Source organism: Aulostomus chinensis, chromosome 5, assembly GCF_037954235.1.
Source record: "Aulostomus chinensis isolate RoL2024-O1b breed Wild chromosome 5, RoL_Achi_v1.0, whole genome shotgun sequence".
Classification (NCBI taxonomy): Eukaryota; Metazoa; Chordata; class Actinopteri; order Syngnathiformes; family Aulostomidae; genus Aulostomus; species Aulostomus chinensis.
The window spans coordinates 11,758,738-12,008,372 of NC_141324.1; the positions used below are offsets into that span (position 1 = coordinate 11,758,738).

Consider the following 249,635-nt stretch of genomic DNA (forward strand, 5'->3'; position numbering starts at 1 on the left):
GTCCAGAGTTAGAACTATTTTTCTTCGCTACATAATTCCATATATCTTGCTAAAACACTGAATGAGAAGGTGTGTCCAAACTTTTGACTGGTAGTGTGTGTGTGTGTGTATATATATATTCAACTTTAATTTTACCGTGGGACAGAAACAGCCCAAACCAGCTGTTAATTTCAGTGGCATTTGGTGGTGTTCACTTTTGATCTAATATGTAGATGAAGCTAGGATAAAAGCACTTCAAAGGGCATAAGTGATCACAGTACTGCATGGGCCAGATGTCTGCACATTGATGTTGCTGTTCAGCTGGAAATTTTGTAATAAGCAGACTTGGATGAGTTACTTTAACAATGTTTTTTTGTTACAGCTTAAATGTCAATTACACCATAATGTAGTGAAATATTGGCCTCTATTTGACTGTGAAAGTATAAAACTGATACATTGTACATCATATCATAAAATGGGGTTGAATGGAACAATCTTTTTTGGTTGATTTTTTTGTTTTCGGTAGTTACTCCTGATGAAATAATACCATAGGTATGGGAATGGCCAAACTGGTGTATTGCCATTCACACAGCACCTTCCAGCCTTGACTGCAATTTCAGATCATTTATGACTTCTGATTGAAAAGGAATGTGGATGAACAACCATTATTTGAAATTTCATGACCGGAAATGCACATTTTGATGATTTGAGAATAAATGTTCTGCAAAAGAATCTCAGAGGAAATGAACAAGCTCTCTGAAGTCCATCCATCCATCCATTCATTGTCTTCCGCTTATTCCTATTAAGGGTCGGGGGGAGGGGCTGGAGCCTATCCCAGCGGCTCGGGCGAGAGGTGGGGTTCACCCTGGAAAGGTCGCTAGTCCATCACAGGGCCAACATACAGAGACAAACAACCATTCACACTCACAGTCATACCTACGGTCAATTTAGAGTATCCATTAGCCTAGTCCCCAATTGCATGTCTTGGGGTGGTGGGAAGAAGCCGGAGTACCAGAGAGAACCCACGCATGCACGGGGAGAACATGCAGATATGCAGAAAGATCCTGTGCCCAAGCCGGGACCTGAACCCGGAACCTTCTTTGACAGTACTAACCACTGCACAACCATACCGCCACTCTCTGAAGTCTCCTGTGTTCAACAGGACAAAATTTCTCACCAGAAAGGCTGATGATTTCAAAACGCCACTGTATTTTGTAAATGACACATAACTCTCTCTTACTTTTAGAACAGGTCAACCTTCTACCGTATGAGGAAAAACAACCCACATATTAATCATAAAATTAAAAACTGTTTAATGTAGTAGACACTCATTCAATATGTTCCAGCCTAAAATGCAAACAAGCTTAACTACCACACTTGGAATTGGAGCTCAGTTTAATTGTATAAACAAAAAAAATCTGCAAGCGGTGACTCATGGGTTGATTCATGTGATGACTGTTGGACCACTTCGCCCTGTCCTTTGATGGAGCTGAGAAATCTTCAGAGCAATTGTCACCAAGGGTGCCAGCATCACCTGTCACAAATAACAGGAAATGATAAGAGACTCAAGATGCAACACAGTTTAGACTTTCCTTAAGAAACATTTGTGAAGACATCTTGAGATGTGGCAGCACGGTGGTGCAGTGGTCAGCACTGTTGCCTCACAGCAAGAAGGTTCAGGGTTTGGGTCCCAGCTCCAGCACAGGATTTTTCTGGGTGAGTCTCCATGTTCTCCCTGTTCCTGTGTGGGTTCTCTCTGGTACTCCAGCTTCCTCCCACAGTCCAAAGACATCAAGAGGGGACGAGGCTGATTGATACTCTAAATTGACTGTAGGTGTGACTGTGAGTGTGAATGGTTGTCTGTCTCTATGTGCTGGCCCTGTGATGGACTGGTGACCTGTCCATGGTGAACCCTGCCTCTTGCCCGAAAGCCGCTGGGATAGGCTCCAACACCACCACCCCCCCCCCCACCCCCACCCTGGCGACCCTAAACAGGAATAAGCGGAAGAAAATGAATGGATGGATCTTGCGATGTTTTTTTGTCAGTGAAGACACATATTTAAGGGATATCTATAGCCATTGGTCTTAAGACATCAATTGACTCCATATGAGCTTTGCATCTTAAAAGTGGCTAAGATTACGGCAGTGATTGAATCAGCTTTTGCACCAGGTGAAAAGATTTCGTGGACATTGATAAAAGCCTTCTAGCAAGCTTCATGACAACTCAGACAAACAAGATAGTACACAAAACTTTTTACACCAGCTGTCAGTTACAATATTAAACAAAGCTTGTACCTTGTTGTCTTTCCAGTGACAGGCTTTTCCAGTGCTAGCAGCAGCAGTTTTCATAAAAGAGCTTCTCCAAACAAATCTGCCTAGGTAGTCCAATCAATTGAGAACCCTTCAGCTGTCTGTTTCTGTATTGACACAGGAAGGACTAAAAAACAAAAGACTCATCACATCCCACAAGCCACTAAACAAAATAAAAAACTGGAGCAAGTGGCTACCCTTTAAGAAATATTGCGGTATAATTTACAACAGCCAGTTTGATTAACTGAGTCAATGCCATTCTACATTAACCTGCAGTTGTAATTGTTAGCACTAAGTCCTAGCAATAAAAAAACAAGCAAGAAACAAGAAAAATAGAACAAGTGAACAGCAACATTGTAATGATCCCAGGGTCTAACATCAATGTTATGATAACCCTAAATCTAAATGTTGAATCTAAATCTTCGGTGCGAAACGAAATATTTAACTAACATGCAAATTCACAGTGCTGGAAACTGGAAGCACCAAAATAAAAGCTCGAGAAGGTTGGATTGTTAATTCTAGGATAGAAAAAAACGGATTAACGATAACGTTATCATGATAATAACCACCTAAAATAACAAAAATGTGTTGGCAGAAACTTCATTTGAAAGACTGAGTTTTCAATGTCTTTTCATGTGGCGCGGGATACTGTATATATTCTGTACTGACTATAGCCAGCCACCAGGGGGCTCACTTTGGCTGAGTGGTACACTTCACCTATGCACTCCACTGTGTCACTCTCGCTCCCGCGCCACACAGAGATGGGACATTGAAACTATTAATTAAAACTACTACTTGTACTTCCGGTTTCCGGCAGTGTGAATTTGCATGTTAGCTAAATATTTAGTTTCGCACTGAAGATTTAGATTTAATAATAAACTTTTAGATTTAGATTTTACATTTAGATTTAACATTTAACATTTAGATTCAACATTTAACAGTTAGATTTAGATGTATCATTTAGATTTAGATTTAACAGTTAGATTTAACGTTTAGATTTAACATTTAGATTTTACTTTTAACATTTAGATTTATCAATGTAAGATTTTCTGAGTTTACAAATGTTGTTGTAAATGTGGGAAAAAAAATGACTTCCAAAAATTCACATCACTTATTAAAATGTTGTTTTAAGCTAAATGTGACCAAATCCTACTGTTGGTTTTTTACAATGGGCTGTTTTACAAACGGCACCCCATACTTTAGACATCTTGAGACATATGGAGACAAGATGATTATTTCGACTGAGTATGTAATGGGCCAGGGCCTATTAAAAAAGAAAAGATCAAATATCTATTTCTATATGTAATATTTTTTTGGTTAAATTGTAACACTACAATTGTAATTTCTGTCAACACCTGCAACAGCTGTGGTGCCTGAGTGAGTGAGTGAGTGAGTGAGTGAGTGAGTGAGTGAGTGAGTGAGTGAGAGCTGCATCTTTTACATTTGCTAGGGGGATACAGTGAAAGAAGAGGAGCTCATTCACATTTTCTGGCACTTCAGTGGTACCAAAGTGTGGGATATTGTTTTTTTCTTTTTCTGTTGAGCTTTACATTTGGTGGTTGGTACAAGCTAAAATATGGAAACAAGAAGAATTCCTGACTATAATTTATCACATTGATATTGACTCTGTAGCCTAGCTGTCACTGGCGTGTTTTACTAATCTTTATGAAATGGACTCATGGCCGTGTGATTGGGCTTAAATGAATTATAATCTTATACTCCATCTTAATGTGCATCCACACATCACACCTCCTCAGCCAATGTTACGATTTTAAAATTTCATTCATCAAACTCAGGGCGGCATGTCTAAGAGGTTGAGTGGCTGTCTAGTAAACAAAAGGGTCGCTTATCACTCTGTTTTCACTTGCGTCATTCTGATATCATTTACATTAATATGGTTATTTATTAAAAAACGGATGAACTGATATTTGGTAGTCTCCAGGGTCTTTTTTTCATCTCTTAGCCTCTTACAGTATAGTTAATGGGTTTATTTATAGGGTTGCTGCTCTTGGAGGAACATTCCTATAACCCAGTTTTAATACACAAATCAAACATTTAAAAAACGAGTGGAAATATGACTTACAACTGTATTTCAAGCACCTCCACCTTAAATATGTTTTTTAGCATTAGTAATTTTCCAAGACTAATATTATTGAACCACACAGAAAACAGATGAACATATGATAGCTGGGATTATACACCATGGTCACAACTACAAACTTATTTCTCCATATTTCAGCACACTGACAAGGTATCAAGCCATAAACTAGATCCCCCTTGTCTTCTTAGCTTCATGTTCTTATATCACTGTTTTGTAAGCCAGAAGAAGAGCTTTGAATTTGATTCAAGCTGCCACTGGAAGCCAATGAAGAGACATTAACAGTGGGGTGAGGTGCAGTTTTGGGCAAGTTAAAGACCAGATGTGCTGCTGCATTCTGACACATCTGCAGAGGTTTAAATGTACACGCTGGGAGGCCTGGTAGGAGAGTGTTGCAGTAGTCGCTGCATAAAGTCACAGGGCCTGTACCAGACGTTGTGTGACTTGTTGTGTCAGGTAGGGTCTGATCCTCCTGATGTTACAGAGAGCATAACAAGGCTGAGAAATTGAGGCTATACGTACCATAAAGGTCACCTGGTGATCAATCATGACACCCAGATTTCTGAGAGTTTGTGGCCATGAATTGAGTTGAATCAAGCAGAACACTCTGTCTCATCTGTGCTTGAACCGACTGACGTGCTGGAAAGACAATGAGCTCAGTTTTGGACAGATTTAGTAGAAGATGGCATTACTTCATCCATGTGGAAATATCAGCCAGACCCGCTGATATCCAAGCTTAGACAGTTCTGTCTTCAGGTGGAAAAGACAGGAAAAGCTGAGTGTCCTTAGCAAAGCAGTGGTAGGAGAATCCAAATGAGCAGATTATTGCACCAGGTGAGGTGGTGTATAAGGAGAAGAATAAAGGACCAAGCACTGACCCCGCTGTCAATACGCCATGTGATTTAGACACTTCTCTCTGCCATGACTCTCTGAAGGATCTACCTGTGAGGTAGGACTTGAACTACAACAGGTCAGATTCTGAGATGATGAGTTCAGAGAGTGTGGAGAGGAGAATTTGATGGTTCATAGTGTCACAGGCAGCAGAAAGGTCCAGCAGAAGTAGGACAGAGGACTGCAGCAGCTCTACCCAGTCGCTGTGATTCTGTGACTGACAGGTGTGCAGTCTCAGTGGAATGGTAACACTTAAAGACAGCTTGACTGGAGTCAATCAGGCTTTTCTTCTACAGATGCTCAGAAATTTGGTTGAAAATTGCACGCTCAAGTATTTTGGACAAGAATGGCAGAAGTGAGACTGACCTGTAATTTGCACTGCAGGCTGGGTTGAGATTGTGCTTTTTGAGCAGTGGGGTAACCCAAGCTTGCTTCAAAGCAATGGGGAAAACACTAGTTTCCAAGGAGGAACTGACAATGTGTGTTACTACAGATTTGATTGTGGGCAAGATGATCTGCAGGATGTTGGTAGGTATTGAATTGAAAGGCAGGTTGTAGGTTTTTAATTCAAGAGAGTCTGGAGACCTCATCCTCACTCAGAAGAGCAAAAGAGCAGAGTGAGGTTGCAGTCGCAAGTTGGAGCAAAGTGAGATGGTCAGGCTCAGAGAATTGGTTGCTGATGGTGGCCACCTTCTCAGTGAAGAAGGAGACAAACATGTCTGGAGTCAGTGCAGTGGAGAGCTGAGTGGCTGGAGGAGAGAGTAAGGACTTAAACCCCATGAACAGTTTTCTTTGTCAGGAGCAACACAGATCTCGTTCTGATAAAACAAAAGCTTTGCAGACTGTAGGCTGGAAGTAAAGGATACAAGTTTTTGTTGGTATGAAGACAAATCAGTGGGTTTTGAGATTTACGCCTCTTTTTCTGCTGCCCTGAATCCTGCTCTTTGTTCTCTCACAACTTCATAGAGCCATGGACTCGGTGGATTTTTCTTGGCTGGTTAAGACACCAGGGGGCAGAGTTTTTCCAGAGAGGATGCCAGAGAGGAACAGGGGGTTTAGCAACCTTTTTAACAGACAGTGAAGAGAAATGTATGTGGTCAGGCATGGTAGTGCACACCTCGTCCAACAGTTGTGTTGCTCTGAGGGACTTCAGGTTTCTGCAGAAGGAAGCCATCTGTGGGGGTGCCTGTGTTCGTGGAAAGGTGGCAGAGAATTTTACCAAGATATGGTCTGAAATATGTACTTGGGTAACTGTCACATCTGCTGTGTGAGTGGTAGGAGAAGGAGCCAGTTTGAGGTCAAAAAAGGAAAGGGTGCCAGAAAGTCATTTAATTTGTCTTGTCAATGTGAATGTTCTTTTGGGCTGGAGCCTATCCCAGTAGCCTTCTGGTGAGAGGCAGGGTACAGTCCATCGCAAGGCCAACACAGATAGACACACAACCATTCACACTCACAGCCACGCCTATGGACAATTTACAGTATCAATCAGCCTCGTCCCCTCTTGCATGAGTTTGGACTGTGGGAGGAAGCCGGAGTACCCGAAGAGAACCCACGCAGGCACGGGGAGAACATACATGTAATAATCATAATCATAATCATAATCATAATCATAATCAGAGGAAGAATGTACCACAGATCTGACAGAATATGAAAGGCTGGTCCCAAAGTTAAAGAGCAACAACTGCAAAAACCATGGTCACCACTGGTTAAAATATCTGGATCCGATTATCCTAGGGGTCAACAGCTACAGTTTGGCCCAGTAGTTCTGCTATATGTGGGACTTCTTATTACGCTACAAGAAAGTTTGGCAATCGGTTCTGTGTTTGACTGGTCACTAGGACATCCGCACAGGGAAGGGCTGAACAAAGCTGCCCGTGGGAGTCTAAATGACTGAATTCTGGATGAGAATTGTTTTGAATGATAGGCTGGTTCTGATTTTAGAAATATTGTCAGCCTGTGGTTCACTTCTATTAGTATATTTTCAAGGGCAATTATTTGAAGAAAACTGTGGTATTTTGGCCAAATGCTTCTGAGAAAAGGTACCTGTGTGTCTTGAAAAATGTACTCTCTCTCATAGCTGTCAATGTAGATCCGAACTGTGGCCCCATCACTGCTGGTTCCACTGAGCCTAAAAATGATCCGAGAGCCATCAGTGAAGATCAACCGCAGGCCCTGCAGCAAAGACAGCCAATCACAAGTCAGGAGAAGCACTCAGGAATTGTAGCTTCTCTCAGATTAAAAAAAATCTAGTGAATGGGTACACATGTATCTGTGTGTCATTGCCAGACGTACCTGGTTCCTGGAAATTGTGCTGTCTACCGGGTCTGTGTATTCAAAATTGTCTGCTTTTTCCACTTGGAAGATTTTGTCCCCCACAGCGAATCGCTGCTTCACAAAGGACTTGTCAGTAATCACAAGCTCCAAATCCTCCATCATCTCACAGGCTGCATCTATGTCTACATTCTCATAGTCATATCTGGACCAGTAAACAACAACAACAACAACAACGTCAGTATCAGCTTATATGCTTCATGAATCATGTTCACTGTAAGCCACACAGACAATTTTCCAGTTCATGTGTTTTCTGAAAATTTCTGATGAATTATTTGCAAATACTGATATATTTTTCAATGAACAACCAAAAATACAAAAATTGACTTGATTATTTTTTTGCTACCATAAAACGTTCAATGACTACAAGTGAAGGAGTGATAATAAATGCCTAGAATCATTCTTGTAGATGTTTTACTTTTTCCTCCTTCTTCTCATATTTCTTCTCTATGTTTAGTCTCAAGTGCGAAAGAGCTAAAAGCACCACTGAAAATTGAAAAAAAAGATTAGATAAAAATAGAGGTGAAAACGTTTCATAATTTGTAACTGCATTACAATAAACTTAATATATATATATATAGACATAGATATATAGATATAGATAGATAGATAGATAGATAGATAGATAGATATAGATATAGATAGATAGATAGATAGATAGATAGATAGATAGATAGATAGATAGATAGATAGATAGATAGATAGATAGATAGAGATAGAGATAGTGATAGAGATATATAGATTTATATAGATATGTATACATAAGGTGGCTGAGAAAGCTCAATGCAATACAAACACCACAAATATGCCAACTACAACTGGTCCGGGTTACCAGAGCCAATTATTCCTGACAGACAAGAAGAAAGAAGACCAAGAAAGACATTGCTTTTATGAAACAGGTTTTACATATATATGATTGTATACATTTCTGAAAACCTATGTTTATAAAAGCAAATTTTTCCCTGTTTTCAATTTCTAGTGTCACATTTTCAGCCCATAGATGTAGTTTATGCCCAATATGTATCTCTTTCTAATGGAGCAGTACAGTTTTATTTGAACCTGTCTGTTTTAGAAGCAAGTCACATCTTTTTCTACTTGTAAATATTTCCCTGATCTTTTTTCTTAGATTCCCCTTTTTTTTTTTGGTGATGGTAGACAATTCTGAACACAGAAAATTATAAAACAGTGACCTGGTGAAGTAGTTTCTTCCATATTTTCGCCAATGATCTTGAACAATATCTTCCACACTTTGTCTCCTGATGGCTAGGATGGACAGCCATGCCAGCACAGCCCAAAGCCCATCCCTCTCACGAATATGGTCTCCACCTGAAAGGTTGCATGTAATTGGGTTAATTGTACATTGAACAGATAAAACTAAGCAAAACAAATGAAAAATAAATCAATGAATCACAAATTAAAAAGTGAAAGTAATAAAAGTGTGTCTTTTGAAGAGAAGGGCAAGATCTAAAACCTGTTCCAAAGCTTTCCTCCCCACACAAAGACAGTCGGCCTGCATCCATCAGGTTTCCAAAGAATTTCCACCCAGTGGGTGTTTCATATAGCTCAATTTTTGTTGCCTTGGCTACTCTGCAGGAAACACAACAACAACTTTGAAGCAACAATAACAAAAGATGTGCTGTCATGTCTGCACATCTTGAAAAATGTAATAGCATTCAAGACTGCCTGACTTTTTAAAGCACATTGGTGTTTAACGAATGTGAAAACTATGCCAGTGTTTTACCTGTCTAAGGCTGCACTTGTGGGCATGCTGCGGGCGAAGCCCCTCACCCCAGTATGCTGAAAGTATGGGATGCAGAAGATGTTGTCAGCGATCACAGCCACAGAGTCAGATGGCGTGACAAAGAAGCTGTGCTTACCGAGGATCATGTTACGGTCCTAGAAAGCCAACACACAGAGGTCAGAGGTCAGGGGTCAAGACTTCCAGCTCATCATCAATGCAAACATGAAAGTGAAGAATTCCTTAATCCAATATTAAAAATGGCAGGTTTCTTTTATCACATTTAAAATATAGAAATAAATGCACACACTCCATCGCCATCAAATGCTGCAGCAAAATCATATTGTCCATCTCTCATGCTGTCAACCAGATCTGCTGCGTAGGTGAGGTTAGGGTCTGGATGTTGACCCCCAAAGTCCTCCATGGGTACACAGTTGATGGCAGAACTGCCAGGACAACCTAGCTCCTCACAAAGAATTCTCCTCAAATATGGTCCAACCACTGGAGAGAGCAGAGACAGAACCAGCAAAGTCATATCTGGCACTATTTACATCAGCAGTCAGCAACTGGTGACCCACAGGCCTCCCCAGCAATTACATCTGTCCTGTGAGACATTTTGTTCATGATAATCTGACTTTTAAAATGAGTTGCTTTATTTCTTTGCTTGTCTGCAAAAACACAAACAATTCAAGCTGAATTTGAGACTTTTATTCTCAAAAGTGCTGAATGAAATGCAAAACCAGTGGGATCCACTGGTAACTTCACGTTGAGATGTGACACTTTGCTCTGGGACGTGCTGCAAGTGCTTGAATTTTGCACACTGGTGCCTCTGATGCTGAGAAAAAGACACAGCCTGTATTGTTGTGATGTCTCTCTCTTCTGCCTTTAATCTGAATATAGCTGTCCTTCCATTCTTGTACGCCCCACATTGTCAACTTTCATCTTCAGACTTTTTAGCAGTGACATTTTCTTGTGTTTGCCACCAATGTTAAGCGTGTTTACAGCAGTGTTTTATTAATCCTGTATTGTTGTGACTTCTCTCTCTTTTGCCGTTAATCTGAATATAACTGTCTTTATATTCTTGTGCGCCCTACTCTGTCAACTTTCATCCTCAGACTTTTCAGTAGTGACATTTTTCTTGTGTTAGCCACCAATGTTAAGCGTGTTTACAGCAGTGTTTTATTACTCCATTTCACATTTGAGCCTTTGTTGAAGCCTATTTTCATAATCTGATGTCTCAGGCTGCCATCTAACGGTTACAAAAATGGCTAAATTTAGCTGCTGACTCCTTATTTACACTCTTAATCTATAGCTAATGAAAGGTCTGTTACGTTGTGTTTAGCAATGAGAATACGCACATGCAGTGTGCGTGTGTGTGTGTGTGTATATGTATAAGTGTGTGTGGTGGGGATGTCAGCCATTCGGCTCAGTTTTAGTCTGGCGGGACAGGCTTACTAACTGTATAGATGCTAGAATAGGATTCTCAAAATGTAGACCACAGGCCCCTGTTACTGCAGGTGGACAGCAAAGTAATTTTCAGTAAATCAGTGAGGAGCTTTTGATTTTGTGACTTTTGTATAACAATAAATCATGTAAGATTAAAGAGGAACTGAAATCAAAAGGGCATTTTTAGTTCAGGTTTCTGGTACCATTGTTTACCTACTTAACAATATCTTAACTTGGACAAGCTAAAAACTTGAGCTCTGCAGCTACATAGAGGATTATCAGACAGATCAAGGTTATGGTCCAACTAGTCTCCTGCCATCTAAAAGTAATGAAGATCTTGTTTGGTTTTAGTAACTGATGACACCAGAGTGGTAGAAAAAGGTTTCTCTTAAAGTAAGAAGTGCTTACCTAGGTACAATAAAATTGTGTAAGTGCAGTTACTGGAGAAACAGCCTCAATATCAGAAGTTAAAGAAGTAAAGAAGTGTGCACTAGCAGAGTTTCTCAGTGGAAAGGTTTTGCCGTTCTTCTGACTGGATTCGTCATGTGACAGGATCACATGTATTGTTATTGTGACTTGCTGAAGGAGGCTGTCTGTCAAGGTAAATACTCTGTATTCTCATCATCCCTCATAGTCCCTGTGGATACCTAGTATAAAAACCTGAACTGGGCAATCGTATCACAAGCGGTCAGCCCTAATACCAGTTATGCACACACTCAATGTGTGAGATTTAAACACTTAAACATCACTTGAGTGTGGTCAGGGCCAAATGCAGGCCCAGACCCCATTCTTTTCATTCATATGTCCTTATTTCTGAGCAAAAATCAGTGGTAAATCAGTGTGTTCTTAGCTGTTCTACCTCCAACTCTCTTTCCAGCCCCATAAAATAATTGTCAATTTTTAGTTAAAGTGTATTCATTTTGAGGAAACGGGGTCCGTGACAGCTGCAGGTTCTGTGGCAGGTATTTTATAGAGGACTGGAGCACACTGGAACTCCCTGGAGCACAGGATTGGCTTTGCTGGATACCAATAACCTGCTGCAGCCTCATGCGGCATTATGCTATGACGCACTCCGCATTTGTGTTCCATTCAAATTCATCCGGATATTTTTTCCGTCTTCTTCACACTGTTGCACTATGCAATATGTCACAATACCGTTGTTATACATGAAGCTGGACCTTAAATACTGTTATCACAATAATTGAGTTAGGTAATGTGAAAAAGTGTTTCATTTCCCAATATTAAACAGGATACTGTCCCAAAAATTCCCGATCTATACTTAGTTTCTTACATTTTTTACATATCTGTGGGTGGATTCATAATTTTCACTGCATTGCCGTAAGCCCATATTCACATAAAATGTTTTTCTTTTTATTGAATAAAAAATATGGGGGGAAATACAAGTTTGCCTTATAAGTTTGATCAAATTGAGCATTAAAGTTTTGGGCTTTTATAGATTGTCAGATTTTAGAATTGGACAGTGCCATTCTTAGGTTTGGGAAAGGCTTAAACTTTGTTGTGGTTTACAATTTTATACCTTTGAGTTTCTGTCTGTATCACTTCTGTCTACGTCACTGTGCTTCAAAAGAATAAAAAATCTTTGGATGCAAAGTTTTTGACTGTCTTTATGATCCATGTTATTTGTCACAAAGACTGACTCAGTAAATTTACATTCATATTGCAAATACTCTAACCTCCATGCATGGCATCTAGTCTGAGCTTGATGGGGTTCTTGCCAGACAGGAGCTCCTTCAGGGCAGCAAAGTCAAAGATGTTCCTCAGCAAGTTAGCGTAGGACTCCACAGAGTCAATGATTTCCACTGGAGACAACAAGAAACAGAACAGATACAATCTGAAGAGGGTCAGAACTGCATGTTTTTTTTCTGACTTAAGTCTCAGAATTCATGGTGTGAGAGGTGGGGTACACTCTGGACGGGTTGCCAGTATGTCGCAGAGCCATCAGGAGCACTTTGGGGTCCAGTATCTTACTCAAGGATACTTCAACATGGTAACTGGGGAAGTGAGGATCGAACCAGCGACCCTTCAGTTGCTAGGTGGCCACTCTACCTCTGAGCCATGCCGGTACCTCCAAGTTGTGATTTTAATTTCAGAAATCTGAGATTTCAAGACAGACTTATGTCCATCCATCCGTCCATTTTCTACGAACTCTTAAGGGTTGGGGGGGGCTGGAGCCTATCCCAGCTGCCTTCGGCCGAGCGGCAGGGTACAGGTCGCCAGTGCATCTCAGGGCCAACACATGTAGGGATTCATTCACTCTCACAGTCACATCTACAGTCAGTTTGGAGTATCGGATTAGCCTAGTCCCCTCTTGCATGTTTTTGGACGATGGGAGGAAGCCAGAGTGTGCGGAGAGAACCCACGCAGGCACAGGGAGAACATGCAACTCCACACAGAAAGACCCCATGCCTGAGCGGGGGCTCGAATCCGGAACCTTCTTGCAGTGATGCGACAGTGCTAACCACTGCACCACCATCCCACCTCCAGACTTTTATCTGTGAAGCCAAATTTTTTAGCTTTAGGTCATAATTCTCAGCAAGAGGTTTTTTTTCATGTTTATTTTTCAATAAATTAAAGAAGTCTCATGCAGTGTTCATCATCTTCTGTAATCATACATGTTTTAAGTGCCAAAAAAATCCAATGTAATCAGGCTGTTCCTGTCTTTTGCTAGTTTAAAGTGAACACCAATGTTATAATTCACCTGTGAAAGGTTTGAACTTGTTCTCCAGATCAAACGTCTGTCTGCCCACAGTTGTCAGATCCACCCTGAGTCCAGGGCAGATGGCAAACTTCTCTATGGTTCTGCTGATCTGAAAGATCTTGGTTGTGAGAACTTCATTGGCTGGTCCTGGATAAGACAAAAAGTTTAGTTTTATCGTACATCTCATATTATCCTATAAGTGTAACCGACCTACAAACAACATGATGGTAATATCTGGTGTTGTTTTGATGAGCTTAAACATTGTCCCAGATTTAGTGTCAAACTATCTTTGTGTGAGTGTGTGTGTGTGTGTGTGTGTGTGAGAGAGAGAGAGAGAGAGAGAGCGAGAGAGAGAGAGAGAGAGAGAGAGAGACATATGTCTGGCTTTTCTTGTAACATGGTAGTACAATTGGCCAATACCCCTGCATGTGCCCCCACTCCTTATTCACCATACCTCCATTTGCAGTATTGAACTTTATGCCAAAATCTCCATCAGGTCCACCAGGGTTGTGGCTGGCAGTTAGAATGATGCCACCTATGGCTTTGAATTTCCTGATCACACAGGAGTTTGCTGGTGTGGACATTATTCCATGGTGTCCAATGATAAGATGACCCACCTGAGAAAATGTCACAGAGGCGTATGTATATGTAAGTTGCCTGGTATTCATTTGAATGAGGCAGGGGCTGACATGCCAAGTCAGTATCAGGTTTGCTGTGTCATGCTTCATTAAAACAGCAAGGGGGGGCTAGAATATCACATAATGTACATCTGTCATGTCAAAGAAAGGACAAGTTCTGTTTTAAATCCCTTCCAGTAAATGCTGCAGCAGGAGAAGCTCAGCTTTGATGGAATTTAAACTCATTACTGCTTCAGGCATGCTAGTTGAAAGCAAAACAGTCTCAAAACATTTCCATATGAGGACAGCAGAGTTGTGAGAGCTTCAGCACCCATCAACTACTACCTGGTTTTAGTTTTGAAAGGGAGCCTTCATTCTTTAATTTCTGAGTGCTCGGTGTTCCACGGTTGTGTGTCATTATTTCATCTCCCTCTGTGTTTCATTACGTCATGGGATACTTAGCTTGTGACTTTTGAAGCAAACTGCTTTTACAGCTTTCTTTTGTCTTCCAAAATGTTTGATGTATCTTGAACTTGCAACTCAGAGGTGAAGTTTTTCCTCATCTCTCACGCCATCACCAAACCCCAAAACTCCATGTTAGAGTCAAAAATCACAACAAAAGTTATCTCATGACACTTTACAGGTAGAGCAGGTCCAGTTCCACACTCCTTCAATGAATCTACACCCAACAATTCTCCATCAGCAGCACATCCTGCAACAGCGGGGACAAAAACCTTCCTTAACAGGCAGGAATGTCGAGCAGATCCAGGCTCAATTGGGACGGCCTTCAGCTTGAACACAGACTACACCTGAAACCTAACGCAGACCTAGGAACAGCTAAGATACTGTACAGAACTTAAGCTCCCAGAACCACCACCCTACAAGGGTGAGAGGGACATATATGTATATATATATATATATATATAAATTCATTTATATATATATTCTTGTCACATAATTACAGACCTGCAGCATTTTGGAAGCTCCTAGTATTTGTTAGGGTCTTTCTTTTATTTCTTTTACATATGTTTCACATATTATAACTTTAATTTATCAACATACATTCAAGGATGAATGAATCTTTCTTACTCTAAGTGATTAATCAAGTATAGACACCCATGAGTTAGTAATTATTATTTCAAAACTGTGAAAAAAAAATAACCACAACAAAGGGGAAAGAAACAGGTGTATGGGCAGTTGAGAATTGACATATCTCCATGAGCAATTCCATGCACACACACACGCACAAACATACACAAGGAAAGCAAATCCACAAATATGTTGACACTAACCCCATTTGCAGCTGCCATCTGCACAATGACCTCAATAGCTTCTCGGTTAAAAAAACGCCCGTCTCCCCCCACCACGACTGTGGATCCCTGGCGGTCACGAAGGTCAATAGAGGAGAAGATACTCTGGATGAAATTGTGCAGATAGTTCTTCCTGGACTGGAACACATGGACCTTTTTCCTTAAGCCGCTAGTGCTGGGTCTCTGGTCCGGGTATGGGGCTGTAGGGACGGTCACTACCTGCAGAGGACAGTTGTCCATTGTTTCAGAGTAATGATTTGACCTAATGCTGCTGCATGGAAAGCAGTGAAACTATTGGAGGAAACGTTTCAGAGGGACAGAATGAGAGGCTCAAATCTTGACTCCTCCCTATTATTTCACAAAGCACGGGGTTATTGAAGTACTCAACAGCCCAAAATAACCTATCACACTGGTGTGTGTGTGTGTGTGTGTCAGTGCAGGGTGAGTAACTTAAGAAAGCTCCTTCACACAAGTGCAGGGAGATCACTGTCAAGGCTGCAGGCCCACTCATTAAGACATACATGTGTATGGGTGTGTCTGGGTGGGCTGTGTCTGTGGTCAGAGTTGATATACAGAAGGAAGGATGACATCTCTCAGCTAGGATCAGGTCTATATAAGGTTTAAGAAAGTTTCTTTGTTAAATCTAAGTACACATGCAGCATAGTCTGCAGAGTGGAAACAAGACAGAGCAGCACTGACCTCTAGAGGTCATTAAAGACACTTTGAACATACAGCAGGTGCCTATAGTTTAATAAATTCCCAGTGCAGAAGTGAAAGTTTTTGGATGTGGTAACTGAAGATTCAGTGTGTCATGTGAAGCCATCATAATTTCATTAAGTTAAATAGAAATAAAAATAGCTCATATATAAAACATAAAGTATGAAAGCTCAAATGAGTTACGGAAGTCACTTCGAAAATGGGTCCAAACCTTCTTTTGTCTTATAACTCTGAAAAAATAAGAAAACAACTGCTGTCAGTGGATAATTCTCGACTGTATTTCATTAAACAATAGGCAGTTTCTAAAGGCAGAATCCTTTAATGCTGTAGATGACTCTTCAAGGGTACAAATTTTCAAGCTTGGCCACCTCAGCTGCATAGCAACAGTCAGTGTGACCCAATACGTTGTAATTTTTATTCTACAACCTTTGACCTCTGCAATAGAGTGAGTGAGGATATCTCACTGTGTACAGGTCAGAACAAACTGTTCATTTCAGTTTCAGTTCCTAATTTTAGTGTACATTTTGGTTCTACTTGATATTAAAAGTGGGCTGCACAGTGTGGTGCTGGGTCAGCACTGTCACCTCACAGCAAGCAGGGTAAAGGTTCAGACCCTGGCTTGAGCACGGGGTCTTTCTCTGGAGGGTTTGCATGCTCCCCCTGTTCCTGTGTGGGTTCTCTCCGGTTACTTCGGTTTCCTCCCACAGTCCAAAGACATGCAAGAGGGGACGAGGTTAATCAGATACTCTAAACTGACCGTAGGCATAGCAGTGGCTGTAAATGGTTGTCTGTCTCTATGTGTTGGCCCTGCGATGGACTGGTGACCTGTCCAGGGTGAACCCCACCTCTTGCCCAAAGACAGCTGGAATAGGCTCCAGCCCCCCCGCAACCCTTACCAGGATAAGCAGTTGAAAAATGGATGGATATTAAAAACTATCTGAACTAAGTGGCATACCATAGCTTTTTGAGTTTAGAACTGAGAAAAACCTTAGTTTGTGTCCTGTGTGACTAGATGTAACAAACAACAATGGAGCACTTAGAATTGCTTCTGTTTTCATTAGAGAATATCTGTGACATTTGTCAGAAGGGAGCTCATCTCAGAGGGTGCATAGGAAACTTGCCGGATGCGCTTCTAAATAATAAAACTGAGTTGCAGAGGAATGACGATTCACGTATTTATTAAGGCTAATAACACAGACAGTGAAACATCCTCATAAACCAAAAAACATCCAAAAACAGTGTATTTTAGCAGTCAGCAAAGTAGGACCTTTCCCCATCACCCTCTCAGTTCATTCATCCATCAACAGGTGAAGAACAGCTGATTTTACTCCTCTGCTGATGTACCACCCACCTGACTCTTCCCCAAATGTGACACAAAAACACTACATGGCACCTACAAGGTGTATGGGTGGACAGACATCGGGCTGAGCCTGAGGCAGCAGGACATCTTTCGGCTTGGCTTCACATTGATCTCTCCTTGATTGTCTGACCACCGCCTGAAGATATGAAAATATTTCCCATTCAGGTTGGTGTCTCCACAGGAATTGAACCACTATCCACCTGAAGAGTGAAACAAGTTTTAAGTTGTACAAATATATCCACAAATCTCTAAAACATGTCCACTACGTTTGCACCCCCTGTACTTGTGTAGTTCTGTGCACAGTTGGATTCCTGGTTCTTGTGATTGTCTCAGTTCTTGGTGGAAAACATTACACCTGTGCAGTTGCTCATGAGCCAGGGACGTAGCCTGACAGATTCACCAGGTGAAGGGTATAGCTACTTTCCGGACTGCCGAGGGAAATTTGTGTCCAATCTTCAAAATGGATGTGAATGACAGAGTTGCCTTGGGCTGCTTGAGAGCGTAACCTCTTGAGATCAAGCCAAAATTCTCCTGCAAGAGAATTGAGGACATGGTTTAAGAAGCACAAAAACAGTTTAAGGGGTAATTGCACTTGTCTTTAACCTTGAAAATCTTCAAACCCATTTTCATACTTCTCCCAGGTTTGATCGAAGTTCACTGAACCATCCACCTTTGTTACACCACTGCTCCATGATCTAAGTGGAACAAAAATGGAACAAGCGAAGAAAAGTTTGACCTTTCAACATTTCATGCAGAAAGTTAGATAGGAAAAAAGGGACTAAACTTTCAAATTTGCTAATATGAAGCTACTGACAGAAACTGGTTATTTGGGGAACCGGTGTGGATAAATTCTCTTTTTATTCTCCACCTGACAACTCTTTCATCCTTTAAGGTGTCACTGCATGCACTTTCCTAAAGGTCAAACATGCTTGACTTTAATTTTTAAAAAAAAGGGTTCCTAAAAAGACCAATTTTGGGAAAAAAAGGTACTTGTGCTCATGACACAAAAGGCGATGAAGGGCTCCAACCTGCTGGGTCTGATGGTGCAGATGCCACTGGTTTGCTCCCCTCTGTTCACAGGTCGTTGCAGTCTGCAGGCTTATCTGTTAAGTCAAAGACAGCAAAAAATGTTAAGCTGCTCCTATTCTGAAAAAAGGGAATCTTTACTTGAAAGGGTATTTTTGAAATCTAATGAAAAATGATGGTTTCCTGCTTAAACCTGATATGCAGGACCGGTTGTGATAATTCTTCAAAACAAGGTAAGGATTAAAGTTTGCGCTGAGAGCAATGTGGGCTTTCCATACACATAGTGTCAGGATGGATTTGTCTGAAAGGCCCTGTATTTTGTGCGCTAATGCTTGCAAGGCTAGGTCATTTGCAGTGTTATTCAAACCACTTTTGCTGCTTCTGACAGTCCGTGGTAAACGGAGGACCCAGGCGCAGAGATGTGTCCACAAGGCAGATCTTTCATGAATAACAGAAAATCACCTTGTACTGAGGGAAAAAGACTATGAAACGTTATAATTCCTAAACTAAAAATCACTCCTAAGAGGCTGTAAAATTAGGAAACATAAAATAACTCCGACCGGAGGACAAACAAAAGGCTACAAAACTTCCTAAGGCTGTGAAACTTACCAACTGAAAACTCTCCAGCAGGAGGAAAAACAAATCGTCACCCTCTTAAAATAATTGCCTAAGTCATTTTTTTCCTAAAATGATTTTTTTTTGCATAAATCATCTCCTCATGATGCTGGCCACCTCTGGTAAAATTGCCTACATCCTCAGTTAAACAGATCTTGCCCTTCTACCCCTTTAGTATAATTGCCTATGTCTCATGCCTATAACTTAGGCAGTTTTATTTTGCCTAAGTCAAAAGACAATGTGACTTGGGCAATTTTACAAGTGTTTCAAGATGGCGGCTGATTCAAGAAGAAGAAACTTCTACAGAGTTGCTGACTTTATTTCCATGATTCAGGGCTCCTCTGATATTGGTAGGTGAAGATGTTTACTATAATATACGCTAGGCTATAAATATTGAATAATATTTCATCTTTTAATCAGTCTTTTTAGTTCAAATGTCAGTTTAGGAATTTAGCTTAGGCTACTTGTTTTTCTAGGGCAGTTGGTTATCTACAATCTACAATCTAGAAAAACTCACAAAGGACCCTCTTTACTTTTGTGCTTTTAACTAATGAAAATTTCAGTTAAACATAATATGAGTAATCATAACATGATTTGTCTGGTATTATAGTATGCAACATGCAAAGCATTTTGGGAATCCTAGATGTAGCTTAATACGATTGACCACAAGGCAATTCATGTTTCTCAGAATGATCACACATTTTTGAAGGGTTTCAATTTCTTTTTTTTCCCATTTTGGTAGGAGACGCACTTGGCAATGATGACACCAGTCTGTCCTCATCTACTGAGGCTGACAATGAGACTGTCATTAAAGAGTTTATGCAGCCTGTTGGTAATGATGCAGCATCAGCTCCCATAGATGTTAAGTATGACAAGCAGACACATCCACACCATGAAGAGGAGACATCAAATGATGATGATGATGAGGATGAGGATGGGGATGATGTCATTCAAGATCCGGACTACACCCCAACCTGTGATGAGTCCTCTGCCCCTGAAAATGAAGACAACCTAACTATGGTGGCAGCAACTTTAGAACAGCAGCATGAAGATGAGGATGTTGTTTTAAACAATGCAGGCAAAAAGAAAAGAAATAAGCGCCTTAATCCAAGAACATGGAAGCGAAATGAATCCAAGCAAAAACGTCTCAAAAGAATGTCTTACAAGAGCAAAGGTGGCAAAGAAATAAGTGCAAAGGCTATGGGTCCTCCCTGCAACTCCAAGTTCTGTCAGCGAGTCTCAACTCGAGACTGCCAAGTCCCTACAGAAGAGCAGCGGCAGTGGGTATTTGACAAGATTTGGGAAATGAACATCTGGGAAGAACGTCGGTTATACGTCACCACTTTGGCCACTAAGGTTAACATAAAGCAAAAAAAGGCTGCTGAGGGATCCCGACGCAATTCATCATTGTCCTACCAACTGAAGCTTGAAGATGGAACAAGTGTTAAAGTGTGCAAGGCACTTTTTTCTTCTACACTTGGTCTCCCTGAAAGAACCATTACAAAATGGCTGAACGACCTCGTCGACCCTGAAAAACAAGCAGCGACGTCGTCTAAATCTGGACCTAAGAGTGGCAAGCAGACAAAGGTTGAACCTGATGTCAAGGATTTAATTAAGAACTGATTGAGGGACCTGCCCAGTGTTGACTCACACTACTGCAGGAGCACAGCTACCTACAAAGACAAGAAGTTCTTTTACCCAGGCACAACCATCTCCCAACTACATCGTGAATATCAACAAGCAGCTGCAACTGCTGGAGTGAGGGCTGTTGGAGTCCAATATTTCACAGTTGTGTTCCATGAGGAGAACTATTCTGTATTTATTCCACAAAAAGATCAGTGCGATGTTTGTGTTTCATTCAAACATGGGAATATCAGTAAGGCTGCATATGACGCACACGTCACCAAGAAGGATGAAGCGAGGCAAGAGAAGAGAAGTCAGTTTGGACAATGGACTTGCAAGCTGTGCTTCTGTGTCCAAAAACCCAAGCCAGCAGCCTGTATTACAGAACAAAACTGCAGGTCCATAACTTCACCCTTTTCAATTTGAGATCAAAGGAAGGCTACTGCTACCTTTGGGACGAATCAGACGGTGACCTTTGTAGTGAGGTATTTGCACATATTCAGTATCGTCATTTTGAAGGTGTGATCAAAGGCCATCCAGAACTCAGGGAGATCGTTATGTGGAGCGACAGTTGCGGTTATCAGAATCAAGGATGCCAATGCCAATCAAGGAGAGAAAGTTCCAGGACCTCCAGTCAATGAAACCCATCATGCCTGTTGAGTGTCATCACTTCTTTGACAATTTGCCACACTAATAGGCATCAGTCAAGAACCCAGCAAAGAAGAGCTGGAAGGAGAAGTGAAGAAATGCACATGCCTCCTCAGCATTACGTTCAGTTAGTTTGTTAGTTAGGCTTTATACCTGACAGAGTAGAAGGTTTCAAATTGCCTGAGTCACAAAGGCATGTTCGAAAATTTGCTTAAGTCATTTAATTCTCTCATGTTGCATGTTTGACTGACCTTGTTGTTTGTATGTCAATGTGCATCTGTTGTTATAACTGTTTTGATTAACATTGTTAGTAAATATCATATATTCAACCAATGATTCCGTTTTTTTGTGTTTCCTGAAAAATCTGAAGAAATGACTTAGGCGATTATTTAAAGAAGGCGTTGAAATGCTACAAACAATATCAACTTAAAGAACTCCAAATGGGAGGGAAAAAAACTAACTAGGCTACAACAAAAAGGCACACCTAAAACAATCGGTGGCTCTATTCTAATTACAATCAGCAAACTAAACTAAGGCTATGAAATCGAACAACAGAAAATCCCTCGGTAACGAGGAAGGCTCAGTCAGGCATAACAAGGACAAGACTGTGACGAGACAAGGATTAGGTGATCTGACGAAACACTTCAGCACAAGACAGGGGAGACGCAGACTATTTCACACATGAGGATGATGGGAAACAGGTGGACACAATCAGGAATCAGGGATGACACTGATGACACATGAGAAAGGGCAAGTGACCTGAAACGAGAGGAGAATCAAGACTTTCAAAATAAAACAGGAAATGACAAGACAGAAAACCCCAGACGAGACAACCTCACTGCGGTGTGACAGCTTCTGTTTAACAAGTGAAAAGTTAATGATGTTAATGTTATTGTGCTGTCACGTTATGAGAGAATAAACAAAATATGTGATGAGGACAGAACATGGTAAATTAGATCCGGGAGCAGTGCCTGGCCACCTTTTTTTCAGGTGGGTTGTAGACAGGTCTCCACCACACACACACACACACACACACACACACACACACACACACACACACACACACACACACACACACACACAAAGTGCAAGTACAAGCAAAAGTTATCACGAGTGAGGCACAAAGATGGCAAAACTGCAGGGTGTAAGTTGTTCTCAAACTGTTTTAACATGGTGAAATTGGAGCAGGTCTGCCTGTCCAGGTTTTGGAGTCTGTAGTAAGGTTACCACCTTTCAGAAATGAAAATATTGCTCGCAAAAAACTCCCTTTTTTCCGCAAACTCTTAAACGCTTAACTTGACCCCCTAAACATGCATGAAATTCGCTGAAATTTGGCACGCAGGTCCAGTCCGGCAAAAAATTCGATATTCTACAAAAAAATTCCAAAAACATCAATAGCGCCACCTAAGGAACAACAAACAGAAACAAAATTTCAAAGCCCCATAACTGATCCTACGAATGTCCAACTAACATGGGACAAACACAGTTCTATTCGTCTCATTACCAAAAAAATGTGCTGTGCTCACACCCCTGACCTAACTCCAACAGGACGTCCACAATTTGGACAAAACTGTCAAAATCAGGACTTTTTTGACTCCCCCAACAAAATCTATCTCCTCCTAGGGCATTAATGCTCTCGCTTCCAAACTTTGACACATTACTCTCCCAACTGTGCTGATTAAAAGTTGCTCAAAACTTTGTAATAAGTCACTCGGTGTCCATTTTACAAGCCCTCAAAGTCGGGGAGACACGTTTCACCTTACAATGGGAGACGGTGTCCTCTCAGGGTACATACTCTCGAACAAACACTTCTTACGTCTAAACTAAACATCCCACAGCTTAAAAAAACACACCACTGCATTCCTGTCAAAAACCCCTACAAAAACATGGTATTATGTGTCCCTCTTGACCAGCGTATGCTGACTTCTTCCTCTTGTCCCCACTCCAATTCTGGTGCTCCTCCTCTCTCTCCACTCTAGCACAGATCAAAGACAGAGTAGTGGGGGAGGGGTTCTTAAAGGGCCAGCTCTCAGCTCTGCTCTCCACTCTAGCACAGATCAAAGACAGAGCAGTGGGGGAAGGGCTCTTAAAGGGCCAGCTCTCAGCTCTGCTCTCACTCTAGCACAGATCAAAGACAGAGCAGTGGGGGAGGGTTTCTTAAAGGGCCAGCTCTCAGCTCTGCTCTCACTCTAGCACAGATCAAAGACAGAGCAGTGGGGGAGGGGTTCTTAAAGGGCCAGCTCTCAGCTCTGCTCTCACTCTAGCACAGATCAAAGACAGAGCAGTGGGGGAGGGGTTCATAAAGGGCCAGCTGGCAGCTCTGCTCTCACTCTAGCACAGATCAAAGACAGAAGACCAGACAACTGGAAAGGAAGACACATTCCAGCCAGCACGAGGAAGTCCGCCAAGCCAGGAAGGAGAGAGTTTATTAATATATAAAAAAGAACTACGTAATGCTAGAAGCGCTTACAACTCATCCCTTACAGAAAAGAATAAGAACAACCCCAGGTTCCTCTTCAGCGCCGTGGGCAGGCTCACCAAGAACCATAGTGCTGTTGAGCCATGCATCCCCTCAACTCTCAGCAGTAACGACTTCCTATCTTTCTTTACTGAAAAGATTGTGAATATCAGAACAAAGATTGCCAGTAATGGAGGACAGACTACAGTTCCCATAGAAGCACCTCCCAGACTTGGTGCTCACTTGGACAGCTTCTTCCCCATCGACCTGTCAGACTTAACTTCTGCAGTTACTTCCTCCAAGTCAGCCACTTGTCTGCTGGATCCCATCCCGACAAGACTACTTAAGGATGCCTTCCCTCTCGTCAAAACTTCTATATTGAACCAAATTAATCTTTCCTTAGTCACAGGTTATGTGCCACAGGCCTTTAAGGTGGCTGTCATTAACCCTTTACTTAAAAAACCTTCTCTTGACCCAGATGTGTTAGCCAACTATAGGCCAATATCCAACCTCCCCTACATCTCCAAGATCCTTGAGAAGGTTGTCCTGGAGCAGCTACATGAACATCTGCACAGCAACCATCTCTTTGAAGCCTTCCAGTCTGGATTCAGGGAACACCATAGCACTGAAACAGCACTGGTCAGAGTCTCTTATGATCTTCTCATAGCTTCAGACAGAGGTCTCGTCTCTGTCCTTTTGGACCTCAGTGCTGCATTTGACACCATCGACCACAGCATCCTGCTACAGAGACTACACCATGAAATTGGGATTAAAGGAACTGCCCTAAAATGGTTGAAGTCATACTTATCAGATAGGTTTCAGTTTGTTAATGTTAATAATGACCATTCAGAGTACAGTAGAGTTACATATGGTGTACCACAGGGTTCAGTTTTAGGACCGATTCTCTACACTCTTTACATGCTCCCATTTGGTGACATAATCCAGAAGCACTCAATCAACTTCCACTGTTATGTGGATGACACACAACTTTACTGGTCGATAGAGCCAGACGACACAAGCCAGTTTACTAATCTGCAAGACTGCCTGAAAGACATTAAATCCTGGATGTCCTCCAACTTCTTAATGCTAAATTCAGATCAAACTGAGGTCATCATGTTTGGACCTGAACCCCTCAGGGACACCTCTCTAACCAGATCACTACTCTAGATGGCATCATCCTGACCCAGAGGACAACTGCAAGGAACTTTGGGGTCATTTTTGACCAAGACCTTTCCTTCAGCTCCCACATAAAGCATGTGACTAGGACCGCCTTCTTCCATCTGCAGTATCACTAAGATTAGGAACATCCTTTCCCAGAGTGATGCTGAGAAACTGGTGCATGCATTTGTCACTTCTAGGCTGGACCACTGCAACTCTCTCTTGTCAGGATGTCCTAAATACTCTCTAAAGAGTCTCCAGCTGGTCCAGAACACTGCAGTGAGGGTTTTGAAAGGAGTTAAGAAGAGAGAACACATCTCTCCACTTTAGCTTCTCTCCAATGGCTTCCTGTAGGATCTAGAATCGACTTCAAAATCCTTCTGCTGACTCATTAGGCCCTCAATGATAAAACCCCATCCTATTTGAAAGAACTCATTTGTCCCTCCTGTCCCACCAGAGCACTCCGCTCCCAGAATGCAGGTCTGTTAGTGATTCCCAGTATCTCTAAAAACAGACAGGGAGGTAGAGCCTTTAGTTACCGGGCTCCTCTACTAAGGAACCAGCATCTCCCCATGGGTCAGAGAGGCAGACACTTTAACTACGTTTAAGTCCAGGCTTTAGACTTTCCTTTATGACAGAGCCTTCAGTCAGGACTGGTTCAGGTAGCTCTGAACCATTGATAGCTATGCTGCTACAGGCTGAGACTGCTGGGGGACACATCAGGTTACATGGAGCCCTCCTTTCTCCTCTCCTCCCCGCACATTTTTAGGGCCTGAGCCTGAAGGTTCTTCAGGCGAAGACCCTATTATGTTTGCTCAGCAGATCAACACATCAGCAGCACTAAAAACACTACAAACACCCACTAAACAGTGTCCCAGCCCCCCCAACACCCATGAGGCAGCTGGGCCAGACGGCCTGGAGCCGGTTTTCACATCCACACCATTCAAAACCTGGTCCTGGACTGTTCTTGCTGTCAATGACTGCGCAATATGAGCATCATCTAATTTCACCCCCTGAACATGCATGAAATTCGCTGAAATTCAGCACAATTGTCCGGTCTGGCTAAACATTCACTAATCAAAAAGAAAAACACCACAAAAGTCTATAGCGCCACCTAGGGAGCCACACACAAAAAAGATAATTTCTATAATTTAGAGCGCTATAACTCCTCCAACGAAAGTCCCACAAACATGGGACCAACACTGTTGGACTCGTCTCATCAAGACGCAAAATTCATACACTCTGACCCCTCACCTGTCTACAACAGTATGTCCACAAATTGGACAAAACTGTCAAAATGAGGCCTTTTTTTACTCCCCGAACAAAATCTATCTCCTCCTAGGGCATTCATGCTATCACTTCCAAACTTTCACACATTACTCTCCCAACTGTGCTGATTAAAAGTTATTAAAAGTTTTTATCTGAATTTCTGGGTTTGGATTTTACAAGCCGTCAAAGTGGGGGAGACATGTTTCACCTTACAATGGAAGTCTATGGGGAGACGGTGTCCTCTCAGGGTACATACTGTCAAACAAACGCTTCTCACGTCTACACCATCCATCCCACAGCTTTAACAAACACACCACTGCATTCCTGACAAAAACCCCTACAAAAACATGGTATTCTGTGTCCCTCTTGACCAGCGTATGCCGACTTCTTCCTCTTGTCCACACTCCAATTCTGGTGCTTCTCCTCTCTCTCCACTCCAGCACAGATCAGAGACAGAGCAGTGGGGGAGGGGTTCTTAAAGGGCCAGCTGGCAGCTCTGCTCTCACTCTAGCACAGATCAAAGACAGAGCAGTGGGGGAGGGGTTCTTAAAGGGCCAGCTCTCAACTCTGCTCTCACTCTAGCACAGATCAAAGACAGAGCAGTGGGGGAGGGGTTCTTAAAGGGCCAGCTCTCAACTCTGCTCTCACTCTAGCACAGATCAAAGACAGAGCAGTGGGGGAGGGGTTCTTAAAGGGCCAGCTCTCAGCTCTGCTCTCCACTCTAGCACAGATCAAAGACAGAGCAGTGGGGGAGGGGTTCTTAAAGGGCCAGCTCTCAGCTCTGCTCTCCACTCTAGCACAGATCAAAGACAGAGCAGTGGGGGAGGGGTTCTTAAAGGGCCAGCTCTCAGCTCTGCTCTCCACTCTAGCACAGATCAAAGACAGAGCAGTGGGGGAGGGGTTCTTAAAGGGCCAGCTCTCAGCTCTGCTCTCCACTCTAGCACAGATCAAAGACAGAGCAGTGGGGGAGGGGTTCTTAAAGGGCCAGCTTTCAGCTCTGCTCTCACTCTAGCACAGATCAAAGACAGAGCAGTGGGGGAGGGTTTCTTAAAGGGCCAGCTCTCAGCTCTGCTCTCACTTTAGCACAGATCAGAGACAGAGCAGTGGGGGAGGTGTTCTTAAAGGGCCAGCTCTCAGCTCTGCTCTCACTCTAGCACAGATCAAAGACAGAGCAGTGGGGGAGGGGTTCTTAAGGAGCCAGCTCTCAGCTCTGCTCTCACTCTAGCACAGATCAGAGACAGAGCAGTGGGGGAGGGGTTCTTAAAGGGCCAGCTCTCAGCTCTGCTCTCCACTCTAGCACAGATCAAAGACAGAGCAGTGGGGGAGGGGTTCTTAAAGGGCCAGCTCTCAGCTCTGCTCTCCAATCTAGCACAGATCAAAGACAGAGCAGTGGGGGAGGGGTTCTTAAAGGGCCAGCTCTCAGCTCTGCTCTCTCTCTCTGATCAGACTCAGGCTTCTAACTCCTAAATCAGGGGTCCCCAAACTTTTTTCTGTGAGGGCCACATAACTTTCCCCTTCTCTGATGGTCAGTTTGTAACAGAAAAAGTGACGATCATGGGGTTGCCTAAACGTAAAAATGTATTGTTTTCGAGAAAGCCACTCAACCAAACAACCCTCTCTGGGTTCTTCACAGGAAAAAGGTCAGGAAATCTATAATGACACTACCAAACAACTCCCTCTGGGTTCGGGTCTAGGATTTTTTCCTGGGGTGCTGCCAGATAGGGGCACAGACTGCAGAAGGGTGGAATAGAATGTCACGCTCTATGCGTGTATGAAATAGTTACTGTGTGTTCACACCAAACGGCAATGTGAATTTTCGTGTTGCTTTATTCGCAAATATAAACATTGATCCAGCGATCAAATTCGCTCCAATAAAGCGACGTGAAAATTCGCGTTGCGTTTGGTGTGAACATCAGGGCTGCAACTAACAACTATTTTAATAGTCGACTAGTCACCGACAATTGAAACGATTAGTCGACTAATCTGATAATTATTAATTTTTTCTTAAATTTGGCATGAAGTTGATTTAATTATGTGGCAAATGATAATAAACAATAAAGACGGGTACAATGAAAAATACATCTTTTATTGACCATTCATTAATTTAAAACACGTTTGTCAGGCACAGTCTCATAATGCTAGAGCTCTCTTTTATAGCGACAACACGCTTATAAAATGTACAATGTGTGTCCTAAAAACCGTACTGGCTTGAATGTTGCTTGAATCTCACAGAGGCGAGTCAGACTCCGTTTCCTTCAACTGCCCGACGGGCTTCTTTAAATGTTCCTGCATCATCGCCATGACACCAAGGTCTGCTTTGCAACCTCTACAAGTAGTCCTTTTATCCGCTGTATCCAGGCTAAAATGCTCCCAAACTTTAGAAGTTTTGGTACGCGTACCTGATATTGACACCGCATTCCTGAATGTTACCGCTCAGAGACAGAGACGCTACTGCGCATGAGCGACTCTCAGCAGAGATTATAATCAGTTGAGAGGCCTCACTCTGTTGGAAAAACGCGTGTGGCGACAATAGTTGACAATGGAATTCATCGTCAACAGTTGCTATTATCGATTTTTGTCGACAACGTCGACTACTCGTTGCAGCCCTAGTGAACACACCTTAATAGTTAATAATGAAAATAATTCATCGCTTGTTATCAATTTTATTATCAAATACAAATACACATATGGAAAAAAAAAATCAAAATGCGTCTCTGTTATTGTTCAGGTGGCCGTAGTTTGGGGACCACTGTCCTAAACTAAAAGGCCTACAGACTTGGCAAATACACCGTTGGGTTCAGGCCGACGACTGCCACCCGGCCGCAGCCACAGGGAGCCTAACAACGCTGCTTGTAGCTTTAATTAGGGACTGAGCCCCGAAAGGGGCAAAGACCCTATTGTATCTGTTCCATTTCTTTCTTTCTTTCTTATTCTGTCACTTAAACATGCTCAAAAACTCACCAATTTTGGCACGCCCATCAGGTCTGGTAAAGCATTTGATAAAATGCAAAAACTGACCCCCAAAGTTCCATAAAATGCCATAAACATCATAAAATGCCAAAATGTGCCCCATAGCTCCACCTAGGCTTCTAAAAAGGGGCACCAGGGCCTGTAGGAATGTCGTAGAGACATCGAAACAAAACTCAATTATTCATCTCATCAAGACCTACAAATAATACAACACCCTGACCTAAATCATGACAGGAAGTCCACAATATGCATATGAAAGTACAACTCTGAGCCAATTTTGGACCCCGAACAAACGCTTGCTCCTCCTAGGGCGTTAACTTTAATAATGACGTATGACACTGTGCTGAACAAAAGTTGTTAAAAACTACAATGGTTTGGATTCTGGTAGCCCCGAAAGTTGTTGTGCCACATTGCACCTTACAATGTAAACCACTCAGCACGGTGGTGCAGTGGTCAGCACTGTCGCCTCACAGCAAGAAGGTTGCAAATTCGAGTCCCGGCTCGTGCGCGGGATCTTTCTGCGTGGAGTTTGCATGTTCTCCCCGTGCCTGCGTGGGTTCTCTCTCTGGGTATTCCATCTAGCTCTCACAGTCCAAAGACATGCAAGAGGGGACTACATTAATCAGAAACTCTAAACTGACCGATGTGGCTATAAGAGTGAATGGTTGTCTGTCTCTATGTGTTGGCTCTGTGATGGACTGGTGACCCATCCAGGGTGAACCCCGCCTCTCAGCCAAAGTCAGCTGGGACAGGAGTTTGCTCTGTAGTCAGCTCTACTGACGCTGTTTGGCCAAGAACGCTCTTCTTTCCACTCACGTCTGAATTTTTGCAAGCGTTTTTGCTTTTGAAGACGTGGTGGAGTCCAGGAGGCAGCGGACATTTTTAAAAATCGGGGGTTTATTTGAGCAGCCGGTATTTGTTGTCTGTTTCTATGCAACCGTGAAAGCACCATGTGCAGGCAGCCAGGCACAAACATACAGAGGACCTGAGTGGAGAGGTGTTTGTGTCCTGGGTAGATCCCGCCACAGCGTAGTATTTCCTGTTTTATTTTGTTCATTATTGTTAGATTTCGTGTTCATATGTGTTAGACAGACATGTGGATTGGATATTTATGAAAATACTGAACAAATCGTGCCCCGTATCAGTTAAATACGGGACGCAACATTCAATTGCCAAATAAAGAACGATTACATATTTTACAGGACGGTTGGCAACCCTAGTCAGTAGTGGTAATAATGGACAGGTTTGCTTCTGAAACGGCTGGAATTGATAAGTCCCCATATTTTTGCCAATTTCACTAATTGCAAACAGGAAATAACTTAAATTTGATCAGACAATGAAAGTAAAAAGAGAACATTTTAATGCAGTTTTAAGCAGTGTTACTGGCAAGATTAGCCCTTATACCGAACATGACTGTTGATTGTGTCTTTTTCTACTGTTTACCCTACTCTTACGCTAACTCTTATGTATACACACGCACATTGTGTGTGTGTGTGTGTTTGTACTTATGTACACTTTGCCTCAGTGCTTAATTTGTAAATCATAAGGTGCCAGAACGCAAAGTGCATATGACAGCTCAGGGATGAGAGAGGGACACAGGTCCTCAAACATATATAGAGAACATTCTGAAAACAACATACAAGTCCCTACTTGCCATGCTGTGGGACTTACAAGCCTCAATTTCAAATAATATCCATGGTATAAATGTTATGACGACATAATTATTTTAGGCTACTCTGCACAGCACCGGCAAATGCCCACATCACCACTGGGGGGGACTCACAGTCAGCAATTCATTTCTCAGTAGGTCTAACTTGTAAAAAAAACAAAACGCTCTCAATAAATCACACAAATCTTCCATTATTATTACGGTATTTAAAGATTGGCATGGCAGCCTATAATTAGACAGTATACTCACCATTTACTTGTCCAATTCACCCCACATCACGTTTGACCCGGCAAGGTGAACATTAGGGTTGCCAACTCAGTATTGCATAGGAGGAGCTATGGGAAGAGGGGCAAGTTCTTTAGTGTTGATTCAGCATCCACGATGGGTGTTGGTCAGGACACAGATAGGAGGGAAGACTGGTTGTTCTTCATGCAGTGCGTTTTATTAATACTTGCTCTTGTTCTCAATCAGGTCTGAAATAGTAACAACAATAAACAAATGAACTAAAATAATTTTTTGTATTTCACGTAATGCAAATGTGAATTATACACAACTGATATTCATTAGCTACCTTTACAAAGAATACCTCGTTGAATGCCTAAATATTGATATAAACATAAAGCCAGTCATCACATGCCTAAACGACTTTTCCCCGTTGCACTCACATCCACCATCATCAAGTGCTTCGAGAGGATGGCAAAGGACCACATCATCTCTATACTCCCCCCATCATTCGACCCGTTCCAGTTCGCATACCAACCGAACCGCTCCACTGAGGATGCCATTTCCACTCCCCTCCACCTGAGCCTGGAGCACCTGGAGGAGAACACCCATGTATGGATGCTGTTACTGGACTTCAGCTCAGCTTTCAATACGATCATCCCCCAGGACCTGGTATGCAAATTGGAGCCCCTGGGCTTCAAGACCTCCCTGTGCAACTGTCTGCTGGACTTCCTCACCGACAGAACCCAGTCTGTCCGAGTGGGTAACAACACATCCAGTGTCATCTCCCTGAACACCGGCTCCCCCCAGGGATGTGTTCTGAGCCCCCTGCTGTTCACCCTGATGACCCACGACTGTCGCCCAAGGTACAGCAGCAACCACATCCTTAAGTACGCAGACGACACAACAGTTGTGGGCCTCATTCAGGACAACAACGAACTGGCTTACAGGGAGGAAGTGCAACATCTTGTGGACTGGTGTAAGGTGAACAACCTGGCCCTGAATGTCGACAAAACCAAAGAGATCATCGTGGACTTCAGGAGATCCAGACCCAGCCACACACCCCTCCGCATCAACGACACAGACGTGGAAGTCGTGAGCACAACCAAGTACCTGGGGGTGCATATCACCGACAACCTCGGCTGGTCACTCCACACCTCCTCCCTGGCGAAGAAGGCACAGCAGCGCCTACACTTCCTGTGGCGGATGAGAAGAGCCTCCCTCCCCCCTCTCGTCCTAACCACCTTCTACAGAGGGACCATCGAGAGCCTGCTGACCAGCTGCATGTCCGTCTGGTCTGGGAGCTGCAGGGCCTCAGAATGGAAGTCTCTGCAGAGAGTGGTGAGGACGGCGGAGAAGATCATTGGGACCCCGCTCCCGCCCATCCAGGACATAGCAGACAGCCACTGCCAGCATGGACTGTTCTCCCGCCTGGCGTCTGGCAGAAGGTTCCGCAGCATCCGCTGCAGAACAGCCAGACTCAGAAACAGTTACTTCCCCTGGCCATCAGACTGCTCAATGCCAAATAACCACGCCCCCCCCCCCCCCCACACACACACACACACACCCCACGGACAATATCAGAATATCTTTCTGGACAACATATTTCTCAGTGCATATTTTTCATATGGACAATACATTTCTAGCAATATCTTATATTTATCAATTACCTCATATTTGTGCAACAACATACACTGTTTATTCTGTTGTTTACACTGTTGTCTATATTCTGTTTTATCTATTTATTTTCTATTGCACTCATTATTATGAGCTCTTGTTTTTAGTTACATAGACTATATTTTAATTTTTACACTAAACCCACAATTCCATCTCTGTTGTAATCCGGAAGCCAAGCAACGACATTTCGTTGCCAAAATCTCACTGCTGTGTTTTTCTGTGCAATGACAATAAAGAAAGTCTAAGTCTAAAGGTACGTAAACACCGCCCGCTGTGACTGCGCGGGTGTCAAAAACAAGCGCACCTGACAGCGCGAATGTCCGATCGGTAACAGGTGTTTATGAATGGGAGACTAAACACACAAATACTCATCAGCTACTCTCGAACAACTTAACAGCTATAGGAAAGAACACATAGTAAACAAGGACGGCTGACATGGCACCTAGAAACTCACATATCGCGGCTGAGCAAGAGAAAAAATACGCCGCAATATGACGATACTCACGGTCGTCATTCACTGTGAACACGGGACGTCAACAAAAGCACACACACACACACACACACACACACACACACACACACACACACACACACACACACACACCTATATGGGAAAGGGAAAAAGGACAAAAGAATTCCAGACTCGCAGGTACACATTAACTGACACAGCACAAAAGGAGGGGAGGTCCGTTAGCAACTACTCCCGCTGACATTCTCACGCGCCACATCTAACTGATGTAGCGCGTGAGTATATAGTCATTTTTGGTGGCGAGGAAACTACCCGGATACTCCACAAACATTAGCCTTTTATACACCCAGAGAGTGAAATAAGGGACACCCCCAGGCCGAAAAATTTTGGGGTATCGTGTGGGTCAAAACTCCCGAAACGCATAGAAAAATGTATTTTGGCACAGTTATACAAACACAACACGACACGCACCGCGCGCACACACACACACACAAACACACACACACGAGTGTTGCCTGCCTGTCAACTGGGGGCGCCGAGCGGTCATAGCGCCCGTAGGATACAGCACAAAACCCACAGGCAGGCATCGTACAGGCTCACTGCATTCTGCGCAACCACAAAAATATATACATCTGCCCTTTACCGGGGAGGCCGGGACAAACGATGCCCAGTACTGGCGCCTCTTTCAGCTTAGATACGGGGCGTCCCGGCTAATATGGGACGGTTGGCAGTCCTAGTAAACCTGGCTAGCTGTAGGTGAACCTGGCTGGCTGGGGGGTACGAGCCTCCAGCTGCAGCCATGATGTGATCCTCAACTTGTCCTCGTCGCCGCTTGTGGAGGCTTTTCAGACTCGTTTTGAAGCGACATGCAACTCCTCCTTCTTTTTGAAAAAAGACAGCAAATGTAACTGTCTTTCTCACATATTTGTGTTGATATATTAACTGTCTTTCCCTCTCTACTTGCTCCTCGGATGCGGCGAATTTCAAGTTTTTTTTGTTTTTTTTTTTCGGTCAGGGTCGTGGTTTGTTGGCATCAGTGCATCATAAAATCTCCGTCTCTTTCAAATGACGTTAAATCTTAACAAGCAACATGAAATTCTTAGAATTTGCTCTGTAAATTAATATATGCACATTATTATTTTATTTTAAACATTTTTAAAACGTTATATCATATACATAAATATTATTTTAAACATTTTTAAAACGCTATATCATACACACATATGTATATATATATATATATATATATATATATATATATATATATGAAAACAAAGAATGGAGAAAGACAGATATATTGAAAGAAAGAGAGGGGCAGAGATAAAGAGGGGGAAACAGAAAGAGACTGATGGACAGACTAAAAACTAATCTCCATCACATAAATATTAACATTGTAAACAGAAGCAGTAGTGTTCATGTGCAATTGTCAGCACACTTGATTTGTTTTCAGTTCGGTAAGCAGGCACCCAGTCTACGTGTAAGAGCAGACTTCAGACCTTCCTTTTTGATAAAGCTCACAGTTACGACTGCTTGGACTAGCCGTTAAGGCTCGGAGGCTTAAAGACACCACGTGACATAGGCATCATTATTGAAGGTGTGGAGGTGCTCAATGAGCTGCTATCACTTGCACATGGATGTGCTCTCTTATTTGGCCTCAACTATTCTTTAAACTTGAGCAATCTAGGTGAGCTCAAACACACAATCGATACACTGCAGAAAATATTCAGGGAGACAGAACCAAAAAAAAAATGACGTACAGCAAATGCAGTCTGAGTGCCACACTTTAAAATTTGGGCTTGCTCAAAAACTTTTGGACATTTGGATACAGCAAGTTGTTCTGTTCTATTGGTTGTGTTCAAATTTGTACCAGGATAATGTTAGAGGTCATTGAACAGCATTTCATGGTGTGTGAAAACAGATGTTTGGATGTTTCTGTTATTGATTTGTACAGGATGCATTTATATTTTGATTACAGCAGAAGCAAATGCAGGGGAGCGCGCGAGATGCAGCAGAAGGCAATGAAGCGTTCAAAGACACAAAATGTGTCTGCATTTTACCGTTTGCGATGTTTCACACTGCTCAATTGATTACGTTTTTCTAGGAAGCCAAGTGTTTTTCTTTAACATGGATGAGTAGGTTTCTTCTGTATTATTTGTTGACGCACACATTTGCATTTACTCAACCTTCCTCAAAGATGAGGGCCTGAAATTTTCCAATGTTCGGCAGTCGTGAGGTGTCAAAGTGCTTGTTAATAAAGCTAACAAAGCAGGTTGCTGTTGTGGATCCCTCACATGTATCCATGTCCCTGTGTGTCCAGTTCTTCATACTTTTAGTTTATATTACAGTAGTGTTGTCACGATACCAACATTTTGGTATTGATACCAGTACCAATATGTATTTTGACACTTTTCCCAATAAAGGGAGAACACAAAAAATGTCATCATTGGCTCTATTTAAACAGAAAATCTTGGAATTATATTATGTAATTATCCAAACCTAGTATCATACCGTTTTAAAATGCGTCAATATCACAGTACTAATTTAGTACTGGCATACCAAACAAGCCTATATTAGTTATGAGAAACACCTTGGTGGTGCAGCTTGGACACATCCTCAGTGATGAACCCAGGGTGTTTCGGGTCTTGGATCATCAGACACCCTCACCTGGGCGACCCAGCTGGGGCTGACCAGACTCCAACATGTCTCGCCCCTTTTTATCCATAGCCACCCAGAGGCTTTCTTGGCTGCCTCACTGATGTATTTAGTGGCTTTCCTCTCTTGAGCCCCCCTGATTCCAAGGAGCCTGAGTGTTCGATGCAGGCTCTGTCCTGGGAATCCTCTGCAGCCAATCTCAATTGGCTCACAGCGGGCCCTCCACCCATTAAGTCTGCAGTCCTGCACCAGTTCGAGATATTTTGCCTTCTTCCGCTTGTAAGCCACCTCAGTCCGATCTTCCCAGGGGACTGTTGGTTCCAGTAGCACCACTTGCTTTGAACTCTCTGATGTTAAGACCATGTCTGGCCTGAGAGTTGTGCTGGTGATGTGCTCTGGAAACTTCAATTGCCTCCCCAGGTCCACCTTCAGCTGCCAGTCACCTGCCGTGGATAAAAGGCCAGCTGGGACCTTTGGCTGTGACTGAGGTTTCTCACCAGCCCTGACGAACGCAATGCTTGGCCTTGCTGGGGGCTGGTGCTTGCTCTGCAGGATTCCCGCACAGATGGTGTCAGCTATTGCCTTTAGCACCTGGTCATGGCGCCATCTGTACCTCCCCTCTCCCAGTGCTTTTGGGGAGTAACTCAGGATGTGCTCCAGTGATCCTCTTGCAGGGCATAGTGGACACGATGGTGTTTCTGCCAGATCCCAGCAATGCAATTTGATGGACTCGGGAAGACATCATACACTGCCTGGATCAGGAACTTCAGTCTTGCTGGCTCTGATCTCCAAAGTTCTGACCAGGTGATTTTACGAGTCAGTGCATGGTCCCAATTGGTCCAAGCTCCTTGCTGACGCATGACCACGGTCTTGCCGCTCCTCCTCCACTTCTGCCTGGACCTCACCCTGGATCATCTGCTGTGTGTCTCTCCCCTGAGCTCTGTTGTAGCGTGGTGTATTATGGGAGCCTACTCCCGCTCACCCAACCGCCACAGAGCCTACAAGCACACCATGGCGCAACCTTGCCTCTGCCAGCTGAACTGCCTCCTGCGCTCGCCACTTTCTTCCAGTCCTGACTTCTATGCCTGCAGAGGAGACTCTGGTGTCAGATGAGTCTCTGTACAGTAACACCTCCCTGGCTCTTGTTACTTTAAATTCCTCTGTCAGGCCTGACAAGGGAAGCTGCAGCTTGTTAGTGTGCCCATATAGGGCAATGCAGCTCGGGCTCTTCGGCAGGTCAAGCCACCTGCACAGGAACTGGCTGATGTTTCTCTCCAGGGTTTCCATCATTGTTATTGGGACCTGGTACATCAACAGTGGCCACAAAAGCCTTGGCAGGATGCCATGCTGATACATCCAGGCTTCAAACTTCCCAGGGAGGACAGACCTGTCCACTGCAGCAAGCCAGGTCTTCAGCTCAGTGTGCATGGCTTTGATTGCAGCTGTGTCTTTCAGAGTAGATCTTCCCCCAGCTCTTCATCGGCTTCTCTGTTAGTGATGGTATTTGAAGGCCATTCATGTGGAAGCCGAACTTGTCCTCCACTTTCCCCTTCCTCAACACAAGGGACCTGCATTTAGCTGGCTTGAATGTCATTCTCGCCCAAGATGTTAGCCTTTCCAGACCTTTAAGGAGCCAGCGGCACCCTGGTACTGATGTCGCTGTGACTGTTAAATCTTCCATAAAGCATTACAGTAAGTGAATCAGTTAACTTGTATTTTTGTTGGTTACATTTCTGTTGTAAAAATGAAAAAACAAACAAACAAAAAAACAAAAACAAAAAAACCCAAAAAACAGAGTTACAGTGAATTACTTTGTGTTGTGTTCCAGGTTTTGTTTTGTTAGTATTATGTTTTTGATCCAGTGTTTCTGTTCAGTATCTTTTCTTGCAGTTCTGAGGCTGGTAGGAGGCGGGGCCAGGTTACATGGATCTCACACCTGATTGCAATCGGCTCGTTTCGCCAGCCTATATCTGTCGGCACTGCCGGTGTTTCAGTGCCGGATGATTCCTTCTCCTGACCACATGTATCTTCCTGTGTTTTCGGCTCCAGTCCTCCTACCAGTGCCTACCACTCGCTGTGTGCTTGCCGCTAGTAGTTTTGCTTTGATTCCTTTGTTTAGTCTTGTTATCCCTCAGAGGTATTTTTGGTTTTTGTCATTTCCCTCACCTTTTTCTGAGGCGCCTTATGTTAACCCTTTTTTCCAGGCAAGTCCTCCGCTCTTATTTTGATACTTGTCCCTCGTGACTATTTTGTTTTGTACTTTCCAAATAAACTTTGTTACTCCTGTCTCTACCTACTGGGTCCTGGCCTTTGTCTCCCAAGCAGAACGTAACACTTCGTATGGAAATATAAATTTAACTTGAGAAAACTTAAAAAAAAAAATTGCATGGCACAAGATTACAGCGATTAAAACAAATTAAGAAAATAAGTTTCCTTAGTCATAAAAGTTTATGGTCTTTGCAATGAATAATATTTTTACTTTGTATGAATGCAAATTTTTGGCTTTGACTCAAAGAAGAAAATTTACATACATTAAATCAAAATTTGTTTTCAACCAAAGCCTAGATTTTACTTGAGAAAACTAAAACTAAGTTGTATCAAATTAGTTTTAGGTTTTTTTAAGTTGATCCACTGAATGATTTTTTTCATTAAGTCCTGTGGATGTAGCATGCGGTAAAAAATGAGGGAGAAGATAACTTGCATGGAAACATTTGTAAATCCTGAACACTGACACAAGGAGACTGAATGATGAACCTGCTTGTCAATACACTGTATAACAAATAAAGATCCATCTTAACATGCTGTCTGGCTCGATTACCAATCTTACCCATAATGCTGTTGGGTGAGCCTATTGGTGCTTTGTCATTGAATGTGTCAATAATACCTTGAGCAGTTGCCTGTTTGACCTGCTCTACCTATATAAATTGACTTGACATGACCTGACTTCAGTGCTGCCCCCTGTTGACCACAGTGTGCTACGGTCTTGGGAAGCTGGCTTGACCAGAGCTTGACTACCAGCCTGTTGCTCCTCCTCACTTCTGTCATTTATGTGGGCTTGACAGAGACTGGGGAAAGTCAAGTGAAGGTAGTACATCTTGTTTTGGAGGTTTGCACATGTGTATTACAGACAGTCCTGGGATTTCTGGGTAACTGCCTATAGCTGGTTACCATAGCAACAATCAAGCGCACTCAGGCAAGCTGCAGTCAGCACAGCTTTCACTGTTCTCTGGTCAATTTAGATTTTGCACGCATTACAGCAAATACACAGAGGTGTGGAAACTGCTCGTGTTGTTTACTTACTTCAAAAACAGTCTTTAGCAGTTAGCAGCATGTTACCTCAGTGAATACGACAAAGCAAAAACAAGTAAACAAATACATCATCTAGACTGGCGACAGTAGTCAACATGTGTGAGCATTCAGAGTTAAGGTGCACTGTGGATCAGCTATCAACAGCCTCTTCTTGGTCAGGGTTTTGTTAGGACTACTAGTCCAAGTGAGTAGTAGGACCCAAAAAGGCTAACACCAAGCACAGAAACAAGGAGTCGACAAACAGACAAAAGATTTAATAACCAAAAACAAAAACACAGTAACAACCAAAACAATACCAAGTCCGAACTAAACACAAAATCAGCCCTAAACTAAATAATCTACAACACCGTGGCGAGCGGGTAGGAAAAACAAACAAACTAACTCTATGGATAAGCTAACTAAGGACGGAACCACACTGGGAACGATACAAGAGCAAACAACACTACAAACACTGGGACTGAACAAAAACAAGGAAACTAGTACAAGGAAACTGTGGCAAGGTACGTGATCAAGCAAAACGCGGACAAAATGGCTGGAAAGTCAGGCAGCAACCAAGACAATCTGGCAGCCAGGCGATGCCGCCAAGCTGCTGAAGAGCAGGGAGAGTAATTATGGAGATGAGCCTCAGGTGCGCAGTGGGCCTGCTGCACCACCAGGCCACACCTCCATAGTGGCGACAGGAGGAAGACAAAAAAAAAAGAAAAGAAACAAAACACAAGCAATAATAAAATACAGCTAAAAAGTCCAACTCATAACAGGTTTGAGTTTGCTCTCATCAACCCCCGTCTGTCTCACAGCTTGTACAATTTCTGATTTTAGCTCGGTCTGCTAAGACTTAATTGATTTAGTTGACATATTTACAGTTTACCATTTCTCAAGCATTTTCATGCAGTTTTGCACAGTTACCATATTAATTAAGGTTTTCAGTGCAGTAAGTCAAGTCAGTTTTATTTATATCGCGCCAAATCACAACAAAAGTTATCTCATGACACTTTACAGGTACAGCAGGTCCAGTTCCACACTCCTTCAATGAATCTACACCCAACAATTCTCCATCAGCAGCACATCCTGCAACAGTGGTGATGAAAACCTTCCTTTTAACAGGCAGGAACGTCGAGCAGATCCAGGCTCAATGGGAACGGCCTTCTGATTTGACCAGTTAGGGGGAAAGAGAGCAGGAGAGCGGGGCAGAGACAGGGATAGATAATGGAGGAAACAGATATGCAGAAGGAAAGAGAGAGACAGAGATAAAGAGAGAGAGAAAGGGAAGAGACTGATGGACAGATGGGGACGTAAGCAGGTGGAGCTACGGATGGCAGCTTGAGCCTCTTCAGGTCTGTAGCCTCCTCCAGCAGCACCCAGGATCTGGGATGAGGGGAGCCCGAAGGCTCTGGAGAAGAAGACGAGTTAGTAATACGGATGAGTATGATTTATGGATGACAAATATAGGAGGACAGAGAGGGAAGAGAGGAGGAGAGAGAAGCCCAGTGCACCATGGGAGATCCCCCAGCAGCCTGAGCCTATAGCAGCATATCTAAGGGCCAGCCTAAACTATAAGCCTGATCAAAAAGGAAGGTCTTAAGTCTGCTTTTAAAGGTCGAGAGGGTGCCTGCATCCCGGACCGAAACTGGGAGACGGTTCCACAGGAGGGGAGCCTGATAGCTGAAGGCTCTGGCTCCTGTTCTACTTTTAGAAACTCTAGGAACCACAAGTAACCCTGCATCCTGGGAGCAAAGGGTTCTAGCTGGATAATAGGGAACTATGAGCTCTGTCAGGTATGAAGGAGCCTGACTGTTGAGGACTTTGATGGTAGAAGGAGAATTTTGAATTCTATTCTAAATTTGACAGGGAGCCAATGCAGAGAAGCCAGTACAGGAGAGACATGGTCTCTTCTACTAGTTCTTGTCAACACGCGTCAATGGTAAAGCTGAAGATGTCAGGCAGAGGGAAGCAAGCTGCAGGAGAGAGACTCTGAGCTTAGAAGGAAAGGCAGCACATAATCATGAAATTGTCTTGAAGTGTGGATACTAGTTTATTAAACAACTTAATCACACATTGAATTAGGGATTGCTGGTTGTGTGGTGGGGTTTTACAGCTCTACTTGCCTATCTGTGAAAGTCACCACACGCTACTAAATCAAAGCATAGCCTGCTTCCTTTTGGCACCCATCTTAAGGAATGGGGCTGTGCAGCCTGGCAATGTCTCTCTGCGTGGTGCTCTCATTGAGCAATGTGTCCTTCTCTCACTGCTGTTCTTAAGTTGACAATATACACCATTGTTGAGGAGCCTGAAACACAGTCTTCAAAAAGTATAGAAATCACTGCTGACAAATTTCCCATGGATAGCAACGTTTCTTATTCCCTCAAATTAAAGTTAAATAAATCCTGTAGTAATGGCAGCAGCTGATCTGTTGTAATCCACAATCATAAATGTTTTGTTTCTCATAAATGGTTTGTCAAAATGAAATTATTCTCTCAGAATTATGAGACACAGGGGTGATTCAAAAAATACATCTTACTTTTTATCTTAATTTTTATTCAATTAATTTGATAAGGTTCAATTATAAATGCAAATGATCTTCAGTTACCACACCTAAAATCTTATATACCTTTTCTTTTTTGTTTTTGTTTTAGGCGCCTCATTGGTATCAATCCTGAGAGGGGAAGAAAGACCAGCAGGGGGGAAGGTGGTGCCAAAAAAGACAGGGAAGCTGGTCCACAAAAAGTCTACGGTGGTAAATCCCCATGTGGCCACACTCCTAAAACATTTGATGGACTTTAAGTGGGGCTTCCTTTAGCCAGAAGTGTTCAGTTCATCTGTTTCAGATGTCCAGGTTCTCTTTAGGACTCACCATGTTTGATATGTTTAACTGTTACTGTTATGAAACGTGTTTAATGAAGTTAGCTTTTACTTGATGCAGTGACTTTAAACAAACTCTTCTTTGGATAAAGGGAGGAAGGAAAAAAACAAGCAAGTTATGTGAAGCTGAATTGGCTGATGATGTACTCGGTCAGTTCTGACCCAGGAGGACAGTACAAAGTTTAATGAATGTAAAGTTCGTCATGTCTTGTCATAGTTCCAGAAAAAAATATGACAACCAAGTAATGGTGCTTGTGTGGACTTAATGGATACTGAAAATGTTCAGCTTTAATAAATGCCCACTGTTGTAATGCTATTTCTTGTCTGATCCATTTCTGTGGTAGATATTTTCATTTATTAGGGCCTGAGCCTGAAGGTACTTCATTATTATTATTATTATTATTATTACTTATTATTATTATTTCCTCAGGGGTTTTCATTTTAAAATTTAAAACATTTAGGTTATTGATTTATATCACTGTAAAGATCACCTTCTGCAGTATTTAACATAGTTTAACAGTAATAAGTTGTTAATGGAGAATAATGTAGGAACTGTAAAATAACAGTATAATACTATGATGTCTATTTTTTTGTATAGCACAGAACTGTAATATTTTTATGGTAATATATATATGTATGTATATTTTTTACAACTGATTTGGCCATTAACGCACACACACTCACACAGCAAATGAACTCAAGTGTCATTTATGTTGCATGAAGTGATATGCCAATCCACAAAGGGTGATGGCCCAGGATGCTTCATCTGCTCAATATTAACTACCCTTAACTACCCATTTAAGAACAGGGTTGCATGAGGCTGACATTGTGCACACTGAACACACAGGCTACCAACCTTGACTTGAGCTGGGGGCTTTGCTCTCTGGCAGAGGCCCACTTTAAGGAAACCTGAACAGGACAGCTACAGTGATCTAGCTCACCTGGTCTAGCTGCAGAGAATGTTGGTTGCATATAGGGGACAAAAACAAAAATGGGAGAGATGACTGCGCGACCCCTATTTCGGTAGCTCTATGTGAGTACTTGAAAGGTAAAATAAACTTTTTGGGTGAGGTATTGCATAGGTTTCTGCCAATATCTATAATATACTATAATACTATAATATTTAAAGAATGGCAAACTTCATTTAAACTAGTAAACTAAAACTACTAAACTCGATGCAAACCGTAAGAATTGAATGACATGTCTGATTGATGTCGGTAACTAGTGCTTGCCAGAATCAGTTGTCCCCGCAGGCCCAATTACATAACAGACATTAAATAGCAGGAGGATGTCTGCTGCTATGAGCCTCCCGGTAGATGGGCCGCACTAAATGATTGAAAAATATGTTCTTCCTCATAAAACTCCAGCAAACACTTCAGACCTCCAAAAATATCACCCAAGTTTAGCTAAAAAGACCCACCTGTCCGCTGGTGTTTGAATTACTTCTCACTAAACTCTCCAGAAGGACGCAGCTTCCACGTGTTCCAACACTGAAATCTAAGGAAATTGAATTGCCTGCAGCCGCAGCAAACCTTTTATATTTCCCTCCAAACGATTATTTGTGTAAATTTATGATTAACAACTCATTTTTTCCAACTAATGTTTAGGGAAATGAAAAGAAACAATTTTAACCCATTTTTACTCTTTCATATGATGCAACTTTAAATCTTACTTTGAAACTGCCTCTGTGTATCCTGCCTCCTGGCCAAGTTCTCTCCACTATGTGGTCAGTCAGTCAGCAGTCATTTGGTTTAATACGGAGTTTCTCTCTCCTCCTCTCTCTCTCTCCCTCCAGTCAAAACCACAATCCCTCTTGGAGTCAGTTGTCTGCTTGTGTAATGGAAAAGCAGTATTCCATGCTAATTCTTGCTAATTCCTTTTCCATCCATTGTGGGGCACCATATGGGGTTGTAGTTCCTTAAGTGACTCTGCTGCTCCACCATGTCCTGCAATCATCATGAACATTGCCCTGTTTATTTTGCTTCTATGCAGGATCAAATTGATTGTTGTTGTTATTCACTGTATCATAAAACCTATGGATGTGGTTGTGAACCAGACCTCCACTGCTGGAAATTTTGACTGAGGTCCTGCAAGGAATTAGTCAAGAATGAGTGAGATTCTGAATTTATTTTCTTTCTTGGACTTTTTTTTTGCTATTATTTGCTGTTTGATGTATTTGCAAAATATGGTGTGTCACTACGAGTCCTTGAGAACTGAAATGGTAGTTCCTGTGGTCTAGACATGCCAAAAAATGGCATACTTTCCTGGTCTGTAAGAACAAAGAATTGGACCAAGTGTATTTATAAGGTGCAAGACAAAAAAATTAACTGTAAGGTACAGAAAAGTTCAGTGTCTATGCTTAAGACTGCTGAGATTTGAACTTACTTTTTTGGTGCAACACAAAGATATTTTACCACAGCGATGCTATGAGAGCCAATAAAGGCTGCAATTCTCATTCATTTTTAATGCCGTTCTTATAAGCTAACAAGTTCATTATCTTTAATCTTGTGATGATAACTTTTGTTAATGGGATAGAAGAACCCACTATTTTGAAGAAAATAATTTTCATTATGTCAAGATAATGAGCAACATATAATCTTGAGATACTGAAAAATTATATTGGCTTTTTGAAAGTACTTACAGCCTTTCTCAGCTTCTGTATGATGTGTCAAAAAAAGGAGACGAAAAGAATTGGGAGCTATACCTCTGGCAGGGCATAAATTAGTCTGGAAACAGGGCAGAAAGCTCTCTTAAACGGATAAAACCTGCTTTTATTTTTTTTTTATCAAAAAATTAATTTACAGTTAACCAGAGAAGAGTGGGGACTACTATGCTTTTCCAGAGGAAGATAGGGGTTACAGGCCGTAAGAGGATCCATGAAGGATGAGAGGTATGCGCCAAGAGAATGAGCCCTCCATGGATGGCAGTAAGCTCTCTGCTCTCCCCTCTTTTACTTGATTATAGTGTACATAAACCCCATAACACTGGATAAAGTTACAAATTCTGTGTGAGGGAGGTCTGCAATACTGCACATGAAAGCTACTGAGGTACTGTACTGAACATTAGATGCTTGTCATAAGCAGCTGTCTTTTCCAGGTCTTGATTGCTATAGGTTGCTGCCCGTGGATGTGGGTGTGTCTCTTCATATCTAGCCTCTCATTTGTCAGTCTCTCTGCCAAGAAGGCATGTTCATAAGTCCCTCCGCCCACTATGTACACTCTCTTTTTACACACAAGCAACCCCAGCTTCTGTTATGACAGAGGCTGCACATTGGCATTTATCAAACAGCTGAGCCATGCCATTCTTCCTGACAGCTCCTCCCTACATCCTTCAGAAACAGACAGGCTGAGCCGTACTGCAAGCAGACTGTCTGACCATCCCGCCTTCGCACCAGCAAAGCAAGGGAAAGTACGTTGCTGAGCATATGTTATGAGGTAAGCTCTTTTTTATCCTTCTCATCACGAATGGAGCACTGTTGGATTGGATTGCTATTCAAATCAGTGATGCTGAATGTTAAACTTTGATGTATTTTGATCATGGGAATGGCTGATCAGGCCAGGAAAGCTTTTGACTTCAAAGTGATTGAACAACTTGTGTGGTGCAGACTTCTGTTGTGAGGCTGCACTGAATTCTAATCAAGCTTTTGCATGGTTTCTCAAGATTGAATTATCAAATATATTTGCACTTGATAAGACATAGGGACACACTTGATAAACATTCAGGTAAACACACACACACATACACACACACACATACACAGAGGTTGGCACAGCTACCCTTATTTCGAGATTTCACTGACTTCCATTCATATGGACAGGTTTACCCAAGTCCTAATCTGAATCCTAACCTCAACCAATTGATGCCTAAGCCTCGCCTTAACATGACCTCATTTCACACCTTAACTTTAACTTTAACCAGGAACACATAAAGTATATTGTTCCACAACAGGACTGGTCTTTGGTTCCTATGATGACTAGGGGTCTTGGTAAGGTTTATGTTTAAATCATAAAAGGTCTCCAATTAGTAACAAAAAAACAAGTACACACGAACACACACACACGCACACTTTTTATTTTGACTTTTAGTGTTAACATGCCATGGTTTTCTTCTTCTATATCTGTATCTGTCCCCTTCCCTTAGCGGTCTTGTTTATCTATCGGCCCCCATTTTCCTGCTCACTTTCCCGTCAAGCGGTCAAAGCAGATGGCCATTCCATTGAGCCTGGGTCTGCCTGACATTCCTGCTGGTTTTCACTACCACTGTTGCAAGAAACACTTGCTCATGGATAACTGTTGGATGCACATTAATTGAAAGAGTGTGGTGCTAGACCTACTCAACTTGTAAAGTGTCATGACATAAGTTTTGTTTTGAATTGGCTCTATACTAATGAAATTTAAAAAAAAAAAGTTTCAATGCCACAGTACATCTCAAAGTCTCGTGAGTTCTCCATGTTGGAACAGGACCAGGACACCTCCAGCACTCCAAAATCCCAAGAAAAAAAGATGTAAACCAAAAAATAGGGAAAAAGTCCAGGCAAAAGAAGAAAGTTTTGATGTGGGTGAAAAATGTGCATTTGAAAGGAAAGAAAAAGTTGGCTTTGGTTTCTGAATCTACTTTGAACAAAGTTCAGAATTATGCGCTGGAAATACCACTGCCTGTACAGCCAAAAAAAGGAGGGGAAAATTTCTTCTGGGAACAGCACGCCTACCGAAAAGACAGATGGACAATCACAAAGAAATGAGACTGTTTGAGAAATCCAAAGACGGCAGGGAGGCAGAGAGCATTGCTACACTGTTTTTCATCAAGTCGTCCAGTTCAGGATTTATTGTCTCAACTTTTAAAAGTTTAGCATTTCAACTCAGAGGACAGGTGGGTGAGTGGCAGGGTCAACGTGGGTCAAATGTGAATTTTCTGTGCCAGTTCACTTCACATGTACCCATAAAAACAAAAACACTGGGGTTATAGACCAGGGGTCACCAGTTGTTCCTAACTCATGATCACCTATTTTGTGATATCAACAGACAAAGGCTCTATCTACCTGCTCAAAATCATTGAGAACATTTACTAAATTACAGCCTTGAATCTATCAAATTAATAAAAGGAAACTAATGAAACCACAACCCTTTTTCATCTTGTATGTTGATACAATTTGAAGAACTAATGAAAGCATAAATCCCTTGTGAAAATGATAATGGTTCTATTTTGAGTTAGCCAGGAACAACTTGTGTTTAGAAGACGAGTATTTTGAAAGTTGTTTGCTTGTTGTCCTGTGGGCAGACCTGAAATCACCATGAGATTGTCATGTCTGCATCATATTGATATGTTTATTGCAATTGAATTACAGGGAAATCTAAGTTAGATGCAGCAGTCATCCAAATGCAACTCCCAGAGACCACTGTGAAATTTATCAAGTTGTGTTAATATTACTGAACCAGATAAAACATTGTCTAGTTTCATGAGGTAGCACTATTGTTTTGGTTTTTTTTAGCCATGTCTTCACAGCAGTAAGTCATCAAAGCAGAGAGAGTTTAACTGCATTACGTCGAGGTGCTGTAGAGATAATGCACCTCTAGGGCTCTATTTAAACAATCCATAGTGTCAGGAAATTGGCAGATGGTGCTATGTGCATGCATCTGGTGTGTGTTCATCCTCATTTTGGTATTTAGGGAACATAATCAGAGCTCATACCGCATAGAGCCATTAGACTCCTCATTATTCATAGGAGTGTTTCGGGTGGTACATCAGTCAAACCAATCAAAGTGCCTCATGTCATTCCCTTTATGCCCAGGTTGCACTAGCACTTTGAGTATTACTACTTCAGCAATACACACATTCCAACTTGGGAGAGGTGAGCGCTTTTTATCAGAAGAAAATGATGTCCTTGTGCACGTTTGCTTAGGGTGAAAATGTCACTTGCGCAAGCTTGACACTAGCAGTGGCACTTGTGCTTGACATGCTTAAAGCAGGGCCCTTTTTGAAGATATCTTAACCAGTATGTTTAAGTCCCAATTCCTTTGGTCATAAGAAAAATAATGTTTTGATCTAATGATGGTGCTACATGAAGTAAAGCTCATCTAGAGTACCTTCCTGAAGACCATGGGGCAGACATCTTAACTTGTGCCTCTGCAACTGAAAGGGAGTCATGTGACCTCTTGGGTTACATAGCAAAATGTAAACTTTGTTCGTGATAATAACAAAATTCCACCACAGTGTGTACATGACTCCATGTAAATTTCTGAGCCAGAGGCCTGCCACGTTGTTTGCAGCTCCTTCTCAAGCCGTGCACAAAGTGATTTGCTCATTGCCCATTGGACAATCCAGGCACTGGTGGTATCATTTGTAAAAATTTGTATTTACCAAAACGATAATATTTAGGGGACACTGGGAGTTAGGTGGTTGGTAAGTTAAAAAAGAAATAGTTAACTGGTCCTTGGCCTGGAAATGTTTGAGAGAAACCAGTCTAGTCCCTGAAAAGTAATATTATTTTAAATTATTACTTGAAACTTGATGCTGAATTTCTTTCTCCTACCGTGGACTCCGGTCACCACATTGCAACTGGTATCTTCCTGTGTGTATGCAGTTTAAGGGGTCTTCCAACTATTTACTCTAGAAATGTCAGTTCCAAATTCAACCTGACTCATGGTGATACTTTAACAAAAGTTAGTGTTACACAATAATAATTATGATTAACCCTTAATGGACCATAAATCTCTATAGGCCTACCGCTTTCCAAGTAAATGAAATGCAAAATTTGCAAACATTAGATTATTGCCTTAAAAGAGGTGGTCCCCATTGCTCTGTCATGAGTTCATATTTTGTGGCTCTGGTAAAGAATGCTGGATACATGTGATTATGAGGTTTATGCAGTGTGTAAAAGGTCATTGTGAGAAAGGACATATTTACCCAGAGGAGTAGGCCAGCTGTTGTGGCAACAGCAAGTTGAGGAGAGGGGAAGAAGACAATTTAAAAAGGTGAATATTCCCATAAACTGAAACATGATAAGAGCTGTAGCTATACAAAGACATGTTTTTGAAAAACCGACAAGAAAAGAGGCTTGCTGTGATTCTTAACTTTGGATTGAGTTCAGTGTGTCCAGAGGCAGCAGCACTTTTGGGCTGTGCAGTACTGTTTAACTGGGGCCTGTTTGGGGGAGTATGAATATTTTGAGTTTCATTTTTGGGGTTTTCTGTGAAGTGAGTCTGCAGCTCCAAGCAATGACAATTAAACCTGTGCCTCAGAAATGTGTGTGACTTCTTAGAAGTGTCTTACCCAACTCAGCTATATTATATCCTCTGTGGTAACTCTGGTCAGGCAGAAATGTACTGCTATATTTAAGTGTGAGAAACAGAGGTCAGGCTACAGTTTGAGTGTCACTTGTTTATCAAAGAGAAGCAAGAAACAAATACAAATCTTTTTGGATGCTAGCTTTTCAAGGTTTGATCTTGTTAATGTTGATCCCTTGATGAAGTCGATGTGACTGGTACCACTTTTGGATGTTTCGCGTAAACTTAGCAACCATTTAGTTTAGTTTAACTGAAAGAAAGGGAAAAAAAAGACTAACATTGCTTTATCCAGAAGTCCAAAACAACCAGGGAGGAAGCCGGAGTACCCGGAGAGAACTCAAGCAGAGGGAGAACATGGAGACTCCACACAGAAAGATCCCGTGCTCCAGCCGGGGCTCGAATCCGGAATCTTCTTGCTGTGAGGCGACAGTGCTAACCACTGCACCACTGTGCTGCCCCCAATCTGGAAACCACAATGGCCAATATATAGTATCAAATGTGGTGTGAATGTAGGCATACTGAAACTCTTTACTTAACACATACTCAGGTATACATGTACATATAGTATTCACATCTTGGGCAAACATGCAACTAGCTACGTGTCATTTTCAACTTAGATGCTAACTTGTTACTGTTCATCAGAGACTGTGTGACTGACAGAGGTGAAGTTTCCCAGCAAGGCAATTTTGTGGTGGTTGTATGTTTACTGCATAGCTGACATTGTTTTGGGCCGTGGCTTGGGGACTGTGGTGCCTTGAGAGGACAGCAAGCTGCCACATAGGCTGGTGGACTGGGGGGGGGGGGGGGGGGGCTGGGAAAGAGGGGCCTTAGGTTATTGTCTGGAAGAGTCACATTAAAAGAGCAGAGTCACCATGAACTTTAAAAAAAGATGATTTGAATGAAATCTGAGAGACGAAAGAGAAAGTTGCAGGCACAGAAAGTATAGCAAAGAAGTGAGTGAAATAACATGGGAAACATGGAGCAAGAGGGAGGAAAGTAGTGAGTCAGAACAATGGCTGTCTGTATTTATGTCTGCATAAGTATAATTTTTCTGCCAGCCATAGCTGCAGTGCAGAACAGTTTTTTCAGCTCTCGTCCTGGATGGCAGGGCTGTAATCAAGTCAACATCAGGCATACCACTGTTGAATCATGGTGTCCTGACACATGGAAAAAATAAAGTAGTGTGATTGTGAGAAAGAGAGCAAATAATAGCGAGAGACCACTTAAAAGTAATTGGATGTTTGTGTTTTCTGCTTTTGTGCTACTAGAAGCAGAATGAATGAAAGTGGGAGAAGGAGTGAATGAAGTAAAGTAGCACTATTGATCAGAATAATTTTCCACATAATAGGATTGAGTCTGACACCAAAAATACAATAGTTAAGCTTCAAGTGACTAACAAAGCAGAATTACATGTTTTCCTAACAGATATTGTGAATATGTTCATTATTTTATGAGACACCCACATTACATTCCACTTGTAAAAAGGCTCCATCATTTTTTTGAATGTTGCTAACTTTTTCTTATTTTTTTTCAGATACAAATAGATAATGTGACAACATATTGCTTGGACAGTAGTCTCTGTCACCAACAGCAAAATGATGGAGACACAAAATGGTAAGCATGACCTAAACGTGAATGGATTGTACTGTACAATATTAACTTGTATGTATTTAAAAAAAATGGTAGCCCCTCAAGGTCAAAGCACAACAGAATTTGAAAAATCACTACAAAATTTCACATAACACGTTTCCCAAAACACAATGACATGTCACTGACCACAACCACATTTCACATTAACAATTGGACTTCATCTCTTGTTTCTTCTGCATAGTTACTCTCAGCCATGTTTTAGCTTGAATTTCAGACTTTCTTTTGAAAGAATGGAAGAGGAGAGTAAAATTCTAAGGGAATATTCTAGGAGTAACATGTGATGCAGTTCTTGATACGCTGTCAACTTAACATGCAATTAAAATGTCTCTTGAGACCCATTTGAAAGAGTTAGTACTGAGATGAAGAGTATAGTACTAACTCTTCTTCTCAGTACTAACTCTTTCAAATGGGTCTAAAGAGACATTTGAAAGAGTTAGTACTGAGAAGAAGAGTATAGTACTCTTCAACAAATGACATCAGAGGGGGCTGTTCAGCACATACACATATTCAGTCATCTTTCAATGACACCTTTTGACCTGATGACCTTAGTGTCCGATCCATCCATCCATCCATCTTCTTCCGCTTATTCCTGTTAAGGGTCGCGGGGGGGCTGAAGCCTATCCCAGCAGCTACGGGCGAGAGGAGGGTTCACCCTGGACACGCCAGTCCATCGCAGGGCCAACACATAGAGACAGACAACCATTCACACTCACAGTCACACCTACGGTCAATTTAGAGTATCAATCAGCCTAGTCCCCATTTGCATGTCTTTGGGCTGTGGGAGGAAGCCGGAGTACCTGGAGAGAACCCACGCAGGCACGGGGAGAACAAACTCACAAGGAGAGCAAACTCCACACAGAAAGCTCCCGTGCTCGAGCCGGGACTCAAACCTGGAACCTTCTTGCTGTGAGGCAACAGTGCTGACCACTGCACCACTGTGCCACCCTAGAGTCAGATTCCTGAAAGCAAATCAGTGAAATGCAGCAGCACCTGATTGATCAAATCTAGCACCAACCCACCATGAACACATCCACAGGATATCTCCTAATTTTCCGGGGGGTCATCACAAACAGTTTGACATTTGTGTCAAAGGTTGAGCTTAACTACACGGCAGAAAAAGGAAACATCATACAATTGTTGCCAGGGTCTCCGTCCAGTGACAAACAAATTATTCTCCTGACCTTTCTGTAATTTCTGTAGTTTTGTGAAAAGTTTTTGTATTTTATGAACTGTTGTTGTGTTTTGTGAAATGTTATGTTTTTTGAAATCCCGTTGTGTTTTTTGAAATCCCGTTGTGTTTTGTGAAACGTTATTTTGTTTTGTGAAATTTCGTTGTGTGTTGTGAAATGTCATGCTTTGAGCTTCAGGGCCACTGTAATAAAATTAAGTTTTAATGATTACAGGAAACATATCACCTTACAAAGCAACAGAGAGTGGAATTAAAGGGAAGCCCCTTTACTCAGTTGAAACCCCATATGGATTTCGACTTGACCTGGACTTCCTGAAATATGTTGATGACATTGAGAAAGGTAACACCATTAAGAGAATTCCCATCCAGCGTCGAAGCAAGGGCGCACGGGCCAGCACTCTTCCAAGGCACCTAAACCTCTCTGGATGTGGCTACCAGCACAGCCCTTGGGGATCAACAGGAACTCTGGGCCCCCGATGCCAACTGTTAGATGGGCATCATCATGGCAACACTTCCTGGGCAAATGACCACAGGTCACCAATTTCTCAGAGAAACCTGAAATCTCTGGCAGAAATGGAGGCTAGAATTAGAGAGTTTGATGAGCAACCCTTGGGGGAACACATCCGACCTCACCTCCTCCGGGCCTCCAGTCTGCCACTTACAGTATTGCTGAGACAAGGATCTGAGTCCACAGTCGAACCCAGAAGCCTCAGAAGTTCAAGGGATCATCTCAGAGGCAGAATCACATCCTGTGAAGACATCTTCCACTCCCCAGACAGCTCTCACTCGCAGGATTACTCTGGGCTGTTGAGGCATCTGACAGAGGCACTGGAACGTGTAGGGGAGCTGGAGATGGAGGTGCAAGTCATTCCTGGGCTTCAGGCTCAGATTTGCATTCTCAAGGAGGAAAGAGAAAGGCTCCGTCTTGGGCTGAATCGCCATGTCCAACCCCCCTCCATGAATGGGACCACATGCCTTTGCACCTCCAAACGCAGTGCTGTGGACATTAAAAGGCCTCGACATGAAAGTCATGTCATGTGTCCTGAAAATCATGGCTTTAGTCAAAATGATTCTAGTCCCACTCATGAGTGGAGGACAAGCACAGATCTGGACGAACTGCTGACAGTGACATCGCTACAGGCCAAAGTTGCTGTGCTAGAGCAGAAGCTTCACAACACTGATTGTGAACTCCAGAGGGTCTTTGGGCTGCTGAGGGAACAGCAGAAGGAGAGCAGTAGGAAAGATGAGAAGATTGAGAACCTTAAGAGGAATCCTGGCATGTGGGTCTGTGCAGAGAGGGTGGTGGTAGACCAAGATGGAGATGAGATGATGGTTAGATCAAGAAGTCCAGATGTATTTGTCACTCCAAGAGTGGCAACCACCAATGCAGAAAAATGTCAGGTTTGTGTCACTGACTCCACTGAAAGAAGCCCACCAGTGGAATGTTCAGCAGAGGGTTTCAACACAACAATGGTCATCCACCACGTGAACAAGATCAAGATGCTCCTGGATCAGCAGTGGGAATGTTTGTGTGCTGATGGTGATTCAGCACAGGAGGGTAAAACTCTACAGCACCCAACCCCCAAAATAACCTCCCTCCAAAAAGAAATGATGGGACTTGTTAACATCCTTACCTCCCACCACACTCAGTCCGGATATAATATTGGAGAGAATATTCAACATCCAGGTATTCTGTTAACTAACCACCACACCAACAATAGTAATTGTTGTAGTAGTAGTATAATAGAAGTAACATAATAGGGAAGGTCTGTTTTACTAGGCTCTAATTATTTCCCATTCAAGAGGAAATGTACTAGGTTTATGAAACCATTTTACTTGGCTTCTTTTCAAAATACGATCACAACTGAATATATGTGTTTATGCTTTTGTTGTGAAGCAGAGATATTCATATTATATAGAGTAATGAGTCCTAAAACCCAGAAATAAGTTAGCCTTATGAATGTTCTGCACCCTTTTCTCAAAGTCAGTAGGTTCAATGCCTTTTATGTGTCATAAAAATGGTGGTTTCAAACAATTGGGTAAATGACACTAGAAATTTTAACAGCCATTAAAAGTTATCATGCTAAAAAAAAAAGCAGAAAGCACAAAACTTGTGGTAACATTGAAGTCATGCATCCCTTTGGCATTGTTAAAAGCTCATAGCCTGATGTTAGTGTCACACCACTAACAATTGCATCAACAGTTCAAAAACCCTTCTAAATATTTTATTTCTAACCAAAACGTTAGAGTTTCATAAATGTTACTTCACAGCAATAACCCAAATTCCAGTTGTAAAATCCCATTGACTATTATTTTAGAGAATGCATGGAAGCCTGTGTTGGTCTACAAAAATACTTATTTGCATGTCTTAAATTGAGACGTTGATCATTAACTGATCACTTAACAGTTCTATTCTGCCTGGCACATTTGTGCCCAATTATGCATGTTAGTCATTGGTTTAATTTGCAGAGTCTGCTAACAGTTTTGCTAACAAAAAGCCAGAGGTAAAAAAAAAAAAAAAAAAAAAAATCATAAATACATGAAACATCCTAAAAAAATTGAGTATGGTACAATTTGATCTGGAGAGGCTACGAAATCATATGGAAATTGTATGATGTTTTGGAATAGCACCATGCTGTACCTTAATAACTACAAAAGCACTACCGGTGCTGAAAAGTTGTCACTGTTTAAAAGTTTGGCTAAACCATGAGTCTTGTTATGTAATTCAAACCATAATTTACCAAATACAAATAATCTGATGTTTTTCTTGTTTAGTTTATGTGTGGATGAAGCTCCTCTATATCAGTTTAAACAATCAGTGTTTCTGAAAATGTTCTGTGTGATATGGAACATCACACTGAAATGTCTTCTGTGTCTGTATTTGTTTTAGCCTGTGAATTCATCAGTGGATGTACCTGGGCATCAAAGAATCTATTGTCTGGTGGTGTTAATGACAGGTTGGTAAAAAAACATCCCTGACTTTCATTGTTTTCATAGATGATTATAATTACACAATACAGATTGAGATCAAAATCAGGCCTCTACTCTTGGAAATGAGGGAACACTAAGCTACAAGGCTTTAAAAGGACTCTACTGGACATTGTAAATGAATAAACCATCCAAAACTTTGTTTACTACTTAATAACTTGAAAAGTACGTCATTTTTATTGGCGTGTTGTGAGAGAAATAAATGTTGGCTTATTTGCCAACATTTGTTTATGTAATCACTTAAATTTACTGGTATCTAATGATTCTTTGATTTGACACAAAACCACTGCTAGTGGAAATATGCTCAGGCAGCATGAGAAGCAGAGTCTTCATGGCGATTCAGAGCAGAAGGAGAGCAGCATCAGCCCCGGGGAGATGGCAGCTGCCCGGGTGGAAACAGATCAAAAGAAGAGAGGGATGGAGGAAAGGAGGCAAACAGACGGACAGATGATCGCACAAGGAACAGGATCAGGGGGTACAGGTGGAGGCATGACATCTGTCAAAGGTGACACTCCTGAGAAAATGGCTCAGATAAAACAACAGTCCCCCAGAGAACAGACTGAAGGTAACTTTGGCTCAGGAACAACATCCAGGGGCAGGTAAGAGGACCAGAATGAAAGAAATATTGGTGTTTGTTTGGAAGGGGAACTTGTTTTTTTTCAATGACCAAATTACTACAATTCTTCTTTCCTCTTACGCATTAGTGCACTTTCTTCAAGGGTGGCAGTGAATGCAGAATTTATGACTGCCTGTCTTTTCCTCAACGATCACATGGACAACATGGAAAATCCAAACAATGACATGGTACAAAGCTGTAAATAAACATAGAAAGAAATACACAGAAGCTACTTGTTATCATGTGTATTCAGGTACAACGCATAAAATGGCATCGTCCATTTGTTCCTCTTTATTTTGCAGAAGAAGGCACTTGTCACGCTGTTTGAGCACTGGTTCAGTGCAGCAGCAGAGGAGGCATCAGTGGTCAGCAGTGTAGCTACATACCTGACAGAGGTGAAAAAGACCACACCAGCACTATTGGCCTTCCTCATCAACCTGGCTGACGACAATGGAAACACAGTCCTGCATTACAGTGTGTCCCACTGCAACTACAGTATCGTGAGTCTGCTACTGGACACAGGTGATTGCTCAGTTAGTTGCTCGAAACTTTTTGTTCAGCCAGAGTCAATGTGACATTATTAGTCTTGTTCTATCTTATTCTCTGCAATGCAGGTGTGACTGATGTTAACCTCCAGAACAATGCAGGATACACACCAGTGATGCTGGCCTCATTGACAGCACCAGATGGCCCTGGGGGCATGGAGGTAGTCCGCAGGGTCATGGAGCAAGGCGACATTAATGTTCACTCAAGCAAGGTAATTTGACCATTGGAAACACTGTTCACGTGTACAGTAACACAAATAAATAGAAGGGTGGTGGGTTATTGTGCTGTAAGTGTGGAGATGCTTCATAAGCAGTAAGATATGCAGGTTCTTTGCAGTCATTATAATTGCCTTTACAAACATGGCCGGACTGGGAACAAATATTGACCCTTGCATTCTTCCCTGAGACTTCTCCCTTGTCTTACGCCTGTTCTGCAATTTTCAGTTTTTCAAAAACAAATCCAGAAAAACAATGGAGTGTCAGCTAGAAGTCTCTAAATCTTCATTGTTCTCATATCCGGCCTTTTTAACACAGACTGGCCAGACAGCTTTGCACCTTGCAGTGAGACACGGGCGAGTTGTGATGGTTCGCCTGCTGCTGAGTTGTGGAGCAGACGCTAACATCCAGGATGGTCAGGGAACCACGGCCCTGATGTTTGCATCAGAGAGGGGCTACCTGCACATTGCCAGGCTGCTGTTGGAGAGAGGCCATTGCGACCTCACCCTGACTGACAAGGTCACACTGCAAGACAGTCAGATATGCCATAAGTGGCCTTTTACAATGAACAAATAAATGCTCCATTTTCAGATTGTGTGCCATTTGTTTATTCATGTTGGGTGGATGCAAAAAAAATTGAAGTGGGTTCAAAATGGGCCCTTTTAGATCTGTTATAAATTGAGACATTACATAGGTGTTTCACAGTGCTTTTAAAATGTTTGTCCTCCAACCCTCTGACCACAGAAGCAACATGCTGCAACTTGAATTATTTCATATTCTGGAAACCGTCCTGTCCATGTTGATAATTATTGTAAAGTAATTCCATTTTGATGGGCAAATATTTCCAAAAGAAAAATAAGTTGGGGGTTCTCACAAAAATTGTATTTGCACTTTTCAAGTACTTGCAAATTTGCATCCCATGTTCACACAGACATTTTCCCCTCCTGCTTTTTCTTCGTGAGTCCAGAACTGTAAACTTTAATTTACAAACTTTCAAGCATATCACTTAGTGTATTCCGTGTCTTCTTTATCCATCCATCTACTCATTAATCCACAAACAAACTTCTGTCTGTTGTAGCTGCCAGTTTCCAATAACTTAAAACTAAACATACATCACTGGGTCTTTCTATATTTTTGAGTCACTCAAAAGTAATGTTTAAGACAACAATTTGTGAAAGTTGAAAACAAAATACACTTCTTTGGTAAAATAATGCTTCAATGCAAAGTGCATCTGTTGACTTTAACTCATGTGTCACCATAACGTATCTGGCCTGTGTTGTCCAAGAATTTGGAATTTAATAACCTGAGGTCCTAATTTCTTGTATTTTCCTCTTCTCTTTCAGCATGGTCGAACTGCTCTCTCTATTGCCATGCAAAACTCCCACACTGATACAGCCACCCTGCTGCAGGCCCATGCTAAAGCTCAAGCTCACTAATGCTGGGAATCAATGTGCACTATGGCCCGCTGACGCGCTCGCACTCTCTGCCGAATCCACATTGATGGTGTGTGGTTTGGATTGAGCTTTGATGACGTTGTAACTGAATTCTGCACATCAGCATTATTTTTGATATTTAATAAGTAACCTCGTCAGTCAGTGATCCAGTAAATATATTGTGGTTCATTGCATAAGGTCAAAAAATCTGTGTTATAACTAAAGTGTGTATTATTTAACATGTAACATTTCATTAACCATTTCTCAAAAAGTCAAAAAGTTGTTTTGTTTTTTAAAAATGTACACGTTTCCATTCTTCTTCTCATCAGTGTGCAATTTTCAAATAAATCACTATTGAGATCCATACCCAAAGCAGACTGTGCTGATACTGCATTCATTACAAAGGAAGGAAGTTATTACAATGCCATCTAAAAAACTCTGTTGATAATAGAAAATGGAATATGGTTCCATGAGAGCATACTTCAAGCAGAGCATATTTCAATATACTGGCCCGGCAGCATTCCAGTTGAATTGAAAGTTTATTATAAGCTTTGTTGCTGCAGGGACAACTCTGATCGGTAGACAGTGTAACTCATCCATTCTCTGTCATCATTCACATCAAACATGATAATAATAATTAAAAAAAAAACAATACACATAAATCTGGAATTTTCTAATTACGAGCCTATCAAAGAGATTTGATGTAATCATTTTCAAATACGAAATACAATTATAAATTTGACATCTGCTGATTATTAATTCCATTGGCAGAAAGAAAGCAATGAGGCTTTTCAGCACCTGGAGTGAGTCAGCTGGGCATGACAGCAGATATGTTTGGATTGGCCTCTGTTCTCCTAATCCCCTTGGAGCCAATGAGGTGCAGAGCTGTAGCTTTGCACTGAGGACATGAGATTCAAACTTGTGCCATGAAACCAAAAAAAATGGAGTCTGGCGATATCAGTGAAGTGTTGCAGATACATTGCTAGCATGTAAGCCCTGTTTGCTGTGTTTGTTCAACACAAGTTGAGTGTCTGGATTGCTGAAATTAAACATGATTAGCTTTGAAGGATGAACCATGGTAGAATGATATTGATTTGGGGACAGATATGGTCTCTTTAAATATATTTCTGAAGAAAAAGAATTACATACTGGACTGTCATCACAGAGTGAAGGACACTTGACTTCAAATATGTAGAACCCAAATGAGATGGAGTTTAATAAGGAGGCTGGGATTGAATGGAGTGAATTTATTCTTCAGTAAAATGATAAATCACATAGTGGGTGATCGCAACTGATGCAGTTCATTCAGGACTGCATCTTTTACGGTTGGGATGCATTAATGCATCACACTCAGCTCATGTATATGACTAATAATAGCAAATCTAAGATACTATAGGCCTCTACTTTGTCACCTATAAGAGCTTAAATTTGTTATTCAATATACATAACTATGTGTTGCATGTAAACATTCCACCTACAAGCATTTGGATGGCTTTTTAACTTCGCTGTGAACTGAGTCACTGAGGTTAAATATATATTATAAAAGCACAGCTATGCTAACCTCATGTTCAGTATTCATCACATACACAGGACTTGTCCGTCAAAAAGTTGTGATGCAGCGTTTGCATTGTGTTTGTGTGTATGTGAGAGCGAGAGACAGAGAGAGTGAGAGTGAGAGAGACATTGACAAAGCACACAGGTGAAATTTTCAGTTGAATTTTATGTACCAATATATAGAGATATTCAAAAGTAATCATTACAGAAACTCAAAAAACAGCTTGGTCTTAATATAGTTTGTCTTTACCAGTAGTTTGTGGATCCTGTCCATTTTCATGAGAAATACAAGAGGGAAATGAAAAAGTAAACACAGAAGGCACAAAGAAAAGAATGAGAAATCAGTGGTTTCACTGCCACTGAGGCTGAGAAGCATTGCTCAGGGGGGGTCACCGTGTTTGGGCAAAGAAATAAATTAAGGTTGCACATGAAATTGTTGCTAAATGATGCACAGCAAGAAACAACACTAACCACTTTGGTGAAAGGTTGGACATCTTACAGTCAGGGAATGCAGTTTTCTCTTTGTACAAATAAATTAATATACCTGTCAACACTTTATCTAAAATCTTATGTACATGTTTTCTTTTACATAATTATATAGTACATTATCAAAAATTTTATGAAAACATATTTACAAATCAAAGCACACTCGACTCTTCTCCATGTCCACCCACCACACACACACGCACACGCACACGCACACGCACACACACGCTAAACACTTTCCTTTCATGAATACACAATACAGAAGGCATTCAAAGAGGGTTGTGCAACAAAGAGCATACAAAACAGTTCAAATATGGCTGTGGAATAAACATTAAATCTCTCATGCAGAAAGTGGACACACTCACACAATCACACTAAAACATGGAAAGGAATCCACCAACTATTTGGGAAACACACTTGTTGTCCATTATTGTTGACACCACACAAGCTTGTGCTTAACATTTGCTGTGAAGAATGCTAAAAAATTGGGAGATCCTAGTACTATAAATGCAGGCATAGAGCTTTTTGGAGAAAAGTGTATTTGGTTTGCTCTTGTTCCCCACCGCAAGCATTCATTGCAGTAAAGCTAACTAGCAGTCAGCAATCCGGTGGTGGTCTGGAGATCTGTGATACACACAGAGAGGAAAGAATGACATGTATTTATTGTCTGGCTCTAAAAATGATGAAAAATAAGTGATTTCCCAATAAGTTTGCATATTCCTTAGATTTATAAATGATGGGACCAAACCAGCAGGAGAGGTAATCAACACATGTTTTCTGGGTGGACGTGTTGGTCCAACATCTGTGATGGCATCATGTGATGAATCTTTATTATCATGCAGCCACCTTCTAGGAGGTTCAGTACGCCATCTGTCTGCTCAGTGACATCAATCTCTGGAGGAGAAGTGCCAGCATTGAATGCACGTGTGTGTGTTGCCTGGAACAATGAATGGTTGTATTGACAGGTGGTGAGCAATTATCTGGGTTGTTTTAATTTTAGGAGGGAAAGTACACATTCTCTCCATCTTCAGCAAACAATTGACATCATTGCATCTCATGTGGATTTAGATGTAAATCAGGTCACACTGTTGGCACTCTGGGATTTTGTGTACCAGCGTAGCCCCACTGAATTAATGCAGTATATTGCTTTTGTCAAACCATCTTAAAAAGTCCCATTAAAGAAAAGCAGCTAGTGCTGGGTCCCTCTAAGCAAAAAGCCTTTCTGCATATAGAAAACAAAAGAAAACATGGCTGTACAGCTCCATTTATTCTGGGGGGCTGAAGGTAAAGTTACAGAATAACATCTCATATCAACTGTCAACAAATCTGAAAGAACAGACTCACCCTTGCAGGCTGTCCTCTGAACCAGAGCATAAGCAACGAAGCGTGTGTGATAAACTGTCTTGGACATGAATTTGATTATTAAGATTAGACCAATAAATGTCACCAGTAAATAAGTTTTGACCCAGTGATTGATTCCCATATGAATACCATTTGTCCCATCACCATAGGTGCTGTTCCCAAACAGGTCTCCCTTGCAGTAATGACACAAGTCCAAATTAACACAAAAACACTTTACCAGCTTTCGTCACAAAACAAAAACTAATGGCACACACTTCTTCACTCAGTAATTGACGAAAAAGGTAACTCGTTAATTTTCAGCACATAAAAATAGATCCAGCTCCGGCACAGAAATGGTATGAAAGTATTATTTTAAGAATCTTCTCAATGCTGATTTTTTTCATGAGTGTATTGGCATAGAACATGGTGGTGGATGGCTGCATGGAACACTTGATGTTTGTCCTGTGTTCTGTCCAAGTCACTGCTGACTTTGCTGTGTGTATATGTGCCTTAGCAGCCATCTTTCCCACAACCAGCCCTTTGGGTCACTTTGCAGTGGAGAGCATAGGTTGCTCTGTGTACCAGTGAGTCCCTGGGTCAGCTATACTACCCCCGAGTGGCAGGGCGATAAACTGCGGGCATGTGCTGCCTCCTGCTCCCACAACCCCCATACCGACACCCTGAGGGTATGGATGGTGGTGCGCATGGTGTCCCATACCATCAGTCCGACCAATGTGGATTTCATCCTCCTCGCCTTCACTGGTGGTCTTACGGTAGACGGGGTTGTCAAAGTTCATACTCTTGGTGGAATTGCGCCTCCAGTTACGCCATACCAGGTAAACTCCAGCACAGACCAGGCCGAACACCACTGTGGCAATGATAGGAACTGCATGCGTTTAACACACAGTGGTAGGGACACGGAAAGGAAGGGGGGAGCGTTAACGAGGCAGAACGAGTTCATGGCATGAAATGACAGGCACGGAGAGGAGCAGAGCAGGCATGCGGGGGACAGAGGGGGGAAAGTGGGCAGTGGTAGCAAGGTTGTGTGTGTGGCACTATGAGGACCCTGGCAATATAATACATTTATTTAAACTGTCCTTGGGGAGAAAATTTAAAATATCACAAGTCATTACCCTCTATGACCAATAAACAATTTAATAATGCTTTAAATTAAAATTACAGTAGCTAGACAAAAACTAAATGACAATAAATTCATGAAACGGTGAGGTATCCTTTGACATCACCATCAGTCGTACTACTGCATATGACATAAATTAACAGGATGTTGTTTTCAGTATTATTTGTTGAACATTTCTTATCTTTCACCACAAATGTGGTCACATCACATGACATCATGAGTCACATTCACAATGTGAGCCAGTCAGTGCAATTACTGTACATAACCAGAAAAAAGGCAGTTATTAGTTTGAGTCTTATTTTGGTTTTATTTTAGTAACTAGTTACTAAAGTGCTTCTCTGGCTGTAGTGGAACCCGACAAAACAAGACAGTGTGAGGTCAAAAATGCAGCATGGCAGTATTGTCAGATTCACTCAAAATGACTCCCCAAGAACTTCCAAGAGGCAGATTTGCGGCCAGGGCTTCTCTCATGCTACTACAGCAGGATCAGCATGAACGGACTACACTGGCCAGAGGCAGCAGGTAGACAGTAGCTCCATGAAGCCCTGCAAGCTTTGACTGCGACAGACAAACACTGACTTTAGAGAATTTAGGTGACTTACCGATGGGGATGACCACTCCCAAAACAGCCACTGTCAGGTTCTCACCCAGTAGGAAATGCTCACTTCCAGCTGCGGCAAAAGAGAGGAAGAAAACAAAGAATCAAAGTTATTGGAACATACTGAAAAATGTTTACCACAAGAATAGGGCTGACAATCAAAATTCGATTCCAGGTAGAATTTAAAAAAAAAAACAGGTACCAGATACCATTGACAATAAGAACTTGGATTCTGCTTTATGTTTTGAAAGTGTGGTCAGTGTTGCAAAATAAGGCAACAAAACAGTAACATGGCTATCTGCTCAGAGGAGCTGTGATGCATAATTGCAACCATGTGTGATTTTTTTTGTAACCGTGTGTTGGGCTGTAACAGTGTAAAAGATGGCCCGGGCTTTATTTCACTAACGAACATGTCAGGCAAAAAAGCATGTGGTGGGCTAGCTGCATCTTCATCCATCCACTGATTTTCTTCCCTTTATCCTGTTAAGGGCTGCGGGGGGGCTGGAGCCTATCCCAACAGCTTTCAGGCGAGAGGCAGGGTTCACCCTGGACAGGTCACCAGTCCATCACAGGGCCAACACATAGAGACAGACAACCATTCACACTCACAGTCACACCTACAGTCAATTTAGAGTATCAATCAGCCTCGTCCTCTCTTGATGTCTTTGGACTGTGGGAGGAAGCTGGAGTACCAGAGAGAACCCACGCAGGAACAGGGAGAACATGCAGACTCCACACAGAAAGATCCCGTGCCGGAGCCGAGACTCAAACCTGGAACCTTCTTGCTGTGAGGCGACAGTGCTGACCACTGCACCACCGTGCAGCCTAGCTGCACCTCATTTAACCCATTTAAATGGCATTGACTGCCTGAAATAAACTGGGTTAAAATTTTCTTTTTCAAAATGAGTGGTATGGCAATTGGAACATTTCCAATCATACCAAAGCCTACAAAAAGTCAGTGATTGGCAGATTCTATAAGCCTTATTTCCAATACTTACAGTGTTGTGAAATGCTGCTATCCCCTGGATCTGTGGTGGAGACGACCACGACAGTGGCCGTGGAGTGAGATCCCAAGGCCTTTGACTCCTGTGACGACATTGATTTGAGCGTGCTGAGTGGCGTGAGGAGCTTGAGGGTAGAAGAGGACAATGTGGTCATGTGGATAGTGGCATCTGCCGGTGATACTCCCTCTGAAGGTTGCATGAATTCTTCAACAACTCTGGTGCCAGCTGTGAATCCAGGAGTTGAAGATGTTGCTGTGATTCTCGGTGCTGCTACAAGGAAGAGTAGAGTGGAACGATTTAACACTTAAGACTTATTAGAAAAACGTCTAATCTTCTGAAGGAAAGTACTTCCTTTTCACATTAAAGCTGTTTGCTTACTTCAGATCCACATGCCCAACATATAGTCCTCTAAAGTTGAAAGGTTTAGCTTAGCAGGAAAGAGCAGGAAACTTGCTCAGTTCACATGTAAAGTGTTACAATGTCAAATTTGTTCCGCATTATGCATCTTGTGTACACTGTAACTGAAAAAACTGAAGTGATCCTTGACTTAATTAAACATAATTTTTGATTAAGAATGAGAAGCTGTTGAGAAAATGATGTTTTCAGGGCCTTCAGATATGTGAGTGTGAATGGATATCTGTCTATATGTGTTAAAGATGAGAGGCCTTTAATTTTCATCACAGGTACACCACAACTATGAGAGATAAAATGAGAAAAAAAATCCTGAAAATCACATCGTCTGATTTTTAAAGAATTTAGTTGCAAATTATGGTGGAAAATGAGTATTTGGTCAATAAGAAAAGTTCACCTCAATACTTTGTGATATACCCTTTGTTGGAAATGACAGAGGTCAAATGTTTTCTGGAAGTCTTCACAATGTTTTCACACCCTGTTGCTGGTATTTTGGCCCGTTCCTCCATGCAGATCTCCTCTACAGCAGGGATGTTTTGGGGCTGTCGCTGGGCAACACAGACTTTCAACTCCTTCCAAAGATTTTCTATGGGGTTGAGATCTGGACACTGGCTAGGCCACTCCAGGACCTTGAACTGCTTCTTACGAAGCCACTCCTTCATTGCCCGGGTGGTGTGTTTGGGATCATTGCCATGCTGAAAGACCCGGCCACGTTTCATCTTCAATGCCCTTGCTGAGAAGGGCATTGAGAAGAAATTAAAGGTCCCTGAAAGCCAGAAATCTTGCTTGTTTGTAGGTGACCAAATACTTATTTTTTAAGAGGACTTTACTAATTAATTCATTAAAAATCCTAAAATGTGATTTCCTGGATTCTTTGCCCCCATTCTGTCTCTCATAGTTGAAGTATACGATGAAAATTACAGGCCTCTCTAATCTTTTTAAGTGGGAGAACTTGCACAATTGGTGGCTGACTAAATACTTTTTTGCCCCACTCTATTATAACTAGACTACCCAGGTGGTACACCAAGTTTTCTTTTTAATTATATTTTTACATTTTCAGGAAATTATGAGTAGTGCAAAGTGGGGGCGTGGGGCTGGAGCCTATCCCAGCAGCCTTCGAGCAAGAGGCGGGGTTCACCCTGGACGGGTCGCCAGTCCATCGCAGGGCCAACATACAGAGACAGACAACCATTCACACTCACAGTCACACCTACAGTCAATTTAGAGTATCAATCAGCCTCGTCCCCTCTTGATGTCTTTGGACTGTGGGAGGAAGCTGGAGTACCAGAGAGAACCCACACAGGAACAGGGAGAACATGGAGACTCACACAGAAAGATCCCGTGCCCGAGCCGGGACTCGAACCCGGAACCTTCTTGCTGTGAGGCCACAGTGCTGACCACTGCACCACCGTGCCGCCCCTTTTCAGTCTCATTCCTGCTATTTAAACACTTTCCCACTCTTACAACTACAGACACTGTTTTGCCATTTTCAAAATCTTTACACATCAAGTATGTTGGCCTTGTTCTTAAATTTGTTCAGATATTATTCAAACATACAGTTCAGCTGTTAAATATATTTTACACTATCAAATCACCATTGCAGTCTAGGGTCAACTGACAACCAGACCTTCATTTTCAGATTATTCACGTTTTCAAGCCAGTACCACAGTCTAGTCTTTTCAAGCATTCGAGCTCTCAGCTTTCCAACTGCCATTTCTTCAGAAATTCTCTCATGACTACATTTCCACATTTATGTATCTGTTAAAAGCTTTAACTACCTTTCAAACCAGCAGAGTTTTGAGAGCTACACACACAAAATTTCACTTCTGGTCAGAAAAAGGTCATACTAAGTAGCTTTTTACTCCGCAAATCTTTTTATGTGCCATTGACAACCAAATGTTGTCAAACACCACTTGTAGTCATCCTCACCTGGTACACAGCCCCTCATATCAGGACCAAGGTCCTGTCCATCAGGGCAGGCGCAGGTGTATTTAGGAGAGTGCTCAGTAATCTGCGGAGCCTTCAGACACAAGTACTCACAGCCCCCATTGGCCACACTGCCCAGATTACAGCTGTCTGGGCCTGAGAAGAGAAGGATACAAGAGGCATGAGAATCACAAGTCACCTCTTCCACATTAGGAGACAGAGGGAGTCAGATGAAGCAAATTAAGTTCCATTCACCATGTGACATACATATCTGATGTGTTCATTCCAAAGTCTTGTTAACTACAAACTGGGAATGAAGTGAACCTATTACACTGGAGAGATGATAATAGAGGTTAAGTTAAATGCTGTCAAACATTAGAGTGCAAATGGAAAAGAGGCTGCCCCATTGGAAGGTAAGAATAATAAAGAAATGAGCTGAGGCAGATATGGAACATGACACAACAGGAAACAGAGAAAGGAGCAGAATCATGATTTAGTGCTTCATGCAACTCGGTTCAGTTCTGGATTGAAGCTGTTGAGGCCTCTATTATTTATTCATACGTCTGGGTTAAACATGATCCTGCAGAACGCTCACGCATACTGCCCACACACACACCTTGCGGCTGTCGAAGCTGGTGGAAGACCACAATGTCATGGGGATCGTTGAGGTTTTCAGCCAGCGTGTGAATGTCTTGACCAGTCAGCCTGTTTGCCATGAAGACCGCTGCCCTGTCTCTGTCCGTCCAGTAGATCCGATCCTAGAGTTATATGGACAATACTACAATTTACATCATCCTTGATTCCTGCTGACTTTATTAAATTACAGTGAGGCAGTTAGAATAAGTCATCTTGCAGAGGATAGTTAGAATTAAACATGAGTGCATGTGAAAGATAATGGAAAGCTTCACATATACTGTATGTTAACAAAAACACTGCATCATTGATTTCTGGAGCAGAAAGGGAACTCTTAATAGCCATTTAACATCTGATATCTGTTTTTATCACATCACTTCTCAGTTGCCACTTTTATTTTACATGCAACCACACATTTTTCATGATGGCCGGAAATACATAGATGTGTGCAATGTGTTACATCAACTGCGTATAACAGGGCTTTTAACCTGTTGCAGTTTTTCTGTTTGTTCTTCATGCCCCAAAGTGCATACATTTATGGACATTCTGCAATTAATACGCCTGCACGACTATGTCATCAGGTGATGAAAAAAAAGACTACGGACTGTGTGCTAACAAAAACAAGCTAACAGGCTACAAGAGAGCAACATAACGGGCTTTTGTGAACTGTTCCATGTAATATTCCTCACATCTAGGTGTAAGAGGTAAAGACAAAATAAGCCTCTCACTCTGGGGTAATAAGCAGACGTTTTTATCATCAAATGAGGCATACCCCTTATATCAAAAAGAATTATTGACACTAGACACCTATTTGTGGAAATGTGTCTAATATGACCCAAATGTCTTCTAAATATACTTTATTTTTATATAAATATATAAATATTTTTATATAAATATATATATATATATATACACATATATACACACACACACATATATATATTTATAAAATGTTTGTGTGTTTGAATCTCCACAGATGCATGGTGCCAGATGCTCCCACAGGCTGACAAGTCAACACGTTGAGTGACACACAAACCTCAAACACAGCCAGAGCGTAAGGGTGTCCCAGCCTCTCTGCAGACGCCATGTGTGTTCTGCGATGAGCTCCATTGAGGTCCACACTGGCCACAAGGTGCAGCTTTGAATCCACCCAGTACAGACGCCGGTTGGCCATGTCTGTGGCGCAACACACACACACACACACACACACACACACACACACACACACACACACACACACAACACACAAAAAAAACTTTACCAAGCAGAGGGGAAATTGATTGGAAGCTCTCATGCTCTAAAATTCCCTTCAGGTGACATTGATTGCATTTGAAGAAGTCGATTCTCATGATTAGACTGCTGCAACTTTTACAGAGGCAGTTCCAGAGCTCTAAAACCAGTGAAGTAACATTCTAGAACCAATGATAAATCTTCATGAAACTAGTTTTAGCACAATTATTAAACCTACGACTTCAATTACAATCTGCCAATCAAGTACTTTCACTCTTTTATGTGATTTTACAGAAACTAATAATGTGAAAAATGGAAATGTAAGATATGTCAGCCAACACGAGATAAAACACGGCCCCTCTTACCTAGAGTGATGCCATTGGGCAATTCCATGTTATCAGCAACCAGCACCTGTCGGTCCACCCCATTCATTCCGGACTTCTCTATCTTGGCTCTGGTGCCCCAGTCAGACCAGTACATGAAGCTGGATTGACCAAAGAGTTTGTGTTTATGATGTTATTATGGAGTTCTCACAAGGGCTAGTGCTGCTGTGCACAGCAAGAAAGGAGATGGTGTTAGAAGCTTGTGCTTAGGTTTTCATCATAAAAGTCAGCATTGTCACTTAGGGCACACACACATATATACATATACATACATACATATAAATATATAGATATTTATATGTATTTATCTACTACCCCACAATTGTCTCTTGTGTTGAGGAGCTACTAACACTTCCTTCCAACTATCATTCATTGTGCTAATCTATCTATCAATCAGCAGGTCTAGGGTCTGAGAAGAATGGCAAATAAATATATTTCCTCAAAGTTTGGGGTTTTCCAGTGCATCGTTATTAGGTTTGAAACATTTATTGTACTGCATGTGGGGATACCGAGGGGCTTGCAAATAAAGTGAAATAACCTTACAAGGTAAATGGTGTTTTGTTTAAAAAAGCCCCCCAAAACTACTAGGAAGTCATCTGTTATTCAATATAGCCTTTTTAACAGACCTCTGTGACAACCAGATAAGTATAGTAAACATGTCCATGTAGTGTAACTCAAGTGTGTGGCTTTGCTGACCTGCACCAGATATACCTGGCCTGTGCTCATTTACATCACCAGTAATTGGAAATGAACATGCAAACTTAAGCCATTGATGATAATTTGCTCTAGGCATAAATCTCCAGATGTTTCAAACAAATTAATACCATTTCAATAAAGTTTGAGTGGTTATTGCACGATATCAACCTGCATTCAAATACAACACAATTCCCAATGTCTATCTATTAATGACATTAAGTGCATTTGGTGCCTCAATCAGCATTCTGAAGATTATTGTTATCCAATTTGTGGATCCAGCAGGATAATCATTTAAAAAATCTTTGTCTTGGGTCAGCAGAAAATAATTCTCCAATATTAAAACACAGGAAAACTCCTCCTCCTCCTCACCCATGGTGCGGATCCAGTGCTATGGCTCTGGGTTCACTGAGGTCTGAGTTGATGAGGATGCGTCTTTTGGTGCCATCCACAGAAGCCACGGAGATGGATTTGTCCCCAGAGTCTGTCCAGTACAGGTTGTGTTGGAGCCAGTCAAGAGCAAGACCCATGGGGGTTTGTAATGACGCATCTACCAGCAGCACCTGCTGGGAGGGTTCACTGGCCTCATGGATGAAGGCACTGGAGGGCAAGGAGGGGTAGATATACGAATGAGAAATGGATTGTATTGAGAATCAGGAACATTGAGGGAGGAGAATGTATATAATATATGTATATATCATCTACAGAAAGACAGGCATTGCTGCAAAATCAATGTAAAGTGGATGAATGCTCACAGCTTGCTGGTGATAAAGGGTGTGAAAACATGATTGTTTTGATTCCTTACCAGCTTTGGCCTGCAACAAACTTGACAAAACTTAAAGAGGCCTATTTTAGCGATCAATGGCCAGGCAGTTGGCGGATGGCGCTATGTGTATGCTGTCTGTTGGGTTGTTTTTAGCCTCATTTTGGGGTTCAAAGGGCACTTTTAACCATTTATCTAACTATCACCCCATTTTGGTTAGCTTGAATTGTTTGGCCTTAATTCTAAGCGTCATGTCTGGAGGAAACCAGGCACAACTCATCATTCTGCAGCAGGGACTGGGAGACTGGTCAGGGTTGAGGGAAAGCTGAAAGGAGCAAAGTAATGGTCCAGAGCGCTCAAGACATTAGACTGGGCCGACGGTGGCCCAGAACAAATAGCCAAGACAAGGCAGGAGTGGCTTCGGGACAACTCTGTGAATGTCCTTGAGTGGCCCTGCCAGAGCCCTGACTTGAATCACCCCATTTTGGTTAGGAATATGCTTAAGAGTAAACTTAAGACCTTACTTTTAGATAACATTTATAGTTAGGGCTGGCTTAGGCTAGCCCTTAGGTATGCTGGTTCAAGTTTTGACAGCCAGGGGATCCTCTATGTTGCACGAGGCTTCTCTCTCCTCCTCTCTGTCCTCCTGTAGTCATACTTGTTACTAACTTGTCCTCTTCTCTCTTCTCTGCCTCTCCATCTCCCACAACCCTGATTGATGCTGCTGCTGGATGAGGCTACAGACCTGAAGAGGTTCAAGCTGCCACTCTTAGCATCATTATTAGTCTTAGTTCAAGTAGTATTCATATTAGTTATATTAATACTGTACAAGCATTACCGTCAGCATTGTGCTTGTATCGTATTTGCTAGCACATAATTGCTCATATAATGCTGAAATTGATTTCTTGATTAACATTTAGATGTTGTTATTATTGGTAGCTAATTGTTTTTATTGTTTGCTGTGCATCCTTCATCCCTGTCTTTCTTTCCACTCGTCTTTCTGCTTCCAGTCAGTTCACATCCCAATCTATCATTCTCTCCTTCCTTTCTCTCTCTCTTTATCTCTATCCTTCCTATAGCTGTCCTTTTCTATTATCTGTTTTTGACTCTGCCCCTGCTTTTGTGCTCTCTTTCCCCCAATCGGTCAAAGCAGATGGCTGTTCCCACTGAGTCAGGATCTGCTCGACATTCCTGCCAGTTAAAACAAAGTATTTCATCACTTTTGCTGAAGATATGCTTGCTCCAGGAGAATTGTTGTTGTTGTGACTGACTTTACTTCATCACAGTGTAAACAATGGTGCACGGCGGAATAAGTCATTCTTTAGACATCTAATTATGCATAGGTGTGTTTCCAGCATGACACACCAATCAGAGTGCCTTGCGCTGTTTCCTTTGAAGCTCAAGGTTGCTCCAGAACTCAGTGTGTTGCTGCTTCAGTGGTGCACACATTTCATCTCAGGAAAGGAGCACACTTCTCATCTGAAGACACAGACCTCCTTGTGTGCTAGGTGTACCTTATGTGTATGTATGGGAGTACCAGGTATCAACTGAAGCCATCAGAAGAGAAACAGGCCTGGTAGGAAGTGGCAGCCAGTGTTTCTACACTGTCAGGCATCAAAAGAAAGACACTGCAATGCTGTACATCTGGCTCTCTGATTGATGCACCCTTTAAATAGGACGTCAAGCCACTGACCAAAGATCAGCCTCTTCTTGATGTACTGCACAAATATAGTAGTAAATAGTGTCCCAAAATAACAATGCGCCCTAGTTGCGCCAGACTACACCTTATGAACATACTTATGCACCTGTTAGTACAATATTGACCAGAGCAAAAACCAAGTCATGAGTTCAAAGGAACTGCCTGCAGAGCTCAGAGACAGGACTGTGTTGAGGCACAGCTGAAGGGAAGTCTACAAAAAAAATTCTGCTGCATTGAACTTTCCCAAGAGCACAGTGGCCTCCATAATTCTTAAATGGAAGAAGTTTGGAACAACTAGGGCCCTTCCTAGAGCTGGCCACCCAGCCAAACTGAGCAATCGGGGGAGAAGGGCCTTGTTAAGAGTGACCAAGAATTCGATGGTCACTCTGGCTGAGCTCCAGAGATCCTGTGTGGAGATGGGAGAAACTTCCAGAAGGACAACCATCACTGTATCACTCCACCAATCTGGGCTTTATGGCAGAGTGGCCAGACGGAAGCCTTTCCTCAGGAAAAGACACAGGAAAGCCAGCTTGGAGTTTACGAGAAAGCACCTAAAGGACTCTGAGACCATGAGAAACAAGATTCTCTGGTCTGATGAAACCAAGCTTGAATTGTTTGGCCTTAATTCTAAGCGTCATGTCTGGAGGAAACCAGGCACAACTCATCATTCTGCAGCAGGGACTGGGAGACTGGTCAGGGTTGAGGGAAAGCTGAAAGGAGCAAAGTAATGGTCCAGAGCGCTCAAGACATTAGACTGGGCCGACGGTGGCCCAGAGCAAATAGCCAAGACAAGGCAGGAGTGGCTTCGGGACAACTCTGTGAATGTCCTTGAGTGGCCCTGCCAGAGCCCTGACTTGAACCCAATCAAACATCTCTTGAGGGACCTGAAAATGGCAGTCTACCGACAGTCTCCATGCAACCTCACAGAGCTTGAGAGGATCTGCAGAGGAGAATGGCAGAAAATCCCCAAACCCAGGTGTGCAAGTCTTGTCATCTCATACCCAAGAAGACTGGAGGCTGGAATCACTGCCAAAGGTGCTGCAACTCAGTACTGAGTAAAGGGTCTGAATACTTAGGAAAATGTGATACAGTTTTTCATGTTTATGAAATTTGCAAAAAAATTCTAAAATTCTGGATTCACTATATCATTAAAGGGTATTGAGTGTAGACTGATGAGGAAAAAATGAATTTAAATGATTTAATCATAAAGCTGCAACATAACAAAATGTGAAAAAAGTGAAGGGGTCTGAATACTTACCAAACCCATTGTATATATGTATATTAATCAAGCCTTGTAGCACATAAGAAATGATCATATAATAATGATATGTTCCAAAGTTGATTTGACCCGCAGAGATTAAATGATCACAGGTTCTAATAGGTTCATTAGCATATTTCTGAAGTACCTGGAAAAAAATTATATTCAAAAATACATCAAGGATATATTTCAAAAACAAGTCTCTGAGTGCATGAGTAAAGACAGCACCGATGTTTTGAAGGGGATTCAAAACGCTGAGATCAAATGCCAGGGAGTATATTAAATTTATTAGCATATTTAATTATAATATTATTTTGACAAAATATGTGCAAAGTTTATATTTCAGAAACAATCATTGTGGTGTATGCAGAAGGAAATAATCTGTGCTGTGAAGGTGATTTAACACCCTGAGATCAAATTCGTGGGGAGTGTAACAGGTTTAAACACCATAATTTTAATGTTTTATATTAACATAAAAATTTAAAAGCATAGGTTTAAAAAAGTACCCTTTTATTTGCATGGAGGATGATGATGAATGAATGTCAATTTCCCTAGAGGAAGTTAATCAATAATAATAATAAATCAAACAACACCACAGTGCCAAAGCCCCATGGATTGACGAGATTTGTACAAAAACATAGGGCAGTAGGCCTACCGAAGGAATGGCTGACCTGGTGGTGGTTCCCCCTCTTCAAAAAAGGGGAGCAGAGCATGTGTGCCAAGTACAGAGCCAACACACATTACTCAGCTCTCCTGGGAGAGTTTACTGTAAGGTGCCGGACAGGACAGTCAAGCAGACAGTGGACTCCACCAAGGATCCCAGAGGGAGCTGGTTTTGTTTGCTTATCAGGGGTGAGGGGGAACTACTCAGACCCACCCTATCTCTGTACACCCAAAGTGTGTGAGCTCACAGCAAAAAATTTGACTTGTTTCCTGTGGGGGTTGGCCAGGGTTGTTCCTTGTCATCAGTCCTGTTTTTTAATTTTCATAGACAGGATTTCAAGGTCAGGTTGCAGTTTGGTGGGTTGAGGAATAGTATTACTGCAAATAGTAGTGGTCCTGCTGGCTTCATCTATCTGTGACCAGCTCTCACTGGATTAATTCAGCACCTCTAAATTTGAGGCCATGGTTCTCTGCAGGAAAACAAGAGATGTTCACTTCTGGTAGGGAATGAGTCCTTACCCCAAGTGGGGGAATTTAAGTAACTCAGGTCCTCTTCTCAATTCTTGGATGATAATATGGGCCAAAGAATTGGAACAGCAGGAGTGGTCATTTGCTTGCTCTTCAGCACTGTTACTATGAAAAGAGACCTGAGCCAGAAAGCAAAGTTCTAGGTCTATCTGTCAGTTTTTGTTTCTTCTCCCATCATCTCATGAAATATGGGTAAGGTAAGAGGGTGAGAAGACATCTATGAGGACTCGAAGAAGAGGTGGCTAGTTTAGGTGGTTCAGGCATTTGGCCAGGATGCCTGAACCATCCAGGGAGGCGTTCTTGGCATTTCCAATTTGGAGGAAGCTGCAGGGCAGACCGAGGACAAGGTGAAAATGACTACATCTCCACACTAGCCTGTGAACGCCTCAGTATCCCGCAGACTGACCTGGTAATTTCCAGGTAAATGGAAGTTTGGGGTGCCGTGCTGGAGTTGCTACCCCCGTGACCCGATTTCAGATAAGTGCTTGAAGATGGATGGATGGATGGATGATCTACCACTGGTAAATGCATGTGTACACAACAACGACTGCTCAAGTGAATAGCCTGCAATTTATGACAACTGCTGTTGATTTTTATGCTATTTTTTCCAGTTTGCTTTGTGCTGACAGCAAAGAAGTGTTGGCTTTGGGCCACATGCTTAGGTTAGACAAGGCCTGACTCACGGGAGGCCTGCTAACAAATGATTTCATCCAGTCAGAGGTGGAGAGGTGAGGGCTGGGGAGCCATGCACATGAACAGGAACATCAATTTCTGTCTCCAGGAGATCACTTCTCTTTCAATCAGTTTTGTAAAAGAGAACACAATGCTTCAATTAGATAGAACTCTGAGGAGAAAATGTTATTGGGATAACAATAACATGTCTCAAATGACTATCGTGCAGAGCCCACAACATACAACATAACTCACATGATGGGCAATGAAGTCATGTCAGGGTAGAGCAGATTTAACAGGTTTAGAGTCTGAAATGTCAAATTCTACTCAAAATAAGGAGTAACATTAAAAACTTTTTTTTTAGTGGCTTATCTTTGGAAAACAAGATTGTCTATGTAGAGATGGGATTCTTTATGCCCATCCACAATGATAGAGTTCTACAGATCTGAGTACAGAGTCTGGGAGAAACAATGGAAAAGGAGAAATATTGTTGTGGGCAGAGAGAGAGTTAGTTAAAAAAAAAAAAAATGGGGGGCCACAAGATATAACCTGTTCACCAAATTTAGTTTGAGTATATTCAGACGATACAGTAAGATATAACTTACTCATATAAAGAAACTGAGAAAACACAACTCATTTAAACTGAGGGAACAAGTTATATCTTGGCCACTCCAGGGCTCTGCACTTAAACATGCTTGACATTTCATAAATAAAATGTTTGTAAGGTTATATTGAGGACAATGCAACATCACAAGTGCAAGGAAAGCTCTTTGAGAGCAGTAAATGAACCTCATAGTGTTATAAGCCACTGTATTGGCATTAGATGACTCTCACACTCAGTGCTGTTTTCAGTCTGATGAGGTCATTGTTCGTTAAATGAAATCAACAATTTCAGCTAAATATTTTCCATGACTGGCATACCTGTAGATTTTCCGATGAAAACGATCACACCAGAAGATGCGATTATTTGCTATGTCCAGGTCCAGAGCCACAGTATTCTTCTGGGTGGACACCACTTGGCTGTAGTCCCTCTTTACAAGATCAATGCGTCGAATCTCATGCCGGTTGGTGAAGAGCAGGTATGGGCTTTTTCCTGCATGGAGAGTAAATTACTGTATGTTAAGAAGCAGTTTTGAAAATGGGTATAGGAGCAAGCTCAGGGCTTAAGTGTGGGTACTGAGAAATTTTGTCAATACAATCCAATTAACAGGAGGCCAATTTAGAATGGGGAGTTAATATACTGTTTGTATATTTATGGGTCGAAAGAACAGGAGTTTCACAGATCCCATTTAATTTCTATTACAACATCAGACTAAAAAGAAAGCACAGGTCGATAAAATGCTTTAACCTTTAGCTAGTGGTTTCATATTCAAAAAGTCGAAATAAAGATTGAACTAGATGTAAAATAACAGATGCACCTGTATGTGTGTCAATAATTAAACCACAAAAAAAAATAGTCTGGACCCCAACAAGATAATTTCTTAAGGGTTGTCAATGGGTTGTGTGAAAAAATACCCCCAAAGAATGTAAACCTGTGACAGTTTTTATGGTGAGCCTACACATCATGAAAAATTTAAATATGAAAATGAGTAATAAGTATAACTAAAAACAATAAAAACAGGTCTGTCCAACTAAGGCTATGCCGTATTTCTACACAGACAGTCCCAGCTCCCTCAACAATTAGAGCATGTATTTCTTTCTATTATTGTTTTTTTATATATAGGGTAGACATATTACTTGTGACGTGTTGTTATAAAAATTATTGGAATTTATTATTCAGTTTGTGAGCAAAAAGTGCAAGGAGCAGACAGCTGTAGGGCAGGGGGTTATAAACACCAATTCTATTCTTCTGTGGAATTTTAACTCCAAAAGGTTTTACGCTTTTACACTTGAGCATGTTCATTTCCTGGACACTTGACCATAACTATTATTTACCCCCACTCTTAACCTAACCCTTTCACCTCATTCACCCCAAAATTTAATATTTCCTGTCATGGGGAGGAAAGAAGTCTGGAATTCTCAGGAGTTGAGAAACTGTGATGAGGGTGAGTTTTGTTAAAAAAAAAAAATGGTAAAGGAAGCAAAGCCCAGCATTTTTTTTTTTAAATGGTGGCTGGGAACACTCCCAACAGGTGATGTGACCACTTTGTTCCATCACCACTCCCATTCGAATCAACCGTGTCCATTATCACAGCCATATAAACTGGAAACACCAGGTTGCAATTGTATACCTCCATGATGTGTGCTTATTACACTGACCTCGACCTTTGTGTACAAAATCTTTTCTTTTTGCACGAGCTCCAGTGGATGTTTGAGGAAAATTTGAAGAAATTCCCAAAAGGTGTTCCAGAAATATCATGTTATGGAGAGTGAAATGAGAACACAATGCTTTCAGCGTTTCAGCAATGAGGAAAGGACTGCAGTGGATATTTGTTCCTTGGTTTTGAAAATAACTCTAATAACACAGAAAACATAACAAGGATGTTGGAAACATAAAACAATGTAGAATCTCATTATCATACAAAGATATGAAATAGTTTATAGGCTCTGTAGTAGCTTAGTTATGTCGTTAGCACAGAGTGAAACAAGGACACATGGGAATGTAGAGAAGACAGTTTGGCCGCACTGAAGCCTATTTTTAGAACTGTCTGCTTGTGAAGGGTCACCCCCATTACAATTTAATTAGGTTGTCCTTCTCTGAACAGGGACCTGCTACCGACTTGCTATTCTCATGCCTTTATGTATGAAACTATGACAGTAAAGAGTCAAGTGGTTTAAAGATAAAATAACAGAAGGCGCAGGCAGAGTGGGTTTTATCACCCATGGTCTGTTGTACCTGGCTCTTGTAATATCTGTACTGAGTCTCTCTCTGACACTGCATGCTAATAGAATGCCGGCTGCAGCCAACTATATCAAGACATACTGAGAGAGAGAGAGACCAAAATTTTCATTAATGATGCTCTTGCCTCCATTTCCTGTGTCCTAGCCTCATCGTAGTATCATACAAAACCCTTTCCTCCCCCTCCCATTCCAAGTCTGAGTGAATTCACTGTTTAGGAAAGAGTTCTTCAAACTTGCCTATGAAAATGACATTTCAAATCCTCCCTAAAAGCAGAAAAAGTACCCTGCTGGATTTACAACCTGTCACAGCAGCTGTAGTTTTCTCTTCAGACAGCGAAACTGCTGCATTCCCTGCTGAGTCTGCTTTTGCTCTTGGCAAATATCCAGACACACAGCTCTCTTTCAGCCACAACAAACTGTTTGTAAACCCATTAGCATCATGCACAGAGAAATACACAAGAGCAACATTTACACAAAAGAATGCAAACACACATATGCAAATCGCAGAACTTCACTGGAGAGCAAATTGGCTTGGTTTAATTAAGGGAAATGAAGCTGCAGCTTTTGATGGCCACAAGGACCAAGTGATGACATTTCACAAGACTTTTTCCAGCCTATTAAAAAAGAACGATTTGGGGGTGGAAATTAACTGTAAACATGTAATCTGGCATCTGTTTGTAATCTTCTCCCTAATAGCTTTCAGCCACAGTTGGAGGTCAAAGGAAAGTAACTGGGCTCTTAGCAGTTCACTTGCACACTTCTCAGTCAAGAAGCTTGACTGGAGGCCAGATTCAGTTCAACGTATTTAGACTCCATTTGTATTAAACCAGGGCGGCATGCTGGTGCAGTGGTCAGCACTATCGCCTCACAGCAACAGGGTTCCAAGGTGGGGCCCCGGCTCGGGCACAGGATCTTTCAGAGTGGAGTTTGCATGTCTTCCCTGTTCCTGCTTGGGTTCTCTCTGGTACTCCGGCTTCCTCCCACAGTTCAAAGACGTGCAAATGGGGACTAGGCTAATTGATACACTAAATTGACCGTAGGTGTGGCTGTGATTGTAAATGGTGGTCTCTCAACATGTGTTGGCCCTGGGATGGACTGGCGACCCGTCCAGGGTCTACCCCGCCTCACACCCGAAGGCTGCTGGAATAGGCTCCAGCCCCCTGCAACCCTTAATAGGATAAGCGGTAGAAAAAGGATGGATGGATGGATGTTACTCAGCAGATGCCCCTGAGGAGTCGCTACACCTCAGCATGGTTTTACATATCACTCATAAAACTGTAGTATCATTTCAAGGATTAAGCATTGCTTCAGATACCCTTGTTACCCCAGTTTTAACCTTGACTTTGAGAACCTAAATGATCCTAACGTGACTGTGCTACTTGTCAAGATTGTTATGAAGACTGATTATATCTGATATGAAAGGTTATGTTTAAGTTGGTTGTAGGAATCATGATGACCTTGCACCCCCAGCCCCTGATGTAAGTGAGGCTGCTGCTGATCTGAAACCAGTATCTCTGGCTAAGATTGGACTGTTTCACAGAATGATTATCAGCTACAAACAAAATCTTGAAAAACCTCTTTAGAAATATATCGTTGCTTGAAGGCAGCAGTGTAAAGCAACAGTATAATATTAGAAAGCCGCCCAGCGTACTTCACACAAATTCAATTGACACTGCATAATCTGTAACCTGTGTTGTGTAGACAACTGCCTTGAATTGTCCTCATATTCAGAAACACGACAGAGGATGTTCAAGCATAGCGGTAGCATCTGTTGCCTGCATATTTCTTTTGTCAGGGTTGAGGTGTCTTCTCAGTGCCAGTTTGCTGCTATAACCCATTTATACACTCTTACCCATCCATCCATCCATCTTCTACTGCTTAGCTAATATTGTGTTTCAAAGGTTGCAGCTCTAAATGTTGTAGTTCTCAGGCCAGCATGAAGATATAATCTCTTCCCCAGTTTACTGTCTGTCCCCTGGAGTCTTCCGAACTGCATGTGCCCAAACAACCTGTGAGCAAGTTATTTAGGGAATTAACCAAAATTCATGTCAATAAGTGAGAGAAGGAATGAATCGTTGACTAACAGATAGAGAAAGTTGCCCCCTCACTCAGCTCTCTTTTCATCACAACAGTGCAGCAAATCTGAAAATTGTACAACCAGGGGCATTTCATATAATCACACAAAATGTTTAAAAACATGAAATCTGTTAAACCCTCTAGAAACTTAATCAAGACAAAAAACTTACCTGCAAAATTACCTGCATTTGCTTGTGTTATTGTCCTCTGATCATGATGACTCACCCTCTGCCTTGCAGGTCTTTGTGACGGGATCCATTTCGTAACCTTCATAGCATTCGCACTTAAAATCCCCTTTGTAGTTAACGCATATCTGGCTGCAGGCAGCTGGGCTCTCACACTCATCGATGTCTGTGAAGAAGGGAAGGGATGGAAGTCAGAGATTGAAAGCAACTAATTTGTGTGTGTGTGATGTGTTGACTATGAATGAATTCCAGATGGAAATTTCTGAAGACTGTGTGGTGTCCCTGTCGAATTCTGATCTGCTTCCTTCCAGAAAATCCTTTCAGAAAATCTCAGAATTTTTCTTTGGGCGTAAAGGAGAAACACTACTGTTAAAGGCTGAAAAGGGCGCGTGTATATAAAGCCCCATTCACACTGCACCAAGAACAGGGGTGAACACGGGTGTTTGGGCACTCTGAAAGGGTTGACTCAGCATTTCAACCCACATCAACCGACTTGCCAAGCGACCCGGGTGTTTACACTGCATCACACTGCAGGCAAGCCGAGCAGAGCTGAGCCGAGCCGGTTAACACCCGGGTCGCTTGGCGAGTCGGTTGATGTGGGTTGAAATGCTGAGTCAACCCTTTCAGAGTGCCCAAACACCCGTGTTCACCCCTGTTCTTGGTGAAAGGGGCTTTAAAGGGGTATAATAACCCTTTCACACTGAAAAAAGCAGGTCACCCGCGTTTGCTCTGCATTAGGGCACATTCAAGCTTCCAAAAAAACCTGGGTCTGAACACCTGCTGTGAGGGCTGCGTGCTTGTGTTTTCCTCTCTCATACATCCTCGTGCTGACAATGTCATCATTTCACATAAATGTGCGCCGGAACACTGAGAGGCAAACAACCGACAACACGGACGTCGTCGAGTCGAATGCTTGTGTTGTTGTTTGCAGGACATCAACAGGAGGACTGATCTTATGGCAGAGGCCAAAACTTTATGGAGAGATGAGTGAGCAGCTCTCAGCCCAGCCGAAGTTTTTTTCATTTATTTATTTTTTTCCAGAGCTTCCACGATGACAGCTTGACAGGTGACACAGTGACAAAATCAGGATGCGACAGGAAGGTCACGTGAAACCTGACACGACGCGGGTTGACCTTTTCACACTGCAAGCAAGCCGAGCCGAGCTGAGCCAAGCCGCTAAACTCCCAGGTCGCTTGGCAAGTTGGTCGACGCGGGTCGAAGTGTCGAGTCGACCCTTTCAGAGTGCCCAAACACCTGCGTTCACCCGCGTTTTTGGTGCAGTGTGAAAGGGGCTTTAAAGAGGTATAATACCCCTTTTCACACTAAAAAACGCGTGTCAACGTGGGTTTTTGCTCGGCATTAGGGTGCATTCAAGCTTCCGAGAGAGAGAAAGAGAGAGAGAGAGAGAGAGAGAATTAGGATGAATGTTTTGGTTTCCCTATAGAGTGACAGGCTGGGCACAGCAAGATAGCTAAGTGCTGCTAAAATAGGGTGACCATATTTTGATTTCCAAGAAAGAGGACACCTGGCCCGGCCTACATCACAGGTAACACAGTACCATAGTATTCAGTGCAAAGCGTCAGTCAATTTCAACACACGGCTGGATGCCATGGACAGGCTGTAAAAAGTGGACATGTCCGGGCAAAAGAGGATGTTTGGTCAACCTATGCTAAAAGCAATGTGTATACGCACACACATACACATTTGCTTCATCCATCATGCTTTCTTTTTGCACATAAGTAGGCTGTCTGTGTATCTGAAATACAGTAAATGTTTCTTTACCACCACAAGTCTTCTTGTCCAGTAGCTGGTAGCCACTGGGACACTGGCACTCAAAGCCAATAGGTCGGTCCATGCAAACGTGGGAGCAGCCGCCATTGTTGATCATACACTCATTGAGGCCTGGAAAAGGAAAAAAACAAGGAAGCAGTGGTTAGATGCTGCCTGAGAGAGATGACGTAAGGTCATTATGGTAAATCAGAAATGTCAAAATCAGTCTTGGAGGACAGCAAAACCATTTGTGATACATGGTTCAGTGTATGTATGGTGCAAATGCTGACATGGAATCAAAGAGAAAAAACATCTCACACAAAGCTGAGAACCAGTCTCATATATGAAGTATATGTGTGTGTTTGTGCTCTGAGGAGTGATCCTGAGATGGTCCGTAGAATGAGTGAGGACACCTAATTTTCACACACACACACAAACACACACACACACACACACACACATACACACACACACACACGCACACACACTCACTACTTAAATGAGGCAAAGTGATGCTTCATATAGAAAAAACAACCCCCATGCATCCATTTTCTAATGCTAAGACAGGACAATAGAGGACCCACTTAATGAGGAAGCTGAATTCTTTTAATGTTTCGATCAGACTTTTATGTAATTTTAAGCTTTCCTTTATTGAAATCTTTTAAAATTCTCTTTTATTTGTTGGTTTTATGGACTGCTAGTTAAGGACAATAACAGTCTCAGCAAGATTGTAAGCATCTGCTCCAAGATCATAGGAGTACAGATGACTGACGTGAGCTCCCTCTATAAAAAGAGGACTGTCCTGCCAGACAGCTTTTGAGCTCTCCTGACCACGTCCTAAACCACGAATTCTGTTTGATGTCCTTGGGTGGGCGCTAAGTGCCCCCCCCCCCGAAAACAAACAGATATGCAATCTCTTTCATCCTTCTGCCATCACACTACACTACTTAATGCTGCTGATGGCAGCTAGTAGAAGGGCATTATATTTATTTATTTATTACTGACTGTTTTGTATTTATCATTTATTTCCTCCGTTGTGTACCGTATGTCCACTGCTTTTCCTTTACATGTTTATTGATTACTGCTGACAGAATGCCTGCGTATTTATGTTGTGATTGTTGTTTTATGTAATCATCTGGTAGACTGTAAACTGAATTGCCCTACAGGAACTGTCACCTTATCGTGGTGGAGAAGTTTGAGTGCCCTAGTGACCCTAGGAGCTACGCTGTCGGGGGCATTTTGCCCTTGGTAGGATCACCCAAGGCAGACTGGTTCTAGGCGAAGGGCCAGACAAAGAACGGTTCAACAGACCCCTCATGGAGAAGCCACCAAGTGTTGTGTGTACCCTGCCCGGAGGGGCACCGGGGCCCCGCCCTGGAGCCAGGCCTGGGGTAGGGGCTTGAAGGCGAGCACCTGGTGGCCAGGCCTTGGTTTGTGGGGCCCGGCCAGGCCTACCCCGAAAAGGTGACACGAGCACGTCCTCCCCTGGACCCACCACCCATAGGAGGAACTGGAGGGGTCCGGTGCAATGTGGCCTGGGTGGCAATCCAAGGCGGGGGCCTCGGCTGTCTGAACCCCAGGCATGGAAGCTGGGTTTTACGGACATGGAACGTTACCTCTCTGGCGGGGAAGGAGCTGGAGCTGGTGGAAGAGGTTGAGCGTTACCGGCTAGATATATAATCGGCCTCATCTCAACACATAGCTTGGGGTCCTGTACCCGAGTCCTTGAGAGGGGTTGGACTCTCTCCTTTCCTGGAGTTGCTCCAGGTGAGAGGGCGGGGGTGGGCTTTTTGGCTGCCCCTAGACTCTCTGCCTGTACATTGGGGTTTACCCCGGTGGACGAAAGGGTTGCTTCCCTGTGCCTCCGGGTCGGAGAACGAGTCCTGACAGTGGTCTGCACTTATGCGCCTAACACCAGTTCAGAATATCCACCCTTTTTGGAGTCCTTGGGAAGGGTACTAGATGGTGCTCCGGCTGGGGACTCCATTGTCCTACTGGGAGACTTCAACGCTCATGTGGGCAATGACAGCGTGACCTGGAATGGCGTGATTGGGAGGAACGGCAGGCTCGACCTGAACTCGAGTGGTGTGCAGTTATTGGACTTCTGTGCAAGCCGCAGTTTGTCCATAACTAACACCATGTTCAAACATAAGGATGCCCACCGGTGCACGTGGCACCAGGACATCCTAGGTCGCAGGTCTATGATCGATTTTATAGTCATATCATTTGACCTGCGACCGCATGTTCTGGACACTCGAGTGAAGAGAGGAGCTGAGCTGTCAACTGATCATCATCTGGTGGTGAGTTGGATCAGGTGGCAGGGGAAGATGCCACGCAGACCCGGCAGGCCCAAACGAGTAGTGAGGGTTTGTTGGGAACGCCTGGCTGAAGAACCAGTCAGAACGATCTTCAACCCACCTCCAGAAGAGCTTTGACCACATCCTAGGGGTGGTGGGGGACATTGAGTCCAAATGGGCCATGTTCCGCTCTGCCATTGTTGTGGCGGTTGCTGTGAGCTGTGGCCATAAGGCTGCTGGGGCCAGTTGCAGCAATAATCCTCGAACCCGCTGGTGTACACCAGAGGTGAGGGTAGCCATCAGGCTGAAGAAGGAGGCTTACAGGGCATGGCTGGCCTGTGGGTCTTCAGAGGCAGCTGACCGGTACCGGCAAGCGCTGTGCAGCTATGGCGGTCGCCAAGGCAAAAACTCGGGTGTGGGAGGAGTTCAGTGAGGCCATGGAGAATGACTATCGGTCGGCTCCGAAAAGTTTCTGGCAAACCGTCTGTCGCCTCGGGGGGGAGGTGGCAACTTGTCCACACTGTTTACAGTGGGGGCGGGAGGCTGCTGACGTCAACTGGGGAGATAATTGGGCGGTGGAAGGAATACTTTGAGGAACTCCTCAATCCCACCAACATGTGCTCCATGGAGGAGACAGAGTTTGGGGAGTGCTTGGCTCTGGATGTTGTGGGGCTGTCTTGGTTGACACGTCTCTGCAACATTGCATGGACATTGGGGGCGGTGCCTTTGGAATGGCAGACCGGGGTGGTGGTCCCCATCTTTAAGAAAGGGGACCAGAGGGTGTGTTCCAACTATCGGGGGATCACACTCCTCAGCCTCCCTGGTAAGGTCTACACCAGGGTACTGGAGAGGGGGGTCAGGGCGATAGTCGAACCTCAGATTGAGGAGGAGCAGTGTGGTTTTCGTCCGGGCCATGGAACCGTGGATCAGCTCTTCACCCTCGCTAGGGTGCTGGAGGTGGCATGGGAGTTTGCCCAACCAGTCCATATGTGTTTCGTGGATCTGGAGAAGGCTTACGACTGGGTTCCCAGGAGCACCCTGTGGGGGGTACTCCTGGGAAAGTCGGGAGTATGGGTCGGGAGTATGGGGTGGATGGCTCTTTACAAAGGGCCATTCGGTTGCTCTACCAGAGGAGCGAGAGTCTGGTCCGCGTTGCCGGCAGTAAGTCGGACTTGTTCCCAGTGAGGGTTGGACTCCGCCAAGGCTGCCCTTTGTCACCGGTTCTGTTCATAACCTTTATGGACAGAATTTCTATGCGAAGCCAGGTGGTGGAGGGTGTCGTATCTGCTGTTTGCGGATGACGTGGTCCTCTTAGCGCCATCGGGCCATGACAGTTTGCAGCCAAATGGGATGTGGCTGGAGAATCAGCACCTCCAAGTCTGAGGCCATGGTCCTCCACTGGAAAAGGGTGGTTTGCCCACTCCAGGTCGGGGCGGAGGTCCTACCTCAGGTGGAGGAGTTTAAGTATCTCGGGGTCTTGTTCACGAGTGAGGGTAGGATGGAGCAGGAGATTGACAGGTGGATTGGGGTGGCATCCGCCGTGATGTGGGTGCTAAACCAGTCCATTGTGGTGAAGAAGGAGCTAAGCCAGAAGGCGAGGCTCTCGATTTACCGGTCAACCTACGTTCCAACCCTCACCTATGGTCATGAGCTTTGGGTAATGACTGAAAGAACGAGATCACGAATAAAAGCGGCCGAAATGAGTAGCCCCTGCTCCTCCATGTTGAGAGGAGTCAGTTGAGGTGGTTAGGGCATCTGTTGAGGATGCCTCCTGGACGCCTCCCTCGGGAGGTGTTCTCGGCATGCCCAACCGGGAGGAGGCCCCGAGGCTGACCCAGGACACGCTGGAGGGATTATATCTCTCAGCTGGCCAGGGAACGCCTCAGGATTCCCCCGGAAGAGCTAGTGGAAGTAGCTGGGGAGAGGACAGTCTGGGCTTCCTTGCTGAGGCTGCTGCCCCCGCGACCCGGACCCACCGGATAAAGCGGAGGACGACTACGATGACGATGACTAAATAAAGCATTTTGAATTTGAATTTGATTACCCTGTTAAGGATTATACTTAGCCTATCCCAACTGCATTCGGGCGGGAGGTGGGGTAAACCCTGGATGGGTTGCCGGTCCATCACAGGGCCAACTGGTATAGACAACCATTTGCTCTCACAGCAACACCTACGGTCACTTTAGATGATCTGATTACCTAGTTCTGTCTTGCATGCCATTCGACTGTGGGAGGAAGCCAGAGTACCCCGAGAGAACTCACGCAGGTACAGGGAGAACATGCTTACTCCACACAGAAAGATCCCGTGCCCGAGCCGAGACTCAAACCCGGAACCTTCTTGCTGTGAGGCAACAGTGCTAATCACTGCACAATTGGGCCACCGTTACTAGGTACATATCAACATATTGTCTTTCACCTCCGAAAGCTTTTCCCCTTCAAGTGTACAGAGAGATGAGACTGATGAATAATTTATAGAGTTTTTCAGCACAATTTACTCTCCATGTTGGCTTTGGACTAAAAAATTAAGTATTGGAATGAATCATGTAAGGTAGTTGAGTGAGTGACAATAAATCCCTCCAACACTTACTTCAGTAGGAGTCAGGCTTCTATATTAACAAGTATACATGACTGCACAATGAATGTCTTACAGCTGAACGGAAATGATAAAGAGAAAATACATTTAAGTGCAAGGGACACCATATCCCACAATACAAGATGATGAATTCATAATTTTCTTTATGTCCAACAAAATCTAATTTAACACATTCATCAATAGCAGTGAGCTTTATTTGTTTTGACAAATGAGTTACTTATTGGCAGCTGCTCAAGCTTTGGTGTAACGTATCATATAACTTATCTGGAGGGTCTTAAAGAGTTATCTTTTTCGAGAGTCTTTCCTTGTCAATCAGGTTCGTTCATAACGACATGCATTCTATATTTTTAAGAGATTTATAACATTCACTAACGCCAATATAGAGTTTCACTCAGGTGAAAGGTTGAAGTTGGTATTTTCACTAAATGAATGCTTTACTTCTCCACAAAGGTCATGCCAGAGCCTTGCACTATATTCAGTGGGCCTCATTAGTAAAAACATTCTTACTCCCAAATTTGTTCCCACAACTTGGGAATTCACCTCAGCGTAGTCTAACTGCCAGGAAGCAAATCCTCATGGTGGTGTGACTCCTTGGTCCTGATACCTATTGAGTATTTCTTATAACTTACTCAATTGAGGGCTTAAAATGTCCCGAAACAGTTAAAAAGCATTTAATGATTGATGCCCTAACAGTGTAAGAATACCTCATACTATTTTGATTTGTTGATTTAATGACCAAAGCTACAACAGAATCAATGAAAAATCCAACGACAAACTTTGATGTGCCTATTTTGAAATTCCTAAGGCATGCATGCTTTATGTTTACCACAGCTGCATAGTCAGATTTATTTATTTTGGACATGTATTGTATTGTCATAGATTATCAATTACAGGCCTCTGAATCAAATAAAATCAACATTGCTTTGTGGAAGAGCTTGTGATATCATCAAACATTGTATTGTCACGCAGGGGCACACAAACCAGACTCTCATGCCTCCGGTAGAAAGACTGAACCGCCCTTTGTAAGGGGCCATCCACCCCATACTCCCGGAGTACCCCCCACAGGGCGCTCCTGGGAACACGGTCATGAGCCTTCTCTAGATCCACAAAACACATGTGGACTGGTTGGGCAAACTCCCATGCCCCCTCCAGCACCCTAGAGAGGGTGAAGCACTGATCCATGGTTCCACAGCCAGGATGAAAACGACATTACTGCTCCTCAATCTGAGGTTCCACTATCGCCTTGACCCTCCTCTCCAGTACCCTGGCGTAGACCTTTCCAGGGAGGCTGAGGAGTGTGATCCTCCAATAGTTGGAAAACACCCTCTGGTCCCCTTTCTTAAAAATGGGGACCACCACCCCGGTCTGCCATTCCAAAGGCACCGCCCACGATGTCCACGCAATGTTGCAGAGACGTGTCAACCAAGACGGCCAAAGCCTTGAGATACCCAGGATGGATCCCATCCACCCCTCTCTCTCTGCCACCGCGGAGTTGTTTAACTGCCTCTGGGACTTCTGGCCCGGAGATTGGATGACCCCACCCCCCTCAAGTATTCCCCAAACTCTGTCTCCTCCGTGGAGTACGTGTTGGTTGGATTCCAGAACATGCAGTCGCAGGTCAGATGATACAACAATAAAATCAATCATAGACCTGCATCCTAGGATGTCCTGGTGCCATGTGCACTGCTGGGCATCCTTACATTTGAATATGGGCGTTATTTATGGACAAACTGCGGCTTGCACATAAGTCCAATAACTGCACACCACTCGGGTTCAGGTCAGGCCTGCCGTTCCTCCCAATCATGCCATTCTAGGTCACACTGTCATTGCCCAGGTGAGCGCTGAAGTCTCCCAGCAGGACAATGGAGTCCCCAGTCGGGGCACCATCCAGTACCCTTCCCAAGGACTCCAAAAAGGTGGGTACTTTGCACTAGTGTCAGGCGCATAAGTGCAGACCACAGTCGGGACCTGTTCCCCCGACCCTAAGGGAAGCAACCCTTTCGTCCACCGGGGTAAACCCCAACGTACAGGCAGAGAGTCTGGGGATGATCTAAAAGTCCACCCCAGCGCTCCGCCTCTCACCCGGAACAACTCCAGCGAAAGAAAGAGTCCAACCCCTCTCAAGGACTTGGGTTCCGGACCTGGAGCTGTGAGTCGAGGTGAGGCCAACTATATCTTGCCGGCAACGCTCAACCTCTTCCACCAGCTCTGGCTCCTTCCCTGTCAGAGAGGTAACTTTCCATGTCCCAAAAGCCAGCTTCCATGCCTGGGGATCAGACAGCCAAGGCCCCCGCGTGTACATAAACTCCTTGGTGTTACTTGCATGAGAGGTCTTTTGAACCGTTCTTTGTCCAGCCCTTCACCTCGTGTTACAACCCGGCTCAGAGATCGTGACATCGAAGGAGGGAGACTCTGAGTCAATGTGACACACGACTAATAATGTATTCTTAATAACGCAAAATCAAAACAAGGCAAACCATAACGTACAATGGAGTGTGGTTATCAGTAGTGTCAGTGGTGAGTGCGAGTGTGTGCATGAGTGTACAGGGGGTGTATGTGTGCGGTGTGATGGATGCAGGAAACTAAACAAGACATAACTCAAGAAATGCAACCATCGCTCCGACGTGGGCCAGGAGGAGTGCGCGAGAGCCAGCCGGCCAGGTTGGCCACCTGCTTTATAGCTGGGAGACGCCAGGCCCAGGTGCTCCCAATTAGTTAGCAGCTCAGCCCCGTAAAGCTCCAACCTGAGAAGGGAAGGAAGTCACACAAATGATGCCACGCCCCCATGCCCGTGACCATGGGGACGTGACAGTAGGACCAGTCTGCCTTGGTCGAATCTACCAGGGGCAAAATGCCCCCAACAGCATAGCTCCTAGGGTCAGTAGGGCACTCAAACTCAACGCAAGGTGAAATATTCGCCATTCGCGCAAGTTGAAAATATTGAACTTTGGCGAAAAATTTGCGTCAAGACAGCCAATCAGCGTTGAGGATGTCCCGACGTCACGGCTGACTGTGACTGTCTGACTGTGACTGACAAGATGGCGGACAAGTTGACTGTGGCTATGTGTGGAAACCCGGTGCTATATGACACTACGTGTCAAAATTACAAGACCCAGTTGAATAAATTGGTGTCCATTGGTGACATTCTGTCACCGATCCTTGTTAGCAGGTCGTCAAACTGGCCAGTCGTCATCCGAAAATACCGTTTGAAGCAGCGGTTATCCAGACGGAGCACCTGAAGGAGCTCGGTTCACCGAGCTGAGCTCACTTCTAGATGGTGTTGTTAACCCACATACAACGGCGTTTAGTTTTATTTCTGCCTTCCACAGCAGGTACAATGCAACAGTTCTGTGAATATTCATGGTGAAATGGCGGAAAGAAACGTTGTCGGAAATACTCCGTGAAATTCGCATTCGCACACCATTCGCATTCGCGTTTGGTGTGAATACAAAGTTGGACTTACCGCAGACAGAGGAAAACTCCTCTGTGTGGAATAACATATTCCTGTCTCAGTAGCTGGGTTTACATGGAGCCTAATATTACAATTAGAATCACATTAGAAGCCCAAACCGAATCAAAATGTTCCATATAAACACCTCAATCCGAATAAAGAGGCCCAGTACAGAACTGGTCCGCGGCGGAGAGTTTATTTTCAATAGAAACCCTTAAAGATCTGAATCACATGCTTAGACGGTAGGAAAAAAAGAAATTCTGATCTGTTCAAAAAAGTCCACGTCAAGCTCAACGAAAACGGGCAGCACGGGCCAACACTGCGAAATAAAAACAAAAAGGCCCCCTTCTGTACGCCGTCTCCTCTTCCTTGCTTCCAGTAGAAGCGCCTTCGTATCAAGCTTTTGCTTGAATAAATGTGTCAACACAATCGGAACGACTGTGCTGATCACATGATGGACCTCCATCATTGATCAGTCACGTGATGTTTACATCGCTCTGCATGTGACACAGCCGTAAAACGACGGTTCCGATTAAATGAAGTGGCACATGTAAACACCAGATCGGAATAGATCACGTCACATGTAAACAGTAGACCCGAGCTCTTCAGTCGGAATAATTTCAATCGGAATGAAGAAAAAGTCTGCATGTAAACGTGGCTTGTGAGGTGGGCTGGGAGATTTACAAGTTACCCCATTAGAAGTGCTTTTAAAATCGTCAACAGCTTTTTCCATCCTGGCAGCCATCAAGGACAGCCATGATTTAGAGGTCACTCTAGTTTTTTCACAAAAATCTTTCCTCCTCTCCCTCCACCTCCTTCAGGCCAGTTTCAGGAGATTTTTTTTTACTGATAGTGCAGTTAAGAAATGGGGTGGAAATCATTTGCATGAGCACACAGATACAAACATCTTTGTTTTGTGTAACCACTTCTTGATATATACCTATACCTCTTTAAATCAAGCTCATAAATGAGAAATGGGAAAAATATGCATATGAGGGTTGAAAGGTGACACTGACTGATTGCATGGGTATAAATAGAGAAATGAATGCAATGTCTACTTGAATGTAATGCTGTATGAAAATGGATGTATGTACTGTATGTATGTGTGGGTAAGTAGCTCTTTGATCAGGCAACAGTAAGAAAGGCTGAGACAATTTTCTCAGACACATCGCATTTCCTGTCCTCTGAATATACACTGATGAACTCAGGAGAGAGGTAAAGGGTTCCACTGTGCAAACACAACAGGTATAATCATTCATTTACACCTCTTTCAATCAAGCTCATAAATAAGAAAAAGGGAAAGTATGTATATGATAGAAGGAAGGTATGACTGGCTGAATGCATGGGTATAAATGGAGAAATGAAAGCACTATCTACTTAGGATTGAATATAATGCTGAATAGATGAAGGGATGTATATATGTTTGAATGCAGGTAGGAAGGAATGTAATGTTAAGGTTGAAGGCAGGTGTGGGTATGAATGGAGTTATGAATGTACATTTATCTGGGACTGAATGTATATTTATTTAGGATTAAATCATCCTGTAGCACTGGATGAATATATGGTTAGACATATTTGACTTGTGCATGGATGTTTTATAAAAGTTCGAATGAAGTTTGGAATGTATGCAATGGTTGAATGGAGCAGGAACATGAATGTATGCTTGGGTATGAATGTGTATGAACTTACGCATGAATGATGGGGTATGAAGGGAGGATGAATATGGATGCACTTTGCTATGAATGGAACTATGAATGTATATTTATTCTGGAGTGAATACATTTGTAGAAATTGATAAATGGTTGGACATATTTGACTTCCATGGATGTTTTTATAAAAAAGTATGACTGAATATTTGGGGAGCTACAAGGGGAGAGAGGAAAGAGAGGACAGAAGAGAAGTTCTCCATCATATTCCCTCAAACCTACCTGTTTCACTCTCAAAATTGCCTTCACAGGCAAAAGGTCACTCAAGTCCCTTAAGCAAGATGTTACTTTCAGTTAATTCTGGCCAGTAAAAAGCTTAGAGTTGAAGTTTTATGGAGACAGGATTGGAGAGCTGAGGAGGACTTCTACTGTTTGGTAGTAATGAGCACACATAAGCTCTTATTCTGATCAACAGCAGCTGCTGCTAATTTGAGTTTGCCTCTGAAGCCTTAGACATATAATTTGAGGGAGAAAGATGCAATTAGTAGTTTGCAAACACATTTACTCTGTTAAATAAAACGCTTGAATCAATTTACAAAAGATATGCATATGTGCTCTCAAAAGACAACAGTGGCCTCGTGTATCGACACGGTTTTTACGCAAGAAAAACTTGCGTACGCCAGGATTGGCGCTCACGTTCAGATATATCAACATGAAAAGTTCGTTGATTCTTTCGTTGCTTCACGCCAACACCAGAGGTGCCGTAGAAGTTGGCGAAAAGCCGATTCTTGCGTTGACTGCACTTTGGTCCGTTGGCGACACTGTGTGGCGGTTTTTGGTAACTGACATGCTTTGACAACCGCACATTCTGTATATCGGGCACAAAAAAGCCATCAGCACAAACAGCTGTTGGCATTACTTAAGCAGCTATAAAAGAGCCTTCGCGATTGTGCTGAGTGTGCAACTTTCAACAATGGCAGCACTTGCGCTGTTGGAGGACGTGGCAAACGGTGCAATAAGACGGGAGCAACATTTCAGGGAGCGGGAGGACTTGCTCCACATGACGAGTGGCTGGTTCCGGCTACCGCGGGCCATTTTCCTGCAAATTTGTGAAGAGCTGCGACCGGCGCTCCAGCGCAGAACCGCCAGGACCGAGCTGTGCCAGCGTCCTACACTGGTGCTGAGCACACTCGGCTTCTTCGCCACTGACTCCTTCCAGCGAGAGATGGCGGACCGTTCCGGGGTGAGCCAGTCGACCCTCAGCCGGGCCATGCTCTTGGTGCTGGATCTGATCATCTGCCTCTCCCATAGGTACATTAAATTCCCTGACCGTGCGGTTGAACAGGCCAATATTGAAGCACAATTTGCAGCAATAGCGGGTTTCTCTAATGTGACTGCACTCATGTTGCCATAAAAGCGCCCTCCCATGAGGAATATACTTACGTTCATCGTAAGGGTTTCCACTCCATCAATCTGCGATGGGCAGATGAATCTGCTCAACATTGTCGCGGGGTGGCCTGGTTCAACGCACGACCCGCACATTCTGTCCAACAGCCAAGAGGCTGCAAGCAGGTGCTGTGACGGACAGCTGGCTGCTGGGTGAGTAAATCCATCCATCCATTGTCTTCCGGTTATTCCTGTTAAGGGTCGCTGGGGGGCTGGAGCCTATCCCGGCTATGGGCGAGGGGCGGGGTTCACCCTGGACAGGTCACCAGTCCATCTCAGGGCCAACACATAGAGACAAACAACCATTCATACTCACATTCATACCTACGGTCAGTTTAGAGAATCAATCAGCCTAGACCCCAATTGCATGTCTTTGGACGGTGGGAAGAAGCCGGAGTACCAGAGAGAACCCACGCAGGCACGGGGAGAACATGGAGACTCCACAGAGAGCTGGGATTCAAACCCGGAACCTTCTTGCTGTGAGGCGACAGTGCAAGCCTCTGCACCACCGCCACTAGGTGAGTAAAAGCTTAATTATAATATTCAAGAAACTTAACTTGCACCAGTCACTTAAACCAAAAGTGTGCAACACTGTGCTTTTACTGCAGGTGACAGTGGCTACCCCCTGAGAACCTGGCTGATGACCCCTCTCCTCAACCCCCCACACTGACTGAGAGTGGAGGTACAACAACCTCCACTTCCGTACTCAGTGATGTCTGTGGTGGAGAGGACCATCGGCCAGCTGAAGGGTCGGTGGCGCTGTCTGGACCAGAGTGGGGGCGTGCTGTACTAGCACCCCGAAAAGGTGCGCCGCATTGTGATGGCATGTGGCGTCCTTCACAATGTGCCCAACCTGCATGGCGTCCCCCAGGCTGAGCAGCATGTCCCCCTTCGAGATGACACAGAGGCTGGAGTGATGGACGCCGATCCCGGCCAGACAGCCCGTCCTCGCACACCAGAATTTCATTTCCACAGTGTGAATGGGTAAGAAGCGATTACACGAATCATGCAGCCAGATTAATTTATTTTTTTCACGAAATGTTCCAGAACATTTATCAGGTGGTCGAGCCCCTCACTGATCCCCGTTATTCCCCTGATAATGTCCTCTTGACTGCAGGACCGCCTGTGTGAGGACCCTCCCACTGGATCCGTGTGGGCCGGAGGATGCGCCACTTGGTCTGGGTGGGCTGGAGGACCGTCTGCCGCTTGTCGGCCTGGTGCTGTTGCTGGGGCTGGGGGACGGGCTGGCCCGAATGTCGCTGGTCGTGGCGGCTGACTCTGAGCTGGCGGATGGGCTGGCGCGGAAGCCGGCAGGGGTGCTGCATGTCGGCGGCATGGCCAACAGATCAATTTCTGTTAAACATATTGGTTTATTTAAATGTCTGATTCTGTGTATTTGTTACGTTTACATCTGTGGCAAAGCATGTGGAAATGTTGCGTAAGAAATAGAGTTGCCACTTACCCTCCAGGCTCTCGGCGACAATTCCCCTTCAGAGGTGCTGCCCATGACTGCCACCACCCGCTGCTCAAACTCCGTCAGGTGCCCCTCTCCCTGACCCCCACCTGTCTGGCCGGCAATCCTCCGGAGGGCAGCTATATGCTGCTTGACCTCCACCTTGAGGTCTGCACCACTGTTTTTTAATCGCCCCGGGGGTTCATTGCTCCAAACCCACCGCGTTCACCCTCCTGCACACCTTATCCTACTCACAACGTTTTTTTTTGTTTTTTTTCTTTATACTGACACCACTGGACAGGCTGCCAAACAAAATCTGCTGTCTCTCCTCCACCTCCCTGATCAGCACCTCCAGCTCCACGCCGTGAACCTCTTTTTCTTTGACATTGTTTTGCGAGTGCAGACAGCGGAGACCCTATTTAAATATTTTTGTGTATTTATAGGTGGGTGTAACGGGGGAGGGCCCGGTCAGTCCGACATCTGCGCTCAATTCCACACTGATTGGGATGCATCATGGAAACGTGCGTGGATTCTGGCGCTCGCACAGATTGATACATCCGGATTTTTTTTTCTGCATTCGCAACTTTCGGGATTCTTGCAACCACCGTTTTTTTTAGTATGAGATCCACACAAGTATTGATACATGAAGCCCCAGCTCTGCTTAGTAATTGGCAGAGTTACCTCCACAGTGGGGAAAACTTCTTACCACACTCTTTCTTGGGTTCATCTGATCGGTCTTTGCAGTCCTTGACAGAGTCACACACTTTGGAGATATCGATACACTCTCCATTCTTACACTGAAACTTCAGGGGTCCCTCACATTTGGTGGCTGCAACATAAAAGCAAGGGATAAATCAATACCTAAACTGCATGAACATTTGCACAAGTCATTGCAAACTGGTTCAGAAAATCAGAAATCCAAGAGAGCAAATATCTCCAGTTGCCCCCTAGCTGTGACATCACACAACACATGGCCCTTCATACAATGGGACTGTACTAAATAGACAAGACTCTGGCAGGTGAACCCACCGTTGACACAACCAGATTCATCACTGTGGTCCAGACAGTCGGGGACTTTGTTACACTGCTTGGTACCATGGATGCAAGAACCATCACCACACTGGAACTCATCGGGTCGACACGTCAGCAGAGCTGTAAGTGGTACAAAACCATGTTTTAAACCTTTCAAATCAAACAACACTGCAGCCAAATCAAGACATTTATTTGCATTTCACCACAAGCATTTTTCCTTGAGAATGTCAAATTAACCTGACTGATAAAGGAAAGAGGAAATGCCCACTGACATTGCTAGAATTCTGTCCATTCACAGCCTGCGCTTGCTGCTGTCCAGTGCAGAAACCCTTAATCGCTATTTGAATTATTTCTCTATATTGTAGCACAAAGATTGGGGCTGCATGGAGCCTCAACAAATTTCATTCATATCCCAAGCACAGGCAGGCTTTTCATCAGTGGGGGCTCATAATGCTGATATGATACTTCTGTAAGTCCTTGTAAAAAGCTGTATGCAGTATATAGCTGAAGGAGAGATGATTTAGCAATATCACAGGATGAGCGGGGGGGGGGGGGGTTACCTTGTGCTGCAAACTGAGACATAAAATATACCGCATTAAATTCACTGTAAATGACAAGCACCAAAGTGGAAAATGAATGAATGAATCACAACAGCAATTTTTTTTCACCAACTGAAGAATATGCACACATATTCACTGCAACACTCTCATTATGTAAAGATAGGAAATGCAGTGAAGGTTGCTTGGTAACCTTTGGACAAACACACGACTGTGCCTCTAGTGCTTCTAACAGTCTCCAGGCATCTGCATTAAAGCAGCAATCCAGCTGGCAAACAACATATCAATTTTCTCTAAATGTTGCTTGTATGACAGCAGAACGTGTGAAGTGGGTTTGATGTGTGCATTGCACATCTTGATAATGAATAGCACGATTATCACTGCTTCAAACTCTGCTTCAGAGACACGACAGCTCCAGGGCTCAACTATCCATGACCAGTAAATGGGAAAAACAACTTTTTCACGTGGCCTCGTCTTCAAACCTTTTATCAACACTTTCACATCCTTTAGTAGCAGAGAAATGTGCTAAAAGACAAAGTAGAACCTCAGATGAGGAATGAATAAATAGTATGATTTTAAGTTTATTGTGATTGTTCTCTTTCACAGACTTGTGGAAGATCTGCTGTGTGTCAGCACCTTTGCATGGCAGTGCAGGTGGGTAGCAGCTCTGCCTTGGAGCTCGACTGTTTCTGCTATGTAGCATTACAACGGCGATACCGCTGCCGGGCCACAGTCCATACAGCTGGCCTGAGCTTGGGTTTTTCCACATTGAGTGTATCTCATAAGAGAGGTTTGAACCCTCTCCTAGTAGCAAAGGTGTTGATAGTACGAGTACATCTTATATTGTGCATGAAGCAGTTATAGTGCACACCTCTGTAGCGCCTTTCCAGTAAGGGGGCTTTAACTGCTAAAATGAAAATCTGGTTCTGCACCAAAAATAAAAAAGCATTCAAATCAATGTTGTTGGTAAATTTATAATATATTGGATACTGTAGCCTGCCCCAAGAAGCAAACTTGCCATTGACCTTATTAGCTTTAATTCATTTTTTGTGTTACCCAACTCATTTGCATACTGTTAACAAGCTGGCATTTAAAGATTTAAATGCTGGAGTAGCCAGAGAGAACCAACGCAGGCACAGGGAAAACATGCAAACTCCACACAGAAAGATCCCATGAACCTGGAACCTTCTTGCTGTGAGGCGCCAGTGCTCACCACTGCACCACCGTGCCACCCAAAATTATAAACATATTTCATAAAATTAATTTCAATAACAAATGGCTACAAGTAGCTGCTCAGAATACAAGGTGTTACCTTTAGGAATGGGCACCAGGAGTTATATTAAGTGTTCACTTGTTAATTCATCAAGGAGGAGTGTAGTCGACTCAACGTTAACGCATGTACCAGCTTTTCAGAATGACTGTAATATGAGTGATCTAGATCTAGAATGATTTCTAAGATGATAAAAAACAGTATTAGAGAAATTAGAAAATTGTTTATGAAAGTTAAGGTCAGCATCCACAATCATGATATCTATCTATCTATCTATATATAATATGAGGTGGCACGGCACAGCAAGAAGGTTCCGGGTTCGAGTCACGGCTCCAGCACGGGATCTTTCTGTGTGAGTCTCCATGTTCTCCCTGTTCCTGTGTGGGTTCTCTCTGGTACTCCAGCTTCCTCCCACAGTCCAAAGACATCAAGAGGGGACAAGGCTGATTGATACTCTAAATTGACAGTAGGTGTGACTGTGAGTGTGAATGGTTGTCTGTCTCTATGTGTTGGCCCTGTGATGGACTGGCGACTCATCCAGGGTGAACCCCGCCTCTCGCCTGTAGCCACTGGGATAGGCTCCACCCCCCACAACCCTTAACTGGAATAAGTGGAAGACAATGGATAGATAGATAGATGGATAGATAGATAGATGGATAGATAGATAGATAGATGGATAGATAGATAGATAGATAGACAGATAGATAGATAGATAGATAGATATTTTTATATGTTTATATATTTTCCATGCCTCGCAGCTGTCACCTTGCCCATGATACAACCTCAGCCCGCTGCCTATCCCCCTTCATCTTCTGAACCATGTCATGTGCATCTGTCAAGCCCAGAGAGACTCTCTGGCGAGTCTGGGGACTGCGGGCCATTTCTCATGTCTGGACAAGCAAAAGCCTGGGCCACGGCAGAGTGGACCTGTCGTTCAGACATCTGCAACGCTTTGCCCCTGTTTGAGAAGACTTTCACTCAGATTTTTCGAACTGTCACTCCTGGTTGTGAAGCAGTTAAAGCCTTCGTTGCCATGTGTCAGGAAAGGCACAGTCTAATTGACTATGCTATTGCATTCAGAGCACTGGCAGCAGATAGTGGATGGAATCAACCTCTCTTGGTCGATGCCTTTTTTAACGGACTGTCAGAATGTGTGAAAGACTTGTTAACTCCTTTGACCTGCCCTCTGACCTTGATGCTCAAGTTTCCCTTGCATCTAAGATAGACAAGAGATTACTGGGTCAGGGGCTTTCTCCAGAGGAATGCCTTCGCAGATGCAGTGAGGAAAGATGCACCGAGTGCGCTCAACTGGGTCACTTCCTGGAGAACTGTCCTATGCCCTGCAGCAGTTCTGCCCATCAAACATCTGTGCTGGTATGTACCTCCCCCAGAAAGAGCAGATCTTGCCAGAAGTTTTCTCATGTCTCCCTCTCCTCTAAATCGCGGACTCTCCCCCACACTGCCTTATTTAATCAGGTGCTTATGCTAATTTGATGGACTCAAAATTAGCTTAGAAACTCAACCTCTCTGTTGTTCATTTAGTCCTCCCCATGCCAGCCACTGCTCCAGATGGCCATGTGATGCATCTGGTTACCCACTGCATATCTCTAGTTCCTCTGACTTTCCCAGACACTCACACAAAACAAATAACTTCATCTGTTCAAAGCACCTCAACACCCACTTGTTTTAGGCTATCACTGATTTACTCAGCATAACCCACACATAGGCGGTCCTCCGGCAAGTTTGTGTCATGGGGGATCAACTGTAAGTCACAGTGTTTTTTTGGGTCAGCCTATTTCCTGTGCAGAGGAAGTTTCCACTTCAAATGAGGAGGTCAGTGAAGAGTTTGCGGATCTTACTGCACCCTGGATCTCAAGCAGGTATTTAATAGGACTAAAGCTACGTCACTTCCACCTCACCGACCTTATAGCTGCTCAACAGACTTGCTTCCTGGCACCCCTGTAGCCACCTGTACTCACTATTGGCACCTGGGCATCAGGTTACAGAGGAGTACATTGGAGCTGCTCTCAAGGCTGGAATCATCCGGCCCTCCTCATAACCTGCTGGAGCTAGCTTCTTCTTTGTGGGGAAGAAGGACAAGCATCTTCGACCCTGCATTGACTTCCGTGGACTCAACGACATGACTGTCAAGAACAAGTAACCTCTTCCACTCATTTCCTCTGGCTTCGAGCTCCTCCAGGGGGCCAAGATTTTAACCAATTTGGACTTGGGAAATGCATATCATCTGCTACACATCAGGGAGGGGGATGAGTGGAAGACAGCATTGGTCTCACTAATGCTCCTGCTGTTTTCCAGTCGTTGGTTCACGACTTTCTTCATGAATATCTGAAAATGAACATAATGAGCCTTTTGTTCTGGCCTTACGACCACTTGTTTTTGCTACCACCCCCTTGGGTGGTTATATACCTGATACTTTCCACCAAAATTTTAGAACTGAAGAAGCTTCTTGGATGAGAGGCAAAACGTCTTCACTTACAAGAGGTGAGTCCAGTTGCCTAGTTTGATCACTTTTGAGAATTACGATCACCTACGATCAAAATTTCTGGACTGCTGTTGGCCATTTGGTTGTTGTAGGTATCAAGTTTCAGTTAAAGGCAGCATACGTCACTAACCAGGCCGGAGGAAATAACATCATTGGTGTTCATGTTTGTTGAGTCAAGCATCATAGCCCCCTGGCCAGTGAGTCCAAGGCTGGGAGGGGACCCAAGACCACCTGGGGAAACGAGCTTATTGGTATTGCAGCAAGAGCTTTATTGCAGCACTCCAATTAGGATGTGCAAGGTTGAGGACATTTATCAGAAGGAGACTCATCTGTTCTGTTCTGTTCTGTTCAGTGTCTTTTGAGGGTAAGGCAATCTTTGAGTTTTCCATACGCACAAACTTCATTCAGTAGCAATGGAGTTGTTTTTAGTTGAGCAAACAGAAGGGACAAGAGGGTAGACACCTCCAAGAGTGTGGTATCATCCTTTAAGTCAAATACAACAAAGGACTGTCTTTTCTTGCCCCTCAATTTCAATAGGAACTACTTGAGCAATGTACTGGCATTAGGCAAAGACATTCCTAAAGGTCACTCAAACTAGTAACTAAGAGGTCCCTAAAGACTCTCCAGCTGGTCCAAAATGCTGTTGCCTGCGTGTTGACGAGAACTAGTAGAAGAGACCAGGTCTCTCCTGAACTGGCTTCTCTGCATTGGCTCCTTGTCAAATTTAGGATAGAATTCAAAATTCTCCTTCTAACATACAAAGTCCTCAGCAGTCAGGCTCCTTCATATCTGACAGAGCTCATAGTCCCTTATTACCCAGCCAGAACACTTTGCTCCCAGGATGCAGGGTTACTTATGGTTCCGAGAATTTCTAAAAGTACAATGGGAGCCAGAGCCTTCAGCTATCAGGCTCCCCTCCTGTGGAACCGTCTCCCAGTTTTGGTCCGGGATGCAGACACCCTCTCTACCTTTAAGAGCAGACTTAAGACCTTCCTTTTTGATCAGGCTTATAGTTGGGCTGCTTAGGCTGGCCCTTAGATATGCTGCTATAGGCTTAGGCTGCTGGGGGATCTTCCATGGTGCACTGGGCTTCTCTCTCCTCCTCTCTTCCCTCTCTGTCCTCCTGTATGTGTCATACATAAATCATACTCATACGTATTACTAACTCATCTTCTTCTCCGGAGCCTTCAGGCTCCCCTCATCCCAGGTCTCGGGTGCTGCTGGAGGAGGCTGCAGACCTGAAGAGGCTCAAGCTACCACCCATAGCTCCACCTGCTCACGTCCCCGTCAGTCCATCAGTCTCTTCCCTTTCTCTCTCTCTTTATCTCTGTCCCACTCTTTCCTTCTGTATATCTGTCTTCCTCCATTATCTGTCTTTATCTCTGCCCCGCTTTCCTGCTCTCTTTCCCTCCAACCGGTCAAATCAGAAGGCCGTCCCCATTGAGCCTGGGTCTGCTCGACGTTCCTGCCTGTTCAAAGGAAGGTTTTTGTCGCCGCTGTTGCAGGATGTGCTGCTGATGGAGAATTGTTGGGTGTAAATTCATTGAAGGAGTTTGGTACTAGACCTGCTGTACCTATAAAGTGTCATGAGATAACTTTTGTTGTGATTTGGCGCGATATAAATAAAATAGACTTGACTTGACTAAGACTGCTGAAGGAATCAAGTAAAAACAGCAAACACAACCTGTTGAGAAGTCTTAATGCAAAAGAGCATATGCATTAAAAAGGGAAAGGTGATGAGAAGACAAGATGTAAACTCACGACATTCAGACTCATCAGACTTGTCCTTGCAGTCTGGATCTCCATCACACTTCCAGGACAGTCGCACACATTCCCCATTGGCACAGCGAAATTCCCCAGGAGTGCAGTTGGTCCGGCGGTTAGTCAAGTCTGGGACCCCATCTCTGCCACAGCGCTCCGGCCCTTCATCTGAACTATCTGAACAATCTGGGTCTCCGTCACAGCTCCACATGAGTGGCACACACTCAGAGGTATTACAGCGGAGGTGGTTGGGTCCACAGGTCAGGGGGGAGGTACACTTGAGCTCATCACTGCCATCTCCGCAGTCGTCATCACCGTCACACACAAAGACAGTGGCCAAGCACTTGCGGTTGGCACACATGAACTCCCCACTGGGGCAGGCTTTGGCATCTAGAGGACCAACAAAATAGCATACTTGTGAAGTGTTTTAAAAGCGAAGGATGGTTGCCTACATCAACATTACATGACAGAGGGGTTCTCACTTTTGAAACAATTCTTAATTCAAAAAGTGTTTTTTTGTCCTGAACTCACATTTTTTCCTTTTGTATCACTTCTTCATGACTGCAGATTGGGGAAAGAGTCAACCGCATATATTTTGCTTGACCCATACTTTAATCCACAACTGTTAATCTGACTCTGACTCCAGTGCACATCAAGGTAGATAAACATTACCTGTACTGTGACCAGCGCAAGTTTTGTCATTATTTTACCGCGATAAATACCCTATCATTACTTTTGTTCGAAAAAGAACTCACTAACCAATTGCATCATTAAGGCATTCAAGGTCAAGCCATGCGATCTTGCACTTTAGCTGCAAACTGCACATGCAGGCATGGCCATAGCCAGGTATGAGGTCAGCGAGGTCCGGACCTCACCTATTTTTTCCAAGGTTTTTTTTTTTTTTTTTTTTTTTGCCAAATATGCCCAACTGAATAAAACATAAACTCATAAAAACTTGAAACCTCTCTGTGAAACGTGCTTGTAAATTGTAAATTGTGGTAAACATCCATGGGCTTTGTGTTCTGTTTGTGCCTGTGTGCGTGTTGCGGTGAACAGCTGTTTGATCAGCTGATGCACGTACCCGCAAATGCGCCCTGTGACATGCTTGGCAGCGGGCCACACCCCATTCAAAAACTAGAGTGTTTTTATTATAAGTACTTTGTAGACCACATCCCCGCCCATCTACACCTAGGTGACCACAATATTTTTTTTTAGATAATTCGGCCTAGTCCTTTGTCCTTAGTTCGGCCTGTCAAATCATCTGATCAAAGCCAGTGTATTTACTTTTATCCACATGGGAGAGTGCGCCTGGCGCTTTTTTCTTTCTTTTTTTTTTTTTGATGAGCGCTGGGCTCATCATCTGGCCGAGCATGCGTCACGATGATGCGACTAGAGTAGGACCTCGAGTCACGTGACGCGTGCTTTGTACAGTGCAGTTCAGGCGACATCAAAGTTATTTTTACCCGTTTGCATGATAGCGCTCTACTAAAGCCACAACAAAATAAACCCAACAGTTTAAAAACAGTAAAAAAAACAGTAGACCTACTGAGTACCTTCTATGTCAACTTCAAGAAATCATTTGGTAAGTGAAAGTACCTATGGGTTGGAAAGTTAGAGGGGGCACTTTTAGATATTAATGTTCAGTTCAACTAGCAAGTTTTCAGCTCATATTAATTTTAATATACCCATTGCACAGAAAACAAGTCACAGAGAGCAGGGCAAACATATCCAAGAGATTAAAACAGAATACGCTGGATGCATTTCTGGCAAAGACAAAGAAAGAAATTGACAAAGAGGAAGATAGTAAACATGAAACCAAGGAGGATGGAAGAGAGAATAGGGAAAGGAAGGTGGAGCACAGAGAGGAGAGTTATTCAGAAATGGAAGGGGAGTAGAGGCACACAGAGGAGAGTGGAGCGCAGAGAAACACAGAGGAGGATGGAGAGCAGAGAAACACAGAGGAGGATGGAGAGCAGAGAAGCACAGAGGAGGATGGAGAGCAGAGAAACACAGAGGAGGATGGAGAGCAGAGAAACACAGAGGAGGATGGAGAGCAGAGAAACACAGAGGAGAGTGGAGCGCAGAGAAGCACAGAGGAGGATGGAGAGCAGAGAAGCACAGAGGAGGATGGAGAGCAGAGAAGCACAGAGGAGGATGGAGAGCAGAGAAACAGAGGAGGATGGAGAGCAGAGAAGCACAGAGGAGGATGGAGAGCAGAGAAGCACAGAGGAGGATGGAGCGCAGAGAAACAGAGGAGGATGGAGAGCAGAGAAACAGAGGAGGATGGAGAGCAGAGAAACAGAGGAGGATGGAGAGCAGAGAAGCACAGAGGAGGATGGAGCGCAGAGAAACAGAGGAGGATGGAGAGCAGAGAAACAGAGGAGGATGGAGAGCAGAGAAACAGAGGAGGATGGAGAGCAGAGAAGCACAGAGATGGGATACAGCAGGGACCAGGGAAATGGGGGGAGAAGAAATGAGAATTTCATGCCCTCAGCAATTAAAATAAAAATTAAAAAACAAAACATCAAAAAAAATTTCGGACCTCACCTATTCCAAAATCCTGGCTACAGCCCTGCATGCAGGTACTGTTTGGGCTATAGCCTACACTGCAGTTTAAAATATAACCATATAGATAGAGTTTAGGTGCAAAATAGTCATCACATATGGGATGATGTAATGTTATATTTGTAACTGTGTTATGACTATGTTGGAGAACATGAATCATGTGTTTTGTCTTTGAGAAGCTTCACACCACACAAGTACATTATTAAACTTGGCTGCCACTGATTTTATGCACTACAGCAGCACACTCAGAGGTGCCAATCCTGCAGCTGGAGCAAAAAAACACAACAAAACTGCAAGTGTTTCTTTCTCCCTGCCGCTACTTTCTGCATTCTAAAATAAGTATTGCAGGAGGGAAAATAACTTTGTGAGCCAAAAAAAAAACCTAATGACAAAACATTATGTAATTGTAACATATGCAATAACTCACCTCGTTATGTAATAACATCTACATTTTAAAATAATCTACCACAATTTATAATTAACAATCTGAATATGTTACATTTCACAAAATTTGTAATAAATCATTACACATTACAGGGGTTCAGTTCAGTAATCTTCTCTTTTCAAAACAGTTAACTTTAACTTCCAAACCTGACCTATATTCAAATGGACTGCAAAATAACAAAATGCCCGACTGAAATACATTTAAAATCCTAAAAAGATGGTTAAATGGACAAATAGTGAGGCTTCATTCAATTTCACTCCGACCTCTTCTTATTCCTAGCTGTCCATGGTCACAGATAGCTTTGGATTTGGTAACTACTTCACCTCAATCTTAAAATAATGCAGTCACATTAACCATCGTAGACCGTTTCTCCAGTGCATCCCACTTTGTTGCCTTGCCCAAGGTACTTCTAGGCAAAGAAACTGCAGACCCAAACTTCCCATGTTGCTAGACTACATGGGATTCCAGAGGACATCATTTCAGATTGGGTCCACGGTTCATATCACAGGTATAGCAGTCCTTTTGTAAGGGATTGGGGACAAATGTGAGCCTTTCCTCTGGGTTTCACCCACAAACAAATGGTCAGACTGAAAGGACTTATTAGGACCTGGACTCTGCTCTTCACTGTGTTGTGGCTATCAATCCCTCAGCTTGGAGCTCTTTCTTACCACAGGTAGAACACTCTCATAACTCTCTTGTTTGTTGTGTGACGCCTCTCTTGCCTATCAGCCTCCTTTGTTTCCCTCTCAGGAAGAGGAACTTGCAGTCCCTTCCGTTCAACAACATCTTCGCTGTTGTCAGTCTATGTGGGACAAGACTCAAACTGCTCCCAAAGAAACAGTAAAGAGGACCAAGCAATCAGCTGAAAGACACAGGGTCCAAGCTCCACAATATTCAGAGTTTCAGTCAGTTTGGTTAACTTCAAAAACATCTCTTTAAAAACAAACTCTAAAAAAAAAAAAATTGCCTCCCGTTTCCTGGGTCTATTTCCCATCGAAAAAAAATCATTGCTCACTCTGTTGTTACACTTAGATTCCCTGCCTCCATGAAGAAGTAGAACTAAGGAGATGTGACAGTGGAGCAACTTGAACCTGTGAGTTCTGGTCTAACTAGTCGCCGTCCATTTATTCAACCTGCTTAGATATGGGTCACCTCATATTTCAGAAAAACACTCTATAGTTGACTGATTTTCAAAATAAAATATACCATGGTTTCGGTGGGTCATAGCCTATTTCCCTCACTTCAGGTGAAGTACATCTTACAGTCTTATATCCACACTCTCTCTCTCTCTCTCTCTCTCTCTGTCTCTCTCTCTCTATATATAGACTGTATATATAAGCTGTAGGTTATTTGTGTTTACAATATTACCATCTGTATTTAAACTTGATTCATGTTGATTATGCCTGCAGCACGATGCCAAAAAAAGAAAGAATACAGAAAAGGAAGGAGAAAGAGTGGCAGTTGCATATCACGTTCACCGACACCGGACACATGACTACTGTAAGTAGTTAGCTTTCTATTGGTGCTTTCTTTTTTAACTTTACATTAATTTCCATATCGGGAAAAGGTAAAAAAAAATTGCACACATGCTGCCTTTGCACATGCACTTTGAGCCCCTGCCCCTCCATGGTCATGTGCACGTCCCTGTGAACAGTTCAACAGGTCTGTCTTGAAGTTTGAATTCTCTTCCAATTGTCTGAAGAGACGCATTGCATTTTTGGGCAGTTGAGTACATTTACCAATGTGATGGTGTTTTTTTACACAACATTCACACATTGAGGTTAGATCACACTGTATACTCCATTTAACAACATAGCAACAGTAAGCAGGTAATCTGAGCAGACTGAGGCATACTTAAACACAGTTTTGCTGTTGCTGTACATTTCAGTATGGACGAAATCTGTGGACCAAATCACATTGCAACCTCGAGATCTGGTGGACTCTGAAGTGAGGCACATTCATTTGAATGGAAACTGCATTCTCAACAGCCAGAAAAATTTTCATTCCTCAGAGTCTCCTGCACTATGTAGCCCCACTGAATGTGTACATGAGTTTTTCTGTTGCTGGAGGGTAAATACTGTCTCCCACTGGAATGTATTTATCATTTAAGTCCCTGTGAGTTGTACAATATCACACAGAGTTGATCCAAGGCCTCAAAGTTGCTCTAAAGTCTTCAAATTAATTAACACAGCAGCCCCAATTACAAACTACAGTCTCTCTAGTGTCACCGGGCCATTCATGTACATCACTAATGGACGTTTCTTGTGCAATAACATACTGTACAAGTCTATTGCATCTCCTCATTTATTTAGCATCAAACTAATATGGAGAAGTTAAGACTAAGGGCATAATGGGGACAGCAGTTACACAACACATCAGAATAAGATGGAGCTCATTGAATATTGATGAGCATGAAACCTTTCACTGAACTGACGTTTGTGTTTGCTTTCAGCTGCTTCCCCTTGCTCCTCTTGTAATCATGTCGGTACCAGGGAAACAATTAAACATTGATATTTGCTATGGAGAAAACAGATAGAGAATTGAACATATTTTTTTAATCACATAGGTGAGTAATTAGGACATTATCTCATACAAGCGAATGCTTCCAATTTTCCACTCGTTTCCTCCAGCCTACCAGGATATTTGATTTATTTTACAGTAGAAGTGGGAATTTCTGTCAGCTTTTGAAGTTCTACCAAGACTGATGCTTCTGAAATCTGTCCAGGAAAACAAAGATAGACTTTTTCTGTCACAAGTTAAATATTATAAGGGAAACTTTCCTGCTCTACAGATGCAATTTGCCAATTCAGGAACTTTCTTCTGTTGCTTTCCATCACAGAAAAATAATTTCTCTTCCAACACAGAGGAGGCATTTGTGTTTTTTTCCAATTACAATACGGAGAGAAAAATATGGAGAGGTATTGTTTGTTGTATATATCACCTGTTCTTTTATTTTATAAGTCTTGCAAGAGAGAGAAGTTCATATCATAAATCCCTGAATGCAGGACATGAACCTGATTAAAGCTAGATTAACTGACTGTTTAACAGACTCTTGAAGTAAATGTCTGCATTGTCTCCACATCACATTCTTCTTTGTATGAAAATTAATAGGGAATAAAACACTGCTCAGAGAAAATTAAGGGAACACTTTGAAAACACATCAGCTCTGAATGGGAAAATATCATGCTGGATATCTATACTGATATGGACTGGGTAATGAGTTAGGATCCCACATCACATAATGGAAATGAAAATTATCAACCTACAGAGGACTGAATTCAAAGACCCCAAAAATCAAAGTGAAAAACTGAAGTGGCAGGCGAGTCCATTTTCCTGAAACTTCATTTCAGCAACTCAGTATTGTACTCAGTTGTTTTTATGGCCCCCATGTGCTTGTATCCATACCTGAAAATGTCAGGGAATGCTCCTTATGAGGAGACGGATTATCTGGACAATCTGAGGTGCAACCTGGTGGTGTCAGACACACACACGTGCACAAGCAGCCACACAAGTGCACAGAGACACACATAGACTGACAAAAGATGATAAAACAGGTCAGACGTACACCCTTGGTCAAACCTGGATGCTTCTCCTGTGATATAGCTCTCTAGGTGACCTTTACTGTGCTGCACACACTTTTGCAGAGAAAACTCACCTTTTATAGATTTTAAACAAGTCTGGCATTTGAGAGGTAAACAGAGGATGAAGGGAGGAGGACAAGGGAGACAAAGAATTAATCGGATATGTTGTTCAGCTAAATGGAGAACCTGTCTAGTTTTTTATTAGTAGAATAACATAAGAAAGAGACTTTCTTAGGAGCTGTAAAATAGTTCTTTATGGAAGTTTTGTCACTGGGGATGCAGAATATCTGGCAGGTCAGTTTTACTTCAGGGACAGAAAGAAAAACAGTGAAATGTGCTAGAAATAATTGTTCACCTCAGAATATCCAGGCAGCATTAAATATGAATGTAGACAACAAGCAGACAATATAATCACACACACACATAAAAAAACAAAATGTGAAGCGCTCATTTGCAATACGAAAAGCCATTCCAAAACCTAACAAAAAATATACAGTAAATAAAATGGAATTATTGTAGGGGCAGCACGCTGGTGCAGTGGTTCAATCACGGGGTCTCTCTGTGTGGAGTTTGCATGATTTCCCTGTGCCTGCTGGGTTCTCTCCAGGTACTCCAGCTTCCTTCCACAGTCCAAAGACATGCAAGAGAGGACGAGGTTATTCAGATAACCTAAAATGACTGTTGGTGTGGCTGTGACAGAAGATGGTTGTTTGTCTACTGTATATGTGTTGGCCCTGCGATGAACTGGCGGCCTGTCTAGGTTGTACCGTGCCTTTTGCCCTAAGGCAGCTAGGATAGGCTCCACCCACCCCCCCCCCCCATCCTTAACAGTAAGCAGTAGAAAATGGATTGATGGAATTATTATAGTTTATTTTATTTGTTTCCATAAATGAACAAGGATGCTGTTTCCTTTGCCTTCTAGCATGCAAACAACACAGTCAACTGTATGCAAGTGACAAGTAACTCACAAACACACATCCAGATGAGCTCTTTTGCTTAATCATGGATTCAAGCGGACAGGAGTTCTCAGGAGTGCAAGTTAATCTCCACATCACTGAAGGTTGAGGACATACTTCAGCTTCCTCACACAGAGTGTCTCTCTGGAGCTGTTGCTTAATGTAATGTTGATCAAGAAATGCTTTCTATGGTGAGGGCTAAATTCCACTTAATACATAATTCAATGAGTGGAGGACTCAATTAGCAGGATTCCTCTGTGAGATATTCTAAAAAAGCAGCCGGTGACGCACTGTATCTACTAATAGCACAGCAAAGCAGGGGTCAACCAAATACAAATTGTAACAGCTCAGTCATTTTGTGGACTATAACTTCTACACACACACACACACACACACACACACACACACACACACACAAATGAGAAAATGTTTTGCTCAGTGTTAGATTATATCACTGTTAGATTATGTATTCATGAGAGGCTTCATGAATTTCCATACACACTGAATACCTGATGAAGTTTTTGAGTGTTCAAAGATTTGACCAATGCCACGCGGAAAAGGCAGTTAGGGGGAACCAATGTTCCGTGTGAGAGCCACGTTTTAACAAATTATTCCCCAGCTGTGGGGGTGGCCAGTGGGGTGGCCAGAGCGATGCCAGGGGTGGCCACAGCCACGGCCAAAGCTCCGCCCCTGGTGATCATTAGATTGTTGTTCTTAATCCGTTTTATCTGCGCTACCATGCTAACATATAACATGCAAACAACGATGCAGCAATTATTTTAAAATAGGAGCATACTACAACTGTGGGGCGGCATGGCTTGGAGATGGATTGTGTTCTGTTGTTGTATCTTAATTAGTAGTTTATGTGAACAAATTAATTGTTTTACTTGTTAGGCAGATGCACCTTTAAGAGAGACAAGAGGATGGGTCACATGACATTGTTGATGTGATGTCATAAGGCCATCAGGTAGTGACAGACATACATGTGTGGGCGGCATGGCTCAGGGGTAGAGTGGCTGTCTAGCAACCAAAGGGTCGCTGGTTCGATCCCCGACCCCGGTGACCATGTCAAAGTGTCCTTGAGCAAGATACTGAACCCATAATTGCTCCTGATGAGTAGGTTGGCGCCTTGCATGGTAGCCTCCACCATCAGTGTGTGTGTGAACGGGTGAATGAGACGACACTGTAAAGCACTTTGAGTACCGCTAAGGTAGAAAAGTGCTATATGCAATTGAGTCAGTTTACCATACAGATGGCAGTATCTTGCTTGTCCAGCTGCCTGTTTTTATGTGCCCACATCTCTTGACATATGAAGCATCATATATATTTCAATAATGAAAGTTAGGATAATGTAATTTCTGTGGATGCTTGTACATAATATGGCTACTTTGCTAATTTGCAAATTTATGTAAAATGTATACCATGTTTGTAGTATAGTTAAATAATATGAGTGACAACACATTCAAACTTAACAGGTTACTCTATTGATGGATTGAAGCATTAAACACAAATAAGTAATAATTAAACAATAAATAGGCAAATCATATGTAGGCATGAGTTAAAAAGGAGCTACTTGCTTTCTGATGTTTGTAGTGTATGTAAAAATATGTACTATTGAAGAATGTTTTCTAAGCATGTATCCTTTTTGTCTGTTCTCAGTTTCACCCTTCTTTTAGCCAATAAACCTGTGGACAATCTGCAGAGTTTTGATGAATGGAAGGTGTTTATCTTACTGCCAGGTTATATTCTGAACATGTAATGAGGGCAGCAAAGTGAAATGACAAGCTTCGTGCAGAAGATAAAGTAGTTAACATTGGAAACAAATGGATTTGAAAGAAGGAACATTATGGTCCAGGTTCTATACCACATGTGCTTCAAAAAGGTCAAAGGCTTCTTACACTGGGGCTGCTTACGCCATGGCTCATATGAAAGCAGAGGCATCCAAAGCACGCCTACCTCATGCAAGGAAGGAGATGGGCCTAAAAATAGGAAAGGCACAACTAGAGGCAATGATGGACATGTTATCGTTTGAGCAAGAGACAGCCACAGCTGTGGCCAGAGCAGAAGTCTTACAGGCACCTGTCAATGGCCAACCCAGTCTCATGTCAAAACGTAGAGAGGCTCCGTTTGTCCACAGGTCAAAATGTATCAGTTCTATGATGAAGGCCTAAAAATTGTGAAATGTGTACATTTTTTTCCCCTATCCTTTTCTATTGGAGCGCTGGTAGGTCATGTGACTCTTTCATGCGGGCCTCTCAAAACAAAAACATGGCGGCTGCTCCTGTCATTGTCAGAGGAAAGTGCCTTATTCCAAGAGAGTTTTGATTTAATAAAGAATTCTGATGACATTTCTAGTGAGAAATATACATTTTGTTTTCATAATCTTCGCCCAGTTCTTGTGTATAATCTTTGGTTTGTTCGTTATTACGATGAATCTTTCACCTCTCGGTTTCTGCTGTTGCTATGTTGGTTGCTAAGGAGGCTACTAGCGTCATTCCAAGTTTTTTGCAGTTGTTATGATTAAAACCACGGAAGCCTAAATGGCGTTTATGTTATTGTATTTTGTCGTTACATTGCGTCGTTATCTGAGTTGATAATATATTTGTGGGACTGTTGACTAATAAAAATAATATAAAACATATTGGCCCAGGAATTACCATCAAAATATAAAATAGCTACGCTTGTTTGTTGTTGTTGTGTGATTGTTGACTGTAGCTGTTCAATAAAAATAATTCCAAACATCTGCTTCCATGGAAGTCGGCCCCCCGTTCTTCTGTGAAAAAATCCGGAAGTTCTCGCTCACTCCGAGGAAAAAAAAAAAAAAATTTTCAATACTTTATCTTTTGATTAATAAGACAATCAACAAATTCATTTAATTTCTGGATGTTTATTCTACCTACAAAGTCCATTTGTAACCATTATAGATCTACCAATCAGCATTAAGAATATAAACAATGACTCAAACTAATGGCGGTCTGCTGACATCACATCCATCTCAGAGGCTAACTCCTGCACTCAGAGGTGGCCTTTTAGTTCCACCATTTCAAGCTATATTTACAGATTTATTATTGAGGGGAACAAACCACACTGATGTCTGGGTTCATCAAGGATATCATTAAAGAAATCCTAACTATTTGGCCAGTTAAATTTATCCTAACTGTTCTTCATATATTGTGCTGGTAATGTCATGTCATTTCTTTTCAAATGGAACTTTTGTCGTTCTGATGTGTGTATTTTCACTGCTCCAGCAAAGCTGTTCCTCTTCTGGGGGAAATCAATCATTCAGGCAATCAATAACTGAATGTCTCTGATGCTGTACAGTAGTATTGCAGTACAACAACACCTTGATCCTTCCTTTTCAAATGTTTTTATTGTGTTTCTCCTATCATCAGGTGTTCAAAATGATTACAATAAAAATCAATAATTGATATGAAGCTTTGTTTCAAACAATAATAATTGATCAGAAATGAGGCCTGATGGCTGAAATAGCAGCTTTGTGCTGTTCAGTGACACCTGCTATAAAAAGGAGTCAAGGCCGTCTTAAAGATGTGAAAATGTTCCAAAGATCATTCTTCATTTTTGTCCTGCAACAAGATTGGTGTCAGGCCTTTTTCCAAAGGAGCTCCAAAAGGCTCACTTAACCCTTTGAGGCCTGGCTGAGACATGAGGCCTGTTGACCTTTGACCCTGTGCTCTTTTGCTCTCATTTGGCCTCTACAGTGGATACAGACCTGAAACTTGAACTGTGAGGCCTCTAAAATTTATAAAATCATAATCTGGTGGAATAATTCTATAGCCCCCTCCCAAACAGGAAGTAGCTTCAGGAAGGAGGTGGGGCTTCAAAATTTTAAATATTGGTTTCTGGCAGAGGTGTGAACTACTCCCAGAAATCTCATCTCATTTGGAGCAACTTTGACCAGTTATGATGCTTAATTGATAGACTTTACTGGACTTTGCCACGCCCTTTACGGACAGCAGAAAGGACTTAGGGGGGTCAAACCACCACAGATGCGATCCTTATGGAGGACAGAACAACATACTAAAATTTCAACTTCCTAAGTTCAAAGAGAAAAAAACTATCCCCTTGTGAAACTGGGAAAAATCAGGGTCTGTGACTGCTGCACTCCGAGAGCCTTTTGGAGCAGAATTGAGGATCAAATCTGGGTTCTGGTGTTTCTACTTGGGCAACATACACCAAACTTTACAAACAGCCCATCAGGCCTCATTTCTGGGGGAGAAAAACGTACCCATTTCACAATTTTTAGGCCTTTATCGTAGAACTGATACGTTTTGCACTGTGGACAAACATAGCCTTTTTACGTTTTGACATGAGACTGGGTTGCAATGGCAGTGATTGAAGCAGCTCCAAGCTATACTCAGACAACTATCTACTCCATGGAGCGTACCAAAGAATATGTTACCAAACAGACCAAAGAGGAAATGAGGGTACAATTTGCACCCGCACTGTATCAGCTTTCTCAAGATGAGAATAGACAGCTACATGCAGAGCCAGCATCAGCATACCCTGTCCATACCTCACATCACAAGCCAAATCATAGTCAAGGCAACACCAATATTTTCCCTGCAACACCACACCAAACTGTAACAGCTCAGCAGCCACAGCCTACCCCAGATACACATCAATAATCAAGCAGTATACAAGATGATTGTCACACAGGGCGGCACAGTGGCTCAGTGGTTAGCACTGTTGCCCTGTGTGGAGTTTGCATTTTCTCACTGTACCCACATGGGTAATCTCTGGCTTCCTCCCATAGTCCAAAGACATGCAAGAGGGGACTAGGTTGACTGGATAATTGACCGTAGGTGTGGCTGTGAGAGTGAACGGTTGTCTGTCTATATGTGTTGGTCCTGCGATGGACTGGTGACAGTTCCAGGGTTTACTCCAAAAAGGCTATTGCAGCTGTTGCCTTCCTCAAAGTGACAGACAGCAATGGAGCGATCCACATGGGTTTTGTCATGGGCATAGCTAAGCTCGCTCCCGTCCCCGAACATAACAGTCCTGAGACTTGAGCTTTGTGGTGCAGTGTTGTGCAGTGAGTCCAGTGATGTACGTTTGTGAACTGAATGTTATGTCCATCACAAGTAAAGAGCAGGATGGAAGTTGCAACAATAGTCCAGTTCAGCTTGTCATCAGAGCTTTCACAGCCCTGGGGAAGAAGCTGTTTCTCAGTCTTTCTGTCTGTTCCCTCATGACGCTGAGCCTGCCACAGGGAAGGGGGTCAAAAAGACCTTGTCCAGGGTGTGTCCAGTCAGACCTGATTTTTTTCAGCTATGTTTTCCAACCAGGCAGAGTAGATATGATCCAGGGGTGTGAGAGGGGTGCCGATGATTTTTTGGGCAGTCTTGATGATCTGCTGCAGGTCTTTCCTCTCCTCTGAGGTGCAGCTGATGAACCACACAGTGCATCTATAGTGCAGGACACTATCTATGGTGCACTGTTAGAAGTTTGTGAGGAGTTACTGTGGTAGGGTGGTTTTCCTGGGGGTCCACAGAAAGAAGAGTCTCTGCTGGGCTTTCTTCACCAGCTCCCTGGTGTTCACTCCACACGTCAGGTCCTTGGAGAGATGAATACCAAGGTATTTGAACTCTCCACCTGTTCCGCCACTTCTCCATCGATCATCAGACTGGCGTGTGATGGGTCCCTGCATTTCCTGAAGTCGATGACGAGCTCCTTTGTCTTGCTGGAGTTGAGGAGCAGGACATTGTTCCGACACCAGGATGTGAGGGCCTGGACCTCTTCTCTGTAGGCTGCCTCATTGTCATTGGTGATCACTCCCACAATGGCTGTGTCATCTGCAAACTTGAATGTGTGATTTGTTTAGTGAATTGGAGTGCAGTCGTGGGTGAAGAGTGAGTAGAGAAGGGGGCTAAGAACACAGCCTTGGGGGGTGCCGGTGTTGAGGATGATGATGGATGAAGTGACGTCTCCCAGTCTCATGTGCTGAGCTCTTTGGGAGAGGAAGTCCTTAATACAACTACAGAGGTGGTAATCCAGGCTGAGTGACAGCAGCGTGTTGACCAGCTTGCTTGGGTTGATGGTATTGAAAGCAGAGCTGAAGTCAACAAACAGCATCCTCACGTAGGTGTTGGGGATCTCCAGGTGAGTGAGGGTGGTGTGGAGCAGGAGTGAGACGGCGTCGTCAGTGCACCTGTTAGTCTTGTAGGCAAACTGGTAGGTTGCATAGAGTGGCTGTTCAGCATCCGCAGGGTCAGTGGTTCAATCTTCACTTTCCCCAGTGACCATGTTGAAGTATCCTTGAGCAAGATACTGAGCCCCAAATTGCTCCTGATGGCCCTGCGATGGACTGGTGAGCTATCCAGGATGCACTCCAACTCTTGCCCAATGTCAGCTGGGATAGGCTCCCCACGACCCTTGATGGATAAGCGGTATAAAAAAATAGATGGATAGATGGATTTCCTTGTCAAACTTTTTTTTCTATTAATCTATTTCTGACATGATTTTTCTTATGTTCTGTGACATTTTCATGAATTTAGCTTCTTTATAAATTCAACTAATGACTGATTTTAGATGGTATTTTGAGGATGATGATTAACTAATTTGCTATGCTGGCAAACATGCAGTCATTCAGATGCAGAAAACTATATTATCTGTCATAACAGAAAATCTTTTTCTGTGGCTCCACATACAAACCAAGACAAAGCACTAATTCGAATCAATTGCACAACACAGATTCTGATAGCACATAGTGTGTATAGATCTTAAAAAAACAAGTATAAAATTAAAACGGTAAAAATAGACAAGATAAAGGGTGTGGATATGTGTAAAGTAACATAGTGCACAAGGATTATTTTTGTCCATTGTTTATTCAGGATGTTTATGGCTGTCTGATGAATGAGATTTTGTGGATGTTTTTCTTGGACAGGGGGACTTTATTGCCATGGCCTGATGGCTGGAGTTGGAAGGACTTGTGCAGGGGGATATGGGATCCCATGTAATGAGGTTGGCTTTCCTTTGAACTGCTTGAAGTGCTGATAATTGAGTTTGAATTTTGCCAGTTATTTAGCTTGCTTGATTCATGATACGGAAAAGCTTTGATTTGTCTTTGACAGAGGTCAAGGTAAACCAGGAAGTCATGTTAAAAGTGAATACAGATTCTATAAGTGATTTGTAGACAGCTGTTAAAATGTCTTGTCTGACATCAAAGCTCCTGAGTTTCCTCAGCAGGAACAGGCATTGCTGAGCCTTCTTGTTCACAGCGTCTGTGTGCTGGGAGAAGGACTGGCAGGTATCAATCTTTGTGCCCACGTATTGGATGGCCTCCACCTGCTCCACTGCCTGCCCGTTCAGCCTCAGAGGTTCAAAGAGAGGTTGGGGGGAAGATGATCCCCCCCACACAACACAGCTCCTTGGTCTTCTTTAGAGATGTTAAGCTCCAGAGAGCTCTCTTTGATCCAGAGCATCACGGTGTTAACCTGCTGATAGGCAGCCAGACCATGTTGTCCTTGATGTGGGCCACCAGGGCCATACTGTCTGCATGCTTAAAAAAGGAAATGTCACTGTTATTGCTTGTTATATTATTTGTGTAAATGGAAAATAAAATCGGTGATAAAACACAGCCCTGAGGGACACCAGTGTTTAAAGTCATATTCTTGGATTTAAAACCATTTACTACCATATGCTGAGGCCGGTCTGCAGGAAGTTTTTTTATCCACATGATAGGTGATAGGTTGACTTGTAGATCCAGAAGGTGGTCGCAGGGGGTGACCGTGTTGACTGTTTTAAAAGTGGAAGAAAAATCTGTGAATAAAATCTGTGTGTGGGGGTGTGGGGGGTCCAGATATCTGCAAACTGTGTCCAGGAGCATCAAACAGTCATCCTTCACCTGCATAATAGGCAAACTGAAGTGGGTCCAGCCTGTCCACCACTATAGCAGTGTGTCACTCACCACCCTGCCCATACACTTGCAGAGTATGGATGTGAGTGCCACTGGTCCTTCATCTCCCTGACATTGGGTTTCTTCAGCATGGGTATAAGTGTGGACACCTTCCACATCTGTGGAACACAGCTGGAGTCTAAGAGATACTGAAATAGATGAGTTATGACATCACCCAGCTAAACTGAACATTCCCTCAGCACCTTGTCCCTGAGCCTGTCCAGGCCAGAGGCTTTGTAAGGGTTGATATGGCCCAGTATTAATGTAACCTTCCTTTTATCTACTTTGATTGATGGATAGTTACTATTGGTGAGGGTCCAGTCATTATGGGGCTGTGGCATGTTGAACCTGCTGTAGTAAATGTTCAGCTGCTTAGCAAAGATGGCAGGGTCAGAGTATTGGATCAGGGCAAGATTGGGCTCTGCCCATCATGGTGTGAAGTCCCTACCATGCCTCCATTGCATTGCAAGTGGTGAATTTTTCCTCCACTTTGTTCTTGTAATGGAGTTGGACCAGACTGGTCTTCCTTCTCAACTCACTATTCAACTGTTTCATTCTGTGTGTGTCTCCCTGGAGAAATGCCACTTTTTTTGTTATTCAGACATTGTTTCAGGTCCTTGGTAACCCAAAGGTTGTTGCTAGGATATAGCTTGACCTGTTTTGTTGGTATAACAGTGCCCACAGAGGAGATAGTCTGTCAGCAAATTTAGATCTCCTTCACAGCTTTGGAAAAATATTTCCCTGTCAATGATCTCCATGCAGTCCCTTTAATGGCTTGACAGAGTCACTGTTCCACATTTAAACAATTTCTGTTTGCATATCTTCTGTTTTTAGTTTTTGTCTGTATTTTTGGGAGCAGCAAAATGATATTGTGGTCAGGGCTTTGAGACATAGGCTCCTGGCATGTTACCAAAACACAGATCTAGCGTTCTGTCAAGCATGGTAGGTGTGGTGACATACTGCTCCAAGTTTGGAAGCAGTGTGGTGATATCACATCTGTTAAAATCCCTGAGCAGGAAGACAGGCTGATTGCTGCTCTGATTGAAAGCTCTGTTGTAATAGTAATTCACTAGTAATAGCAATTCACTCTGTTGCAAAGGCATTGTCAGATCCAGGGATATACGCTAGGATAACTGTGATCTGTGTAAATTCCTGGGGAAGATAGCGAGGTCTGAAGGACACTGTCATGATTTCATGGTGTTTGCTGCATTCAGTCTCTCTGACAGGGAAGTTGACTGCCCACTTGGTGTTGACAGCCATGCAAATCTCACCCCCAATCGACTTCCGGCAGTGGCAGCGTCCTTCCTCGTCTCCTCATTCTTTCTGTATTCCTCCTTTGGATCTTCTTATCCTACGAGTGCGCCTGATGTGGTAATTCCTCAGTAGATGCTGAGGTATCCCATACAGGGAAAGAGGTATCGCTTATAGGTCCAGGGATGCAGGCTTCAGATCCAGCAGTCCCCCATGAGTAGGTGAACCTCCCTCCTTGGCATGTCATGGGATTTGCCGTTGTAGGACATGGTTCCAGAGAGATGATGAGGACACACAAACTTGCTAAATATTTGATCATCATGGTAGTCATACTTGCTGTCTGAAATGCCCCACTTAATGTCTCTCAGAAACCACAAAACTGAAAAACATTCAAACACACAGAAGCAACATGCCACAAGTCACTGCCACGGTAGCGCCTTGTCCCTCTATAGGACAGATGTGATTCGAAGCTCATTTATGAGTTGTTCCTGGTAATATGAATGCTTGGTGATTCCGACATGTAAAACAAGAGAAATTAAAATGAAAATTTCAGAATGTGCTTGCATGAGGGCTATTATTTCAGACAGAGTATATCTCTACATAAGCTGACGCTTCGTGGTGCCTGAGTGATTTTACAGTTTCTACAGCCGCTTAACATATATAAAGCATTTTGAAACACTGGCACCCAGAGTAGACTTCACACTACATATACAGCCAAATGGAACCTTTGATGACAGAAGTAAATTATGATTAGAAACATGCTGTATTCTCAATCTTGGCTGCTGTACAATTTCACACATCTTCATTTGTTGCCTTCTTGTTCTAAACTCAAACACACAGCAGAGATCATGCTGCTTTGAAGCGAATCCCCCAGCTGCTCAAGTGCCAACAGCAAGGCTGCAACAAACAGAACACATGGAAATGAACTCAGACCACTTAGTATTTTCCAGTGCTGCTCCCTTTTTCACATCTCTTCAAGAGTATAGATGTGAAAGACCCAAACCTGACAGTAGAATTATATTTTTTTTAATTACCATCCCTGTCAAGCAGATGTTCATGTGTATTTTTACAACCTCCTTTAGGTTGACAGACATCCTTCAGTTTTGACATTTTCAGTCGCAGTCCAGTGTTTGTTGGTGTCATCCACCAATTATTATTATCTGTGGTTTGCAGACATCTGGAGGCTTCTGTAGGCTGTACATGAATTACATATTAACAGATGAGACATTTACCATCTCATCCTACTACACAGAGTGTAAAGTGTAATATGCATTAAAGGAACTGCACTGAGCTGTTTCATATCACATTTACAAGGGCAATCTCAGTTGGTGCTTGTTAATAATGATTTCTTTGTGACCACTACACTCACTGATGAACTCCAAGCAAAAGGGTCTGTCCAGTAGACATAGCGGCATGGCTCAGGGGTAGAGCGGCCGTCTAGTAACCAAAGGGTCACTGGTTCGATCCCCGACCCTGGTGACCATGTCGAAGTGTCCTTGAGCAAGATGCTGAACCCATAATTGCTCCTGGTGAGTAGGTTGGTGCCTTGCATGGCAGCTCCACCATCAGTGTGTGAATGGGTGAATGAGATGACACTGTAAAGCGCTTTGAGTGCCGCTAAGGTAGAAAAGCGCTATATAAAATTGAGTCCATTTACCAATCCTCTTAAACGTACATCTACTTCCATTAGATTGAGGCAAACACTCAATTAATTTTCATGTTTATGCAGATGATACTCAGCTGTACTTATCAATGCAGCTGCATGAAACTAATCAGTTTGCAAAACTTGAGGCCTGTCTTAAGGACATAAAAACATGGGTGACTTGCAATTTTTTTATTAATAAACTCTGACAAAACTGAGCTGGGCAAAAAATACCCCTGAAACAGCTTATCTAAAAAGATAACTACCCTGGACAGCATTTCCTCAGTCTCCAGCACTAGCGAAAGGAATCTGGGAGTTATATCTGATCTGGATTTGTCACTTAACTCCAACATAAAACAAATCACTAGCCCTCTTTCATTTACATAACATCGTTCTGATCAGCCACATCCTTTCTCAAAAGATATGCTGTAGCCCACATACTGACAAGAACTAGCAGAAGGGATCATATCTCTCCTGTACTGGCTCCCTGTTAATGCAGAGTGGAATTCAGAATTATTCTTCTAACATATAAAGTCCTCAACAACCAGGCAGGTTCTAGAACTACTTTACTTAAATGTCATGAGATAACTTTTGGCACTTTGATGCTGTACAAATAAATTTTACTTGGCTTGACCTCATATCTGAAAAAGCTCATCGTATCCTATTATTAGAATCCTAACACTCCCAGGATGCAGGGTTACTTGTGGTTCCTTGAGTCTTCAAAAACAGAATGGGAGCTGGAGTCTTCAGGTCCAGCTCCTCTCTTGTGGAACTATCTCTCAGTTTTGGTCCTGAATGGCGACACCCTCTACACATAATCTTACAGTTAGGGCCAGTTTAGGCTAGCCTTTAGTTATGCTGCATTAATCCTAGACTGCCTTAGGATATTCCATGATGCACTGAGCTCCTCACTCCTCATTTTGGTCCTCCTGCACTCATTCATACTCAATACATGCTGCTGGATGCATTTCTGACTGTTTGTATCCGGCCGTACATCCTCTTAGCGTTTAGGCAATATCTAAGGAACACCTAGGAGAAATTTTGTCAATTTTAATATAGATACTGACTAGGACTCAACGATGACATGAAAAATGTTCGGGGGTCAAAGGTTGCTATGGCATGTGCACAGTGCAGAGCAAGACAACTGTGACACTTTATTTTTAGTTTCACAGAGTTCTTTGATCCATTTACTTGGATCAGGACTATCAGCATTGAATCTAGTATTGTAATGCAGTATAGATACCCTTTCTTTGGCAAGACAAAAATCATAACACTGGAGAATCAATTCTTATTTAACTGCAGAGGGGGGGCAGCCCATTATTTAAACATCTTCTTTTTTAGGTCCCCATCAATGTTCGGATAAACTGTCTTTAACTGTGCTTAATGGGCTTCAGTTGCAACACTGTCTTCAGCAATAAATGTCAGAGTAAACTGCCCCCTGCTGGTCATACTCAAAGGCTTCTACTTCTACAGAGATTCAGGACCCCTTGCCAGCCCTCATGTCAAAAAGAGAAGCTTAAGATCGCAGCATCAATACAGAATCTGGAATGAACAAAGGCTTCTAACTATGTCTCAATGGTGAACAGCCACCCACGTTAAAAAGGCACCGGCTCTTAAGTCAATGAAATCATGGACAAATACTCTGGCATGGTGTTTGTGGGGCCACGGTGAAATGGGAAGCTATTGATGGGCATTCTGATCCAGGAATAAAATTTGAACAAAATCTTAAAGCTCTTTGAACTGGCATATACGAAGAGCCTGTAAATAGCTATTCAATAGGATGATTTCATGATTATTTGTTCATTTCATGCAGACCCCCCATCCATCAAGCTACACCCACACGCACACTCAAATTTCATTATAAATTCTTAATGACATTTGCTTAAATGCCAAGCAGCCACAGCTGGAACACATGCAACAATTAAAACAAATTCTTGACAAAACAAGTAACATTTTACACGAATAAAGTCATGTTTTTTTCCATGTTTTTCCCCTGCTTTTTCTACCATGTGTCATATTCCCCAATCTTCAAAGTCCAAACACCTAAACCCCTACAGCTGTGTTGCCTCAATCAGTTTTTCTTGATGTGAGGAGGCAAGAGAGAGAAAAGAAGGAGCCGATTCTTCACGGCTCCTCAGAAGTAGGGCAAAGACAGTCCCTGCAGGGGGTTGGGGGTGGGGGTAGACAACTGCATCATTTCATTGGCTGGTTAAGAGGTAAAGTCATGTTTTTATGGTGCTGATGGCCTTGAAGAGGATTCGAAGTTAGAGAATTAATGGAAGAAATCCGCAAACACTGATCGAAACCTTATGGTATCTGATACCTAAAATCGTCCCACATAAAAAGGGGCTTTGTTGTCAAACTCATATGATATAGAGTTGTCGCTACTTTGCTTTAATATTTCAAGTCATCAGAAAGGATGAATAATTAAAAACACAAAAAAGAGGGAATTTTTCAAGGGCCTTTACTTCAATGACTTGAAACATCATCTGGTCTTCTAGAATAACTCCCTTAATTCAAACAGCTTCAAAATGTACTTAGTGTTGGAAATTAAAATATACAAAATGGTTTTATTTCTATATTCAAAGTTTAATGCTAAAGAAGTGAGTCCAACTTTAACACACTCACCAGAGGCGCAGTCCTCTTCATCTGCCCCGTTCTCACAGTCCTTTTCACCATCGCATCGCCACGACATTGAGACACAATAAGTGGATCCCCCACAGTCAAATTTCTCTGGAGGACATGTCTGTTTACCTGGAATAAAAAAGAAAGAGATATTACTGCAGAGATTTTATGGTCCCACAAAGACAAAAACAACCACCGCTGAAAATGATTTCTATCGCCCCTGTGTTTTTCAGTTAAAACTCATCCAAAACTTGTTGGCCAAGGGCTTCTAAAGAGACATGTTGAAAGACAGTGCACAGCTAATGCACAGTTGGCTGTAGAGCAAAAGGAAACCCAGCCCCCCTCATTGTTTTCTTGCCAATCTGCTCTAGTTAGCACAGCGTGGGTTTGATCCAGATTACAATGTGTTTTATATGAAGCGTGTTGTTAACTATCCACCTTTGCTTGCAGTGCAGCCTCAAGCCTGCTGGAATCAAAGTCAGGGGTCAGTCTTCATGCCCAATCGTTGATCTTTGACTGCTCACAATAAAATCTCTGTAGAATATAATGGATTAAAGAATTGTTTTTTTCATATGAGCTTTGTTGACAAACAATTCTGTTTGAGGATCTTTTGTGGCATGACAAGTGACAATAAGTAGTGGAAGGTGTACGGCAGCATCTAATGTGGTATCTCATCCATGCATTTGTTACTTCCTGGATAACTGTAATTACCTCCTATCAAGATGCAAAAATAAGTCTCTAAAAACTCTCCAGCTCGTCCAAAGCGCTGCTGCTCGTGCACTGACAAGAACGAGTAGGAGATCATACCTCTCCTGTAAACTCCTGCTAAGCAAATACTCTAAATTGACCGTAGGTGTGGCTGTGAGAACGAATGGCTGTCTGTCTCTATGTGTTGGTCCTGTGATGGACTGGCGACCTCTTCAGGGGTGTACCTCGCTACTCACCCGAAGACAACTGGCACACCCCACCCCCCCGCAACCCTTGACAGGATAAGCTGTAGTAATTGGATGGTTGGATGGACAAATTGATGGATTTTCCTTTTTTCTTAGAGTTAGGGCTGGCTAAGGCACGTCCTTGGTTATACTGCAATAGGTTTAGACTGCCAGAGGATCCTTCTCTCCGTCCTCCTGTACTCATTCATATCCCATACATCCACGATATATAATTGACTTTTTCCCCAGAATCTTTGTGCTTTCTCATCTGTCTGACTGATGCTGCTGCTGGACAGGCAGACCAGTAGACCCTTAAGCTGCCACCCTTAGTATTAGTATTCATATTAGTACTAGTAGTATTCATGGTAGCATTTTAATATTGTAGCCACATTGTATTTGTATTAGTATCACTGCAAATGCTTGTATTATGCTGAAGTTGACTGCTTAGGTTGAACTATTTTGCTCTTATTCCTGTTATTGTCTGCTGTGTGTTTTAATTCTCCCTGTCCCTCTCTTTCTCTCTGCCTGTCTTTTTCTTTCTGTCTTGTTTGTTCTCCATCCACTTGACATCCTCTTGCCGTATTCTTTTTCTCTGTCTTTGTTTCAGTCTCTTTTTCCTTTTCTCTCTTTCCATTATACAGTTCTGCTCACTTTCCCCAAAACCAGTTAAAGCAGCTGGTTGCTCCCATTGAGCCTGGATCTGCTCGACGTTCCTGCCGGTTAAAAGAAAGGTCTTCATCGCCACTGTCACCAGGTGTGCTTGTTCATGGGGAATTGCTGGGTGTAACTTCGTTGAAAGAGTGGGGTTCCAGACCTACTCTACTTGTTAAGTGTCACGAGATTACATTCATTGTGATTTGGCGCTATATAAATAAAACTGATTTGATCTGACAAACTACGCATGTTCGGTGTGAACTGAATTGTGGGTAATTTGAGCAGATGGGAATGGTCTGACAAGGAATGTGTATAAGCTGTCATATCAAACCCAATTCAGTTTGTCCGAACACAGCACTACTTTTTAATTAATTTAAAGCCAATACACAGAAGACTTTAATGATTAAATGAGCTACTGTTCTACACTAAAATAACACAAGCTGTTGTTTGGATTCATGTTCAATGACATCAAAATATTTCGGTAGGTATAGAGGGCTCCATAGTTGTTACAAAATTATTCTTTCAAGCAAGAATAATATAGCAGATTTACCTCACAAGTGATTCAAGTGAAACTTCTAGATTCTCGGGGTTAATGCAAATATCAATAGTAAATTTAACAACTAAATTACTTGTGAGTATGACCAACCCTGCAAAAGTCAGTCTGCTACCCAGTGGATGTGACACAAGTCAGACCTTGAACTAAATTTTCCACAGAGACTCATGAGATCTTCATAAACAACTGAGTTTTGTTTAATGTTAACTGAACAGACTGGCTAAGACAATCAAAACCTCCCGTTGGGAATGCAACAATGTTTTACTGATATCTATGTGACTACCGAACTCAAGAGAATCTTGTGAGATAGGCCATGCCCATTTGGGGATGGAAACTGTTTTTATCATCAAACTTATCAAAATAACTTTGTGATATTGTATGTAAGGGTTACATTCTTAAATGCCTTGATTATAGTGCCACCAAGTGGTTGTCATGTGATTTACTTATTTGTTTATTTTTCCTTTTCTGAACTTAGGTATATGCTGTGGTCTGTAACAGTCCTGAAAGTTTCACTTACACATCTAATATATATACTGTATCAATAGGAAGGAAAAATATATTCTTGATTACAATAGGGTTCCAAGTACCACTGATACGTTGATTTTCATGCACTGCACACACTTTACTTGGGCTTGGATCCCTAATAAATAAATAAAAATAGATTACCAAACAGGAGGTAGATTGCCTATTCACCCTACCAAGTGGTCCTGGTCATTCCTCCCCACTACAGGGAACACCCTCCACTACATGCTTTCTCAGTACTACTCAGTACATACTCTAATGATGTTCGTTTTATGTAGGGACTACAGATGGAAATTAGCTGGCAGATCAATTTGGCATAAAGCATGTCGTCTCATATGTTGCAATTAATGCCAAATGCACACTGACACTGACACATAAAGAAATAGAATAAATAAATAATAAATAAGGTGGGCATCCATGGATTGGACTTGTTTGTCCAGATGCTTGATTTGGTTGACTTGGGGAATTCCTCAAACCATTCCAAGACTATTTTTACAGTATGGGGTTGCCCTGTACTGCCGAAAGAGAACACTATCATTGAAGAAAACCAAGGCTGCAGGTTTGACTTTGATATTGGTGATATTGGCTCCATTGGGGGTAACCTGGCTGATTTAAAAAAAAATAAAATGTTGCACACATCCAAGAGTATATGTTCCACATTTCCATCTGGAAAACCACCCACACAGATTTTTTTTATCGTCCTAACAGTTTGCAGAACAATGAGCATCTTTTGAGGTGCAGTTTAGTTGTGACAAAAGAGAGAAGCACCAATGAGCTTGAAAACCATGGCTGCTTCTGCAGAGCTAAGCTTGGATGCTGCACTAAGGAGTTTATCATAGCTAGACAACATTTAATCTTCAAGAAGAGCAAAGAACAGCACTTTTCTCAAAGGAAGTATTTTCCCACAAATCCTGAAGGGCTTTGGTGTTAAGGTGTCCTGCAAAAAGGGATTCTTTACCAAAAAGTGATTCCCATCTGTGAAAACCACACAGCCTGTTAAACCCTTCTTGCCAAATCTTAAATTACAGTGTGTTTTCAAAATATAGGCCAAAATATGTTTAATATATTTACTTAGAACATGGCTGTCTTGGATACTCATTTGGGGTTATAGCGGTGTTTATTTCTTTTGAGACCTCTGCTGCTCTGTCAAACAGACCAACTGGAGGCAACTTATAAACATGCCAACATATTTTCAGAGCAAGCTGTGTTCCTCTGGGTTAATCTATCTGACCAGCAGCTTCCTTTCAGCAGCTGCACGTAATGGAGCCGTTCCTCCAATCAGACTGATCTCCAATCAAGCCATTTGTATGAAAATGTAGATGTCAGAGCAGAATATGTTTCGCTCTCCCAATAGCAGCTGCACCTAGGGCCAATCCTATTTCAGACAGCATTAAAAAAAACAACAACTTCTAACCCATAGTATGGGATCGACAACTAAACAGTCAATAATATGAAACAAAGCATGATTCATGCATGGCTGGGTTCCCTTCCTTTGCTGGGGAACCCAGCCATGCATGAATCATGTGTAGACTGCAGTTCACATTACTCTTTGGCAGCAGCACATGTCTGCTTCAACATCTTTGGCTGATTGGTCCTGTATTGACAGACAGAGCCTTATCCACTCAAATTCTGCATTTGTTTTCAAAGGGCCTCGCCTTTCCAAATGTTTTGTATGGGTGGTTTCCAAGATGTGAATGTAGAATATATCCTCTTGGATATGTGTAATATTTCATCTTGCCAGCCAGGGTACTAAGGGGGCACTCCTGGAAGCTGATAAATTTTGAATTTAAGGCTGTAATTTCAAATCATCTAGAGCTGATATAACGAGCAAACTATCATAATTGGGGGAAGAAGAAAGTAAACTGAATTTTTAGTCTTAACTGCCAAGGCCTCGTGCAAAAAGGGTATAGATTACATCTTGGTAAAAAAAAATGTCTTTTTTATATTCTGGTAAGCTCTAATAATCAATAAAATGTTGTTTAATGATATTTAGGGTAAAAGGCAACATTTGTATTTTTAAAAATGAAATTTTTAAATGTGAATTCCTTGAAGCCTAGCCACAGTAAAAGTGTAGATTGCTTCAGTATATTGTTTTAAATTAAACAGACCATGCACACAGTAGCCAAACAAACCATAAAGTTGTCAAAATGTAATCTTCTTCATTGATGCACATGAAAGTGGGAGGTTTAAGCCCAAGGGTTAAAAGGCAGTAAGTGTGTTGGAGAAGGAGGGAGAGGACTCATAATGTCATTACCAATACTAAAAAAAAAAAAGAGTCAAAGGGAAAGTAAAATTGGAAGTTTATTACTACTTCAGCAATGACAATAACTGTAAAGTTTACCTCTCTAAAAAGATAACACAGGTTGCTTGTTGGCCACTCTACATCCACTTGCTGCTTTTGTGTTCAGAGTGTTTGTCTGCCTCTGCCTCCATGTGATTGCTGTGCTGGAAAACTGGTCTGGGACCAGCAAACACTCTTTCACATTGTCTCATCAGCTTAGCCTTTTGGATTGGATGAATGTCTGATTGTGGATTAGTTTTTGGTACTTAAGGTAATACCAAATATAAATTGATGGACTTGACACTGATGGTACAGTGGTAACATTGGTAGGGATAATGCAGTAGTGGCTGGATATCGGTAGGGACATGTCCATAGACATTTTGCTCATGTCAAAACACTCAGAACTTTACTCTTGGCTATTTTTCTCGCTTGCAACACATCAACTTCACAAGCTCACTTGCTGTATACCCCCCTCCCCCACCACCACCACCACCACCACCACCACCTCCCCCACCACCACCACCTCCCCCATTACATTAGTGTATAGCCCATGAGGGCCCCTGGGTGATAACTGAAGACAAAGCAGAACAATGAAGGATACAACTATTAAATTCACTCCACCATTGGGCATCACACAGGAAGAAAAGAGAAAATATAAGTGATCAGCCTGGTAGGTAATAACAAGCAAGTAAATACTATTAGTTAATGGATAAATTTTGCACTTCTGTGGGGCCACACCTCAGGATAGAGGGATGACAGATGTGAGATGGCAAAGGCAGTCTGGAGAACCAGCTGGTGCTGGGTAGAGAGAGCGAGGAGGCTGATGCAGCCCGGCTGGTTCTGAAGAAACAAATTGCAGTTGCGAACAAATTACAAGGTCAGTGAGTTGTAAATCCAGTTTCAACATTCTTGACAATTATCAAACTGCTTCTCACAGCCCACAATATCCAGCTGTTAAACTGTCTGACAGAGAAACAGCAGGATTGGAAGAAACCTCTTCCAACTGGAAGGTTAATGTATTTTAGTTGTAAAATGGTACTGAAAGTCTTGTTTCATGCTGGAGCAATTTCAATGCTGTACACAGCAAAAATAATGCTGTGTACAGCATAATGTTGACAGAGGTTTATTTTTGCATACAATTATACCCTTTTTTGCACACAATTATGCCTCAGCACTTCTTTCCATGAAATGAAGGAGGCATGGAGGAGGATTAATTGAGAACGGTAATGCAATGTTGTCCATAACCATTAGAATCTGATGTAAGGCTGAAGAGGACCCAGCAGAAAACAAGAAATGGAAAATGAAAGGGAGGGTGTCAGAAAGGAGACTATTAAGAGGAGCTTGGAGATATAAAAACAGAGGGAAAGGGAAGAAGAGCCAAACTGCTGCCTGACCTTTCATATTCTTATCCTCAAGCAAACTGAAAGTGGCCCATACCAAGTGAAGCGAGATGAACGAGGAGTGGAGGGGCCAAGCGTGGGGTAGCGTCTGAATCCAGCAGGCAGAAGCTAACTCTTGTCCTTTTAACTGATGACTCTTCAATAAACTAAGGATGGCCACCCACTGCTCCTCCTGACAGGTACTGATTATTAAAAGCTCAGAATTTATGTACACATGATGGGTTTTTGCCTGAAAAGAAAACAACACAACAAAGCCAATTACGCAAAACTAAACTGGCTGTTTACCACTTATGTGATAATTTAGGAGGCCAATTTAGAATTCATCAACTCTGACAAAACGCAAGACTGCATTCATCATGCACCATGCTGTAATAAAAGCAACATAAGGAGTAACAAGACTGATACATGGGGTAAACTGAATGAGCTCAAATGTGAATTAAATGACATACAGTGATAATGACATACAATGACATATTGAACAGGAAAACTGAATTTGCTCAGTTCCGTACAAGGCAGAAATATTTTGAGCAGCATTTTGTCAGGTACTGGCACATAGAGTAAAACAATGCAATTGCATAATATTATTCCATCGATTTTTGACAAAGACAATAATCTTATCACAAACAAAAAAGACATTTAGGGAGTTTTTGTCAGGAACTGTGCACTTGTCAGGGTGGGAGAAACAAAAATGAATTATCTTTCTTTTCCTCCATTGAAATCCCAGCTTTAACACAGGATGGGAGAGCACTTCTGAAGGACGACATCTCAATAGATAATAATATGATATGATAATGATAATATAATGTAATAAAAAAGTAATCAGGGGTCTCAGGATAGGGAAGGCCTCCATAAACTATGGGTTTTCAGTAGATTTCTATCAGAAATTCATAGAAGATCATGCCCCTAGATAACTGGTTGTATATCGTGATGCGTTACAAAGAGGTAAACTACCTGAAATTATGAGGACTGCAGTTGTTACAGTACTGCATAAAAAGGGAAGAGATCCCCATCAGTCTGCTAACTATCACCCGATATCACTGATTAGTGTGGATGAAAAAAATCTTGCTTAAATCTTAGCAACTAGACTGGAAGAAATGGCCCTTCATCAAGTTCAAGTAGGGTTTATGTGGGGCAGGAGCTCTGCAGACAATCTTCAAAGACTGCTGCACATTATATGGATGACAAGAAATTGTGACACATCAATTGTTGCCTTTTCTTTTGTGAGATGCTGAAAAGGCATTTTATAAAGTGGAGTTTCCTTTTTTTGTTTTATATGCTAGAAAAATTTGGATTTGGTCCAGTATTTAGGATGTGGGTGGAATTAATGTGTACTGATCCATTGGCCACAGTCCTAAAAAAGGGAATTATGTCACCTCAGATCAGGCTAATTCATGGCGTTCGACAAGGATCACCTCTGTCTCCTCTAATCTTCACCATATTTCTTGACAATAGCCTTAAGGGCTAATTCAAATATACAGGGTGTGCAGGCAGGTCTGGCAGAACACAAGGTTTGATTGTATGCTGATGATATTTTATTAATATCCAGTAACCCAGAATCCTCAGTGGCAGAAATTTGCTCAGTTATAAATCTGTTTTCAGAAATTTCTGGATACACTGAACTGGTTGAAATCAGAAGCCATGCAATTACCCAAAACGTGCCCCTCAGACATCAGAAAGAATTGGAAATTCAGATGGAAGTCAGAAGGATTAAAATATTTGTGCATCAAAATTACCAGGGGCCTCATGTATCAACGCTGTTCACGCAAGAAAAACTTGCATACACCAGATTGATACATCCAGATTTTTTTCTGCGTATGTAAGTTTCGCAATTCTTGCGGAAATCTGGATGTATCAATATGTGCGAGCGCCAGAATCCACGCAAGTTTCCTTCATACATCCCAATCAGCGTGGAATTGAGCGCAGATGTCGGAGCGACCGGGCCCGCCCCCGTTACGCCCACCTATAAATATGCAAATTCATTTCAATAGGGTCTCCACTGTCTGCACTCCCAAAACAATGTCAAAGAAAAAGAGGTTCACGGTGTGTGAGCTGGAGGTGCTGGTCGGGGAGGTGGAGGAGAGACAGCAGCCTGTCCAGTGGTGTCAGTATAAACAATAAACGTTGTGAGTGGATAAGAAGTGCGAGAGGGTGAACGCGGTGGGTTGGGAGCAACGCACCCCTGCGAGATGAAAAAAAGTGGTGGGACCTGTTATTGGCTAAAGTTCCCTTCTAATCACCAGTGTTGTTTATCATCATGTTCATACATCATAACCACTTCTAATGAATGACAGAACTACACATGTTTGAAGTTTTATGACGACGGTGGAAAAGTGTTCGCTCCTCCTTTAATGAACGATCAAAGTGATACAAAGCTCAGTTTTCCTCTCTAAACCTGCGCCAGCATCACTACGTCATAAGCTTGCACCTCTGCTGGCGCTCTGAAAGATTTCCTCTCTATTTCAATGCATGTCTGCAATTCTAACTTCCTAAACAATGCAAGCTAAATTCAACACTGCGCAATCACTAAATGCAATAACTACAATAATCAATTGGCTTAAATCTAAATTTAAATTAAAGCTGCAAGCAGCGTAGGTAGGGCCTGAGCCTCCGCGCAGCCACGACCAGGTGCCAAACGCCGGTCCGAATCCAACGGTGTACTTGGCAAATCCCTGGGCCTTGTAGTTTAGGAGATAGAAGCCCAAGTCTGATCAGAGAGTGAGAGCAGAGCTGAGAGCTGGCCCTTTAAGAACCCCTCCCCCACTGTTCTGTCTTTGATCTGTGCTGGAGTGGAGAGCAGAGCTGAGAGCTGGCCCTTTAAGAACCCCTCCCCACTGCTCTGTCTCTGATCTGTGCTGGAGTGGAGAGCAGAGCTGAGAGCTGGCCCTTTAAGAACCCCTCCCCACTGCTGTGTCTCTGATCTGTGCTGGAGTGGAGAGCAGAGCTGAGAGCTGGCCCTTTAAGAACCCCTCCCCACTGCTCTGTCTCTGATCTGTGCTGGAGTGGAGAGCAGAGCTGAGAGCTGGCCCTTTAAGAACCCCTCCCCCACTGTTCTGTCTTTGATCTGTGCTAGAGAGAGAGCAGAGCTGAGAGCTGGCCCTTTAAGAACCCCTCCCCCACTGCTCTGTCTTTGATCTGTGCTAGAGTGGAGAGCAGAGCTGAGAGCTGGCCCTTTAAGAACCCCTCCCCCACTGCTCTGTCTTTGATCTGTGCTAGAGTGAGAGCAGAGCTGAGAGCTGGCCCTTTAAGAACCCCTCCCTCACTGCTCTGTCTTTGATCTGTGCTAGAGTGGAGAGCAGAGCTGAGAGCTGGCCCTTTAAAAAACCCCTTCCCCACTGCTCTGTCTTTGATCTGTGCTGGAGTGGAGAGCAGAGCTGAGAGCTGGCCCTTTAAGAACTCCTCCCTCACTACTCTGTCTTTGATCTATGTCAGAGTGGAGAGCAGAGCTGAGAGCTGGCCCTTTAAGAACCCCTCCCCACTGCTCTGTCTCTGATCTGTGCTAGAGTGAGAGCAGAGCTGAGAGCTGGCCCCTTAAGAACCCCTCCCCCACTGCTCTGTCTCTGATCTGTGCTAGAGTGAGAGCAGAGCTGAGAGCTGGCCCCTTAAGAACCCCTCCCCCACTGCTCTGTCTTTGATCTGTGCTGGAGTGGAGAGCAGAGCTGAGAGCTGGCCCTTTAAGAACCCCTCCCCCACTGCTCTGTCTTTGATCTGTGCTAGACAGAGAGCAGAGCTGAGAGCTGGCCCTTTAAGAACCCCTCCCCCACTGCTCTGTCTTTGATCTGTGCTAGAGTGGAGAGCAGAGCTGAGAGCTGGCCCTTTAAGAACCCCTCCCTCACTGCTCTGTCTTTGATCTGTGCTAGAGTGGAGAGCAGAGCTGAGAGCTGGCCCTTTAAAAAACCCCTTCCCCACTGCTCTGTCTTTGATCTGTGCTGGAGAGAGAGCAGAGCTGAGAGCTGGCCCTTTAAGAACCCCTCCCCCACTGCTCTGTCTTTGATCTGTGCTAGAGTGAGAGCAGAGCTGAGAGCTGGCCCTTTAAGAACCCCTCCCTCACTGCTCTGTCTTTGATCTGTGCTAGAGTGGAGAGCAGAGCTGAGAGCTGGCCCTTTAAAAAACCCCTTCCCCACTGCTCTGTCTTTGATCTGTGCTGGAGTGGAGAGCAGAGCTGAGAGCTGGCCCTTTAAGAACTCCTCCCTCACTACTCTGTCTTTGATCTATGTAAGAGTGGAGAGCAGAGCTGAGAGCTGGCCCTTTAAGAACCCCTCCCCACTGCTCTGTCTCTGATCTGTGCTGGAGTGGAGAGCAGAGCTGAGAGCTGGCCCTTTAAGAACCCCTCCCCCACTGTTCTGTCTTTGATCTGTGCTAGAGAGAGAGCAGAGCTGAGAGCTGGCCCTTTAAGAACCCCTTCCCCACTGCTCTGTCTTTGATCTGTGCTAGAGTGAGAGCAGAGCTGAGAGCTGGCCCTTTAAGAACCCCTCCCCACTGCTCTGTCTCTGATCTGTGCTGGAGTGGAGAGCAGAGCTGAGAGCTGGCCCTTTAAGAACCCCTCCCCCACTGCTCTGTCTTTGATCTGTGCTAGACAGAGAGCAGAGCTGAGAGCTGGCCCTTTAAGAACCCCTCCCCCACTGCTCTGTCTTTGATCTGTGCTAGAGTGGAGAGCAGAGCTGAGAGCTGGCCCTTTAAGAACCCCTCCCTCACTGCTCTGTCTTTGATCTGTGCTAGAGTGGAGAGCAGAGCTGAGAGCTGGCCCTTTAAAAAACCCCTTCCCCACTGCTCTGTCTTTGATCTGTGCTGGAGAGAGAGCAGAGCTGAGAGCTGGCCCTTTAAGAACCCCTCCCCCACTGCTCTGTCTTTGATCTGTGCTAGAGTGAGAGCAGAGCTGAGAGCTGGCCCTTTAAGAACCCCTCCCTCACTGCTCTGTCTTTGATCTGTGCTAGAGTGGAGAGCAGAGCTGAGAGCTGGCCCTTTAAAAAACCCCTTCCCCACTGCTCTGTCTTTGATCTGTGCTGGAGTGGAGAGCAGAGCTGAGAGCTGGCCCTTTAAGAACTCCTCCCTCACTACTCTGTCTTTGATCTATGTAAGAGTGGAGAGCAGAGCTGAGAGCTGGCCCTTTAAGAACCCCTCCCCACTGCTCTGTCTCTGATCTGTGCTGGAGTGGAGAGCAGAGCTGAGAGCTGGCCCTTTAAGAACCCCTCCCCCACTGTTCTGTCTTTGATCTGTGCTAGAGAGAGAGCAGAGCTGAGAGCTGGCCCTTTAAGAACCCCTTCCCCACTGCTCTGTCTTTGATCTGTGCTAGAGTGAGAGCAGAGCTGAGAGCTGGCCCTTTAAGAACCCCTCCCCACTGCTCTGTCTCTGATCTGTGCTGGAGTGGAGAGCAGAGCTGAGAGCTGGCCCTTTAAGAACCCCTCCCCCACTGCTCTGTCTTTGATCTGTGCTAGAGAGAGAGCAGAGCTGAGAGCTGGCCCTTTAAGAACCCCTCCCCCACTGCTCTGTCTTTGATCTGTGCTAGAGTGGAGAGCAGAGCTGAGAGCTGGCCCTTTAAGAACCCCTCCCCCACTGCTCTGTCTTTGATCTGTGCTAGAGAGAGAGCAGAGCTGAGAGCTGGCCCTTTAAGAACCCCTCCCCCACTGCTCTGTCTTTGATCTGTGCTAGAGAGAGAGCAGAGCTGAGAGCTGGCCCAGTGGTGTGTATTTTGAAGCTGTGGGAGTTTTAGTTTACATGAGAGCAGACAGGTGCCCCATTGGTTTCCATTGTAAGGTGAAAAGTGTAAAAAGTGTCTCCCCCACTTTGAGTGCTTATAAAACAAGTGGGCAAGTGGGAGTGGTAAGTCATTCTTTGTAAAACACTTACTCCAAAATATGGAACATACTCTTTCTAGACTACCCGATCGAATAATCTGGTCCTACTCTTCATACCAACCCATGTATGATGAACTGGCTAGAAATGTGAAGATTAAATTCAATGAAGGAATACCGCACACTTTAACGGATGAAAATATCTTTCCGCCAAATCAGCACAATCTTTTAGTTGTTGACGATTACATGGATACCGGCTCCAATTATGACGAATTAATGAAAGCGTTTAAAAATGTACCGCCATCATCGCCAGCTATCAGTAATCTTTCTAGTTCTGAGCTTGTTTCATCAAGGAAAGCATAGTAGAATGATCAGTTTAAACACTAATTATATCGTCCTCTTCAAATCGCCACGAGATAAATTGCAGATACGAATTTTAGCGCAGCAGATGTTCCCTGGACGAAGAGAATATTTTCTACAGAGTTTTAATGATACGAATTAAGAGCCCTATTCATATTTAATCATGGACTTGAGGCCCGAATGTGCAAAACACCTCCGGCTGCGCAGCGGGGTACTCCCTCACGAGTGGCCCACACTGTATCTGTATAAGAAGTGATTAACCAAATTAAAAATGTCAAAGCGGATTAGAAGAAACTTTCCGGTTTTAAAAGCATTGCTCTCTCTAAAACCAAAAGAGAGGAGAATCTTTCTATGCAAAGGCTCAGAAGATCTCATACTGACACTCTGCGAGATTGCTTTGAATGTGTTAAAGGGAAACATTCCTCTCACCTCTGAGCAGTACGCTAAACTTTTCGCTAACCGTAAAACCGGTGTAAAACGTAAGCGTAAGGTGTTGGACTGTCACGATTGGCGATATGGCTAGTTACAGCTCCAACGACGTCGGATGCTATCCCCTTCGTGGCAGTTTTCAAATACGGTGTGGTGATATTAGCGCTGCGTTAAAGAAAGGGTGAGACAAATCTGAATGCTCTACTCAGCATGGATCCCAGACGGCACCCGTAAATTACAGGCGCCCCTACAAATCCGCCCAATGACCACCCTCCAGCTTGGTTCACGTAATAATTCACAAATCTTTGTGAAGTCATTTCACGTTATTTTATTGAATTCAGATGAAAGACTTTGATATCAGTCTAAAGTGCAGCTTGCAAATCGTCTTCCTGTATGTGAAGTGGACCGGGGTGTTTAAATCCGTTTTTAATTCAATCTGGATATGCTGTATGCGGAGGAGGAGAAAGTGATCAGATCCCCGTACGATCCTTCTTTTTTAACGATTCTTAGAAGGGGAACAACATAGTTTCAGACATGCTACGCTTATTGCCGCGATATTCGTATGACGTGAAAATTATACTGACCCCCGTTAATATCACATGGATATTTGCTCAAGGGTTTTTTCACCCGTTCGCGCACATTCACCGGGTTCAAGACGTAGCATGTAGGCTAGTGGTGCCTTGAACCTGACAGAATATTTATTGGGTCCTATTATCGTGATTCTTTTCTTTATAGAACTGTAATATAAAACTACATCAATTTTTGTTAACTTAAATAAAGCATTAATCTACCTCAGCACCACTTCAATGCTCTCATAATTCCCTGTATGAATTTTCTGAATGATGGGAGGGAGCTGGGGTCTCGAATGTTCTATTACGTTGTAAGTGTCTTCTAAACTTATAATATTCCACGTGTGACAGTACATGATCTCGGCTAACGCCACCTCATAAGGTCCTTGTAATTCTATAGGCTGAGACAATGTTATGGTATAATTCGAGCTGTCATTGTCCAGGAAAATATCGTGACGACGGCAGTGTCATGTAGACAGAGTCTCGATCTTTCTTTCTTGTTTTTCTCCCTCTTCCCGAGTTTTATGACCTCTTTAGCGGGGAGCCAAGAGTTAAACTGACGAGGCCACCCTCACCACTGGACTAAAACCACCTTCTCACCATTTTTAATTTTCCTGTCTACAATTTTTTCGAAAAACGAAAAACACGATCAGGCGTGATTGTCACTTTCTGCAGTTCTGGCTCATAGAATGTCCCATTCAGAATTTCGCCTCTTATATCTCTTAATTTATAAACAGGAGGGACTCTGGGGATGCATTTGTTCACTATGAAATATTCAACGGTGAATGATCATTCATACATTTTATCAAATACCCCACGGTATCCGCACAATGTCCCCCTCTTTGAATTTAAATGCAGGGGGTTTAGCGCTCAGCCGAAGTGTACCATATAAATTTTCAAACACCTGTGAGGTCTTGCTCGGGTTTACCTCGGCCGGTTTAATTTATATACTGCTATGATAGCTATTGTTATAGCTATCAAGCAGTCCTGAAGTACATCTATAGACCTGCGAGTGTTTTTTGCGGTGAAAAACCGCCACATTCTTAATTTCAGGGTTCTATTAAAGCGTTCTACGACCGAAGCTTTCATTTCACTTCCTGTTGCAAAGTGTTGAATGTTGTGTTTCTTCATCAGTCTTTGAAAGACGCAATTAAAAAATTATTTTCCTGCATCCGTTTGAATTTTAACAGGTATATCGCTCTCCTCTAAAACTGAGGCAAAAGCTGTTGCAACTTCAGACGCCGTCTTGTTTTTCAATGCTTGTGCATAAGCTTTCTTGTACATGCATCTATTACTGTAAGCAGAAATTTAAACTGATCAAGGTCTATAGACAGAGCAGTTTTTCTTGATGTTTTGTAAAGGGTTTATGCATCCTGAGCTGAGAGCCCTTCTTGCACTCGATCGCTGCTAACTTTTTTACCGGTCTGCTCTTCTTCAGCATGTTGAAGTCTTTCTACACCCCCATATGATCCAGCTCTTGCAGGGTCGTAATATATAGGTTTCAGTACACGCTCCATCTTCCTTGAAGGCATACGTGCTAGTAAACAGATAAGATCAAGGTACAATGTTTTTGAGGTTGAGTTCATTGGGTAATAATGCATGGTTAGTGATCAGAATACATGTTTAGTGATTACATATTTATAGTAAAACAAAAAGACATTTTTTCTCAATAATGGAAGCGTACAGCACATTTAGGAGCTGATCAACATCAATCCTATGTCCGTTCTGAAGTTTAAATGCTGCTACATCAACTACATAGGTATACAAGACATACAAAAGAGTTTGATAATTTCACGTAACTCACATTACTTGAAATTCATCCCGATCAACCCTATATTTTAAGCCGATATACACTGGATTCTTCCAATGCTTTAAAGGACTCTTATCTCTCACCATCGACAAAACTCTTTCAAAACGGTCCAAGTCCTCTTTATTGACACCCGCGCTCGTCTGATATACTGAAGCATTATTGACTCGATTAGCAGTTGCGTGTTTTAAAAGAGATGTATGTTCAAGGGGTGGAAAACACGTTGCTCCATATTTTGAAAAAAAATGTGCTGAAGTAATTTCCCATACTTCTTCTATGAATATTCCAGCTCAGATTTCAACAGTTGTTGAACTGATTTTTCGGGGCTTGTAAAAATTGTAATCAATTTTGACGAGGGGAAAGGATGCCGGAAGTCAGTACCAGAAGTCGAGGAATTGCTGCAAAACTCCCCTCTCCTTATCTCCAGCTATGTACGCCTCTGTGATCTCTTCAACCTTCTTCAAAATGCTTTCTTCAGACTTCAGATTTTAAAGAAAAGCATCCACTGCTCCTTCCAGTCTGGCCTCTTCTATATCTACCCCGGTTTTCTCCAAGGTATACTTGAGAGCTGGGAGAAATTCCCATGACATCAGAAAAAGCATTAACTATTCAAAGTTTTTTTGGAAAATATCCAGCTTTTGGAGGATGGAGACAGGTGTGCTCGGTATAATACCACTGGTAGCCAATTTGACAACTGAAGCAGTCTTTTTCATATGCTTCCGCACCAAGTCAAGTCAGTTTTATTTATATAGCGCCAAATCACAAAAAAAGTTATCTCATGACACTTTACAGGTAGAGCAGGTCTAGTACCACACTCCTTCAATGAATATACACCCAACAATTCTCCATCAGCAAACACATCCTGCAACAGCGGCGACAAAAACCTTCCTTTTAACAGGCAGGAACGTTGAGCAGACCCAGGCTCAATGGGGACAGCCTTCTGCTTTGACCGGTTGGGGGGAAAGAGAGCAGGAGAGCGGGGCAGAGACAAAGACAGATAATGGAGGAAGACAGATATGCAGAAGGAAAGAGTGGGACAGAGATAAAGAGAGAGAGAAAGGAAAGAGACTGATGGACCGACGGGGACGTTAGCAGGTGGAGCTACAGGTGGTAGCTTGAGCCTCTTCAGGTCTGCAGCCTTCTCCAGCAGCACCCGGGATCTGGGATGAGGGGAGCCCAAAGGCTCATGAGAAGAAGACGAGTTAGTCATACGTATGAGTATGATTCATGTATGACACATACAGGAGGACAGAGAGGAGAGAGGAGCCCAGTGCACCATGGGAGATCCCCCAGCAGCCTAAGCCTATAGCAGCATATCTAAGGGCTAGCCTAAGCAGCCCAACTATAAGCCTGATCAAAAAGGAAGGTCTTTAGTCTGCTCTTAAAGGTCGTGAGGGTGTCTGCATCCCGGCCTGAAACTGGGAGACGGTTCCACAGGAGGGGAGCCTGATAGCTGAAGGCTCTGGCTCCCGTTGTACTTTTAGAAACTCTAGGAACCATCAGTAACCCTGCATCCTGGGAGCAAAGGTTTCGGCTGGATAATAGGGAACTATGAGCTCTGTCAGGTATGAAGGAGCCTGACTGTCGAGGACTTTGTATGTTAGAAGGAGAATTTTGAATTCTATTCTAAATTTGACAGGGAGCCAATGCAGAGAAGCCAGTACAGGAGAGACATGGTCTCTTCTACTAGTTCTAGTCAACACACAGGCAGCAGCATTTTGGACCAGCTGGAGAGTCTTTAGGGACCTACTGGTGCAGCCTGATAGGAGAAAATTGCAGTCATCCAGCCCGGAAGTGACAAAGGCATGGACCAGTTTTTCTACATCTTTTTGAGACAGGATGTGTCTGATCTTAGCAATGTTTCGTAAATGAAAGAAAGCAGTCCTAGAAATTTGCTTAATGTGGGCATTAAAGGACAGATCCTGATCGAAAAGAACTCCTAGGTTCCTTACGGTCGTGCTGGGGGCAAAGGTTATACCTTCCAGGGTACCTATCTCATTAGATAGGGTGTCTCTAAGATGTTTTGGGCCCAGTACAATGACTTCAGTTTTGTCAGAGTTTAATAAAAGGAAATTGTGGGTCATCCAAGTTTTAGACAGGCCTCCAGTTTAATCAGCTGATTTATTTCATGAGGATGCATTCATAAGTACAGCTGTGTGTCATCAGCATAGCAGTGAAAATTAATTGAGTGTTTCCTAATAATGTGACCGAGAGGAAGCAGATAAAGGGTGAAGAGGATTGGTCCAAGCACAGAGCCTTGTGGAACACCATAAGTGACTACAGTGGTTTATCATTAGTTTGTACGAACTGAGATCGACCTAGTAAATATGACCTGAACCAGTTTAGTGCAGTTCCTTTAATGCCAATGACATGTTCCTGTCACGTTCGGGGTTTGTGGGAGGGTGAGACCCAAGTGCAGACAATAGGGATGGTGCGAAAGAGGTTTATTTGGAGTGCTGGCGGCTTGAGGCGGGGATAGCTGGAGGCTTGAGGCGGGGATAGCTGAGAGACGTGGCGAGAGGCCGAAGGCTTGGGACGTGGCTAGAGGCCGAAGGCTTGAGACGTGGCTTGAGGCCGAAGGCTTGAGACGTGGCTAGAGGCCGAAGGCTTGAGACGTGGCGTGAGGCAGGAGGCTTGACGTGAGGCAGGAGGCTTTGACGAGACGAGACGAGACAAAACTTTAACTGTGACTGTGACGACGACAAATGATGACAGCAAAAAACGACAAATAAAGACAATGACCCAACCAGGAACTAAGGAGACACACAGGTTAAATACAAGAAGGGAAACAAGACACAGGTGGTGCAATCACCCAGGTGAGACACATGAGGTAATCACAGGAGGGAGGTCAGGAAGACAGGACATGACTACAAAATAAAACAGGAAACACGAGACAGGGATCGTGACAGTTCCAGTCTCTGTAGAAAGATATGGTGGTCAATGTTAACAAAAGCTGCAGCCGCGCTTCTGTTTTAATGTCAAAAAACAGATTTATACGTCTCCTCTATCCTCCCACGGACTGGCTTCCAGTAACATCTTCAGATCAAGTTGTTAACCGCTTCTCCAGCAGGATCTGTCTCCGCTTCAGGTCTTCTTGACTGAAAAACGCCCTGATTTCTTTCAAGAGATTAGCCAACTTTGGGAAGTCTACCATCTTGAACACTCGTTGAATCGGGAAATAGCGCTCTCCATAACCGTCTCGGCTCTGTAGGCATTGTGAACGTTAGGACAATATCTCACCAGCAGCCAGAAGTGTCATCTCGAACAGTCAACGAGAAAAGTACCACCATCCAGGCGCACTTGCGAATCCGTTCTCTGCGCTTCACTTGCGGGCAGTCCCACATACCCCCGGTCGTGCACAAACTGCATGTAATGGATGTAATATTTAATGGAGGACTTCAGTTCTTCAAATTCACTCGAATAGATTCTCAGATGCAGAGCCTCAGGTTGACAGGTTCCATGACTGACTAGATCAACAAAGGGGAGTATCCCGTCGTTCTTAAACTCACTAACCAAAACACGCTCCCCGTCGAGAAGTAGAATCTTTTTCTTGAGTACAACTTTGTCCATTTTCTTCCACTACTGACAACTAACAACTAAAAAACTGAACACGTGTTATGAACACAAAGACTGAGTCCAGCGCTTCACTTCACCTTATTCCACTCAGACCTCTAGAACTCAATACACTCCATCCGGTCTTGTTTAAATACTCTGCAGAGGTTCATCAACACCCATAGCCAAGACCCCCCAGAACTGATAGCTGCACAAACATTCTTTCACACAAAGACTCTGAAACAATATAGGAAGGCCAAAAGGTAAACGTATTTTCTTCTATTACTGACAACTTACAAACTAACATCCAAACATCTGTTGTCAACATGATGTCTCACACACACACACACACACACACACACACACACACACACACACACACACACGGGAATGGGGAACTCAGACAGGAAGTCACACCCTCAGGAATGCGGAAGGGGCAGGGATAAGCTAATTAGGGTCATCAATCATTCTCACTTGACAGGACGTATGTTCTATATTCTCTCTCTCCCTTTGCCTTTATAATGGTTTTTGTAATTCTTGTATTCATTTTATCCTTGTATATTTAAGGGGTGATACCTTCTTCGGTTGCCCCCAGACGCTGGGGAAGGAGCTAGCTAATGAGGGTCACCTCTTGATAATTCGTCACCAATCTTGAACAAACCCCAGACCTGGCTGGCATGGGTTGGCTCATGTGAGTGGAGATAAGACTGTGTATTGTGTCATTAATTAAATCATATATTCATTCATCTTTATTTCAATTTATCTTTCATCTTATCTTTTCTCCTTTCCCAGTTGTTAATTTTTCCGATTTTTATTCTACTTTCTTTCAGTCAGGGAGTGTAAGATAGAAGATGGAGGGAAGCAGGAGAGGTTGGGGAGGGCAAACGGCAACAGAAAATTTGTATGTGGGTATTATAATAATAATAATAATAATAATGGGCGGCACGTGGTGCATTGGTTAGCACTGTCGCCTCACAGCAAGAAGGTTCCAGGGTCGAGTCCTGGCTCATGGCTTCTGAAATATGATGTATTTTACAGGTTTGGTACACCGTTGTGCAAAAATCATCATCACCACATCACCACAAATCTTCAAATAATATGCAGGTTTAAGACATTTCAGCATCATTTAACTCATAGCTTGCAACTGCTTACTCATGTTGTCTCTTTGATTATTGGAAGTGCAAGGATCATCATCACCATGACAACCTACAAGTGTCACCTGTTAACCTGAGACTTCTAAGGCTTCATTTGCTGTTGATATAGGCTGTTTTTGTATTATTTTATTTTATCATCAGATAAATGAAGCATTTGGGTCCACCTGACTCCACTCCACCAAAAAAAAATCTAAAAACATAAATCTGGATTGTGAAATCATATGGCTTTTGGCAAATGACTATGGTATTGAAGGAAAAATGTCTCCATTATCAGACTACTTAATTTTTTCAGACAGATTCAACAACAAAACAATTGAATGTTATAATTCCAAAGTGCATGTGTGTGTGTGCGTGTGTGTGTGCAAAGCTGGCTGATGGTTGATCAAGCTGTGCCAAGTTCAGAGAAAAGTAAGTCTCATTTCTTCATTTTCTGTTCATGTTTCCTTAAGTGGAATAAAAGTGAGGGAAACATGGATATAATTAAAGGGGCTGCCATATAACCTCGGCCTCAGAGCTATTGAAAATAACTGCAAACATGAATCCAACTCATTGTGTGCTTACCTCATTAAGCTGAGTTAGCTCGGCCATGTCGTCCTCTCTGAATTATTGATCTGGTACAGAGGAGAACATACTTGCTGTTTGCAATTACAAGATGGGAACTTTTGTGTCTGGGAAAGAATGCTAGACAGAATTGAACTGTAGCACAAAGACTGTAATTCTGCTTAATATCAAGTGAAGTAGAGCTGCATCCCTATTACAGGAAGATGAACAGGATGACCCAAATGCACAATGAGAACATAAAAAATCCTTACAGCTGCCTGCACGGCTGTTCCCACTCTGATGTAATCTTTACAATGAAGTGAAGTTAACATACTTCCTCAATCAGAGCTAGAGGCAGGTGATATAAATGTAGAACTGTTTTACTGTTATTTGGGGGGTAACAACACATAGACAAAGACATGACTGCAAAAGCTGACCTAAAAAAAAACGTATCAAATCCTGAAGATCACTAAATACGAGACCAATGAGAAATTGATTAATAATTAAATGGTGAGCATGCAATAACATTACTCACAGGATTTGTACTATGATCACATGGAAAAGCTGCAAAAGTAATTTTCTTCTGTAAAGTTTAAATAATGTTTAAACACTGAACATATACCCATGATGACATCTGATTATACAGTATTGGAACAAATTTGATGTAGGAAAAAAACTATTATCCTAGAGATTATCATCCTAGAGATTATCATCCTAGAGACAGACCTTAGGTAAACATCTTTGAGCAGACATTGACCAAATACATGCCTTTGTTATCGGTTCCATATAACAAATGGCATTCAAATTCAATTTGAGACATCATAAAACATGAGGAATTTTACCTGTTGATATTTGTGTCTTCATAATGAATGAAACTAAATTACTCTTCTCAATTTTTTTTTAAAAACTTCAATGTTAAAGAGTGGTGTGTGACATTGAATTAAAATGTGCACTATATGACTCTACAATTATCTTCTGTTTTTATTGAGGCATGGTTCTGAATTTTAAGATAAACACAGTAGCAAATGTCAGTATCCAACTATGCGCAACAAACAAAGGCAAAACATAAAGCAGTGCTTTATCATTACCTCCCTCAGAAGAATTTCATCAGGATTTGAAGCTAAATGAGTACAAAAAGGTTTATGAACTTTTTCCACCATAAATCCCCCTCAGGGAAATGAAAATTATCCATTAAACACTGTACAACAATCACAACTGAGTGCAGAATATGATGGCCTTAAAAAGAAAGATTCCCTCCACATTTCCTAAATGTACCCCAGTTTGGGGTTGTGTGTTTCATTTCATAAATGCATCCTTGAGAAAGAGGATGCACTGAGAAGTTCTCCTATGCCTGTCAAGTACTAGATAGGAATTTAAAAGTAGAGAGGATGTGCAGAAGAGATTATCTGATTTCAGCAATTTTAGTCCAAACTGTCACAAAGCTAACATTTTCCTCTCTGTTGTTACATAATGTCACTTCTTCGCTGCAAGGCTGGCTGCAGTGGCCCACTTGCTCCTTGATTATACATTAATCTACTTGAAAAGCTCTGAGCAAAGGTTCTTCCCTTTTCTCCAAAAAGTCATTCATTTTTCAGGGCCTGAGAGTAACTTGTTCATGTGACCCAAATTTAAATTCTCACTATGCCAGTGTAACACCACTCCAGTGTGTAATTGTCTCACTCAGCAACCCATAATGATTATGGCACAGATGTCTGAGTCCAAACCGTGCAGGGTCATGTGCATGTGTATGAGTGCTGTATGCTAGCACATGGGGCAGAAGACGAGTCAAGGGCCAAACTGTATGAATAACAACATGAGGCTTGTCTGACCACGTGACTTACAGAGCTGCTGTTGATGCTGCAACTGGAGCATGATGCATTTAAGGTGGATGTATGCTGAGCATCATATAATTAGCCTGTGTAAAACAGCAATGCAGTCATTGCTCTCTGCTATTTACATAAAGGAAACTTTCATGTCTTTTGTGATCTATTGTGTTAAAGATTCTAATTGCATGAAATTCTGTCCTTCCCCCGCATTAGTAAAACAAGATAAATCCCATAACATTTGACCGATTTATGTTTGGCATAGTCGCTTTTGATTTTCTGAGTAAAACATTGCATGGGGGTGGGGAGTTGAGCAACATCCCAATGCAGGTGGCATTTCATCTCTACGACATGCAGCAACATTTTCAAAATGCTCATGATACTAACAAGACCAGGCCTGGCTGGCTTTGTTTTAGACTTGTACAGTTTTTGAGGGGTCCCAATAGACACGTGCAATTGCCATTTGAGTAATTACTATAACAGGAGTTAAACAAGTCTTGTTAAATGTGCAATTTAGAAACACATCAATTGCTCACTTAAGCAAAGCAGAAGGCCGTCCCCATTGAGCCTGGATCTGCTCGACGTTCCTGCCTGTTAAAAGGAAGGTTTTTTTTTCCCCACTGTTGCAGGATGTGCTGCTGATGGAGAATTGTTGGGTGTAGATTCATTGAAGGAGCGTGGAACTGGACCTGCTCTACTTGTAAAGTGTCATGAGATAACTTTTGTTGTGATTTGGCGCTATATAAATAAAATTGACTTGACTTGACAATTGACTTAAAAAAAGACTGAACCCAAAGAAGATAAAGAAGTACATCATTCAATTTAGTACTTTGATATAAAGGTGCAACCAACTTATGTTTTGATGCACTACATCCATCATTGATGTCTAATGTTCCTGACTAAAATATACGTGGAAATAGTTCTCTACCAAAACATCTCTGCTGAAATCTGCGGACATTATTCAGTAGATGTTCATATCAACACTTTCAGTCTAACATGGTTAAAGCACTGCTCTACTGTGTTGATTTGATTCAAGACATGGTTAAAACATACAGTAGGTTTGGGGAAAATGTATTTTCCAAAGTCAGAAACCAAACTATGACTAAAGAGAGACTGTGTTTTGTGTATTTGGTGAACTCTGAAGTTATGCAAAACAGCAATATAGCTTGGCTAAATAGTTGACTGTTTGTGGGATCAGAAAACCTGTTCATGATCCTACGTAGGAATCCAGAAACAAAACTTGTAAAGTAAAGAGTGCATTTCATGCCAGCTTTGAAGAGGAGGCCTACATCTCAGACTGTTCAAACACCTGTTTTATATTTCAATCAGGACCACTTTAATCCAAACAAAACTTTTTTGCTATAACATTAAGTTTAATTCGGGGGTCATTGTGGGACCTCCTTGAATTTCCATGAGTACATGCTGAGAGACAAAGGTATTGAGAGTAGCAGCAGCACAGGTATAGATATAGATAGTAAAAGAATAGAATAGAAGAGAATAGAACCAAACAGAACAGAGCAGAACAGAATAGAATAGAAAAGAATAGAATGCACTTTGTTGTCCCCAGGGGAAATTTGACATGGACTCAAAGTGCATAGAGCATAATAGCTGCTCTTACAGACAATAAATTCACATGACAGCAAAAGGCGTACATGTAGGCTACATACACACTGATGATACAACCAATGAAAGATTAAAACAGAATAACAAAAACAAAACAAAAAAAAAACAGAACACCAGGGTATTGCAAACATTCTTGTCTATCTAAATATACTGATGGAGATTTTAAAAAAAATAATCCGGTCAAGCAATCAATTGGCTTGGAACAGGTGTTCATCAGCTGATACAGCAGGGGTGTGAGCAGAGCTTTAGTGGCCTGCCTGAACTGGTGTTATGCTCCATCTTTGTACCATTTATTCTCGAAGGAGAGCCTGCACAATGAATTATGTGTCAGTGAAACTCCGGTCAAATATTCTAACTCGTGAATTTCTAGCTCAGGCAATGCTTACCCATTTCTCTCCTCAAATGCCTTCAAAAGTATAGTTTGGTGTACTGTAAAGAAGAAAGAATGTTTAGATGTCAGATCATTGTGTAGTGCCAGCACTGTATGTATGCTACATTACTCAAATCATAGATCTCTCATGCACCCTGATGAGCCAGCTAGCTTGGGTTTACTGGGCTGGTCCTCCAATTCAACCAAAACTACTGCATTTAAAGCAGGTTCTCCCTTGTAGATGTGCAGTTCTTGTGCTCATTGTGGTAGCAGTTCAAATACTGTATGAAGAATCGGTTTGAGAGATCTTTCAGGAATAAACAAAGCGCAATCTTGAGTTTTCCTTGTCTTTTCCATTCAGGGTGATTATGACAAAATGGGATCTATTCCTTGAAAAAGCCCACTGCGGTGGTGTGGATCTCATTAGTGGTCTCTGTCCAGTATGTATCCTCAATATCATCTGATCCTCAGAAGAGTGAGACGCTGCGTTGTTAGGACTACCTGTTTGATTTCCATCCATTCATCCATATACTACCGCTTATTCTGTTAAGGGTTGTGGAGGGGCTGGAGCCTATCCCAGTAGCCTTTGGGCAATTTGTATAGAGCGGCGGGGTTTACCGCCAATCCATCGCAACGCAACACATAGAGACAGACAACCATTCACACTCACACTCATACCTACGGTCAATTCAGAGAAACCAATTAACCTCGTCCCCACTTGCATGTCTTTGGACTGTGGGAGGAAGCTGGAGTACCTGGAGAGAACCCACGCAGGCACAGGGAGAACATGGAGACTCCACACAGAAAGATCCCGTGCCCAAGCCAGGGCTGGAACCCAGAACCTTCTTGCGGTGAGGCCACAGTGCTGACCACTGCACCACCGTGCCGTCCCCTGTTTGATTTATTCCTCATTTTTAGGAGGAAAGACGAGTACGTAAATGTCTCCTCCACCATATTTCTGAGCAAGAAGCAAAATCTAATCTGCCAATTTTTTTGTTTGCTGAGTGAAATGAGGACCCCAAACAAAATCCTTCACTCCTTCGCATTCATTTTTGACATCAGAATACCTTGTGAATACATTTGTGATTTCTATACAAATGGCTCTCTTTTTAGCACAGATATCTATAAGTCTGCAATCAAGAGATTCCTTCATTTATCTTGAATTAGATTTCCAATATAAAGTTGTCATCCTCCAGTGTTCCCTCTATATTTTCCTCTTTTTTTTTCTCAGCTTTCTGGGGGAGACAGCATGCTACATTATTAATCAAAACCAGCCCACACAAACGCAAGCAATAAAATGTAACATAACTAGAATGAAAGATTCATTTGGCTTCCTGCATAGAGCTGCTGCATTTTAATTCTTTCCCACAATAACTTTTTAAAAATGATTTCTGGATCCAAACACAATCTAAAAAGCAACATCAAAACATTTTCAGTTGACACAACACCTCATTTAAGCAGTTCACACAGAATTTCCTCATGTGAACGCTGAGATATTATTTTGCCAAACAGATCCTCTCATAAGTCCGTCTGTTAAAGGTGGTTCTCTATGAGTATCCTTTGGATTTTTGTGAGATATTTTTAGCATTGCGTTACACTGTAAGTGGACATTATTGGAAGGCAAGACTTGACTTCAGTACAGACAGACACGGAAGACAATAAATGAACCCCCATTCTCACTGGCCAAAAATCCTGTTAACAGCCGCAAACACCTGGATATTTTCCTGCAATGGGAACAGCTGAAATCAGAATTCAGTGCCAGGTCACATGCTGTAGACATTAGTATTTATTGTCTTAGCTCTGCTCTCCAGTGATGAGAATATAAATTCAATTCAAGTCAGCTTTACCTTCTTCCAATCTTGGACACACATACAACTAAGCAGTCAGAGCCACACTACCAGCAATATACATTGGGGCTTGTTGTCTCCCACAGTAATGTCTGCAACTCCAAAAGATTGGAGCTGAAAATACATCAAAAACACTGTTACGGTCCTCCATGCTGCTTGACCACAACTACAAGATACTATATTTTGGTGCTGGTTTGACAAAACACTTCATTTTTGGTTATGGGAACAGAATCAATCGGCTCTCTCGTGTGCTTTTTACCTGGGTCTAAAAAACCTTTGGTGTAAGCATTGGGGAGGGGGGTAATGTCTTTACTTTGGTGTAGTATGGGTGACAAGTGTTTTGTCACTGACAGGCTCAGACTAATAGTTTCATGCAGAGATCTTTTGCTTAAGTTTCACTTTCAGTTCCAGCGCTGTAGTGGCTTGCTTCTTGTGAACTTGTTCTTTATCAATGCATATATCAGGTTCTGCTCTCAAAAGCTGCACACATACTTTTAGCCCTGTTTGATATGTTTTTTCCTGAGACAGAGGAGATTGGAGGAACAGAAATCAGCATTTAAGAAAGATTAATAAATATATCAAGCCTCCCACTCACATCATTGATTGTTTGGCAAGACACCAACTAACCTAACCCCTGTCTGAGTGTGTGCGTGGGTGAGCTAGACTGATATCCATGCAGAATGAAGCAACCAGAATTCCACAGCTCCAACAGCTTAAGGTAATTGAGGCCTTTCTTACACTGATTTGAAGACAGCACTGAAAATGCATGGATGAGTGTGGGAGCTGGTGAGGCGTCTGAAGTGCTACATTGTTACAAGTCCACTCTTCTTCTTGTGTTTCCATGTTCTCATTGCCTCCTTTGTAGCATCCTCTTAGCTCTACCTCCTTCGCCCTTTGTTAACCAACACACCTGACCTGCATTTATTCATCCACTCCTTCATCTAAAAGAATCGAGCCTTCACTTGTTGACTTCAACAAGGTTGTTATTTAGTTGACCCCTGAGGCACTATGCACATGTAAAAGTTATTTTAAAGTAAGTGCCTGTGATTAACACAGGATTCTGTTCACATGTCTACTAACCTAACCTCCTTTACTTGCAACTATGCTGTCAGTATTTGCATTTGGCCCAAATTCTGAGGGAATGTTAAAGTTCCAGCTCAAATGGCACAATGTAAACATCGCCCTCACTTATTGGAATGACTGTCTGCTCCATCCAAATGTTCCAGTTGCAAAAGGTAAAATGAGAGATTTTAACTATTGCAATGAGCATGACTTTTCTTCTGCAAACTTTTATCCATTATGAAGAGCAAGTTTCACTAACTTGACTCTTTGGATTGTGTAGATACATTACTTTTCGAAACAGGTAATTACAACTTTTTCAGCATGAGTTTAGGAGCCAGCCAATTTACAATCTGAGATTCACAAATGATCACAAGCTTTGGTAGCCTGAGAGAATGACATTGCTTGGTCAGGTCTGTAAGTGGGGCTGCACTACCGCTTGTGATCTAGACTTTTCTCACCACCATCTCGAGGAGGTTGAACTTGGATGCTCTACAATGAAGTTTCACATCTCACAAAACACCGATACTACAAAATAAGATGGGCTGTTGCTTGTTTGTTGCCTTTGCCAAGTAGGTTTTATGATCACCAGCATTGTTGTCGCTGTCTGTTAGAGGTATAACTTGAAAAATTGTGGGGGAATTTTGATTGGATTTAGGTGAGATGGTGGAACAAATGAGTAGATTTTGTAACTGCTCAGATCTAAAGATGTCACATCCCTAACCCAGTGCCCTCTAGTTGAGAATAAACTTGCATCCGACAAGCTAAAAAAAAAAATCAGAAATAAATAAGCTTTTTTCAAGAGCAAAGATTTGAGAAAAGTCTGAGAAACTATCTTGAGGCATCTTGAGATAACCTTGTTTGATAGCCTAGTTAAATCTGTTGTGCCCCCACAGGATTTCCGGTGGTGTTGAAGTGAATGGCAGCCTAAAAACCCAGCTCCCAACCAGTCAGATATTTATCCCCTTGAAGAACATGGAGATTAAAAAAAGAAACTGAATTGAAATTTAGCATGAAAGGAGGTAAACAAAAAAGATTAAATGTGAACAAGGCTCAAGACATAATAAAGGAGAGACTGCTGAAGAAACGTTTAGGGAGGAGGAGAGCTATGAGAACAATGGCAACACTAACGAGGAAGAAAATAGCCCCATCATGCAGGCCATCTATAACGGGATTCATGCACACAGGTTGGATCTTAAAAGTGAAATGAGTGAATCTTGTCATAACCGGGCTCTAAGGCCATGACAAAACTGGGAACAGACAAGCAGCGGATGGCAATAACGTAAATATTTATTTGAACAAGGTAATCAACTGAAGTAAAACAATACAAAATGGCGTGTGGAAGTCAGTAAAATCAGCAGTTTAAGTGTGGATGTGTGGAAAATTAAGTGCAAGGTTTTGTGGGTAAAACCAAACAAAAGACAAATGAAAATCACAGCTGCCAGCTAAGATGTGACCAGGTAGAAGAGAGAGACAGAACTGCTGGAAGTTGGTCTATTTCACCAGGAGAGGAGCCCAGGTGCTCCAAGTCAGTGACCCACAAGTGACCACTGCAAACTCAAGATTAAGAGAGTTCGGCTGGAAGAATGTGGTGAGATTTTTTTCAAAACACCAAAAATAACAGCACTGCAAACAGGCACACAGAGCCGCGGCTTCTTTTGGAGACAGTGTCGAACCTCTATGGTCAATCAGTTCATGTTTTTGGGCCTGTTCAAAAATCCAGTCATTCTGGACGGAGGTGGCTACCGAAATAAATAAAATAACAGGGGTGGATTTAGATTTCTCTTTTGTTACCTTATATCTCTGTAAAATTCCAGACACAATCCTATAGAAGGATAAATATTTACTGAAGTGTTTTTGGCAAGTAGTAGGAAAGCTATCGCCAGAAAATGATTGCAACTAGATCCTTCAACATTGGTTCAGTGGCACGGGATCATTCAAGAAATTAACTGTATGGAGACTTTTATTTTAAGACTTGAGTCAAAAATGTACTGAACACTAGGAAAAAATGGATTGTGTCTGCACCTTGAATACAGTGACATGATACAGGATGTATGTGTGTGTGTGTATGTATGTGTAAAAGAATATTTTGATTTCAGCTGTAATACCCATGATGATCTCATGTTCTTTGTACATATAAATGAATAAAAAAAAAACTGTTCTGTTAAAAACAAGGTCGACTGTCTGACTATAAGTTACTTCCTTGGAGTGCATCATCAAGAGTTCTAATTAATCACAACTGTCGACTACAGATGTTCTTCAAGCAAGGTATCACTTACTGCATGTCTCCTCTGCCTCATCAGACCCATCAGGGCATTCTGGTTCCCCGTCACAGCGCCATCGTCCTGGGACACACTGGCCATTCAAGCAGGCGAATTCAGCAGGGGCACATGTTTTCCTGGCTGCTCAGAAACAAGTAGAGACAAAGGGTAACAGAGTGAGAACAGGAAGTTAAAGGTTGAAAAGGACAAAGGGAATCTTTTCTCTAACTCTTCTCTGCCTCATTTTATTTTTATCAAAGAGCACTGTAAAAGTTACAGTTACACTCTCAAACCTAGTCTTTTACTATAAGAACTTACAGGCATGTTGTGCTGTTATGTGGAAATAAAAAGGCGTCAGGAAAACTGCTCTGTAAAAACTTTAAAAAGATAACAAAACGCGAAGCTTCAACCACAATTACACAATTCACCAGTATCACACAGAATTTTGTATTGCAAAATAGAAATATCAGATTATTTAACATAGACTGAGGAAGTATTTAAGGATAACTGAGTATACAACTGGATTTCACAAAGAAGTAGTGTGCAGTGGGAAATAATGTCTTGGTGGGCTCTGGACATCCACTGTTTATCAAAGCTATATTTTCTACCTTATTAATGACTCACTTGCACTTCTTTTTTGGAGAGGACAATACATCAGTGTTTTCAGAGATTCCATGCAGGCTACTTGCAAGCTCCAGGAATTAAATTAGTTCATGTAGCCTAGATGAAAAATCCATAAAACTGTAAAAAAAAACACACACAAAAAACAACTGTTGCTCATGAATCTTATTAATATGAGAAGAAAGGTTACCTAGATGAACACTTTTATTTTTATTCAACAAAGACCTTGTCACAGTTATGGCAGCTGGTCAGTAATTTATTGCGTGAGTAAATTAGAAACCAGTGAACTAATGTCCAGACATGGAGCCTTGCGTTATCTGGCTCTATTTCAGGATTAATTTTAATTCTCGCATTTAGAGGTGTGGGTCACTGTTAAAGCAGGCAAAAAGCTACAAGACAACCTGCAGTCAAATAAGAAACTGTGTCTCCAATTCTAAATCCTGTTGAACCTCCCATTCTTAATTATCTCCTGCCAAAGTTGCACCAGTAATGGTTCGTTTTGGCTTGCTAACACTGTTAACAGAAAATAGGAAATATTTGATAGTGTCTCCGTGACAGGACATGTTTCTCCAGCTTGTAACAATGATCTCACTTGCCTGCTAATCATGATTACCTGACCCTTTTACAAAATTGAAACAAGCATCCCCTTTTCTCGTCTCCTCCCTCATTCATAGGTCTCTCCATCTTTTCTTACTCTGTTAAAACATCAGGCCTTTGTCCAAGCATTCAAGTTTAAAGATAAACACGTTTTTCATTGTTATTATTTGGGTATTCTCGAGTGAGGCTTAAGTGCCATTTGTGTCCTCATTTGGGAAGTGGAACGTGGGCCTTTTTCAAGAGGTAGAGACATAATAATGGGGTAAATGAGGATTCTGACACCTTTTTAACTGACTCCTCCCTCAAGTGAGTGCAGTCATTAGTGGAGTTCTCACATGACAAAGAAACACATTATACACAAGCAGATATGTGTTCACAGCACATGCCTGTTAAAAACTTGCGATACCTATATGGCTGAATCATGTTGGTCGGTGTTAGAAAATGTAACCAGTGGGGTGGCCTATAATGTGAATTACAGTGTGAGCTAGAATACTGTTCATCTTCAATTTGGTATTTGTTGTTCAAGTGCTGGAATCATCACTGTGTAATAAAAATAAGGCAAATATACCATCTGAAGTTTTCTTATTATTATGATGTTCTATGGAAATCACTGTTAATTGGCAACTTGAAAAATGACACCATACCTAGATGCTGAATAATGCAGCCATCCAAGACATCAAATGTGTTTTGTCAACACATGCTTTGGGCTGTTTTGATTAACACAGATAACTTTATGAATGACCTATACTAAAATAATAGTGGATGTATTCCACTACTTAGAGGTGTTGTGCAGTGGAGGAGCGAAATTTGTTTATTGGTTATGATTAATAATCATCGAAAAATGATTATTAATTGTTCTTGAAAAATAATAAATGTTATTAATCGAAATGAATAATAAAACGGGGCACCACTGGAAAATCCGGACCAATAACAAAATAGGAAATGCAGCCTCAAAGGGTGTTATTTCAGAAATGTCAATATTTGGGAAATGCTGGCATTTCTAGAGTGAACAGAAGGAGTGGAGGTCGGCACTGACTCCACCAACCAGCTTTTATCACAATATACAAGCAAATACACGCAGACAACTTAAAATACAACAAGATTTATTAACAGCAGTAAAATCAATCTTCAGTTAATATCACTTCTGTCTGATAAATCGTAATACAGTATATGCTTCAACTACGAAGAGAATACCTCTGTGTGTGTGTGTGTGTGTGTGTGTGTGTGTGTGTGTGTGTGTGTGTGCAATTGCCTGAGGGGAGGCGGAGCAAGATGGCGGGCGTGACTTGTTACAGCCACGGATCAGTGGAATGGAGGGCTGCAGAGTTTATGGTGACTCGCTAAAAAAACGTGACTGTAGCGGACTGAGCAGGAGATTTAAACTCTCTGGCACTCAGATGTGGGCATGGACAGTATGTGTGTGAGATTGTGTGTGAATGTGTGCACTAGTGGAAAGGAAGAGGAAGAGATAGTCAGCAGCAGTTCTATGCCGATCATGGTCGAGGACCAGTGTTTCTCTGTGTTACACAGGACTTGCTCCGCCTAGCTGATGATCAGCATGAGTCTGGACACAGCAAGTACCGATCTCAACCACTGGTGCAGAGCAACACAAGTTTTATCTGCTGCAGATGGATCAAGTCACCGTTTATTTAAGTGTGGTGACACACGGAAACATTAGTAACAACAACACAAACAATATTTTAACAGTATTGCTAACAGCAGCAGCAGATGTGTCAGTCCGTATAAGGACAAAGCAAACAGTTCAAAACACTCTAATCACTAAAATCTGCCCAGCGTTATAAGCCGCTTACTCTTGTGCAGGTGAAGCAATGGGTTTGGTCCGTCCTCGGTGTCCTTACTGCAACGAGGTGGCGTCATTTAGCGGCTACAGTGTCTTCCCAGTGGGATGTCAAATCTCCGACGAGGCATGAAATTGTGGGCGAAGAGAGGGTCACTCCAGGCCTGGCTGTACTGTGTGACTTTAACACACAGGCTCTTCTATCAGCTTCACCAAGAAGATCCTCTGGCAGAAGCGAGGAGGACAATTGGCCTACTCTCAAGAAGAGGTTAAACAAACGGTGCAAGGGAGAGAGACCTCAGACCCTGTAGCTTTCTGATAACTCCGCCCGAGCCCTCGTCAGCATTCAACATGAAGGAGCCGACCCTGAGAGAAGTGAAGGATATTGTCAGAGCTGCTAGATCCACCTCAGCATTGGAGGACTGGAGGAGGGGAAAGGTGGCTCAGCAGTGGAGGCATGCCGAGGGCGTATGGATTCTGAAGGAGGAGAAGTCGCACACCATCGAGCAGTTCAGAAACATCTCACTCCTGAGTGTGGAGCGCAAGGCAATTTTCAGAATTGTTGCCCGACGCATGACGGAGTTCCTCCTGAAGAATGCATACACTGACACCTCTATGCAGAAGGGGAGGGTCCCGAAGGTACCAGGATGTATTGAGCACATGGGAGTTGTTACTCAGCTCATCCGAGAGGCCCGGGAGGGCAGTGGTGACCTGGCACTTTTGTGGCTTGACCTGTCCAAGTCCTACAGATCAATTCCACACAAGGTAGTGAAGACCTCACTTGTCCGGCATCATGTTCCAGGCAAGATCAGAGACCTCATACTGGACTATTACAACTGCTTCAGTTTGAGAGTCACCTCTGGAACAGTAACATCAGCATCACATCGGCTGGAGAAGGGCATAATCACTGGGTGCACCATCTCAGTGATTCTGTTTGCCTTAGCCATGAACATGCTCATCAAGGCAGCAGAGGTGGAGTGCAAAGCACCCCTCACCAAGTCAGGAGTATGTCAGCCTCCCATCAGGGCATTTATGGATGACCTGACTGTTATCACAACATCGGTTCCAGGATGCAGGTGGGGTCTCCAAGGCCTGGATAGGCTCATCAGCTGGGCGCGTATGGGCTTCAAATCTGCCAAGTCCTTCTCCCTAGTGGTGAAGAAGGGGAAGGTCACAGACAAGTTCCACTTCTCGCTGGGAGGTTTCCAGATTCTATCCATCACAGAGAAGCCAGTGAAAAGTCTGGGAAAAGTCTTCAATGGCACCCTGAAGGACACTGCAGTGCTCCAGGCAACGAGCAGGGAACTGGGAACCTGGCTAGTGGCAGTGGACAGGTCAGGGCTGCCAAGCAAGTTTAAAGCCTGGATATACCAGCATGGCATCTTGCCATGCCACCTCTGGCCACTGCTGGTCTGCAACGTACCATTAACCACCATCAAGGGTTTTGAGAGAAAGGTCAGTGGCTACTTTCGCAGGTGGTTAGGCCTCCCACTAAGTCTCAGCAGCACAGCCTTGTATGAGAATAAGAACAAGCTGAGACTCCCGTTCAGTAGTCTGACGGAGGAGTTCATGGTTACCTGTGCAAGAGAGGTGCTGCTGTATGGAGACTCGAGTGACACCAGAGTCTCCTCAGCTGGGATTGAAGTGTGAACTGGTCGGAAGTGGAGAGCCCAGGATAAGGTGGATAGGGATGAAGGCTGCACCACAGTGTTCTGGTGGGACCAGTTGCATCAGGATGGGCAGGGCTAGGGAGCCATCCAAGACCTCAGTACAGCAAGGCCCAGGGGAAGGAGAGGCATCAGCTCATCCAGGAAGAGGTTCGAGCAGGACTGGAGGAGACCCGCTCAAGCAGGATGGCCGGGATGATTCAACAGGGGGTGTGGACTAGATGGGAGCAGGCACTGGGCCAGAAGATTTTGTGGTCGGAGCTTAGGAAGGCGGAGCCACTCCAGATGAAGTTTTATCCAGTCAGTCTACAATGTCCTCCCTAGCCCATCCAACCTCTTCTGTCGAGGATTGGCAGCAACACCCACCTGCCCTCTGTGCCAGAGGATAGGATCACTGGAGCACATCCTTAGCTGTTGCCCAAAAGCCGTGCCGGAGGGGCGCTACCTGTGGTATCAACCTCAGCACCCTCAGGTGCCTCTTTGAAAAACAAATGATGGTAACACTTTACAATCAGGGTAAATTACAAAAAGAGTTACATGATGCTTAGTTAATAGTTAATTAACTGTCTAGTAATAATTTATAAATGTGTTCATATTAACATTACTGTTTACAGCATTTATTGCGGGAACTGAGGGAGAGTGGGGTTCGGGTGAAGTGTTACTTAAGCTAAACATGTTTTCCATTTAAAAATACTCAGGATCTATAGACATCAGATCATTTGCCATCATTGATAAACTAAAAAAAATTACTGTATTGTTTGTACGCAGTATGTTGTAAACATGAAAACAGACTATGTTTTACTCATGCATGACTCACGAGGTGCGTGCAGTTCTTTGCAGGCAGACACAACTATGCATTCACTAGTGTGCCACGGACACACAAACCTCCTCAGATCTGGTTTAATTGTTTCTTTCAACCTGTGCTGTTACGTGGCCCCTTTAGTTCATCCACTGGTCATTCAGCAACTCAAACCTGTTATAATGCATGTCTTCATCGAGCTCACACCGAACAGCCTATTAACGGTTTACTTAATTTCTGCAACCCACAAAAAAGTAAGTCTTAACCTAACATAAAACCTCAAAAGCTAATCATCTCTCCTAAAATGACAGCCCACCTGGGAAAGAATTGGTAATTAACATATTTGAAATATACTGAGAGCAGACAATGAACTACAAAATCCACACATTCAATTTTTTTTTTTTCAGATAATGCATATCAGCCGCCTAACATACCATACCCAAGATGTATGTTGAGAAAATGACTAAGTGAGATTTGTCAAAACTGTCCTCACAGGGGTAATGGAGTCTGCCTGAAAAAAAGAAAGGCCAAAGAAAGAAGAAAAATATCCCTTTTTTGTACGCAAAAAGAGATACACATAACCCGAAACCTAAATCCTAAAAGAGGACACTACTGAAACTTTCCAGAAAATCTCCCATACCTCCATAACCTTGCCTGGGTATTACTATTGTCTTAATTAATCTGAGTCCCATGAGAGGAACATGAAAAGAAGGGTCACTGCTGTATGTTCTGGTTAAGCCTGTGTTCAAGTCTTCATTGGTTGTGGAACCTGGAAAATCTTAGGTTGATCTAGTATGTGACCTCCACAGGTCAAAGGTGTCCATATCATGCAGTTATTTCTGTCATGGTCTATGCAGTACGGAAGAATAATGGGGCCACCCATGAGAGACAAAAAGGAGAGGAGGTTGATTTTTTTTCATCATGCACTTTAAAAGTTGAAATGTAGAGAAAAACGTTGCAATAAAATGTCGAGAAAAAAGTCAAAATACAATGTATTTAGTCGACCTTTAAAGACGATGACAACCAGCGCATGTGACTGCTTCAACAAAATGCCGTGCAGGCAGTTCGATGAACTGGTGAAACTATACTTCGGCCTCGGCTTTAGTAACAAAGAAATACTTTCTCTTTTAGCTCACAAACACACTGCAGTTATCAGTATTATGACTTTGAAGAGACTGTGCCAAAAACTGCGACTGTTCTGAAGGATAAACCACACAAGTTTGGAAGACAAGTCAAGACATTACATGTCGGCTTTTTTGTCACCATTTGGTCTTCTCTCTGAAGTGTGTGGATGAAAAAATATCTACCTGCTCTATTTTTTTTTCATGGATGGCCCTTATAGTCTTCCGTAATGGGAGCTATGGTTCACTTGGCAATTATTACCAAAGCCAGCTCACGCCATCTGCTAGGAATGACTTTCTGTTTAATTAGGAGGGATTTTAAAATGGTATGCTCCTGGGAGGGATTGTAGTAGGGGGGGTGAGTGTGAGGATGGGCTGAGGGAGAGAGTTACAGGCGAAGAGGGCAGACAGAGTGGAAAAAATCACAGATGTTAGTAATAGCTGCAGAAATTGAGTGTGACATCCACAGTAATGTGTTTTATGGAATACCAAATGGAAAGTGCAACAGTGACCAAAAGCAGTTGCTATTTATGTAGATGTTAGAGATAGCACTTAATGTTAATCCCATGACATGTACTGCACTACTGCACAATGTAATCCACTCACACGCACATTCACGCTGACCTTACACAAAAAAAATCAAGAGAAAAAACCCAATCATAATTTAGTCTTGTGTGTTACTCATCAATTATTGCAAATGTGATGGGACGCAAGACGAGAAACCAGCAGTTATCCCAGCCATGTGATGTCTCCAGGAGGAGGTGTGGTTGGACCAAGTACCATGCTCCAGTAACCCCATCTTGAGCCTTCTTTACTAATGCCAAGATTGTCTACATTTTATTACCTCTACCTCTACAGGATGTGTTGCTCACCATATATGCTGGAAAAAAAATTTAGCTGCTGTTTGTACTTGTTCATATACAGGAATATGTGCATCACAACTAAATTCAGAGTTGAGGAATTCTGCTTGTTGAGACCTTAAAGACCACAGACCTATATTTAAGAGTAGATGTTTGTTGTATGACCTAAAGTGTCTGTGTAATATTGTGATTGCTACATGACAACAACCTCGATTTGTCCCTGCTTTGAAAAAATGGAGATAGATATGTCTTTTCAGCCATGTAAGTCACCAGGCATAAGAGGATGATAAAATCAATTCTACCTTCAACCACTATCAATGTGTGATCTAATGGCGGATCATTTTTTTTAAGTCTAAAAAAGGAGATGGTAGCCCAAGCATTATTTTGCATAAAATAACTGGAAAAAATATAATAATAATGATTATTGGCCATGTCAATTTCTGGTATGGCAACTCTCAGTGGCAAATTGCAATTTCATAGGAATTGGCCAAGAAAGTGGTAAGCCAACGTGGACGGACAGAAAAAAAGACAGCGATATCTTCATTTTATAGGAAGAATATCATGAAAATTCTTATAAACATCTATGTTGTCCACAGTGTAAAACTATGAATGAATGAAATCCTCCAATTACTTGGTGTACTGCAATATAAAACTGTGCTTGGGTTGAGTTTGTCCACACACTGGAAGCAGGATTATGCATCATGAAGCAGTTTGAGTCAAAAATGGCGCAAAAATATGGAGAAAAAAAAACCTAATAATGCCATTAACAACTCATTTCAATGATGTAACTAAGATCAGAATACTCAACTCATTACAATCTGAGTATTTTTTTCAACTGACTATGACTTCATAAGGTAAGGTAATCAGAAATTGCTAATTCAAGGCAGTGACTTATTCAAAGTATCATATTAAATAGATTCATATTGACATTGGCATCCATGTAAATGTACCCAGTGAAATCCATGTCTATCAACAATTATCTCAATTTTAAGCTGATTGTCTCAAATCTAGACAAAAACATTCAAAACAAAAACATATAATGGGTTTAAAATGCAACTCCAAAATTTCCTAGTTTTTACCAAAGTAATAATGCTTATTTTGATATTGCACCTGTTTTTAGCTCTTTGAAACGTGTCCTGTTCTGTTCTACCTAATCCCATTTATAAAGGTTAACAACACATTTGAATTCAACACTGATTTATGCATGTGACAATCAATCAGTGTATTGTTGTCAAGGCTGTTGCTCGGCTTTGACACCGTCAGCTATCTGACAGAGTCTGTATGTTTGCTAACAGTTTAGCTGCCACAAAACGAAGACTGTCAGTCTAAGGAGATCCAGAAGATTTTCCCATTCATTGTTGAATTGATGCTTTACCAAAAAAGTGGTTTGGGATTTTTTTTTTTTTATTGTTTCAAGCATTTACAAATAGGGGTCTTGGCCCTGGACCACATTATTATGAACAATATGTGCATATAAAAAAAAAACATGATGTATCTTACCAGCTGCTACAAGTCTGATAATAACAACAATGATTTGGGCAAAAATATTGAAGAAACAATGGTTTGATGAAGGCATAAAACTTCACAAAACACTGCGTGTTTTTAGAGAAATGCAGCTGATACGAGGCAACAGCTTGTCCCAGGAGTTAGTTTTAACTTGACAAAGACAATGGGATATGAATGCAGGTACAACATTTCTACATAAAGGTCCACTGTAATTAACAAACTGATATCTGTACATGAACGTCATTACATCACAAACACTGCAGCATATATTAGCATTGGGATCATAAGGGAGGCATGTTGGTGCCTCGTGTTTTTTCATAACTCTAGAGTTAATTTTAGCTCACACCCCTGGTAAAACATACAGTCCCTCCCTTCCTGTCAGGTCACATTGCCACTAACACCTCCTGACTAACGAAGAGACTGGCCTGCCTCAGCAGCCAGCAGAGCTGCTTAGTCCCTCTCAGGCAGCCAGAGAGTGATTTATACTGAAGACGGTTTACTTCAGCCTGGCTGAACCCCGCGAGAGTTATTTCAGTGGCTGATGTCTGATGGGCTGATAGCAGATATAGGTGCAGGTGGTTGTATATGGATGTCTAACAGCAAACCTTGACTTAACATGCTATTTTGAAGCTTTGATACTCATTTTTTTCAAATGGTGCTGAATGTCCACTTCCTTTGACTCTGCATGCTCATACTGAATATGCACGGGGTAGAAACAAACAAGCATGCAGAATATGCACGTCCCAAAGAGCGGGGAAATCATGAATTCACCCTGCTGAGAATGCATCGCTGCTCTGAACATACACACACGTCGTTGCCTTTCACCACATGATGCCCACTCCATGTGCTTGACCTTCTGCTACACTTCTTTTTTTTGGTATTTACTTTAGAGATGCAAATGTTTGGTTGGATCTGCAAGCATATGTCAACATGTTCATCTTACAACTTGGTATCTTCAACAAAACACAATCTAATATGTTACAAAATGCAAACATATTTATTGAAAAAAAACGTGCTCATATATATATATATATAGATATATATAGATATAGATATATGAGCATATGAGAAAGGGTGTTCGTGTCACAAAATTTCGTGAAATAAAAATGAAGAAATAAAATTAAAAGACACACAAAGTAAAAATATCAATGTAAAAAAAAAAAAAGTGAAGCGGTGCCGCGCACCACTAACACTGATGACTTTTGGCCCTTTCGCCTACTGTGTACACATATTACAAGAAGAAGAAGAACACTGCAGCAGCCAGAGAAGAAGAAGCAGCGAAACAGTTATTTCAAAATGGAGGAAGACAACGTCAAACAAGCTGCAGACGCTCCTTCATCAAACAAAACAGTTGTGTGGACTGACTTTGGCTTCCCATGTAGGCAGCGGTGAGACGATTGTGCATAAAACAAAAACCGTGTGCAAACTATGTTTGTACACAACACCAAACACTGCGGCAAGCACTTTTTCATCTGCTGTTGACAGATTTTGATGTTACTTAAAGAAAAATATGTAACTGTTGAAGATATTACAGTTACATATTACAGTTCGCTGAGGTCAGACATTTATAGATCTATTCCTGATACTGCAGCCCTGAGGATTATTTATTTGTTTTTCTTTTCATTCAAGAATGTAGTTGTCCTCATCGTTTACAACAACAAAGCACTTTTTAATTGCAATTTCCATCCATCATTGTCTTCCGCTTATTCCTGTTCAGGGTCGCGGGGGGGCTGGAGCCTATCCCAGCGGCTATGAGCGAGAGGCGGGGTTCACCCTGGACAGGTCACCAGTCCATCACAGGACCAACATAGAGAGACGAACAACCATTCACACTTACATTCATACCTACGGTCAATTTAAAGTATCAATCGGCCTCGTCCTCTCTTGATGTCTTTGGACTGTGGGAGGAAGCTGGAGTACCAGAGAGAACCCACACAGGAACAGGGAGAACATGGAGACTCACACAGAGAGATCCAGTGTCCGAGCCGAGACTCGAACCTTCTTGCTGTGAGGCAACAGTGCTGACCACTGCACCACTGTGCCATCTAATTGAAATTTTATGTTTGTATTTGCATTGTAGTCTAAATAAGGGAAAAAATACAAATATTTTGTTTTTTTCAAAGCTGACGCTACTGATGCAGCAAAAACTTGTATGTCTGCATATTAAGGAATAAATAAAGAATATTTGATTTTTGCATTTCTGACTTTTGATTTTCTTTAATCTTTATTTCGAAACATGAGTATTTTGTCTTGTGAGCCCTGTTTCGTATTTCATGTCGTTTCGTGAGTTGACTATTTCGTTGCACCTCTAATATATATATATATATATATATATATATATATATATATATATATATATATATATATATATATATGACAAGTGTTTAATTCTTCGTCATTTCTGTTGTAAGAAATTACAAAAATGTTACAAGTGGATTTTTTTCTGATATTCAAAGATTTGTCCTACATGAATAATTGTGTATATTATGGGTAATAGCTGAAAATGTGCATATGAAGTAAGTGTTGGGTTTGTCTCTCACAGCCAGAGGTCTCTTTTCTCACAGAAGTCCGTGCTGACACAGTTGACACTTGTTCGAATAGACTAGCGCTTGTTAGAAGAACACGGAAGTATTGCTCAACCTGAGCCCTATTTACTTTGCCAATTATCATCATTATTATCATTTAGTATAGGAGCAATTAAAATTCTATTGACCCCTGTGTGTCATTATGACCCAAAAATGTTGAAATTTAAGGCCTATCAATCTATCTATTGATCGATCGATCGATCGATCAATAGATAGATTGATTTTTGTGTGTGTGCGTGTGTGTGGGCTACATATAGTCATGCATACATGTGTGGTGTAGTGGTCTTTTACTAGTGATGACTGTGACTTTAAGTGAAACTCATCTGAGGCATGCATCTCGTCAGAATTCAACCAAGGAGATATTTCCCATCTCTACCTCTTGAGGACGGTAGTATTCCATTCCACATTCACCTTCTCACCTTCACCTCACTGTCTCAGGGAAAAACTCTAAATCAGTCAAATCACATGCTATTGCCTTGGTTTGAAATCCCATTGAGTCCATAGTGTACTTTGTCTGCAGATATGTGATTTGAGGTGTGATGAGAAAATAGAGTTTTGGTACAGTTGATAAGAACTGCCTGGAAGAATCTTGTGTTGAAGAGGATTCCTGAGGAGTGTCCTGCTGGGAACCATCACCACAAAAGCAACTTTGGTGTCTTCAGGTTCCAGCCTCTGGTTGGTGTCAAGCACTGGGGAGTGTTTGGAAAGCTGGACTCCTCACCATGATTTGTAGGTGAGAGTGTCTCATTTAAGGAGTTGTTTTATTGTTTTAGATAGAGGGTGAGATTGGGGCGGCACTGTTGGTAACTGTTGGTCAGCACTGTCGCCTCACAGCAAGAAGGCTCTGGGTCCCAGCTCGAGCACGGGATCTTTCTGTGTGGAGTCTGCATGTTCTCCCTGTGCCTGCGTGGGTTCTTTCCGGGTACTTCGTCTTCCTCCCACAGTCCAAAGACATGCAAGTAGGAATTAGGTTAATTAGATACAGCAAATTGACCATAGGCTTGGCTTTGAGTGTGAGTGGTTGTCTTTCTATATGTGTTGGACTGGCGACCCGTCAAGGGTGTACCCCACCTCTCGCCCGAAGGCTGCTAGGTTAGGCTCTAGCCCCCCCGCGACCCTTCACATGATTAAAAAATAACAATGATAATTCATGGGGACAAGTGATGCTCACAGAACAGATATGCATATAACTCATGCTGTATGTATAGACTCTAGTGACATATGGACTAACCTACATCATAGGACGATATGTTTTAATTCCACAGCTGGCAGCTATAATAAACTCATGTCATGGATTGCACATCAAGGTGAACTTACTCATGTCCAGTTTTTCTATTGTGAATAACAGCAAAAATCTCATCTCAAGAAAGTGCCTCTGCACGTAGAAAACAATATCCATAGAAACTGAGGGTGACTAGAGAATAAAAAAAGAATGAGAAATACATCAAAATGAGACAAGACAAAGGAAGGGGATTTCACAGGGCACCATTGTAGCTTGTGTATGGTAAAACACATCAGTGATGCAACCTCGCTGTAATGTCATCCTGTCTGATAACTACTGCTGTAAAATCTAACCTAGATACAGCCAGGAATTTAACATCTCATTTTGCAGTTGTAGAAGTGGTTATTAAACACTTATATTTGGCGGTGCAGCTTCAGTCAAGGATGTTCCCTGAATGATATTCATTAGTCCGTCAATAATTCAGCAGGGAGGTTAACCCGTGCCCTCCACACGCACACGCACATGCACTTTCACTGAGATGTGGAAGATGAAGCTTCAAGAGAAGCACTTTGAGAACCACCAAATGATGGATTGCGGAGGGGGTAAACAGCACAGACAATCTATAGCAGGGCAACAGGTAGGAAAAGGAATACAAATTATTAATGTTTGTCCACGCTGAACTACAGAAGCACTTGTCTGCAAGAGTTGTGCCTTCAAAAAATATGCATTGCACAAACCACATAATTACAAAAGTTTGCATTTGGGAAACCGGTGCTTGAATTTAAAAAAAAAAAAAAAACATTTGGCAGAGAAATCCAATTATAGAGAACCATTTAGAAGAGGCGAGGAAGGTTTTTAAAGGTGGGTGTGTGCAGTGACCCCACCATCTAAATCCATGCAAGGGTCACGTAATGTGCTGTTACAGACTTCCCAAAATCCTACTTTTATCAGAAAAAAACAGAAACTTGTTTATAAAACTAATCCTGCCAGAATGACAGTCAGACAGACAGACAGACAGAAAAGCCTCCTGTGGTCAGATAAAAGGATTAGAGTTTATTTTGATCAAGAGCTTTGATTAAAAGTAGTAAAAGGTATAGTAAAAGCATTTAGGAGGCAGGAAACTGGAAGATACATGTGATGAAACTGGAAACCCTTCAACTGAGTGCTGTCCAGATAAAATGAGACAAGGTGGTTAGAATCTGTGGCTTTGAAACAAAACAAAAATCCAATCCTAAACATATCCACAGACATTACTTAAAACAATTCCCATTGCTTAAGACAACCCAGTGAACCCAAATCACTCACAAGTAAGTGTCTTGAGCTCACAAAAATGTTTGTGTGCTCTAAATAGGTGGCAAGCACTTTCTGCATTCTGGAGTCACAGATGAAGGAAACAAAAATGTCTTCGTAACCTAAAGACACTATTTGTGGGCACTTGAAAGGCAAAATACACTTTATGGGAGAAGTATTGCTTTCATGATAAGGCAGATCCTAAAAGACAACAGTGAAAGAGTTTTTTGACTCATTTCAAGCTAGACCCCCAATATCCTGTCTCCAAAGACCACACTCTTCAAATGTTTCAGTTGAAGTTTTAGAGTTCTAAAAGACATCTGGAATAAAGACTTGAACTACAAAGGCTGTCAAAACTTACATTTCACAGGTAAGAACTGAAAAAGTATAGAGGAAGATCTCACAAAAAGATTCCCAATCCTGAGACATCACAATAAAAAAAAGTGTTTGTTAGCTAATTAAAAGGCAGAGATGCTGACACAACCCTAAGGCTCCGAAGTTATATTAAACAATATCTCGGCTTCAGCAATAACATCTCATATGGTCCTAGGCCACAACACACACACACACACACATGCAAACACACACACTGCTGTATTTCACACATGTATATAAAATCTCTCTATTCTCATTTAACCAACCTTACAGCATTGATTCTAAAACGTCTTCAACATTTTTTTTCCAGAAAATTAACTGCAAGTAGGACTAAATAATGAGAGAGAGCTCAAAGGAATGGAATTTAATAAGGAGAATCCCAAATCAAAGCGAAGTAAAATCTGGTCAACTGGACGTAAGTTTATCTTGAGGACGTTTCACCTCTCATCCGAGAGGCTTCTTCAGTTCTAGTGAAGAGTGTGGAAACTCCAGCTTATAAACCTATGTGGGAGTGGTCAGTGCTATTGTGGTGGAAACGACCCTCCCGAGACTCACCTGGCCTCCCCAAATGACAGTCGTTGTGAGGTGTCAGGGAGTTTCAGGGGTGGTCGTTAGGGAGTTTCACCGACCACCGACTTAAAGAAGCCATCCACGTCAGGATAGAGAAACCATCTTTGAACAGAGGAGGTGGACTGCGACATTTCCTTTCACCAATTTACAACCAAGTCCTTTCAAAGCTTCCCCAAAGAGCTCAGCTGAAAGACCCATGTGGAACGGCTGCTGCCAGCACAGCCCATTAGCATCTGAGTGGTCGGTGAAACTCCCTAACGACCACCCCTGAAACTCCCTGACACCGCACAACGACGTTCGTTGTTCGTTGTTGTCGTCGATTTTGAGAAGGTGTAAAAGTATCAGTTTCCAAAACCCAATCAGGTCTGGCAGTCCTCCATCTGTGTTAGCTGGGAGGCCAGAATGTTGGTGTATATAATTAGTGGCACACCAGTTATTATACAGTAACACTACACCAGGATCAACAAGTTCAATTTAAGAGTTTTTAGGAACACTTTGAAATATTGTCAGGACCTATTTCACAGCCATACCGGCAAAAAGATATTTATTCTTTAATTCTTATAATTACTTACAAAAGTAATGATATGGACATATGATGAAAATTAGGCACATCTCTGGACTAAACATTTACCACCATCCTGAAATACAGTTTTAACTAACCCAAGGTAAGTAAACCATTCAAAAAAAATTGGTTTGCTGTTTTTGTCATTTACAGTCATTATTTCCATAAAATATGCTTACCAAATTAGTGCTGAAGAAATAAAGACAATGTAATTGTGATTCCTTTTTGAAGTGAGGTCAGAAATATTTACTCTCAATTGTAGAACTAAAAGAAAAATGCACAAAATGGTAAAGGTACAACACTGTGTAAACTATCTAGAGTTAATGAACTACAACATATTAGGCATTGCAAATGATGTTTCCAAATCAGCGGTGTTTCAAATCTCCACATTTCCTGACCAACTGACCTTTTTTTTTGCTTATGAACTTGAACATGATGTCTGTAAGTGTATAATATCAAAATACTCAATGTTTCCCATCAGAAAGGATATCTTTTTCCTTCCTGTCTCAAACAATTGAGGGAAGTCAAAATAACAGTAATGACTTCCATGGTAAGTTTCATGGTAACAGTGTGCTCCACCATTTAGCCACCTTGCTGTGCCACATCATTGGTAATATAGTAGTTCACCATTAGATTGCTAATAAAACTTAATACAAGGTTAGCATCTTACAAACTGCTCCTGCTCTAGCCATCGGTTGACCTGATCATCTGCTGCAAAGGCAGTGGAGGCAGCCGGCTCATGTTCTTCTGGCTATACCTGCCTCGGCTGGTCCAGCTCCAAGGGCTGTTGGTGAGCTACAGCCATTGAAATGGTACCGTCCTGCTGCCCCATATCGTCAGTGCCATCCTTTAAATCGCATGACTTGTTTGACTCTAATTTTGAAGAGGACTTGTTCATTTTCTTTTTTGTTCATCCAACCATCCATTGTCTTCCGCTTGTTCCTATTAAGGGCCGCGGGGGGGCTGTAGCCTATCCCAGCGGCTACGGGCGAGAGGCGGGGTTCACCCTGGACAGGTCACCAGTCCATCACAGGGCCAACACATAGAGACAGACAACCATTCACACTCACAGTCACACCTACGGTCAATTTAGAGTATCAATCAGCCTCGTCCTCTCTTGATGTCTTTGGACTGTGGGAGGAAGCTGGAGTACCAGAGAGAACCCACACAGGAACAGGGAGAACATGGAGACTCCACACAGAAAGATCCCGTGCCTGAGCCGGGACTCAAACCCGGAACCTTCTTGCTGTGAGGCGACAGTGCTAACCACTGCACCACCGTGTCGCCATTTTGTTTTTTTCTTTTTAACATTGCTACGCCACAGTGTTCCACACTTATGACCCCCTCAGATTCAGTGTTCTGACTGCAGGCAGTTTTGAGCACCAGAGAGGGAGGAGGACCCCAGTATAGTCTTTAAATTATAAACAAGCAATTTAACATGACAGTACTCTGCTTAATTAATGTAGTAAATTAAAACCAGTAAATTAATGATCCATGTCATCTTGAAGTCAAAGTTTGACAAAAGAATCTTCTAAGTAAGTTTAGGAAATAATGCAAAGTGTCCTCTTACAGAAGACAGACTACTGTCTAGTCCTTAAAAAGACATCTCACCGAAAATTACTGTATTGAGACCTAGTCAAGTCAAGTCAAGTCAATTTTATTTATATAGCGCCAAATCACAACAAAAGTTATCTCATGACACTTTACAAGTAGAGCAGGTCCAGTTCCACACTCCTTCAATGAATCTACACCCAACAATTCTCCATCAGCAGCACATCCTGCAACAGTGGTGATGAAAACCTTCCTTTTAACAGGCAGGAACGTCGAGCAGATCCAGGCTCAGAGGGGACGGCCTTCTGCTTTGACCAGTTGGGGGGAAAGAGAGCAGGAGAGCGGGGCAGAGACAGGGATAGATAATGGAGGAAGACAGATATGCAGAAGGAAAGAGTGGGACAGAGATAAAGAGAGCGATAAAGGGAAGAGACTAAACACCCAGATACGTATTTCCTGTAGAATTCACGCATTGATGAATTTCTGCTTTGCATGTCTGCATACATCTGTATACAGGTTCTATAGTATTTCCTCATTATACAGTAATAATGATGTTAAAACTACATAAATTTGTTACAGTGAACCGCATCGGCAATGTTGGGATAAGGCAGACAAACTTGGTAGACAAACTGTGACGAGAGGGGGCGAGAAGAAGTAATACAATGCATGATCTCATTACACATACATATGATGTTAAGCGTATTGTGGTTTCATTCCATCCTGACATGAGCTCCAGAAAGGACAGAATCTGAGACTGTTTGACGAAATATCTGCACATAAATTGATGTCACTTCTCATAACTTTTGAGCAGTAGGCAATTATTCATCTTGATATTGTAAGAGATTTAAGAATAAATGCTTAAAAAAGTTCTGCCCTTCTGCATCTGAGGCAGCCAAATGCATGAGGATGCCTACAGCTTAACTCCCATATATACATCCATGCCGCTCTAAGTAATAGTGCATACTAACTGATGGATTTGAAGATTAGCCTTTCATCCAGTGCAGAAGATGAGACACATCTTTCTTTGTTATTTCATTTCCGCCTTTCTCTCTCTCTTTCTAGCAAGGGTCTTCCTGCAATAACACCAAACATAATGCCAGACTAGATTTTCCAAAGAAGCCTGAAGACTGAGGCATTCAATTAGTCTGACAAGGTACTGAAAGGAGGATTTGACATTTCCACTTTTCCTGAAAATCTGCCATTTTCAACAAGGTGGTAAAATTGAGACACACTGGTCCTAGGCCCAGTTGCTCTTCACCTTTGAACTTACAAAAATACCTCACACACACACACACACACACACACACACACACACACACACACACAAGAAAACAACAACACACTTCTGCACATGAATGACAAATCTTTATGCGGTTTTTCCAGACATCCTCTGTCTTACACACATATACAACAAGAGAGGAGGGACACACTCTCAGAAAGCTTGTGATAGTAAGGTCACCTTTAGTGTGAGCCACTGAATGCCTCCTGAAAAGGATCAATAAAAGGCCCAACCAACCACCACCACAGCAAAAGAGACTCAAACCGCTATGAACAGTTCTGCTTCTCACTAAAGCAACTGAGACCATCACAATGCAATGTTAAGCCAAGAAAGACAATGTAGCCTCTGTGCACAGTGGGCACATGAGCTGTTGAATGCTTTAGATTTATACTGAGGTTGAATGCACCTTGAAGCCTTGAACATCAGATAAGGACGAAAATTACTTGTCACACTGTGGGCTTGAGCAAATACTGGAGTTGGGGCGATCTACTCTTCTTTCAGATCATTCAGTCTTGTTTAATGGAGATAGCCAATTTATACTTTAATCATGCGAGGATTGGAAGCAGCTACATCACTGATGGCAGCAAGCATTGCAGACAGAGAAGCTGAGTTGGTGACAAAGAAAAACATCACAACATAAATAAAAAAGATATGATGCAATATCAGAAGCAGTCCTTGTCTATAATTTGTCCTGGATCCCAAGGACCATTATTACCAGCAGACAGGCAGATGAAATGTTGCTTTTAGAAAACTGTTGATGTTGCTATGGTACTGTACTTTTCAATTTATTATATTTACATACAATGACATTTAGAATCAGGTTTAAAAATGAAAATGATTATTGTTACGGTCACATAGCAACATTAATGCTGCAGACTCACCATTCCTCTGAGGCTGCTAAGCCACATCAAGATAGCACCATTATGCACATCACCAGTCCCAAATAATGACAGCTTTTACAAAAAGCTTAAAATACTAGCAATGGCAGCAAGAGATGGGTCGTGTGCACAAAGCCTGTTGCATGATATTTGGCAAAGAATGCAGCTCTATTTTACAAAGTAGAGAATAGGCAACATCTATTTAATTCTTAAATTCCTACAAAATACATTCAATCGCTGATAAATGATCTGATCACCAATTGGAAAACTATATCTTTAAAAATCTTTGAAAAAACTCTGAAGGTGACACTGCAAAAGTTGCTTTTTTCTGCAGTTTCTTTCATTCATGTGAAGCTCTGATCCTTCCACTAAAAATACAGTAGATTTGTCACAGTTTACCTGCTCACACCTTATTTAAAGACTGCAGTCTCTCTTAATCCTCTCTTGGAACCATCACCTTTGTGGTGGAGGGGTTTATGTATCGAAGTGATGCACACATCTCAATACACATTCAATGTTAAGATGCATGGATACGTTTCAAATATGGAACAATGCACCACACTCCTCCTGGAATTGTCACCTTATCGTGGTGGAGGAGTTTGAGTGCCCTAATGACCCCAGGTACTGTGTTGTCTGGGGCATTTTGCACCTGGTAGAGTCACCCAAGGCAGACTGGTCCTTGGTGAAGGGCCAGACAAAGAACAGTTCAAATGACCCATGGAAAGAAGAACTAGGAGTTAGTGCACCCAGCCTGGAGGGTTACCAGGGCCCCACCCTGGAGCCAGGCCCAGGGTAGGGGCCAGTGGCGAGCACCTGGTGGTCGGGCCTTAGCCCATTGGGTCCGGCTAGGCCCAGCCCGAAAAAGTTACTTGGATTCGTCCCCCCATGGACCCACCACCTGCAGGAGAAGGGTCCGGTGCAGTGTGGTTTGGACAGCAGACCAAGGCAGGGGCATTTGCTGTCTAATCCCCAGACATGGATGCTGGCTTTTGCCATGGAATGCCACCTCTCTGGCAGGGAAGGAGCCGGAGCTGGTGGAAGAGGTTGAGCATTACCAGCTAGGTATAGTAGGCCTCACCTCGACACATAGCTCTGGGTCCAGAACCCAAGCGCTTGAGAGGGGAGTTGCTCCAGTTGAGAGGCGCTGGAGTTGCTCCAGGTGAGAGGCGGAGGGCCAGGGTGAGCTTTTTGATAGCCCCCAGACTCAATGTACATTGGGGTTTACCCTGGTGGATGAAAGGGTTGCTTCCCTGGGCCTTTGGGTCAGGGAATGGGTCCTGACTGATGTCTCACTTATGCACCGAACAGCGGAGAGGTATCGTAGAATCGATGGGAGCAATCCAGCGGATAATGTAAGCCGGTTATGTTGGTTTTTGCGCTGTTGAAATAACAAAGATCGGTGCTGCATCTACTCAGGCTTTGACTCCTCTCTCACTGCCAAACTCGGCCTGGCTCTACCAAGCTTGGTCAGCCTCCCATTCAGTAGTTTTTGTGGGTCACTATCGTTCATCCTGCACACCTTTTTACCAGCTGTAACCCAGGTGCTAAATGGGCAAATAACTCTCTTTAAAAAAACCCAAGCAGTTCAGATGTCAATCAGGTTATCACATGAATAGAGCGCAGCCAATCAGCCGAGCCACTCCGCTATTTACGGGAAGCAGACATTCTCATTGTTAGATGAATGGGGGCTGATGCACGGAGCGGACTGGCTGCAGGTTAGTAAAAAGTTTGCTGGCGTTTTTCACAATCTATGGTTTCACAAGGCCATTAATAGTTACTTTGTTACCAACTCCAGATGTCCATTGGCTGTCGAGGAGGTTGTTGAAGTCTGAAAGCTGTGAATACTTGATTGTCAAAGTCTGAAACCTGTTGCATCCTGACTGCTTGAATTGGTGAGTTGTTTACCTCTGTTAGCCTGTTGCATATGAATGAATGTTATGTTCTGTACTTAAGCATTTGGTATTCTAATGTGCACTTTAATTTCGTTTGCACTGTTGAACACAGCTCAACGTATGTATAATATGAATTGTTTGCTACAATGTTTCCTGTTGCTGACATAGCGTGTTAGCAATCAGCTGACACACTGGTGGTGAGAGACCCACGCTGTCTCAGTACTCAGGTACTATTTTATTGTTTATTTACCTGTTTAATCAATACAAATACATGCCTGTGTTTAATCTGCTGTTTAACTCATGTCTATTGTGAATGTGACTGCTAAATATAGCGTTGGTTAATCAAGCCTAACATGCGGCAGTAGCTAAGAGCTCTGGCCTTATGTTTGACCAGGCCGGGTTTCTGTTGAGCTGATCTGTGATGGCGAGCTATTCCAAGTCCAGTTGATCCCCATTCATCTCCTTTGCCCCATTCACTCACTCACACACACACACACACACACACACACACACACACACACACACACACACACACACACACACACACACCCTTGGCCCAGCATCATTGACTGACTAATAGACTATGACCTGTGCTGAATCCAAGGAAAGGACTTCAGATTGCGTGTAGACTTGAGTGGGGTCCACACATTTATTGTGTTTATCTTTGGTGGGTTGTTTTGTGTTTTGCGGGAGGATTTTGATTTTTTTTTTAATTTCATACTTTTGCCAAGTGTGGATGAAATCTCTGAATGTCATGGTGCACCAACCTATCTGACTAAGCTAACTACGCAAAGCCATTTTTCATATTTTTGTTTTGAGTGATTTAGTACTTGAAGAATTTATTATTTAAATGGCCATATTTAATTTGTTATATTGAAATTTGTTTTTTCTACAAAATCTTTCAATACATGGTACCACTTCAAAACTGTCTGCCTCCGTGTCTTTCTTGATTTATTGTACATCATCAGTTTGCATTCCCCATAGCCGAACCTGGTTTCTGTTGCCTCTAGTCCACATTTAGTTATTTTCTGTATTTTCAATATATATTACAGTTAAATATATTAAATTTCCAAGAAGTGTTCCAACTCGTTAATATATACGCATGCAAGCCACTGATCCACAAAGGACTCATTGATAAGCTATAACCTGAGACTGATCGTTTCTTGTTGGACGAAACAGACCAGTGGGGCCCCAAGTAAAAACTGTATAAAACATTCTAAAGATACGCCATCATCAGTTTATCAAGTCACTACAGTTCCAACTATCTGGGTATCAAACTCCTCAGCTTTCCTGGAAAGGTCTATGCCAGGGTACTGAGGAGGGTCAGGGCGATAGTAGTAGCTCCTCACCAGGGTGCTCGAGGGGGCATCTCTGCATTTCGCGGATGATATGGTCCTCTTAGCTCCATCAGGTCATGACCTCCATCTCTTGCTGGGGCAGTTCACAGCCAAATGTGAAGCGGCAGGGATGAGAATCAGCACCTCCAAGTCTGAGGCCATGGTCCTCAGCAAGAAAAGGGTGGCCTGCCCACTCCAGGGCGGAAGAGAGGTCCTGCCTTAGGTGGAGGAGTTAAAGTATCTCTGGATCTTATTCATGAGTGAGGGTATGATGGAGCAGGATATATATATATATATATATATATATATATATATATATATATATATATATATATATATATATATATATATATATATATATATATATGTGTGTGTGTGTGTGTATATATATATATATATATATATATATATATATATGAGAGAGAGATCTATATACATACATATCGCGTGCTTGACTACAGCAAAAACCTTCAAAATACTGTCTCAACTATAATGTAAAATGTAAAAGCATTACTCTAAAATTTCACTGTCTAAATAATAAATAATTCAAGGAAAATAACTGAGTTTAATCTATAACAAAACAAATCTATATCTCCCCACACTGCTTTAAATCGACAAATTGCATTGTCTTCACATATGTAGCCCATTAAGGATTGCACTGGCCACATCTCATTCCTCATTGGGCATAAGCCTACTGATGGCGTCATAAGCAAAAATGGCATGCATGCATGTGCTTTAACTTCACTGAACTCATTGGTATGAATCACTGTGCAAAGGAGGCCAATGTTAACTACTTCTGTGGGCTAAGGTGAAACTAATAATTTATCCAGTTTCACTGAATAGTCAATAAAGACAGAAGAGGCTGAGGGTGTTGGTGGCTGTGTCACAACTGTTTGCTTATCAATCCAAATCACTTCCATACAGTCTCCCTTTTACCTTGCCTCAACTTCTGACTACCATAGTGTTTGCAATCCACAAATAAATAAAAGAAAATAAAGCAAACTTGCATCCTCACACAGCCAATCCCTGAGCTGTCAGCAAAAATTCACACACATGCCTGTTGATTCGCATAAAGTGGCATTTTTCGCAGAACTGAGTCAAGTTGCAAAGGACCACAGTTCTCGCAGTGTGTGCCAGCATCCTCCCTTGTGTGTGTTTTTTGGACAGTGATTGTGGATGAAAGGCACTGTCTGCCTGGATGCCCATGGCCCCCTTAGCCTGGCTTCACAGAGCAGGCAGCCTCATTCAGACATTCAGCATGTGTCTTGTCCATTTTCATCCCAGATTTGCTTCCTTACCACACATAGCTGCAGTTATAAAAACAAACACCATGTGTTGAGCCATCATAATTTCTATAAAATGTTCTTGCTAATGGAACTATAGAATTTCAAAATGAGCTCGGCTCTCAGCTCATTAAGACATGATGCATACACAGACTGTCTTCATGGTCAAAATGCTTCAACAAATGCAGCGTGTAGGGATAGGTCTGAATGAATTAACTTCCGAATGTCCACAAACTATTTTGAAATTTTTATACATGTTTGAGACAGCAGTTTTTAAACACTGCAATGATGGTACAAAGTTTTACTCTTTCATCTATCCAAATAAACTAGTGTGACATCACCCTTTTAGCCACCGCCGTTTTCAACAACTGCAGTATGTCATTGTGCCTTGAAATGTCTGAACTCTTTCATTCAGGACAAGTTTTGCGAAGTTGAGTGTGCAGATGCCTTTTTATTCATTCTTCACAGATCTCCTTTACACCAGCATCTCTACCGAGACTGATAACAAGCAAGCTGTCTCCAATTCCCTGTCAATTCAGAATAGAATTCAAAATTCTCCTTCTAACATACAAAACCCTAAACAATCAGACATTAATTTCTGATGGAATGCTTCGTCCCATACAACCTAGGGCTGGGCGATATCACGCTATATATCGTCTGGACGATAGAAAATGTCTATTGTTTAATGTTAAACTCTATCATTTATATTGCGGTGTCGCTAAACAGGCTTTACGGCAGTATTTTACGTCACCGACGCGCCTTACGGCAAGCCCAGGCACGCAGCTCAAACATACACAGCCATGGAGGAAGATGGTGGACGCCACACAGAAGAACATGTTACCAATTCTCAATCCAAACAACAACAAGATGACAAACAACCAGCGTAAACCGACGAGCTTGTACCTAAAAGAGGGGCAACTTCTGTCATATGGCGGTGGTTTGGATATAAAAAGACCGACAAGGATCAGACGACTACACTTTGTAAAGTATGCCGCTGCCCGATCCCAACAACAGACTCAAACCCGAGTAACTTTTTTTAATCACCTGAAAAAGAATCATGAAAAATAATACAGAGAGAGTCAACGAGAAAAAGCAGCAAAAGCTGGGCCGAGTGACGTTGATGTTAAGAAGAAACTCCAGACGCAGACATTGCAACAGGCTTTTACCCGCGGCTCACCATATAGCCATACCTCCCGCAGATGGAAGGAAACAACCATGGCCATTGCCAAGCACATCTGTAAAGATATGATTCCAATCTACACGGTCGAGAAACGGGGGTTTCTTGAGTTATTGCAAACACTCGATCCTAGATATGAAATGCCCAGCTGAAAACACATCAGTAGCATTGTGTTACCTGCTTTATATGATGAGTGCCGGGCAAAATAGGAAGAAATAAAATATAAAATAAACTGTTAATTCATTGAATTTACCAAAAATGTGCTATATCGTGATATACATAGTATCAGGATATAAAATGAGCTATATCGGGATATAAAATTTTGGTCATATTGCCCAGCCCTAATACAACCCAGCTAGAACCCTACGCTGGGCCAGGATGCAGGGCTACTTGTGGCCCCTAGAGTCTCTAAAAGGAGAATGGGAGCCACAGCCCTCAGTTACTGTGCTCCTCTCCTGTGGAACCATCTCCCAGTTTAGATCTGGGATGCAGACACCCTCTGTATGTTTTAGAGTAGACTGAAGACATTTCTTTTTGTTAAAGTTAATCGTTCGGGCTGACTTAGGCTAGCTCTTAAGATATTCTGCTGTAGGTTTAGACTGCCATGGGATCTCCTATGATACACTGGGCTTCCCTCTCCTCCTCTCTGTCCTTGTGTACTCGTACTTGGTATTATTTTGACCTCCTCCCCAGAGGTTTGTGCTTCCCTGCTTCCAAAATCCCTGACTGATGCTGCTGCTGGAGAAGGCTACAAACCTAAATAGGGTTAAGCTGCTGACCTTAGTATCAGCGTTACTCCTAGTATTAGTATTCTCAATACTGTACTTGCATTGACATCAGCAGAGTGTTAGTATTTGCTCGCACGTAATTGCTCTTATTTTGCTGAAATTGATTGCTTGAGTAACCTGTCGATGTTGTTTTTATTAGTAGCTAGTTGCTGTTAATCCCTCTGTCTTTTCCTCCGCTTGTCTTTGTCCTTCCAGCCTGTTCACAAGTCCATCTGTCTGTCATTCTCTCCCTGCTTTCTGTTTCTTTATCTTTGCCCTCTCTTCCCTTTTTTTATATCTGTCTTTGTCCATTGTCTGTCACTGTCCTTGCCCCACTTTCCTGCTCTCTTTCCCCCCAACTGGTCAAGCAGTTCCCATTGAGCCTGGGTCTGGTCCACGTTACTGCCTGTTAAAAGGAAGGTTTGCTTCGCCACTGTTACAAGATGTGCTTGCTCATGGAGAATTGTTGGGTAAAAATTAATAGGAGGAGTGCGGTACTTGTAAAGTGTAATTCGATAACTTTTGTTGTGATTTGGTGCTATACAAATAAAACTGACTTGACTCTATGAGGAATGATTTACAAATGTATTTGGGGATTTATATGTAAAGGAGTCTGTCTACAAAAATATTTTTCAGTGCCCACACAAATATTTGTCTTTCTCTATAAATGTAAAAAGAATCCACACATCAATTAAAAGAGGTTAACAAATGTATTTGAGGCACGCGTTTGTTTTCAATACATATAACAATGGAGTAAAGGAGTGGTTCTCCAGGTGGTGACAACAGACCACTCCTCAGTTCCTATGCTTTCTGGCATGGTTTTGGTCACTTTTGAATGCTGGTGGTGCTTTCACTCTAGTGGTAGCATGAGACGGAGTCTACAACCCACAGGCTCAGGTTGTGCAGCTCATCCAGGACGGTACATCAATGCAAGTTGTGGCAAGAAGGTTTGCTGTGTCTGTCAGCATAGTGTCCAAAGCATGGAGGCGCTAACAGGAGACAGGCCAGTACATCAGGAGACATGGAGGAGGCCATAGGAGGGCAACAACCCAGCAGCAGGACCGCTACCTCTGCCTTTGTGCAAAGAGGAACACTGGCACTGCCAGAGCCCTGCAAAATGACCTCCAGCAGGCCACAAATGTGCATGTGTCTGCTCAAACGGTCAGAAACAGACTCCATGAGGGTGGTATGAGGGCCCAATGTCCACAGGTGCTTGGGTACCTTGTGAACCTGCTTTCATCGGTGAAGAGCACAGGGAGCCAGTGGCGAATTTGCCAGTCTTGGTATTCTTTGGCAAATTCCAAACGTTCTGCACGGTGTTGGTGCTCAACACTGAGCACATACGACAGACGTGACAGAGTCTGGAGACACCGTGGAGAACATTCTGCTGCCTGCAACATCCTCCAGCATGACCGGTTTGGCAGTGGGTCAGTAATGGTGTGGGGTGGTTTCTTTGGGGGGGCCTCACAGCCCTCCATGTGCTTGCCAGAGGTAGCCTGACTGCCATTACGTACCGAGATGAGATCCTAAGACCCATTGTGAGACAATATGCTGGTGCGGTTGGCCCTGAGTTCCTCCAAATGCAAGACAATGCTAGACCTCATGTGGCTGGAGTGTGTCAGCAGTTCCTGCAAGACGAAGGTATTGATGCTATGGACTGGCCGGCCTGTTCCCCAGACCTGAATCCAATTGAGCACATCTGGGACATCATGTCTCACTCCATCCACCAACACCACGTTACACCACAGACTGTCCAGGAGTTGGCAGATACTTTTAGTAGTATTAAATAAGAATATTTCATTCATTCAGATCTAGGATGCGTTATTTTAGTGTTCCCTTTATTTTTTTGAGCAGTGTATATAGACAGAAAACCATTCACACTCACAGTCATACCTACAGTCAATTTCAAGTATCCAATCAGACTAGTCCCCAAAGTGAATGTCTTTGGACTGTGGGAGGGAGCCGGAGTACCCGGGGAGAACCCACACAGGCACAGGGAGAACATGCAAACTCCACACAGAAAGATCCCGTGCCCCAGCCGGGACTCAAATCCAGAACCTTCTTGCTGTGAGGCGTCAGTGCTGACCACTGCACCACCGTGCCACCTACCCTTGATTTTTTTCACGTTCTCCATTTTTTACCTTTTGCTCACTCTTCAAATCTAGATTTCCATTTCCTTCATCTTCTCACTAGTTCTCTCATTTGTCTTCTTTCCTTAATATGTTCTTTCCCTTTTTAATCTCTTCATCCCCTCTATGCCCTACATTTTTCACTCTTCACTTTGCACCTAAGAATGGAGTTGTTACTCGTGGGCACTTGGAGTTTGTCAGGCTCACTCACCTTTTTCATCATAACTTGTATACTATGTTCAATTTGCCATTATAGCACTGAATCCTCAAGTGACATGTAATACCAAAACAACCACAGCACTTTCACTCTTGATAAGACCCAGTGTAAGACAGTCAGCATCTGAGTGACAACTTGGGTTGAGACTGAAAATTAGAGATGTGTTCATCTGTGAAAAAAATATTTGGATTTGCCTTGATACATTAATGATCACAAATGTATTAAATTAATTAAATTATTTGACTGACAAATACATTTGACTTTTACCAAACATAGCTTTTGGATTCAAAGGTACTGTAATGCAGTTGGGAAACTTGGGGGCTGATTGTTTTTGTTCAGAGCATTGGCAGTAGAAGAATTCTCTGACTCGAGATTATAACAGTGGGTGGCACGGTGGTGTGATGGATAGCACTGTCGCTTCACAGCAAGAAGCTTTCTATATTTCTGTGTGGAGTCTGCATGTTCTCCCTGTGCCTGCAGGACACGAACCCGGAACCTTCTTGCTGTGAGGCGACAGTGCTAACCACTGCACCGCCGTGCCACCTTCAAACCGAGATCGACCTAGTAAACAATGCCAATGACATGTTCCAGTCTCTGGAAAAAGGATATGGTGGTCAATGGTATCAAAAGCTGCACTAAGATCTAACAAGACCAGCACAGAAACAAGTCCCTCATCTGATGCCACTAGGAGGTCATTAGTACCTTTGACTAGAGCTGTTTCTGTGCTATGATGACCCAACCCTGAAACCTGACAGGAAATCCTCTAATAAGCTTTTGCTGTGAATAAAGTCACAGAACTGTTTAGCAACTGCTTTCTCCAGAATTTTGGAAAGAAAAGGAAGCTTTGATATTGGTTTCTAGTTGGCCAAAACTTCTGGATCCAGAGTTGCTGTTTTGTTTTGTTTTTTGAGAAGGGGTTTAATTACTGCTATTTTAAAGGACAGTGACACATTGATCATATCTAAGAGAGAGGTGTTAACTAGGGGTAGAGAGTCTTTAAGCAGCTTAGTTGGGATGGGGTCGAGGAGACAAGTGGATGGTTTAGAGGAGGAAATTATTGTACTAGGTTTGTGAAGGTCCATTTGAAAAAAGCAATTGAGGTATATGTCTTGGCCTACAGCTGCCTCTAAGGTTTCTGAGGTTAAAGATGATTTGGTGCCAGCTGATGGCAGGAGGAGGAGAATTTTCTCTCTAATATAGAATTTTTTGATTAAAAAAGTTCATGAAGTCATTGCTACTCAGGGAAACAGGAATACTTGGCTCAATAGAGCTGTGGCTCTCTGTCAGTCAGGCTACAGTACTGAAGGGAAACCTGGGGTTGTTCTTGTGTTCCTCTTTTAATGCTGGGTCATTGGCTGTTCTAGTTTTATGGAGGGCTTTCCTATAGTTTTTAAGGCTACCTAGCCAGATTATACGTGATTCCTCCAATTCGGAGCAGTGCCATACCCCCTCCAGTTTTTGAGTTTTTTTGTTTAAGCTGTAAGGTTTCAGAATTGTAGCACAGTGCATGAGGCTGAGTTTAGTACCAATGGAATCACTTCCTTAAATCTAGCTACGGTGTGATCAGTCAAACATCAGTTTTCCTTATTGGTGTGTAGTCGATAAGTACCAATTCAAAAGTGATTAATTGATGGTCAGATAAAAGTGAGTTCTGTGGAAATACAACTCGATGTTCGGCTCAATTATGTACGGTGCAGAAGCCAGGGAAATAAAGAGGATGTTACCCACTAACCATCAAAAGTGTACTCTAAGTGGCATGGTAATAACATCAGAACAGATCCACCCAGGACTTAGACTGAACAATACTGGAAGAGCATATGGGAGAAGGAAGCAACACATAACACCAATGGTCAGTACCTACAGGATCTAAGAGCAAATCACAGCAGTAAACCAGAGCAAGATCCAGTAATCATCTCAACAGCAAACATGGGATTCACCAAAGGGCAGTGATTCTTGGTCATGTAAGGACCCCCAGAAGGGTGTGATCCCATCCAACTACCAGTCAATAACTCGCCTATGCATAACTTGGACGCTCCTGTCATTCATCATAAGGTGAGTAGGCACATGGCCCAATACTTAAACTGGGCTAAGAAAGTAATTGATAGCAATAGCAGGGGAGCCAAGAGAGCCTACAACTCAACAACAATCTCTATGCATCTAAATGCAACATACTGTGAATCCTACTGTCTGAACTATGCTCCATGTATATCATGTTGTCATCTGACAACATCTGTAGAGCTTCACTGTGTATCTGTCATGTTAATTCAGACGTGGAGGCAAGCGTTCTGGAGCCGACAACGGGCCCAGAGAGGTCTTGCTGGTCAGTTTAAGTGATGCCCACGATGTCTTCAATGTTCACTGTTCACTATACCCAGACCTTTGACACCATAAGGATGGAAAAACTGAGCCAGCACATTTTCATAAACTCATAGATGTGTTCAGACATATTCTTACTCTTGTATGACATCTGTTAGTAATAATCATAACATGAGGAAATTTAAAATGCGTATTTTAAAGCCACCAACTAGCACCTTAGTGTGGTGTTTTGAGTGAGTGTGAGTGTGAGTGTGAGTGTGCGTGTGTGTACTTACTTCAAGCTGGTGCTGTGTTGTCATTCGACAATTTGATGCTGAAGGGATGGTATACTGTACTCTATCACCAAACAGCCACTAACAAGAATGTGGATACAGGAGAGTCTTTAAGTGAACCCCAATCAATGGTACCAGAATGATTTCTGTCGTTGACATAAAATATTCTTTGGGTTGAGGTCAATCCAACAGAGCCCCTTTACTATTAAGCTAGACTGACCTACACTACAGCAAAAAATAAGATTTTTTCACCCATCCCAAATCTCCAGTCTAAAATGAGTCTGAAGTCTTTTCAGGTCAAGTCTCAAGTCAAGTCTAATATCACTATGTGTGTGTGCAACTTAAGTGTGACTTAATTCCAAGTTTCAAGCCCCCATCTCAGTCAAAGGGTGTCTCTCTCTACACAGACTTTACTGGCCAAGAGCATCATATTTCCCCCTTGACAGAACTACACATCATATGCTTTGTAAAGTGCTGTTCCTTAAATGGCTGTGCGCTGTGCCATAATAATATAATATTGAATAAAAATGGGATAAAATGAATAATAATATTCATCCTTTAGCAAATTTTAACATTATAATCCTTTGTATCATTGTAGACAAAGTACAAGTTAGGGCTGCACTTGTTCAGTACTCCTGCGTTTCATCTATGTCAATCATTGACATTACACAAGCGAAATGTAAATTGGAATACTGTTTAACACCAAGCTGAAAACTCTTATGGTATTTTACAATGACACTGTTTTTAAATGAAAATGGAGAACATAAATTATTTAGGCAATATGAAACAGCATATAGCTCCTGGAGGACAGCAGAGTTAATGTGAGCTTAATTCCTTCAACTTTCACTCCCTTTTTATTCATCCCATTCACTCAGCTAATGCTAACACCGACGGAGCCACCATCTTGTTTGTTTACATCAGTTTTTTTTCACTTTTCTTCCAGCTTTGTGTCTTCTGTTTCTGACTCATGCTAGCACACTAGCTTCTGGAAGCCTATGGAGCTCATGTGAGCTCGCTGGAACTTCTTTCCTTTCAACTCTTACTCCCTTTTCTTTATCAACTTTCACTCCCCTTTCCTTCAATCTCGTTCACTCTGCTAATGCTAACACCAGCCGGCTCCACCACTGAAGCCACCATCTTGTGTGTTTACATCAGCTTTTCGTCTTTTATTCTGGCTTTGTGTGTTCTATTTCTGGCACACATCAGTTCTTTGAAAGAGCCTGTGAAGTTCAGGTGACCTCCTTGGAACGTATCTCCTTTAACTTCACTTTTTTTAATTCACTCCCAAGCACAGCAGCTAACGCTGGCCTGACCTGAGCACACCCACAACCCCACCACCACCACCACCAACACCAAGGGATGTTCTCCTGTGGAGGCAGCAAGGATCACCTACACAGGAAGATGCTGCAGTGCATTGGCCTCAGCTCAGCTCCAGTTCCAACCGCCCTCGACTCACTGCTCATGGAAATATGCACGGAGCTGATCACAGAGCCATGAAGCAGAGGAGCAAGAAGAGAACCAGACAGTGCAAAAAAAGGGGAGGTATCCAGCTGCAACAGCGGCCACTAACAACAGTCATCCTCGCCAACATCCGCTCCCTGCGGAACAAAACAGACAAAGCTCCAGGCAAATGTAAACCACCTGCACGAGTACAGGAGCGCATGCATCTTGGCATTCACAGAGATTTGGCTCAACAGGGACGTTGACAACGCAGCACGATGCATATCGACAGATTCAGCTCTCCCATCAGAGTGGACTGTGATTATAACGTCACCAGGAAACTGCAGGGCGGCGGTGTGTTTGTACATGAACCCCCGCAGCTGTTCCACCATCCATGTGAGAGAGTAACTGTGCACTCAGGACATCGAGCTCCTGGTAGTACTTCTCTGCCCATTCTACCTCCCCAGGGAATTCCCCCAGCTCTTCTTTATCCTAGTCTAGAAACCACAGCAACCTATCAGAACCACCCTGAACAAGCTGGAGAAACTATCCCCAGAATCCCCTTACTTCATCTTCTTTCGTCTGTTTTCCACTGGCTCACTTTGGCTCAGGTTGGGTGGGGACAGGTCGGTTTGGCCCTGTTTCCACTGGCCCCATCATGGTAGTAACTGTTACCATTTTGTTCCCTGCTCCGCTGGGGCTCCAAGCGAGCTGAGCAGGGGCTAAATGTGATGTAAACACATGGCAGGGTGCTGAGAGGGTAATTTATCAATTACGTCATCGACTTTGTATCATCTTGGCCTTGGCTGATACTGATCGATTGCTTGATAAAGTCTTTTATACTTTTGTTGGGTGTTCTGTTACGCCGCTTGAAGCCTTGCCTGTCTGTTGTCCCTTACTTTCAGTTTAACCAAAACCACAGACCAAGCAACAGCGTAACGCTGCCTCCAAGTCATCCATTGTCATTGTTGTGTCGCACACGGATTACACAGTGTAACACTCGGCCGGTGAGTCCACCCACGCTGACTTGGTACCCAGTGCAGGTGGAAACGCACACGTACTGAGCCGTACCAACCCGACCCCACTTGACCCAAGCTGAAGCGAGCCTGTGGAAATGTGCCCTTAGGGGACTTCAACCACTGCAACCCTGATAAATTCCTGAAACACTTCACAAAATACATCTCATGCACCAAATATATATATATATATATATATATATATATATATATATATATATATATATATATGAATAAAAATAATCACTTCAATGTTTTTATTGCACTCTCCTGTCTGAAAAAGAACCAACAAGCCTTCTCATCTAATTTGTCAAACACAACTCTTTACACAACTTACAGAAGTCAGACACAAAGGCTGTGACAGCAAACACTGCCTTTAACTGATAAAATACAAAACACCTGATGATGGGGTCTGTGACTGTGTTACTTAAGACACAGCAAAACTACATGACAAAGTGTGAACTCGCGGGTGTAGCACTCCATCAATCTGCATCGATGCACCAATCAAAGAACAATGATAATTAATTCAAACGTTAACAGTGATGCATGAGTATTTACAGTAGGGCCATGGGTCGATCTTCTGGGATGTCCATTTCCTCCTGGGTTGAGACAATAGGCCCTTTAGTACCCAATACATTCCTAGACTCAAATATGGACAAATGGATCAACTGATCTCATCCAATAACCATGGGAGCAGTACAAATAATCAGGTGACAGTTTATTTCAGCCACATCCATTTGGTTAAAGGAAGCTTTCATATTTTGCTTGTAAATGTGATATCTCAAGAACACCTTTATATTTGTCACAAACATGCACTGTCTCCAGGAACAATACAGTATCACATGGTGAAGGAACTTGGAATTTCCTCTCCTCTCCATTCACCTTTAAAAGTTTGTTTTTTACCATCTACTTTTCTCATTTTTGAGCAAGCCATTTTCTCTCATCTCCTCCCTCTCGCTATTCCCTGGTGCTGAAAGGTAAACAAACAATTTGATTGGCCTGGCTATTGATGATGCTCCTGTCGTATTATCTAGATTAGCTGTGCAAGCATGAATGACTTGTCTTTTTATAAATATTAGAGTTTTAACTGGTCCAGACAGAGCCATCATGGGGTCAAGACCTGGACCACAGTCCGCCATTTGGAAATGCCTGCTCTATGTGATGAAGAGAAATGCCCCCCCCCCCCCCCCCGCAGGTACAGATGGCAAATTAATGAACACAGATAAAAGAGATTCTAATCATATCTGAGGATGAGAGCCAGAGCCAAGCCGCCATGTTGGACTTTGAAGGTGAGTAAGATAGATGGAAACTGGAGTGAAATGCTGCTATAATCAGGATGAGAGTTAAACTGCAGCTCCGTGTCACAGTTAGCACAAATCTAACTTCAAAACTGAAGGAGGAATTGGAGGAATTCTATTGTGGTTTGCACTCATGTCAAGTGCAGATGAGTGAAGAGGCAAGGTGGCTTTCCAACTCATCCTATCTTCAATTGTTATGCAATCAGGAAACAAACTATTTGGATACATGGGGACTGAGCTTTGTTTTTCAGAAAAGTCGAATGGTGAGGACATTGATTTGGAATCATATGTGAACTTATGTTCTTATATGCTCACCTGACTGTGTCCATGCATAATTGTGAGCATAATCATATGATTGCAAGGGTGCATGCAGCGAGTGGCTGGTCAGGGGGGATTTGAGTTTGAATGATGGGGGATGGTTGGGTTGATGGAAAAATTGTCTAGGGGTGGACTGGTGGGGGATGAGGCATTGAGTAGAGTGGTGGATAGAGGACACTCAGGATACATAAAAGGTATGATGCTGTATGAGCAATAACACTGTTTTAGCACCTTCAGACTGGGTTAGAAATAAGGTGACACCAGCACCATGATCATTGAGATGCACCAAAAGTTAAGTTTCGTCAGCATATTCTGTACTTACACTGTTTCACACTCTCTCTTCCTCCCTCTCTCTCTGCCTCCGTGTAAAAGAATATCTTGTGAATACAGAACAACAAAACCAATCCATTCAGCAATTCAGAAATCTGTGACCACTCCATAGTCAACAACAGACAGGGTTTGCGTGTGTCCAAGCTCAATCCTTGCCACACTCTTTCTTCTTTACATTGTCCAGGTTTGTCCTTAACATCACTTTTCATGTGGAGGAATAAAGAAAAATGGTCTAAAGACAGAGGCCATTGAAGCCTCACGACATACCAAAGAACCAGACAAACATCCTTATCCAATCACAGAGGTGTCAGTGCTAACAAATCTGACTCCATGCAGCTCAACCAACGTCATCTGTCTACCCACGCAGATGCAGCGAGAGGAAAAGACACAGGGAAAAGGTCGCTCTCTGACAAAATATGCTGGGACTCTTTCCCGTTTAATTTAAAAAAAAATACAACATGAGAGTTTTGTGTGTGTTACTCAACTTGACTCCCTTTTGGGGACACAATACACCTTCACATGACTAAAATCAATACATTTTTAGGGTGAAGACTTTTTCTAGGTTCTGCAGGGTCAGAATGTTATATGTTATGTCACTTTGGGTAAAATCACCTGTTTTTGTGACAAAAAAGTTATCATCGAGCTACATTAAAATTAGGCGTATATGTGTGTACCAGGTATTATCCATGTTGCCAGAGCATAAATCTGTACAATCATAATGAAGATCAAGTTCAAGTCAGGGTTATGTTTAAGTTACGGGCTTAAAACCATACATGAGATGAGTTGATTGAGCACATTCAACTGGCATCAAAAGCTGTGTCACAGCTGATTTTGGGTCACTGGGAACAGTTAGGGCAGGTCTTTTGTGAATTGCCCAAAGTCTAACATTAAATGAACACAGATGAATTGATTTATTGACACAAGTATGTACACATTTGGAACAATAGGTAGCGGTATGCCCCCTTACAGTGGGAGGTGTCAGATTTTCGTCTGTTTTACAGTTTGCGACACCCAGACAAGTTAACCAGCAGCAAGGGGGCATGACCTGTCAAGCAGCAACTTAATTTTGAAGACAATGAAAGGAAAAACAGTTAACTCCTTAACCTGAGCTATCATAGAGTTTGTTTACTTGTATATCTGGAAATGCATTGTATTCAAATAGTTTTTCCAACTGTGAATATTCCGCTTGACTGCACACTCGAACTACAGAGGATGCAAAGAAAACCATGTCTGTTTGAGATGTACTCAGATGCTGATTCCCAGTTGCATTATCTGGGTATTTTTGTCCGACTTTGAAAAGTAGAATGTGTGTGTGTGTGTGTGTGTGTGTGTGTGTGTGTGTGTGTGTGTGTGTGTGTGTGTGTGTGTGTGTGTGTGTGTGTGTGTCTCCAGCTGGTCCAAAATGCTGCTGCCAGCGTGTTGACAAGAACTGTCTCTCCTGTACTGGCTTCTCTGCATTGGCTCCCTGTCAAATTTAGATTAGAATTCAAAATTCTCCTTCTACCATCAAAGTCCTCAACAGTCAGGCTCCTTCATACCTGACAGAGCTCATAGTCCCCTATTATCCAGCTAGAACCCTTCGCTCCCAGGATGCAGGGTTACTGCTGGTTCCTAGAGTTTCTAAAAGTAGAACAGGAGCCAGAGCCTTCAGCTATCAGGCTCCCCTCCTGTGGAACCGTCTCCCAGTTTCGGTCCGGGATGCAGACACCCTCTCTACCTTTAAGAGCAGACTTAAGACCTTCCTTTTTGATCAGGCTTATAGTTGGACTGCTTAGGCTGGCCCTTAGATATGCTGCTATAGGCTTAGACTGCTGGGGGATCTCCCATGGTGCACTGGGCTCCTCTCTCCTCCTCTCTTTCCTCTCTGTCCTCCTATATACATGTATGTCAAATATAAATCTTACTCATTTGTGTTACTAACTCATCTTCTTCTCTGGAGCCTTCAGGCTCCCCGCATCCCAGATCCTTGTGCTGCCGGAGGAGGCTGCAGACCTGAAGAGGCTCAAGCTGCCACCCTCAGCACCACCTGCTCACATCCCAGTTTGTCCATCAGTCTCTTCCCTCTCTCTGTCTCTCTCTTTATCTCTGTCCCTCTCTTTCCTTCTGTATATCTGTCTTTCTCCATGATCTCTCTGCCCCGCTCTCCTGCTCTCTTTCCCCCCAACCGGTCAAAGCAGAAGGCCGTCCCCACTGAGCCTGGATCTGCTCGGCGTTCCTGCCTGTTAAAAGGAAGGTTTTCGTTCCCACTGTTGCCTGAAGTCCTTACTCATGGAGAATTCTTGAGTGTAAATTCACTGAAGGAATGTGGAACTAGACCTGCTCTACTTGTAAAGTGTCAGGAGATAAGTTTTTTTGTGATTTGGCGCTATATAAATAAAACTGACTTGACTTGACTTGTGTGTATGTGTGTATATGTATGTACATATATACTTTTTATGTGTGTATATATATATATATATATATATATATATACACACACACACATATATATATACATATATACACACATGTATATATTTATATGCATTTATACATATATGTGTGCTTGTGTGTGTGAGAGAGAGAGAGCCAGCGTGAGAAAGAGGGAGTGAATGAGTAAGTGACGTGAATGAGCAACGATGCTTCAAGTGACCCATTTTTTTGTTGGCATGCTCAAGGACAATGTGCTGCGGATCTCAACAGTGACAACACCTTAAGACAAACATGTCCATGCGGACGTATATAAGGTTCTGGGAGTGTTGGTGTACATGGCTCTCTGTGCTGGGCAACAAAGCAAATTCAAGGAAGGTATAAATTCATCGATGAGAGGTACAGATTCCCTCCCAACCAGCAATTAACCCTGACTCAAAACAGAGCTTGGATTCAGCTCTGGCACAACTTCACTGATACCAGTGCAAGCATTTGTCTGAAATATAGGCCACTGGCTCACAGCCAGAAAGGAAACTGGAATTCTTGGATTTCCAAAGAGAGCAACACATTCCAAAATACCTGTCAAAGTGTTGTGCACATGTGGCACACCATCTGTCTCTCAGCTGGACAGATGATTAGAAAAAGGTTTCCCTCAATCAAGCCTTACTTAAAGACAACAACAAGCTTGTCCTGCTTTCTGTGCTGTAGGGACAAAATCACACAATACACAGAGACACACAGACACACCTAATACCAACACCAAACATGATTTTAGTTGGGCCTGGATCTCTCCATCAGTCAAGTCCTGTAAACTCTACAATATGTCATGTCTCTTTAGAAATATACAGTAACGTAGAACAAACTCGACTGACAGAAGAGTATGCCATCCATGAAATGGTATGTGAGGATAAGCAAACCGAGTATTAAGAAGATGTGGATATATTTAGGAGACAACACAGCACACTGAAGTTGTACTTCACCCCCCCCCCCAAAAAAAAATTAACCTCTCAAGAACTGATAAATACAACAAGTGTCTTGAATTTGCAAAGATTTTATTTCTCCCCTCTATCACTTTTTTGTGATTCCAGAATGCAGACAGATCCAGCCATTTGTATGAAGCTTGATGCTTATGCAGACTGATGGCTTACAACAACTACAGCAAAAAAAAAAAACAGACGCAAAACAGCCTGAAAACATCTGTTATGTCTTCTCTGTCCATCCGTATGCTCAGTAATCCACAAACATTTAGATTTGTCTTCAAAAAACTGGAAAACTTTGACTTAACTACAGTAAACAAACAAGGAAAGCACCAAAAGGGTTGTATTCTGTTTGTTTTAACGAAAATCAAAGTTTTTGTGGATTACTTAGTATACAGTTGAATGAGAGCATGTGGGTACACCTGGCAATGCACTTTCCACTTTGTATGCAGACATTTTCGGGTGATTGAGTCTGTTGTTTTTAATGCTTTGGCTGTTTTTAGCTGTCTGTCAGCTTTCTATATCCTAGAGTCAAATAGTGACGTAGGAAAGGAATAAATTCTTCATAAGCTTAAGACACTTATTTGTAGGTACTTTAAATATAGATATTTAAAATACTCTTTGGGTGAAGTGTCATTTTAAGGTACAGAGGCTTTTTCCAGAATACAGTCCTGAACACGAGGCTGATTGGAACAGGTTTTCTCCTGGTGAGATTAAAGATGTATTAGGTTTTTATCGAAAGGAACATTTTTAACTGGTGGAAATTATGTTTTAAAATATGTGGAAGTAAGGGGTGACGTCTCATCTATCTCCTTTTCATTGTTGTTTGCCTTTATTTTTTCCATAAAACTTACGGCAGTTTTCTTCATCACTGTTATCTGAACAGTCATCATCATCATCGCACCTCCAGATGGTTGGTATACACCTTTTGTTGTTGCACTGAAACTGTCCATCCTCACACTCATCTGCAGCTGGAAGAGGAGAGAAAGAATGATCAGGCTCCAGATGGATGTGCACCATATAAGACTGTTAGTTGTTCAACTGTCATTTGCAAATGAATGCCTCATTGATATTCAGTATTCATTCAGGTCAATATGCTGAGGCGCTTTGAGCGGTTGGGGCTGTGTTTTCTTTCAGTTATTGATCTACTTATTTTTTGGTGGGGGCGGGTCCAGTGTCCGCCATACATAAGGACAAAGATTCAGTCCTGCCTATTAAACCATCTCTGATGCAGTATGGACACTCACTGCCAAGAAGCAGACAGACAGACAGACAGACAGAGAGAGAGAGAGAGAGAGAAAGAGAGAGAGAGACGCTACCTCCATTTATTGTACATGCAGAAACACATTAAATGAAGGCGTTCTTATTCTGCAGCATTGATAATTACACACGCAAGACGGTGGTAATGTCTCCCTATCTGTGCTCTGAACGCTCCATTCAGTTACGTCCACATCGCATAGATCTGACATCATCTCATTAATGTCACAAACATAAACACACATTCACACGTCGAGGGGTTGGTGAGGGAGAGGGCACTGACCTTCCGAGGGATGAAGCCTGAAGAGCAACACATGAAAAAGTAGTAGCATCCGTAAATCCGTCCACATTTCTGGAGGAGGTGATAGGGTTCATTCACGTCCACTAAACAAAGCCCGATAAGCGGTTTGGTTGTAGCACTGCGACGCCGCCGCCTGCTGCCTCTCCGCTGTGGAACACCCATTCACCTCCTCCCACTCCATCCATCCTCCGCAATCACTGGCTGACACAACGTGACGTCAGCGCAGGGTGGTGAATAGACAAGACTAGACTAGAACAGACTAGACTAGACTACAACAGACTAGAATAGAATAGAATAGAATAGAATAGAATAGAATAGAATAGGCTTTATCGCTAATTATGTGTGTAAATAAAAGAAATTCGTCTTCAGTTTCTTGCAGACACTCAAAGTACACTATAACAATAAACATTCAGGTGAAAAACTAAAGCAGAGGTAAATGGGATATACATAAATATATATATATATATATATATATATATATACAAATACATATATACTGCGTATACATATATACTGTGTATGTATATATGTGTGTGTGTGTATATATATATATATACATATATATGTATATATATATATATATATATATCATTCAATGTTTTTTCTTTATTTTTCCTACTTTCTACATTGTACATACCTGCTGGCGACATCAAATATATGAAGCAAGATATATTACTCTCCACCTGGAGCTGTCACCTTATCGTAGTGGAGGAGTTTGAGTGCCCTGATTACTCTAGGAGCTATGCTGTCAGGGGCATTTTGGGGTCACCCAAGGCAGATTGGTCCTAGGTGAAGGGCCAGAAAAAGAACGGTTCAAAAGACCCTTCATGCAAACCACATCTAGGAGTTTGTGTATCCAGCCCGGAGAGGTACCAGGGCCCCACCCTGGAGCCAGGCCTGGTGTAGGGGCCCGTTGGAGAGCGCCTGGTGGTCGGGCCTTAGCCCATGGGGTCCAGCCAGGCCCAGGCTGAAATGGTTACATGGACTCGTCCCCCCATGGACCCACCACCCCCAGGAGGGTCCGGTGCATTGTGGTTTGGACAGCAGACCAATCTGGGGGCCTTGGCTGTCTAATCCCCAGACATGGAAGCTGGCTTTTGGGATGTGGAATGTCACCTATCTGGTGGGGAAGGAGCCCGAGCTGGTTGAAGAGTTTGGGCGTTACCAGCAACATATAGTCGGCCTCACCTCGACACAAAGTTCTGGGTCTGGAACCCAAGTCCTCGAGAGGGGTTGGACTCTCTCCTTCGCTGGAGTTGCTCCGAGTGAGAGGCAGAGGGCCAGGGCGGGCTTTTTGATAGCCTGCAGACTCTCTGTATGTTGGGGTTTACCCCGGTGGACGAAAGGGTTGCTTCCCTGCGCCTTTGGGTCGAGGAACGAGTCCTGACTGTTGTCTGCGCTTATCCACCAAACAGAAGTTCAGAATACCCACACTTTTTGGAGTTCCTGGGAAGGGTGCTGGATGCACCCCAAGTGCAGACTCCGTTGTCCTACTGGGAGACTTCAATGCTCACATGTGCAATGACAGTATGACCTGGAGGGGTGTGATTGGGAGGAACAGCAGGCCCGACCTGAACCAGAGTGGTGTGCAGTTATTGAACTATTGTACAAGTTGCAGTTTGTCTACCATGTTTGAACATAAGGATGTCCATCGGTGCTTGTGGCACCAGGACATCCTAGGTCATAGGTCTATGATCGATTTTATAGACGTATTATCTGACCTGCGACCATACAAAAAATTGGGCATGGGAGTAGTTCAGTGAGGCCAATGACTATCGGTCGGCTCCGAAAAGGTTCTGGCAAACCATCCGTCGCCTTAGGAGGGGGAGGTGCCAAATTGCCCACACTGTTTACAGTGGGGACCGGAGGCTGCTGGGGAGAGTGACAGGTGGATTGGGGCAGCATCTGCAGTGATGTGGGTGCTAAACCGGTCCATTGTGGTAAAGAGGGAGCTTAGCCAAAGGGCGAGGCTCTTGATTTACCGGTCAGTCTATGTTCCAACCCTCACCTATGGTCATGAGCTTTGGGTAATGAACGAAAGAACAAGATTGTGAATACAAACGGCTGAAATGAATTTCCCTGTCTTGGTCTGATTGCTAAGTGTTTCCACCTGTTCCCCATTACCTTGTGTCTATATTTTGTCTGCGTCTCCCTTTGTCTTCTGCCAGTGTATTTTGTCCTTGTGTGTTCACCATAGCCCTTGCCACAGCCTTGATTGGTGTTTTGTGGTTTCCTTCCTCCAAGTGAGATCATTTTTGTTGTTGTAAGTTTTTCTGTCTTGGACAAGTCTTTAGCTTTTCATAGCTTTTTGTTTCCTCCGTGAGAAGTGATCTTTTGTTTCCTTACCTTTTCATAACCTAGTGCCTCCCATTATTTAGGATTGTTTTTGTTGTGTATGCTTTTCATTTTGAATTATTGTTTCCTCCATAGTTGGAGTGATTTTCATTTATCAATTAACCTTCAATAGACTGTTGTTTATTCCTCCTTTAGTGGAGTGATTTTAATTTGATATTTTTCATATCCACGCCTCTTCCCGTACGGAAGAGGGGTGATCCTATGTGAAAGGTTCAGAGCCTATTTTCTGTTCCTTGAAATTGGAGTTGCCTGGAAACCTTCAATAAAGCTTTCACTGAAACACCTGAACCCTGCGCCTATGTTCAAACCTGGTTGTGACAAGGGCTTTGTTTGGAGTTTGCATGTTCTCCCTGTGCCTGCGTAGGTTCTCTCCAGGTACTCCAGCTTCCTCCCACAGTCTAAACACATGCAAGTTAGGTTAACCGGTGATTCTAAAATGACCATAGGTGTGGCTGTGAATAGGAATGGTTGTTTATGTGTTGGCTCTGTGACAGACTGGCAAATTGTAGGCCTCATTGTGGGGCTATTTTGGTGCCAATGTCTTGTTCATGAATAATTTCAAGTAGCCTACCCATCCATGTGTTGGCCTTTTCTGTCCATAAGTGTTGGCCCCCTGTCCAATTTGACCCTTGCACCACTGGTCCAGGGTGTACCCCGCCTCTCACCAGGAATCAGCTGGGATAGGCTCCAGCCCCCCCCCCCCCCACCCTTAACAGATAAGCGGTTTAGAAAATGGATAGATGGATGTATAAAAATAGAATTAATAAAACCCTGATAAAAAACTAATATAAAAAAGGGATGAGATGGAGCCAACAAACTCTTAAATCATTCAAATTGTAAAACAATCAAAAGAAGAACATTATGCTCTCTGCCCCACCTGCTTAACTACATATGTCTCTTTTGTGTTACCAGTCTGTTAGAAAATATGCAGACATGTTTATGTTTTATCACATACATGTTTTATTATCATGAAGATTTGGCTTTATGTAGAACTCTATGATAGTGTTGTGACCTTTATAAAAGACCGAAGAAATTAAGTTTGTGCAGGATGTATCAGGCTGTGCTTCCACTCCTGACATAAGAAGAGTTTAAGAAAGGCCTTGGACAGTGAGGAGCCAGCATCCCTTCTCTTCCGCTGCGACTATCCTTGAAAGAAAAAGAAAGAACAAGGCGTGATGGGAAGCTACTGAGAGGAGGAACTTTGCATATATATGTTTGAGAGACACTGAAACTGTTCAGAGCCAATGTAGAACTTTGCCTGGACTCCTTGCTCCAAGTAAAACTTTGCATTGGGATCTCTGCCTCTGAGAGTTTTATCTTGTGTGTTGGGAAATTTTGTGGTACGAACTAACGGCAAAAATACAGTCTTTATCCTCCAGAAATAATTTCCTGACGCAATCCTATTCACAATCAACAACCCCCTTATTAATATACCCCCTCAGCAATAATGTTGTAAGGCTCTCATTTATATGCAAATTATACAAACACTTAGGTGAACCACGGGGTTTGCTGTTTTTCAACTGCAGCAATAGAAAAAACCCCACTTCTTTTACTATCCAAACTGCAGCCTTATTGCTATTTCTAAACAAAATGATGTAATTCTTGTCTGCAGATAAAAGAGCTCCATTAGTATTACAGGATCTAGTGGCTTCCAGCCAGAACAGACGAGGCTCTTTCAAATGTAGGCCATGGCCAGTGCTCATGGCATAATCAGTCATTTTAATGGAGATAAGCTGAAGGATAAAATAATCCCCATCCCAACCTCAACAAAAAGAAATAAGGTCACACACATGCACTTGTTTGTTCTATTGTATTCACAGTCAATAAAGTTATTGATGTGAGGAGAGGATCATGGAATTTGGGGCCTGTTGCACCAGTGACCATCCAGTATGAATGAGGCAGTGGGAGCAGACTGAAAACTAACAGGTGGTTGAACAGGAGCAAAAATCTGACACAATGAAGTCTTGTCTGAAAATGAGCATGCTAGCAAGGTTGTGCTCCATTAATTCAAGTCTGTGACCAGGGTGTTGAATCAAGCCGACATACATACAAATAAAGTAAGACTGAGCAAGGTTTCATTTAAAAATAAAAAAAAACTCCAAAAGCCTGACGAGCTCTCCAGCAAATGACCTGAGAATCAAAACGAAATGTATGTTGAGTACAATATTTATTTGTCATGTCCATTTGGCTTGCTGTGGCAGTGATTAGAGCAATGAAAGGGAGGAATGTTTAGGGGTTTCAATCACCAGACACCATATGTGTCTGGATGAATTTCAGTTCAGTCTATTTGACATGAGGTATAAATGAAAATGCTTTTAGCTAGGATTAAGTGGGAAGCAGGCTACATCAGAGCGAGAGATTTTGCATACTAAACATACTGATTTAGCAACTTTGCTTGCTCTGGCCTTGTCTGCTCTTATTCCCACATCAGTGTATTCATGTGCTGGGGACTTGTATGCCTAAAACAAACAAGCAACCAGAACAAATATGTAGAACTAAACCACTGCTGTAATGTGACAGCTCTGAACCTCTTAAACCGATAGAATAACCTTCAGTACAGTATTTCAGTGAAAAAAGACCAGCGCTTCAGCAGCTCACTCCATCTGTAGTTCAACAAAGCAGTTTTTCAGTTACATGCTAAAGTCTCACTAAAACAAGGTAGCAGGCGTGCAACTGATAGGCTCAACTGAACCAGTAAATAATGCCACTTCACACAACCTGAAATTGCCTTCATCATAAAATAGGTTCATATTAGTGTTCCAAAATCAATCTGTGTATGAATGGCCTATTAAGCACTGTTGTGTTTGTGTGTGTCAGTGGGCTGGTCTGAGTGAAAGAGTAACAAATCTAGGCCCATTTTCAGCTGTCGGCCCATTCCTCCTGCACTATGACCAATCTGTTGGGAAATACTGACTGAGTATGGGCTCCTGATGTTTAGGAAAAGTTCTTTCTGAAGAAATCACTAAAATGGCAAAACTATTGCTTTGGTTGGCATTTGAAGTCAAGCACCTCAAAAAATCAGGAGCCAGTCCATTTCATTTGTAGCAGCCAGTCTCAAAAATGTGCCGGATTGGAAAGCAAAGGCTTCAATCAGCCTTGCATGTAAAGTAAGTCACAGATATTTGAGAAATCTGCGGTTTCTCTTGCGCAGGATGTCAATTAATAGTGTGATTTGTGCACTGCTGTATTTTTTATGAAATTACCTTCAGGGGATGTTTGCTGAGCATGCTTGCTTTTCTTTGTCCATCATTCTCTTTCCCACATTTAAACAGCTGCAGATGCTAGTGTTGACTGATGTGCTGGGTTCACCTACTGTCCATCTTCCGCCTCTGAGCACCTCCGAGTACCTCCAGAACACCTCGACAGCTGCTGATGAGTCAAGTCAATTTTATTTATATAGCGCCAAATCACAATAAAACTTATCTCATGACACTTTACAGGTAGAGCAGGTCTCCTACCACAGTCCTTCAATGAATCTACACCCAACAATTCTCCATCAGCAGCACATCCTGCAACAGTGGGGACAAAAACCTTCCTTTTAACAGGCAGGAACGTTGAGCAGACGCAGGATCAGTGGGGACGGCCTTCAGCTTTGGTCGGTTGGGGGGAAAGAGAGCAGGAGAGCGGGGCAGAGACAAAGACAGATCATGGAGAAAGACAGATATGCAGAAGGAAAGAGAGGGACAGAGATAAAGAGAGAGAGAAAGGGAAGAGACTTGTGGTAAAGCCAGAGACTGCCATTCTCACTTATATATTTCAAGCCACATATTCAGTGATGTTTTGTTTTGTTCTTTTTCCCAAATACATTTATTATTTTTTTGATCACCTTGTAGATTTTTCATCATTTTCATTACCATAGTTTAGGTTGCAGTACGTACACCTTAGTTATTCTTGGGTTTCTGAAATCATACAGCATACAAAAAATACCAGGTTGAAACATAGTTATTTAAAGGAATTGCGCGCGCGCACACACACACACACACACACACACACACACACACACACACACACACACACACACACACACACACACACACACACACACACACACACACACACACATACTGTCATCTCCTATACTGATCTGATCTTCTTGAAAGAGTCACACCTGACTGCAGGGCTCCTTTTATAGTAAGGGAAGGTAATTGGAACCCACCATTTGGACAGGGGAGTTTGTTGAGGTGTTGAGTGTTTATGTTGCATTCACAAAGAGATCTATTGCTTAAAACATGTAGAATACTTACCTTGTATGTGTTAATGAGAAACCTGAGATTTTGAAATATTTTTACACAGAGTAAGGTCACTTGAATAGTAGGTGAGTTTGTGTGACAGTCCTAATAAAGGGAGAGTTGGTTTGGTCCAGCGCAGAAAAGGCTCTTGCTGGAGAGCTTCTGGTTGGATTTTTCTTGGGGAAAGTGGAGAGTGAGGTCGGGCACCAGGCTGCCAAGAGCTCTGCCCGTATATGGCACGAGAGCCTGAGTATGCTCTATCTCGTTTGCTTGAGTTGAAGCATATATGTTTGTTGTTTTAATTTTTGAACATCCATTTTGTTTATAATATTTTTGAATTTTTGTTTTCCACCTTGCAAGAAGACAAATAAATTTGCTTAACTGCAAGGGAACTCTTTTACAAGACTGATGGACAGACGGGGACGTGAGCAGGTGGAGCTACGGGTGGCAGCTTGAGCCTCTTCAGGTCTGCAGCCTCCTCCAGCAGCACCAGGGAGAACTTCCTTGGAGATTTATTTGTCTGAGAGCATTTAGAGGCCCCAGCTCATGTTTACAGGGGCTGCGATGTGGGCCAAAAACACTTACACTCCCTCTATTGATCAAACCATAGGCAAGTTTTCAAGGTGTATACCCAACAGCTTCAAATGTAAAATGATATCTGGAAATCTAAATGATTGCAAGATGTTTTTTGTTTTTTTACAATATTCAAATTTGCAGATATACTAACAGAACAAAATAAGAGATATGACCATGTTATCAAATGAACAGAGAGCGAATAGTAATGCACCTCATGTTTAAGTGCAATGCTATTAGATGGCGCTGTAGGTTACGGCAGCCACTCCGAACGCTCTGAGCACTGTTTTGACAGCGGACGCGGCCGCTGCACGTGAAAGGATTCATAGTGTCACTGCACGGCTGCAGACCCAACATCCTGAGGCCTTCATGATCATTTCTGGAGACTTCAATCATGTCACCCTGGACTCTACCCTGGCTGCTTTCCATCAGGTTGTTGACTGTCCCACAAGGAAGAACAGGACGATTGACCTCCTGTATATCAACGTTAAGGAGGCATACAGAGTCACCGCCCTCCCCCCACGGGGCAAGTCGGACCACAACCTGGTGCATGCACAGCCCAGTACACCCCCCTGGTCAAAAGACAGGCAGTCTCTACCCGCACCATCAGGAGATGGACTCTGAGAGACAGCTACAACACCACAGACTGGGATGTACTGCTGGGTGGACATGATGAGGACATGGATGGGATGACTCACTGTCTCACAGACTATCTCAGCTTCTGTGCAGACGTGGTAGCCCCCACCAAGACTGGTCGGTGTTATCCAAATAACACACCATGGATAACACAGGAAGTCAAGGATGTCCTCAACAGGAAGAAGAAGGCCTTCAGGACAAAGGACAAGGAGAAGATGAGAGCAGCACAGAGGGAGGTGAAACGCTGTCTGAAGGAGGCAGAGGACTCCTACAGGAGGAAGGTGGAGCAAAAGCTGAAGGAGAACGACATGAGGGAGGTCTAGGAGGGCGTCAAGACCATCACCGGCCACAAAGCCAGGACCAGCACGGAGGGGGGAGGAGTGGAGAGAGCAAGAGCAAATGACCTGAACAAGTTCAGGTCATATATATATATATATATATATATATATTTTTTGTTTTGTTTTCTTTTCTATTTTTCTATACAGTTCTATTAATGTCTATTCTTTTTACCTTTATGGTAACAGTGCCGTGACTGTGTAGGAGATTTCCCTGGCGGAACGTCCAAAAGGGATTAATAAAGTAAATCTATCTATCTAGCTATCTATCCATCCATCCATCCATCCATCCATCATCTATCTATCTATCTATCTATCTATCTATCTATCTATCTATCTATCTATCTATCTATCTATCTATCTATCTATCTATCTATCTATCTATCCATCCATCCATCATCTATCTATCTATCTATCTATCTATCCACCCACCCACCCATCATCTATCTATCTATCTATCTATCTATCTATCTATCTATCTATCTATCTATCTATCTATCTATCCATCCATCCATCCATCCATCCATCCATCCATCCATCCATCTATCTATCTATCTATCTATTTATCTATCCATCTATCTATCTATCTATCTATCTATCTATCTATCTATCCATCCATCCATCCATCCATCCATCCATCCATCCATCCATCCATCCATCTATCTATCTATCTATCTATCTATCTATCTATCTATCTATCTATCTATCTATCTATCTATCTATCTATCTATCTATCTATCTATCTATCTATCTATCTATCTATCTATCCATTTAAAAAAAAAGCAGTTTCTGGCTGGTGTAAAATCAGCAAACTGCTGTATCTCATTTTTTAACCAAATCCTACACATTTTGGCAGTCCTGCATTATGATAACTAATATACTTTCACCTCCATTCACTGAGCCGCCCCTGAAACTCTCTTGAGACTCTCTGTAGTTTGTAGTATTATTAGCTGGGCATCCGTCAGGCAGTAACCTTGAGAATGCTGCCCTCTGCTGGTTAATTTTGGCAACATTTGCATCGGCGTAAGAGGCACGTACGCTGATACTTACACTCATATATAATACTAATAATACTAATACTGATACGAATACTGGATGGCAGAAAACTAATCTACAAACACTTTGATGGAAGTATTTATTTGGGACATGCAACGACAGAACAAATACAAAAAAACAAAATAAAAAAACAATTGGACAACATTAAATTGCAGTAGTAAATGATCAAACTCTGATTGAACATATCTACAAAGAAGGAAGAAAAGATGTAAACCTTAAATCCTTCCCTTTCCTCATATTCATTCATTTGTATCTATTCATTCACCATCACACACATTTTCTTTATCTTGTAAAAAATTCTATTTGTTGGCAAATATCCACATCCTGTGAACTCCCATCAAGTGTTTAATTTGATTACATTGACAAATTAATTGCATTCATATGTGCATAAATTTAAATATTGTATGCATACACCCACATATCCATGTACGTACTTATAAGCATATTATACATACATACATACATATTGATACATTATCTACTAAATAACAAATAAATAAATAAATAAGCATGCGAGTAAGTAGGTAACTAAATAAATTGATAAATAAATACATAAATAGATAAAGGAAGTTAGCCCTTGTTTCCAAGCCCTTCTTCACCTCTTTGCTTTGTAAGAATCATGTCTTCATTCCTCTTTTTGTACTGTATCATGTTTGACTTAACTCCACATTTAGTCTGTTCCCAAATTTAAATCCACAAATTGAAATTTTTAAAAAGTACAATATTGTTTGAGCACTATGAGTTTTCAGGTTTTACTCCTACCCGAAATTAAGAGCCCCTTCTATATCAAAGACATTTTTTCCAATATTTCCTGGTAGTATTTTTGGGGGGGGGGGGGGGGGGGGTTAGGTGGACCTTTTTACATTACGTTAGTTGCGCATTTAGAAATTCCTCAAGCATAGTGAACAATAATTTTGGCTTATAGTTGAGAAATTCATTCCAACTTTAACAGGTGTTGCCCAGCCCTCCTGGTAGTCAAGTGAAATCAAGTCCATTGTTTTGTTTAGCGCCACATCACAACAAACGTTACCTCATGACACTTCACAAGTGGAGCAGGTCCAGTTCCACACTCCTTTAATGAATTCAAACCAAACAGTTCTCCATGAGCAAACACATCCTGCAACAGTGGCGACGAACACCTTCCTTTTAACAGGCAGGAACGTTCAGCACAGGGACGTGCACGTGACCGTAGAGGGGCAGGGGCTCAAAGTCAGAAAAGGGCAGCATGTGTGCAAATTTTTTGGGGAAATTAATGTCAAATCCTAAAATAAAGCACTAATAGAAAGCTAACTTCTTAGCTATGTGTCCGGTGTCGGTGAACGTGATATGCAACTGCCACTCCTTTGCCTTCCTTTTCTGTATCCTTTCTTATTTTGGCATCGTGCTGCAGGCATAATCAACATGAATCAAGTTTAAATACAGATGGTAATATTGTAAACACAGATAACCTAGAGTTTACACCCCCAGAATGCTGAAATCACTATAATATTATCATTATTATTATTATTTTGTTAGCCCACACAGTAGTAGCAAAGTAAACAATAAACTTTATCGGTCTATGTAAACCTTGGACCTGTACTTCACACCTGAAGTGAGGAAAATAGGCTATGATCCGCTGAAAACAGTGTATTTTATTTTGAAAATCAGCCAAAAATAGAGTGTTTTTCTGAAATATGAGGTGACCCATATTTAAGCAGGTTGAATAAATGGACGGCGTCTAGTTAGACCAGAACTCACAGGTTGAAGTTGCTCCACTGTCACATCTCCTTAGTTCTACATGGGGCAGCGGCTTCTCTCCCTCTCAACTCACTTGCCTGCTCTCTCTCTCTGCGGAGCCGCAACAGAGAAGCGGCTCAACATACAACAAGCTAGTATTGCAAGAAAATTGGAAGAATACTGTGGAGTTTTTGTACCGCCAATTTCTTTTTCATTTTACATCCTTTACAGGAATTTATTAATGTTATTTAAAACACACACACACACACACACACATACAGAGGGCACTTTTTAATACGAGGCAAAAAGGTCAGGGGCTCAAGCACCCCTTGGGCCCTATGTGTGCACGTGTGTGGTTGAGCAGATCCAGGCTCAGTGGGAATAGCCATCTGCTTTGACCCGTTGGGGGGGGGAAAGAGAGCAGGAGAGCAGGGCAGAGACAAGACAGACAATAAAGAAAGACAAATATAAAGAAGGAAAGAGAGAGGGAGGGATAAAGAGGGAGAGAAAGGGGAAGAGACTGATGGACAGACGGGGACGTGAACAGGTGATGCTAAGGGTGGCAGCTTGAGCCTCTTCAGGTCTGTAGCCTCCTCCAGCAGCACCAGTCAGGGATCTGGGATTGAGAGAAGCACAAAGGCTCCAGAGGAGAAGACGATTTGGTAACACATGAGTATAGGAAGACAGTTCCAGACATTCTAGTATCCAGATGTGTGGATTGAGTCGTAGGCTTTCTTGTAGTCAATCCAGATGGTGCGTAGGTTGGTCTGTCTGCTCTTACAGTCTTGGATGACTGCTCTGTCTACTAGTGGCTGGCGCTTGGCTTCTCGGGTGTTACTGCCATTTCCTTTCTGTGCCCCATTCATGTATTGACACCCGTGCTTACTTCGCCGCTAATATGCTGACAGGAACTGTTGTGGAGAGGAAGGTTATTGGTCGGTAGTTGGATGAGGTGTGGCCCATCTGAGGGTCCTTCATGATCAGGACTATTCCGCCCTGGGTTAACCACTCTGGGTACATCCCTTAGCAGCTGGATTATCTGTGCTGCAAGGCATTCATGCAGTACAGTTAACTTTTTCAGCCAGTAAACATGGACCATATCGTGGCCTTCGGGTCCCGGCTCTTAATCTTTTAACACTTTGGCCCCTGAGCACCTGTGAGTACCTCAAGAACCCCTCAACAGCTGCTGATGAGACACTTACTTGCTCTCTTATTCTTCACACCTTAATCCAGTTGGTCTTTGTGTCTGCTCTGTTCTCCTGCTCTCTTTCCCCCCCAACCAGTCAAACAGGATGCTGTGGTAGCCCTGCTGGTTCAGTGAGCCTTCAGTTTGAACTAAATCCCCAACAGTGTCACCAGCAAAGTGCCCCCACACCATCACACCTCCTCCTCCGTGCTTTATGGTGGGAACCATGCATGTAGAGACCATCCATTTACCTTTTCTGCATTGCACAAAGACAAGGCAGGTGGAAACAAAGATCTCATATTTGGACTCATCAGACCAAAGCATAGATTTCCACTTGTCTGATGTCCATTCCTTGTGTTTCTTGGCCCAAACAAATTTCTTCTGCTCGTTGCTTTTCCTTAGTCGTGGTTTCATAGCAGCTGTTTGACCATAAAGGCCTGATTCACACAGTCTCCTTTCAACAGTTTTTGTAGAGATGTGTCTGCTACGAGAACTCTTTCTGACATTTATCTGGGCTCTAAACTGAGGTGTTGTTAATTTGCAATTCCTGAGGCTGGTGACTCGGATGAAGTTATCCTCAGTAGCAGAGGAGACTCTTGGTCTTCCTTTCCTGTGGCAGTCCTCATGTGAGCCAGTTTTGTTGTAGCACTTGATGGGTTTTGCAACTGCTCTTGGGGACACATTCAAAGCTTTTGGAATTTTCCGGACTGACTGACCTTCATTTCTTAAAGTGATGATAGACTGTCATTTCTCTTAATTTAGCTGATTGGTTCTTGCCATAACATGAATTCTAACAGTTGTCAGATAGGGCTGTCAGCTGCGCACCAACCTGACTTCTGCACAACAACTGATGGTCCCAACCCCATTAGGAAGGTAAGAAGTTCTACAAATGATCCCTGACAAGGCCAACCTGTGAAGTGAAGACCATCTGAGGGGACGACATCGCGGAGCTCACTGAGAGAAGGCCAAGGGTCTGCAGCGCTGTCAACAAAGCAAAGGGTGGCCACTTTGAGGAGTCTAAAATAAGAAGCATCATTACAGTTATGTGCAGCACAGTGGTGTAGTGGCTGGCACTGTCACGGTAGCGACCCCAGCCAGTCAGTGGTAAAGCGCACTGATGTTTCTCAGAAGTCTTTATTTACCTTCAGCCGCCATCCTTCCATGTGTAACCCACTCACTAAAAAGTGTTTGGCAATTATAGGGTTAACTCCTCGCTAGTCGGCTGTTTTGTTGTTGTTTTTTCTCTATCGGCACCTGTAGAAAAGTCCGATCCACCACTCGGGTTTAGGACGGAAAAGGACGAAGGAAAAAAAAAAAAGGGCGCGTGTGGTGATGAGAGTGGGAGTGCTGGGGGATTTGCCAAGAGGAAGGGAAGAAGTTAAATGGTGCAGAATATTGTACTTCTAATGTGTGCTTCTACTTACCGTTACCTTGACGAGGTCCGACGAGTGTCTGTTACCGTGGAAAACTCCGGTGAGTGATGATATTATTGATGTTAACCTGCCTGCTAACGCGGCGGTCGGCTAGCACAGCCATTAGCTACCATGATATAGTGCGGTGAAAAGTTATAAAACCAGTCGGAGCTTTTAAGAGTGTTTTGGAAGTGGGAAAAAGCTGAATTCATTATTTACTCAGTTACATTGTACTTATAAGGTATCATTTCATATGGAAGTACTGTTAAAACTGGGCAAAGGTTAAAAATATGTTACTGTGTTATGTAAAAATGTTGTAATTTCATTGAGTGTGAATGTGAAAAAGTTTATGGTTAAATAGTTAAATACTGTAAGAAAAAATGCGATAAATAATTATTTAGATAAGAATGTTATATAAGAAAAATGTTAATTTCATGGAGAGATTATTTACATGTTAAAAAAATTAAGAGTAAAACTTAATTTACAGTTTGAGACTGACATGATTGAATTTATAATGATGAAATAATTTGATTTATTGTTTTGCGCAATATGTGCAGACTGGTTTTTATGTGACCCCGGATCACCTGAGAGACGTTGAGATTGATGGCGAGCCAGACCCACCAGAGGAACGCTGAGGCGTTCTGTAAGTAGCCTGGCCAGCTACTTCAGGATCCTCAGCCGGATCGTCGTGGAGACATACAGGAATTCCCAGATAAGAAGACAAACACACACTCATACCTACCCTGGTAGTGTAACTCCAAAGACAAGATAAACCACACAAAGAACATTGTCAACACAGACAAACTGAAGTCTACTGAACAAAAAGAAGTGAATACAAGGACATTATTTCTTTTCAGATAATTTTATTTATTTTTTATATTTATTTTTCTTTTTTTTAAAAGAAATGAGCTCTATTTTATTTGGGGTATTTCTGAGTCACTGTTAATGTGATATTTTTGTGTTTTACTGAAATTAAACCATCAGTTGGTTACCGTATTCAGTATCCGTTACTCCTTAGAACCTAGTCTAAAATATAACACAAGTGTTACACATGAAACACCGTAAGAGCTGGATAAGACAGTTCAATAAAATACAATTAAATCTTAAAAACATAACCTTTATGACAAAACTATACATAAGTGCATTAATTCAAAATTAACTGACACTGACAACAATACATGAAGAAATTAGGAGGCTCCTGTAACTCCATCAGCTTAACGGTCAAAGACTATCAACATCGCGATACATTTAAACACTTTAAACACAGCAAATAAACCAAGTTACACATCAGAGCAAATTCAAACAAAACAAATATTTATCACACAATACCTTGTTCCCAATTCTGGCAAGGTGCTTAAAATTCTGAAGAGTATCCTTCCATTGTAGAGCGCGTTCCATTTTAACCGTTCCGCCCGTTACAAAGCTGCGTCAATTTCATTCAGTTATGCGGTCGTTACTTCCGCCAGAAGAGCACAAAAAATAAAAGCATGAATTATACATATATTTAAAAAGGGGGGGGGGGACAAAGGCCTACAGAAGCAGTTACTATATTAAAAGAACATTTTTAAAAGTTACTTACACTCCCACCAATCATGAGTGAATAATGGAACAGTATACAGTTTACATTAAGCACGAATGATTTCTTAAATAAAAATTAATCTCTTTACATTGGAGCACATAACATTTGACACAGATAGACAATCTTTATACACTGCATTGCGATTAGATACTTTGAAAATAGGGGTATTATGAACCACAACGGGGGTGGGGGGGGGGGAGCAGACTATTGTTCCCAATTCTGGCTTGGCGCTTAAAATTCTGAGGAGTATCCTTTCATTGTACAGCGCAATCCGTTTTAACCGTTCCGCCCGTTACAAAGCTGCGTCAATTTCATTCAGTTATGCGATTGTTACTTCCGCCAGAAGAGCACAAAAAATAAAAGCATGAATTTTTTTTTTTTTAAAAGGGGGGAAAACAAATAAAGGCATACAGAAGCAGTTACCATATTAAAAGAACATTTTTAAAAGTTCCTTACAGTCACCACACAGCAAGAAGGGTCCAGGTTTGAATCCTGGCTTGAGCATGAGTTCTTTCTGCGTGGAGTCTCCATGTTCTCCCTGTGCCTGCCTAGGTTCTCCCCAGGTACTCCCGCATCCTCCCAAAGTCCAAAGACATCAAGAGGGGATGAGGTTAATTGGACAATCTAAATTGACCGTTGGTGTGACTGTGAGAGTGAATGGTTCTGTCCATATGTGTTGGCCCTGAGATGGACTGGCGACCTCTTCTGAGTCTACCCCACCTCTCGCTGCTAGGATAGGCTCCAGCTCCCCGTGACCCTTAACAGGATAAGTGGTAGAAAATGGATGGATGGATGGATGGATCTGCAGTTATGTCACAATTTTTTTGCAACATAATGCCATATATCTTGCTTCATAGATTTGATGTCTTCAGTATGTATCTACATTGTAGAAAGTAATGAAATTTTTTTTTTTTTTTTTAAAAACAAAAAACATTGAATGAGAAGGTTTGTCCAAACTTTTGACCGGTAGTGTATATATACACAAATCAACTTTTGTTGGAAAACTAGAAGGTATGAGCTTGACTATTGCACGGAGACCTTTTTGCCTTGACTGCTCAGCCTACACTATAGAAATTTGTGTGTGGTGTCAGAGTGCTCAAGTCAACATGTTTCCTAATGTCAAGCTTATCTTAAAAATTGCAGGCCAAATGTTTTGAAGATGCTTTTTCAGTGGAGTTAGATATACTACTTAAAGCTCAATGACCAAAGCGAGTAAGCGCACCCTGACGGAAGACAGCATTCCCTGTGGCCAGTCTGAGAGACCAGCTGAGTGATGCTATCCTGTAGATAACAGACATACCATTATCAGAACACACTGACATCACTCAGCTCAGCCGTGCAACTCCCCTCTTAGACCCACACACACTCCCACCACCACTACCACCCACCCTCCTTTTGTTCATCGGCCAGCCTATTGTCTGTGTGAGATACTGGACAATGTTGCCAATCTTCTTACAAACCATGATCCAACACTGCTATTGTGATTATACCCACCTAATCAGAAATGATGATGGGGGTTCATTGTTCTGCCAGGCACTTGAGCAGTGAATGTAAAGGGGCGCACATTATCAGTCCCTGACGACTGCCGATGAAGATTTCAAGCTTTCTTGTCCCACCAGGATGTCAGCGTCATGATCATTTATTTCTCAACTGGCCTGCTAGCTTGTTTGTCGGGCCATTGTTGCACCACAGCAGTCGGTATGAAATCAGGATTCCTCCACCGCCTTCATTGCATTTCTGTCTGAAACTGGCCAGAGCAATTCAAATTCATTCAACGACAGACTGAAAGGGATCCATGAAGTTGGGTTATCAAGAACAAAGAAAGACCAAGTATTGTTTTGTTGCTATGGCACTGTGGAGATGCAGCTTGATGGACAGCAAGACATGACACGCCTTCACTTCCTCGTAAGTGACTTTTTAATATCATCTGAGATAAACTATACAAAATTACTCTTCACTTTTGAATGGATACGATCAGCATGGATGCAGCACTGTGCCAAGATTTGAATTCTATTAAGCTGTATTCTTTTCATACAAGGTGTCTTGTGTTTAGTGTGACCCCTGCCATGCCTGAAATACAACCCTTCTCCCAACCTCCAAGCCTCTACCTGGACCTCATCCAGCAACGCATCTTAGAGGATCAGGTGGAGATGTGGTGGTTTCGAGAGCCTCGCCAATCCCTGCTGTGTTACTGTGCTTCCATTACTCTCATACTAGGCCTTGGCCTTGGCGGGGTTGGCTTTCTCTCCACCACGACCAGCTTGTCTGGTGAGTGGCGCCTTGGGGTAGGCACCACACTGTGTCTCTTGGCCCTGGCCATCCTTCTCAAGCAGCTTCTCAGCTCTGCCATTCAGGACATGAACTGTGTGCACAGCCGGCACCAGATTGACCAGCTGAAGAGTGGCGGGCGGGTGGACCCAGCCTTGATTTTAACTGTGGGGCTGGCACTGTTGCTCTGTGGGATCGTGTTGCTCTGTGTGACCACTGTTGGCAGCCAAGGCCATGACAGCAGGGAGATGTTGATGTCTGGTCTTGTGCTGATGGCTGCTGGGCTCAGCATGGCTCTAGCTGTTGTGGGATACAGCGTGCTGCTACACCTCGGGAGAAGAAGGGAGCAGAGGAGGAGGATGAGAGGGAGCAGAGTGAGGAGGCTTGGAGGTCGAGCTGTCCAGGTGTTCAATGTCTCAGGAGGACAGATGAGGCAGGCCAGGAGCGAGGCGACGTCTAGCACGGCCAGCCTGATTTGAATGTGTTCAGGTATGAATATACTCAGAGAATTAAAAAAAATGAAGACTGTGAAATGACAGATTAGAAGCCATTTGTCTAGCAGACGGGTCAACCCTCCTGTTTGTAGCCTTGTTAGACCTGAGGTGTTCAAAACCATCCATCCATCCACTTTCTTCCACTTAGCCTCTTAAGGGTTGCAGTGGGGCTGGAGCCTGTCCCAGCTGCCTGCAAGAGGCGGGGAACAGCCTGGATGGGTTGCCAGTCCATCGCAGGGTCAACACATATAGACAACCATTCACTCTCACAGCCACACATACGGTCAATTTAGAGTATTTGATTAACCTTGTCCCTCTGGCATGTCTCTGGACTGTGGGAGGAAGCTGGAGAACCCATGCAAGCACAGAGAGAACATGCAAACGCCACACAGAAAGATCTGTGCCCGAGCCGACCCTTCTTGCTGAGAGGTAATTCCATTGCATCTCCGTGCTGCCTGTGTATGAAACATTTCAAACTAATCGCACAGTAGTGTAAATTCTTGATTTATATTATATTATATTATTATATTATATTATATAATGAAGAGGTTTAATCAGAACTTCTAATTTTGCTAGTCTTTTTTATTCTTCATTTTTAATTATGTATGTGTCTAGTTTTTGCACATCTGACTTCTTTTTCTTATCTTACACAAATCCATTAAAGTTGTTCAAATAATCAGAGTTGGAACACAGACATGAGCATGGTCAGACTGCATAAGGAAGACGGTTCACAAACAGGGCAGCGAGGTGGTGCAGTGGTCAGCACTGTCGCCTCACAGCAAGAAGGTTCCAGGTTCCAGTCCTGGCTCGGGCGCGGGATCTTTCTGTGTGGAGTCTCCATGTTCTCCCTGTTCCTGTGTGGGTTCTCTCTGGTACTCCAGCTTCCTCCCACAGTCCAAAGACATCAAGAGGGGACGAGGCTGATTGATACTCTAAATTGACTGTAGGTGTGACTGTGAGTGTGAATGGTTGTCTGTCTCTATGTGTTGGCCCTGCCATGGACTGGTGACCTGTCCAGGGTGAACCCTGCCTCTCGCCTGATGGCTGCTGGGATAGGTTTTTAGGCAATTGGATGGATGCATGGATGCATAAATGGATTGTTCACAGACAAAATGACATGAATCAAACAGGTAATATTCGATATGTTTGATATTTTCTGAAGTAAAGAAGAACTGGCACAACCAGAAAAAAAAGAGATCAACATTTGTCATTTGCAGTTTATGGAAAATATTGTAATTATTCTCTCTGTTTCTACTCATTAATTTCCATTTTAGATTTCACCATTTATCATTATCTTTGCACCTTGAGGTTATTGTCTGTTTATACTTATACAAGTGAGCCAGGGAGAAACTCTAAAACACAATTTGGGATTTCTTTTACTTAAACTACACTCGGCTTGGAAGGGACAGCTGATTAAGACAGTTCTCTCTGTTGCATGAATTAATCTTCTTTCTGTCTTGTTCATCTCACCCTATTGTGAACTGCAGATCATCGTCACTGTCCTCTGTCCCACCCTCCTCTTCGTCATCACCTTGTTCTGTCTCTGTTCTGTCTTTCTCATTGGTCTGAATATAGTTGTCCTCAATAAAGCCATCATCATCTTCATCCAGCTGCCCGAGCCCTCTGACCTCTCCAACTCTCCCTGACATGCTGCTAGGGAAAGTCACCTCCTCCTGGCCATACTGGCTGACTCCATCAGCTTCTTGGAGTAGAGCGTGTCTGTAGCTGACGAGGAAGCGATGGAAAAGACGAAACTTGACAATCAGCACGATGAGGACTGAGATGGTGAGGACTGTGCCCAGACCAACTGCTAGATAGGACCACTCCAGAGAGGTTTTTTTGTCCTTGTCATCAGAAGCTCCTGGGAAGACAGCAGGACAAATTTACTGTAGAAAGAACAACAACTTCGTGTAAATGACATTTCATAGAGCTCAATGTTCCTCAGTCACACCTGGTTATAGATAGTTCGGGGATAGTAAAATACCTGAGTGAGCTGTACTTGTACTTACGAACTTCACTGCTGTTGCTGAAGAGGTCTTCTTTTTCAATCAGAAGATGTCTTTGAGAGTGTCCCTCAATGACAAATACAGAAGCAGAGTTAACGCTGCTGATAAAAACTGCCCAAAAGGAAAGCAGCATGATGACGCTGTAGCTCCACTGACCCATGTTCTGTCCTCTAGTCAGACCTAGAAAAGATACAAATAATCCTCTGGTTATACTTGCGGATGAATAGTAGGTGATGGCCCACTGGAGGAATTTTAATAATTTTGCTATTTCTTCTTTTCATACGTTCTCTGCTTCAGGAAAATGCTGTCTTATGCTTGTTAAACAGCCTCATTGAGCTGAACAGGGTGCACAGTTACATAGACTGTGGTACCCTCTCCAATCTAGAGTATCAAGTTACATGTGATAAAGGATAATTCAAGGACAAATACAGCAGCCAACCAACTCCTTAACATCATGGAGGAGTGCTCACATAGTTTTAAATGGACGTTCGTGAATTTAGAATCAAGATTGGTCAAGATAACAAGTACATCATCAGAAAGTAATGGTCGCTGAGATTTGATTGGGCATTTAATATCTAATTGCTGTGGGGATTTCACTACATTATGATCATAACACATAACTTTGGAGCAAAAATAACCCTTGAAATCAACCCTCTTCCTTGGTAAAGTGGTCAAGTTTCAAACATAAAAGCCCCTCAAGACCTTGTAAATCAAAACCTTAACATCACGTGCCCTTGTAAGTTTGAAAAAAATGAACACATTTGTTGTATTTTTTTTTTATTATTTCAAGGGTATGAACCTAGAACTTACTTGAGATTGTTGTGAAAGATTATCTTATTAGTTATTCTGTTTTACACTTCACATTGAACTGCTTGTAAAAAACATGTATCGATGCGTGACAATGCCCATGTAAGTGCCATTTAAAGGATTTGCAGTCTAAATAGAAGGCAGAAAAAAATGTTATAACCTAAATAAAGCAACAAAAAGCTTTTAAGTGCTTTTAAGATACAATAAACATCTTATAAGAAAATATAGGGGCCCTATTTCCTTTAGTGAATCATCATGAAAAGCATCCAAGTGTTACCCTGTTAAAAATACGTATTAGCAAAAGAACGCAAATTTAAAAAGCTGCAAGGCGCCCCTGAGAGCTTCTCAGTGTGCTTGCCGGTTGGGCAAACCATGTAAGAATTTTGTCCATAGAGATTTAATGATGGATTACTTGATTTTGCTTGCTCCTGTCCTGTTGTACAAACAGTACATGTATGCGATGGCCTTACAAACAGTGGGTCTGTGTTCACAAGAGTTCAAAGAATCCACGCTTCTTCTTTTTTTTTAAACCACAGGCGCACATTAATCTTGTTATGTTTTGCTTAATTTAGCAATAAAGCTAGTTGCTAACGTTCACCGGTCAAGGTGGCTGCAGCTAACGAACACACTCACAGATAAAGTGATAGGGGTCTCAGTAAAAAATCAATCAAGCACCTGCAGCTCATCCAGAATGCTGCTGCCAGAGTCCTGACCAACACTAAGAAAATGGACCACATGACACCTGTCCTGAAATCACTGCACTGGCTCCCTGTGTGTCAAAGGATTGAGTTCAAAATCCTGTTACTGGTCTCTAAGTCACAGAATGGGCTTGGGCCTAAATACATGTCAGAGCTGCTGACTGGGTATGAAGCATCCAGACCCCTCAGGTCATCAGGGACAGGTCTACTCAGCGTCCCCAGGGTCAGAACCAAGCAGGGTGAAGCTGCTTTCAGCTTCTGTGGTCCACACCAGTGGAACAAACTCCCTGAACCTCTGAGGGGGGCACAAACTGTCAGCTCATTCAAATCAGGGCTGAAAACACTGCTGTTTACTGCAGCCTTCTGATAGTATTGATTTGGGATTGATCTGGGTGATTTGGTATTGATGGATTGATTTAATATTGATTTGTCTGCTGTCGAATTGATCTTAAACTGTTTCATTGATTTTAAATGATTTTTGAATGTTTTAATTCATGTTTTCGATTCTAAACTGATTCTAACTTTCAATTTCTCTTTCCCTCTGTAAAGCACTATGAATTGCCCTGTGTATCAATGGTGCTATACAAATAAATTTGCCTTGCCTAATGAGAGACGTCTCATTGCAGTGAAGTAACATTATACATACTCATACAAGCGATATGATGAACAGGTTTACTTGTCATACAATCCCTTAATTAACTCTTTAAAAGTGCTGATAAGCACCAGCCTTATAATGTGACTTATTCACAATGGAACAACCTTGTTGTCACATAGTTATTTATTTTGGTTTTGCAACAGCCAAGGAAGAATTTGAACCAGGGCTTAAAAAGAGCTGATAAGCTCTAGCCTTGTAATGTGAGTTATTTACAATGTAACAACATTTTTGTTATTCATTTTTGTATTCTTTACATTTATATTTCAGAATAATGAGGTTTTTCAAGTTATATAATTAGAATATGTATGGTATATATGTGAACATTTGGGAAACAAAGTTTTCAATTTCATATATTTTTCGTTGGTGTCCGATCGAAGTTCGTCGGCGGAATACGCCTGTTCATGGCCAGCTGCTTAAATCAGTTTTCTTATGTGACTCCACACCTTCCTGAGATAGTTGCTGTGTTAAGACTGTTTGCTACCAACTGTTGATCTAAACAGGACTTCACACAATAATACTTAAAATAAAAATCAAATCATGGAGCTGGCTAGTTTTGGCGCCGCTGATCATTAACAGGTGTACTTCTTCTATTCCTTCTTCTTCTATGTGGTTTAATGGCACGTTCGTTGGATGACCGCCACCTACCGCCTAAGAAAAATTGATTCAAACAGCTGACCATTAACAGGCGTATTCCGCCGACGAACTTCAGTCGGCAGTCGTCTTGTCGAGCCTTACCCCCGTGACGTATTTCTGGTAGGAAAAAAAATATCGAGAGCGAAAAAACATCCCGAAGCGAGCGTGTAAATTAGAAGGGAGAGCGAGCAGCGCCGCCGTCTCACAACTGCGCTCTGTCACAATTTACACGCTCGAGACAAACTTTAATTGCCACAAGATTATTTTTGACCTCTCAATGTTATGTTTTTTATGCCCTCAATTCCTGATCCTGTGCTCGTTTAGTTTGTATTCGCGCTCTCATGATTTTGACAGCTATCTGACGCCATATGGGGCCCCCACAGACTCTAGAATCGTCTCTGGGGTCACCAGTCCATCGTAGGCCCAACACATGTAGACAGACAACCATTCGCTGTCACAGCCACACTCCTGGTAAATTTAGAGTATCCGATTAACTTCGTCTCCTCTTACATGTCTTTGGACGGTGGAATGAAGCTAGCGTACCAGAGAGAACCCATGCAAGCCCAGGGAGAACATGGAGACTCCACACAGAAAGATCCTGTGCTTGAGCCGGGGCTCAAACCCAGAATCTTCTTGTCCTGAGGCAATAGAGTTCACGACTATACTACTGTGCAATCCACAAATACACATATTACATGAAAAAGGTTCCTTATTCATGGAGCAGATTTATTACTATAAATCCTATGTTATAGATGTTTCCTTTTGGTAAATTACATAAAACAGGTGAAGAGTATCGGTGTTGCAGTCTCGCATATGGAAAATATCTCAGTAAACTTCTGAAGTCACATGACAACCACCGTCTGTCATCATGTGACATCCCTACTCTCCCCTGTCATTATTAAAAATAACGTAAGCCGTTAAATGTACAAGGACATACCTGTCGGGATCAGGATTATGGACCACTCTGCTGTAATCTTCCTCCAGCTCTGACTTGAAGAGTCTTGGTGGACAAAGGTTGCTGAATGTTTCCTTCCTGCTCCATGCCCATGTTCCATGAGACGTTAATGAATAACTTTGAACGCTTTCATTGTTTCTCCCTTTAAACTCCTTTGTATTTCATTCTTTCAATCAGAAACAGTTGTCTTTTAGAATCTGAAACATGACATACATGCTGTGACTGTTATTTACAGCAACCTATAGAAATGTTTATATTCAGAGATCAAGGTCAAGAATTAATCACAAGAGCAATGAAATATTCAGTGGCAGCGGTGAAAAAGAGATGTTGTATTTGTCCTCAGAGGCCAAAGAGTGGCACTGTAATCCTATTCAACGAGTGTAACACCAGAGCGCTCCAGGATGAATACTCCCTTTATTTATGTGGGATTGCTGGAGCATTGTTGTCAGCTACAGTTTCTTTGTGCATCCGACAAGGTCAGTGGTCCCTGTCATGAAAAGACCTTTCTTCTTTTCCTTTATGCAAAGAGATATTCCTCTGTGGACCCACCTCATTTATTATGCACTGTCAACCCCACATCCCGACCCTCGGGAGGAACGTGTCTTTAGAAGAGCTGAAATTACCCCCAGGATTCTGGCACCTGACTCAGAGAGTAACTGTCATCTCTCTGCTCATTATAAATCTTTTATCAGGCATGCTCTTTGAAAAGGGAAGAAGGGAACTATATAAACCTGATCTTCTGTTAAAAAAAAAAAAGGGCTGTGCATAAAATAATGTCCCTTACATTCAAGCCCATGCATCATTAAGTTCATGGGCATGAGGTAAATCTCTTTGTATTTTACATTATATGGTGCCTTTAAATTTTGTAAAGTTTTGCAAAATTTTGTAGCAACATTCTCTCTGCTGTTGCGATGTGTTTTACATCACCCAAAAACCTTGCTTTACATTGCCGTCAAGCAAGTTAACTGAAAATACTGTTGTGGTCCCAGTATTGACGAATTGATTTATTGACTGCAGTATGTCGACATCTGGAATGCTTCATGGTAGTATGCCTCATTTCAGCTGGTTGCAATTAGACTTCTTCCAGTTTACTTTTTTTTGTCACATGCCAAACAAGTTTACAAGTCCCAAATCATGTTCCTATTAACGGGAACTTAAATTCAAAGAGAAGAAGATGAGACAGCATGAAGTCTCACAATAGTCCCTTCCAAATTAAATGATGTAGTCGACTTGGAACACACTCAGAATGCCAGGCTAGCTTGAATATGACTGAAGCGTATACATGCGTGTGTCAAACTGTATTATACACAGTATTATGATTATGAGATCTCCCGTAAGCACAAAGCAGTATTGTGATAAAATGCAGGTTTGAATAGTGGTAGTGCTTTTTAGTTGCGAGTGTTGGGGCCAGACAAAAAAAGTTAAACCCAGGTCAACTTTTCGAGAAATCCAACATGTTGTGACATGCAGTAGCCAATCACAATGACTGTATGTCAGTCCAGAAAATGCACTGCGTCATTTCCTGAGCAACAGAGAGAGAGAGAGAGAGAGAGAGAGAGAGAGAGAGAGAGAGATCATCATCATCTGGCATGTAATCATTTTTGCAAAACATTGAAAATAGTCACATTCTCTCAGTTTGTGTCAATTTGCTTTGTCTGGGGTCTGTGCTTGACGTAGAGTCCTTCTGCGTTAGTTTTCTAGTGGTATATAACAGACTGCTCACAACTTCGTTCACACAAACTGGCCATAGTGACATGTCGACACTGCTGCCCTTCTGCTTCACAACCACTTCAGTGCTTAACTGTGTCTTAAATTGGCCTTATAAGCTATATTACCATTCGTGTTCTTCTCCATTTCAGGAGAGGGAGAAAAAAGTTCCACACTTTGGCTTTAAAAAAGGCCTTTTGTCTTAAAACTTTTGTTCATATTTGATGATTGTACAAGAAAATGCCCATTCAACTACAAAAGCTGAAATAATTATTTTCATCAAGAAAGAAGCTAGTTAACGTCAAAGTAAGTTTCAAAGCCCACATTAATTTTTTAAACTGGCTCTGGCTCTGTTTATCCCTGTGTAGCTGCATTAAGTCCTTTAATCTTGAATGCAACATTTTCTTAGAGGTACTTTTCTTTTTAATTGACTTTGTCCTGTATTCACTCGTATTCGAAGTTCCAAGCTCCATCGGACGGGACAGAAAAGCAGTACGGCCCTCAAATGAGACAGTTTTAATGCCTCTTGTATCTGGTAACCATTGTCATCTATAGTCCCTGTAAAAAGGAAATTATCTACCTCCTTATCTCCCAGAGTTTACAGTTCCATACTCACCTGACTGAGCTTGAAATTGGCTTTGCTCATCTGTCCAACACCAAATGAATAATGCTCCCTAGGTGGGAGGTTGAAAGGTGGTATCTCACATCCACCTATTTTTTGTAGTGTATGTGCTACTTTGGTGATTATCTTTTCCTTAAAATAACTGTGCTGAAAGAAAAAATAGGCAAGGCAAGGCAAGGCAATTTTATTTGTAGAGCCCGTTTTCACCACCAGTTTGTCTCCAGGCTTCATGGCATCATAACAACATCCTCTGTCCTCAGAGCCTCACATCGACTGAGGAGAAACTCCATCGAAAACCTTTAACAGAGAAAAATGGGAGAAACCTCAGGGTGAGGAGGGGAGGAGGATCCCTCACCAGGAGGGACAGACGTGCAGGAGATGTTGTTACAGAGAAGAAAACAGTTTATGATACAAAATGTGGGAAACATGGAAATGTTAATAACAGTTGAAGAAGGAAGCTTCTGGAAGGGGAGGCAGGGAGAGCAAGCCAGCTTGATGGGGGACTGGATGGTAGACTGGTTCATGGAAGGGGAGGCAGGGAGAGCAAGCCAGCTTGATGGGGGACTGGATGGTAGACTGGTTCATGGGAGGGGAGGCAGGGAGAGCAAGCCAGCTTGATGGGGGACTGGATGGCAGACTGGTTCATGGAGGGGGAGGCAGGGAGAGCAAGCCAGCTTGATGGGGGACTGGATGGTAGACTGGTTCATGGAGGGGGAGGCAGGGAGAGCAAGCCAGCTTGATGGGGGACTGGATGGTAGACTGGTTCATGGGAGGGGAGCGTGGGCTGATGTAACAGTGGGGATAAAGGGGGGGGTGTACGATGCAGGCGGCGGTTGGGGCTCTGGTGGATCTGTGGAAACACAGAGAGACTGCGAGACACCAAGGCCAAACTACAAAGTGCAACAAGTAATGGTAATGACAGTTCCAAAAATGTGCAGGGAGGAGAGGAGGAGAGAGGGGGAGAGGAGAGGAGAGGAGAGGAGAGGAGAGGAGGGGAGGGCTCCATGTAACCTGATGTGTCCCCCAGCAGTCTCAGCCGATAGCAGCATAGCTATCAGTGGTTCAGAGCTACCTGAACCAGTCCTGACTGAAGGCTCTGTCATAAAGGAAAGTCTTAAGCCTGGACTTAAAAGTAGTTAAAGTGTCTGCCTCTCTGACCCATGGAGAGATGCTGGTTCCATAGTAGAGGAACCCGGTAACTGAAGGCTCTACCTCCCAGTCTGTTTGTAGAGATACTGGGAATCACTAAAAGACCTGCATTCTGGGAGCGGAGTGCTCTGGTAGGACAGTGGGGACTAATGAGTTCTTTCAAATAGGAGGGAGCTTAAGGTGTAAGGCAGATGATTATTATGTAACTGTACAATTTTAATCAAAACCACCATGACAGCGCAGTCTATTATCATGATCATGTGGGTAAAGTGAGAATATGGCATATGGAGCAATCTGACTGATGATGATTATGATGAGCAGGGGAGGAGCAGTGAAGCAGAGTAAGCAACATAACCCATTAATTTAACCTTTGAAAACAAATCAAAACCTGTTCATATGTATGTATGTATGTATATATACATACATACATATATATGTATGTATATATGTATATGTATGTATATATACATATATGTATATATATACATATATATACACATATATATACATATATATACATATATATGTATATATACATCAATATATATATACATATATACATATATATACATATATATACACATACATATATATACATATATATGTATGTATATATATATACATCCATATATATACATCTATATATATAGATGTATATATATATAGATATATAGATGTGTATATATATATGTATATATATATATATATATATACATCTATATATATATGTATATATATATAGATGTGTATATATATATAGATGTATATATATATACATCTATATATATGTATATATATATATATATACATCTATATATATATATATATATATATGTATATATATATTGATGTACTTAAGTGAGGCTGTGCTTGTCAGGATTTCATATTCATATTTAGGATTGAGCCTTCTGTTTCTAACATGTTTGCACATTTTGTAACAGAACAATGAGCCTCATTCCTGAAATCTGTCATACCACAGAACTATTGCAGACCTTTGTCACTCTTACAAACAATAAGCAAACCCTTTGTAATTTCTCGCCACTAACATCTATTTTTTATTTCTTGTAACATGCATAGTCTTTACACGCATGTGTTATAGACACAAGAGGTACTTAATAGATGTCAGGAACGAGGAATTACAAACAGCCACCAGGCAAATGCATTCTGTCCAAAAGACTAATCTGAGGGCTAAAGAAGTTCTATGGTGTGTAAGAAAAACATTTAATATCAAAGATTCTTTCACCCCAATTGTTCACTGATGACAGTGTAAAGACCAGAATGATATTTACTGTTACGTTCCCTGTAAATGTCTGGGGAAGGAGAGAAGTAACACAAAATAAACCCAAATAGAATCAAAGAGAAGAACCGGGGTACACCCAAAAGGAGTCCGTTTTATTCACAACCATCCCAAAACAAAACAACTCCAACAGAAAGCAAGCTCAAGAGGCCAATCACCTTTAACAGAATAAAGACAAGCTTAACTCAAAGAAGACCAAAGTCCTACAAGCTGCTAATCACATTCCTCGACGGAGCAACCCTACCACACTGCTGTCGCAGTCAACTGGCCCGCACACGCATAATCCCCACCCTCCCGCAACTCTTAAACTCTGTGCTGGATTGCAGATCAGGTGCATGTGCGGCACACCACACAGGTGTTCTGCAAGCTTGACAGGAGGTAAAGAAACACACACCAAACCCCAGCACCAGGGCTGTAACATTTATATATAATGGAAACGTCCTTTCAATTCTCCAACATCTTCCGACAACATCCATTTCTTCCCACTGCTGAGAAAGTTGCTGGACAATGACTGACTAATCTGATGTTTGTCCTCTCGAATTCTTTGAGGGATGCTGCAACCGGAAAGAGAAAAATAACCAAGTCTTTACATCCACATGGCTGATTCATCATCTCTGTGAAAGCTGATGTTTCTTGTAAACGTCAGGTTGAAAGGAAAATAAACCGAGACTGAAGGGACGGAATTCTGCAATCATAAAACGTTACCTTTATGTTTTACTCTGCATCGCAACATAATCACTCTCGAAGCCATCACTTCTCAGAATCATTTTGTCCTGTGTTATTCTTTTAACAGCCGTTGTCTTTCTGCAACATGCCAAATGAAAAATGTCTGAAATCAGTCCACAGCAACCGACTCTCTATCAAAGGAGTGTGAACTGAAACACTGACTGCATTCAGGGGATGCATCTTTTTCTTTCTTTAAAATATATACATCTATATATATACATCTGGCTGTTTTTTTTTTGATAGGGTCATAGTTGTATTCTCACAAAATAATCTTTCTTTTATTCTACTCACTGACACTTAAACATGAGAAATTGAATTCATCAGTGTACAGAATGTGACAGTACAACACCTCCAAGCATTCACACCTGTACCGTCACCGAGGCTCTTGGATCTTACATGAGTGTTCTCCCTACGCACAATCGGGTTTGTGAAAAAATACTGACAAACGAAGATGTGCAAATGAAATAAGAATGCAAGGTCAATTGTAAACAATTACACGAGCAAAATTTGATCATGGCTACAAGACGTGCATGTCTCAAATTCGCAAGCTACAATTCTGAGTTACAATAAAAAGGGCACTTTATAAAGTTTTGAAAAAGAATTTACCATCCATCAGATGCACAGCCAGTGAGTCCACAGTGATGCAGCTCTTGCCATGATATTTTAAAGCTATAGTGCATTATAATTTCATATAAAGAAACATCTCTTTCATTCAAGCCCTTACCAAGCATGTCCAGACAATGCTCATTATGTTCAACACTGTCAGGTAAATGTATTTGCTTTTCACAGTGCATGTAGTATAAGTATGCGTAGACTCCTGCACTATTGCGAGGCAGCATACTGAGCACCCTCCATCCACAAAGAACCTCCACCAAAGCTGCTGCCCAAACAGCCACTTCCAGTCAGCCCTCTGTTGCCTTAAATGTGGATAAATAACTTCAGCAGTTCTGGACTTTTCAAATCTTATCTGATCAAATAGATAAAAATGTGACGGTGGAATGAGTCATTTACTAACAGTAATTTATCAACCCTTTTACCAAAAACAATGGCAAACATCTGCTACTAATGATGTGATGCTCAGCACTATAGCTTTTAATATACAGTGACACAAGATGTCAGAAGTATTCAGAGAATATAAAAAAAAAACAAAGTAGCATTTCATGAAACTGACATTTCCTACGCCATGCTATGTATTGATTCGCAATACTACCTCCTGTCTTCTACTACTACTAATAACAATATCCTGCAAGTTTGAATGACTAGCCATTCCTTTTGATTATCTACTTCGCTTAAATAAGCACAGTGGCCGGTCAGACCAAAAAAAAATTTCCTTGTTTTTAATTTCCTCAGCGAAGTGTACGAACATGCTTGGAGGCTCATGAGCATGTGATATCAAGCAGTTGCTTTATTACCTATAATCCACCTGGTTTGTTTTAACACACACCTGCAAGGCGTTAAAGTGACGCTTTCCCAAAAATGTGTAGGTTTACTTCTTCTGTATAAGAAGAGAAAACACACTTTTGTCAGCTTATGACACCTATTTGACAGAACTTGTAGGTAAAATACCTTTTTTGGTGAAGTATGGCTTTAAGGAACTGCATCACAGCTGTGTCACAGGGCCATTGCAGTTTCTCTCAGAAATGGCCTTGTGCCACAACAAAACACCAACCTTAACCAAATGATAAAACGGCATTTTCTCAATGTCTCACAAAATACTGTGACAACTTTTCCTACTGGCAGTTCAAGCAAACTCTTATTTAATTATGTACATGAAAAAAAATATCGCAGTAAGCGAGATTAAAATCTTGCTTTTTTGAAACAGTGGCGTAAAGATTTTTTTTTAAAAAATGTATTTATGCCTCAACATTGTTGCTGCAATGTAATGACCGGCTGATTGGAAAAAGACAATCATATCCATCCATCTTCTACCACTTATTCCAGTTCAGGGTTGTGGGGGGCTGGAGCCTATCCCAGCAGCCTTCGGGGGGGTTCACCCTGGACAGGTCACCAGTCCATTGCAGGGCCAACACATAGAGACAGACAACCATTCACACTCACAGTCACACCTACAGTCAATTTAGAGTGTCAATCAGTCTCGTCCCCTCTTGATGTCTTTGGACTGTGGGAGGAAGCTGGAGTACCAGAGAGAACCCACACAGGGAGAACATGGAGACTCACCCAGAAAGACCCCGTGCTGGAGCCGGGACTCGAACCCGGAACCTTCTTAATGTGACGTGACAGCGCTGACCACTGCACCAACTACCGCCCCCCCAATCATCTACACAGCTGTCAGATAGCTCTCAATAACACTCAACTAGTTACTCTCCACTTACTGCTGCTGCTTCCGCCACAATGTCCATCTTACGAGATATATTTTGATATTTGTAAATCAACCTAGATAAAGAGAAATTCAAATCTTATTTTGTCATAAAGGGTCAACTCTGAAGGTGGCATAGCTCAGAGGTAGAGTGGCTGTCTCGCACCCGAAGGGTTGCTGGTTCGATCCTAATTTTCCCTGGTGACCACGTCAAAGTATCCTTGAGCAAGATACTGAACCTCTAATTACTCCTGACGGGTTGGCACTCATGCAGTGTCAGCTGTCACAGGCTCCAGCCCCCCACCCAACCCTTAATGGATAAGCAGTATATAAAATGGACCGATAGATGGATGGTCAACTCTTACTGATACTAGTCCAGAAATACTGTGGTCCAAAAACATTGTGCCCAGTGTCATTTCCAAGAAAGCAAAGGTCACATTGGCCATTTGAAGAAATAATAAATGCTTTCACTTTTTTCACATGAGGAAAGTCTGAGCACACTGTTGAGCCTCCTGATAGATCCCTTGTTCCCTGAGTGAAATCTTGCAGAAATGCCCATAAATCTGCAGCGACCAGATTAGAGCCAGGTGTTGACTGGTGTCTCTTCTAGATTTCAAGGATCCTGTGCACGAGGACTAGCAATTGTTGTCTTAATACTTCTAAATGAGTCTTTGGCTTTCAGTAAAAACTGTGGGCAGGTATCCGCCAAGAAGATGGTGGATAATTCATGTTCATTCACATGTTCTCAATTTTGTGCTGCAATGCTTAATTACACAACCATGTGAAGGCCAGAAATGCAGTGCAAGAGTGAGGCAAGGCATGAAATGGCATATATGTCCTCTGTTTGTCACACTGAGAGCGGTTCTTCTTCACCAGTCTCATGGAGAATAGGTGTTTTTTCTCCATTTCTCATCCCCAGCTCTTCACCTCTGGACTGCACGTTCAGTTTCCAAAGAGAAGCTCAAAGTGGCTTAGGAGGGACTTTCCACTCTGACACCAGTGACAGTTGCTGTGAAGCACCTTTGGAACAGACGCTCAGGGTCGGGCGGCTGGTTATCAGAGTGCAGCTTCCTGCTCATGAAGTGCTTTCTGAACCCTTGTGGACCGGAGGTTCCGAATGCATTACTGGATCCCTCGCTAGCGTCCCCTGCTAGGAAGCACACCAACAAAAGACCCAAGGTCATACAGTGTCTTGCTCTGTGCAGAAGACTTACAGAAAATACATATCAAAATGAAAGTACCTCCACCAACATAAACTAACCTGGCATTCTGAGGGGCAGACCGTTGTCAAGACGATTGGGTTTGGTGGCGATGAAGAGGTAGCAAAGAACACACACAGTGATGAGGAAGGCAAGAAGGACCACCGCTGCAATGGACAGACCGACTAAAGCTCCAATACTGAGAGAAGAGAAGAGAAGAAAAGAGAACAGAAAAGTAGAGATGGTAAGATGTGGTAGAAGAAAAAAGAAAATCCTATACCAGCTAGCTACTTCCGTAAACTGGAGGTGGACAAATTCCATCTCAAATGTCAAAAATAATCCTTTTAAAATAATCAAATGTGCATGACGCAGTTATAACTTGAGCATGAGAGAAAATAAATGATTGGAGGAGGCTGAAAGTGAGAGGAATTTCCTCAACTGCAGAAAGATGCATAAAATAATACAACAGCCAAAAATAACGTGAAGAAATGTGGGGAAAATACAACTGCCACTAGGGAGAAGGAGGAAAAAAAAACTTTCCCATTACCTCAGCCACCACATGTATCCATACTCATAGGGGAAAAAGCTGTTTGGATCATCACAACAATATTTAACATCATTAAATCCACAACAGTAGACAGCTGCAGCATTCCCTTGTTTAGGGCAGGAAAACGCGTCCACAAATGCTCCGTCCGCGCTCAGGTAACTGCTGCAGTCAGCGCTCATGATGGATGGACCAGAGAGACACAGGGCGGAAAATAGCTAGGATCCTTAGACGAGGGTTAAAGTGGAGAACATCTAGCGGTAGCGAGTGAGGGAGTGAGTATGTGTGTAAATGCATCGGTAGTTTCCCGGTGGATAAACACGCTGAGAGCCGGATCCGCTGTGAAACTTTAAATCTGAAGGAAACGCTCTGTATATCTCGCTCTCCCCCCGCCCCCTCTCTTTCTAGATCTCTCTCACCCCCCACACATAAGCATGTATTTCCTAATAAATGGGTTTTGTTGCAGTGCGAGCATTGGGAAGTGTGCGGTCTCCTTTATGTCCACTAGAGGGCCACTTGCACCTGAGATGAGAGGTCCTAACTAACTGTGTTTTCATTCAATTGTCGAGAACATTTGAATGTGCTGAAAAAGAATCATTTTACTGCTGTAGTTGTGCACACAAAAACAAACCGGTGCAAGAGCAACACCTTCCAGTTCCGCTTGTCATGCCCACGCTCTGCACCCGCCCCACCCTGCGTGTTCTACCTGCGTGTTCTCAGTTGCCTCCTCCTATATCAGGCAAAGCAGTGACATTAAACGAGCAGATGAGGATATAACAGGACTATCGACAATGTGAAGTGATGAAGTAAACATACTGCAAGCTAGAGGATGTCCTGCATCCTGGCTCCTCCTCGAGACTTACGGTGAGAGTGTTGCGTCATTTCCTGCCTGTTATACTGTCGCTGTGTTCTAGGCTGCGTTCCGATCAGCACGGTACCCCCTGCTCCCTGCTCAGGGAAGACCCTGCGTCGTCAAACTTCCTCCGTTCGGAACACCCTTGCAACGTCATCAGCGCATTCCTCACTTCCTTTGGTCTTCACCAACAAAAAACTTTCCATGCTACAAAATAAAACTGCCTTCACAGAACACACGACCTTTCATGTTACATTTTATCGTAATGCACTTACTGTAACATCACATGATGTAACAACTAAACGTCATAAATGTTCTTGTTAATTTAACGCGATTTGAGAAATGTACGATTTGTACGGTCACTTAAAAACTATTGTTAGCAGGTTCTTATGTTGTGATGCTGGAAAGTGTAACAAGCCAATATTTGTTCATTCATCAACATTCTTGTGGAATTGTTGTGCAGGTGATGTAGCTAGCGACCACACTCACACACAAAAATGAATTCATTTTCATTATTCGCCATTATTTTCCAGGCTCGGACGCACGTCTGCCGCCGCTGGCGAGTTTTTTTTTTTTTTTTTTTTTCCCACGCCGCACGGACACCGCAATGCATCATGGGGAATCTTGCTTGTCAACTTCCGGCCAAGTGTACAACAGTTTTTTTTGGGGGGGGTTTTTTTCTTCTCTTTTTTATTTATAGAGAAACAAATACAGCCAGGGGGTTATGTACATACAGAGGCAAGTTATACACAGAGCACTTGTTAAACAAAAACATTGAAAAAAGTACACAGATTTAGGGTTTTCACAGCTTTGGTACTGTTAGATTTTTGGATGGATTTAATATAGTGCTTGGTTTCATTTTTTAAAATGAGGAAAAGTGGTTTTTTGTTTGTATAACGACATCTGTGGATGTGCCATTTTGCTAAGAGAATTATAAGATTAATAACATCAAATTTAGATCCATTAGTAGATTGAAAGTTGGTGAAACCAAACAATATATTTTCAAAACAAAGGGAAAGGTGAGGCTCAATAGAAAAAAATAACAGGTTACAAATATCTTTCCAAAATTCCGAAGAGAAAGGGCAAGACCAGAATAAATGAAAAACATCCTCTGGGTGATCTACACAGAAAGAACAATTAGTATCAATATCTTTTTTAAAACGTTGTGAGAGAAAGACTTCAGAAGGGTACATTTGGTGGATTATTTGGAAAGGTACTTCCTTTATCTTGTTATTAATTATATATTTAGCAGGTAAGTTCCAAATTTTTTTCCAGTAAAGGTTATTAACAAAGTTGTTCCAATAGGATATTACACAAGGGATAGATACAACTTCTTTTTGGAATAATGAGCGAATATTACGATTACTACTGCGAGAAGGAGAGAAACAAATTTGACCAACTTCCAGTTCGGTGGGATCAAGGGGTAAAAGAGATTGATTTTGGAATATTGTATTTCTAAATAACACGATGACTCCGGCAGGGATTGATTTTCTAACTATGTTGAATTCATTAACAGGGATTGAGATATTATATTTTTGGGTAAATTCTTGATAACTAAGTAATGAACCATGTGAATGAAAAAACTGATGTACCATAAGTATATTGTGAGAAAACCAATGTGAGTAAAATAGGGATTTGTTTCTATATAAGATGTCTTTATTATTCCATATATAGTATCTATGCGGGGAAAAATTATGTTTGTAAATTAGTGACCAGGAAAGAAGCATCTGTCTATGAAAGTAGGATAGTTTTAAGGGGATTTTTTCAATGTTATAGTTACACATAAAAGGTATGAAGGTATGAAGTTCCAGATAGAGGAAGGTTTCTTGAAGAATTGTTTTAGCCAATTTATTTTGAACGTATTATTTAAAGTGTGAAAGTCTAAGAAATTAAGGCCACCTTTTTCATGAGTTCATTATTACTGATTTTTTTTATGTAATGAGTTTTGTTTTTCCATACAAAGTTAAATAACATTTTGTCAATCTCTCCTGAGACCTTTTTATTGACATCAAGACATAAAGCAGCGTATGTGAGACGGGATATTCCCTCGGCTTTGGTTAATAAGATTCTGCCCCTCAGTGACAAATCTCTCTGCAGCCATTGATTCCGTTTTTTCTGGGTTTTGTCAATAATTGAATTATAGTTTAAATGCATCTGGCTCTCCTATCCTTAGTAATGACAATTCCTAAGTAAGTAATAGAGTCTTTTATAGATATACTGCATATAGAATGGACATTACAGGGTTTAAGAGCAAGCAATTCACATTTTTTTAAGTTCAAGCGAAGGCCAGATGCAAGAGAGAAAGTATTTATTAAATCAATAGCTGAGGCTATCTGAGAGCTATCTTTTAGAAATAAGGTGATGATAATTTCGTTGTTGGCTATTGAGGTACCCTTTATTGGACTAAGCTTTAAGGAGTCAGTGAGTAGTTGCGTACAAAGCAAAAATAGATAAGGTGATGTAGGGCATCCCTGCCTGACACCACGTTTGAGGAAGAAACGAGGAGAAGTACCAGCGTGTAATTTTACTGAGCAGTTTCCTTTTGTATACATTGTTTTAATGGCCCTACTGAAATATGTCCCCAAACCAAATTTTTCAAGAGCGTGGAATATGAATTTGTGTTCGATTGTATCGAAAGCCTTGTAAAAGTCGAAAAAAAAAGAATGAAACTTTCATCAAGGATGAAATCAGAATAATCTATGAAATCAAGTACTAATCTGACACTGTTGGCAATACGTCTACTTCTCATGAAGCCGGATTGAGTCTCATCTATTATGTAGTCTAAAACAGATTTAATTCTTCCAGCAAAAATCAGTGCAAATATTTTGTAATCGTTATTAAGTAGACAAATTGGGCGCCAGTTGTCGATCAGGAGTATATCTTTCTTTGGTTTTGGTATTAGAGTTATAAGGCCTTGGGTTAAAGTAGGAGGAAAGGATTCATTGTCTATACATTCTGAGAAGAGGCCAAGGAGGAAAGGGCGCAAGCCGTTTGGAAAATGCTTTATAAAATTCAGAAGTAATGCCATCTGTGCCTGGAGCTTTGTTAAGCTTGAGATGATCGATAGCAGATGTAACTTCCAGTAGTGTTGGCGGTTTGTCACAGGATTCCTTTAAATCAAAGTCAATTGACTTTGTTTCTGTGAGAGACCCCAGAAATGGACAGGTAGAATCTTCACAATATTTTGAGTCGTGTAATTTAGAATAAAAATCTGAACAACATTTAGCGATTGTTGTAGGGTCACCTGTAATGCCCCCACCGACGTTTAGTTTTTGTATTGAGTTATTTTTGCCACGAAATTTCTCAAGACGAAAGAAATAAGCAGTATTCTGCTCCCCTTCCTCGAGCCATCTTCTTCTACTCCTCACAAAAGCCCCCTCAGCCTTCGGTCTGTCGATATCATCTAGTTCGCTTTGCAAGCTGATTAAATGTTGAGAATCACTCTCAGTTAAGTTTCCATGAGTTTTTTGTGTTATTGAAGTTATTTCTGAAATTACATTTTCTTCTTCAGCTTTTTTTTTTTTGCCTTTGCGATCGAACTTCCATAAGCTCTCAAAAATTTAGATAATTCAAATTTTAGGAGTTCCCAGTTACAACAAAAATTATTTTCTAATAAAGACTTTTGCCAAAACCGTTCAATTAGTGCTTTGACAGATTTGGACACAATGTCATGTTTTAGAATAGAGCTGTTAAGTTTCCAATAAGAGCTTCCATGGCGAATATTCGGGTTAAGAGAGATTTGTATTGAGATTGCCTTGTGGTCTGTTAAAGGAGTAGTGAGGATAGTGACATGGACAATGTTATTATCAAAGCTAAAAGTCTACGCGTGATAAACTAGTATGTGTTTTATTGTTCCAAGTATATGAACTCACACCAGGATTTTTCTCTCTCCATACATCAACTAGGTTGAATTTATGCATAAATTGTATGAAATTAGAGGCCAAAGAACAGTTGGATCGTGGAGGCCATCTATCTTGAAGACCGTCCAGGGCGATATTAAAGTCACCCCCCATTACTATCACTGCGTTTGGATATTTGGAAAGCCAATGTAAGACGCGAGATTCTAAGGTATCCAGCAATATATCGTTTTCACCCTTTGAGTTGTGCCCATATAAGTTGACTAGTAAGACTATAGTATCATTGATATTAATGATCAAAATAACGAAATGGCCTTTGGGATCACTCTCAGAGTGCAAAATGGACCCGTTAACAGAGTTTTTCAAAATAGCAGCGCCTGCTGCTCTTTCTGAGCCATGAGATAACCATATATCATTGCCCCACTGTGCCTTCCATAATTGGGCATCATTCTTGACTGCACGTGTCTCTTGAAAAAAAGTAAAATCAGTTTTTTGTTGTTTTGCAAATAGAAATAAAGCTTTACGTTTGATGTTCTGTCTCAACCCCCTGGCATTAAGAGAACAGACAGAACAAGACAATGTACCAAAATAGTACTAGAAACAAGTACTATAAATTTAAGAAATTCTCAAGTATTACAGAACATGGAACAATCTCTATCCCTTAGAAAAAAAAACAGAACAGTACTATATGAGCAAGTGCTGAACAATCTCCACAAAGTAGATAATATCAGTAGAAAGGGGTTTCAATTCTTCAACCCTCAAATTACAGAAAAATGATCAAGTATTGACCAGGGGGAGGGGGAGAAAATAAAATAAAATAAGTGGGTTTTTGTTTTCATTTTTTTAAAAATTCCAAATACAAAATTAGAATTTCAAATTAAGTCTGCAATATCCCCTCAGTGGACTTATTGGGAAAAGACACAAACAGTTTCGAGTTCGTGCAATAGTGCAATTAAAAGAAGGCAAAAAAAAAAAAAAAAGGCTAGGGAGAAGAAAAAGAAACAAAAAGTATCTCCATTCCTTCAAATGATTTGTTTTCCCTTCTTCCCTTTTACCTCCTCTCTCTTAGCCAGTAGTCTTCTTCTTCCCTCTTCCTCTTTCAGCCTATCAACAGCTTGACTGTGTCACATGACGTTGATCTCAAAAGTTGTTTGTTGAAAAAAAGTCATTAAACATCTTGGGAGGAAATTTCCAAAGTCACACTAAGCCCTGCGAGTGGCTTATCCTCTGGGTGTGGTGAGCCGAGCAGGTGGATGATGATCTGGGGTCGATCCAGTTGCTCTCTCTTTTCCATCAATAATGACACGGGTCCCTGCGAAATGTGCCTTCTTTCCTTGTTTTTTTGCAGCTTCAATTGTGGGCCACAGTTTGTTTCGCATTGCTTTGTCAGCTGTAGTTAGATCTTCAGTGAACCTCAGCTTGTTCGTTTTTAGGTATCCACTATTTTTTGCCGTTCTCCACACAAGGTCTCTTGTAGATCTATTTGTGAAGCGGATAATGGTGGTCCTGGATCTGCTTTGTGTCCCCTGAAATTTCCCTCGACGGTGGACAATGTCAATGTCATCTGCAATTTTCTTCTGAGAGTCAGGCAGGACAGCACAGCAGATGTTGATGACTTTAGCCTTGATATCTTCAGGGTTGTCTTCAGGGACGCCATGAAGTCTGAGGTTCCATCTCCTACCATATCTTTCGGCCTCATTGACCTTAGGAAGTAGGTCTGCTATTTGTTGTTCGTATTTTCCACTGGCAATTTTGACTTCCTTCATGTCAGACTTTAGTAGCTCCACTTCTGCAAAGGCGAAATCCACTGATTTTTTTAAGGCTTCAAGTGTACAACAGTTGTTCCCTGTACAGTGCTCAGTTCCCTCTGAAGTGTTCCCTGCCGTTTGGAACCTCAGTTAAGATGGATGTATACCGTGCGCAGTCCACTCTGCAGGGAACTGCAGGGCGATCGGAACGCAGCACGACTCTCTCAATCCTCCCTCAGGTGCACTGCGAACTTAATCGCTTTAAGCACCACTGTATACTAGGTTTTGGTGTCATACAGAGGTTTCTGTCACTTAAGTCTTTAGCAGGACTTTGCTCTGAAATTCCTCGTTCTATTTGTTATACTATCCACAGGTCCGCTAGCTCACCGTAGCATACTAGCTATGGCTGCTCTCTCTCTTTCCGCCTCTCCCCCCACCTCTCCCTCCCTCTCCTGCTCCATGTGCCAGGTGTTTAGTTACTCCTCTGCCTCCTTTAATGCTAATGGTACGTGTAAAAACTGTAGTTTGTTTGTAGTCCAGGAGGCGAGGCTGAGTGAGTTAGAGACCCGGCTCCGCACCATGGAAGCTAGCGCTAGTCCTTTACCTTCAGGAGCTGCTCAGTCCACCTTAGCGGGTGCGGAGCCACCTAGCCTAGCCACCGCTAGCAGCTCCCCCGCAGCCGGGAACTAGCCAGTCCCGCTGGGTGACATCACGAGGGAAACCTAGACGCAGTAAGCCCGTGTTTGCCCACCAACACGTTCATGTTTCCAACCGCTTTTCCCCACTCAGCGACACTCCCGCTGAGAGTGAAACTCTTCATGTCGGCTCTGTTGCTCGCAGCCCCGCTGTGAAGCTGACATCAGTCATTGGCAGTTCTGTTCTCCGCAACGTGAAGGGAGAGAATCCAGCGAGCATAAAGTGCATCCCAGGGGCCGGAGCGGGCGACGTTGAGGCAAATCTAAAGCTGCTGGCAAAACGTAAGGTTAAATACAGTAATATAATATTACTGTATTGTGCCGACATGTATTACAATATTACTAATATTGTAATACATGTCGGCGCTAATGACACCCGGCTTTGACAGTCGGAATTAACTAAAGTTAACATGGCTTCGGTGTGCAACTACGTTAAAACAATGTCGGACTCCGTAGTTTTCTCTGGCCCGCTGCCCAATATAGCGAGTGACGACATGTTTAGCCGCATGCGTTCATTCCATCCACCCAGCCTATAGAAACTGTGTCTGCCCCGAGGCTGTATAAGCCTGCACCCAAATCTGGAGGAGTAATTTATGGCAACTTAGTTAAAATTAAAACCACTGCTCCAGCAAATCAACCCAATACAACTATTAAATGTGGTTTGCTTAATATTCGATCTCTCCCATCCAAGTCTCTCCAAGTGAACGATTTAATTACTAATTATCAGATTGGTGTATTAGCACTCACTGATGCCTGGGGCCTCCTGTATCAATACTTGCATGGATCTCATACTAAAAACTTGCGGTCGCAAGAAGAGAGAGAGTTGCGTAGGCAAAAAAATCCGGATGTATCAATAAGTGCGAACGCCAGAATCCACGCACGTTTCCTTGATACATCCCAATCAGCGTGGAATTGAGCGCAGATGTCAGAGGACCAGTCCCGCCCCCGTTACGCCCACCTATGAATACACAAATTCATTTCAAGAGGGTCTCCGCTGTCGGTGCTCGCAAAATAATGTCAAAGAAAAAGAGGTTCACGGCGTGCGAGCTGGTCGGGAAGGTGGAGGAGAGACAGCAGAGTTTGTTTGACAGCCTGTCCAGTGGTGTCAGGATGAACAATGAAGGTTGAGAGTGGATCAGAAGTGAGAGGGTGACAGCGGTGGGCTCGGAGAAACGCACCCCCACGAGATGAAAAAAAGTGGTTGGACCTGTTATTGGCTAAAGTTCAACACTGGGCAATCACTAAATGAACAACTACAATCATCAATTGGCTTCAATCTAAATTTAAATAACAACATGGAAAATGGCACTAACAGGACCTCAAGGTGGAGGTCAAGCGGCGTACAGCTGCCCTCCGGAGGAGTGCCGGCCAGACAGGTGGGGGTCAGGGAGAGGGGCACCTGACGGAGTTTGAGCAGCGGGTGGTGGCAGTCACGGGCAGCATCTCTGTGGGGGGGATTGTCACCACCACCCACGCTGACTCCGAGAGCCTGGAGGGTCAGTGGCACCTCCATTTCTTAGCAACGTTTCCACCTGCTTTGCCACAGACGTGAAGGCAACAAATTCACAGAATCAGACATTAAATAAACCAACATGTTTAACAGAAATTGATCCGTCAGACATGCCGCCAACGTGCAGCACCCCCGCCGGCTCCCGCGCCAGCCCGTCCGCTGGCTCAGAGTCAGCCGCCAGGACCTGCGGCATTCAGGCCAGCCCGTCCCCCAGCCCCAGCACCAGCACCAGGCCGACAAGCGGCGGACGGTCCTCCAGCCCACCCGGACCCAGCGGCGCATCCTCTGCCCCACACGGATCCAGTGGGAGGGTCCTCACACAGGCGGTCCTGCAGTCAAGAGGACATTATTAGGGGAATAACGGGGATCAATGAGCAGCTCGACCGCCTGATAAATGTTCTGGAATGTTTCGTGGACAAAATAAATTAATCTGGCGTGTAGTAGCTTCTTACACATTCACACTGTGAAAATGAACTTCTGGCGTGCGATGACGGCTGCCTGGCCGGGATCAGTGTCCATCCCTCCAGCCTCTGCTCATCGATGATCTGCACATTGACGGAGTAGAAACCCTTACGATGAACGTAAGCGTGTTCCTCATGGGACGGCGCTTTTATGGCAACATGAGTGCAGTCATTAGAGAATTAGACATTAGAGAATCCAGCTGTTGCTGCAAATTAATATTGGCCTGTTCAAGGATCAGGTCCACCACCCAGGGCCTGGCCAGGCTGAGGGTCGACTGACTCACCCCGGAACGCTCCGCCATCTCCCGCTGGAAGGCTTTTTGGACCCGATAAATGTGCTGTTATCAAATAATGCCAGTTAACAAACTTCGCCACAGGGTGTCGCCAACGGACCAAAGTGCAGTTAACGCAAGAATCGGCTTTTCGCCAACTTCTACGGCAACTCCAAAGTTGGCGTGAAACAACGCAAGAACTTTTCGCGTTGATCCTTGCGTAAACCTCGTTGATACGGCCCCTGGCATGTTAGTTTAAATGAATCTTCCCCTCCTGGTTACATTAACTACCATGTACCTTGCACCACTGGCAGAGGAGGAGGAGCTGTAATCTATCAGTCAAATTTGGTGCTTAACCCTCGACCTAACAGTTCATTAACTCATTTGAGAGCCTTACTGTCAGCTTTTCCCACCCAGACTGGAAAGAAGAGAAACCACTCTTACTTGCTGTGGTGTATCGTCCTCCTGCACCTTATTCTGAGTTCTTAGAAGAACTCCCTGACTTTCTGTCTAACTTGGCATTGAACTCAGACAAAGTCATTCTAGTGGGTGACTTTAACATCCATGTTGACGTCAATGATGATCGTCTGGCCACTGCGTTTAAGTCGCTTCTTGATTCTGTTGGCTTCTGTCAGAGGGTAAACAAACCCACTCACACTTTTAATCACATCCTTGATTTAGTACTCACTTATGGAATAGCAGCTGACCTCATCACAGTTCTTCCTCAAAACCCCGTCTTGTCTGATCACTCCTTAATTACATTTGAATTTACCCTAACAAATTATATCCTACCTGGGAAAAAGTCCTGCTTCAGTAGATGTCTATCTGACACTGCTGTTTCTAGATTTAGGAGCTTATTCCAGCAGAACTTGCTGCCACACCTTGTAGTGATATAATGGGCAGTTATGCTGATTTCACCCCCACCCAGGGAGACTATCTTGTGGACAGCACTGCAGCAGCACTCCTTGGGACACTTGATGCCGTAGCTCCCCTTAAAAAGAAGGTTATCAACCAAAAAAGAATAGTTCCCTGGTACAGCCCAAAGTTGCGTGCCTTGAAACAGAAGACCAGACAACTGGAAAGGAAGACACATTCTAGCCAGCATGAGGAAGACCACCAAACCTGGAGGGATAGTTTATTAATATACACTATATTGCCAAAAGTATTTGCTCACCCATCCAAATGATCAGAATCAGGTGTTCCAATCACTTCCATGGCCACAGGTGTATAAAATGAAGCACCAAGGCATGCAGACCGTCTTTACAAACATTTGTGAAAGAATGGGTCGCTCTCAGGAGCTCAGTGAATTCCAGCATGGAACTGTGATAGGATGCCACCTGTGCAACAAATCCAGTCGTGAAATTTCCTCGCTCCTAAATATTCCACAGTCAACTGTCGGCTGTATTATAAGGAAATGGAAGTGTTTGGGAACGACAGCAACTCAGCCACGAAGTGGTAGGCCACCAAAACTGACGGAGCAGGTCAGCGGATGCTGAAGCGCATAATGCGAAGAGGTCACCAACTTTCTGCAGGGACAATCACTACAGACCTCCAAACTTCATGTGACCTTCAGATTAGCTCAACAACAGTGCTCAGAGAGCTTCATGGAATGGGTTTCCATGGTCGAGCAGCTGCATCCAAGCCATACATCACCAGGTGCAATCCAAAGCGTCGGATGCAGTGGTGTAAAGCATGCCGCCACAGGACTCTAGAGCAGTGGAGGCGCGTTCTCTGGAGTGACGAATCACGCTTCTCCATCTGGCAATCTGATGGAAGAGTCTGGGATTGGCAGTTGCCAGGAGAACGGTACTTGTCTGACTGCATTGTGCCAAGTGTAAAGTTTGGTGGAGGGGGATTATGGTGTGGGGTTGTTTTTCAGGAGCTGGGCTTGGCCCCTTAGTTCCAGTGAAAGGAACTCTGAATGCTTCAGCATACCAAGACATTTTGGACTATTCCATGCTCCCAACTTTGTGGGAACAGTTTGGAGCTGGCCCCTTCCTCTTCCAACATGACTGTGCATCAGTGCACAAAGCAAGGTCCATAAAGACATGGATGGCAGAGTCTGGTGTGGATGAACTTGACTGGCCTGCACAGAGTCCTGACCTCAACCCGATAGAACACCTTTGGGATGAATTAGAGCGGGACTGAGAGCCAGGCCTTGTCGGCCAACATCAGTGTGTGACCTCACAAATGCGCTTCTGGAAGAATGGTCAAAAAATCCCCATAAACACACTCCTAAACCTTGTGGACAGCCATCCCAGAAGAGTTGAAGCTGTTTGAGCAGCAAAGGGTGGACCCACGTCATATTGATTAGGAATGGGATGTCACTAAAGCTCATATGTGAGTCAAGGCAGGTGAGCGAATACTTTTGGCAATATAATGTATAAAAAAGAACTCCGTAATGCTAGAAGCACTTACCACTCTTCCTTAATAGAAAAGAATAAGAACAACCCCAGGTTCCTCTTCAACACTGTGGCCAGCCTAACGAAGAACCATAGTGCTGTTGAGCCATGCATCCCCCCAACTCTCAGCAGTAACGACTTCCTATCTTTCTTTACTGAAAAGATTGTGAATATCAGAACAAAGATTGCCAGTAATGGAGGACAGACTACAGTCCCATAGAAGCACCTCCCAGACTTGGTGCTCACTTGGACAGCTTCTCCCCCATCAACCTGTCAGAATTAACTTCTGCAGTCACTTCCTCCAAGTCAGCCACTTGTCTGCTGGATCCCATTCCGACAAGACTACATAAGGACGCCTTCCCCCAGTCAACACTTCTATGTTGAACCAAATTAATCTTTCCTTAGTCACAGGTTATGTGCCACAGGCCTTTAAGGTGGCTGTCATCAACCCTTTACTTTAAAAACCTTCTCTTGACCCAGATGTGTTAGCCAACTATAGGCCGATATCCAACCTCCCCTACATCTCCAAGATCCTTGAGAAGGTTGTCCTGGAGCAGCTACATGAACATCTGCATGGCAATGAGCTCTTTGAAGCCTCCCAATCTCGATTCAGGGAACACCATAGCACTGAAACAGCACTGGTCAAAATCTCTAATGATCTTATAGCTTCAGACAGAGGTCTCGTCTCTGTACTTGTCCTTTTGGACCTCAGTGCTGCATTTGACACCATCGACCACAGCATCCTGCTACAGAGACTAGACCATGAAACTGGGATTAAAGGAACTGCCCTAAAATGTTTGAAGTCATACTTATCAGATATGTTTCAGTTTGTTAATGTTAATAATGACCATTCAGAGTATAGCAGAGTTACATATGGTGTACCACAGGGTTCAGTTTTAGGACCGATTCTCTTCACTCTTTACATGCTCCCATTAGGTGACATAATCCAGAAGCGCTCGATCAACTTCCACTGTTATGCGGATGATACACAACTCTACTTGTCGATGGAGGCAGACGACACAAGCCAGTTTACTAATCTGCAAGACTGCCTGAAAAACATTAAATCCTGGATGTCTTCTAACTTCTTACTACTAAATTCAGATAAAACTGAGGTTATTGTGTTTGGACCTAAACACCTCAGTGACACGCTCTCTTATCGGATCACTACTCTAGATGGCATCACCCTGACCCAGAGGACAACTGCAAGGAACCTTGGGGTCATTTTTGACCAGGACCTTTCCTTCAGCTCCCACATAAAGCATGTGACTAGGACCGCCTTCTTCCATCTGCAGTATCGCTAAGATTAGGAATATCCTTTCCCAGAGTGATGCTGAGAAACTGGTGCATGCATTTATCACTTCAATTCGGACTACTTCAGCTCTCTCCTGTCAGGATGTCCTAAATACTCTCTAAAGAGTCTCCAGCTGGTCCAGAACGCTGCAGCGAGGGTTTTGACAGGAGTTAAGAAGAGAGAACACATCTCTCCACTTTAGCTTCTCTCCACTGGCTTCCTGTAGGATCTAGAATCGACTTCAAAATCCTTCTGCTGATTTATCAGGCTCTCAATGATAAAGCTCCATCCTATTGGAAAGAACTCATTAGTCCCCACTGTCCTACCAGAGCACTCCGCTCCCAGAATGCAGGTCTTTTAGTGATTCCCAGTATCTCTACAAACAGACTGGGAGGTAGAGCCTTCAGTTATCGGGTTCCTTTACTGTGGAACCAGCATCTCTCCATGGGTCAGAGAGGCAGACACTCTGACTACGTTTAAGTCCAGGCTTAAGACTTTCCTTTATGACAGAGCTTTCAGTCAGGACTGGTTCAGGAAGCTCTGAACCATTGATAGCTATGCTGCTATAGGCTTAGACTGCTGGGGGACACATCAGGTTACATTTTCCCCGCTGTTACACCGGCCTGCGCTCCCTCCCATGAACCAGTCTACCATCCAGTCCCCCATCAAGCTGGCTTGCTCTCCCTGCCTCCCCTTCCATGAACCAGTCTACCATCCAGTCCCCCATCAAGCTGGCTTGCTCTCCCTGCCTCCCCTCCCATGAACCAGTCTACCATCCAGTCCCCCATCAAGCTGGCTTGCTCTCCCTGCCTCCCCTTCCATGAACCAGTCTACCATCCAGTCCCCCATCAAGCTGGCTTGCTCTCCCTGCCTCCCCTTCCAGAAGCTTCCTTCTTCAACTGTTATTAACATTTCCATGTTTCCCACATTTTGTATTGTAAACTGTTTTCTTGTCTGTAACAACATCTACTGCACGTCTGTCCCTCCTGGTGAGGGATCCCTCCTCTGTTGCTCACCCTGAGGTTTCTCAGATTTTTCCCTGTTAAAAAGGTTTTCTATGGAGTTTTTCCTCAGTCGACCTGAGGGTCTAAGGGCAGAGGATGTTGTTATGATGCCATGTAAAGCATTTGAGACAAACTGTGAAAATGGGCTGTACAAATAAAATTGCCTTTCCTTTTTGATATTTTTAGTTTTTTGGTTTGTTTTTTTTGTGGTAAATTACTGATTAGGCTGATATTTTAGTGTTTCCCCATTGCATCACAGTGTCTGTTGGCTTCTCGTGGTACTCTTTGTTGACACAGTGTCATTATGACACATTTGTTAAGTAACTGTTGTTATTAGCTTTCTAGCTTACCCGTAAATGGCAACTAGTTGCTGAAAAATTAACTAGGTCTAAAAGTAAGTTAAAAACTTCTCTTGGATGATACCAGTTGGATGTTTTGGATAGGCCGCAAATGGCAAAGGCATTTGGGTTTTTATGCAGTTATAAAAATGACCAGATGTGAACTCACCTAATGATAATAATTGTGTCACTAATAATATTTTTTTTACTGTATATTAGAAACCACCTAGAGTTTTGGCAGTCACTTGCTGCTGTCTTTGTATTAAAAAAATGGATTTTGATTTTGACCAAATGATCAATTGTCTATTAACCGCCCCATTTACAGAGGCTAGTTGCAGCAAGTGGCTGCCAACTCGGGAGAGGGAGAAGTGAAGAGGTCAACCGGTTGTCAAGCGGACAAGCCAATCCAGGGAGCTCAGTTGAGACAAATGGACAGGAAGACATAGAGGCCCTCTGTAATGGCAGTGGAAAGGAAACAGGTTTGTACCATCTGTGTGATTAGCCACTGTATTTATATTGAAAGGAATTGTAAAAATATGAACATAGTGTGAAATAGTTTTACCAGTGTGGTTAAAACATGATTTTCATTTTATCGTGTTGATTCATATTTTATAAAGTCTCTTTCAAGAGCTGACTCTGAATGAGCACCTCCTCTCACCACCCTTGCAGGTCACAAAGGATGTTCCCCAGGGTTCAATCTTGCCTCCACTCTCTTCTCCATCTATATCAACGACATTGCCAGCTCTGTTCCTGATGCCTTGATCCACTTTTCCGCTGACGACACAGTCCTTTATGCTTTCGACCCCTTACCAGATATGGTCACCAAGTCATTCCAAGATAGTTTCTGCAAAATTCAGCAAGCCTTTTCCTCCCTCAACCTCTTACTCAACACCAAAAATACCCAGGTAATGTGGTTTGGGAGAAAGGGCTCTGCATCACCCCCCACTGATCACACAATCACCTCCCTCGACGGGTCTGCTCTGGACCAGCTCACAGAATATAAATACTTAGGTTTCTGGCTAGACAGCACTCTTTACTTCACAACCCACCTCAGTAAACTCCAGTCCAAAATCAAAGCCCAACTCTGATTCTTATGTAGGATGCGCACCACTTTCACTCCCTCTGCCAAACTCACCATGGTCCAAATGACGATTCTCTTTATGCTTGACTATGAGGATGTCATCTACAGGTCAGCATGCAAAGGAACACTTCTCAAACTGGATGTTTTCTACCACTCTGCCATCCGCTTTGCCACCAACGCCCCTCTCAGAACACGCCACTGCCCTCTATACTCCTCTGTCAACTGGCCATCACTGCGCACCTGGTGTAACACTCACTGGTTCCTGCTCATTTACAAAACCCTACTTGGTCTGCCCCCCCCCCCCCCACACACACACACACACACACCTACAATACTACAATATACGGTCTGCCCGCCACGTGTTCCTTAAAGTTCACAAAACTATTGGTCAAACATCCTTCAGTGCTGCAGCAGCCACTGATTGAAACACCCTTCAAAAAACACTCAAACTGGACACCATTGCAAAATCTGCCTTCAGAACTCCTATCATGACCACGTTTAAGGACACATGCCACTGCTTCTCCCCACGTGTGCTTGTGCCTCATCCTGTCTTGCTATCCCCATGTATATTCTTCAAAGGTGGTGTCCTGTCTTTTGCCCTCCTGTCCGTGTTTAACATGCCCTGTCCGTGTATGTAATTCGGACCTATCCTGCCCTGGTTATGCTGAATGTTGTACTTTATTTACCTGTCTGTACCAAACATGTCTCTGATTTCTGTCTGTGTTACCTTGTCTGTACATATAATATCGGCGTGCTTCAGCTTGCCTGGTATCACCACGTGTATGTTGTACATGATGATCCCTTGTCATGTTCTATCTGTCTTTACATCCTTGTCAAGCTATGTCTGCATGCTATCCTCCTGTGCTCATGTCTTTTAACAATGCAACATCGGACTGTATCATGTTGCTTTTCCAATTGTTTTTAATGCTCTTTGATTTTAACATGTTTTTTACTTTGCAGCCCCTCTTCTCTCTCCAGGCTGTTATTGTCAGTGAATGCTGGCCATTCACAGGAACTATAGAGGGCATCACCATGCTTAGTTTGCAAGGGAGCCTGGCAGTGACACCAGGAACTGGGAATACTGATATGTTGCATGTAGATCTTTTATCTACTGCCAGCATGGCTTTTCTCCTAGACTCTAGCATACTCCTTAGACACCTACAGCTGATTCAACTGACTGCACATGATATGAGACACGTGCCAAACATTACTCCAAAACATCTTAAAACAGAAATATGACATTATTGACATAACATCAATTAACTTACTCGTCCAAAGTAGAAGAGCTAATTCCAAGTTAAACTGGGGTTCTTTTAGCTATAGCAAGGCTCTCCACCTTCAAAAAGCATGCCAAGATTTACTCTGGTCTTACGCTCTCTTTATCTAATGTCTTTTTTTTTTTGCATAGACTGTTGTTTCTTCTTCATCACTGCATTTTAAAACTTAACCCAAACCACAATGTTTTCCTAACTTTTGCCATATGTCTTTATGCCTTACCTGTACTGACACATCATAAAATGTTTACTTTCAAACTGTGAACATTTTCTAAACTTGAAATAAACAACAGTACATATGTTGTTGGAGCAGATATTTCATTTTCCCACCATGACAGGTTCCTATTAACCCCTGGGACGCACAGGAGACGGAAGCACCGCGAATAGCCGTGGCGCGGAGCCAGTTTCCTTTCGGCGCCCATGTTACCAGATCTGTTTGTTCAGACCAGGCACAGAGCGCCGCGGCAAGCTCGCGCTCTGCAACATTTGTTTTAGTGTCAGGTGTAAAAACTGCTGCATCCGGTTTACATGATAGTAAAGGTGGAGAGGAGCAGTATCGCTCGTTGACCAGCGTAGAGAGATGCTCTTCTGGTGTGAACAGCCAGGCGCCTGCTCGCAAGAGAAATGACACTTCACCTCCTCCCCGCCTCAGTTTTTTTTATTTTATTCTGGCACTTAATTTTGGCAGAAGTTGATGTCACTGATGTCATCACCAAATGTGGTGTTAAGTCTTGCATGGTTATTTTCTGTATTTCATGTACCAGATCAGCTTGGAAGAGAATATTTCTTGCAATTTGAAAAAAATGTTATGTTATTGCTACAGTATCTATATTAGATAGCATTGTCTCACACAATAATAATAATAATAATAATAATAATGGTTGAGGAATCCATGTTTCTGGCTATGATGGTGTTTTGGATTGGTTGGTGCCTGAGACCGCTTCCTCTTTTTGGTATAGTTGCTTTCACACTTTCTGCAGTCTGTACCAGCGTACACGTGATCCAAGGCAGAGACCCGTTTTTTTCAAGCAGGCTCAATAGGCTTATGTATTCATTGCTAATCAAAAAGCGGACTTAGGGGTCAAGTGTACACACATTCAGGTCCAGGTCCCTAAAGTGAAACTGAAGTTGAGGTAAATCAGAATCAGAAATCCGGAGATATCTTTTGTACATATTTACATTTTTACACTAAACGGGATATTTGTATTGCACTATTTAACTGAGAAAAACAACTCTAAAGGATGGGCTGCATCTTAGAGGGAGGAGTTAAGCAGTTTGATAGCCACCGGTAGGAATGATTTCCTGTGGCGCTCAGTAGTGCAACAGGGATATGAGTCTCTGGCTGAAAGTACTTCTACTGCTGGCCAGCATATGATAGAGAGGATGTGAAGTGTTCTCCAAAATGGTCCTAATCTTGGACAACATTCTCCTCTCTGTCTCTGCTGTCAGAGGGTCCAGTTCCCCTCCTACAACATGACTGGCTTTGCGGATAAGTGTATTAAGTCTGTCGGCGTCCATCACCTTTAGTCTGCTGCCCCAGCACACAACAGCATAGAGGATAGCACTGGCCACCACAGACTCATATAATATCCACAGCATTGTCCGACAGATGTTGAAGGACCTCAGCCGCCTCAGAAAACAGACGCGACTTTGGCCCTTCTTATAGAGGGCGTTTGTGTTTTTATTCCAGTCCAGTTTATTGTCCAAGTACACCCCTGAGTACTTGCAGTCCTCCACCATCTCCACACTGGTCTCATGGATGGAAACGGGGGACACTGGAGCCCTAGTTCTCCTTATGTCCACCACCAGCCCCTTGGTCCTTGCCATGTTGAGCTGCAGATGGTTTTGCTGTCCACCACAGCCCTGTACTCAGTCTCTTCGTCCTTGTTGATACACCCACTTACTGCAGTGTCAGCAAAAAATGTCTGATGGTGACAGGTCTCGGTGCAGTAGCTGAAATCCGTGCTGTACAAGGTGAAGAGGAAGGGAGAGAGGACGGTCCCCTGGGGAGCCCCAGTGTTGCAGATTAGCCTGTCTGACCTACAGCGCTGCAGGCGCACATACTGTGGTCCACATGTTAAGTAATCCACAATCCAGGACACAAGGGGGGTATCCATCTGGGTCGCAGTCAATTTCTCACCCAGTAGAGCCAGCCTGATGGTGTTGAAAGCACTGGAGAAATCAAAAACATGATCCTCACAATACTTGCAGGCTTGTCCAGGTGAGCATGGACATGGTCAAGGAGATAGATGATGGCATCCTCAACTCCGAGTCTGGGCTGGTCGGCGAACTGGAAGGGGTCCAATTGCTGTCTGACCATGGGCCAGAGCTGTTCTAGGACGAGTCTCTCCAGTGTCTTCATGATGTGTGACGTCAGTGCCACAGGTTTGTAATCCTTGGAGCCACTGGGATGCGGCGTCTTCGGCACAGGAACAAGGCATGATGTCTTCCACAGCACGGGGACTCTCTGAACACTCAGGCTCAGGCTGAAGACATGGTGAAACACTCCACATAGCTGGGGGGCACAGGCTTTGAGGACCCTGGGGACCACCCCATCCGGACCTGCAGACTTGCCTGAGTGGAGTTTCTTCAGCTGTCTTCTTACATGATGAGGCGTGATGTTCAGTGTGGAGGTGACAGGTGGGGGAAGGGTGGAGGTGTGATGTTGGAGAGAGCAGTCAGCATGGGGGCCCAGGGAGGAGGTGTGAGGGGGGGTCATCACAGGCAGATGAGGCAGATGTTGGGCTGTGAGAGGGGGAAGGGAGAGACAGTGGAGTGGGTGCTTGTTGCAGGCCAGTCATACAAGAGTCTGTGAGAGGGGTGAGCTGGGGTTACCGTATCGAATCTGTTAAAAAACAGATTCAGTTCGTTCACCCAGTCCGCGCTGCCTTCAACTCCTCTGTTGGTTGGTCTGAAACCAGTGATGGTCCTCTTGCCACTCCAGACCTTTCTCATGTTGCTCTGCTGGAGTTTCAACTCCAGCTTCTTCCTATACCTCTCCTTGGCCCCTTTGATCTCTGTTTTCAGCTCCCTCTGTATCATTTGCACCTCCTCTCTGTTGCCAGCTCTGAAAGCCCTCTCCTTCATATTGTGTGACCTTGATGTCCTTTGTTACCCACAGCTTGTTGTTTGGGAAGCAAAGGACGGTCTCTGGTGGGACAATGGTGTCAACACAGAAGTCAATATAGTGTGTGATACATTCAGTGAGCCCGTCAATGTCGACCAAGCAAAAGCAACACCTGATCCAACCAATGAGCTGCGTGGACACAGCTTGATTGATTTAAATACATTCAGGTGTTGCTTTTCCTCTGCTGGAATGAAAACCTGCAACCACACTGCCCTTTACTGGATCAGTTTGACACCTGTGTACTAGGGTGTTGAGTCTGTATCTGGGCTATTGCGGAGTGAATGATGTTGGTCGGCGACATCGGGTTGGCCGAGGGGGAACATAAACTGCCACAATTATGCCGTGTGAGAATTCCCTGGGCAGATAGTACAGACTGAGCCAAACAGCGCACAGTTCAATGTCCGGGCCACATATACGCTCCTTGATAGTGACGTGAGCAGGATTGCACCATCGGTTGTTAACTAGATCGGCGAGCCCCCCACCTTTGCACTTATCGCTCTTGGTGCAATCTCTGTTGGCCCGTACCGTTTGGAAGCCCTCAATGGAGACGTTGTCATTGGGAATATCCTGGTGCAGCCATGTCTCAGTAAAGCACATTAAATTACACTCCAGATACTCCCTCTGACTCCGGGCTAGTGCTGCCAACTCATCCATCTTATTCGCCAGGGACCTCGCACTCCCCATGATGAGAGAGGGGAGACACGAGTGGAGACGAGAGAATAGATCATGTTTGTGTCTTTATGATAACACCAAAGTGTGGGGGACAAAATTGGGCCAGCTGCTCCACTACAGCCCAATAACCATATCATTTCTCACTCTTACTTCAATATGCAAGGTGCAGAATCAGTAGCCCTGAGATGATACACGGTGGAATAGACTGTGGCTCACAGCAGATGACCTGTAAATGTTGGGCATGTCTGCCTCTCTCAGTGAATGAGGAGCGCACCAGGCCTGACAAATCACTTTAATTCCAGATTATCTCTGCCAGTCCAGTCCAGAAACAGGGAAAATTGGAAGAAAGGGAATTATTTGACAGTGGTGAGGGATTGTGGACGGACGTGTGATACTTATCACACACACCTTCCTGTTCATAAACAGAAACCACACAAACAACACAGGCACACATATTACTGTATTTTAACAAGAGCTCCAATATTATTCTGTCATCGCATCGCCTGTTCATTCAGTAATACATCAGAGGAGTCAAAAGATCACTACGGTGACATGACCCTTGGCACACCAATCCCATGTGACCATTACATCCCCCCCTCCATCCATCTTCATATTTTTTTCACCCACAGAGATTTGTCATTCAACATGCTCAATCACGACTACACCATACTCTTAGGGCAGCATGGCTCAGGGGTAGAGTGGCTGTCTAGTAGCCAAAGGATCGCTGGTTTGATCCCCGACCCTGGTGACCATGTCGAAGTGTCCTTGAGCAAAATACTGAACCCATAATTGCTCCTGATGAGTTGAGTTTTGCACTTTGAGTGCTGCTAAGGTAGAAAAGCACTATATAAAATTGAATCCATTTACCATTTACCATCTTACTAAAGACTTGGTATACCATGGAGTCCAAGCTACTAATAATAGATTACATGGGTCCATCATAGTGCATACAATTTATGAAATATGAGCTAAATTGTGTATCATTTGAGTAACCCTTAAGAAGACTGAGCTGGGGCCAACTCCATGGAGTTTTACATTGAGTTCATTGTTTAACGGTCTTGCTACCACTTCAATTTGTTAACCAGTGGGGTTGTTCTCAATATTTTTTTTAGCAGCAGTAGGTACTTTTAGAGAAAAGCTCTGTCCACCTCCTCCATAGGGCCAAATAAAGCAAACATATCAATTAGGTGGTGGAGCAGTTCACAGCTAAAGCACCATAGAGTTAATATTTCACTTCAATTCACCAGCTTACACCTTCACCATACAGAGGGTAATACAGTTGTATCATTGCTTCTGTTTTCTGCACAGACGTGGATGAATAAAATCAGTCATAGTATGTTTAAATAAATCCATAATCAGTCCATTCCCACTACTACACAAAATGGAAAATCAAATGTTCGGACGACCCAACGAGGAAGCAGTTATCATCACGATGGCGACAGAGAGACACCCGGCTTACATGGCTGTTAATAAAAAAGTATTCACTTCATATATTTCAGTTGGACGGACAGTTATGATACCCTCTATTTCTACCTCCTTGATCAAGAAGCACCTCTGTCGTGGTAAACACATATCCCAAGTCTTGAGATACCATTTTTCTCTCTTCTAGCATCGCTCCTGTTAACACAAAATGACATTGAGATGATGTCAGCTGAAAAAGTGAATTAAATGCAAAGGGACAAATTCAAATCAGAGAATCAGAGATCCATCCATCCATTTTCTTCTGCTTATTCCTGTTAAGGGTCACCTACGGGCGAGAGGCGGGGTTCACCCTGGACACGTTGCCAGACCATCGCAGGGTCAACACATAGACAGACAACCATTCACACTCACAGTCACACCTACAGTCAATTTAGAGTATCCAATTAGCCTAGTCCTCCATTGCACGTCTTTGGACGGTGGGAGGAAGCCAGAGTACCCAGAGAGAACCCACACAGGAACAGGGAGAACATGGAGACTCCACACAGAAAGATCCCGCACCCGAGCTGGGACTCGAACCCGGAACCTTCTTGCTGTGAGGCCACAGTGCTGACCACTGCACCACCGTGCAGCCCCAAATTTCAAAGTTATTAATCGAAACACACAACCTCTCAGCGCTCCCTGTCAAACAACCCAAAACTGACAGACAGTTCAGTTCAGTATGGTTGAAAGATCAAATAAAAAATCAGATGATACATTTTTTTCTTACCGATGCCACTTCCACGGAGAACAAAGAGTATGAGGCAGAGATAGAAGAAAGGAAAAGGGCAGAAAAGTGAGACAGAACAAGTGAGCTAGTTGACAGTTCACTTGCCTCTGGCTCAAGTTAAGCCTGGTTTATGCTTCTGCGTCGCGTCGATGCCGTACCTACGCCATTGACGCAGACCCCTACACCATAGCCTGATTGGTCTGCTCAGAGAAGGTTGCCGAATGCATGGAGAGGTGGAAGAACATCCATGACAAATATGTGCGTCTCCGAAAGAAAATGGCCACAAGAATTCATTTTTGTCATGTTCAAAGTTTACAGTTTGATTCATGAAAGCAAACAGTCATTCAAAGAAAAGCACTGGACTTTCTGTTGTAAATAGTTTTGTTTTGGACTCCGACAAGAGCCCCCGAAACCATACAAAGACACAGCCACAGCCCCTGGCGGCTTGGTGGTGAATTGCAGAGCAACATGTTCCCTCGACACAGAACTTCGAATGCTCAGTGACGGCGTAGGGTCACAGAAGTATAAACCAGGCTTAACAGTGCAGGGGTGGGGCCAACATGCAAACTCCACACAGAAAGATCAGGCCCGGAACCTTCTTGTTGTGAGGCGGCGGTGCTGTACTGCACCACCATGCCACCCTTCATATTGCCGTGTTGAATGTAATAACATCATCTCTTCAACAAATGTCTGTCCTGACTGAAATACCATCACTCAACCATACCAAAGACTATTTAATGAGATGACTGCCTGAGGCATCAGCATGTGAATTATAGTGAGTAGCTTGCAACTCTTGTCATGGCATTCATTTTCTAATAGGGCTCAAAAGGCCATGTGATCATGTAATGCATCGTGGGTTTCAAGCACCATTTATGCAGCGAGTGTTTGTTTGTTTACATTGATGGGAGAGATAGAGAGATAATGAGAAAAGGAAAAACTAAGAAAATCAGAGATGCTAGGGTTAAGTCTGTTGGACCGTATCAAGACAAGCTATACTTTGGTCTAAATTTGTTTTTTTTTAATTGATGGAGTTGATCCTTATGAGCACCGAGACTAGAGTCAGAATTTAAATGACCTGTCTGAAGTGGAGCTAGTCCTCTATTTCATCAATGGTCAAAGCTACTTTATCAGCAACAAATTTGACAATGCCAGGTCGTTAAGGGCTCATGGTCAAACAAAGTTTGACCTCCAAAGTCTCCGCCTGAAAGAGAGGACCATCATCATTTCAGAGGTATGTAAACTTTGTGTTGATGCTGATGCAACGC

General features: G+C 42.7%; 6 protein-coding genes and 3 long non-coding RNA genes across 24 annotated transcripts; 3 read left to right on the forward strand and 6 right to left on the reverse strand.

Annotated features, from left to right (window-relative positions):
• Positions 1-1,423: 1,423 nt before the first annotated feature.
• On the reverse strand, positions 1,424-15,701 carry LOC147261195 (phosphoglucomutase-1-like). The gene is made up of 11 exons (XM_086203133.1): positions 15,422-15,701; positions 13,967-14,129; positions 13,513-13,659; positions 12,488-12,613; positions 9,658-9,848; positions 9,351-9,505; positions 9,081-9,196; positions 8,800-8,935; positions 7,571-7,754; positions 7,322-7,450; positions 1,424-1,513 (listed from the first exon to the last, which is right to left on the reverse strand). The coding sequence occupies exons 1-11, from the start codon at positions 15,677-15,679 to the stop codon at positions 1,424-1,426; spliced, it is 1,695 nt and encodes a 564-aa protein (XP_086059259.1). The 5' UTR covers positions 15,680-15,701.
• A 1,623-nt stretch (positions 15,702-17,324) lies between these two features.
• LOC147261196 (uncharacterized) lies at positions 17,325-33,711 on the reverse strand. 5 transcript variants are annotated; one of them, XR_015115718.1, is made up of 6 exons: positions 33,357-33,709; positions 31,202-31,425; positions 18,545-18,619; positions 18,149-18,211; positions 17,800-18,047; positions 17,325-17,716 (listed from the first exon to the last, which is right to left on the reverse strand). It is a non-coding gene; the product is annotated as an uncharacterized LOC147261196 (long non-coding RNA). The 5 variants fall into 5 exon arrangements; XR_015115717.1 differs by having other exon boundaries at positions 17,325-18,047; positions 18,137-18,211; positions 33,357-33,711; XR_015115716.1 differs by having other exon boundaries at positions 17,325-18,047; positions 18,120-18,211; positions 33,357-33,711.
• Positions 33,712-45,379: 11,668 nt separating this feature from the next.
• Positions 45,380-58,422, forward strand: LOC147261197 (KN motif and ankyrin repeat domain-containing protein 4-like). 2 transcript variants are annotated; one of them, XM_086203129.1, is made up of 10 exons: positions 45,380-45,574; positions 50,958-51,037; positions 52,477-53,949; positions 55,153-55,219; positions 55,544-55,849; positions 55,955-56,054; positions 56,169-56,388; positions 56,481-56,623; positions 56,946-57,146; positions 57,971-58,422. In XM_086203129.1, the coding sequence occupies exons 2-10, from the start codon at positions 51,019-51,021 to the stop codon at positions 58,061-58,063; spliced, it is 2,622 nt and encodes an 873-aa protein (XP_086059255.1). In that variant the 5' UTR covers positions 45,380-45,574; positions 50,958-51,018; the 3' UTR covers positions 58,064-58,422. The 2 variants fall into 2 exon arrangements, with proteins under 2 accessions (XP_086059255.1, XP_086059256.1); XM_086203130.1 differs by lacking the exon at positions 56,946-57,146.
• Positions 58,423-59,772: 1,350 nt separating this feature from the next.
• Positions 59,773-192,616, reverse strand: LOC147261198 (low-density lipoprotein receptor-related protein 8-like). Of its 4 annotated transcripts, none has more exons than XM_086203126.1 (18): positions 192,426-192,616; positions 191,740-191,856; positions 152,445-152,567; positions 122,905-123,030; positions 101,922-102,311; positions 95,828-95,950; positions 95,505-95,627; positions 81,925-82,044; positions 80,183-80,308; positions 75,962-76,133; positions 69,830-70,057; positions 68,747-68,865; positions 68,188-68,327; positions 67,135-67,276; positions 66,522-66,674; positions 64,176-64,448; positions 63,182-63,250; positions 59,773-62,327 (listed from the first exon to the last, which is right to left on the reverse strand). In XM_086203126.1, exons 1-18 carry the CDS (start codon positions 192,490-192,492, stop codon positions 61,987-61,989), a joined length of 2,952 nt encoding a protein of 983 aa, XP_086059252.1. In that variant the 5' UTR covers positions 192,493-192,616; the 3' UTR covers positions 59,773-61,986. The 4 variants fall into 4 exon arrangements, with proteins under 4 accessions (XP_086059252.1, XP_086059253.1, XP_086059251.1 ...); XM_086203127.1 differs by having other exon boundaries at positions 59,773-62,309; positions 64,176-64,451; XM_086203125.1 differs by having other exon boundaries at positions 64,176-64,451.
• Positions 192,617-195,757: 3,141 nt separating this feature from the next.
• LOC147261199 (uncharacterized) lies at positions 195,758-205,693 on the reverse strand. Of its 4 annotated transcripts, none has more exons than XR_015116086.1 (6): positions 205,672-205,693; positions 205,440-205,510; positions 198,653-198,697; positions 198,257-198,388; positions 198,002-198,164; positions 195,758-195,944 (listed from the first exon to the last, which is right to left on the reverse strand). It is a non-coding gene; the product is annotated as an uncharacterized LOC147261199 (long non-coding RNA). The 4 variants fall into 4 exon arrangements; XR_015116083.1 differs by having other exon boundaries at positions 198,002-198,167; XR_015116084.1 differs by lacking the exon at positions 198,653-198,697 and having other exon boundaries at positions 198,002-198,167.
• A 3,298-nt stretch (positions 205,694-208,991) lies between these two features.
• Positions 208,992-214,391, forward strand: tmem125b (transmembrane protein 125b). Of its 4 annotated transcripts, none has more exons than XM_086204856.1 (3): positions 208,992-209,425; positions 209,559-210,277; positions 211,858-214,391. In XM_086204856.1, the coding sequence occupies exon 2, from the start codon at positions 209,587-209,589 to the stop codon at positions 210,265-210,267; it is 681 nt and encodes a 226-aa protein (XP_086060982.1). In that variant the 5' UTR covers positions 208,992-209,425; positions 209,559-209,586; the 3' UTR covers positions 210,268-210,277; positions 211,858-214,391. The 4 variants fall into 4 exon arrangements, with proteins under 4 accessions (XP_086060982.1, XP_086060983.1, XP_086060985.1 ...); XM_086204857.1 differs by having other exon boundaries at positions 209,574-210,277; XM_086204859.1 differs by having other exon boundaries at positions 208,992-210,277; positions 211,770-214,391.
• Positions 211,511-216,173, reverse strand: LOC147261201 (uncharacterized). Its single transcript, XM_086203135.1, has 3 exons — positions 216,019-216,173; positions 212,292-212,468; positions 211,511-212,143 (listed from the first exon to the last, which is right to left on the reverse strand). Exons 1-3 carry the CDS (start codon positions 216,134-216,136, stop codon positions 211,749-211,751), a joined length of 690 nt encoding a protein of 229 aa, XP_086059261.1. The 5' UTR covers positions 216,137-216,173; the 3' UTR covers positions 211,511-211,748.
• A 4,490-nt stretch (positions 216,174-220,663) lies between these two features.
• LOC147261202 (protein shisa-like-2A) lies at positions 220,664-225,951 on the reverse strand. Of its 2 annotated transcripts, none has more exons than XM_086203137.1 (3): positions 225,601-225,951; positions 225,116-225,252; positions 220,664-225,001 (listed from the first exon to the last, which is right to left on the reverse strand). In XM_086203137.1, the coding sequence occupies exons 1-3, from the start codon at positions 225,777-225,779 to the stop codon at positions 224,826-224,828; spliced, it is 492 nt and encodes a 163-aa protein (XP_086059263.1). In that variant the 5' UTR covers positions 225,780-225,951; the 3' UTR covers positions 220,664-224,825. The 2 variants fall into 2 exon arrangements, with proteins under 2 accessions (XP_086059263.1, XP_086059262.1); XM_086203136.1 differs by having other exon boundaries at positions 220,664-225,004.
• A 338-nt stretch (positions 225,952-226,289) lies between these two features.
• Positions 226,290-241,086, forward strand: LOC147261203 (uncharacterized). The gene is made up of 3 exons (XR_015115722.1): positions 226,290-226,461; positions 240,354-240,507; positions 240,698-241,086. It is a non-coding gene; the product is annotated as an uncharacterized LOC147261203 (long non-coding RNA).
• Positions 241,087-249,635: the final 8,549 nt, after the last annotated feature.

Bases quoted from the DNA above. Each gene is read 5' to 3' on its own strand.
- LOC147261195 (XM_086203133.1), bottom strand. From the start codon at position 15,679: ATGGACAACTGTCCTCTGCAGGTAGTGACCGTCCCTACAGCCCCATAC. The intron at 7,755-8,799 runs GTCACTGTTTTA...TTACTGGTCCAG, and splicing joins GGAAGAAACTACTTCACCAG to ATATGACTATGAGAATGTAG. The intron at 7,451-7,570 runs GTACGTCTGGCA...TCTTTGCTGCAG, and splicing joins GCACAATTTCCAGGAACCAG to GGCCTGCGGTTGATCTTCAC.
- LOC147261197 (XM_086203129.1), top strand. The intron at 55,850-55,954 runs GTAAGAGGACCA...CTTACGCATTAG, and splicing joins GGAACAACATCCAGGGGCAG to TGCACTTTCTTCAAGGGTGG. The intron at 56,624-56,945 runs GTAATTTGACCA...TTTTTAACACAG, and splicing joins TTAATGTTCACTCAAGCAAG to ACTGGCCAGACAGCTTTGCA.
- LOC147261198 (XM_086203125.1), bottom strand. From the start codon at position 192,492: ATGTGGACGGATTTACGGATGCTACTACTTTTTCATGTGTTGCTCTTC. The intron at 191,857-192,425 runs GTCAGTGCCCTC...CTCCTCTTCCAG, and splicing joins CAGGCTTCATCCCTCGGAAG to CTGCAGATGAGTGTGAGGAT. The intron at 70,058-75,961 runs GTATGCCAGTCA...CTTGCCCTCCAG, and splicing joins TTTCATCGGAAAATCTACAG to TGCCTTCATCCATGAGGCCA.
- tmem125b (XM_086204859.1), top strand. From the start codon at position 209,485: ATGGATACGATCAGCATGGATGCAGCACTGTGCCAAGATTTGAATTCT.
- LOC147261201 (XM_086203135.1), bottom strand. From the start codon at position 216,136: ATGGAACATGGGCATGGAGCAGGAAGGAAACATTCAGCAACCTTTGTC. The intron at 212,469-216,018 runs GTATGTCCTTGT...TATCTTTTCTAG, and splicing joins CATAATCCTGATCCCGACAG to GTCTGACTAGAGGACAGAAC. The intron at 212,144-212,291 runs GTAAGTACAAGT...CTGTCTTCCCAG, and splicing joins CAGCAACAGCAGTGAAGTTC to GAGCTTCTGATGACAAGGAC.
- LOC147261202 (XM_086203136.1), bottom strand. From the start codon at position 225,779: ATGAGCGCTGACTGCAGCAGTTACCTGAGCGCGGACGGAGCATTTGTG. The intron at 225,253-225,600 runs GTAATGGGAAAG...CTCTTCTCTCAG, and splicing joins GGATACATGTGGTGGCTGAG to TATTGGAGCTTTAGTCGGTC. The intron at 225,005-225,115 runs GTTAGTTTATGT...TGTGCTTCCTAG, and splicing joins TCTGCCCCTCAGAATGCCAG to CAGGGGACGCTAGCGAGGGA.